This window comes from Syngnathus scovelli, chromosome 18 (genome assembly GCF_024217435.2).
Source record: "Syngnathus scovelli strain Florida chromosome 18, RoL_Ssco_1.2, whole genome shotgun sequence".
NCBI lineage: Eukaryota > Metazoa > Chordata > Actinopteri > Syngnathiformes > Syngnathidae > Syngnathus > Syngnathus scovelli.
The window spans coordinates 11,268,009-11,552,880 of record NC_090864.1 but is presented as its reverse complement, the minus strand read 5'-3'; the positions used below and the strand labels follow the sequence as shown (position 1 = coordinate 11,552,880).

At 42.7% G+C, this 284,872-nt stretch overlaps 17 protein-coding genes and 1 long non-coding RNA gene across 27 annotated transcripts in view; 9 read left to right on the top strand and 9 right to left on the bottom strand.

Moving 5' to 3' along the window:
* Positions 1–2,820, bottom strand: part of zfhx2 (zinc finger homeobox 2) — an 11,657-nt gene extending 8,837 nt beyond the window's left edge. Inside the window, exons 1-2 of one of the 2 annotated variants that reach the window (XM_049748776.1) lie at positions 2,761–2,820; positions 1–15 (exon numbers count right to left, since the gene is read on the bottom strand). The exon at positions 1–15 is cut by the window's left edge and continues 144 nt beyond it. In XM_049748776.1, coding sequence (XP_049604733.1) covers positions 1–15; positions 2,761–2,805 — 60 coding nt within the window. In that variant the 5' untranslated portion in view covers positions 2,806–2,820. The other variant, XM_049748775.1, reaches the window with a different exon arrangement.
* Positions 2,821–3,324: 504 nt separating this feature from the next.
* Positions 3,325–5,033, top strand: thtpa (thiamine triphosphatase). Of its 2 annotated transcripts, none has more exons than XM_049748822.2 (4): positions 3,325–3,449; positions 3,718–3,787; positions 3,966–4,511; positions 4,829–5,033. In XM_049748822.2, the coding sequence occupies exons 2-4, from the start codon at positions 3,718–3,720 to the stop codon at positions 4,927–4,929; spliced, it is 717 nt and encodes a 238-aa protein (XP_049604779.1). In that variant the 5' UTR covers positions 3,325–3,449; the 3' UTR covers positions 4,930–5,033. The 2 variants fall into 2 exon arrangements, with proteins under 2 accessions (XP_049604779.1, XP_049604780.1); XM_049748823.1 differs by lacking the exon at positions 3,325–3,449 and adding an exon at positions 3,457–3,651.
* A 338-nt stretch (positions 5,034–5,371) lies between these two features.
* dcaf11 (ddb1 and cul4 associated factor 11) lies at positions 5,372–10,757 on the top strand. The gene is made up of 15 exons (XM_049748795.1): positions 5,372–5,573; positions 6,157–6,406; positions 6,516–6,643; positions 6,725–6,843; positions 7,023–7,087; positions 7,332–7,432; positions 7,573–7,719; positions 7,891–7,945; positions 8,199–8,267; positions 8,489–8,546; positions 8,772–8,957; positions 9,095–9,248; positions 9,379–9,531; positions 9,621–9,727; positions 9,938–10,757. Exons 2-15 carry the CDS (start codon positions 6,171–6,173, stop codon positions 10,007–10,009), a joined length of 1,650 nt encoding a protein of 549 aa, XP_049604752.1. The 5' UTR covers positions 5,372–5,573; positions 6,157–6,170; the 3' UTR covers positions 10,010–10,757.
* Positions 10,758–10,889: 132 nt separating this feature from the next.
* On the bottom strand, positions 10,890–13,453 carry psme1 (proteasome activator subunit 1). Its single transcript, XM_049748821.2, has 11 exons — positions 13,240–13,453; positions 13,014–13,046; positions 12,663–12,725; positions 12,444–12,557; positions 12,264–12,309; positions 12,033–12,130; positions 11,850–11,918; positions 11,700–11,767; positions 11,566–11,620; positions 11,397–11,483; positions 10,890–11,083 (listed from the first exon to the last, which is right to left on the bottom strand). Exons 1-11 carry the CDS (start codon positions 13,276–13,278, stop codon positions 11,003–11,005), a joined length of 753 nt encoding a protein of 250 aa, XP_049604778.1. The 5' UTR covers positions 13,279–13,453; the 3' UTR covers positions 10,890–11,002.
* An 871-nt stretch (positions 13,454–14,324) lies between these two features.
* pck2 (phosphoenolpyruvate carboxykinase 2 (mitochondrial)) lies at positions 14,325–20,524 on the top strand. Its single transcript, XM_049748792.2, has 11 exons — positions 14,325–14,924; positions 15,534–15,746; positions 15,831–16,015; positions 16,705–16,775; positions 16,855–16,990; positions 17,237–17,424; positions 17,671–17,833; positions 17,892–18,107; positions 18,612–18,749; positions 18,880–18,975; positions 19,130–20,524. The coding sequence occupies exons 1-11, from the start codon at positions 14,893–14,895 to the stop codon at positions 19,600–19,602; spliced, it is 1,911 nt and encodes a 636-aa protein (XP_049604749.1). The 5' UTR covers positions 14,325–14,892; the 3' UTR covers positions 19,603–20,524.
* Positions 20,525–20,534: 10 nt separating this feature from the next.
* On the bottom strand, positions 20,535–23,261 carry fen1 (flap structure-specific endonuclease 1). The gene is made up of 12 exons (XM_049748814.2): positions 23,130–23,261; positions 22,717–22,835; positions 22,541–22,643; positions 22,321–22,423; positions 22,169–22,232; positions 21,950–22,059; positions 21,663–21,799; positions 21,507–21,573; positions 21,274–21,405; positions 21,058–21,209; positions 20,853–20,967; positions 20,535–20,729 (listed from the first exon to the last, which is right to left on the bottom strand). The coding sequence occupies exons 2-12, from the start codon at positions 22,796–22,798 to the stop codon at positions 20,652–20,654; spliced, it is 1,143 nt and encodes a 380-aa protein (XP_049604771.1). The 5' UTR covers positions 22,799–22,835; positions 23,130–23,261; the 3' UTR covers positions 20,535–20,651.
* An 82-nt stretch (positions 23,262–23,343) lies between these two features.
* tm9sf1 (transmembrane 9 superfamily member 1) lies at positions 23,344–27,320 on the top strand. 2 transcript variants are annotated; one of them, XM_049748794.1, is made up of 9 exons: positions 23,344–23,541; positions 24,159–24,370; positions 24,473–24,604; positions 24,833–24,955; positions 25,076–25,434; positions 25,517–25,671; positions 25,743–25,928; positions 26,027–26,300; positions 26,439–27,320. In XM_049748794.1, exons 2-9 carry the CDS (start codon positions 24,164–24,166, stop codon positions 26,830–26,832), a joined length of 1,830 nt encoding a protein of 609 aa, XP_049604751.1. In that variant the 5' UTR covers positions 23,344–23,541; positions 24,159–24,163; the 3' UTR covers positions 26,833–27,320. The 2 variants fall into 2 exon arrangements, with proteins under 2 accessions (XP_049604751.1, XP_049604750.1); XM_049748793.1 differs by having other exon boundaries at positions 23,344–23,826.
* Positions 27,321–27,384: 64 nt separating this feature from the next.
* On the bottom strand, positions 27,385–29,794 carry nanog (nanog homeobox). The gene is made up of 4 exons (XM_049748809.2): positions 29,136–29,794; positions 28,436–28,812; positions 28,216–28,359; positions 27,385–28,019 (listed from the first exon to the last, which is right to left on the bottom strand). The coding sequence occupies exons 1-4, from the start codon at positions 29,548–29,550 to the stop codon at positions 27,663–27,665; spliced, it is 1,293 nt and encodes a 430-aa protein (XP_049604766.1). The 5' UTR covers positions 29,551–29,794; the 3' UTR covers positions 27,385–27,662.
* Positions 29,795–31,796: 2,002 nt separating this feature from the next.
* ipo4 (importin 4) lies at positions 31,797–38,836 on the top strand. The gene is made up of 30 exons (XM_049748777.2): positions 31,797–32,176; positions 32,339–32,425; positions 32,569–32,648; positions 32,724–32,765; positions 32,850–32,979; positions 33,057–33,236; positions 33,435–33,500; positions 33,574–33,675; positions 33,742–33,825; positions 33,907–34,062; positions 34,138–34,191; positions 34,391–34,500; positions 34,565–34,673; positions 34,768–34,897; positions 35,000–35,113; positions 35,257–35,370; positions 35,441–35,564; positions 35,665–35,776; positions 35,850–35,962; positions 36,036–36,113; positions 36,309–36,366; positions 36,446–36,551; positions 36,641–36,834; positions 36,910–36,954; positions 37,023–37,148; positions 37,244–37,470; positions 37,551–37,683; positions 37,753–37,857; positions 37,970–38,039; positions 38,116–38,836. The coding sequence occupies exons 1-30, from the start codon at positions 32,102–32,104 to the stop codon at positions 38,244–38,246; spliced, it is 3,255 nt and encodes a 1,084-aa protein (XP_049604734.1). The 5' UTR covers positions 31,797–32,101; the 3' UTR covers positions 38,247–38,836.
* Positions 38,837–39,210: 374 nt separating this feature from the next.
* pdcd6 (programmed cell death 6) lies at positions 39,211–44,813 on the top strand. 2 transcript variants are annotated; one of them, XM_049748825.2, is made up of 6 exons: positions 39,211–39,446; positions 41,603–41,664; positions 42,246–42,290; positions 42,504–42,674; positions 42,871–42,980; positions 43,053–44,813. In XM_049748825.2, exons 1-6 carry the CDS (start codon positions 39,364–39,366, stop codon positions 43,149–43,151), a joined length of 570 nt encoding a protein of 189 aa, XP_049604782.1. In that variant the 5' UTR covers positions 39,211–39,363; the 3' UTR covers positions 43,152–44,813. The 2 variants fall into 2 exon arrangements, with proteins under 2 accessions (XP_049604782.1, XP_049604783.1); XM_049748826.2 differs by having other exon boundaries at positions 39,215–39,446; positions 42,504–42,662.
* Positions 44,814–45,138: 325 nt separating this feature from the next.
* Positions 45,139–52,781, top strand: zgc:101569 (uncharacterized protein LOC449822 homolog). The gene is made up of 8 exons (XM_049748818.2): positions 45,139–45,340; positions 45,812–45,982; positions 46,859–46,956; positions 47,068–47,212; positions 50,145–50,294; positions 50,671–50,786; positions 50,888–50,996; positions 52,559–52,781. The coding sequence occupies exons 1-7, from the start codon at positions 45,238–45,240 to the stop codon at positions 50,993–50,995; spliced, it is 891 nt and encodes a 296-aa protein (XP_049604775.1). The 5' UTR covers positions 45,139–45,237; the 3' UTR covers position 50,996; positions 52,559–52,781.
* bmp6 (bone morphogenetic protein 6) lies at positions 52,630–80,985 on the top strand. The gene is made up of 8 exons (XM_049748808.2): positions 52,630–53,059; positions 63,644–63,836; positions 65,432–65,580; positions 65,773–65,970; positions 70,684–70,760; positions 71,670–71,780; positions 71,851–80,335; positions 80,419–80,985. The coding sequence occupies exons 1-7, from the start codon at positions 52,630–52,632 to the stop codon at positions 71,998–72,000; spliced, it is 1,308 nt and encodes a 435-aa protein (XP_049604765.1). The 3' UTR covers positions 72,001–80,335; positions 80,419–80,985.
* Positions 73,685–77,756, bottom strand: txndc5 (thioredoxin domain containing 5). The gene is made up of 10 exons (XM_049748807.2): positions 77,566–77,756; positions 76,889–77,041; positions 76,580–76,685; positions 76,384–76,483; positions 75,875–75,990; positions 75,713–75,799; positions 75,391–75,639; positions 75,189–75,271; positions 74,957–75,086; positions 73,685–74,726 (listed from the first exon to the last, which is right to left on the bottom strand). Exons 1-10 carry the CDS (start codon positions 77,754–77,756, stop codon positions 74,604–74,606), a joined length of 1,338 nt encoding a protein of 445 aa, XP_049604764.1. The 3' UTR covers positions 73,685–74,603.
* Positions 80,986–82,558: 1,573 nt separating the features above from the next.
* bloc1s5 (biogenesis of lysosomal organelles complex-1, subunit 5, muted) lies at positions 82,559–84,652 on the bottom strand. Its single transcript, XM_049748831.2, has 5 exons — positions 84,354–84,652; positions 83,974–84,056; positions 83,657–83,786; positions 83,464–83,522; positions 82,559–83,357 (listed from the first exon to the last, which is right to left on the bottom strand). The coding sequence occupies exons 1-5, from the start codon at positions 84,370–84,372 to the stop codon at positions 83,181–83,183; spliced, it is 468 nt and encodes a 155-aa protein (XP_049604788.1). The 5' UTR covers positions 84,373–84,652; the 3' UTR covers positions 82,559–83,180.
* A 9,607-nt stretch (positions 84,653–94,259) lies between these two features.
* On the bottom strand, positions 94,260–97,962 carry eef1e1 (eukaryotic translation elongation factor 1 epsilon 1). The gene is made up of 4 exons (XM_049748828.1): positions 97,807–97,962; positions 97,202–97,399; positions 95,319–95,414; positions 94,260–94,791 (listed from the first exon to the last, which is right to left on the bottom strand). The coding sequence occupies exons 1-4, from the start codon at positions 97,888–97,890 to the stop codon at positions 94,648–94,650; spliced, it is 522 nt and encodes a 173-aa protein (XP_049604785.1). The 5' UTR covers positions 97,891–97,962; the 3' UTR covers positions 94,260–94,647.
* Positions 97,963–120,043: 22,081 nt separating this feature from the next.
* On the top strand, positions 120,044–263,866 carry LOC125985763 (uncharacterized). 2 transcript variants are annotated; one of them, XR_007487432.2, is made up of 5 exons: positions 120,044–122,535; positions 132,685–132,788; positions 256,407–256,558; positions 259,839–260,029; positions 262,580–263,866. It is a non-coding gene; the product is annotated as an uncharacterized lncRNA (long non-coding RNA). The 2 variants fall into 2 exon arrangements; XR_007487433.2 differs by lacking the exons at positions 256,407–256,558; positions 259,839–260,029; positions 262,580–263,866 and adding an exon at positions 137,341–137,968 and having other exon boundaries at positions 121,524–122,535.
* slc35b3 (solute carrier family 35 member B3) lies at positions 123,070–126,163 on the bottom strand. The gene is made up of 10 exons (XM_049748815.2): positions 125,926–126,163; positions 125,321–125,558; positions 125,116–125,237; positions 124,902–125,056; positions 124,725–124,832; positions 124,549–124,646; positions 124,335–124,427; positions 124,070–124,181; positions 123,915–123,984; positions 123,070–123,779 (listed from the first exon to the last, which is right to left on the bottom strand). The coding sequence occupies exons 2-10, from the start codon at positions 125,534–125,536 to the stop codon at positions 123,629–123,631; spliced, it is 1,125 nt and encodes a 374-aa protein (XP_049604772.1). The 5' UTR covers positions 125,537–125,558; positions 125,926–126,163; the 3' UTR covers positions 123,070–123,628.
* On the bottom strand, positions 222,158–283,298 carry ofcc1 (orofacial cleft 1 candidate 1). Of its 5 annotated transcripts, XM_049748782.2 has the most exons (21): positions 283,021–283,290; positions 282,216–282,332; positions 265,921–265,987; positions 265,457–265,546; positions 263,864–263,953; positions 261,777–261,992; positions 261,307–261,404; positions 259,846–259,923; positions 256,298–256,540; positions 253,029–253,177; positions 252,787–252,898; positions 252,238–252,517; positions 248,600–248,691; positions 246,883–247,004; positions 240,176–240,454; positions 238,150–238,402; positions 237,777–237,940; positions 235,868–236,027; positions 227,093–227,287; positions 222,593–222,731; positions 222,158–222,427 (listed from the first exon to the last, which is right to left on the bottom strand). In XM_049748782.2, exons 3-21 carry the CDS (start codon positions 265,922–265,924, stop codon positions 222,357–222,359), a joined length of 2,835 nt encoding a protein of 944 aa, XP_049604739.1. In that variant the 5' UTR covers positions 265,925–265,987; positions 282,216–282,332; positions 283,021–283,290; the 3' UTR covers positions 222,158–222,356. The 5 variants fall into 5 exon arrangements, with proteins under 5 accessions (XP_049604739.1, XP_068504883.1, XP_049604737.1 ...); XM_068648782.1 differs by having other exon boundaries at positions 238,150–238,270; positions 265,457–265,987; positions 283,021–283,298; XM_049748780.2 differs by having other exon boundaries at positions 265,457–265,987; positions 283,015–283,296.
* Between the last annotated feature and the right edge of the window lie 1,574 nt (positions 283,299–284,872).

The window sequence follows — 284,872 nt, the reverse complement described above, 5'->3', positions numbered from 1 at the left end:
CTCCCCAGACTCCTCCTAAGGAAAAAAAAAAAAAGTACAAGTTGGTAGGGAAGTTGTCAAAGTTCTGGTTTTTCAAGCTTACGGGGTTAACAGTGCATCTCCGTGAATATAGTTACTAAGTCAGACGTTATCTAATCTAATTAACATGCTTAACTAGGAGATGGGGTCACTAACACTAAAATGATAAATGTTTAGTTAAAGAAACCTTGAAATTCAAGCATTTATTTCACTTTAGAGTACTTGTGGGAGGACTGAACACTGCTTGAGTTCATTTAAAAACGCAGAGGAAAAACAACAACTTCCTTGTTCACTCCAAAGTGGCTTCATATCATTTCATATGATAATTCTCTCTGTATATGATTCAACACCACAATCCAGGCAACATTCCTCCTGAGTTAGTCACGTCTTTTGCAGGCTTTCAAATGCTTCACAAAGTTGACACACAATAGCTCATTCAATGGTAACATCAATTTGGCATCTACTACTCCATAATTCCAACATGGTGTTGCTGTAAACAACAGACATGGGGATAATAAACCGTGCTAAAATGTGGTTACTCTATACAATACAATGCATCTTTAGATCGGTCTTCCACAACAGGTTTCGCTACAACAAAGCGCTTTATTGGTTAGTATTACGTTTGCAAACCGTAATTAGCATGACTATATTTAGCGTCACTGAGCGCAGAGGGGAATTTTGCATTTCCCAAAAATCACATTACAGAAAGAGAAAAAAAAGTTTTTGGAGCTTGAGCCACTAACATTAGAGAATAAGTCATTTTAGATGTCACTAAGGTAATGCCAGTGACGTTACAATTATAGGATCAATATCAAGTAGCAGCCCTAATGCAAAATGAGCCAGTAAGTTTGTATTATTTTCTAACAAAAGTCTCTTAACTAAGATAGTGATTTCTTCCAGCCACTTTGCAGAATCATCAGGTGTGCAACGGGGAAACAAAATCAGATTGGACGTAATTACTTATTACAACCAATTATTTTTTGACCCATCCATGCCATCTATGTTTAGTGGCACGCAGAACAATTAAATGATCTTCCACTGATCACGATAAATAGTTTAACTCGTACTTTTCGTCACATTTTAATTGGATTGCAGGCTGAGACATTTTTCTGTGGTAAAAAATGTGTTCCTTGGCTCAATAAATGTTGAGAAACACTAATGTGTAGGACATCAACAATCAAGCCTAAAACTTAACTGCCAATCTTTTGTTTCTAGCCATTTAAACACCCAAATGCCATGATCAAACACCTTTCATGTCGTCTCTTTTATGTCTGAATATAAATACAGTAACAAAATGCAACCTAAGTTGCCCAATGCAGCGAACAAACTATCGTCAATGCTTCAATTCCTCACTTCTTCGTCATGCCAATTAGCAAGCTAGCAGGGGTACATGACCAAATAACACTCGGAGACGCCAAACAGCCTCATGTTTAAAAGCCCCATGAGGCGTAACTTGAGATTAAAAGCGAAAACGCAACTTGACTGGCCTTTCCGCGATAATAGTTGACTAATTAGATAAAAGTCTAATTAGCTGGATAAGCGAATCAATTAGCTAGCAAGCTAGGTTAAGCTGTCCCCCCCCCCCGCTCGCCCCGGTCTTGTAACACCGCAAAACAGGGGGCTTTCCGGTTACTTTACCAAAAAACAAGTCAGGAGTAGATGAGATACATTGAGTGAGCCTATAAGAGAAACACACCGCAGCAAGACTCCAGGCGAGTTCGAGCTCGGTCGTAAACAAAAAACGGGGAGTTCGAGTCGTGTCACTTTGCTAGGCTAGTTCTGTTAGCACGCGAGATAATTAAGCTCCGAACGGGGCGAGTCTCTCTCCACTCCCCCTCCGTTTCGTACTCCGCATGATCCAGGTGGCCCTCAACCGCAGCCACTTCACCCGGAGACATTAATATGCACTCCCTTTAACTCCTTATCCCCCCCAAAAACACGGCCCTCCAGTCGTCTTACCCGTCGGGCATTTACTGGTGACTCGCCCGCCTCCTGCTTGCTTTGCTTGCTTGCTTGCTTAACAGCTCAAATTGAGGCCTACACTGACTAAAGCCGTTTAATTAACGAACGTTCTCAGCTTACAGATGTGTTTCGAAAACACTCGCCTCCCCCTTCCCTCGTCCACTCAGACCTCCTTTTGATGCCCCCCCACCCCCCTCATCGGTATCTTTTAGCCCCCGCAGTGCAACACATGCTCGTCCTACGGTGACATTTATAAAAGCGTAATTGGTGCTAGGAAGTAAACGCTTGGGGAGGGCGTAAAAGAAAAAGAAAGCAACGACTTAACCTGGTCAGTCGACAGTCGCGATCGCCTCCCTCGGCGATGGGGGTGGTCTAATGAGAGCAGAACAAGGGGAAACACGGCCCAAAAAAAGTTTCGAATCGAACGTTGGATTTCCAAAAAGGATCGGGATTAGTTCACGGCGCAATCCGTCGCTCGATCTTCTATCGGTTGCGGGCCAACCACCACCACCACCCACCCCACCCCACCCTACCGAACCGATCGCGATTGGCGTTTTAATTAAGTTCGGAGCAATTAGCAAATATCTCTCGTCTTTACCTGCATGGTGGCCGCTCCAGCACACACACGCACCCACGCGCACACGCACGCACGCACACACGCGTTTTTCTCCGTGGATTCTTCACAAGTGAAAAGTTTTGTTGCCTGCCTTCCCTCTCTCTGCTTCTCTCCCTCAGTGTCTCTCTCTCTCCCCCCTCCCTCCATTCGCCCTCTCTCCTTACCCTAGTAAACACACCACAGCTCCCCCCAAGGCTGATTGCTGACATTCAGAAGGGACACACGCGCGCGCGCGCACGCACGCACGCACGCACAAACACATTCTGCCTTGAAATCCCTTATGTAACGCCCAGATAAAAGAGATAATTGAAAAATCCAAATACAGGTATTTAAATTAACGATGCGGGAACAAAGAAAACGAATTGTGACTAATCACGTTACACCTGTGTTTTACATTTATAAGTAAAGACCTGCACATACGCATTTATTACTTTTAAAAACAAAACAAAAACAAAAAGATGCCCCCATTCTGCCAGTTCAAATAGATCTACAGCGAGGTAATTAATGATACATTAAACAGATACAACCACTCGGCTTGGGGGGGTACTCGCGTCAATTATGTCTTTATTTTTATGTAAATGAACACATGTGCGTCCGTACAGAGTAAATATTTGTCCAAAAAAATACAGGAAATTAAAAAAATAGGCACCATCTGCATGCCGCTGCGCTACTGAAACAGGAAGTGACGGCCATGAAAGCCCTAATAGGTGTCCTTAATTGCGCCTGTCCAGAAATTGACTTGCTGACGTGTAGGGGGAGGGGGGGGGGAGTTAGGGGGGCTTCCGGAAATCGTACGTCGCTGAGTGTTTCGATGTCGATGTTCTGAGCAGAAAGAAGGACTTGACTTTGAACGGTGTGTGAGTTTCAAGATCCGGTGTTAATACAAATTGTAATGTTGGTGCCTTAACTAGCTGCAGATAGTGGAATTTCTATTGCAGAAGCGTTTGATTTGCAGGGGCAGGTGCAAATACAACACGAAAGGGATATGCATATAGGGAAATATATATATATATAATATAAATATATATAACAATATTTCCAACAACGACCTTCAGGTTTGACATGAATTTCATATACTTGTTATCATGCTATGGTGTGAATATAAATACATTTGATTTCAGATGAGTATCGAAGTGGAGAGAAAGTTTGTATGCAATGCCAACAGTCTGAAAACTCTGGAAGAAATTGGAGGTATGTTTTACTGTTGTTTTAATTGACCTAAAACAGGACATGGGCAACTATGGAAAAGTCACTTTCCAACTGCTTGCATACCTAAAAATAGAATCTACATGAATCATCTATAAGAGTCTTGTTTTCAGTTTTAACCATAATCTTTGATCGTGTACCTCTTTCTTCCATTTATATTTAGTCTGTGTCCGTCAGCACCAGTTCCAAGACCGATACTTTGACACCCCACAATTTGACCTCACTTTAAGAGACGTGTGGCTGCGTCAACGTAAAGGATGCTGGGAGCTCAAGTGTCCAACTACAACAGTCAAAGGAGGGGAAGAGTTACAAGACGAACCATCAAAAGCAGCCACGTTATGTACCCGCTACAAAGAGATAACCAATGTGGCCGATATTCATCTGAAGCTGAAAGAGGTTCTAAAAGACATTAGTGAAAACAAGTCCCCGATAAGTGAATGCTGTCAGACTTCAACTGACCACCATGGTCTTGGCAATGCAGAAATGAACTGTGTGCCAGAAGAAGGTTGGGCGAGTGCTATGAATCTGGTATGCTTTGCAGAGTTTACCACAATGAGACGGACATTCACTTTAGAAGAGGATGGCGTGAACGTAGATCTCGACGACGCAGACTTCGGCTACAGTGTAGGAGAAATAGAAGTCCTCATACCAGAGGGAGGAGATATGCAGGCTGCCCTGGACAAGATTCACAGAACTGCAAAGAAGCTTGGTAAGCTCAGAGCTAATAATTGGGTTTATTTTTGCACTGAGCTTGCACACACACAGCACAGGATAAAAGAAAGGCAGAGCGAGAGTGAAAACAATGTTAATAAAATTATTTTGCGTTGCAAGTTGATCTTTCTTGAATGTTAATAAGAATACAAATGTTATGCAGAGGCCTACAATTTTATAGACAAATGATACAAAATGACGCTTCCTTACCACATTCAAAATTGCCACTTTCTGGCTCTTCATAAACCCCCATTCCACCTCTCCTTCATCTTTTTTATTTTTTTTAAGTTGAATTGATTTATGTTTTCTTCCCAGGTGTGGCTGGAGATCAGGCGGTTGATGGGAAAATGTCTGTTTACCTTCAAAGAAACTTCCCTGCACACTATGCAAGACTACTGAGTCAACACATTTTGTAGACAAGCAACTTACCGCAATGAAGAGTCATCGGCAGTGCTGTTATTTAATTGTTGAATGTATTGAAATCGATTGCAAGTAAGACAATAAATATGTTTTCTGCTTTTATTGTTATATTAATCAAAGTAGGACTCCTGGATTGAAGAGCTTTTAAAGTCTCATGGGTGATTTGATCTTTCTTTATTTTGAAATTTCTCACCAACTTTACAGTCGTTTCCTGCAAAAGTTGAACTTTGGCTAAACATTGAGCGGATTACAAAGTTATATTTCATGATACATGTTATGATGCAATAAGAGTACGGCATTATATATATTATGTCATATTATATGAATGAATCCATTCCTTAAATCAAGAGCCACTGGTCTGTTAGAATAATTGGTCATTACATAATTCATTCTTATATTACTGCATTGTATTTAAACCAGGAAGCCTCGGCGTTGCCAGTGACGTCACGGCGAAGGGGCAGCGGTACACTTTTGTAAACAACATGGCGTATCACCCACTTGCCAACAGATGAAGCACCGTGCAGACAACTTTGGGATTTGATATCAACCAGAAGACGTTTCATGTTTTTCTCTTGAGAAGTATCAAAACGGGCCAATCAACCTCAGAGCGGTGTCAAGGAGACCGTTTGACATCCAAACGGTATTGTTGACGTCAAAGTCGTCGTTTAGCATTGGGGCTAGCTCCCCCGAATGTAGCAAGAGCAAGAGCAAGAGCAAGAGCACGAGAAGCAAACAGTACAAGACGTGTGCTAAATATGTCAAATAGAGAGATGACTCCAACTAGCAGTCTCCAAGCTACATCATTTCTTGATATCCAATTAGCCGGATGTCCAGTGGATTCAAAGGATCTACGCTTTGATATTGTTTGGGTGTTATCAGCTAGTTATATCATCACATTGTTTACCTCTGTCGGGTTATTTCAATATATTTACTGTTAGGTCGTATAATCTTTGTCAATATTGTTTTCATGCATCCAAAATATTAGCGTCAAGCAAAATTAAAAACAGTCCCATTTGATTGTTGGATTGTAACGTTGCGCATTGCTGAGTGCGGTGTCTCACTTGACAGGTTTTAAAAGAAAACATAAAAAAATAAAATAAAATTAGGGCATCTTTTATGGAAATTCAGCTATGCTAATATGGTTAATATTCTGCTCTATGTATGTAGGAAATGTCATTGAATACTCAGGTGTCATATTAATGTCAACCTTTTCTTCTGGCCAGGTGCTCTTCAGTCTATGGGCTCTCAGTCCAGTTCTGGGATGTCTGGTGGAAGGGGATCTTCCAGTGACAACCCAGGTGATCAGTCCGATTTAGAAGAGCAAAGCCAGGGCGGCGGCAGCAGCAGCAGGAGCAGCAGCAGCAGTAGCAGTAGCAGTAGTCATAGTAGCAGCAGCAGGCAGCAAGGAGACGCAGTGTCAGCATCAGAGGAGGACGTTGACTTAGCTGAAGTGCTGGCTTATCTACTGAGGAGGTGAATTTGATTGCTTTAACAAGCTGAGCACATTCCAGTCCAATGACTACTTCCTTTCCATGTTTCGGTTCGGTCCTTCTGATAGCACTTGTGTTGTGTGTTTGTGCAGGGGCCAGGTCAGACTGGTCCATGGCAGTGGAGCCACAGGGTTGCAGCTGGTCCAGTCGTACTCCGACTCCGATGAGGACAGCGACGGGGCGTGGGAGGGTCGGCTGGCAAACCACTACAATCCTCCTGGTAAACCCGGAAGGAAGCCGCCGTCAAATGTTCTGCCTAACTGTGGCCAATTCGGAGTGGTGTTGTGCGTTACCCTCATAGTGGACACCCAGCCTGACACGCATGAGGTGGACCGCAGTGAGATCCGAACTCAGATCCTGGTGGCCACTGCTTCGTCCGACCTGAAAGGCAAAACAAGTTTCACGCACATGCTAACAGAGGTGAGTGGTGAAGCTCAACTGTCAAATCTGAAAAGCAGAGGTGGCACAATCCATTCATTGACAATTAATAAACACTTTTGATATGATTAGTAATACGCTAGCCCCAAAAGTCCTTATTAGTTATGTATTAATGTGTGTGTGCATTTTTTTTTATTTTTTTTTACTTTTGTCTTGATTAGAGGGCACAAGGACGATGTAAAGGCTCGAGTTTTTCCCATGGAGAGTGCAGTCGCATCCGCTCGCAGTAAGTGACTCACAAAAGGCAGAATACGTTTGGAACTTCACTTGAACTGAACTTTGAACTTCCCCAACACGTTTAACGGAGTGTTTTAAAAAAAATATATATATATATTGTTCTAAAAATGTTCAATAAATGCTGCCCCAATTTCAATATTGAACCAAATAATGTGCTTATTTCTTTCTTTTTTTATTCCTAATGGAGCAGCCCTAGGAATCATTGCATCCCTTGTGTTTTTCCCCCATGGTAGTTTCCTGCCAAACTATGTCTCTCAGAAGGCTAAATACAACCACAAAGCTTTCTGTGGCGTTTACAGCGAGGACGGCAACATGTTTCTCTCTGCCTGCCAGGGTAAATGACCCACACCAAAAGTTGTTGATACCTACTAGTGTGCATGAGGTGGTCATGATTGGATTCAAAGCCTTAAAACGGAGGCATTGAAACTAAGCTCAATACGGTTTGTTCCTTTTTAAGAGTATTTTCTGCTTCAGATCAGAACATCCGCCTGTATGACACAAGCAGAGGTCGCTTTCTGCTACGGCAAACGGTGAAGGCTCGAGATGTCGGCTGGAGCGTTCTGGACGTCTGCTTCACGCCGGACGCGCAGCACGTGCTCTACTCCAGCTGGTCGGACTACAGTGAGTACCTAGATGATGCAATTGAGCCTGGAACTTGTATCACTGTCCGCTTTGCGCGGACTTGTCTGGCGATCATTTGAAGGAATTGCTACTCTTTGACTGTGAGAGAGCAGCTGGTGTATTTTTTCATTTCTTTTTCTTTCTTCCTTCCTTCCTTCTTCTCCCCTGCAGTTCATCTGTGCAGTATCAATGGGGACAGTGAAAACCACACTGCATTGGACCTCAAGTTAGTGTTTCCCCTCATAGTAACTTAAGCATTTTCACAGCAGGTAATTTGCCACTACTCAGCAAACGGATATACTCTTCCTTCCATTCCCATCTGGATAGATAAGAATCATTTTTCCTCACATTCATTGTTTGCCATTTGTGTTACCAACTCGCCACCATAAAGGTCATGTGCATTGTTAAAAGATGTGATGCATCAAGATTTCTACAGTCTGGTGTTGAATCTTTGCATGTGTTTTTCTTTTGTTTTGTAGTCCGGATGAGAGGAGGTTCTGTGTGTTCTCACTTGCTGCATCCACAGATGGAAAAGAGATTCTGGGAGGGTGAGTGAGTGCACTTTGCTTTTCTGGATAATAAAGATCCCCCCCCCCCCGGTTGAAATGAAATTGTCTTGTTTGTTCGTATAGCCCAGAAACATCTCAATCTCCTAACATCTGTTTGTTCAATTGAGACATGACACACGGTTAACTCGAATTGTCGATGGTTGCGTACAATAAGCCTCTGAATGACACTAGTTTGTTCTCGTCTCTTCCTCACCGTTTAGAGCAAATGACGGCTGTCTTTATGTCTTTGACCTTGAGCAGAATAAAAGGACACTGAAGGTGAGTGTTTGTGGCTCACTTTGTATGTGCAGTTGAGGTGAGCCCAATTTAGTTGAGCTGATATCAATAGCAATAGAAAATGGAGAGATGGATAGAAAACATTGGGATCACTTCATGTGGGTTGCAATTTGAGTCAACCACTAGATAACATCCTCCCATCTCAAATCTCTTTTTTTCCCCCTGAAATGGTGTCTTTTCTCTCGCTCTCGCTCTGATCTTTGTCAGATCGATGCCCACGAGGATGACGTGAACGCGGTGGCGTTTGCCGACAGCTCGTCCCAGCTGCTCTTCTCCGGCAGCGACGATGCGCTCTGCAAAGTATGGGACAGGAGGACGCTACGGGAAAATCGGCCGGAGCCTGTGGGACAGCTGGCGGGCCACCGGGATGGCATCACCTTCATCCACAGCAAGGTGGCTTATCAATTTGTCCAAGCTAACATGACCTCATGTTCACCGCAGGAAGACTTTGAAATTGTATTTCATAATATCCAACGTTTATAATGGTTGAAAATTCTAATGTATCATTGTCATTCTTCATGCTGTGCCAGGGCGATGCTCGCTATCTGATCAGCAACTCAAAGGACCAGACCATCAAGCTCTGGGACGTGAGGAAGTTCTCACCCAAAGAGGGATTGGCAGCCTCTCGCCTGGCCGTCACCCAGCAGAATTGGGATTACCGCTGGCAGCGGGTCCCCCAAAGAGGTATGGAGTCCCATTGGGCCGGCACAGAGAGCAAAACCCAAGTGACGTAAACAATGCATAAGGGTTCGACAAGTTTGGATCAAAAAAGATAAATAAATGAATGTGACTTTTCCCTTTGCTCTCGCCGCAGCCTTGAGGCGACATAAGATAGCCGGCGACACTTCGGTGATGACGTACCGTGGCCACGGCGTCCTGCACACGCTCATTCGCTGCCGTTTCTCACCCGAATTCAGCACGGGACAGAGGTTCATCTATTCTGGCTGCTCCACCGGCAAGATTGTCAGTGAGTGGAACTTCCGTTTTCACCAGCCGTCACTCCTCTGGAGTGTAACCTGTCTTTTTACGCGCGTTGCGTGTCCTCGCCGGCGCCAGTCTACGACGTGCTGACGGGTGCTGTCGTTTCCAAATTGTTGGGTCACGGTGCCTGCGTCAGGGATGTCACTTGGCACCCGTATGAGGACAGCATCATCAGTAGCTCTGTGAGTGCCGTGATTCATGTTTACAGGCTTCAAGTGTGCAATTTGATTGAAGACAATGCATTGATGTGTCCAGGACTGTTAGAGCAGCAAAAATGATAGAAGATGGTAAAAATAAGTAGAATAAGAATAGAATAAAATACAACCCGACATAAAAATACTAACATTTCAAACTAGTTAGTAAGAAGTTCTATTGTGCTCATGTGTCCGCAGTGGGACTGTGTTGTACAAATGTGGGAGCACAGACAAACTCACCCTCTTGACGAGGAGCGGGAGAGAGAATGACAGCTTGGAGCCGGCAGGAGACCAGGACGGACGGACGGAGGGAGGGAGGGAGGCAGGGAGGGAGGCAGGGAGGGAGGGGAGTCCGCTCTCCACAGACTGAGCTTGGCTCATACGATTGCAATATGACAGACACCTCCACGCTTGCTTTAGTCACAAGCGCAACCTTTTCTTTTTTTTCTTATGGCTTGTGACTCTTTGGTGCAGAGCCAAAAGCTGAATTGACTTAACTATTGAGTTTTTTTTAAATGTGAAATATATTTCAACACAGTAGGGATAAGCGGAAGGCAATTGTGTATAAATTGTATAGTATTCTATTGACGTTTATAATCTCAAGTGTGTTGAAAAGACGTCGCCTCTTATCTCTTCCCAGGGGCCAAATTATAACACAGAGAAAAGTAAACCCCCAAATTTAAGTTTCATAGCTTTCATGCGCCTGCCAGCGCATAGTGGCTGCATTAGTTGCACTCTTTCATTTTGTCTTAATACTTAGAAATCAAAAGCTTTGTGCGGCGGGAATGCTGTTCTGGATTCCTGGCTGAAAGGCACCTCTTGAAAAATGAATTATTTTTTAAAATGCATTTTGTTAAACATGAACAAAATGTGTCCAATTAATAAGAGTGTATGTGTGAGTGTGTGTGTGTGTGTGTGTGCGTGGCAAGCACTACAGATTTGCTCTTGCCTTTTTCTGGCACTTGTATCATATTTCTCTCAACACCGTTTGACAGTATCATTAAAACGTTGACTTGTGTTTCTGTTTGCTTTATAAGAAACAATTCTAGAAACCTCTTCCATTGCTTGGATTTTCAAACGTCTACTGATGTCTTTCTTCTAAATAATGTGCCATCACCGATGAGCTATTTTTCACAAATTCGAGGACGAGTGCAAGACTGTTGCTGTTTTATTTGGTAATACATTCCAAAATGTGTTCAAAAATGGCACTGTATGGCATCTCCAGTTTTTGTCAATTGCATCTCTTGTTGGGGGTCCAACACTTCAGTAGATAAGAGCTTTGCAGTTTCCTCGGGGCCTCTTAATCTTGGCGTAGTTCTTGCTGATAATGTCGTACAGTGCGGCCTGGCCGGAGAAAAGGGGGAGAAGATTACACACGCAAATGGCAATTGGGTGGGATCTGTTTGACTGTGATGTGTGATGTTTTTTTTTTTTATACACATGGACCGGTGACATGGACAGAGGGATGACTATATTCTGGAGAACGACAAACGGACAAGGATGGACCAGCAAAATGTGGTAGCACTGAATATTTGTCAAATAAGATAAGTGAACTCACTTGACAGCATGATAAAGCTATTAGTATTTTTAGTATTTGAGTTCAGTTGCGAGCGATAACTGGCATCAAAGCGCTAGTTGATAAATGGCAGCTTCTTACATATGTGGCACACATGTCCAAGACCATTAGACGGAGCTCGAAGTACTGAGTATCGTCCAACTCGTGAACCAACTCCCGGTAGTCACCCTGCAGACCACACCCAACGACATGGCGTTCAAAAACAGTAGGACCAAAAAAATAGTAGTTCAGTACAAACAAAACTACTGACCACATGGGGCGTTTTAGACGCTTTGGCGACTGCATCCCCTCTCTCGCTGTAATACCTGAAAGCACATAGGATTACATCACACGCACACACACATGCACGCACGCACACGCACACACACACACTGGTACACTGACTTTGAAATCTGAGTCTGAAATCCCTCCACCTTGGTGCGTGAGCTTGTCAACATCTCAAACACTTTTTCCTGATAAAAAACAGAAAGCAAAATACTTGAAGAAACACAGCCACAAAAGTGATGAAGTCGTTAGATTTATTCTGTTGCTGACCTGCACTGCAACTCCAAAGTTGTCACCGTCTTCAATTTTGGGGATTTGAAGTTGTATCCACATGGTCACCTGAAAGATAAAAAAAAAAAAAAAAAAATCAGAAATAATTACTATCCATGCAAACAACCAATGTGGAGCTAGTTATAAATGTTACATTTTGTAGTATCCACATAAGAGACTGACCGTGTTGATCTTCTCCTTTAGTGTCTGGATCTGAGGCTTGACCTCTTTCAGGAGCGTCTCCACTCGTTCATTGCAGCAGATAGGACCACAATTAGGCCCTGTTACGCACAACATAAATGACTTTTTGGTGAGGAGAAATGCTATTAAAATAAGTGTGAAATTACAGCTACTAAAGGGAAACTATTGAAGCATATAATTCCCAGGTGTGGTTCCTAACTTGAAGGTACTAACCTGAATCCTCCTCCTCCTCCTCCTTCTTGTCTTTCTTTGCTGTTTTCTGCAACGAGAGTAGAGGTTGCAATTTTATTTTTTTATCTCTCATCAATTGTCTTCTGCTAGTGCAGTGGTTGATTGCTGAGGGAACAAGTGTATTTGGGATGTGCCCATCCATATGACCCAGGAGCTTCCTACATCTTTTTCTTCCTCCTCCTTCTTCTTGCGTTTGGCCTCCTCCTTCACAGGATCCGGGATGGGGATATCCAGCGGTGCCTTTAGGGATGCCCGGGCATCACCACTGAAAAAGGTCTGACAGCAACAACCATAATTATTGTTCAAAATATTAGCACTAGTTTATATGAACGTATTTGATATTCTATTCTATTTCTTGTACGATCTAATTTGAACCCTAACCTTCAGGAGCACCTGCAGCGCTTCGATCATCTGAGGGAAAAATGTTGAGACGATCTCTTCTGCCTTTTTTCAATGTAAAGAAAGAAAGAAAGAAAGACAAGAACATGTCAAATGCAACTGTTGAAGACCAATCTTAAAAAAGAAAAAGAGCAAACGCACGCACAGCTTGAGTTCTCCCCACGAGCGTCACAAAACAAAATTGCGAGTACTTTGAGCAGGGTATTTTGCTTTGAAATTACACGCACAACTAATTTGTAGTCATTCGTCTTCCTGGAATTTGAAAACGAAACCGAAACTAAGCTTGACGCGCATGATATCTTTGGTGGATGAGTCGACAGTATGCTCCATTACCTCCTTGGTGAGTTTCTTGAAGAAGTCATCCACCTGAAAATAAGAGAAACATGTAAAACTATCTTCATTGTGTCAGCTCGATGCTCTCGTTACACAACAGTTCACTGCCAACGGCTCACATGACACGACCCATTGCCACTTTTCTTTTTAGCAGTACCTTAGCTCGTCAATGTATTGTGTCGAACTGGTTCAACATGATACAAGACATTGAAACACCCGTATTTACCTGCTGCTTCGACTCAATACAGACATCCATAGCGGCCATGTCTTCCTAAAATTGAAATTCACTCAAAATGGAGGAGTGTTGTGGCAGTGGGAAGCAGACGCCGCGGACAGAAAGCAGCCTTTAATCAAACACTGCTAACAAGTGAATAACGAAACTAAAAGACAAAAGAAGAATCAAAAAACTACATCTAAACACGCCCCCAAGTGTATGCCTACTCGGCGATAGTCGCCGCGGGTCCTAATGTCCGCCGGGTTGCTATGGAGAGAAAGATGGCGGTAGTAGATTGGGGTCAAAGGTCTTGCACTTGAAAAAACAAAACTCGTACTTGAAATACCTTGGAACTGAAAATAAACGTGTTGAGCTTGAATCTTGAAAAATAAAACAATGTATTCAAAATAGAAATACTTGAATGAAAAGTTTTTTTAAGTGTAAAATAGTTTTTTTCGGTTTTCATTTCCATTTATTTTTCAAGATTTGAGGTCTTATCTTTTCCAGTTGCATGTTATATATTTTCAGATTCATTCATCTGTCCATCCGCCTGTCCATTTTTCATTTTTCTTATGTATGTTTCTCTTGATGACACCCCCCCCCCCCCCCCCCCCCAATACTATGACTACTAGATAGTGCTGACAACCTACTCTACTATGTAGGCAAGGTAAACCACAACAACTTTTTATTATTATTATTGTGAAGGACAACATCAACTAAACTTAAAATGATATGTTTGGGGGGCAGAAGTGACACATAATAAGTCACTCATTAAAAGTGTGCTTTTTGGTCGGAGCCAAAGGGCAAAGGCTCGACTTGTTTACACTGACATGAGAGCTCCATTGGTTGTTGATTCTTTGATTGGACTGTGACTTCCAAAATGATTGTGGCGATTGTTTCAGCCTCAGAGGTTGTAGGAGTAATGATGGTTTTCAGACACCAAGCGACGTTAAGCTTCTTGGATGGAGCATGTGCAAAAACAACATGGCATGACAGCAATCAACTTGTTGCACATAAGCAGAACTGCAACAGGTTTGAAAACCAGTTTGGCAATCATTGTGTGACTGCTTCCAGATGTGGTTTTTTTTCTGTTGAAGATCTACTTCCGGGTTGAAGATCCGGCCTCGCAATCGCTCTCTCTCTTTTTTTTTTTTTTTAAATATTTTTTTGGAACGATGTTCGCCTCACGTCCGTGGTTGTTCTGGCGTAGGAACTCTGGAAACTTGCGTCAGCCGGCCGTGGATTTGACTTGAGCGGATGGACAGACAGTGAAGGGGGTTGGGGAAGAGAAAAAAAAAAGAGAACAGGCCAATGAGAGGACACGACCGGCCTGGGAGTAGACTTCTTGAGGGACACCCTGTCATTCATTTTCGAAAAGAGCCGGCGGTGCTTTTCGCCTTTTTCTAACGCTCCAGCCAACTTTGACTTTTCTGTCTACTAAGCCACGAGGTTTGGGTGCTGCTGACATCAGTGTGTTCGTGTGAATGTGCACGCTGAGCAAAGTGCAAGGTCCCCTCCGAGTTCGAGTCCGAGTCCGAGTCCAGCTAGATATGAGCCGCGCCGAGCTCTGAGTCTGAGCGACCAGCCGCTGCCCTTCGAGCTCGCTTTTCATGTGCCTTTTTTGACGCTAACTTACAAAGTTGAACCTTTTTTTCTGCACCAAAGATGTCTTGCCTATTCCTGGGAGTTATACGAAGGTAAGCGCACTTCATTATGATTTGATTTCATTCTGACTCTCTTAAACACGGCTTGTATTTGACCTGATTTTGCTTGCTTGACAGTTCTTGCCATTTCACTCTCGTCAAAGAGACCTGAACACTGCATTTGCTTTAAAAAGTCGAATTAAGATTTTTTTTTTTAAAGTAAAACGTATGGCTCATGGACCATGTAGAGCCCTTGAGAGTATTTGATCCGGCCCAGCTGTGTAATTCTAAAAACCAATTAAGCATATTTAACACACTAATGTGCAGAATACATTTAAATGGCTAGTACAAAAAGCGTCTCGTCATCACCATCTTGAAGTCCATTTAATGGAAGGGTATGTGGTGTAAAGATTCAAGAGGTTTTTTTTTTTTTTTCACCATGCCAAGCAAATCATGCGTGATTTTCTTTGGTGACCCATGACTTAGGAAAATTGAATTGTCCTCTTAGGAAATGTCGGTAATAAAATTAGCATTCATTTTAACAACAGCTCAGCCATTTCCTGACTGTTGATGTTTACTTGAGTGTATACGAGATATCACGTCATTTCCACTGTCACTTTCCCCTGTCATAAAATTGCCGTCGTGACATCATGTCTGCTGCAGAAAAGGGGCTGTCGGTGGCAGTCTGGGACTTCGGTCCCTGGCCTCCATCCCTTCGCTGCCTCCTGAGGTGGCGGAGTTTGTGAAGAGCGCGGCGGACGAGTGCAAGCCCAGCGGGGTGCATGTGGTGACGGGCACGCCGGAGGAGACGGCTCACATCTTGGCAGGCCTGGAAAAAGAAGGCATGGTCAAGAGACTCCCCAAATATGACAATTGGTAAATTGATTCCATTCCGAGTGTGTGAGGGAGGGAGGGAGGGAGGCTTTAAAGGTTGACGGACACGTGCGCTGCTTGTGACAGCTGGCTGGCACGCACGGACCCAAAAGACGTGGCTCGGGTGGAGAGCAAGACGGTGATTGTGACCAAGAACCAGAGAGACACCATCCCCATCCCTGCTGGAGGAGCCAAGAGCCAACTGGGCAGCTGGATGAGCCAATCCGACTGGCAGAGAGCGAGACAGGAGCGTTTCCCAGGATGCATGGCAGGTATGTTGCAAAACTCACAATCTTGTACACAAGTTTGCCCTTCATGAACTTGGTCTGGGAATGTAGGACAGTGAAGACGAAGGTGTTCTGCCATCTACTAGTGAACATTACAAAATATATTGATATTTCCAATACTATCTAACGACAATGTGTGAATATTAGTTCAGTCCCACCCACTCAAACCTGTTCGAAGTTCTTTGTTCCTCACCGTAGGCAGGTTTATGCAAATTCAAAATAAACTTACTGACTACCTGTGTTTTTTTTTTTTTTTTTTTTGCTGAACAGTCATTTATTGACTCTTACTCAGGTAATTTGGAAAAACCATTTTTTTTTTACTTGAGTCTTACTATTTGAATGTAACAATACTTGAGTAGAATTTTTGGTTGTTGTACTCACCATTGCTCATTTAACAATGTACACTGTGCGTGTGTTCCCGCATGCCATGGATTATTTTTGATTTTTTTTAAATTGTTTCTGGTCAATTTTTAGATCATAGTACAGCTCGTCCATTATGTATCATGTCTAAATAATGTGACTCACAGACTCATCATTTTATTTATTAATTTATGCAAGGAGGCAGCACGGTTTGTGGTGAGAATGCATGAGATCCTTTGTTGTGGCAATTTTCTTTTTTTTTTTTTTTAATTCAAATAAACAAAGCTGGCCTGTTTTGTTTTTGTGCTCTCCAGGTCGCACCATGTATGTTATTCCTTTCAGTATGGGTCCAGTGGGTTCCAGTCTTGCAAAATATGGTGTCCAGGTATTACATGATAAACAATACATATTGTATATACTTGGATGTACTGTAAAGTCAAAAGAGAGTTTTATTCTTGATTAAGGTGACGGACTCGCCGTACGTGGTGGCCAGTATGGGCATCATGACCCGCATGGGCACGCCTGTTCTGAAGAAGCTGGCCGAGGGAGTGGACTTTGTCCGTTGTCAGCACTCTTTAGGGCGGCCTCTTCCACTAACAGGTAGGCAGGCAGGCAGGCAGGCGTTGCATGACACAATGGTTGTTTTCTTACCTGGCTTTTTGTATGGATTTATTTTCAATGTGACGTAAGGCATTCTTTCATCGACGTCGGAGCTTCATCAGCGATTTGAATGTTTGTTGTCTCGTCAGACTCTTCCATGCAATTGTATCATGCTGATTAAGTACAAACAATTGTGAGATCCATGGCGGTGTGGTATTTTCCATTGGATTTTCTTTCCATCTTCAGCTCCACTGGTCAACGCGTGGCCCTGCAACCCAGACAAGGTGCTGATCTCTCATTTGCCAGACAGCAGACAGATTTTGTCTTATGGCAGCGGCTACGGAGGAAACTCCCTCCTGGGGAAGAAGTGCTTTGCCCTCCGTATCGCCTCACGAATCGCCAAGGATGAAGGATGGTTGGCAGAGCACATGCTGGTGAGAATGGATCCATCCGAAACAGGCTGGATGTTCTCTGTCACTCTCTCTCTTGATCTACCCAAATTCCACCAGTTCTAAACCCAGCCGTGTTTTCATAAATATGACTAAATGTTTTACATATTATATTATTTTTCAATCATTCTGATTTACTTTTTACTAAAAATCTGAAACGGAAAATGTTGATAACGCAAATGCCCCATTTTGTGAATCGGCGGATTACTCGCATGTTTTGTACATTTTTAGATCCTGGGCATCACCAATCCTCAAGGAGTGAAGCGTTATGTGGCAGCGGCGTTCCCAAGCGCCTGCGGTAAAACCAACTTGGCCATGATGAAACCGTCATTGCCAGGCTGGAAGGTGGAATGCGTGGGCGACGACATCGCCTGGATGAAGTTCGACGCCCAAGGTGAGAGAAGACTCTGCTCCGTGTCACTTCATCGTCTCACCTGCTTTCCGTTGCGCAGGAAAGCTGAGAGCCATCAACCCCGAGAACGGCTTTTTCGGCGTGGCTCCGGGAACCTCCGATAAGACCAACCCTTACGCAATGAGCACCATCGCCAAAAACACCATGTTTACCAACGTTGGCGAGACCAGCGACGGAGGCGTATGGTGGGAGGGTCTGGCCCCCCCCGCGGCTGGTGTCACGCTGACGGATTGGCATGGAAAAACCTGGAAGCAAGGTATCTTCAAATGATACTCACTGGATGACGAGAGATGTACTCAAACGTTTGCTCGAAAGGTTTTGTAATTGTCCTTATTGTTTGCATTACAACTTTTTATGTTTAAGTGCTAAAGAATATCTTTTGTCTGACCTCTTGTGCTGCTAGCACTAGTCAAATGTTTGTAAAGAAGATAATGAAGCACACACGCAAACTAGAAACTCAGCATTGCGTACTGGACAGAATGACGCAGATGGAATATTTGCTCTTAACCGAGGTCAATGTGCATGTTAAAGTGTTAGTGCACAACAGCATGCATGCATGAAACATGGCTTCAGACTCCAGTGAGGCGATGGAATGCTGTTCTACCAGGCTTTGAATGTTTTTCTTACCTACTCAAAAGAAAAGTTGCCTCTTGCCACACGAACACTTGATATTTGTTTGACCTGACCTGTTTTGTGAATCCAAAGAAAATGTTGACTTTCAGTCATGATGATAAGTGCCAAATGTTTTTGTGGTAAACAGGAAGCGGCACACCTTGCGCCCATCCCAATTCCCGCTTCTGTGCGCCGGCAGCTCAGTGCCCCATCATTGACCCTCAATGGGAGAGCGAAGAGGGCGTTCCTATCGATGCCATCATCTTCGGCGGTCGGAGGCCGCAAGGTGGGTGCTGCTCTTTGCTGACATCCGCTTCGACGTATTGGCGTTGTTGGCACAATATTACTTTGAATGGAAGTCAGGTCTTTTTGTTTTGTTCAAAATCAAGTGATTTTCCTCCTTAAAATGTCATCAGGAGTTCCTCTGGTTTATGAGACTTTCAACTGGCAACACGGCGTGTTTGTTGGGGCTGCAATGAGGTCTGAGGCCACAGCAGCTGCTGAGCATCAAGGTACACAATATAGCTCATGGAATAATAGTATATCTTTTGCAAACGCACCAAATGGTGACCACACAATACATGTTACTCGTAATCCTGTTTGATCAAATGAATCATAAAAAATAAATGGCAAATGATTGTACAAGGTGTCCGCTCTTCCCTCCAGGAAAGGTGATCATGCACGACCCCTTTGCCATGCGGCCATTCTTCGGCTACAACTTCGGGGACTACCTGGCTCACTGGCTGAGCATGGAGACACGAAAGGCCCCGACTCACCTGCCCAAGATCTTCCACGTCAACTGGTTCCGGAAGGACCCCGCCAGCGGCGCGTTCCTCTGGCCAGGCTTCGGTGAAAATTCCCGCGTGCTGGAGTGGATCTTCAAGCGCTGCGGTCGCGAGCGCCACGACGAGGGCGCCAAGAAGAGCGCCGTAGGTTGGTTGCCGGAGGACGGCGCCGTCAACACCGAGGGCTTGGGCGCCAACGTAGATATGGGCGCCCTTTTCGACCTGCCCAAGCACTTCTGGCAGAACGAGACCAAGGAGCTGAGAGCGTACTTCAGCCAGCAGGTGGGTGCTGACCTGCCTGCTCAGGTGGAGGCTGAGTTGAAGGCTCTGGAGGACAGGGTTCATGCCCAATAACGCCTGCAGTAAGGGTGCAATCACAGCCACCGGCTACATTTTCTTTTCTTCTCACACTGACACAGCATTTTCGGTACACCTGCCGTCGTAAATGATCATGCTTACTTATTTGCTTGAGTTAATATATCATTGCTAGATGATTTATTTTTGTGCGTATACAACTAGACAGCAAATATACATGAAGCTGGGCTGTTTTTTGTTCTGCTCTCTGCTCGACACCATTTGATTTGTGCAGGTGTACCTAATGATGTTTGTGAGTGTGAATATCAGACATGTTGGCCTTGTTCAAACAAAATAGATGTGTCTATAAGAGGATGCTACCGCATTTCTTTGCGCGTGTGCAATTGCTCACGCCAGACCTCCTCCTCTTCCGAGGGAGGGAGGGAGGGAAATAACTTCAGGGGCATAGGACAGGAAAAGCTAATAATTAAACAATGCAAATACCTCTCTTGCGTACTTGATATTGATTCTACTGTTGGTGCTGAGATGAAGGCTATATTGCTTCAGTACGACATGCTAATGTTTACAAGCTGAAACCACAAAGGCCTTAACACATTTCCTATCTTGCTTATTTTGAGTAGAGTGACTTTGGGCCTAACCCGTAAAGATGTTTTGAAGCATTTTTACAGCAGCTCTTAGAAAAAAACCCCCAAAACTCTTCTAAGTCATAACTACAGCTGTCTGCACTAAATCGAAATCGCTACACATTCAATTGTGTAAATGGTTTGATTTGTATAATTCCAGGTCACGTGAATTGTAATACGGAGCAATAACTGCAACTGTGATCTTCTTTTCTAGGAATTCGAAATAGCAATATGCAATGTTGTTTTCCTGTACAGTGCAATGATATATCTCAAAGTGCCTGTGTCATTGTTGCAAAAAATTGCAACAAAATATTTCAAACAATAAAATGTTGAAATGAGTTTCTATAGTTATGATCTCCAACAAACGTTACTTTATTCCATAAAATCATGCACAACAGCCTTTAAACACATTTGAAAGAGGTGAGGTCAAATATTTCATTGTACTTTGGAGTTTTTGGGAGGCTTTCATTTTCCTTTTTTGAATTTTCCTGGTGTGGCTCCAGTCTTCATCTTCTTTTTCGCAGAGCCTTTGACTTCAGGCTCCTATGAGGGAAATAAAAGTACATATAGCAAAACACAGCTACACATTTCTTCCGTTTATTATATTTCACAAAACGCTAACATTGTTAGAAGGTTCCTTTCTCATCCTTGACTCGAGTACAGTACCTTCCGTTTGGACGACAGCGAGCCAGTGACGGAGAAGAAGGAGTCTAGTCGTCCCTGCGTGCTCCCCTGGCGACTCTTTGCAATCTTCTTACAGCCGTTGCGGATCCTGTCCTCGCTGCATTGACACACAATTCAATTGGAAAGGTGAGCAATGGACAAAAGGCACTTTGGCAGCCACGCCACGCCACGCATGCTTGTATTTGACCTGAACTGTTTTTCTTCACACATGAAATGCAGGAGCCCGTCCTCGTCCGGCTCGCTCCACTTCAGCTCCACTTGGGAACAATCCACCACTTGGGGTTTCAGAAACAGCTCTCTGGCCTCCTTGTATAACCAGTCCTCTGGAGCCGGGTGCTTCTACACGTAAGCAAAACAAATGAATTCAACAAGCCTGACACTTTTGTAACGTCATCAACCTTACATTTGAGTCAATGTTTTTGAGGATCTCCTCGATGCTGCCGTGCTGCTTGATCAGGTCGATGGCTCGCTTGGGACCGATCCCCTTGATGGTGCCGCAGTAGTCGCATCCCAGCAGAATGCACAAGTCTATGAACTGGTGGGAAAGGCAAATATTTTAATCGGGCAATCGTTGATTTAGTTTCAGGATCATTTTCAGCCAATATATTTGGCATTTTGGTCAGGCCTTATTTTGACCTGTTCAGTGGTCAAGTTTATGTCCTCAAGAATGCGACTGAAGGAGAACTCTTGGACTGGAAGCTTCCTAGAAAAGAAAAAAAAAAAGATGGGAGCTAGTATATTTAGTATGTTCAAGGGGAGTCCCAATTCTCCAAATCCTCAATTAGATTTTACTTTGCTTCGCTGGCTGTGAGGTGTCTTAGCAGGACGTTGGTTCCGAATGTCAAGCCGTCCATATCCTCCGTGGCTGTGGCAAAGACCTTCCCTGCTTTGACCAGAGCGGCACAGCTGGCCTCCGCCTCACACGGCGCCTGCAAACACATCAAACACCATTCAAGCTGTGAGCAGACGGCGGCAAACAAGCTCCCTTTTTCATCTTCAGACCTTCATGGCACAACTGTGTACACGTTAGCAGTCTTGGAAAAGGAACAATTGTAAAACAAAGCCAATGTCATATTCACCTCAATGTAAGGAACTCCCATGAGGGACAGCAGCTTCTTACACTCATCATTGTGTTGCTTGGTGACTTTGACCAGGCGCTTTGTGAGTTTGTCGATGTTTTCTTGTTCCCCTAAATTGGGGGGGGGGGGGGGTAAAAAATGTTTAGGTTAACAACAATCTGTACAATTGTAAAATAAATTAGAAGAAACATTTTTGAAAAAGTCAATAGAATAGTGTACCAAGTTCCTGGGCTTGTGCAAGCATTTTCTCAGCTTCTGCTCTTCTCTCCACTCTCTTTTCCAGCTATGGTGAAACAGAGGAGCAAGGTTGGAGGGGTACTCTAAGCAGTTCAATAGTATATTGAACAACGCCAGCATTGGTTGAAACAAACCTCTCCGGACTTGAGCTGCGGGGGCTTGCCATCAAACACATAAACGGGCTTAATGCCATGTTCCAACATGCGGATGGTCCTGTAGAACATTCCCATCAGGTGGCTGGAAATGAGGAGTCATTAAAAGCAGCGGAGACAAAACAACCAAGTCTGTTACTTAAATCGATTGCATTGACTAATCATTATGCTTCTTTTTGTGTTATGTTAGGAGGAGCTGTACCTAGTTGTCTCCCCATCCTCATTCTGCAGTACGTTGCCATCCTGTCGCACAGCAATCAGGAACTGGTAGATGCACATGGAAGCATCTATAGCAATTTTTCGGCCTGGACAGAGGGGGTCACAGTCTTGTTTATCCATCATAACCACAATGGAGCTCTTGTCATAATCATCCCTTACCAAAGTAGTTCTTGATGTCTTGCTCTCTTATGGCCCTCGGAGCCAGGTCAGCAATGAGCTTGGCAAGTCCATGTATACCCATTGTGGTCGTGCGGAGCTCAAATCAAGATGCAGAAGCTCTGAAAAGAAAAGCATTCCAAACTATTATAGTGATTGCTCTTCTAATCTCATCTCATGTACTGTAATGTCAGCAAAACGCATGCAATGTGTTAAATGCATGCTGATGGAGGAGAAGAGTCAAACACAGAGCACCACCATTAACTGATGCCTTCAACGGTACGGTTAGGGAAGGCACATTTTTACCCCCCATTAGCTAGAAACGCGTTTTATTCAGCAAAACTGAGAAGTAAACAAAACTCCTACTGACTGAATAAACGTTAAATTAGCTCCAAATTGTTTCATCAAATACTTACAAGTTCTCCTTCAAGTGTCGCGATATAGTAGATGTTAGGAAGTGCGTCAATTTCGCGGGAAATAGACTAGCAGGCACAACTAATCTATCTATCGAGTGGAACACTAATAACGACAGCAAAGAGTTTTCCATCGATGCGTTCATATGCATTTACTAGGACTTGCTATAGCAAGATTGTATTTGATTGGCCAGTTAGGCGTCGAGGAAATCCGGCAAACAATATGCAGTTGTTGCCACCAGGTTGACGTTTGACATTCATTTGAAATGTACACGTTTGCTGGCGTATAACCGGAATAGATCAATAGTTCATTCAAGTCCTTTCAAAATGTCCACGGGGGAGAATTGAATTTGGTCACAAGCGAGACAAGTACATGGTCGACGTTTGTTTTCTCCGCCCATTCCGGAAAACTGAAGTGAGCTTTCCTAATTTTTGTTTTTTGCTGAGGTGACGTGGAGTCAGTCAGTCAGTCAGTCAGTCAGTCAGTCAGTCAGTCAGACAGACGCCGCAGCTTTCGTGCTTGAGTTTTCTTGCGTCGGTACTATCATTCAAGTATTTGGACGTCAATGGCTCGTCCGCGTGTATAACGCTTGAGCATAATTCGCCGAGAATTCTTCCGAATGTTTATTTTGGAAGTGCATACACGAGCTCCGACGTAGACGTGGGGGCCTGGAGTTCGAAGATTCCGACGGGAAAACAGGTTGGTTGGATCAGCATTGCTAATTGCTCGCATTGGCTTGGCCAAATGTTGACAACAGCAATGGCAAACCAATACGGAAGTGCTCATCTGATTTGGTGTGATGATGTTGGTGGGAGAGAGCCTTATTTAGTTCCAAATGGAATCTACTGTATGCAAAGCATTCTATGTCAGCAAATCAAATGGATTTCCATTCAATTCAGTTGTCAGAAGTGATCTCAGGGCACTTTACACTTGGAGCAGATGCCAGAGCGCACAAATCCCAACTGAACCACTCAAATGATGTTAAACGAGGTGTTGAAAATTGATGGAGACCTTTTTTTTTTCTGCACCAGGAGTCATGCGCTGTGGAAGAGGACACCTGTCAGGCGGCCAGCGGAATACAATGATCCAGCCTCACGTCTTGCTCCTGTGCTTCCTGTCAGCCGGGGCACTCGGCTACAAGCAGGGGGACAATGTGACCATGTACGTCAACAAAGTGGGTCCTTACCATAACCCTCAGGAGACGTATCACTTCTACACCTTGCCTGTTTGCCGGCCAGAGAAGGTCAGTCAGATGTCACTCGCAAGTTTTATATTGTGCGTGAAAATAGATGGATGGAATCAGGGGCGAAGTTTTGTTCCATCTCCATTCATCCTTGTTCTGCAGGTGCATCACAAGTCTCTTAGTTTGGGAGAAGTGCTGGATGGTGACAGAATGGCAGAATCAATGTATCAAATTCGCTTTCGAGAAAATGTTGAGAAGAAAACTCTTTGCCAGCTCACGCTTTCAGAGAAACAGGTAAAAAAAAAAGGGCTCTAGAGTTTTGAATATAATACACTGCTGGACAAACGGAATATTTCTTGATTTAGCTTTAAAATCTTAATTCTGTGTCTCAGTGATCCAAGTCTAGATTTTAAGTCAGTGTCCTCATGCAGAGATACCTTTTTTTTCTCTCATTGAATTAAGATCACAAATGATATTTTGACATTTGGGACTCGCAAGATGTGTTTTTGAACAATGTTTTAGGTGGACCAGCTCCGCGAGGCCATTGAGGAGCTGTACTACTTTGAATTTGTCCTGGATGACATTCCACTTTGGGGGTTTGTTGGATACATAGAGGAGAGTGGCTTCCTGCCTCACAGCCACAAAGTAATTCTTTTCACGTCTCAATGTGGAGAACAATTTTTCAAACCATGTAGTTTACATTCCTACTTTTGTTCCTGTTGCAATCTTCTTTCTTTGACTTTGTGCTCCTCTTGCCACCAACAGGTGGGCCTGTGGACTCACCTGGACTTCAACATTGAGTACAACGGCAACTCGGTGATCTTTGCCAATGTCTCCGTGAAGGATGTCAAACCTGTCCCCTTGGAGGACGGTGCCGGAGCAGCCGTGGGTGGCGTCGGGGTCGGCGGAGGAAGTCTGACCATCTCGCACACGTACAGCGTGCGCTGGTTCGAGTCCCCCCTGCCTCACGCTCGTCGAGCGGAGCGCCTTCGCGACTATTCCTTCTTCCCCAAAACATTAGAGATCCACTGGCTGTCCATCATCAACTCGCTGGTGCTGGTGGTGCTGCTGCTGGGCTTTGTCATCATTATTCTCATGCGGGTCCTTAAGAATGACTTTGCCAGGTCTGTTCAAAGATGATTTGTTGTTCTCGTCCTGTCGGAGAAGTAGCGTCCTGCCTTCTTACGCGCTTGACCTCATCTGCAGGTACAATGTGGAGGAGGACGCGGCTTGCGATGACCTGGACCAAGGAGACAACGGTTGGAAGATCATCCACACTGACGTCTTTCGCTTCCCACCTTACAAAAGCCTGCTGTGTGCCGTGTTAGGCGTGGGGGCCCAGTTCCTTACCCTGGCCACAGGTGCTTTTTCCTTCCTTCTCCAAGTCTTAACATCGCAATATCCCTTCTGATCCGGTTCCACTGTCTTGTAGGAATCATCGTCATGGCGCTCTTGGGAATGTTCAACGTGCATCACCACGGTGCCATTAACTCTGCGGCCATCGTTTTGTACGCTCTGACCAGCTGTGTGTCGGGTTACATCTCCTGCAGCTTTTACACGCAAATCAACGGCAAGCGTTGGGTGTGGAACATCATCTTGACCTCCAGCCTCTTTTCCGGTGGGTCTCCTTTTGGTTTTCGGGTGGGTTGCATCTCACCAGTGAGGTGAGAATTTGAGAATGAGCATTGACAATAACTAAGCAATGGACTCCCACAGCTCCTCTGTTCCTAACGTGGAGCGTGGTCAACTCGGTCCACTGGTGGAGCGGCTCGACGCAAGCCTTGCCGGCCAGCACCGTGCTGCTCCTGCTGGGCGCCTGGGTGTTGGTGGGCTTCCCGCTCACCGTGATCGGCGGCATCGTGGGCAAGAACCGAGCGGGGAGCTTCCAAGCCCCCTGCCGCACTCGCAACATCGCCCGGCAGATCCCGCAGCAGCCCTGGTACAAGCACGCTGCCGTGCACATGGCCATTGGTGGCTTTTTGCCATTCAGGTGAGACGGTGTTGCTGTTTGGCCTCAAAGGAGTGGTGCAGCATGGCCCAAATACTCCCTCCCTCCCTCCCTCCCTCCCTCGTGATGTCTTTTTCTGTCCCAAATAGCAGTTGAGTTTGCGCTTTCCATCCCTCCTAGTGCCATCTCAGTGGAGCTTTACTACATCTTCGCCACAGTGTGGGGCAGGGAACCCTACACGCTGTACGGCGTTCTGCTGTGCGTCTTTGCCATCCTCCTCTCTGTGGGCGCCTGCATCTCGGTAGCCCTCACCTACTTCCTGCTGTCGGGCGAAGACTACCGCTGGTGGTGGCGGAGCGTGCTAAGCACGGGCTCCACCGGCCTCTTCATTTTTGTTTACTCCGTGTTCTACTACAAGAACAGGTCCTCCATGAGTGGCCTTGTGCAGAGCATGGAGTTTTTTGGCTACTCTCTGCTCACAGCGCTGGTCTTCTCACTGATGCTGGGCAGCGTGTCCTTCTGGGCCTCGCTGACTTTTATTCGCTACATCTACCGCAGTCTTAAGATGGACTAGGCTTTGGAAAGGTGATCACACACAACAGCTGGCTTTGGTCTCCTATTCTTGCTCATGGACACACCCCACATGGGGACAATATATCGTGATCATAATCATGGATTGTCAGATGAAGGCTGCATGTGGGATGAGTGGATAAACTAAATTGAGTATGATCAGGACTCAGATGTTTCTGCTGTTGGCAAACTACTTTAAAAGGACGGTAAACGGAGCCCAACTGTATTCAAAAATGATGTCAGTACGACAAATCCCCCCCGAAAAAAAAACTCGGAAGTAATTTTACGGTGTTTTGAAAAGGTCTTCTTTGCCTGAACTATTTGAAGGTGGTGTTTTTCATGAACCCTGCAGCCAATGACATTTTGATGCCATTTAGGGAAAATGGGTTGCATAATATCAGTGAGGAGAGCAATATTGACATTGTGGCCACCATCAACTGTTATTTGTTTCGTTTTTTCCTCTCTTTTTAATAAAACACTAATAGACCAATAGCTTACTGGGAATTGTATTTTGCAAATCAAGGTGTTATATAACTAAATATAGACACAAAAGACATTGTTGGTCTCCATACAAATGTATTTATTTATAGGGGAAATTTTGGGCAGATTTAAATCAGTCCTTTATCTTCAAACATTTCCAAAAAAACAGGTGTTGATGTGTACATAGAGCACACCATCAAACTTTAAGTAGTTGTATATAAAAATTCAACGGTGTTAAAAACGGCAAAAATAGTTTTGCTCAAATATATACACCCACATGATGAAGGGAAAAAACAAAAAAAAGACAGACTTCAGGACCTCTGCAAAGAAGAATGCACACGCAACAGAAGCACCCTACTGGCCCATGTCATGTACAACGACTAGATTTTGTGTGTTATGGCCGCTGACGGACTCTGCATCTTTGCCACCCAAGCTGGTGTCTGGCTCGGTCGAATGGAACGCACCCGGCGGGTAGTAGTCATACTGGTTGACGCCTGGAGGCACAGACCAGCCAACCGCCTGGGACCTAGCGGCCATCGCAGCTTGAGGTGCGCCGGCCGACCATGTGGAATAAGGAGCAGATGCGGCGCTATTCCCCATCCGAGCAAGATAGAAGGCCAGGTTGGGTGGAGATGTTTTCTTGAAGGCTGGCTCCATCATGGTCTGGTTGTAGTGCTCCTTAAGTGGTGGTCTTTGGCTTTCTGCTTGATACTGAAAAGACAAGACAGGTGGTCATCAGATGCAAGTTCCATTTTTTCGTTGCCTTGACCAAACTGTGGTGAGACCTCCATAATGGACGCGTCACTCTATGTCCAAGCTGCTGTATTTTTCTTATGGGCAAACAAGAAACCTCCAGACAAGCTATTTGTGACACCAAAGTGTAAAACAGTCAATAGTATGTGCTTACAAGGGGAGCGTGGTTCATTACAGCTTGGCTGTGACTCTTGCTGGTGGCCGGGGTGGTGGTGGTGGTGTAGCGTTCTGACACCCAATTGTTGTCTTTCTGGTGTCTCCTAAGCTTCATCCTTCGATTTTGAAACCAGGTCTTCACCTACAAGCAAAAAGAAGAAACATTCAAGAGGATTATTTCAAATAGTCCAATTCAAACTCTCACATAAAGCCTTCACCTGTTTGTAGGTAAGCCCCGTGAGTTCAGCTAAGTTCTTCATCTCGGCCGGGGTGAGGTATCGCTGCACACTGAAACGCTGGACGAGAGCGTTCATCTGGCTTTCGGAGAAGGAAACGCGCACCTTTCCTTTAGGGGTCCCAGCGTTAGTGCTTAGTTTGTTTGGGGCCAGTAAGGGCGCTTGTAGGGAGAAAGTCAGAGCATTGTGATTGCCCATGTCATTGCAGGAGGGCAGCTCTTCTATAAGGGAGCTTGAAACATGGTCTCCTGCGTCAGGGCTCCTGCTGTTTGGATCAATGCCGGGATCTTTCTCCACCCAAGCGCCGGGGTCTGCCTGTGGAAGACCACTTTCTCGGCCACTGCTAAAACTCCATGAATCTGAGAAAGAATATAAGAAGACTATTCATTCAGATTGTTGCTCCATCCGTACGGCTAATGTTGACAAATGGGCAACCTTGAATATAGTATGGAAAAGCCCCCAAGGAAGTGGGTCTTTTCATGACAATCAGAAAATGACTAAATAACAACCTGTAAGACAATTTCATAGTTTTCATAGGATCCTAAAGGTCAGTGGGTCACAAACATGGTGCCCACAAAAGACCACATAAGTAGCCTGCAGGGCTGCTCTTAAGCCTGTAAACCTGGAAGCTTGAGTCGTGAGAAAAAAAAAATATATATATATATTTTTTAAATGGACCTACCAGGAGAGGCGTGAGCCTCCGAGTCGCTTGTGGAATCGCTGACGGCCTTTCTGCTTTCTTCAGCGGGCGTCTCGTAGTCGGCTCGGGGCGTTCCAGCCGCCTGCAGGCGACCAGCTTGACACTCGTCGAGGTAGACGAGACCGGAGGTCTGGTAATGGCAATGACCGTTGGCAACGCGCTGCTCCGGACTATGAGGCGGAGACTCTGCACGGGTCCTGGCGGCCGCGGCTGCGGCGGCGTAGTAGACCTGCGTCATCCCAGGTGTGTAGTTATTAAAATCGGATGGCCCCCCTTCGCTCCAGCCGGTAACGTGGAGGTGGTTCTGGTCGTGTCCGGATTGATACATCAGGCCGTAAGCGTAGGCATGGTAGGACGCGTTGTAGTTGTAGTTGATCTGCGTCTTCCAGTCTGCCATTGTTTCAAAAAAATAATCGGGACGACCTCGGTCCGGCCCACTGGTTAAGTTCTATTTGAAAACGGCGCCACCTCCATGGGGGCTGTTTTTAAGGAGGCGTCTTCAGGTGGAGATGGTGGCTCTTTGGATTTGGACCAATCGGCTGAGCTCACCTGCAGCCCACATTTGCGATTGTTGGCAAGGGAGGACGATTCCGATGAGGCGGGTCGTTTCCATCAAAGTTGCCTGCCTGCCTGCCTGCCTGCCTGCCTGCTGTTGGTGTTCCTCCCTCCTTGCTTCTATTGACGTGGTAATGATTCAGTTAGCGCTGATGTGATGATGTGATGTGATAAGATAAGAGTGAAGCTGATGGGCCCACATTAGCATTTGTGATCTTGAACTCGACTGACTTTCTGTGATGTGTGAGTGAGCTGATGTCTTTACATTAGCATTGGGAATGTGCTCTGATGACCGCAGTTGAACTTTCAAACCGTAATTTGGGAGCTTAGGAAGTGTTGCACATTTTAAAATGAAAACGTATCATGTTGTAATTTAGCATGATGACATTTCAGAATAAAACATCCACCTGTTGCCTTTATTCATAAATATAACTAAATACATTCCTACATGACATCAATTATTGGTAATACTCTTCACCAGGGCTGAATGTTTAAGAGAAGAAATTGTATTGCAATATTTCTGAAGCATATTGCGATTTTGATTCACTTTGCATTTTCCTTGAAAGTCCTTTTCCCGTCTTTAATTTGGCCTAACAAGCATTTACGTTATCGTAAGTCCTGCAGTATTTGGTGCACTGATTTAAACGTTTCCAGTATAGCTGTCTTTGAAAGGTGGACTAGAACCTAAATTGCTCGCCATTCAATCACAGAGCTAATCACATCATTGCGTGAGAAATGAATGAAGTGAATTGAACCCACAGTGACCCACACAGTAATGATCTTAATGATGACATAGTCATTCATAACTGCACGTACTGCAAAATAAAACATGGATGGACGGATGGATGGAGAAAAAAATCATCTTAAAAACATTTCTTTCATGCCTCATCTGCAATTGACCTGGCCCTTCTGCCTGTTTTTAAATATCAACTCCGGCCCACACCAATTGACGAGCCATCATTGGAGTATAGGACATTCATCAGACATGCTTCATATGATAACATTCCCATGACAATTTATTTACTGAAAGTTAATGGAATTCAACAATACATTAATCTTACATTTTCCTGCTGGAGCTTATCCCAGATGATTTTGGGCACGTTCGAGTGCCTCATAGGAGGAAAAGTGCTATGCAAATGAAGGGTCATTCACGAGTGCATCGCAGGACACACAAAAAAAACAATCATTGACATTCATGGGCAATTTAGAGTCTTCAATGAGCCCAATATGCATGCTTTCAGACTGTGGAAGCATCTGGTGAAAACCCCCATATGGAAGAAGGCCTTGAACCTCTCACCTGTGAAGGAGGCAGGTGTGCTAACTCGCTGTGCTGCCTGCCGAATAAAGTAGCCATGATGAGAAACATCATTAAATGGCTCCCTCAATAGAAGTAAGTTTGAATCTTTGATGCAGCTTTGCTTCAGTTCCTCATTTAGATCGTGAGGTGGCCACTTGTAGTTGAAGTGAAACAGCTGACTTGAATTGAAAAAGCTTGAATGATTGAATCAAAACATGACTCAATCAAATAGAGTCTTTATTCCATGAATGCCTGCCAACACCTGTGGCTACATACAAGTAACCATGGCAACAATCTCATCATTTCGTATCCCAACATCATAAAGGCTTAAATGTTCCATGAACCGTGAGTAACCAATGAGCGTTACTGCGAGTGAAAAAACGTGACTGTGACCTTGTTTTAGTTTGCATGTTTTGTCGGGTACTGTATCATAATATTGAATTCCTAGAAAAATTGGCAAGCACAATTGGTTGGTATTTCAGAGAAAATATGCGCGAACATCCACTTGTTGCTCTCTGTCAACTTTCCTCTCCATTTTCGAAAAGGCCACACAAAGGTCATGCAGTGAGATGTTCACTCTAACACTAAACACCACTTTGAGAGTGTTGTGTTTATCAGTACGTGTACATATTGTGTGTATTATAATTCACAAAATATATAGCGCTGTGACGCTGTGAATATGATCGATTTCTGTCCATCCATTAGGAAAGCGCAAAATATTGTTGTTGCGTGTAGTCCTCCTTGCCAGATAGTGGCGCTGTTTGTTTTTCTAAGTGTAAAAACAACAAGAAAACGCCGGTCCCTTTAAGCCTCTCACGTGGGACTGTCGGCTCGGACTGTCTCGCGTGCTGGAAGCAGAGGCTAACTAATCGCTCCTTTCTTTGCCGTCTTCAACATCATCCCGGTTTCATTTATGTTAGCATGATAACAAGCATTAGTCATAGCCAACGTCTTAGCAAGCGACCTAAACGCCAAGTTTCCTTTGAGAAGCGTCACTTGATCGAAGGCTTAGGCAGCCACGACGAGAGGACAACGCGGCGGAGGGAGGATACACTAGTAACTATTCCGCTGTCAATTTTGCTGATACCTCTACCAAATGGTGACAATGACAGAAGAACTTGAGCAAATCCTCCTGCGAATGACACAGCCTGACAATGCCGTCATCCAGCAGGTAAAGCATCCAAATGATCAGTGGAACTTTCACACAACCAAGTGACTTAACAGTTTGATGTCAACTGGAATGTCATACACAATGGAAGCTTGGTTGCTATGGATACGCTTTTGTTAGGAGTTGCAGACAATGTCAAATGTTAAGCTGTGTGCTCCCCTCAAGGCCACCATCCAACTGAAGCAGGTTTTCAAAGACCCAGCCATCATCCCTGCCCTTTGTGCTGTCATGAGAGGCTCCCAAAATCCTCAGGTATGTGACTGACTGCACACTTGCTAAGTATTTCTGTGACATCTCCAAAGTGTCTCCTATGAGGCAGGCTTATGGTCATCCCACAACAATAATCTCAAAGTTCCATTTTTCCACATGTATAATCTTCTTCTTGTGTCCACCAGGTCCGTCAGTCCGCTGCAGTGATGCTCCGGCTAAGGGTGAAGAAACAATGGAGAAAGATAAGCCCGCCTGACAGAGAAAGGTTACATTCGATGACTTTTACAATAGCTGCTGGGAGAAAAAGAAGTGATGTCACCTCTGACCTCTTTTCACACAGCCTCAAGGCGGTGGTGCTGCAGGCATTCATGCAGGAAACGGAGTAAGCTCCCTGTTACACACGACAATTTCAACGTCTCATCTGTTTTATATTTCTAAAATAAGCTTACTTGACTTGTTGTTCCAGACACCAAGTGCAGCACTCGCTCTCCCAGTTGTGCGCCATGATGGTCAAACATGAGACTCCCGAAAGCTGGCCTGCCCTGCTGCAGCTCCTCAATCAAGCAACCAAGAGTGCCAACCCACATGACAGACAGGTTGAGCAACAAAAGTCACAATCAATGTCTAAAATGGAAGCCTTCTCTCAAGACGCGCACGCTGCTTCCTCATGCAGGTTGGACTGCTGCTTCTGAACAAGGTGATCGAGTCCAACCCGGAGCCTTTCCATCCTCACTATAACCAGCTTCTGCAGCTCTTTAGCACCGTGTTACAGGACCACACCAACCCGACAGCCTTGTATTACTGTATCCTCAGCCTTACTGCCATGACAGTTTACACTGGCACCCAACATATGGTAAGACCAACGTTACCGTTCATTTTTATTATTTCTTTACCTGCCTGTTTCAAATGTTTAGATAGTGGGTGTCCAAAATCTAGTTTTTTTTTTTCTTTCCAGCATTTTAAATACAGCTCTATATGTTAATGAATAAGTAAAAAAGGAGGAAAATGAACATGCATAGTCATCTTTTTTGATGTTCTCACACAATTTTAGAACCAGATGCGCGCCATCATCCCAAGTCTGATTGTTGCTCTGAAACACCTTATTAAGGCAGACGAGGTAAACGTATTCCTGTTACCTGATCTTTTTGTATTTAGTTTGAAGTGACTCAACTATATTTAATGTGACGCAGAGCCAAGCTGGTGAGGCAATGGAGGTATTCAATGAGCTGATGGAGAGCGAGGTGTCCATCATCGTACCTCACGTTGCAGACATGGTTGGCTTCTTGTTGGAGGTGGGGAGCTCCGTGCCGTCATCAAACTGCGGCCGTTTGTTGATGCGTTCTTGTCGTTGGCACTAGGTGGGCGGCGACAGCACGCTGACTGACTCGCTTCGTGTCAAAGCCCTCTCTTGCGTTGCCTTTCTCATCAAGTTAAAGAGCAAAGTAGGCAGCATACATACAAGGAAAGATACAAGAGAAGACAAGTAGCTTACTGACTTTATTTTGCCGTCTTGAACGCCGCAGACGGTGCTGAAGCAGAAGCTGCTGCTCCCCATACTGCAAGCCATCTTCCCCATTTTGACAGCAGAGCCTCCCCCCGGTGAGCACGACCCGGAGGATGACGAAGATGACGACGGAGATGGCACAGACAATGACAATCCCAAACATTGTGCTGCTCAGGTTTGTCTGCGCTGCAATGTACAATGTTGAGTCGTCAAGTAAAAGCCTTATGAACACTTGGTAATTAATATACAGGTCATTGACACCATGGCACTCCATATGCCCCCGGAGAAACTCTTCCATGAACTGGTAAGTCATTACTTTAATTTCTTTTAATGGACGCACATTGTCTTCAGAATGTCTTGGTAGACAAAAGGTAGGTTCTTTCGTAAACATCAACAAAAACGCAAGTCCTTCCTCTTTTCCTTTCTTCCTTCCGAGCCACTTCATTTGGGCCTCCCTCCTCCCTTCCTTTTTTTTTTCTTCAATGTTTGATTTGATCCCACAGATGCCACTGACTCAGACCTGCCTGACCAGTGATAAGGCCTACCAGAGGAAAGGGGGCCTCATGTGTCTGGCTGTGCTAGCTGAAGGATGTGCAGATCATATCCGCAACAAGTATGTACAATTTTTAAAATGGATTTTTGTGAGGAAGCATGGCTGAAGCGTGACTTGAATGCAGGATGCTGTCATCGGTGCTGCAGACGGTCTGCCAGAGTCTTTCGGATTCCAATCAGGTGGTGCGCAGCGCCGCTCTCTTTGCGCTGGGACAGTTCTCGGAACATTTACAGGTGACCCGTTACGTTATATCATGCTGTTTTTTGTTACATTACCATCACCACTCTGTACTGTGTGTGTTGAAACGTCTGAACCTCTATTTCACAGCCTGAAGTTAGTAAACATTGTGAGGAACTGATGCCTTTGCTCCTCGGCTATCTTTCATCTTTAAACCAGACCAAGGTTGGCCACGTCACTAAGGCCTTTTATGCGCTGGAGAATTTCATGGAGAACTTAGGTACGCTATGACCAGCGGTGTGATGAATTTGGGTTTGCGAAGCAATCGGAATCACCTTTTCAAGACGTATTTGAAAAAAAATGGTTGTTTCTTGTCAAACAGGAGCAGATATTGAGCCCTACCTTCCCACCCTGATGGACACCATGTTGTCGGCCCTCAACAGCACCGACAGCCTGAAAATCAAAGAGCTTACTGTATCTGCCATCGGCGCCATTGGTGAGCCACGCTTTTTTTTTTTTTTTTTATCATGGCACACATCTGTCGAAACAGCTTTTAGGCATTGCTCTTCTGCCATCATGCTAATATTATCTTGTAGCCTATGTGTCGTGTGCAAGTGCTCATTTGATATCTCACATCAGCCAATGCTGCCAAGGAGCTGCTGGTTCCTTACTTCCCCCCGGTCATTGAAAGCCTAAAGGCTTTTCTCACAACCACCACCGAGGAAATGAGGTCGCTGCAAACTCAGTCTTTAGGTAAGTGGACTCACAAAACAAGGGCCCCTATCTGTAAATGGTTTTAAAACTTTTTGTTTTTGTTTTGTAGACACGCTGTCCGTGCTGGCTCGAACCATCGGCAAAGAGGTCTTCAGTCCTCTCGCTGCTGAATGTGTTCAACTGGGTCTCAAACTCACCGACTCCATAGATGACCCTGACCTAAGACGCTGCACGTACGTTCATCCTTGTTGCTTTTTATTGGCCCTCCATAAAGTAACGATGATGGCCACACGTCCTCTTCTCCATCCATCCATCCATCCATCCATCCATCAGGTACAGTCTTTATTCTTCAGTGTCCACAGTCAGCCCGGACTGCCTGACTCCTCATCTTACTCCGATCACAACAATCATGCTACTTGCCCTCAAGTCCAATGAGGGCATCACGGTATGAGCCATCCCACTGTGATCCATTTGAGACGCTACGGAAAGTGTACTTATAAATTGTGGACCCTTCTCAGGCGCACCTGGACGAGGTTGCCCTGCTGGATGACGATGAGGACGACAAGGGAGCAAAGGATTCGGAAGAGATTGCGGACGACGAGCCCGATATGGATGTCCACGATGCCGCAGCGTATAAACATGAATTTTTCAAACATGCTACGTAATAAAAGAATCTTGCCCTTATTCTTTATCTCTGCTGTTAGATTCAGCGTGGAGAACGCCTACATTGACGAAAAGGAGGATGCCTGCGACGCACTGGGGGAGATTGCCTACAACACTGGGTATTATTACATCGTTGTCAATCCTTAAAAGCAATTATTACCCAATGACAGTACAGATATTAGGGCTAAACGTGTACATACACGATGTATAAAACTTGGATGCTAGAATGTGTGGAAAAACTCTGTCGCTGTCTGTCTGTCTCTCTCTGTCTCCGTATCTATCTATCTATTTATCCTGTCCATTTTTTTAAACAGTGCTGTTTTCCAGCCCTTCTTAGAGTCCAGCTTCCAGCAGGTTTTGGAAATGAGAGATGTAAGCTCCTCTATACGCCGCCTTACCTTCCACTTTTTTATGGTTATTTTAATTACTTTTTTCTCTCCTCCTTGTCCAGTACCCACACGAGGATGTCCGCAGGGCAGCATTTGGAGCAATGGGCCAATTTTGTCGGGCACAGCACAAGGTTTGGATCGAGAATCCCACCGACGTCAATCACCAAGGTACTATACTATTCTGCATATATTAAAAGAAATACTTTACAGAGAATTACCAAGTATAAAAAGTCTCATCGTGTCCCTCCCCTCGGCAGCCTTGTTGAAGATGTTGGATGTGGTGATTCCCAGCTTTCTGGAGGCCGTGCGCACCGAGCCCGAGCGCCAAGTTGTGATGGGTATCCTAGAAACTATGAACAGTGTCATAAAGTCCTGCAAGGAGGAGGTTTTCAAGAACCCCACTCGCCTCAAGGAGATCAGCACCGTCATCCGTGACGTTTTGAAGAAGAAGGTGAGAAGGAGACCAGAACCTGACCATGGAAATGATGCTTTGAGTTGACAGAGCATTTTTTTTTCCTGATTCCAGACTGCATGTCAGGACAGCGATGAAGCCGATGATGACGACCAAGAGGTTGGCTCTCAGCATCTTTTTTTTGGACCATACTTCCTGCAGTGTGTGACTCTTGCGGCGCGTTACAGGCAGAGTACGATGCCATGCTCCAAGAGTTTGCAGGTGAAGGGATCCCCCTCCTGGCCGCTTCGGTGCCTGCCGACAGCTGTGCTCCTGTCATCTTTGACCTGCTGCCTCTCATCTTGAGCAAAACTGTGAGTTGACAGCGACTCGCCGATTGCGAACTACCAGACCTTTTGAATGAAGTTGCGCATTTTCGTTACAATATCTATCTTCTTCTCCTCAAAAGAAATCATCATGCACCGAGGCAGAGAAGTCCTTTTCTCTGGGTACCCTTGGAGAAATTCTGCAGGCTCTCATCCACTCGTCTGGAGGTCGGGAACTGGCGGGCCAACTGTCCAGTCGTCTCTTTCCAGTCTTGGTGGCCGGAGTGAAAGAGAGTGACGCGGAGGTCCGCAGCAACAGTGTCTTTGGACTGGGATGTCTCGCCCAGGCTGCTGGGCCCCTCGTCGCCTCGTATCTTTTTTCACTTGTATGTTGACAGTGAGTTAAATGTTACACCTCCAAAAATGTTTCTTTAGCAAAGTCCGTCTCAGAAATTATCCCACCATGCTGGGCGTCTTTTCCAACTTGCTGTCTAAAGAGGCCGACCCCAGAGTGATTGACAACTTGTGCGCGGCACTCTGCAGGATGATTTTAAGTAACGTGGATGCCATCCCATTGGAGCAGGTGAGCCACCTCTCGTGCATCCATTGGCGCAAGGTGCATGCTCAAAATATTCACCGTCTTCTCTGGCAGGTTGTCCCAGTTCTGGTTGCCCGTCTTCCTCTCAAAGAGGACTTGGAGGAGAACAAGACTGTGTTCAGCTGTCTGGCCATGCTCTACTCGCACAGTCCTGCTCTGGTAGCGTACATTCATGAATAATGTGCCCAAAAATATCATACCATGTATCTATCACATCAAGTGGGCTTTGTAACACTAACCCAATGTTGTTGTTTTTTTTTTTGCCTTCCAGATTGTGAAGCTAATGAAGCCCATAGTTGATTCATCTTGTCACGTACTCAGCAACAAGGAAGTGGATAAAGGTAAGTATTGAAGCTGCTACTCCATGTCAACATCAAAACTGACTTTGTCACACTTTTATCCTTTGTCATTGCGCAGAAACACAGAAAATTCTGGCCACGTTGTTGAAACAATTCACTAAGCAGCACTTGGCAGACTTCCAAGCGGCCGTGAACTCGCTTCCCGGAGACGAGCAGGCTAAGATCAGCGCTGTCATCAGCATGGCGTGATGGCAAGTTGCATGGTGGACAGTCAGGCCGAGCAGTTACTTTTTATAGTTACCAAAAAAAAAAAAAAAAAAAAAAACTCATTGTCCCACTGCTAACATCTGGTGTTATTGGCAGAATTGACTCATAATTTATTTGTAATTTCTGATCATAAAATGTATTTGATCAGCAACTTTCTTTGGAATATGAAGTGAGCTTTCAGAGCTCCAATAAGTGAGATGATTAAGCTACACTAATGCTCCAGCTCTCTAGGTGCTATTTATGGAGCATTTCTCGGTAAGAGCAGTCACAATATATTTGATTAGGAAAATACATGAATTTGAAATGGCTGGCAAGATTCTTGCAAAAATAGTCCAGCATAATAGATCAAGATGATTTATTTACCTTTTCTAAACTAGTCATCATATTAAAGGTAGGTGGCTGCCATAATGATGTCCATCACGTTGCACCATTTGACATCTCAAGTTGCTTTTGCCACATGGGCGGTGACTTGCGAGCAGAGATGAGCAACTTGTTTGTGGAAGATTTACATCATACCAAAATACCTTGTATTTTGTAACTTTACAGTAACAAATAAAGCCACTTTTTCTCAATGTTTTGATTGACTGGTCATTTTTTTAAATGTTTTTATAATAAAGCACTATTAAAATGTTAAAGATTAGGAAGGGCCTAGTGGACAGAAAAAAAGTCTTATCACAGCCAGCCAACAAGTGAATAAAAGAACATAGGTATAAACACGCCCCCAACTGCTTCCCTCTTGGGTGAGAGGCATGGTCCTAATGTCCGTAATGTATTTCAATATTTCTTTAGAAAAATACGCAAAGACAAATGGGCCTCTGTGATCAAAACAAGTTAGTGCTTTCTGTGTTGACAGCCACTGTTACTATTTTTAACCCTTTCAAAGTAAGAGAGGAGCGTGTATGACGTCACGGATCGCTTTTCGAAGAGATGAATGATTGGCCGCGCCCCTCTTGCGTGTATGACTGAGGCAGGAAGGGAAGGGAAGGAAAGGAACGACTGCCTATTCAAGTCCGACTAGACGAGACCAGAGGAGAGGAGTCAAGACGCCGGACACTCCTGCAAAAGCTGCTTGTCGGACACGTTGTTTCCCGTCTTCAAAATGGCCTATCACAGTCCTTACAGAGCTCCTCCGCATATAAACAACCCTCCGGATCAGAGCTTTTTGTGGAATATCTTCCAGAGGTGAGTACAAGAGAGGCCCGCCCGAGTGTTTACTGACTACGCTGTTTTCACTTGAAAGCTCGCGTTGTCCCTTTTTATTTTGAGCTCAAAGTGATTTCGTCGCCTCTTAGTGAGACGCTACTACGGCACGGTGCGTGGAATACATCCACGTCACTTCAAAGGTCACTTCCCCAGCAGCTTAGTGACGTCATGGGAGTCACTGATCGTGACACCGTGAGTTCGATTCCCGCATATGACGGTGTGAATGTATGTGACCCCCCCCCCCCAAAAAAAAGCTTAGTGACGTCATGCAGCTGCATTGCATTATTACCATGACATGAATTCACCGAACCGAACCGAGCTGTAAGTAAATCGCAGTGTAAGGACTATTGAGTTGACATGATTCATACAGACAGTATTGTCCATTCAAAAACGGCAACATGTTGATGTCTAATAAGATAGATGCATCATCATGAATTCATGTTGCAGGTATGCATTCCTTTACTCCATCGTCTTATGTAATACTGCAGATGCACTGCTTTGGTTCATTGAAATGCTGCAGGCTTTGCAAGACACACAAATTATTGATGTGTGGTGCAACCTTTCTCAGAATCCGTTTTTTGCTTTCGCTGTCTGTGCGCATGCATATGGAGTCATTGAAAGTCACAGTATCACAACATTCAGTGCGAGGCACAGTCATTCCTCGCATGAGTGTGCCGCTTCATCTGCTGCTTCATCTGCTGCTTCTCTCTCTCTTTCTCTCACGGATGAGCATTTCTGGGATTTCCTCAGTCACGTGATCAGAGTCAATAGAGCTTAGTTGGGGTGGCTGGCCTCTTTCATACACACAAATAGGGGGTGTTGGACTTGATGGAAAAGCCATTCATTATCTACACATTACACTCACTAGTCGGTCACACAAGCTTTTCGCATGCTTTTCCATGAATTTGGTGACCAATGGAAGAAGCAGATCACCCTTTTGGAAAACATGTGGCCTAGTGGGGAATGCGGATATGGAAACTGAACACCAAAATAACATTTTACTTGTCAGAATGTAAAAAGAGGCAACCTCCAAGTGGTCCTCGGATGACAAGAATAGGCATTCAAAGCCTTATTTGCGTACCCTGCAAGCACTATCAAAGACTTGCGGTGAAACATGCTAAATTCCCTCTTTACATTTCTATTCATGGCCTTGAAGTATTGTCATCCAAATGTTTACTGTCATTCGGATTTTATGAGCGCATTAGTGTGGTAAAGCGCAGTGTGTTCCATCCAATTATTTTCCTGTGAAACGACCAGATGGTTGTCCGTCAATGCTTTAGGCATGAAGCTGATGTCGTCCATTTTGTGGGAAGAAGGTTGCGCTGGGTTAAAAAGTTCCAGCACAGTCACAGCTTTGACTTTGCTTGTCACTGTTTGGTCAAGGTTGGGTAATGAGCACCAATCAAGACTCGGCCTCAGCTCCACAAAGCACTCCTTCATGGAAATGTTTTGAGGGCTGCTTTTCCTTCCCAAAGACACCAATGCTTGCTTTATTTGTGCCACGGATGGCCATACGACCAGACATGAAGTGTCACACCTACGAGTGGAAAGTCTGCCCGCTGAGTATGAACTGGGCTGGCTTGACTTTTTTTATTTTTATTTTTTTGCCCAGCTCCTCCCCAACCGCCTCTACTGGAATGTTTGTTAGGAAAACACTGTTGCTAAGGAACATGTGAGTCACATTTTGGTCAGGCAGCCTCACTGAACTATGAGGCTGTGTCAATGACCTGTTAATCATTTAATCAGTCAGCTGATGATTGCTCATGAGACTGGCACAGTTTCAACACTTTGGCCGCTTTGTGATTGGCGGACTCTTGGATGATGTCATTCCTTGGTGTAAAATCTTGAAGTGCATCTGACTCTGGTGTGGGCATTTGAATTTTGAGCTTGTGTCGTTCTTTCAACGTGTGCCTACTTGTCATGTAGCCAATATTTAGTTTCTATCACACGTACGTGTGTGGAATGTGCACAATGCCTCCTGAGAATTGTTGACTGAATTTGGATCTGTTGCAAACACGCGTGTGCGCGTAGGAGGATAATGATTCAAGTGGGTTGCCTTCAGCAATTTGTGCCGGAGTGTGAAGTTGTTCATGCAGGTGATATCTAATCCGTGCTTTCGTGTCGTCTCTCCGCAGGGTGGACAAGGACCGCAGTGGGGTGATATCAGACTCAGAGCTCCAGCAGGCCTTATCAAATGGTACACATTCATGTTTTTCCTCCCATCTTTCTTTCTATTTTTTTTTTTTCCAAACCTGCCACTTTGACTTTCATCACCTTTAATTTATTATTATTATTAATGATAATAATTAATAGCCATGTTTGCAAAATAAAAGGTTTAACAAATGTGCACGTTACTATGACTTTCATGAATCCAAATAATTTATGCAAACAATCTGAGCATTATAGCAGCCGGATGTACCAAATGTGTGTGAGTGTGGGTGTACATGCACACGCATTGCGGTCACATCACCTTTTTTTTTTTTTTTTCCCTGTAGCCCCGCACATTCACCTCTCCGTGTGAGAGAGTCTTGTGTCCAGCATAGAGAGTGTATTGTCCTACTCACCTTTCCCCAAGCTGGAAAAGTGTGAAGCATGGATGTGATTGAATTGCTCACAGCGTGGCATTTTTTTTGTGCCTCTAAATCAAATACAAGTAAAATGTTGGACTCTGCATCATTTCCACAAGCATCCTCGTTTCATCATTTTCTGAATGACTGGCCAAATGTTGACATTTTGGAACAACTCATTTAATTTCTTTATCTACCTTTGACTCTTCAGGCACATGGACACCGTTCAACCCCGTGACTGTGCGCTCCATAATATGTAAGTAACTGCTGATGTGGCGTCTTATCTCGACAAAACAGGCTGTTGCACTCTTGTCTGTGTTTGGCTGTTTGTTTGCCATGGGAACAAACTAAACCTATGACAATTTCAGCAGACCTTAAATGGGTGTTTGAGACAGTTGTCATGCTAATGAATAAATGCATTCATCAGACAATTGTGTTGTCCTAAACGCCGCCTCTGGCTCTTCCACAGCCATGTTCGACAGGGAAAATAAGGGCGGCGTGAACTTCAACGAGTTTGCGGGCGTGTGGAAATACATCACAGATTGGCAGAACATCTTTCGAACCTACGACAGGGATAACTCGGGCTTCATCGACAAGAACGAGCTCAGACAGGCACTGACCGGATTTGGTGAGCAGCAAAGTATGCGTATTTTTTTTTGCTTTGTGTGGTGGAGGAGGGTGGCGCTGCTCCTGTCAACAACCTTTCCCAGAAAAGTTGGGTGCTTGTATTTCCTCACATGGTAACAATTTGCACAGATTTTTTTTAAAAGTATACCCAACACCTAAAGCTTTGTAAAAACCCCAAAAGAGCACTTGCAACTTTTTGCTGTTTGCAGGGTATCGTCTATCAGATCAGTTTTACGGTACGCTGATTGAGAAGTTTGATCGACAAAGGAAGGGACAGGTGGCCTTCGATGACTTCATCCAATGTTGTATCGTACTTCAGGTAGCATCATGACAAAGCGTCGCAACTATTTGAATCCATTCATTCAATATAACCTCTTACTCTCTTCTGCAGAGGTTGACCGATGTTTTCAGGCGGTACGACACAGACCAGGATGGCTGGATCCAGGTGTCATATGAACAGTATCTATCCATGGTCTTTAATATAGTATAATGGCACACAAAGGCAGCAAAGTGCAGCACAACAAACTGGACAGAACTGTGCCAAAAAAGCTACCGGCACTTCCTGGATGTCCGCCACGGTGGACACTACAAGATTTTTTTCCCTGGCGCTACGTTGGGCTGGCTCACACAAATGTATAGCATTGATCTAAACGAGTGAATATTCCAAGGTGTGTCAGAAAAGACTGGCATATATTTCAAACACACAGGTTCTCCCTGATGTCTATAATCCACAGTCCCAGTCTCCAGCACTTCTGGAAGGATTTTTCTGGCCATCTTGATGTTGTCCAAATTTTCAAAATGTTGATGAATAGGTTGGGGTGAGTAGGGAGCCTACTCAAGCGCAGCGATTCCGATCTTCTTTTCAGCCTGGAACTTTCAGATGCTCAGGGTATTGTGAGCAGGCAGGCAGGCAGGCAGGCAGGCAGGCAGGCATGTTTTCATGGCGAAGCAGCCGCAAGTTGTCCTGCCACAACTTTCACCTCCCCTCGCGAATGCAACAGGATCTCGTGGTAGATGTATTGTTTGAAAATCAGTCTGGACAACATTAAGCCCGTTGATAGAGTGCAGTGGAAGTTTGAAATATATCTTTTGTGACGCCAGTCCTGGAACTTTACTGACACATTTTGCATTAGGGTGCTTTTGTGTCTTATTTTTTAAGTTGTCACATGGCAAGTGCAAACTTAAAAAAAAATCTTGTAGTGTTACTTGCGGACCAATCTTCATTTATGTACGTATCGAGCACTCCAAATGAAGGATTACAAAGGTTCCCTTGAGATACGAGTTAAGTAGTTGCCATTTACTTTTGAACTAAAATGACGTGTGTAGAAAACAGCCAAATAATTGCCTAAATAAAGCCTCCGCCAGTTAATTGCTTTTGCTAGTTAGGTTCTGTTTACAGAAAATGTATAGCTACTCAGTCATATACGCTCTCGTATGCTTTGAACAATTATCAGTGCCATATTGATGAGATCAGAGAAGAGTTGAGATGTTATGAATCCCACCAAAATGCTAAGCAAAAACATGATTGTGTCATAGAATTGCCTACTGTGGGATTCATAAAAACACACCTCAATGATCCTCATTCTTCTACTGACCCAAGTGGCAAAAGCAGACGCACCAGATGGAGCAGCTTTTTTTGTTGTGTTGGGACCCAAAAAAAATCAATCATTACTGTATTTAAAAAACAACAACACATTTGTGTTATTTTTCAGGAGTGTTTTGAGTTAGCCTTATTAAACTTGTATCTCAAGGGACCACAGTATCACGTTTGACAGTGTCTTTTTTGTCAGCCCGTCTGTTACTGTCATTTTAATCTCAAGTTTAATGAAAAAGCATTGTTAATATAGTCCATCGCATGCTATTCAGGGTTAACCCTCAAGTTGTCGCATGCTCTTACAATTTTTCCTCATCTCTTTCCTTCCGTTTAAAGCCTTGTTTACAAATACTGTGAAAGCAGTTCTGCTTGAAAAGTGACATGCCAGCTTACATGCCATATTTTTACAAACTTAGTTTTTTAACATCAAAATGTTATTATTGGAAGAGGGTGATCTTAACGCCATAGGTATTGCTTATTTTTGTGTGCATGATGCCTTAAAGAATTTTAAAAAAATGCAAATAAGTGAATTCTTTTATTAAAAAAAATGGAAAAATGTGTCCTGTGTATTTTCTTGGAGGTGCTGCGCAACCACACATAACCAATGCAACTCGTCGCAATGGCGCCCACTGCTGGTCATTTTGAATTCTTACCACTGCAATGCACCACGGTAGTCCAGCATAATTCAACAAAACAAAATGAAAATTGACGTGATAAAAACGGGGTTAAAAAAACTAAATGAACAGAAAACAAGAGACAAAATGTTAACAAGGGTTTTAATCCTTTTCAAAGTTCTAAATTGTCCGATGAAAAATGGTCGACGCGAGAGAAAAGGAACTTTCGTCTCATGACCATAATTTCCATAGGGACCTGTGAGTCACCGACGCAGCTGACGTCAAAATCATTTAAAGTAGTGCCTTTTAATTTTACAGGGATTGTTTTCATTCAAAGTTGTACTCATTCTTCTGTAAGGCATTTAACAATGTATCTAACATTTGTTCGAACGCGTGTGTGTCGAAATAGGCCTACTAGTCTGCCAATCAAACACCTGGCGACAGTAAAGTTCTTCTGCAGCACAACGCAAGGTACAAAAAACATGTATGTTATGATAACCATTGCTATTCCATCTGTATCAGGTTTGGGGGGGGGGGGGGGGGGGTCCAATCTGTGCTCCAGCCCTCGCTCCCTCCGCACGCCCCTGAAACATGCATGTTGAAATAATCAGGCTGTCATGCCATTTCCAAATACAAAGGAGAGGAAAAAAATTGGATTTTTTTTATTTTCATTTCTGTGACAACTATCATTTGAAATCCTCCGAATGAAGATAAAGCTCACCCAGTTTGTGATCAATTAAGCAGTTCTAGTAGTGAAAAGAGATTCCTGAAATTTACAATTATGCAAAGTTTCCATCCATTCATTTCCATCTGTCTGTCTGTGTTCCCCACCTAGTACTTGACCTTTGTGAGGAAAAGTGGTTCAGATAATGGATGGATTAACATTTATATTCTGGTTTTAGAAAAGAATGTAAGATATCCTTCTCGATCCTCTGTCATCAGCCGCAGGACAAACTGTGGTGTCGGAGCGCAGGGGGGCTGTGCTTAGTGTGGCCATAAACCGTCCTGAGGTGCGGAATGCGGTCAACCAGGAGACAGCGAAGCATCTGCTGAGGGAGCTGGAGGCCTTTGAACGTGAGCCGGCCTTAAGTGTGGCTGTTCTGCATGGCATAGGTAAGATTCATAAGGACCTTTGTATATGCAATACTTGCTTCATATTTTCAAGGCACCCATTTCCAGTCGTAGGTAGATATATCAAATTATAATAAAGCTAAGCCGAGGCACATGGAAAGCTTTTTGTGCACATGTGCTGCTGCGCCTTTAGATGTCGCTGCACTAAAGGCATCAGCACGCCTGGAAAGCCTGAAAAAAACCCATCACATCCACAATGCTTTCAACCTGGAGCAACTGTCTGCACCATGAAGTGGCCTCAAGAGAGACAGCATTTTGGCAACTAAGAGAAATATAAGCTACTTTTAGATGGTTCAACACTCAGTCCACAGAATATAACTGGTCTCGCTGTCTGTAATGGGATTTTAATAGCCACGACGGACGGTTAGTATTTCAGCGGGTTGTATCAGAAGGACTGACCTTCGGGGGGGTGATTAGCAGCCTGTCTGTGTTATGGGATGACAAGCAAGGAGACTCCACTCTGGATGTTGTGCTTTCAAAACATAAGGAATCCATTTTGTTCAAATTAGCACCATTAGTTTTCATTGCCTTCATAAAAAAAAAAAAAAATCTGAATGATTGCTCCCTGCAGGTTCTCAGTATTCTATTCAAAGTGTTAGCAGCTCAGATTTCTGTGTGTTTGCGGTCAGGTCCAATCCAAATGTCAAGCCACTGCAGTTAAGCTCAACTGATGACCATCTACTCTGAATGTTTTACATTTCTTGCATGCGGTCGGACAGCACCGAAAAAAATCAACCAGAAGACAATGTAACAGCTAAACCCAAAGCAAAATTCTATCTATCCAAATTGCAGATCGCAGATATTCCCCTTTGACTTAACAGCTGCCACACTTTCTAATTTTGCGGTCTCTCTTTGCAGGAGGAAATTTCTGCGCTGGGTATGATCTGAAAGAACTGGCCAATCGCACAGCCTCACTCAAATTGGAGCAAGATGTCACCAAAGGTCCCGGGCCAATGGTGAGTAACTAAGGCTCTGTGCGTACTATTGTATATCCAACCTAATAAAACCAGTCATCCTAATCATCATTTAAAGATGTTTGACTAACTAACATGTGGTTTTCCTGGCAGGGTCCCTCCCGTTTACAGTTGTCCAAGCCCCTCATAGCAGCGGTCAGTGGATTTGCCGTGGCTGGAGGACTGGAACTGGCTCTGCTAGCTGACCTACGAGTGGTGGAGGAGAGTGCCGTCATGGGGGTCTTTTGCCGCAGGTTTGGTACGTGGCAGTCGTTTGAGCAGTCCTTTTTTTCTCAGTCTCAAAAGCGACGCTGCGCCGAGGAGGCCTCGACGTCATCCGCGGTCTCATTCCAGGAACGGCTCATTGTTTGTATTTTTCGCCGCGTTATCTCCCCAGCTCCGGTCGTGTGTCATATGCGCTGGAAACACGGTGACCGCCTGACCTCGGCGATAAGTAGAGGAGGAAGCCACTGAATGCAAGGCCAAACAAGGGCTTTTATTGATGTTGCGCCACTTCCTCACAAACAAGCAGCCCTCTCATTCCGAGTGGCTCCTGTTAGCATTGATGTGCCTAAAATAAAAGTAGGGTGTGGATAAATAAAAGTGCTGTTCGATAATTTACTGGCAGCTTTTGATTTTGAGTGTAAACACCAAAGCGGCCTGTAATTTTAGCCGAGAGTATTGTGGCCGTCGTGCACTTGTCTGCCCTTCTGTGCATTCTCTCAGCCTACTTATATGTATCAATCAAAAACATCATGTCTTTTTTGCCCACTACGCAGTCGTCAAATCTATAGCTAAGTCTTTAATTAGTGGACGCGCGCCGCCATATTGGCTCACTTAAGCGGATGTTCAAAATCTGAAATCCTTTGGTCCTATCGTATTGAGCAAAGCATGCCTTAGCTCTATCACAGATCTTGGTAACGAATGCTAAAATCAGCATTTAAATGAGACACAGCGTGATTTCAACCAGAGTCTGGCAAGTGTAGTGATGTTTTTAAAAAAATTGTCATCATTTGTAAGTTTTCACCAAAGAATGTCAAAGACCTATTATTAAGACCCATTTGAATTTGCGAGCAAATATATCAACCCGCAATCCCCACAAAACGAAACCAAACTTCCCTGCCCATTTTTAGCAAAGCCAATGTTATTTAAAGACACAGTGTCCTTATGATAATGTTCTTTTAATGGTAGTTACTCTTTTTGGGCCGGATACAGATGGCACTAGCTGCAGGGAATCTCTGATAAAAAAAATAAAAAAAAACCTTGACTCTGATGTGGGCCAATAGCAAGCTGTCTGGCACTTGATTGCCTGACCCGTCTTGCGGCCGGCTTCCTTTCTACTGGGGGGGGGGGGAAATGAGAAGGAGATGCTTGTGTCAGTCACAGTTGTGGTGTCTGCCACTTGCTGAATTTCTCGAGAGCTGAAATTGAAACCGCTGTGCACGTTTGCGTGATTCCTGAAGTTATTTCTGACATACTTGATGTTCAAGGACTTGCTAAAATGGCACACGCTAAATGAGGGTGTTGTTGGAGCTCTTTACAGCACACCTGACCCCAGCTGACCCGCAGCCTCTTGCTGCCTCTGCCCCTGCTCCCTCCTTCTGTCTTAGCTCAGCGTGCAAAGCTGATGTAATTTTGACCCATCCAAAACGCGTGCTGCGATGCGACTTCACGTGGACATAGTCCAGTCATTGCATCATGTCACTAGGTTGTTGTTGAGGTGGTGTTTTCAAATGAAGATTCGCTGGAAGCTATCATTCATTGTGGTCCCTTCACATTGTGAGATGTTGTTTTTTAAAAACTTTGATGTGGTTGAAGATGCCAGCAGGACCAGCAGCAAAGCGTGCATCCCGTTTCTCATTGTGTTTTTTACAGTCTGCTGCTGCTTCCGCTGAGTGTGGTCTCCACTGGTGGGCCCCCAAAAATGAAAAAAGGTGTTTTTTTTTATTGGCCAGGTCCAGTTGGTGGGAATTGACTCGACTGTTTCTTACACTAACCAATTAAAGATAAAGACAATACATACAGAAGTGGAATACAAATCTGAAATTCTAAAATATGGCAAAAAGAGAAACTTTGAACAAAAAACTTTGGAACAAAACCTCCAACAACAACACTAAAATAATAAGTATTTGAAAGCTGTCAATACATAAATGGGATCTCCAATGAGTGCCATTCAAGCAAAAAAAATAAATAAATAAAAATCCAGAGAAGTACTTTGAAATGTGGTGAACAGAATCCAAAGGTCGGAGCGGTGCCAGATTCTCTTTTGTTAGCACCATTGGCAAGGCTGATGAATTTCAAACAACATCAAGGCCACCCTGACGTTTGTGGACAAAAGCGTGCATCTGATAACATTCCTGCAAAGATGAGCTTATCAGTAAGGCCAGGGAGGGAGGGAGGGAGTTAGGTTGAAGGCTTGTTGAGGGCTGGAGGTGCCGTGGATAAGGTTAAGAGGGATCCTTCCGCTTGCTGATAGCCATGGTGCCTGCCTGCCTGCCTGCCTGCCAACAGCTGCACCAGACCTGCCTGCCTGCCTGCCTGACTGTTTTATCTCCATAGCCGCTGCTGCAAGTGTGTATTGTGCTTCCCGCCATTTCCCAACGCTTGTGGCGTATATATGTATGTATAGGATCACAGTTTTTCATGGAGAGGGGGTGATGATTCGGGGTTATGAAAACACGCTTGGCACATGTGCTCTCAATAAGGAACGGCTTTGACTCACCGAGCGAGGTATTGGGCTATGGAAGCGGGCAACTTTTCTCATGTGTGTGTGTGTGTGTGTGTGTGTTCGTTCCACTTCCAGCTGGTACTATTTAAATATTCGGAAACATGCCAAAAGTGTAGCACACCTTGCGCTGTAATATTCCCCACCTCCACTCTCTTCCTCTTGGTCTCTGCTGGAGACAGGAACATTACAAATGTGTCCAGGGGGACTCAAAACAGCAACAAAAAAAAAAGAAAGCAGAGACGCTGTTAAAGTGCGCAGTAAGTTTCGAATTATATTACCTTGACAGCAGTAAGCGCAATTACTGCCATTATGTATGCACCATTTCTGGCCCCATTCAAGCTGACGCAAGAGATTTCATTCAGACATTTATTTGTCAATCAAATACAATTCAAAATAGACCTTTGAAGGCACACACACACACACATTGTATTGCACAGCTTAACCCGCTCTTTTGTTCTTGCAGGAGTTCCACTGATTGATGGTGGCACCGTGAGACTCCCGCGGCTCATCGGTCTGTCCAGAGCTCTGGACCTGATTTTGACCGGGCGGCCCGTCGGAGCACAGGAAGCTCTCGCGTATGGACTGGCCAACAGGGTTGTCCCAGACGGACAAGGTAGGCATACGGTACGGTCCGGTCCGGCCCGGCCCGGCTCACTTATTAGAAATACAGAGAAGAGCACAGACGGGGAGGGCACGGCACGGCTGAGCAAAATACATTCACGCGACCTTTCCCAAGCCTTCCTGTATACATACACGCACATGTCGGACATGAAACATCAATTGCGAGGCGTGGTTTCCTCACATGTGGATGGATGTTCTCTCTTGTGGTGTGGATTTGGCTCCAAGCTCAGCACAGCAACTGAGATGCACATTTTTGTAGGAGAAAGGACATGAGTCGAGGTGGTCAGCGTCTATCGCCTGCCCGCACGTCCTTCACATGCACGGTGTGTGTGTGTGTGTGTGTGTGTGTGTGTGTGTGGCAAGCACAGGATTGCAGGCGGCCCTGCAGTTAGCCAAGCAGATCAGCTCCTTCCCGCAAGAGTGCATGAGGGCCGATCGCTCCTCGGCCATCTACAGCTGCTACGACGCGGCCTCCGTCACACAGGTCCGCCGTTCATTTGTATAATTCTTGAAGAAAATGACACTTCACAACATTTAATCTCACAGAATTCTACTTTAAGAGTGACTTTTATTTGCCCCTTCCAGGCGATGCAGTATGAGATTGATCACGGAGCACCAGTCATCTTGTCAGAAGCTGTTGCTGGGGCAATTCAATTTACTACTGGAACTGGGAGAGGAGGAAACTTTTCTTAAGGTGCCTACAATATTTATTTTCTCACAGAGTTTCATGACTTGAGAGTGACGTCCAAATAAGCTAGATGTGCATCTTATTAAAATATATATTTTAGAACCAATTCTTGTGCAATCTGCCAATATACGTATGTTTTACTCAAAATGAATCATGCTCATTATTAAGATGTCATTTCTCAAACTCAATTCAACTTCTTAAACTATATTTACTGAAATTCACATGATCACATGGCTGACATTAATTGTGCTTTGAGAATGTTGAGTCAAAAAGACCCCAATATATGTGAGTATGTGTGAGTGTGTGTGCGTGTGTGCGTGTGTGTGTGTGTGTGTGTGTGCGTGTGAGAGGATATGCGGTAGCTTTGATGTTAGTTGTCACTCCTCACACATAGATAAGATAGACTCCGAGCAGCAGTAGCGGAGACGCAGAGATCCGGACACCTTTTGGAGCTTATCAGTAGGACCATCAAAATCTGATGAAGACATAACACAGCTTTGGGTAAAAGCAATGAGGGAGAGAGGGAGGGGGGAAAGAATTAGGCAAAGCTTTGAAAGAACATCTTTTTCTCACCATGCAGGTTTGGGTGGGACTTTAAAAAATCTGTATTTTCATACATATTCAGTCAACTTCATCTTTTAGATTTGTGATGTGGGCAAAATATCTGAAACATTGCAAAAACATATTGTTAGTTTACTTGGTAGGACAAATCCATCTGTTGCATTGGATTGCATTTACATTCGACGTGCAGGTGGATTGAATGTTGAAGCTGTTTTGATCTTGGTCGTTAGGGGTCGCGCCTCAACTAGGGAACATTTATTCTGCTTTTCGCTACGTGCGCGAAAGCCTTCATTTGCAGCTGTGCAATAGTTTTTCACAAGCTATTTGGAAACTTTCTCTTAAATAGTCTCTTCAAACGGGAACATTTTTACGCAATTGTTTAATTTGGGAAAACACCTGTAGCTTGAGCAGCTGGAGTTGCGTCACATTTCTCGTCATCATCATCATCTGAAGCGTATGAAGATGCTGTCAAGAGTGTTTACATGGCGTTCGAGGCACAAATATGAGAATGTTCTACTTTTGGCTGAAAGAGCTCCACCTCTCCCTCCACAAGTGCGCATGGATCCGAGCGAGTGGGCGGATTCAGGACACACAAATGAGAGGATATTCTTGAGTGCAACCTGTCAGACTGTGTGAGGAGGAGGTGGAGGTGGAGGTGACCCATTCGGCTCTTTTGTCCATGCGCAACTTTTGCCCACTTTGAAGGAGTCCAGCCGTCCGCACCGTGCGACATGGCTTGATCCAGAGGAGTTCTGTTGTTGTGAGCCACTCACGGAGACAGACGCCTGGCCACAATTGTATTCACATGCTGCACTTTGTCCCGAGGCTGTACAGGACGCAATGACAAAGGCGTTTTTTTTTCTCCCCCCCCCTTTTCTTCATGGGGACATTTCAAATGGCTTGACGCAAGAGTGCGCCGCTGTTACTGAGCGTTGAACCGGCGCCTTCATATCAACTTTCAGGCGTCTTTTATCCTTTTTTTCTTTCTTTGTTTTGTTGAGTTGCAGCCTTTGGACAAGGCGACTGACGCGCTCGCTCGCTCGCTCACTCAGCCCCGAGAGCGCAGTGGGACAACACCATGACCCTCGGTTGGCTTGCCTTGGTCGGATTGTGCTTGGGAGCCTATTACTGCACCTCCCCGGCGGCGGCGGCGGCGGCGGCAGCGGGGAACCACTACTCACTGGACGGGAGCGGCCAAGTGCACCAAGGCTTCATCCAGCGGCGCCTCAGGACGCACGAGAGGAGGGAGATGCAGAAGGAGATCCTCTCCATCCTGGGTCTACCGCACAGACCCAGGCCGCATCTTTCCCACGCCAAGTACAACTCGGCACCGCTCTTCATGTTGGACCTGTACAACACCATCTCCAGCGGGGGGGACACGAGCCGAGCGGACGGCGCGTCGCAGCTCTACGAGCCCATGAGGACCACGCGGAGCCCGCCGCTGGCCACCTTTCAAGAAGCGGCTTTCCTCAACGACGCTGACATGGTGATGAGCTTCGTTAATTTGGGTGAGTCATTTCTACTTGTGCGTGCGTCATGGTGCTTCAGCGCGAGTCCAAATGGGAACAGGTGCTTTGGGGAGACTTTTAGATGTGAGGGCCAACATCACATTGAAGCCATTTTTTACATTGTGTTTTTTTTACGATGCCAAGCCAACGAGTGAGATCAGCCTTTCATTTGCTTAATCGCACACATGTTTTAAGGACTTCAAAGCTCTTCCATTAGCAGCGGCACTGTTTACTTGGGGACTCCAAACAGAGCGACTCAAGGAGGTCTGATTGTCCTACTCTTTCCAATCTTCTTCCATAAGATTCAAGAGCAGCCATTCTTTTGCTTTATTATTAGTGTAAGGATGTTACAGCACGATGTGGAGTCATGATCCAAACCAGATCTTCCTTCTGCTGCTTTCAATTCCAATAGGTCCAGCAGCGGCGATGGCGTGGTTGTCTGTGGTTTATTATTCCAGTACTGTGTCAGTGTGGGCTTCCGTGCTGTTTCACATCTGGCCTTCCACTTTTGATTAATCTCAATCCGAGCCTCTTTTGACAACGGCCTCTGATTTTAGCCATCCTCGGCGCTCAGCTACCAAAATGGATTGTAATTAAAACCGCATAGGAAAATGACTATTGTGTGTCTTTCTCAATTAAGACACTGTATCATGTCGAGTATGTAGTACAAATACAATTTTGGTAGGCCCCAAAAGTCTGGATGTCATTTGTAGCACAAATTAAATTAGAATCAAGACAAATGAAAGGAAGAAAGTCAAGGAAGACAAATGTCTGAAATAATTAGAAGATTTATACAACTGGATGAATAAACACAGCTCACACAAGGGCCTTGTTTCCCGAATGGTGCTCATCAAACAGGACCCGTAAAGAACCTAGTCAAACCAAATCAAAAGACAACATTGATCTGATTAAAAGGTGGACTCGTTGCACGCTATTAAGATTATTTGCTGACCCCTTAGTGACGTCTCAAAACAAATTATTTTTGACCCTTCTTATTTCTGTTTGCTTATCATTTTATATTCTTACGTGCTCCTTTTTTTCTTCTGGCATAACTGTGCTTGGATAGGTTTGGTACTGAACAATGCGTGTGTGTGAAGTCAAGACTTTTAAATGAAACCTTGTAATGATGACTTTAGCAGCTCACTGCAACAGTAGTGCAAAAGAGAGCGAGAGCTTATTTTCGGATCTATTCTCATGAGGCATGGACCAATGCAGTAGCTGCTGCATGAATGAGGTCCAATGGACTTACTGTACGACAGTGAGCATGAGTCATGTAAGGCCCTGGTCACTTGTTCACCTCAGCTTTCATCACGCAGTCACCATGTCCAAGTAGTGGAAAAACACCTAATTGGGGACCAGAAGCACATTTTCCACTTTCATCTTCATTCCTAGAATAGCACATTCATGGTTGTTTAGCTAGTGGACGTCCCGGGCCGTCCCGCTTTCCGGCCAAGCTGTGTGACTCACGTTGTGCGGCTCCTGACGTGTCTCGATGTGGTGAGCGCACAAAATAAGACTTGCCCGGACTTGTTTGCTGCGATGTCCATTCTGTTTTCTTGTGGCTTACTCAGACAAACACACACACAGACTTGGAACATGAAGTCACCGTTTTATTGCTTCCTCTCTCGTGGAAAATATGAGCATCTTTTCATGGCTGCAACTGTCTGTGTTGTTGATCCTTCTGTTAAATTTAGTTTGGATGTGAGAACAACTTCCCAGAGAGCTTTTCGGTGGCCAAGGTAGTGTTTTGCACTGTGTTGGAATAATTAAAAAGGATAGAACTGGTTTTTTTTTTTTCCTTTCTTCCCGAGTTCTGTTTTTCTGGAAATATCAGTGGCCCGTCCGAGTTTGTGACCCGTGGCTTCTGTGTGAATGTGTTTCTGAGTTTGACAGCAAAAGAGAAAAATTTCAAGGAGGCGCTGTCATAAATTCTGACCACTGTTTTCCAAGCTGCGGGTGGGGGGGTGTATTTGTGTCCAGATGAAAGTGAAGGGGACAAATATTTTCAAATTCATGATACGGAAACCTACGTCAATCATATCCTTCTGTTTTGATGGCCACCTCTCAAACGTAGCCAAACATCGGCAAACCGCTATAATAGACCCGGCAAGTAAATATTGTTTTGTTGAATGTAGTTATTTGAACTCCCAAAATGTGGCGAGAAATAAATGAAGCCGGCGGCACGGTTTACCTCGCAGTCCCGGATTTGAATGTGCGCTCAGGCCCACCTGTGCGAGACCGCAAAGACCATGAAAAGCAAACACAATCCATCATTGCTCACTCAATTAATACGGAGTGACAAATATGCAAAGCCGCAGATAGGAAATGTGCTATTCCTATCGGGTCTGGTTTTTGTGGTAGGGATGCATAGAACCTGCTTTAGTTTCATGGCTCAGCCAAAAAGAACTCCAAATGTTGTTCTGTCGTCATTCACATTTAACCCTGATGGCAGTGGAACGACCTGGAGAGCACAAACATAAATTAACCGGGGAAAGACAACTTTGAAACGTTCAATGGGGATCGTCAATGAATATAAGTTAGGGCCTTTCATTTCTGACAATTGTGTTGTCTGGAAAATGAACTTCTAAACTACAGATAAGCCTCGATATTTATTGAGACCCAATATGTGTTAAATTCTCCATTTCCAACTGCATTACAGCCAGAAAAAGGAAGATCCAATCTGCATAGTATGAAACAATCCTATTTCTATTCAATGCAAGTTCACTGAGTAGTACTCTTATTTTAGTTGCTTCGTGATGACCACAACCCACAATTGATGGCTTTCGCGTCAAAGTGTCCCGGTAAATGGCATTGAATTGTGGAGGGGAGGAAAGAAAAAAATGCAGCATTGTCCACAGGAGAGTGCCAAAGAGACTCCCGAATATTGTGTGAAGGAGTCCCAGTTCTTAAACATCATTTCAAATCAATGTTACAACTCCCATGCATCAATTTGACTTGACTCGCTGTTGTTCTTGACACTCATGAGTCTTTTTCTTTTCACTGGCCCCTGCACAGGATTGCATAGCAGCACTTGACTTGTAACAAGCTCTCTTACCTAAGTCAATAAGCAAGACCTCCACTGCCTTATCTTCTGAACATTTCATGGTAAACAAGCCAGCAAGCTTTGAAGGAGATCAAGCCTCGCTGAGTGCGCTGAAGTTTTGCACGTCTTATGAAGCCTGGCTGCGTATAAGCCGGTAATCTCAAGTCACGTAAAGCACCTCCTCCTCCAATCAAATAATTAGTCGGCTTCTGTCAAAGAGTGGATTGTTTGATGCAGAAAAGCAGCTTTAAATGCTCTTGAAACGCTTCCTGCAGAAAAGCCTTAAGACTGGAACAGAAGACCACCCGTCACGTCAGCTCAACTTAGCTTTAGCCAGAGGTTAAAAGAGGAATGCAATACTTAGAGGAAATAAAAGCTTTTGGCCAGCAAAGCGCCTTTTAAATCAGCCGGGGGGGGAAAAAAAAAAAAAGCCTTAATGAACAACGAGCCGCTGTTTGTTTTGACTCGCTGGACCATCAGATATCATTTGGTCGTTACAAATGGACTCACTGTTTGAATAGTGGCTCGGCATATACAAATAATTCTTCGCATTGAATTCATCCTGCGTTCCATTTTTCTTTGGGTTGTTTTCATTCTTTGGATTGCTTCAAAAACTCTGAGAAACAAACAGCCCTAAGTAGAGGCAACTTAAGCTTTAATGAATAACTAGAAAGTTGGACAAATTTGAGCAGGCTTGTCAAAATAAATGAACGTGCTTGAAATAAAGGAAAGGATGAATGATGACAAGTCATCACAGCCAACGGCGGGCGGGCAGGCATATTTGAGCCACCCTGATACTATCTCTGTATCTCCCCCTCCCTCCCTCCCTCCCTCCCTCCCTCCCTCTCACGCCATAAGTCTCCTACTTAACAAGATGCCACTTGCGATTATCCATCCGTCTTCACATCTTCTTTTTGGGACATTCCAGCTCGGAGTGAGACGTGACACCCTCCCGGCCGCTAACAATGGATTGAACAGAACTGATAACCCCAGCGGAACATCTGATTAAGGCCCGCTTCTGCTGCTGCTGCCGCTGTTTATCATTCGGCTGCGTATGTGCAGGCATGGAGGAATTTGCGAGCCTTCACCTTCCCTCTTCTACTATTTCTCTCCATGTACCTTGGTTTGTCGTACGCAGTCCGCTTTGATGAGCAACACCTGCTTCGCGCAACGTTAAACGGCTCATCGACAGCGTTTCAAAATGACAGGCTGCCTCCTCTGGGTGCACGATGATCTTTGACCTTTTGGCTTGAGCGTGGTTCATGGTGGATGTTACAAATAGTGTCTGAAAGGCGTTTTCTCCCCTCTTCTTTGCTCTGGCAGGAACATGCATTTTTAATTTTTTACAGAAGTGCAAAGTATTTACTTTTGGCAATGAGGCGTGTTTACCTTTGTTTTTGTAATAATGATCCATTTGATAACATGTCCAGTGCAGCTGTGAGTCTTATTCAGGCCATATGGCTTTTTGTTCCCGTTTTGACAAATATGGGGCTCTCATGGATGTGTCAAAGAATATGCAAAGAAGCGGTTCCGGGAAATTTCTCATTTCCTGGTCCCCGCATTTTATTCTCGATTGGCTTTGCTAAATGAACTCAAAATTGCTCACGTTTGATGAGCAAGTCTGTCGATCCGGAGCTTCTGTCCTTTTCGAAGCCTTGGTAATGAGCAATTAGGAAAGGCCTGTCTAGGTGTATCTGGAATTTCTCCCGTGTGTTAAGAAGGCCTGTGAACCATTGAACCTACTCCTGGACGGAGTGGCCTTGTGTGCCGACCGAGTCAACTTCATCCATTCTTGTCATGACCCCCACTGCCAGCAACAACCCGGAGGGAGGGAGGGAGGGAGGGAGGGAGGGAGGGAGGGAGGGAGGGAGGGAGGGAGGGAGGCCCCATTGTGGTAACGGAGCTGAGCACGCTATTCAGGAATTAAGCAATCACGGCAAACATTCCGTCTGTCACATTCTTACGTGAAGACTCGGAGAAGCCCAGTGGGATGGAGGGCTATAACATTTCTATTTATTTGTGTCAAAAATGAACAGAGAAGAAAAGATAGAAAAGACATTTTCCAAGAGGATGCTTACTGATGTGTGTTTGTTCTAGTGGATTTATGCGTATTTATGTGAGCGTAAATCTCTGACGCGCACTGACGAGAGAATTCCTTTCACGACTTTGCAGTAAATCCTGCTTTTTATGAATCACTGTGAACGAGGTGTTGATATTATTAGTGGTCCTTTAAAGGCCATCATTTTTAAGACTGCCTTTTCCAGCATACATATATGCATTCTTTTTTTCATCTTTTGGACGAGCTTTTCCATGGACTGGAGCTTAGCAATATTAAGCAGTTGAAAAAAAAAAAAAAAATCAATTCCTAACCAAGTGCCAGTGAGTGATGTTCTCGTGACATGACCTCATTACTCCAGAATTCCTTAGCTTGCTTTTGGTCGATAGGCTCAGTTCAACAAGAGCTGTTTAATCGTGTAAATAGCGCTATCTGGGACAATTGCAAGTGACGACTTCAAAGAACAATACGATTGGAGATCATAGATGATGGGAAACATAACTAAATATTATCCGTCAGAGAGGGAAAATATGCAATGGTTGTCCCAGTACAGAGCCCTGGGGCACGCCACACATCAACTTGCACATCAATATGTGCTTGGGAGACACACTGTATTTCACATTATTAGACAAAAGCTGTGTTGTTTTCTGACTTGTTTTGTGATATACGTTTTGGAACATCATCAAACTCCCATCCCTCAGACTGCCACAAGCTGGTGGTCCGTCTAAAAAGGACATGCCTGAAACAACAAGCGTCGCTGCGCAGGGAGAGAGAGCGAGAGAGAGAGAAAAAGGCTTCAGTGTGAACTCTGGAGTTCTTGACCCTCCCTTCTTTTCTACCTCGCCGGCCGCTGCCGACAAATTTACGAGCCCTCGGATGACCCTCTTGCTCGGCTTTCCAAACACGATACGGGCAGGAAAACAGTCATAGGCTCATCGGACGGTCGGAAGGAAGAGAAGGGAGGAAGGGATGAGATGAAAAAAGGTAGGCACAAATTCCAGGAACAATAACAATATTTACAGTGTCAAGCCTAGGAATCGGATTGTAGAGTGTTCCTCACTTCAATTTCAATTCCTGTCACCATTGAAAAAACACTTTCACATGATCGTAATTCCTTTCGATTCTAAAGTAGATAAATGCCACTTAGTCAGTATGCTTTTTTTTTTTTTTTTTTTTGACAGTTTGACAGATGGTTGCCTTAATGCAGGGTTTCCTCAACTTGTTCAGCTCAAAAACCCAAATTTAGAAATGTGGTTGCGTCCTCAGGCACAAACTGACCAAAATACATCATGTACAGTATTTATATACCAGCAATATACGTATGTATTACTGTCAAGATTCTTATGAGCATTACATAACTTGATTTGAATTTGTAACAAAAACAACAGGAGTCCAAAAGCCTACAGTCAGTTTCTATTGGGGAAACAATGTATTTACAATCAACGGATTCATCAGTGCATCAAAAAAAAAAAAAAGAAAAGGGGGTGACCATGGGGTGATATTACATGAGGGGAGAGCAAAAGTGCTGGGAATGGCAGCGAAAATGAGGTGTTCAGAGAGACAGAAAATAATCCCTCTACCTCGTGGCTGTGGAATGCACAGCCACCAATATTTGGACTTCTCCTTTGGAAACAGCTGCTTTCCCCTTTTTCAAAGATATTTTTCCTTATTTATCAGATCCCACGGGAGAGATCCATCTCCCGCCCCTGACGCCGGCTTCCTCCTTCAAATCTGGGAGCACTCCGGCGGAGTCCAAACATGTGTATCTACTCACACACACACACACACACACACACACACACACACACACACACACACACACACACACACACACACACGCACACACACACACACACTCCCACGCCTACACACCTGCTGCCCAAGCGCAGACTTGAGTAATACATTACCTGAGCAGGCCTCTTTACTGCCTCTACGGCTGCAGTACACATCCCCGATGTACCGCGGAACAGGAGACGACGTGGAGACGGGCAAAAGGGAGCTGTTGATAGCAAAAGAGCGCAAGAAGCCAAAGCTTAGATCTGCATCTGCTCGCAAAGGCCTAGCAGACAAGCAATTACAGCACATTATCTACCTACTGTCAAGAGCTGCAGACATGCGACAGTAGAAGTGTGCCCCGATCTCTATCAAGGTCTGTTTATCAACACGCGTGCCGGCTGGAATGCAGCGCGGTGTCGACAGACACTTCATTAGGGACCCCTGCCAAATCTAATGACATCCATTAGAAGAGCTGAATCATGAATTCTGCCCTGGTTTTGTTGATTGATTTGGCTAAAGATTAGAAGCAGATCTCTGTAGTGGAATGCTACTGCTATAAAGTACAACTGCAATAATAAATGCACACATCTTTTTTTCCATTTGATGATAATGTACCTGTATAGGTTGAATGGCACTTAGCATGTGATTTTAACTTGAATTTGAGTGAGAAAATATATGCTTCCTATGCCATCTCATGAGCCCTTTTGCAGACATGAGCAGGTTTACTTTCATCTCATGTCAGCCCCCACACGTGTTCAACATGAAGTTCTTCTTCGTCTTATTCCAAACAAACCAGTTGAAGACATAAAACACATCAGCTCCTGTCAAGCGCTGGAATGCTCGGACAGAAGAGACGGCCCGCACCTGCTCGCTTAATGTCAACGGCTGCTACGGACTCGTTGCAACATTGACATTCATGCGATGATTACCGATTTCAAGTGGCCTGGCCATTAAGCCAGCTGTCTGTCACCCTGATGTCGGACACGCAGGTTTAAGCTGTTTGCTTTTGGGGCTCGCCAGTCTACAAATGGGCTGACCTCACTGCCTCATATCCTCGCTCCGGACCAATGCGCCTGCCGGGACCCCGCTTCTCGCATCACTGACCTGTGTGTGTGTGTGTGTGTGTTTTCACTCATGTGAGCTCACTGCGTACGTTTGTGTTGTATCAACGCTGTTGCCGCTTCATCCTTTGATGGCAGGTCGGGAGAAAATGGGAGGGAGTCCTTAAAGACACACATGAAGATAATGACGAGTCCCGGCGGCCGTTCATTTTTGCACCCTGGCCTCTGAGCTTCTAGCACCAATTTCCTGACTACAAAGAGCAGAAAGACTCCCAATTGCGGCCAAGCGGAGCAAGCGCTCTCTCATGGAGTTTGGCATGCAGCCGCTTATTTGTCTAGTACAGACTGAAATTCCCTATGAGGTTGCTGACCAAACACTGGACAATATTCATAATGGGTCGATTGCTAGAATAAACCCAATTTATTTAGCAACAGCTTTCTTGGGTTTTTGATGATTGTTTGGATTATTTCTGCACAGAATATGTCAATGTAATTGGCAATACCTGATACCTCATCTTTTTTACAATTCTTAATAAGATATAAGATCGAGACGTCTCCCCTTCTGACTCCACATCATACCTCCTACTCGCAGCTCTCAAGTTCTTGGAATGTTTCCAATTCTTCCGTGATAATGCTGACACCGTTTTCACACCTACACTGAGTTGATCAACAAAGTTCCCTGCAATCAAGTCATTACTTTGATTACGAAGGGATATTGCACTCTATCTATCTATCTATGTCATTCCAAGCCGGGCGGGCCCAAGGTGTTGCCAGCAGTGCTATAAAATCATTTGAAATAGTACTGTGACCTCACACACGTCCACATGTGTCACAACTCGTCCCCGGTTGCTTTATTATGTTACCGTGGTTTCTGTTGGCGTCGCCCCTCCCCTCCCCTCCCCTCCTCACCTGTGTTACCTCACAATCAATATAATCACAGTCACCTGCCTCTTGTTACCTGTCATGTATTTAAGTCGTGTCTGCGTGTCACTCGCTGTCGGATCCCTGTCGGATCCGACAGCGAGTGTTGATGTCTTCTTGTTTGTCACTTCTGTTTCGGTTAGCCCGTCCGTCCGTCCGTCCGTCGGTCGGTCGGTCGGTTGAGTTATGTTAGTTTGCCGGATTTGGTGATGTTTTGTTTTTTTTAACTTGTAACTGTTCTAATGAAAATGAATGAAGCTACAGCAGTATTTCGTGAGTATTAGTATTGGTTTGTCACCCAAGTTTCTGTCACTTGGCAAAATGTTGGCATGAGGTCATTGTGGTGGGCATTCCTGGCCCGGCATTCCAACATTTTCAATGTAACTTTTACTCTTTAAACCGAGACTGGTGGAACAAAATGTGACACCGGTTCATTTCGGGCGGTTCCCCACGTCGTTAAACGACTTAACGAGCCTGGCTCAATCGCAGGACTAGATTAGGACTTGTTACCTCATGTTTGGCATGTGAAAGAAAATCATATGAAATGAAATACGTCTTTAACAACATGTGAAATACTGACAATGTAATCATAAATATTTCACGGGTATCGAACCTGAGGCCCAGGGGCCCTCCACATCATTTTATGTGGCTCGCGAAGACAACGTGTCCGTCCACATCATGTGCCAATACTAAAATTGGTACGTGGAGGATCCTATGAGTATGTGTCAAAGTCAGCTGACAACAGATACACTGTGGTATTTAATCATTTTGGAGGTGTTTGTGTTTTGTGCTAGCAAGCAGAGGGCAATGTGGTCCACCAAAGCTGTAAGTGGCATTTAAATGCCAAAGTGTGTGTGGCGACGGTTGCAACGCGAGCAAATTTTGTGTGTTCTTTATTTGCTCACACATGACCTAAAAACGTACTTAATGATACACCCGCGCGTGCCAGATCTTCCTTTCTGGAGTAAAATTGCATTTACAAATCCAAACAATTGTGTGGCTAGTGGCGTCTTCCACGCACCGTTTGCCGCGTACGTAACAATTATGAACCAATGCCCGACTCATGCTGCATGTAAAAAAACTCATTGGGTTGCATAAATCCATCTTTGGTTCCCAGTCCGTCTGCACTTCCAGTCTGCGGTGAGGAAAGTGTAGTCGTCTCAACCTCAGTGCACTCAGTGAAAACAACCAACTCGTGTGTGTGTGCGTGCGTGTTGGTTGTTTGTCTTGTCGTGAATGATCTGTACAATCAATTAACTTGCACATTTTTTGCATGTGTGTTTTGCAGGATTGAGCACATTCTTGAGGTTTGCTATTTAAGTATCCCTTATTGCGTCTGTCCGTCCGTCCGTCCATCACAGTGGCTGCAGGGCCCTTTGCTGTAAAGCTTCTTTCAGACCGGAATTGATCAGCCACAAAGCACGTTATCATTACGACCCTCTTCCTGGGTTTCATTAGTGGTCCCACAATGACTCCCACATATATTTATATCACGTTGGGAGAATACCTTTTCATGTTTTGCTTGAAAATAACATGTAAACATGCCATAAGACTTGGATTCGAGCAAAGACTTGCTTTCCCGGGCCCTATAAAATGACATGACGGGCCAGATCTGGCCCCCGGGCCGAGTGTGCACCCTGTGTCCAAATGTCAGTCCTTGATGTTTTGTCTTTCTGTGTAAATTCCATCTGAAGGAGTCTCCGCTTTGTGTGTTTTCCATCCCACAGTGGAGCACGACCGGGAGCTTTCCCTGCAGCGGCGTCACCACAAAGAGTATAAGTTCAACCTGTCGCAGATCCCCGAGGGCGAGGCCGTCACCGCCGCCGAGTTCCGCCTCTACAAGGAGTGCGTGAGCCGAGCCTTCTGCAACGACACCTTCCTGCTCAAAGTCTACCAAGTGGTCAAGGAGCACCCAGACAGGTACGTAAGGGGAGCTCTTTTGAGTCAACATGCGCCCGGCCGGTTTTGACTCAAAACAGGCGTATTTAGGAAGAAAGAAATGTGAAATGTTTTCTCTTTCTCATTTTTTCTCAGGCCGTGTTTACAATGTGAACTCAAGCAAAGCCATGTCTCACTGAAATAGCCCCGCTTGAAAATCCTCCTAGCCCAAACCACGCAGATCTAATCCATGGCAAACATTTACATTGCATCTGCAGCACTACGTAAACATCCAGGGAGATTTTCAAGTCCTATTTGTGTTTGATCAGCCCTGCCTAGTGAAAGCTAATGCCGACACGCTGAGAGTGGTTATGGTATACGCTCGGCGGCCGTATTAGGCGCAGCGGGGCAGCGCGAGGACGCTTTCTGCCTTTGCCAAATTGTCTCCGTTCTTTGACAAGGCCCGCCATGTACATGTATATTGATCCCTTTGAGAAGAAAGCAAAATGTTTGGGTGTGGTCCGAAATGGTTCTCCAGCTCAAAGTGATCCATGTGAAGAAGTTCATCTAAAGAGGTTGCCAATGGTGTTTGTCTGTGCTGCGCTGTGCTGCGCTGCTTTCTATGGGTATCAGGAGCTACTTATTTTCTACATTCCTTTACCCCTACAATGGGCGGTTTGTACTCGCCAGCCAAGAGGTAAAGCCTTTTATTTTCACAGATATTTGCAGATTAAAGGGCCCAAATAGCACTGTATTATTTTGGGAATCTTTTTCTTTCACTTCATTTAAGCCTGCTTCGGTATAGTAAAAAAAAAAGACTTATGACCACACCGAAAAGAAATACAGTAGAAGCTACAATTACACATCTAAAGCCGTTTCACTTTCTTCAGACTTTGGACTAATTATTGAATTATGATTAACACTGCTAGTTAGAGGATTAAACCAAGCCAATAAAAGAGGCGATTCCACTTGACATTTTTTTTTAAAAGTACACTATAGCGTATTCTTAATATCAAGGTTTGATTTAACAGATTTAAATAAACAAGAATGGAAATCCACTGATATTTTGTCACCTTGTGACGCGACTGAACAAAAGCCGCCGCTAAGACTTGTGAATGGGATTTACTGTCGCCAAAAGCAGCAGCCAGTTGACCCTTGACCTTATTATTCCAGTCCATTTAAGCAGTCAGTCAGTCAGTCACAAAGCGCTTTCACGTGGAGCTCTCCAGCCTGCAGGCGGCTCTGTGCCAGGTGGACTCCGGCCGCCTCGGTGCCAAACGCGTGAACCCAGCCTCACGGGTGAGGTGGGGAGGGGAGGGGTGGGGTGGGGTCCCAAAGCCCATCCACTGGTAATGAGCAATGAAGATGCGGCGCTGATGTGCGTGCGTGCGCGCGCGCGCGCATGACTGCAGGGGCATTCTCCAAACACCTGGATGATTGCGGGGCTTTTCATGTGGCTCGGAGAGGCCGGGCCAGGCCAGGCCCTCCCGTCGGAACCCGCCGTGTCATTACCTGTGTAATGGCAGGACAGGCCCTCTTATCATTCAAACTCAGTTCGCCTCTGCTCTCTTTTCATTAAGTACTTTTCAGTCACTTGACTTTTTTTTTTTTTTCAACAAAATGTCTGTGTCTCCTAGAGAGGCCGATCTTTTCCTGCTGGAGTCTCGCAGGCTGTGGGCACTGGAAGAGGGTTGGTTGGAGTTTGACATCACGGCCACGAGCAACCTGTGGGTGATGAGTCCGCTGCATAACCTGGGCCTCCAGATTAGCGTGGAGACCAGCAGCGGTAAGCAATACAACTATGTAGACAAAACAACTGTGTCACCAACATTTATTTAGTTGAGCTAGTTCTCAAAAATGTGTCAATTCTTCCACACTAATCAATTCCAAGCATTCATTGGAAAGGCTGTGTCACCTAACATTCACCCGTAATCATTTCTTTCCAAAACTAATAATTGAATGATGTTTTCCAAAACAGGAAAGAGCATTAGTCCCAAAGATGCCGGGCTGGTGGGGCGCGACGGCGCTCTGGAAAAGCAGCCTTTCATGGTGGCGTTCTTCAAGGTCAGCGAATTGCACTTCCGCAGCGCCCGCTCCACCGGCGGCAAACGGCGCCAGCAGAACCGCAATCGATCCACGCCAACGCAGGAGGTGTCCAGAGGGCCCAGCCAAGCAGGTCAGTCCAGTGACCTCATCACTATGCGTGTATTTAATAAGAAATTCATATGGGGGGAGTCACTTTGCAATTAGCCTTGCAGACGTGTGTAGCGCAAATCATTTGGAATAGGCAGCTGAAGAGGATTAGCTCCATAGGAAATGGATGGATGGATGGATGGAGCCTAAAAGCACAATTGAAGAAATGCAGCGTTGGCCCAACACACACCTGTGGGACCTAGGAAGAACTAAATGATCCACCAGAATCAACGTAGTGATCCAAGACAACTCCAAAAGTATCACCAGTGGGTTTCAGCTTACTACCTGAGCTGCATCTTTTCCACCTCCTCCTTCTCTGGCTTATTTTGTTTCCCCGCACACCACAGCCCCCCCCCGCCCGTAAGCTGTCTGAGATGTTCCAGCTTTCGCTTGTGTTTACCTGCAGCGTTCCCATTCAGTGTGGTTCCGTGCGCACGGCTGTTGACACAAGAGGCCATGAGTGAAATTCCGCCGGTCTTTTTTTGTCAGTAATCGCATCATCAGATGAAAGCTTTCAAAACAAAAGGCCCATCATTTGACACTTGTAGAATGGAACACATCTTGCACAAGTACGTGACTGCGTTGAATGAAAAAGATCTGCTGTTCCCTCCCAGCAGAAGCCACGCAATGCCATTTTCCACCCTCAGCGGCCGGGACAGTCCGTGCGCCCCGGCCAATTGGACTTTGCATAACCCGGGACATCAAAAAGCCTCAGGCCGGCCACTCGGGACAGCGGCGAGGGTAAATATTTAGATCCGACACAGGAAGCGAGGAGCCCAAGCGGCCGAGCGTCTGCGCCATTGGTCGGGATTTGAGAATCGGAGAGGAACGCCACAGGGTATCAAATATGGAATCGCACATTTTTCAAACAAGATATTACAAATGAAGGGCAGCATTGTACGCATGTCTGAATTGCTCGACTGCGCTGCACCTTTAAAAAGGGATTCTAAAACGACCGGACCCATTGTACTTTTTTTAATCGACTCTTATCACTTTGATGCTTCTTCAAATCCCAAACCTCCCAAAATGTTCTCATTTTCAATGTAACTTCCCCCCCCCCCCCCCATCTGTGTTCCCATTGAGAGTTTTCTCATTTTTATAATTTGAAAATGACATTGATATCACGATGGGAAAATGTCTTCCAGATGATACAAGCACTTAAAATGTCTGCCAAGCAAGTTTCTGCAGCATTAGTTTGGGACATCATTATGTGTGGGATAAATTATATCAGGCTGGACTCGCCAAAGCAGACAATCTGCAGTCCAGTGGCTTGTTTGCTTGCCTTCACATTGACATTTAGTAGTGTGTCCAAGTCCTGGGCCACCACTATGTTTGTTGTTTTTTAATTGGATTCAGCACACCTGCCATCGGGAAAATATGCTTTAAATTTAAAAATGTTGTACAATAATAAAAAATTATTTTAATTCCATTTTTCAGTTGGAAAATCTTTTAATTGTATCCTTGCCCGTGGGCCTTGGAACAATGAAACACCTTGAAGCATAATTTGGACTTGTGCGGGGCAGGGAACAAGAGTCAGGCCGGCCGGGTTCTGGCTGTCGCCATCTGGGGAAGGAATATCACATCCCAGCAGAGCATGGGTGGCCTGTAATTAGGCCTAGCCAGTCATTAGCCGCGTAGCTAAAAGACGCTAACAGTATCGCTTGGAGAATTATAATAACACAGCGCGCTGAGCCAGCTGTGTTTTTTCATGTCGCCTCGGCCTCCTCCTGGTCGTTCTCCTCCTCCTCCTCCTCACTGGGTCCCGCCCCATCTCCTTTTGTTTACCGTTGGAGTAATTAGATGAGGCAGAGCTCCCTTGCAGGGTTTAATAACCTCAGTGATGAAAGACAGGAAGAAAGATAAACTTGCAGGGAGGAGTGAGACAACATCAGGACGTCAGGGCCAACCAGCGACTGCCTGCCTGCTTGCTTGGCTTCTCCTTCCTTTCAAGTGGTCCTCCACGCCCAAGCGACGCGCTTCCGCTTCAGCGGGTCCACGTGGAATTGTCATCTTTTTTTTTCTCACTTCCAAATTGACGACATAACAGCCTAGCAGCAAATGTTCAAATTGACACCATTTGAGCTGTGTGTTTTTGGAACGACACACGATAAAAAGTTATTTATGGACTTTTCCCCTCCTGACAGAAGGTGCTAGAGTTTTTATTTTTCAGACTCGCTGAATAGCGGCTAGTGATATGTGCTCACATTAAACGCTGCATTTCCTCAACTATTGAGTGGACCTTGTTGTGAGAGCATTCGTGACCTCAGTCAAGTCAGTGTGTATTAGTGGCACATAGTTAAATGTTTATTTTTTGGGGGGGGTCACACTCCCTTCATGTTTATGTATTCTGTTGCTACTCAGAGTTCACTCATCGGCATCACTTAGCCCTCCTGGGTGAACTTTTGTCATTTGAGAACAAATAAATAATGGTTTAATGGGGAAAAGGTACCAGTATGGTTTGCAAATAGCAACAATTCTCATAGTCATTGACATGGATGCAGGTAGTCAAGATTCCATTCGCCAAGTCTGCTAAACCCAAAAAAAAGCTTTCCAGTCTTGAATGCGAATCTAAGTTGGCCTACTGCATCCCATCACGTCATTTTGATTCATTAATAGTTCTTTTTATGTTTTTGACTGACATTTGTGTGAGACCGCAAGTAAAACACACTGAAACTGAACCACTCCCAAAGACGGACGGAAGTGTCACAAGTAGCCTTCTAGATGCTACAATTACTAATATTATATTCCCCCTTTTTTTTTCTTCCCACCTCTGCTACCAGTTAGGTAAAGGAAAAAGAAATGAATGGAGGGCTCATGGGAGCCGGAGCTCAGCGGTAGCTGCATGGCGTTAAATTTTTACTGGCAGGAAGGGGCGATGCGGTTTATAGGTACCACAAATCTGGGCCTTTACACTCAATGAGAGCCCACTGTAAATATCACCTTTATTCCGCCCGGAGACACTGCATGCTGTTTGCCTTTAGCTTCTACTATTTGCGAAGCCGATGACCTTTGACTGAAATGCAAACAGGCCCGAGAAGATTATTTTTACATTTTGTTCATGTCTCATTTTTATGAGCAGAATGACATCAGTAGATTTGACGTCCCCTGTGATATGTTCTTCTAGTCTTCCTCCCATCTGCTGCAATAGCTTGGATCAGAACTCGTGCAATGATTTCATGGCTTGTTGCTAACTGCTGGGCTTCAAACTCATAACTGTATACATTCACTCCATTTAAAAAAAAGCATCTTCTTATTATAACATAATGTGATTTAAGAACCACTCCCACAAACTGAAGTTCACATCAGGTCACGCTTCCTCTTTCATCGAACGCTTCCTGTCCATACCCGAGATACCAAACATTCACGTGTCTCGACCAATCTTATTTTCAATCATTTTCCTGAATGGCAAATGCACATTAGAGCACAAGTTAATTCAGTGCTCACTAACACGTTCAAATAAACATCCAGCAAGCAAGGCTTCCTATCAAAGAGGAAGGAACTTTGGAACAGACGGGAAACGCCTGAACAGACCTGACTGAGTCCAAGTCATCTGTCAGGCCACGTTTGACGTGCTTAAGCTAGCACCTCACCATTTTTCAACTTTGTATGCTTTAGCCTTCCTCTGTCACAAAAGACACCATTTTAGTAACCTGGTAACTCGTTAGTTGTAGTTTGGGCTAGTTGTAGTGTGCTTTGTCAAGTTAACACGTGTGACTGTTAGCGATGCCCTTGAATGTCTCATTTTGTTCAATGATGATGTCATCGTTGAGGTGTCAACTGATTGACTTTTGTTGAAGGTGTAGTGTGATTGAGTCCAGGTAAGGTTTTATGATTGTTTGTTGCTCAAAGAGTGTAGCAGTTGCATCACATGCAATGAAAACATGTTTGCATGTGTTGAAATTGCAGCTGCTTAAACAAGGCTGCTGTTGACCAGTGACAAACGAACGAATGAACGAACGAACGGACGAACAAACGCCCGCCTGAACGCAAGCCAGTGTCTGAATTTCTATGACAGAAGCACTCATAATTGTCTGGAAGCGGTTCCAACTTTTTGCCCCGCTCCAAAATGTCAACCATTGAAATGGGCTCACATTAAGAGTGCTTATTGCGCTTGTGGTTTGACAGCCACGTCTTTTTGCTTGGACATGGATGTGGATGTTTTGGCAGGACCCAGTACGCTGCCATTTTCTTCCTGCCATTGTCTCCATCGCAGCGCTGCGGGACATAAAGCGTCTCAGTGAGAGAAGGCGTCAGTGGAAAGTCAGCGTCGCCGTCCTGACTTAAGCGTGGTGACGCACGCCAGCAATGACCTCCTCGACTCTGAAAGCAATACCTGTGCCGTCTCCGCCCCCGCCCCTCCTCTCCCCTCCCCTCCCCTGCTGTTGGGCCGCAGGATCATTAAGAGCAAATGCAAACCGCACGACGGCGGCGGGAGGACTCGACTCGGCCACTTTAGTTGCGCAGCGTGTGTCACCTCTTGTATTTGGGCCAGCACAGTATTTGAATGTTGATGAATTCAATCGGGTGCATGTGAATGTGCGGCACACAAATGAGCTTTTTGGGCCTGAGCTTTGGTCTCCACCCTCACATGCTTCCACACCCAAGTGTATTGCACGATATTGGAAAGGTTTAAAATGATGAAAATACTACAGAGCATTTTAAATCATCATAATATATCATTCTTCCTCTCTTTCAGACTACAATGGCAGCGATCAGAAGGCGGCCTGCAGAAAACACGAGCTCTACGTCAGCTTTCGAGAGCTGGGCTGGCAGGTAGCCCACACGGAGACCTTTACGCTCCTCTTCTGATCAATTAGGCCAAATGCAACAAGACCTTAGAAAGTACAGTAACGTGAAATTGTTGAAAACCTTGGATGCTGTGAAATGTCCAAATTTGCTGGAATCAAACACAGTCATGCATGGGATGATCCATTTCAAACTAAAATCAAGAAGCATCTGTGCAAGCATTTCCCACTCACTTTGTCCAAGGAGCCAGACTTCAAATGTGACAAGCTTCAGCTCACTCGTGACCCTGAACAAGAGCAAAAAAAAAAAAAAATCACATTCAGCGAAGGCCAGCAGAACAACATACATTGGTCCGTACGATAAAAGTGGTCTTAAGTAGCTTGAAGAGCTCCGATGTGAAAGATTGAACACAGCTGGCTTTCTCTATGCGTGTGTTTGTTTTACATGGAGACAGACAGAGAAGAATAAAAATAACATATCTTTTCAAACAAGCTGCCTGGAAACACAGAATTGACATCAAGTGACACACACATACACACACACACACATGCACATGCACTCACTCTCAGGTGCAGAGAATGTGCCAGAAAAGAGTAGGAAGGAGACAAGAAGTATTACTTCCCTGAGTGAGTCTACAGACCAAAATGCTTGAACAGGACTTTTCCTGAGAGACAAACTTGAGAGATTCATGCCGAAATTGCTCCATGGAAGCTTGGTAAAAACATTGATTTGAGGTCACATTTTCACTACGTTCCCACCCCGCCAGCCAGCCAAAATGGGATTGTTTTGAGACAACGCCGACAAATGGATGGGATTTGCAAACGCAGTCGATGCCCGGCAGCAAACAACAGCAAAACCATTTTATTCATTTATTTAACAATAGTTCATCAGCTTTTTTTTTTTTTCTTTTAACGAGAACGCTTTGATATGTGTCAGGACTGGATCATCGCTCCCGAAGGCTACGCCGCCAACTATTGCGACGGCGAGTGCTCCTTCCCTCTCAATGCCCACATGAACGCCACCAACCACGCCATCGTACAGACTCTGGTACGACACGTTCATGTTAAAAGTTATTATCATTGATAAATCACTGTCTTTTTTTTTTTTTTTTCCTTAGGTGCACCTGATGAATCCCGAGAATGTCCCGAAGCCCTGCTGCGCCCCCACCAAGCTCCACGCTATCTCTGTGCTCTACTTTGACGACAACTCAAACGTCATTTTGAAGAAATACAAGAACATGGTGGTGCGAGCGTGCGGTTGCCATTGACACCCGCTGGCCTTTCCTTTCCTTTCCTTTCCTTTCCTTTCCTTTCCTTTCCTTTCCTTTCCTTTCCTTTCCTTTCCTTTCCTTTCCTTTCCTTTCCTTTCCTTTCCTTTCCTTTCCTTTCCTTTCCTTTCCTTTCCTTTCCTTTCCTTTCCTTTCCTTTCCTTTCCTTTCCTTTCCTTTCCTTTCCTTTCCTTTCCTTTGGGCTGACCATCCATGTATTCCTCAGGCCTGCACAAGGTGTTCAACACTGAAAGATGGTTGAGTGCTTACACAAACGTTACTTGGAAAAGGATTTAAAGGGACTCCGTGTCATTTCATGGCAACCTCCAGGAAAGATGCTCCAAGTGATCCTGATTGTGGTGTGAGTGGGCAAAACTAAACTGTGATTGGACCAGTGCTGCTTTCATGCCTGCCCCCCCCCCCCTCCCTCCCCCCTCCCTCCCTTTCATTTTTACTCACCCTTCATAAGACAGTAGGAAATGCTCATTTTGTCTTCTCACACATTAGAGTGGAATTTATTATCCTCATTGTGGATTAATGGCCAGCATTCTCCCAGTGGCTGTAAAATTCTTATCAACTCTTGCGTATGAGTTCAAGTGGCAGCCAAAGTCCCTGCAGGAGATAATCCCATTCTCGGGAGAGGGAAAGGTTCTGGGTAAGTATTGATAAACGGACTCATTTATCCCATCAACACATCAGTAAGCCATTAAAGTCCCTGTAAAGTGAAAATAAATGTCTTATAAATGTGACAAGCCATAGAGAGTCATGGTAGGGTTTCAAAGTAGGGTTTCATACTAGAGTTAGGGTTTCAAATTAAGGTTTAAAGCTAAGTTTAGGGTTTCAAACATGGGTTTAAAGCTAGGGTTAGGCTTTCAAAGTAGGGTTTCAAGCTACTACTTGGAAACTCTAACCCTCGCTTTAAACCCTACTTTGAAACTCTAACCCTAGCCTTATGCAGGATGTGCAAGTTTACACTTTGACGCCATTTCAGCCTTTTAACAAAAAAGCTAGAATACAATTAAATATAATTTAATGCTGTACATTTGACCAAAAACTTTGCAGGGTCTTTAATGCGAGGTCACAGTGTCAAATGTTTCCAAAGTGTGTTAAACTAAGGCAAAATCAACCATGATTTGCAGTGAAATCCATTTTTTTTGGTTCCTTTTTTATTTGCTTTCAAATGATATTTACACTCCCAAAATATAAAATGGACCGAACCGCAGGCTATTTCAGCAGCACCGTCCTCCAAATAAAGCCCCTCAGTGTCAATATTTGTGTTCAACATGATGCATGTTGCGGCTAAAGGGATGTTCTGGTCCAACCAAACAAGTGAAGAATAAGGCCTTATCCGCTCAACACGCCATCAAGAAAGTGTGCAAAAAGACACTCAAGTTTGAAGGTGGTTTCTTTTTTTTTCTCTTGGTCTTAATTGAGCATGTTACTGTGGAGTCTTTTGGACAATATATTTGAATGGAAATCTTCTAATAGCAATACTAAGAATCTCAATACCTTATGTGCCTAGCCAATCATCAAACACAAAATATACCTCTGGTAAGCTGCTGTTTACATTTGTGATCATGTTTAGACTGTTGTGTAAATAGTTGTACATTCCGTTTATTTATTGCACTTTTTTTTAAAGTAAAAATAAAGGACACCTTACGAGAGACACACGGAGAAAGAAGAATTTACTTTGACAGTTCTTTTATTATGAAATTTTATGTTACAACTTGCCATGGCTAGTTTTGTACAAATCCATGGGCAGTGCACAAGCCATGACTGCATAACACACAAAAAAGGCGTTCCTTCAGACCATGTGCTTTCCATAAAGATTTACTGGCAAAATCTACTTTATGTGTGTTACCTGCTTTCACATTGTCACATGAAGTGGTGTCAAGGAGCAACATGTGCACCACATCTCATTCACACACACACACCGTTTCTCAAACGCTTTCAGCATGTGGAGCTAAGAGTGCTTTTATTTATCGATGGAGTATTTGACGTTTTTAGGAACTAATTCAGTGCTTTGACCCCACTGGGCCACAGAAAACACTTCCTTTGACAAGTACAAAAACAATAAGGCTATTTTAAAACGACACCGTTAGTGGCTCGTCATTCTATGCAGGTCCATCAAGCCTTCTAGTACCATTCGGGTTCAACAGAAGGAGCAGAAACTAGATTCTGATTTTAAAAAAATGGATCTTATGGGGCACCACGGAGGAGCTGATTTGTATCTACGTCTTTAGGTCAGACTCCTGTGAGGAGCTCCCGAGCTCACTGAGCTTTGTCCCTGAGAGTTAAGTCACAAAAGCACTGGTGTGGCTCAGAGGTAACACTCAACATCAAATAATGGCTTGCACTTGAATAACTGATCCCAAGTATTTAAAAAAAAAAAAACTAAGAAAAAGTGTCAATGTCGGGAAATAAGAAACTTCCAAAAGTGGCTTCAAAGACCCAAGAATGAGAAATACATTCGCGTACCCAACCACCCAGAATTGTTCTGTCAACACAGGAAAAGGAGAGGAAGGTTTGGCTGGTGCAGGACACAGCTTGCTGCTGCTGCTGCCGCTGCCGCAAATGCTGCTCCGAGGGATGGGCGCCGACACTTACAGCTCATCCCTCATCTGCTTCTTCACAAAGTCGTGCAGCTTTTCCAGATCCCGGGGGCCACTATACTCGGCGCCCTGCATCCCGGCGCTGAACATGATCAAGGTAGGGTAACCTTGCACCTGAGGAGGGAGGGGCCATGGCAACAAACAGGAAATCAAAACCTCGTAGTGGGAATTTGTGCGCTTCCTCGGTAAAGATTAACCGCTCCGTTAAGAAAGGCAAACAAACCCTGTTAGCCATTGCAGTTTCCAGACCTCATTACAGCAAATTAAGAGTTGATAGCCGCGTTCAAGATACGGCTTATCACGTCTTAAAAATGTGACACTTGAATTGCGTCAGCCGTACTTACGGAGTACTTATTGCAGAGCGTGCGCTCCACCGTGCAATCCACCTTGGCAATCTTGACGTTGGTCTGAGCAGGAAAGTCCTGAGTGGAAAGATCCTCCCACACTGGAGCCAGATGTTTACAGTGGCCGCACCTGCACAAGACCAACGTCGGATGAAACCAGCGGGCGTGCGCAAACTCAACACGTCGCCTTCTTTATCGGCCTGCCCCTTTGAGCATAAAATATCCATCCTACCATGGTGCAAAGAATTTGACAAAAGTCAATCCTTTGGCGATGGTCTCGTCAAAGTTGTCTTCTGTCAGCTTGAGGACGTTGGACTGCAAACAAAGCAAATAGAAACGAGATATTGGCCTGTGCCTCATGCATGGGATATTTGAGCAAAAGCAAATGTTGCACTCAATTTACAGTTGAAACATTTTCTTCCCATCAGACTCACCTTCTCCTCCTCGGCCACTTCTTCCTTGACTTCTACCTCTTTAGGCTCCTCCTTGACTTCTACCTCCTCCTTGACTTCTTCTTTGACCTCTTTTGTCTCCTCTACGTCTCGTTTTTCTTCATCATTCTCAGGCTCCTCCTTGTCTTCATCAGCTTCTTCGAGTTTGGCCTTTGCAGCGATCACCATCTCATCCACAAAGCTTTTGAGGGTGTCATAGTCTCTCTTTCCCTTGAAAGGTGTTATCTCAATCTGCAGTGGGAAGCACACGTCAGCCATAACCTTCAAATTCCAATAAAGGTTATGTGGCGAGTTGGAAACATACCTTGTCACCTCCCTTGAAGAAGAGCAGTGTAGGATATCCCCGCACTTTGAACGCGCTACACATTTCATGGTGTTGCGTGCAGTCCAGCTGAAGAACAACCCAAGAACATTTGCATTACAATTCCCACTAACAAAATAACTCAAAATAATAATAATGGCCCACCTTTCCGATTTTGACCTCCTCAGAATGCTCAAAGGTGGAGGCCATCTGCTCCCAGGTAGGAGCCAAGGCTTTGCAGTGGCCACACCATGGAGCGTAGAACTTGACAAAATGAAAACCTAAAAAAAAGAACCGACCATCAGGCAACCCGAAAATATATAACAATCAATTCTTTTCTATATTGAGGTTAGAGCTGCTTGATTGACACACGCACGCCTTAATGTAATCATGACACAATATTGACTGCGCTACGCCTCTGTTGCCAGCATGTGAAGGGAGGAGCAATAAACACAGGCTTAAAAATGCCTATGTCATATCCTGCTCTCTGGCCTCATTTATTTTCGCTTGAGAACCCAAACAGTAGAGACTTCATGGAGGCGTATTGGCTTGTGCACTCAAACGTCACTTAAGTCAATTAAGGCAAGGATCCAGATTGACCGCTTTGGCTGGTTGGAACTTGAATAGCAAGTTGTACAATTCATTTCACCTGCTGACAAAAAAGTTGTCATCACCTTTCGAAACATGATCCTTAAAGTTGGCGGTGGCAAGTTCGTACATGCCATCTTTGGGCTCTGGGGGAACTCCAGGTTGCCCCTGCGCAGCTTCTATTTCCTGGAGGAAGCAGGAGAAGAGAGAGAGAGAGCCAAGCCAGATCCATGAAGAGCCCCATTTGAACACAACCACTTGACATGATGTGGCATCACTTACAGCAGGGTCCATCTCGAGCGTATTCAACATCCACTCCTCGAGAAGCTCGAGAGTTCTCGGTCCTTGGTACTTGATAGGTTTCTGTTCGGGCTTGTACAACACCAGTCTAGGAAGAACCCAAACATGCTAGATGTAAATGCAGTGAAATCAATCAATCCTTCAATAAGACTGAAGGTATGTCAAAATGAAGGTTATTCAATTTGGATGTTCTATTCAATGTTGAATATCAAATCCAAATAAAGAGTACAAAATCCAAGAATGAAGTTGATCCCAACAACTTCAACATGAGATATGGAGAGCAATACGTACGAGGGATAGCCTCTTATGTTGTGGTCTTTGGAGCAAAATTTGGTGTCCTGGACACAGTCGACTTTTACCACGTAGGCCGGAGGGTCATCCATGTTGTTGTACTTATCTGCCAATTCGTTCCACGTCGGCTGCAGCTTCTTACAATGGCCGCACCTGCAAAGAACATGTACAGACTGTTATTACTGGTGTGCTTTGGGGATATACGTATTTTAATTAATTTTTCAGACAAAGAATTCAAAATTTTACTTCATTCAAAGTTCTCATTTTTTCTCATATTTGTTTTTATATTGCTCAATTATTGGAATACTATTTATATGATAAATATTCTTTTAATATGGGTGATGGCAACCAATACGTAGTCTGCTTGTGCCACGTCAGCTCAGTGAGCATCCCGACTCACAACATTAAGCTACGTCATTTACGTACCCTAAAAAAAACACACAAGTCTTCAGCTATTGACTCAAACGTGGAATGCAATGGTTTCTGGCAAACTTTTATTTTATTTCACGTCAAATTTCGCTAAATGTGATACCAAGCTCCAACTGAGCAACAAAAGCCAAGTGGCGACTAGCGCCTATGCTAACTAGCTTGCTAACTCTTAAATGTGAGTGCATAGATTTTGCAATGCATCGCGTTAAATCAAGTATGCGAGACGGACGGACGGACGGACAACTTACCACGGGGCGTAAAACATGACAAAGTGCGGTGCGGTTGGAACTGCCTCGTTGAACATTTCCACCGTGTACGTATGCTTGGCGTGCTCCACTGCTGGATCGGTTGTATCGTTTTCCTCGCAAAATACAGAAGAAAACAAGAAGGAATAGATAAAAAACAGGAGAAATGGAGTGCAATTCATTGCGGATGCCATGACGAGTGCGTGCCCGGTCGCTGCGGCTTCGCCGGTTGCAATGGAGAAAGCGCGTTCACGCTGCGCTTTCCAAATCCGATTCAAGGTATGCAGATGTGCACGCGCACGCGCGCCGATGAAGCTTCTCCATCCACGCCATTTGTGCAAGCCTGGAGGCGTTTGCTCTGCTTTTCCTGCTCGTCTGGTTAGAAGTAGCTGGATGGATCACGTTGCGCAAAGATGAATGTGACCAACCATCCAAAAATAGGAACCTTTTGGTAAACATTCATTTGGAGTGCTTCTGATTAACGTACACAGAAGGACTACATTTATCTGGAGTGTTATGACTGATTCCCATTTGATCATATTTCTGCCCTGATTGAGTCAAGTGTGCAGATGTGAAGCATAAGCTGACGTTTATTTGAGTTCCTGCATCTTGGACTGGATTTGACATGGGCTGATGTCTCCCACGTCCTGCCACTTTCCCCAAATTTTGCAATAGTTTCTGAAATCAAACACATTCCTGTTCATTGATGGTGAAAAATGATAGCGAACTCCAAAGAAGTCTGCTTCTTGCAGCTGGACTCGATTGTTTCCATGGCGATCCCACGAGCACGCATCTCAACGTGTCTGTCATTAAGTGTCTAAATTGCTACTGACACTTTTCCCATTTGTGTGAAGCGGAGGCCGCATACTTGTGGCTGTCTCTTGGTTACACATTGTTGATGGGACGCCACCTTGCCAGGCCTGCTGCTGCCATACTTTAATAAGAGGAGGGAAGATTAATGGAGCATGGGGGCCGGATGACAGTCTGATTATTTTCCACATTGTGTGCAGTCAGTGGACATTTTGTATGAACTGGCAGGTGGCAAAGTGTGAAAACTAACAAGGGAAGTACATGATATTTTATTGCATTGTTCTATCAACCTCTCAAATGGCTGCGCCAACACTTTCTTGCGTTTGTTGCAAAATTGTCTTGATTATATCTTGATAAGAGGAAGGAATAAAGAGATAACCGTGATTGATGAATGAATCCAAAGCGTGAGAAAGGCACAGTGTCCATTGGGTTTGTGTGTAAGAACAGCGGGGAATCACTCTGTACTTTCAATTCTTTCCAATAAAGCTCTCAGCATCCTCCTCCCTTGACTGCGCTCCAAAGCCAGATGATTTTCCATTAGGCCCACATGACAATATCATATCCGGGACACAGGATATGATGATATGACCAACAGAGGGGAACCAATGTCCTTTTCAGATGAGTCACTAGAGCAGTAGACACCTGCGCTAGCAATGGGAAAGGGTTCTCCCACATTATTGCACTCAAAACATGAAAGGATGGAAACTGGAACGCATTCCGTGTTGTTTTTTTTCCCATCTGACCAAGTGGGTGAAAGGAAGTAAGGCGAGGGGAGAATAAAGGGAAAAAAAAAAAAAATGCGGAGGTGGTGTAAGGTGTGAGATAGAATGACACAAAGTGCCAGCGTGGGTGTAAATGTGATTTTGGAGAGGAAAGAAAAGCAGAAGGGAAGGATGTGTTCAAAGTTGGTCACAGTGGGGTCAAATGGGTTGACGGCAGGCAATTGGTGCCAATGCTCCACATCCACAAAGACAAATAAAGCTACGTGGTTTGACAGAGTGACAGGGACAGCATTGGAGATTGCCTTTGACGCCAAAAGCAGAATTCTGCAAGTCTTCAAGGTTCTTTCAACTGAAAATGCACATGAAATACACAATTGCTCTTCTCTGTGATTGTAATAAAGTTGTCTGCAATTGTAAATCTGCTGACTTGGGTGGTCTATGTAGCCAAAAACAACAAAAAAGCCCAGAATGTAAGAAGACATCAAAACATGTCACCTGAATGCGAGCCATTATATCGTTCATTTGAAAAGGCCCACTGACTTCCTGCTGGGGAAGTCATCAGGATATACCTGCCAAACTAGGACAGGAATGAAGTCGGGCAAACAGAGACAGACACATGTTCACTTGCTGGCTTATCTGACAAAGTCACACTGAATCATTGAATTGGATTTAGAGTCAGCTCGCATTTTGTTGTCATGATCTCAAGAAAAAATGTCATACCGTTTTATTTTTTTGTCTTGAGGCCTTAAAACTATTAGGCAAAACTAACCCAAATTGGGTAAGATAGCTCATCCAAAAAGTACTGATGCATACTGTACAGTGTATAGCAGTATATAAAAAAAAGAAAGAAAGTATTCCTGCATTAATTGCTTGCGTCAATGTTTGTTTGTACGATTCTGTCACTGTCACGGCTCGTCCCCGTTGTTGTTTCTGTCTGTGTGCTCGCCCCTCCCTTCCTGTGTCTACTCTCAATCTATGTACAAATCACAGTCACCTGCCTCTCGTTACCTGTGGTGTATTTAAGTCCTGTCTGCGTGTCACTCGCTGTCGGATCCCTGTCGGATCCGACAGCGAGTGTTGATGGCGTCTCGTTTCTTGTTTGTCAGTTCTGGAAAATGCTAAAAGGTGCCCAGATTTGCTTCAGGTCTGGCCCGCGTTGCGCAATTACAAAACAGATGTTTGCTTTTTTTCTGAGACACATTTCTTAACTCCCCAAATGACATTGGCTTGATGACACACAAGTGAGCAACACAATGCTTCTGTTTATTGTCTAACTTTGTGTGTGTGTGCACGTTTCATGAAAGTGAGTTTCTATCTCTAACAGGTGTCTCCATTCTAAAGCAAGTCCACCCCAAGGATCACATGCAACAAAGCCTTTGTCAGATCTGATTGGTAGGAAGTCTTGCTGCGAGTGTGCGGGTGACTGAGTGCAGTCTGCACCTCGGACGGAGCATGTGCAGAAGCAGTCAGAGAGCGAGCCAAGGTGTGTCCACACAAGCCATTAAGCCGTCTAATGACTTTGACTTGGCGGCAGGTGCTGGGAACCTGCTACCTTTTTTTTTTTTTTTTACATATCAAGTATACAGCAACAGCAATGTCAATTTCGACTCAGCAGGGGTGTCAAATTCATTTTTGTCACAGGCCGCATCGTAGTTTCCCTCGGAGGGCCATCAAATAGTTTAAAAAGATGAATGGTAATTAAAATTGTTAGCAATACCTCTATTTTTAAAAAGTGAAGACAATTTGTAATTTTAGTCATGACACAGTCAGTGCAGAATTTGTCTTGGCGGGCCACATAAAATAATGTGGTGGACTGTATCCGGCCCCTGAGCCTGGAGTTTGACACGTTTCTTGAAAGTGAGGTTGGGCAAAAATAAAAGGTTTCATTTGAGGTCCGTTTCTTGGCAATTATTGCTTTTTATATGCCACCCAGGCTAAGATGAGACTGTCCAGTGCGCCTGGCAAGTTCCCGTGGAAAAATATCAATTCCTTAATTAGTTTTACTGCAGCTTGGAGAGCACCACTTTTCCCATTTAGAGGTGAACATTCGCTTTAGCCCAAGAATTCATTTCAGCACCTGCATTAGCATCCACCCAGGGAGCATCAAGGCCCCCTGGGGTGTTGTTGTGCAGACTTATTAACTTGGAAGCACGGTGCTTTTGTTCGCTGGCATTTTCATTTTGGACACGCTGTAATTGAGTAACACAGGGGCCCATCTTGTAGCACAATAGAAAGAAGAAGAAAAAAGGCTGGGAATTCTCAAAAGCCGCCAGGAAAGCCAGAGTCAATGAATAGCCCAAGTCCCATTGTTCCAGCAAAACGCGCTTAAATTGTTTGACGAAGACCTGCTTTTTCTCATCCCTGGACCCGAGTGAAAGGTGTTCCGGCCGCAGAGAAATCAGAGGACGGGAGTAGGGGGCTTGTGCCGATTTTTATTTGTTTCTTCAAGTTCAAATTTCACCGTGCTGGCATTTTATTAGCGTTATATAATTGCAGCCGTAAAGACGAAGGAATGGTTACTTTCACCTCAACGTAGATGGCATGCTCGGTCGGGATCTTGGGAACGTTTTTATTTGGTGGGTTCTAATTGGACAGAACCATGAGGTTTGCTGATGTTTCTGAAAGTTCAACAGCTACTCGATGCGTGTTAATATTTAGTTGTACTGGAATACATTTCTCAATCTGACAACATCCTGCTGAGTCTTGATGAGTGTTGAGCATTCTCACGTCAGGCTTGAAAAGAGGCCCTGCCCTGGTCTCCGACTTTTCACAGGCTCTGTTTTTCTTTCTTTGCGGCCAAACCAAAAAATAAACAAGGGCAGATGAAAAGGCGCCTCGCTGGCAGAGGCTGACCATGTTTCCGTCTTGTCACTCCTTATTAGCCGATGATGAGCTGTCTCCATGTTGGACAGCTGTGCCGTGTCACTAACACGAGAAGGTGCACATGTGAACTCATGCACGTTAAATATGGACAAGGCAAATTGGTGCTGGCCCGGCCCGGCCCTTTTCCTTTCCTGCAAACATCTGCTGGCACAGCGCCGCCCGCCCGCCCGCCCGCTCTGATTTATGACATGGCGACCACCACGTTCTGCTTTGGCACTCACCATCTAGATTCTTACTTTGACACCGGTGTATGGAAGCAGAGGAAATGAAGTGTGCCCTTGCATGAGAGCTTAAGGAGATGAAGTCGCTGGGAACCAAACGGAAAGAAAAAAAGGTACCTGAGACATTTTTTTCTCTCTTAAAATCTCCTGTGACAAAAACCTTCTAAAGACCACTTCCAGAATCAAGTAGTACAACAGGTATGAAAAGTGTACACACCCCAGGTCAAACGCACCGCTCGTTCAATAAACACATCAACAGTGTAATTCCGCCCTCTAGTGGCGAGAGTGCGCATTATTGAGAAAATCATGCACTTAGATTTATAAAATTGTAAATGAACATAATTCAAAAAGAATGTAAAATTTCAGCTTTTGGGCATAGTTTTATTTATTGAATGTTGTTTCATTTGACATTGACAATGACTGAAAAGTACACACATAATCCTTCTCATGTGCACATGTGCACATTAGACCTAGAAGGAAATTGGAAGCAGATGAACAACATGTGTCACATGATGATGTTATTCGGTGAAAGCAGCAGTACAAATAGTGTGGATATGTGCCATTGTTTTTGATGTGGCCAAGCAGCTGTTACTGATCATTCAAGCAGACAGTGGCTTTACTTGAAGACAGAGGTCAAATGTTCCAAACACGGGCGCGCTGGTGATTTATTCTGGAAACCAAAGTTCTGTTTGCACTTACTTCTTGAACACTTGACCTGTGCTTTAAACACACCTGCTAGGCATATTGATGATGCTTTCCTTTATAAGAATGATACATCGCTGCTTTCCAGGCAGGGAATCTTATAACCTGGCAAAATATTTGTTTTCATGTTTAAAAGTGACATATTGCCGACATTTTCCTTATTGTGCTTTTTCTCTTGCTATGTTTATGTACAATATGAATTTTGGGGGAAAAGCAGCACATAATCTAATTCTTGTAGCTCTTCTAACCACACACTTGTATCCATACTGGCACACAATGACTAAACATCTGCCAGCAACTGATCCAGCTCCTTCTTCTTCTCACTGTACCGAGTGCTGAGCTGTCTGACAGCCTCGGCATGCTCTTGGCTCACCTCTTCCTTCAGTCGCTGCTGCTCTTTTACAAAGTCTGCCCACTCATCTTTCAGACGCTCTATGTTTTCCTGCAGCTGACCGCTCTGGAAGGAAATGTGCATCAACAAAATGATCAAAGGACATCAAAATGATGTTTTATGACGTTGGTTGTGAAGTAAGCAGTGTGCTAGTGTTGCCATAGTTCTATACCTGGTGTGTTTCTAGCTCCCTCTGCTGGACTCTTTCTGCCATGTGATTAGCAGCATTCACTGTGACAAGCAAGCAAAAGTGGGCATCAAAATGTGACATTGTATTTGTAATTCAAACTGAATCCATGTGGAAATTCATTCTTCAAGCTAGTTTTGAGCTTTGCGCCAGCGGAACTGTGGGGGCCAATACTTACGTCGAGCAATGATATTGGAGAGCTGCTGCTTCACACCTTCCAAATCTGAGGGTAGCACTTCCTCATTTGCTTCTTGCACCACTTTACTCATGGTCTCCAGTAGTCGGCTCTCCCTGTGAGCCCTTTTTTCCTGGGAAAGGGGGAATAATATGAAAATCTTTGGCACAAAAGGACGATTGAGCAACAATGTATAGGGTGGTTCATAAAAGGTTCATTCCATTCAGAGACGTGGCGTCAGCCACATATTGTGTGTGTTATGGCAATTATCATGAATCAAACCAAACCAAGCATATCATAATGTGTTATATCTTTTATACCTCAAATTCTTTGACAAAGTAACGAATCTCGGCATTAATAACAGGCCTGTGGTCAAGCAGCCGAGACTGGATATCACCAACATCTGCAGATGCAACAAAGAAAACATTTACATATAATATGTACATTCAATCCACAATTAAAAACAGCATTATGAATGCATTGAATAATCTTTTTTAATTAAGCCATCATACACATTAAAATATACATAGAGCCAAAACAGATCTTACAAAATGGAGCTGGGGTCCAACAACTAAATGAATTCTACCCCAATTCCACTTAAGTCAGTCGGAAAAGAAATTCATATGCTATAAATATTATAATACCCCTTTTTAATAATACATACGCATTAAGCACGACTTGACGGTCCAGTTGCACTCACCTTTAATAATTTTGTCCATTTTTACAGATAAACAGATGCTCTCCTGGGGTCAAGTCTCATTTTGATTTCCTCTAGCTAGCTCGACATGCTACCTTCAAACTGCTTCAAACACAAGCAAGATGATGAGCTGGAAGCTACGAGCAAACTGGTGCGTAATTATAACAAACGTAATCTATGCGTATGCCTGAATGTGTAATGTATATTCAATTGTGCATCGTATATGAAATCTCTGAAGGTTTCTGGTTGATTGCAGTCATGGGAATAGAAGTCAGCTGACTGTGGTAAACAAAACATACTACTACTTCCGAGTTCAACAATGTGGATCGAACCAAGTCACGTAAACAGGGGTGCGCTATTCCGTTAGACTTGGTGCATTCCTGTTTTACAAACTCATGATACATACATTTTAGTGTCGCTTAAAGATAATTAGAGTAAAGCTATAATACTTTTGGAAGGATGTATTTACTTATTTATTCAGTTGTGAATGTCAATTTAGTAATGTGGTGAGAAAAAAAAAGGAAGGTGGGCTATCTGTCCAGCAGATGTCAGTCTTGCTCTGTGGAGGAAACACAAACGCATTTTTCCATTTATATTTTTTACATTGTAGATTGAAATATTCACATGCATTCACATACTTGACTGTGAATTTGTCAATATATGTATATATAATTTCATGTTGTCTCTAGACATTTACTTTATGATTGGCCTACTAATATAACTAGTGTCATTAAAACCCATCCAATATTTTTATAAGAATATTTACTTTACAGTGGTGAACTATAGAAAAAGCAATGTTTTTTTTTTCTCTTAACTTCTTGACCATAATTTGGTCCTAAATTCTCCCTTGGCTATTGCATTAGAAATGTATGCTAAAATAGTAAATATATGTGCATAAATGAATTTATGAAGAGAGTAGTAGTGGCAAAACAAAATCAGCAACATAGAGAGTGACAAGAGGCATTGTTTGGGCCAAAGAGTTTATACCTTGCTCATCTCAAAATGTATTAAAGTGTCACATTCAGTCAAGGAAAAAATCACGAAGGCACCACAAGTGCCCTACTGTCCACATTGTTTACTCAGAGAGTTGTTACATGCACCATTAGTTTTGATTTGGGTCTATTAAAGAGATTAAATGATTGACCATTGCCAAAGGATAAAAGCAAACAAGGCTTTCACTGCACTCCACTGTTGGGAGTTGAAGAAGCAGCAAAAATAAATAGACAATGTCAGGACCAGCTCACATTCACTGTGAAACCAGTGTGCATCTTGTTGCCTTGTTTATTCATAAATCTGGAGGGGGCAATTAAAAATATTAAAAGGGCGAATTGAAAAGATAGGCTTTTTAAATGCGCTATTCATTTCCAAAGCTAATTTGCAGTTTGGATTAAAATAATTTGACACAAATATCTGTGTTGTTGCATTTTTAAATACGTACAAAAAGGTGGTTCACATTATTCAGCATAAATAAAAGTAAATAAATAAACATTGGAAATTAATTTGCAAGTTTTATTTCTAACAGTATCACTTTGACTTGTGTATTTTCAAAGCGAGCTGGAACAATTCTGCCCCCCCCCCCCCCCCCCCCATTCAGTCAAATTGCAACAGTTAGCATCAACATAACAAGCAAATAGTAAATGTCCCTCTGCATCATAATTTGCAAGGAATGTTCTACAAATGCGCTGCTACATCCTGCGCGCGAGTGCAAGAGCTGTTTTATTTTTATTTCTCATCCTTCAGCTTTATTAAGAAAATGTGTTTTTTTATTTGACACCTCTGCACACATTCTATCCAAAAATGTCACAAGACAGAACAACAAAATGCAACGTGTGTATATCTCAGCCAGCAATAATAAAAGTGATGACCATTTATTTCTCACTCAGTTAACTTGAATGAATGGATTTATGAGTTCATTTATTTTTCAATATTTAGCAGAAGTGATGTCTTTTTACTTTTACTTAAATGAAGAATTCTACTGGGTGTGTGGTTGCTTAAAGTGTGGTTTAACACTTTTGCACACTGCTCTTGTGCATCTGCCCTGGATGCTCTCTCTCGCTCTCACACACGTGTGTGTTTGTGTGTGTGTCTCTTTCAGGTCCTGACACTAAAGGTCCAGGGGGGAGTGGTGGGATGGGGCGGGGGGGGGGGGGGGGGGGGGGGGGGCAGTGGCCCGCCTCTTACAGCTCACAATACGCTCACTGCCACTCAATGCATCATGCATCACAACAGGTGGGGGGTTGAAGCAGGGCATGGGTGCTCGCTCACTGTTGGTTCCAGGATCCTCAACACCCCCCTTTACCTCCAGATCCTCTTGATGAGGATCAGTCCTACAGTTTGCAAAAGGAAGTGCACGTGGCGTGACTCCTTGCTGTCACTGCTCTATCCCAAGGCATGATGGGAAGTCAAAGCGGTGGCTTGAAAATCAACATATGCACTTTTCAGGGAACATTTTGATCTCTTTAGCTGCAAGAAGGGAATGAAACCTTGTCAAAGGAATCTCAGCTCGAGCTCAGGGAGAAGAAGCCTTTCTTTATGTACGACTGAGTGTCAGAGAGTTGGACGAGCTCAGCGTGTCGCTAAGCATCAGCGTCAAGCGCCATTTCGGGGCTCATCCTGGAGATTAACAGGAACTGGAATGTCATTTTTCCCCATGGGGGCTCGTCCCCCCCCACCCCCCTGTCTGTCCTCTCCCGCCCCAGCATCGGGACGGATGGATGGCCTTTGCTCTGACTGAGGGCAACAGGCTTGAGAGGACACTCTGGACCTGTTGAAGTGCCCACAATCCAAGTGGCGGCGGCGTGTACTTTTGTTTGGAGTGGAGATAATTGCTGCCTGTGCAGTAGAACATGCAAAAACTTGATTTCTTGACGCCTTGTGAAGTTTGCGTGGCAGGTGAAAGTGGACGTGGGGCCGGAGCAAGAAGGCAAGGAGCAGGAATAATAATCAAATAGATTTTGTGTGTGTGTGTATTAAAGGCGATGCAGCCTGAGGTCACACATGATGCACAAACATACACATGCGCACACTTCTTGCTGCTGTGGCATGTTTGGAGCGGTGCCTCGTCAGATTAGGGCCACGCTGGCTGTGTTTGATGGCCAACCTGGACAGACAAAGCCTGCCAGGCACAAACTGCTCAGGCACATGATGTCAGGGCGGACACACACATGCATGCACATGCACGCACGCACGCGCTCACACAAAAATTCTTCGCCAGCCCAAAGAGACAGATGACACCCAGCATGAATCTAAAGCCAAATCTGTAAGCATCCACTGCGATCCAGCTGGCTAGCCCTAGGGTACCTGTCTCGGCGAACTGGAATCAGCGTCACCCCCGTGAGCTGTCAAATTAGCTCACAGGGCTGGAAATGCTGAAGAGATTTGGCCTCTCGTCGGGGAAGAGCGAGAATGGGGGTGGGGTGGGGAGGGGAGGCTTCTTATTAAATGAGCTCGCTTTTGGAGTAAAAAAAAACAACAAAAAAAACAACTCCACTTAGGAAAGGTGAGCTGATTTGTTTGGGGCGTGTTGGTCGAGATGCACATATGAACGCAAACAAAGTGCCAAGGGCAAGTCGCCCAGGAGTCCCACCAAGACTTTTTGGGTTTGTTTGAAACATCTGACTCTTGGACACACACTAAAGAAGCTCAAACAAACACAGACCGACTGTGTGCACCAGGGCAGAGTGACACAAGATGAACTTTGATACAAAACTTGTTGCCAAATCCTTGTGCATCATGTGACCACAAATTAGATTTAGTATGGATAAATAGATGGATGGATGTTCTAAACTAAAATCAATTTGCTTTTTTTAATATGACTTGAAAAGAAACTATTGGTTCTGTTCATTTAGCAAAACATTTGGCAAAACATTTGGAAAAATTAGAACGGGTCACTGAAAGATGATTTGGAACTAGAGCATATTGTATGCCAGGTGCAGTCATGGTGGGCAAGTCAAACACTTGCACGCAAAAACTTCATTTGATTTTTTAAAGCCATTTATAAGTTGACGTGATGTGTTGGATGGATAGACAGACAGACGGACGGCTGGACGGACCGACAGACAGACTGATAGATGAAAAGTTACATACGTATTTGGGCAAAACATAAAGCAATAAAGTAGTCGTGAGAAATTTCCTTGCTTCCCCCGTCCGTCTTTTCTTCACTTGTGATGTTTTCTCCCCAGAGGTGCTCTCTTAATGTCCTTGACTAAACTTGAGTCAGTCCTGACAGTGACGCTGGCCCAGTTGAGAGGACACCAACATGAGTGTAATGGAGGCAGCCAGGGCACAGTGTGTGTGTGTGTGTGTGTGTCACCCAAAGCCAAACGTGGCAGGGTGCAGATGACTTACACTTCAGATGCAGCCGCAAGGTGAGGCCACTTCTTTTTCTCATGTCACACTCACCTGAAGGACTGTTGTCGGCGGAAAAAAAAAAAAAAAAAAGGAAGACAAAGAACTGGGGAAAAGCTACTTTTGATCTTAATGAAGTTTTTTTTAAAATATGTGGACTAAATCCATTTTTTAATCAAAAAATGAAAGAATTCAATCAGAGCCACACATTTCATTATTCATTCAAATGTATGCATTATTCAGTGCAAAAACAAAAAATTGGGATTCCATTCCACACTGTAGTTTAACTAACAACTAATTAATGCAAGGTGATAATACAGTGAATATTTTTACTTGCACAGTCCCTGAGGTCATATGATCAATTAGATGTGAAAAAAAGAACATGACAACTGTGAAAGTCACAAGGTAGTCCGCCAGAGTCATAAAAGACGCCCGCCCGCCCGCCCGCCCCCTCAGGGTCTGACCTGTGTGTGTACGTTTGGATGTCACTGAAATCTAACATGAGTGGTTTAAAAAAAACTTGAATAGGTGTTTGTTGTGTAGTTGTGCATCCCGAAGCCAAGTGGCACACACTGGAGCCTATTGTGGAAGCTATCAGCACCCCCCCTCAATCTGTCTGCTGTCCTCTCTCCATCCGTCTCGTCATCTTTCTATGAACGCTCGCTCCCTCCCACCTACACCCCCAAGTAGTGCACTTCAAAGACAGGCGTTTTTTTCCATGGCTCCAAATTTATGACGTGTTGAGGCAACTTCTTCATCGTTGAATGTGTGCGCGATAGGAGGAGATCAGGAGACACAGAGATGACTTTGTGTTTTCCTTTCCAAATGTCAATTTCACGCCCCCTTTTCTTCGGGTGCCTTTCAAAAGGAGCCACTGATCAGCTGTGTGTCATGTGCTGTGAAATTTGGCCTGAATGAAGTGTTTTTCCCTTTTCTTTTCTTTTCTTTTCTTTTTTTTCTGGAGGATCAAATGCTGTTACTAAGACACACTGCAGTAAGTGTAAGCCCCCCCGGGGTCACCAAAAAGGCATTGACTTTTGAGTCAACTGTATGTTGTCTTTACTGTTTTAGCGTCTGAGCTCACTCGTAAGAATCCTTGAATGCTTCCCAAATTGGCCAACTCATTTCCAAAGTGTAAGTCAAGGCCCGTGCGTCCACACTGACAGCGTGGCCAACTATTTTGCTATCCTAATTCATTTCACACCTAGCAAAATGGAGAATTTGCATGCATATACGTTTTGTGTGTCTTTTGCTTCTCCATGCCTGTCACTGGTCAGCGAAAACAAAATGGCTGATACGCAGATAATATGTTCATTATGGATGACTTTAATATTCATATAAATGTCCCCACTTTCAGACAAGAATTGAAAATGGCTACACTTTCGACTTGAGTCAGATGTCATGCTATTGCCGCATACTACTGACCACTACGTCATCAGATTTGAAGTCTAAGCACGTTGCTATCATTGCAACCACAATCAAAGCTACTCGCGACAATTTTAATTCTTAAACCACCATTGCAGTTTGTGAGCTGCTGCTGCTGCTGCTGCTGCCTCTGGCAACTGCTTCCCTCCCTTCCTTTCCTTACACAATGGTTCAATTGATGCTCTTATGAATGATTTTAATGGCGTTCTGTTAATTGCGGTCAACGCCATAGCACCAAGTCGACTTAAAAGTGACCCTATGAGGTTTACAGATGAAACGCGTGCGCTTAAACCAGAAGCTTGAGTGCAAATGGCGTGGAACTTAAACTTGAGATCTTCCCTCAGGCATGGTTACTGAAAAACAAAGTAGCTCTTGTTTGAGCTCAAATCAATTAATTCAGCAGAATAATCAATCCCAATATTAATAACTCCAAATATTTATTTGATACAGTAGCAATTCGAAGGCAACAGCATCTGACTTGCAATAGTTTCAGCCATTCATTTCAAAAAACGAATAAGCAAAGCATGCGGTCTATTATTTCTTCCACACAAATAAATAATTCGATTTTTTAAAGAATAAATTTGACTGCTGAGTAATTGTTCCAATCTTGCTTGTTTGATTTGGATGTGGGCGGGGGTTTAGATTGAAGTTGTGATCCGACGGCAATCTGAAGCCAAAAAAGGCTCAACGGCAAAAACGGACAACTAAATCAAAATACCAGTTTACATAATTGAAATTCATAACCTTTACAAGAAAAGCTTTCCTGTGCATGGGTGCAGAGCTTATAATAAGAAACGGAAAAAGAGTTATCTTTAGAATGCAGACCTTGGATTCATTCTTGCCAAAGGGAATGTGTTTATTTGTGAATTGTTAAGAACGGTATTAAATTCTTTCCAGATGAAGTCATTAAAAATAACTAAGATGGGTCATTCCACATAACTACTCTTATTCAAAATTAATCAAATGAAAAGTTGTTCTATTAACCTGTCACCAGCTCCTACCCCCTTGATTTTATTCATTCATTAGGCAAATAAGGCACATTGCAAAAGAGCCCATTTAACTGCAGGTTGAAATAAATTAGTCGGCTGAAATTAAAAGCCCATCCGTTCTAATAATAAAAGACAGCGGATAAACATTCACCAGCCCCGTGACGTATGCAGATGCAAATTATGTAAATAAGACGACTGTTCCTTCCCCAATGGTAGTCGCATTACAGGAAATAGCTAAGGGCAGTCCCACCCATGCCCCCCATAATAGTACCACTATGCCTATTTGAAATGCACCCCGGCCCAAACCCTAACCAGGTTTCAGTCGCAATTACCTTTAGTATCACTTCTCAACTTCCCTGCAGGCGTCCTCTCACAACCTATTAGTGCAGGGGGGCCGGCTGAAGTTAAGTGACATGACCTCTGGGGTTGCTTGCTACGATGGAGCAGACGCAGGCTCAGGGGCGGGAGGGCTTGGCTGCCCATGATGACACACTGGGCTTCTAATTGGATGCCTGATTTATGGACCATTTGAAAATGAGCAAAGTGAGATAAGTTCAAATATAGATTCAAAAGTGGCCGTTCCGTCAATCTATCACTGACCGCTTGTTGTTGGTGAATGACGGGAAACTTAGAAGTGCTATGTAGCGTAATGATGGACTGATATGACACTTTAGCTTTGGCTTGAAACAAAAAACTAACATGCCCACCTTGATGTCTTACTTCCTTCGCTCTAAGTCACGTTTCCCCACTTACACGTGCATATGCAAAGGAACATCACAGCGTGGCGAGGAGCGATCCAGGCGGCTAATTCAGCAGCATCCACACACTCCAGGTTGCGCAATCTCCTTGCCGCGGGTCACACATATGTACCTCGGCACCTTACGTGCCGAATCAGCCAGCCATCTCCCTGATTGATGTGCATCGTACACTCTGGCTTGGTCCCACACCTGGGAAACTTACATAAGCCGTGAATGAGGCACAGCCAGTATTAAAGTTCTGTTCAGAGGTCAAGTGGGTCGTTGGGATGGAAAGGGGATATGAAAAAACAATTGATAGTCTTTAAGTTGAGTGGAAGAAGATCCCAAGCTAAACTAACGTCCCCGCACCCTTCTTCAATGTGGTGTAATTGCAATAGACAATCAGATGGCATCTTTACAGGCGCATGGTACAACTGTCACACTGTGTAAGCGCACAACAATAAGAGCTGTCAAAAGAGCTTATGACACGCTAACACTGGCCGCCCTCCCTCAGCACCATTTGGCGTTGTTGAGGTGATTCAGTCAGCCGCAGACGCTGCCCTCATCTTAGCACACGTCGCGGCCGATGCGTGGCCTCACGATGACGAGGCAACGAAAGGGCTGGTGGCGTGGCGTGGCGTCTGTGCAACTTTCAAATGCGGGTTGTGCAGCTCGCTCATGTGATTGGCAAAAGGTGTTGACGGAGCATGTGGAGGTGACGTGTGGGGAACACCCGTCACCTTCCCACCAGGGTTGACACAAGCTGCTCAAAGCCCATTCGAGAACCGCTTCAAAGTACAATTGACGTTTTTTTTTTTTTAAAGAGGACACAGAATTCCCGACTCAACTCAAAGAAGCATCCTTCCATAAATCATGATCTGTATGGAGAGAAACTTTTGGCACAATATGAGAATTTTCACCTCAAAATGATGACATTGCCAATATTTCTGGGCAAGGCTTGTTATTCGCACGTTATTGGCCCAATATGAGAATTTTCTCCTAAAATGATGACATTGCCAATATTTCTAGGCAAGCCTTGTTATTCGCAGATGTCTGCAGGTGTTGTCGTCTTTTAGCCAACTCTTACTTGAATTCCTTTGCTCGCTCAAGGTCAATGTGTGTTCGTTTGTTGACTAAAAAAAAACAAAAAAACAACTTAGGTCATATTCTTAAATAATTTGAAATATTTATTTGTATTTACATATAAAGGGACGGCTTTCTGCGAACTTCATAACGAGTTCTCAATTGACTTTTTCATTTTCTGTTACGCACGTTCTTAATCTTACAGAGAAAACAAGGAATCATGGCATCATCAGAAATACAAATGAATTTAAAAAAATACATCCAGAGGCAAGTTTTGCGGTCTGGACAGCACAGCATTCCAACTAAATGTTAACACAAGCAAGAAGACAAAGGCGGCTTTAATGGCTCCCAACACCACAAAGTGCCCCATCTAGTCACAAGGGCCGAATGGATGACCGCCAGCCATTTTCCCTCTACTTACATCTTTGTAACATTTATTTTTTCCCAACACTGGGATTTACGGAAAACAAATCGTGAGAAAACACAAGCACGCAGCGGATTTTATGCCAGGGTCTTGTGGGTCGAGCTCCTTTCATGTGTGCTTATTTATTGCTGTTGGTTGCCCTGATGATCATTTTGAAGCAATTGCAAATCGTCGTTTGGTTGGCCAGAGTATAATTGCTCAAGTCATATTTCAGTGTTTTTGCAAATCAAGACTAAAAACATTTTAGAAGACAAATTGGTACTTTTTATTGGGTCTCCATCCCTTCCGTAGACGTTAGCGCTCACCTTGATGACTATTAATTGCTCCAAATGCGAACGCCCAGAAGACGTGGGGATCATTGCTCACATCATACAAAGATCCTTCGGCCTCCGGGCGCTCTTTTCTCCTCTCTCTCTCTCCATGGCTGCCTGCCTGGCTTCGTCCTTCTCTCTCGAGATGCCCCCTTGGTAGTGTGAGGGTTGAAGTGACACACAGTGGCTGACTGTCGCCCAAGGGGAGTCGGGGCTCGGGCCTTGGCTGGCTGGCTGGCTGGCTGTGTGTGGCAGCTGGTGAGCCCGCTGCCCTCTGCCTGGCCTGCAGCATCAACAGTGGTGCTTATTGGGACTTGAGCGGAGCCTTGGTCTGATCTCTTGACTCTAGGTCTGATGCTCGACTGCTCGCCGCCGCTGTCCACTGAGGAAGTTGGGCAAAGCGCAGCCGTGTGATGGTACACAAAATGCAGGCCTGTGAAACCTCTGACCTTTACATGACCATTGGAAAACATTTGGAGTGAATACTGATACACGCCAAACGCTGTCCTTTGTTCACTTGTCACTGAGAACACCTTTGTATTAAATGAGAAGCAATTCTAATAGTTTCCCGTAAAAAGAAACACACCACAAAACATTGTCCAATTGTCACTGAGGACACCTTTTTTATTAAGTTAGAAGCAATTATAATAGTTTCCCTTTAAAAAAACACCACATAACACAAAACCTGCAACAAATAACTTGAAACAACTGCTTGACTGTTGTGTAATGTAAGGTTAAGCCATCTTGCAGGCTGTGAAAGGATGTCAAAAGTCAATGATGGAACAAGACAAGAGTGGAGGAGAAGCCATTCGATGACAGCTTGAGAACCTTTTTAAAAACAGTCGTCTCGGTCCAGTTAAAACAAAAGATGGTCTATTGTGGCAAGAAGATTCTGGAATCGTGATACTGATGTGACACGTGCTCAATGAGAACAATTTTCAAAGTGGAAATAAGACTTTTGATACGTCGACTGGCCAGGCTTCAATGGTGTTTTGTGGAGTAAATTCCATTCCTGAGCACAACTACCGGGGGGAGGTGATGTCGGACGCCGCTGCCATGTTGGATGTGGTCGAACCATCGGGTCACGTTCACGTAGCGCTCCTTTTCCTGAAAAGTCAAGTCCGTCTGGCAGCCAGAGGAACATTGAGTCATTATCAGCACAATCGCTGAAGGTAACAGAGGTCACAAAAAAGAAGGTCACGCACTAAACAGCAGATGAATCATAGACCAATAAGTCAGCGTGTCCTTGGAAAATACTTTTTGGTATCCAATTAAATGGAATTTGGAAGCTGACAAGATTATCGCCTGGAAACATCAGTCGCTTTTAATGACTGTGAAATGTTGTTGCGCGTGAAATGAACATTTAAAGATCTAGTGGCAGGCAGGACTCAATGTCCCCGAGGTTAAAAGGAACATTGAGTCCAAAGCAAAGTGACGCTGTGCCTGGTGGGGAGGCTGACCTTGGCTCTACGCTTAAACCCACTGACACCTCCTTACGGGATCTCACTTTACTTTTTCAAATCCTAAAAACTGCCAAACTTTGATGTCCTCGGGTTCATTTTGCAGTGCCGTGACAATGTGAACAAATGATTGCAAACTGCACTGAGTAAACAACTAAATGAATATTGATATACAAGAGATTGGTCACTCACTATTAGCGGGTGAAGTCCATTGTACATGAGCACATCCGCTAAAGTGAAGTGGTTGCCGGCCATGCAAACTTTGTCTTGCAAGTAGAGGTTGAGGTCCTAGAAGAGCAAAAATAAAAACAAAGCACATCAGGTGTGTGTGTGTGTGTGTGTGTGTGGTGTGCTCCTCTGGAGGGGAAAATGAAAGACTTCTTTTAAGTGGATTGTAGTCTGGTTTGAATGCAAATCTATTTCTGTGCAAAACTTTTGACTGAGCCTGTGTTGATAACTCTAGGCAAGAGAAAGAAGACTTTATAGAATTTCCTCTACTTTGACTGTAAAAAGGAAAGCATGACAGCAGGTTCATTAACCTATATATCTGGCTGTGTGCATTAAATGAATCGTCGCTTGCGTGTCTGTGTGTGTGTGCGCTATAAGGAAGGCAATAATGGATATCCTGAGGGGCTTTGTGCCTTGTCCATGACTGGCGACTTAGCACAGATGCCACGAAACAGGCTGTTTGTTTACTCCAACTCTCTTTTTTTTGCATATCTAATGAAGCTGTCCAAACTTGGGGACACGGAAGTGCTGGTCCCAGGGGAGGGGGACCATCTTTAGCACTTGTACACTGCGCAACTCTCGCCATGCACACTGAGCATCTTGGGGGCAAATGGAGTTATTGTGCGGCAAAAGTGGCTGATGCCAAACAAGGCATGAAGACTGCAGACTTCCACCATCAGATCCTTACTCTTTGTAGCCTACAGCCATGGAGCTGAAGACCAGTCGAGCATTGGAAGGGAGGCGGTGCTCTCTGGCCGCCTCCGACAAGCTTGGAAAAAATACAGCTGTTCATTCTTTGCAGATAACACAATTGAAGTCAAAGAGTTTGGGCTGATCAATTGATGGAAATCAAGTTGATGTTGCAATGAGGTAGACAATCACAAAGGGTGCAATCTTGGAGGAAAAAAAACTGTGATTTCAAATGAAGCTGTAAAGGTCTTTGGATTCCAAGGTCAAACGGTTTGACTTTCCTGTTGTCACATTGCAGGAATAGCCGTCTGTGTGAAAAGTGTGTGACTTTTCAGTTTGCACCCTGGGGTGAAAAGGTTTAAAAAAAAAAAAAAACACAGCAGGACAGTCATGGTAGTGAGGGAGCACTGGGCACCAGAGCTTGAGATGCTCAAGGCGACTTCCTTTTGTAAGTGGCACCATTAAAATATTTAAGAGGCCTGTCCAGATAACATGCTGCCGCCCAGCGTGACTCCTTCGACACACGACGACCGTGTGTGTCACTGTGAGAAGTGCGCACATACATACGCGCTTCATGCTGACAGGACAGTGCCAAGAGGCGCCCAGTGTCCAGCAGACTCGTGGCTGGCGATCCATTTCACGCTGACTGGCGCCGGGCACATTAAGGCATTTTTCTCTGTCATGAGGGGCCATGTCACTGAAAGGCCATACATCAGTCTGTATTGCTGTCGCGTGTGTGAGACGCATGCACACACACGCACACACACACACACACACACACTGTCTGTACTTCCGAATGAGAGAGGAATGCTGAGGCGCCCCTCAGAGGAATTTCTTTTTTCAGCTCCAGAAATACTACAAAAGCCTTTTGCACCGAGTAAAACTTCTTATGTGAGAATTGAGTCAACATCAAACTGGAGAATTACTGCGCAAACATAAAGCAGCAAAAATGTTGAGGCTAACTATGGAGCTTTCCTGCGGCTATCATTGATAATATCATTGAAATCCATTGGAAGGATATAGCAGTTGAAATATGAAAATTGAAATATACATTTATTATGTGGTTGTGTTCTCTGCTTGTCCACTCTGGCTAATACACAAACATTTTGAAAGACTTCAGGAGCCCCTGCAAATAGACAATTGCATTTTTGCACTACCTTTAGTATAATTCTACTTTCATCCTTGTTACAGCCGTCCAGCTTGGTCACTCTGTACTCCAGCCACTGATGCACCACAGCTCTGTCTTCTGCAGCATCCCCCAGCAGCTCAGGACGTTTGGCTTCTTTCACCAGGTGGCAGGCAATGGTTATCAGGCCCACTAGGGGAGGACCATTGTTATTCTGCAGCACAGGCACCTGGAAGAAGGTAGGTCTACAATTTTATACCCCAAAAATGTATATCCTCCACCATTAGAATAGAAATTCCGGTGATCACATGCACTATACAACAATCTTATCAAAATAACCAATCATTGACTGGTTCACGGTGACAGCCCACTTTATGGACAAGCATGCACGCGTTCCATTGTGCAGTGTAAATAAACACCTGCAAAAGTAGATCTGCTGGTATATGCACATGTCAAGTTAGCTCAAAATGTCATATGCTAAGTGTCAAATCACGTTTCACACAGAGCACAGCATAGCGAAGAGAGGAAACACATGGCTAGCTCATTAGCATTACCTTCCTATCCACAATGTTTAATTTGTCAACTTTCAAACAAAATGACGCTTTTAACCGCCATACCCATGCACGCTTTTGTCACCTTTTTGTCCCCTCGGGTACTATATTTGTTGGCTTTTTTCAGTCCTAAATATTTCTCGAGCGATGCTAGCTCCCGTAACGCCATGGTTCTTGACAATGGAGGTCATCAACATATCACTCGATTGGCTGTTTGCTCTCTAAGCCCGCCTTTCTGTCTTGAATGGCAGCTCTTTCGACCAATAGGACGGAATCTCTTGTATATTGCATCAGAGAGAGAGCGACAGTGGAGACAGTGGTCGCTCTCTCTCTCCTCATAATAATAATAATAATAATAATAATAATAATAATAATAATAATAATAATAATAATAATAATAATAATAATAATAATAATGATGATGATTGATGATGATTGATGATGATGATGATTATTATTGCCCTGTAGTTTATATTTTTGCTTTCTCTGACCAGTGACCACAAACTCAAGCTTTACTTTGGTGTTATAATTCAATAGCGAATATGAGATTTCTTTGGACATCTCCAAGGATGGCATACTGATCAAAAACTGAGTTCAGACTAGACTAGTGCGTCTGTTTTCATTGAAGTTCTCTGCAAAGATTTGTGGTCAAAAGGAATCAAAGATGACAGGGAGGAGGGTCCGGAGTTTCATTTTTGAGTCCTCCAGCAAAGTTGACTTGCTCTGTCTTGTCTGTGTCTGCTGTGTGACCTGGCGTGTCTCATGTCTGGATACATTTGCACTGTGGTGCTATGATGTCCCCATAATGAAATGTCACCTGTCATTCAAGAGTGGCCTTATTAACCATCTTTTGTCCAGGTATGCGTGTGTGTGTGTGTGTGTGTGTGTGTGTGTGTCAGTGCGTGCGTGCATGAGTGAATGCAAAACAGAGGTGACAAGCATTGTTTTCATCTTGACTTGAGTCAAGTTGTCTCACCTGAACAGAATGCTAATGTTTGAGATCAGACTGCAGAGATACGATAACAGTGTATTGTCATTTCTTGTTCCGCATTCGGACAAATGATGACGGGATAATCACTTTAGCAACTGAGGTGGTGATGAGTAAAAGTTGGCTCTGGAGCTAGGCTTTGTATGTTTCCTCATTAGGACCTGTTGCCATGGGCAACCCTACCATGGGCAGAATTCAGCTCGGGTCGTTGGGACACACAAATCCCTCCTCTCTATGTTAAAATCAGAAGAAAATATATAAACCCAGTTTGTTGCCAAGTACTATCCCAGTAAACAGATTAATTATAGAAATGAGTGCAGAGACTATCATAAATGATTAGATGACATACAACTATTGAGGCAAGGCTAATTCGCAGTGTTTTTGTTTTTTTTTTCCCGTTCCCAACATTCCCTTTTTTGTTTTATTTATCGGCCACGCCACACACTGACTCTGTTCCATAAGTGCACGCCGGCAGCATTCAAGTACATCTCCTTTAACTAAATGCCTCGGAGCTGCCACATCCTGTCTGTACTCAGGCGGACTGAGGACAACGATCCCCAGTTCCTACGACTAACTATAGCCTGTGGGAGTTTTGACGGCGGCAATACACAATACGAGGGTCACATTAGTAGGAAAATCTACAGCAAGGGTCACCCGGAGCGCCGTGGGGCTTTCCAGGGCAGGCGTAGCCATAAACACAGCCCTCAGTCCTGCTAGATACATACGTATGTCCTCCTTTTTCCTGGTCTGGAGCCGATAATATGCTGTTAATGCTCATTTGTCATTGCTGTTGACACGCGACCACTGCCCTGCCTGCCTGCCTGCCCCACTGCCTGCCTGCCTGCCTGCCTGTGTTACCTTTTATGACCTGGGGAAACATCTTTGACTGAATACTGTAGGATAGATGCAATAGGGGCAGTTTGACAAGAACATTGTTGTCAAATTTTGGACACTGCTGCCGCTCGTTCAGAACCGCAGTACCGAGGGATAGACATTTTCTCGAGTTTGAATTCGTTACATTTGCTTCACAGTTGACATCTGATGAATATCCTTAAAAATATATGTTAATGTGCATTTGTTCAGGATATGATATTGCAGCTTTGAAAAGCCAGAGAATGTAATGCAACCACTCAGGCCTTCCTAATGGCGAGAAATAACCAGTTCCCGTCTTCCTTGATGTAAAACGAGGCCCCCAAAGGGTAAAAACAACAAGCTGGTCCAAGCTCAGCCTCCTCCCATCATCAGATATCCTCACATGCAAATGAGTGTTTACTAGGGGGTGGAGTGCTGACATTTTGGTGGCATTTCATGTCTTTCCCTTAACGTTTGTGACACATTGGAAGAGAAGAGATGCTGTCTGTGTGTGTGTGACTGATCAGGAAGAGGCCCCAGAGACAAACAACCCAGCCATAAAAGGCACTTTCTCTATTTCCTCCTCTTGCGCTTCCATGCCAAGCCAGAAGGCTGTAGGAGACGCTCAAGGCCGCCATACCAGCTAACCATAACGACAAATCCGGTGACTGCCTCCGAGCCAAGCGGCAGCAGTCACTTAAGACTATTAATTACCGCTCGGAATATCCTCTGCCTTTACCCTTCGTCATCCGTGTCCCCCACAGACAAACAACCTCAGTGGGAGGATCTTGATTATGATAGCTTCTGAAAAGTCAGATTGTCTTTTATTGGACTTGCCCACTGGCCATGCAGGTTTCTCTCCAGCTCTCACGCTCACTCGGCGTCTCTTGTCCTTGATTCAGATGAAACAGTGATGCCGGCCAAAGTAGGATGCTCTTGAACCCGCTCATGAGATTTGGACCCACGTGAGACGGAAACATCAAGTTTCAGCCTCTTCTTATCTGTGCAGCTGCAGGGGCAAAGGCAGGCAGGCAGGCACAGCACAACTTGTGACTCTCATTGCTGCTTTCTTTTTTTGCCAGCAGGGAGCACTGTGGGTCTTTCAAAAAAAATCACAAACTTGCCTTATCTTGCAATAAGCTCTCACATGGTCTTTCATTTAAAATTTTTTAACCAATATTATGCCTTTGGAAAATTTACAGAAAACTATATTGTGTAGCAGGACTATTCATTTTTGACAAAACTACAAAAATGATTATTTATAAATGAGCATGGAGAGAGCATGTGACCCCACAGAAGGGCCTGAGTCAAGATCTTTAGCCTGAAGAGTTCTAACCACTGCTGTACTATATTTAAAATAAAAATACAGGGTTACAGATAAAATACAGACTAAAATAGACGAATTTTTTGACTTTATAAATGATAACATATCATCCATCCATCCATCCATCCATTTTCTGAACCGCTTAGTCCCCACAGGGGTCGCGGGCGTGCTGGAGCCTATCCCAGCCGTCATCGGGCAGTAGGCGGGGGACACCCTGAACTGGTTGCCAGCCAATCGCAGGGCACACAGAGACAGACAACCAATCGCACTCACACTCACACCTAGGGACAATTTGGAGTCTTCAATCGGCCTACCAAGCATGTTTTTGGAATGTGGGAGCAAACCGGAGTGCCCGGAGAAAACCCACGCGGGCCCGGGGAGAACATGCAAACTCCACACAGGGAGGGCCGGAGGTGGAATCGAACCCGCACCCTCCTAACTGTGAGGCGGACGTGCTACCCAGTGCGCCACCGAGCCGCCGATAACATATCAAAGAATTCTAAATGTAATTTTATGCGCTAAAGTCCCAAAATTACTGTACAAGGAAAAACATGCACGCGCGCAAAGTTAAGGACTGTTGAGGATCCTGTGGATTTATCAATCCTTTTTTTTTTCTGAGCAATTTGGGGCCTCTTAAATCTCTCCCAATCCTGTGTTCATGTCTTTAAGCCATTAGTTTGATTTACTACCTCTAAAGATGAAGAGTGAAAGCTCAGACTTGCACTTGTCTCTCCTATGACTACTATACAGTTTATCTCTTTAACTTGGCGCTTTATGACCTGGAGAGTGTAAAACGGGATGTGTGCGTGCGTGTGTGTGTGGATGGTCGAGATGGTAGTGGTGGAGTGGGGGGCGAGATAGATACGGTGAGATTCACTGGGTTATTTGTCCCTCTTCCCCTCTCTGAGAGCAAGGAATCATGGTCCGCATGACAGGTCTCCGGCGCCCGTCGGGGGTGATCTATATGAGACCCTCTTTATTGGCAATTTCAACCCTGGGACAGATGAGACTGCAGCCGGCCAGACGGCCGAATGGTCGCCATGTGATAAAAGCTCCCAGGACTCACCTGTGACGCTTACATTGAAGGCTAGCCAACTAATGCATTAAAGGTGCCGCTGTGTGCCATAAATGTATGGCTGCTGTATGGAGGGAATCACCCAGCTGATTGCCGTTCAGATACTCTACATATTTTGGAAATATCATCTAAATAATTCAACACTCAGTCGAGAATTTGACAAAGATTTGGCTTCCAAGACAAAGTATCTACAGTAGTGATTCCCAAGCAGTGTGCTGCAGGCATGATTATGATTCAGTTTCACCCCATTTGTCTGACACTTACTTATTGATTACATATATATCTTTGTTCATCTATCTGTTGGAGCAGGCGTAAAATTGAAATGCATGACAACCAAAAGCTCTTTAAATGTATGTCTATCCACCTGTTACCATTCATACAACAGAATAAATCATGGCTTCCTGCAAATAGATGAGCCTTTTGATTTTGTGCCGTGCCTTGAGATTTAATTATGTCAAATGGGTAGCCCTGCTCTGAAGCACTGATCGACACTATTGCGCAACATGGGAGCCATGTAAAACTTCTTCCACGTTCTTAAACTCGCATGCAACAATGACTGCAAGAAAAGCGCCAAACATGACTTGAACATTCCACTTGATCGAGACACAACTCCAATTCTTTCCCACGTTCAGCTGCGTCTCCCAAGACCGCAGAAGCCATTTTCCATTGAACGGCACGGGGCAAATCATTGGCAACTAGCATGTCAACTCTGAAGCTGTGAGCAGGCAATATAGTATCCCCAGGCCATTGCTCCATGCAACGTGCAGCTGAATAAAAGATACAAGCCTGCAAAGTAAGCAACTGTAATGAGCCATTGCTATCGTATAAAAAGGCTCCTTCATTCAGGAGCGCTCATTAGATACGTCCCAAATCAATTCATAACAGTCTGCAGATGCATTGATCTCCTCCATGCAGGGGCACTGCGCAACTTTTGGAACTCATTCTGTATATTTCAGACAGTTCAACTGAAGAGTATCGCAATTCAGTAAGACAGGTGAAAGGAAAGCACCTTATCTGCATTTATTGGCTCACAGGCCAAAATATAAGGTACAGGAGAAGCCAGAGGTGTTTGTCACCCGCTTTCAAAATTGCCTCAATCTCTAATTTACTCAATAAAGTGTTACGATTTTGACATTCCGAGGCCCAATTTGGTGGCTGACTGGTGTTTCCAATAACGAGAAGTGTCAAGATGAAAATAAAGGCTAAAAGAGGTTTGGCTTTGTGTGTGCGCACAGGTTAAGTTAAGGACTAAGAGTAAGTGAGAGACAGGAGTGGTTATTACTTAAATGGTCCATTATACAGACGGAATTGTTTGGCCCAATCCCCAATGTCCATTTTCCTGATCCTAAATTGGTGACCTTTCCCTCAGGTGTCTCCAGGCTTGCTGATGGCGTCTAGTTCTGTCTTTATGAATCTCCCTCTTAATAAAAGAATGGGATTTTAACAATGTACAGAGAGAGAGAGAGAGAGCGAGAGAGAGAGGCAAAGGTACGTTAGGAAAATGATCCGTTGTCAGATCATCTGGGCTATCTACCTGGGGGGCAAGCTGCCGGTGCGACCGGCTAAACGCATCCTCCATCAAAACATCAGCAGACTGAGAAGTCAAGTCGCTTTCTGTCTGCGCCGCCGCCGCCACCGCCGCCACCGCCGCCACCTCCCGACCCATAAGCCATTTATCTTGAGATAACGTTGTCAGATTGTCAAGCAAAGTCTCCACTGGGAGCTTGAGCCCAAACCTTATTATGGGGAGTCGAAGCGCGGCTGAGACTGGTCACCATTAAAACCAATAGTCCCTATGAGCTTCCCCCCACCCCCCTGTTTTAGTGAGCTTATCCGCCAAGTCAACAGCACAGCACATTCTAATTATATTGTGGAAAATTCTGCTCATGGTGAGCAGCAACACTTTCAGGCAAGTGCCCAATAGGTGCTCTTTAGGATCATGTCGGCCATGCTGGTAGTTATCTCCTTCTCAGCACCTGCCTGCAATTGTCTCAGGACTAAGATGTATGTACGCAACTGGAGATGTCCACCCATGTCATGTTGCGTCCCATGGTCTGTGTGACACCCCAGTTTAGCTGTGTAATGACCCGGCACTAACGCCTTTCATTTGACTCAATCAGGGTCAATGTCAGCGGCTTCATCCTGTGCTGTTGACCGCAGACAGGTGAACTGTACAGACAATCAAATGGTATCTGTTTTTGTAAAAATTCTTTCATGATTTTCATTGGTTCGTTTACCTTCCAGTTTCCTTTCAGTCCATGTCTGTCATTACTGTCCTTGTGTTGTGTTATTTCGAACCTTGTGATTTCTGATTTTTCTGGTCCTTGTCTAGATATTACATTGTGTCAACACCTACTTCAGGCCTTTGTGATGTTTGAATTCCAGCCACCTTAGCACAGACCCATGCCCCGGTCTGCGGTGCCCTGGTCTCAAGACCAAGACCGCTTTTTAAGAGTCTAACTATAATTCTGGACTCAAATGTAATGGATTCACCCTAGGGCAAACCTTTTGCATATTATGTAAGCAAAAAGAGTGAAGAGAACATCATCTTCCCGGTGCTAGCTATGTACGTATTTTAGAGACAATAACAAGCACAAAGTCATTGATGCGACCTGTCGGCAGACAAGCAGACTATGTGTTCAAGCGCCGTGACTAAGTGCACACAAATCATCTGAGAATAAAAGAAATCAAATAGGGGGGTTGGATTATACAAATTTCCTTTTTAGGTAACTGACTGAGACAGACAGACAGCTCAGCTCCATCATTACCAAGCGAGACAGAGCGCCTCACCTTCCCAGTCAATTGGCCCAGTCAAAGCAGGACCAATGGGCAGAGGGGGTCAAGGGGGCCGGTCACAGTCGAAGAAGAAGAACGGGTTGCCAGCCTGCCCGCCCGCCCGCCCGCCTGCCTGCCTGTCATGCCTGTCTTGTCAGCGCTTGCCAATCTCACTAACTATTCTCTCCCACAGCGGGCCCGGCCGGCCGGGCTTTCCGGTCTTTCTCGGCCAGGCTTTTCTACCAGCGCTGACAACCCACATATAATTAAGAGCCATGAATGCAACAGTACCTATGAGTGGAGATGACAGCGAGGGGTCGTACCTATAGCTCCTCTCCTTCCTTCTGTCTCCTCTGCACCGGTCGCTCGCTCGCTCGCTGGGTCGAGGAGCTCTGCGCTAGGAAAATCCCAGGGTCACTCGGAGAGATGACTATCTCTAATTGGTTGTCTCGTATTCAAAGCAAGAGTTGAGCGTGGAGAGGCTCTTCCTGACAAATGGGTGCAGTTGTCATAACATCAACCCACCCACCCACCTCCCACCAAATGGCTGAAACGCCTTGAATTGATCTGTCCATTTTCTCAGGTTGATCTGATCTGGTTCAAAAACATGCTTGGTAGGTAAACTGATCACTCTAAATGGTCCTTTGGTGAATGGATGGACTACACATCCATTATGGTCAAATATGAGTTTGGTTTGCTTCGGCTTTGCTGTACCCCACCGAGAGGAGGGGGTGGAACGGCCGGCCCATTGTGTGGTGCAAGGGTGTTTGGTCAGTCGTGAAGCGTCAAGTGATTAGAGCAATTACTCATCAAGGAGCTGTCACAGCCAATCGCATCTGTTCCTGAGACAGGCCATGGGGTGACCCAGACCTGCCTGCATGGAACCAACCCAGGCAGTGAGCGCCACAAACGGTGCGATGACCGATTGGATGAGTCGCGACTCGGAGGCGGGGAATCAAGTGTATGTTTTGGTCTGGACCTAAAGCATTTATACTACAATACACGTTCATGTACAAGTATTGAGGAAGCGGTATGATCTTTTTCTTTCCATTACTTGATCTTGATCGTGATCTCATATTTATCTTTGCCAGATATTGTTCGCAAAGAGCCAAATGGACCTTGGGCAATTGGAAAGCCATACTATCGTAACTGCTGTGATCTTGTACTACAATTGTCTTTGTTACGAAAATACTCATGAAAATATAAAGAGCTGTGTCTTACTGGCAGAACATTCCATGCCATGAGAAGCCAGGCCATTTTGGTGGATTTGATTGGTGGCAGGGCCCAAAGAGATTCTGAGTCTTATGGACATTCCAAAATGTATGAATTATGAACATTTGTATTACGTCTGTTCAGTTGAATGAGTTGAACCTACTTCTTATTTGGTCCCTTTCTACTTATTCTCACCATCACATTTGTCATTTTTAGTTATGTATCCAAATAAAGAAAACAGACATTGTATATAACTTCCAAAGCTGAAATGCAGTGATTGGCGTATTTATAGGCCAGCTGCCATTTCATATTCTCGCTATTTGACGGTTGAACGGAACCTTATCTCTATTAAGCAAGACAGGGGACGATAATGGAATATGTCACATCATGTTTTTTTTTTCTTCCCATTTGTAAATGCAATGGTGTCCATGTGCTAATTTGTCATTCACATTTGCAGATGTGTGTCTTTTTTGTTAAGTGGGCTGATGTGCCTTTGCCTTTTAAAGAAAGCACCACTAAGAATAGCAAACAGTGACAGTCTGCCAGAAAGTGTGGCTCTGCAAAATGCGCTCCAGGCACTTTGCAGCCCCATCTCCAAACCTTACATCATCTATTATTCTCCAGCTTATATTGATATGTATTATTTCTCTTTCTCCGTGCCCAAATTCAAAAGGACAGATGCAGAAGGAGCAACGGAGAACTAAAGTGCTCCGTTTTCATTCCCCCCCCCCCCCCCCCTTCCATATTCTCCAAGCATTTTTTTCTTTGTCTATCTTTAGCCTGATTGTTTGTGATGTTGAACTCGGATATATTATTTGTGATGTCTCCACGCGGTCCGACTGTCACCAGCTCCCAATGTCTCCGTTCTTGATATTGTTTCTGGCTGTCCGTACTCCATCTTGGGGCGCAACTGAGCTTCTTTCATTTTCGGTGTCATAATGCGACGGCACAAATTTCCCTGCGAGGCATGGCACTATTGGAAAAGCGAATAACATATGTTGTGTCTCAAACTCAGCCATTTTCTTATCCCACTGGTGCAGATGACCAGAGAGTTTGCCAGTGCCAAAGGCTGCGGACGGATGAAGACGCAAGGAAACATGTCATATAATGTCGATTATCAGTCATCTCCGGCGTAAGCCATGACATAATACGAATCCTCCCTCCCTCCCTCCGTCCCTCGCCATCAAAAGACAGAAAGAAGAAGAGCCATAATGCATTAGATTGGGAGTAGCGCTGTAATGTATTGCCCGTGTCTTTTATTGATATTGGTGGAGAACGGTCTTTACGGTGCCTTGAGGTACCTTCGGAAAGGAGATTATCCTTTCTTTGGCACGTGTTCCGACTCTGAGGCTTTACAGGAGATTGTGAGCCTTTTTTTTCTTCTTCTCGTCACTTTATCATGTTTCACTAGCTGGCCGTGCTAAGGCTTCATTAGGCCATGCTGGTTAGTTAATGTGAGAGAAGAACAAAGGAAAATACAATGTCAACTACTACAGTGACATTTCATTTGTATATGAAGGTCTATGGTTTAGTTATTAGTTGTTTTTCAGGTTTATTTTTATTGTAGCTCTGACTATGCGTTCACATAAGGACTAAAAAAAGTATTTCAAATGGTTTTAAAACTTTTGATTTAATTTTCATTTTGTATGCATTAGCCTTGCAGACAAATACGATCTTTTTATAAAGTTTCTGTGGTCAGTGTCGCTATTGGGCATTTTATTATCTGGCTACTTATGCTTTGCTGTCATTGTATTTGACTTCATCCAGAGTTTGACAGTTTGCTTATTTAGTTTGCATTTGGATTCTTCTACGTTATCCTCACCTTTGATATGTCATTTAGGGCTGGCTTACTAACCATTATTCCCGCCATGATGTGATGAGATTGATTAAAACTTAAGAAGCCAAATTCCACTGCATCACATTAATCTTCTTTTGTAATATTACGGCCATTGTGCTTGTTTAGCTAAATGATTATTTATTATATTTATTTGATCTATTTCATTATAAATTGTCATCTTTAACCTACCTACCTAGAACTAGATTGTCTAGTGTGATAAGAAGCGTGGCGAGTCCTAGGTGACTTCAGACGTTCTCACCTCTCTCTTGATTGCAACATGAGAGGGCTGGCTATCAAAGTGCAAGCAAGGTGCAGCAGCGTTGCTTGGCGAGAGAGAGATGGGTTCAGATCAGGCGAGAAAGACTGAGAGGGAGTGATGATGAAAAGAATAAGGAGCCACTCGCTCCTCTGGGACTCCTTTGCTTCTCCAGCCGCTAAATTAGCCCAATTAGTCAGAGTGGCTCCAAAGCACCGTACTGTATAGCGGCAGCGGCGCCAGCGGTCCTTCTCACTCATTTATGTCACTCACGGCTTTGACTTTCTTGAAGCCACCTGCACGCACGCACACACCTTTTTTCTGCGTGCATGCGAGTGTGCATTTATGTTGTTTGGAGAGAACGCTTGAAAGGCCTCCACTTCAAATCAATCCCCACCTCAGCAGCATGGTGCCCGCATGTCCTTCTAGCTTCTGAGAGTTGTAAGAATTCTCTTCCATCCTCAGGTAAAATCACTTTAAAGCTCGCCGTCCAATCGTTTTATCTTTTGGGGATCTGAAGAATCAAACTTCAGCACAGCTGCAAAAAAGAGAGAAACTGCCCAGAGCGCATTTTGGATGAACACAATAAATAAGAATTGCAATAATTGTTGGAGCAAAAAAATAGAACTGATACAAATAATAATGGACACCTTTACCCTGTAGCGTGACATCATTCTGTCAAAAACAAACGCACCATCTGAAAAAAAAACAATGAAGGAATAAGTGGTAACCTGTTGGCGACAGTCATCTTCCATTTCAAACACCTCCCACAGGATAACGAGGAGGGTGTGAATAAGAGCACGGCGGATGGATGGCTGGCTAATTGGATGACCTTGTTGCATGAACAAACACACCTTAAGCCACGTACGGAAATGGCAAAAGCCTTCATCGCTTTAATTTGAGCTCATCCGTGTTGTATTTCACCTTGGGCTCTGACACACTTGCAAGTGTGTTTACCTGAGCCAACACCTTGTTAAGACTAAGAGGCCTTCTCTCCTGGGAGGCAGACTTTGCCTAAGGAAACAAAGGCACACTGTACAGTGATCATATACAGTAACATCACAATAAATGGAATATTGTACAAAAGCTCCATTCAAATAGGAATGAAAAAACTAACCCTAACTTCTTGTAGGCATCATGGCTTGGTTATTTACATGTATAGGCGGCCATCTAATATGGCTTGACGGATAGAATTGAAATCCTCTCAATAACCCTACCCCACTTCTTTTAATGTCCATTCACACACAGTGTGACCCCAAAACCCCTTTTGACACAACACTTGACAAAAGTGACCTAATTCTTGAGTGTGGCCAATTTCCATGAGATCAGTCCTTCAATAACATATATGTATAATTTATGTTTATTTGTGCTGTCACGGGATTTGTCAACAACATCAAATTTTGCTTTTGCTCTCGGGCAGTGAGAAACATTAACCTTCTGTGGCCCATTGCAATTACACCGCTCAGTGTGCAAAACCCAAAAGTAACAGCGGTGGAGCAAAGAAAAAATAAAAACAATTTTGAATGACAATAGCAACTCTTTTGACAATACTGATATCATTAGAAAAACATTTGGAACCATGTGTTGCCATGTCAGTCTTCTCAAGACTTACTCTGATTTGCTCGAGGAGTCTCCAAGCAGACCATTTCGTAACCTCGGTGCAAGCACGTGTCAGGCTCATCCAGAAGCCGCCTGGTGCTTGCTGGCTAATTAAGACCTCCGCATGGGTCTGATAAGAAGCTCATCAGTGATACAAGATTGACCCATGCCTACTGAGTAGAAAAATTAGACGGTGATAGAGATTGCGAGATGCCCACGAGTGGGAAAGGGCCACACGGGGCTGTCGGGGCCGCAAGAACAAGGAAAATGCATAGTTTGAATGATGGCCATATGGCTCCAGTCACATGACATCCACTTGGGACGTCACAGAGACTACATGTTCACATTAAAAGGGAATTTCAAAGACGAGGAAGGCATTTTCTCATTGACCTCTTGTACATCCAGCAATTAGAACGTTTACCCAAGGCATTTTGAACTTCTTCTAATCGAAGAAGAACGGTATTGTAATTGCCTGTATATCCTGTCCATCCATGTACTGTATCTAAAGTTTATTTATTGAGCACTTTTCCCACGACAAGAGTTTTAGAGGTTAAGTTCTGGCAAGGTATTTCCCCAGTGGTGAAATGTTTTTTTTTTTTTTTTGCACCTCATAAAGGTGACTTATCTGTTTGTGTCTATGTGCATAAAAAAAAATCTCAGTCAGGATTTATACTTCAACATGTGTCACATTGCTGCAAAGTGGTGGACTTACTTTAGCAGAATCCCTGCAAGCCATAGGAAGATGGCCATGACAGAAAGATTTAAAACTCTTCTTCACTCTGTCTGGAGCCCTTTGTCTGTCACATCGCCTCCAGATAAAAGCAGAAAGGACATTAGCCTGAACATTAGCCTGTGTGTGTGCGTGCATGCTTTTTTTTTGGAGATAGATCTGTTTTCATAGTCACATCATGGGGACCTTTTACAATTTTCGAAGCAAAACTCGGGTCCCCATATAGGAAGCCAGTGCTGATTAGGTAACACCATGGCTGAGACACTATTCGTTTAAGGTGCAGGTATAGAGGTTGACCTTCAAATCAGGTCAAATCATTTTTTTTTCCATAACATAAAGCACGCTAATGGAAAACACATTCCAGGGATTAAGTGTTGTCTGGAAAGAATTTAGTAGCATCATTTGGAATCAACTTTTATATTTTCTACCTCCCACCCCCTGATGCAAATGCATAAGTCCAAGGTTGTTGTTGTCCATTGCTTGACAATTTCACATTGGAGTGGTTATAAAGATGGAAATAGAAAAAAAATGCACATTAGCTATGCAGCTATTTGAAATTGGGGGGAAAAATGATATCTTGATAGATAAATTTACAATTCAGATGTGTTTCCTTAGGGATGGCCATTTAAGATGCATTGGCATAATATATTTGTTGTCACTTTGTTCACCATCACCATTCAACGTCATTAGATAGCGAACGTAATGCTCAGTGGAGAGAGAGCTCAAGTTTGTCATCATTTATTTGGCAAAAAGTCGTTAGGAGAGCCCACCCCCCCTTGCTTGTTGGTCGACTTGCTTGCCAAACAGACTTTGTGCATCATCACCTTTTTACGTGGTAGAAGCGGCTAAGTTTGAGCTTGCATGTGATAGCTTGACTCCGTGGCAATTGGAATCAGATAAACACTTGTATATGCCTATCACAGATGTTTACATAAAGAAAGAAAGAAAGAAAGCCGGCTTTGTCATGTTGCTTCAGAAAGTCCACACTGAATGGATCCATCCAGCCTGCTGTGAAGCGTGATGACAGTCATTTTACAAGCTTTTCAGTAGACATCAACAGTGAACATTATAGGCTGGTCCATGGGGGGAGGTAGAGAGGGAGGGAGGGAGGGAGGCCATGGATAATCATCCATCATCTTTTGTGGCGTCAAAAGATGAAAAATGACATCCATCCAACCATTTTCTCTTCATACATACTGCCATGGCCAGGCAAACATTGGGAATGGTAGCCTGCAATTTAGCCAGCTCTGATTGATAGAATCCTTTTTAAATTGTTTAAATCGTTTTTTAAGCCAGGATAAACTAACAATAGCTTGGCCCATGGGATTTAGGGGCATAAAATAATAAAATGTAAGCTATTTCGCAACATTGATGCTCCAAATGTATTTAGAGCACGACAGGCGGCGTTATCAACAAATTCACAAAACTTGATTTGTTTTCATAAGTGGGTGGGGAAAAAAAAAAAAAAAAGCAAAACAACACATTTGGTTATTTTGATTTAGGATGATGGAGGTTAACAAGCTCAATCCATACCAAGTCTGCGGTCTAACATTTGGCCGGAAGCAAACACGATGAAAGTCAACAATTTTGGCTTCTCACTGGAGCAGAGTGGAAATACTTTGTGGCTCCATGTAATGGGGAGACTCATCTGACATGGCAGTGCACGTTCAGTAGGAAGCCCCACCCCCTATGCTACTTTTCACACTACATCTGTTCATAATTAAATCAGACACATCCTACTTTTATATCACTGCAATGACATGATTTCATTCCCTTCATCAAAGGGCCAGCTGTCATTAAGATCCATGAGAAGGAATGTGGACCGCATCTCTTAACCTATAATATTTGGACCACCCGATGACTCTATCATTAATTATACTATCATTTAATTTCCTCTCCAAATCATAAGCTTTGAAAACCATAAATATGATAAAAAAGTCATATAATTTTACCATTCTTTGTCAGGGTCAATGCCAGTATAATTATAATTATACATAATAGTTTCCCCTATTCAATAGATATAAAAATATACTTTTTTTCACCCTTGACATACATTAATAGTCGCATAAAACATGTCGCAAGGCCACAATTAAAAAGAAATAAATGGGGAAAAAGATGCAAACTCTGAACAGGAAGGCCTGAAATGAGATTGAAACAATGGAACTTTCAACCGGGAGACAGACGTAAGTACCATGCTCCTCCAGTTTGAGCTTATTTCCGAAATTTGATTTTGCAGTGGGGAAAATCAAGCTTATCGTATCAGATTGTGTTCTACTTTGCAACTTTCATGGTGTAAAACCTTTACGAATCTCTGAATTTAATTTCAGTTTCTTACCTCTGTTATTGTTTGACAAATACACTTTTTTTTCTTTTCTTTTGCCCCGCTCTCTCTCTCTTTCTCTCTCTCTTTCTCTGCCATGTCTGGCAGTGCTTCTCCCACAATGGGTAATGTGAAGGGACTTAGTCTCCCGGGTGTGGAGGCCCCCCTCTCAAGCCTCGCAGGCAAATGTGTGGCGGGCGCTCGGATGGGAGCAGCACGCGCCGAGTCGGCGGCAGTCTGTGGGGGCAAAGAACACAACCAAGTGAAAGGACGATGACGGGCTGGGTCTTGGACTGGGAGGATAAAATTGCCCGGCGCGTGCCGAGCGCAGCCGAGCAGGAAGCGGGCCGCCCGGCCAAGGCAGAGTGTTCTTGACAGTGCTTTGTTTTGAATTGGCAAGGACTTGACATATGCCTCAAATCATTTGCTCTCACCGCGCCGCAGATCCATGCTCTTTGCTGATCCCAGACAGGGCCCTGCTGTCTGTGTCGCCGCCGCATGTGTGCCACATGTAGCGCAAATCTGGCTGTGCGTGAGCGCTTTGCAGTGCAATTTGAGCAATGCATTTAAAATAATAATAATAATATATATATATAATGTACAACTCACTTTGCAATGCAAGTGTCGACATCTGCTTCTTCAATGCTATTAAACTTAAATTGTCTTACCTCCACTTACCGCCACAAGCACTCGCTGTGATAATTCCACGAGCCACCACTTTATGAAGTCGCAAAGGAAAAACAACATTGCACCAAAAATGACTTGCCCTCCCCAAATGCCCTTTACTCAATGAATTCATAGGTGATGGTCACATGTGGCGTCAACGGCCTTCCTGTTGGATACCAATTGAGAAGATATCAATCTTCTCTCCGCCCGTGTCATCAGCTTTAAGGCTGTCTAATGACTCGGAACCAAGGCACCGTTCATTTCTTAATGTCGGCCTACTGGGAAGCATCCTTTCACACCAGGTTGTCCACTCATCAGTTCCAAAGGACAACCTTTCCTCCCTCCTTTCAAAACATCATTACTTTATAATCTTCTTTCTCTATTTGATCAGAAATAAGAGTGCATTTCAATCCCCCAAGGTACATTCCACACTAAAGAACCCCAAACCAACCCTCAGATCAATTGAATTCTTTATATTAAGTATAAAAACGTTTTGGAATTCAAACACCTCGGATGTGAAACGGGTTGCGGCTTGGACGTTTCTACTAAACGGCCAGTTGCTCATATTCTAGGAATCATCGGAAAGAACAAGTCTGCTCTGCAGGTGAACTACTCACCTCTACGTTACCTCTGGCCTCGGCCAGCCCTACTACCCAAGCCTTTCTGCCCATCCCCCTAATCAGCGAAGCAGTTCTTTCCATTTAAACTTCAATCCTATTTACGGCCAATTCGTCCCCTTACCCGCCTAGGGCTACCAAACTATTCATCTAGTGAACTTGATGTCACTCAATCCTTTCATAAAAAGGCTGAATTGGGATAAGTGTGTGTGTGTGTGTGTGCTGGAGGTCTTATTTGGAAGTCATTTGTGATGACATTTTGGTTGCACCTCTGCTGATGACATTATGGTAGGTAGGCTTGCGACGTGTGTTCTCTCTCTTGGTGGCACAAATAGTGTACATGCTCCAATATGAATTTAGGTCATGGCATTAGTAAATAATACTCAAAGTGCCTTTAACAGTACAACAGTGGTGAATCATTTGAAAAAAAATAACATACCCACAAGGAGACTGACCAATTTTGGACGTCGGAACTGTCCATCCAGCAGTGCTGAAATGCGGTTTTCACTCAAATATTGTAGGGGTTAAATTAAAATAAATGCAATAAGTAAAATCCACAAAGTAAAGTTGACTTTATTACTATATATATATATAGAGAGAGATCTTTTTCTGGGAAGCACCTTGTTCAAAAGTGCTGTTTGGTTACTCAGAGTGCACCATCAGTGTCACTTTAATTGCTAGACTGTTAAATGATAGCGGCTAAGAAAAGCTGCAGGAAAAAAACATGCCCATGACTGTCCTGTTCTTCACTTTTTGTTGTTGTTATTGTCTTTGACGTAGCATCTCACACCAATTAGTCTGGAGGAGGCTCCTAATGGGCCACCGCAGCGATATCGCAAGGCTCGCTCGGCTCTTTTGGCGAGTCGGAGTCAAGGGGCGAGGGTGATGCAGCCGCACAAGGCAGAGATGAGGGATAATAGATTGACAAGATGGAGAAGGCATTAGGCAAATGGCGTCATTAAAAAGTAGCAGCTACCTGAGCTCGCCTTTATGCGGCGCCCCATGAGAAGGGCAGCTTGACGCCCCGAAGCTTTGCTGCTCTGTTAATTTCTTTGCCGTGATTGGTTCATCGGTGTTGCTGTGTTATATAGACGGCGGGCAACTGGTGTGTTTCAGCAGAGGAAAAAAATATGCATCTGCACAATAGTGAGTTTAGCGGTCTCTGTTTTGCTTTTACGGTCTTGCTAACCAAACAGACACCAGAGAGGAAGGAAACCATTTTATTTATCATTAAAGGGGAAGTCAAGCCCATAATTCTCTTTATGTTGTATGTACAGACAATCACAGAATAGTAGAAATGTCTCCCCAGGGATTGTCAACACCTCCCTAGTCCAGGTGGAGACGGCCAGTAATGAAATAAAAGAAGAAAAAAAAACAAGCACAAATGCTTTTGCACGTGTTGCAAATCCATAAAGCCACCTAATCTGTTTGCTGGTAGAAATGGAACGCAGTTGAGAGCTGACTTTCTCAGCGTTCCACCATTATGTAAATTGAAGCCAATCAAAGTGGCGCCATGAAGAAGCTTTGTAATAGAGCCTTGATTAGCTAGGCAGCTTTGATTCAGCCATAAAAAGAGTCATATAAATGGATACACGGAGACCGGCATCATTTTGCCCACTGAACTTAATTTGACTTTGAAGCCACACTGGGTTTTATGAACATTACGGTAACCATCAATGTTAAGTGAATTTTTATTTCCTATTTCTTTTATTTCTCTTTGTTGTATATTTGATGCTATTATTACATTTAATGCAATTCCAGCTATAGGTGTTAGTTTAACATTAATATATATATATATGTAGTATTTTAAGTGACGTTCCTCACCCCCCGCCGCCCCCCCCCCCCTCACAAAAGACACAATGTTTGTATTGTCAGCTATATAAAAGCAATTGTAAGGAATTGTGCAGGACATTCATTTTATTTCCACTCTATTTGTGATGATCTCTCTTTTTATTAGTGTTTTTGATGGTTTTTAGAACATGCTATTTTATGTGATTCATACAATAAATGAGCCAGTGGAAGGTAGACTTATCTCCATTGTGTCATTGCCCCCAACCCCCAGCGTTCAACAAACTCCTTCTCGTGGTTCTCCCGCAATCCTTCACTTGGTGCTGCTCACTACAGCAATTATCAGCCACCTCACTTTGCTGTGACCTCTGAGATGATTAAGTGAGATTACCTGTACAGAGGCGTGCTGTGAGCGTGTGTGTGTGTTGCGTGTGTGTGTACGAGAAGCGACAGTTATTGTTAGCCAGAGGGCAGGTTCACCCCTTCCGCAGCCCGCTTATGGAAAGTAATGTTGAATATCATTTTGCAGGACTTCATAGGTTTAAAACAATGCCTCATCATTATCATACTAATCATCATCACTATAGAGTATTTATGGGCGTCTCTGAGCAATCAAGGAGAAAATAGATCTTCAAAAAAACAAACATTTTTACTTAACAATCTGTCGGAACATCAAAAACCTTAACCTGTTTAGTGATTGTGGAAGTGTACCTAAAAAGTGGCCGTGAGTACGAACAAAGTTTTCTTCAAGCCCAATTTGAGAAAGCCGTGCTATTACTTGTGTGACTGTTAGTCCCTCATTAGACATCGTGTTTCTCAAAAGCACCTCCGGGTGGAAAATCCACTAATGAGGACACTGCATAGAACGGGCCCGCCCATACTCTTCTCTGTCCTTAATTAAGCAGTGTGACTTTCCTCAAGCCAACGGCAGCAAGAGTTGGAGAGGAAAAAAAAAAAAAAGCCTAGTCAAGACAATGCACATATTCACCATGTTTGCAAAGAAGTGTATATTGGATCCTTTTACGGTGTTCCCAATCATGTTGCCAATAGCCCTTCCCAGCAGCTTTCAATCAACACATGCCATGTGATCTGAAGGATAGCTGTTAAATTGTAGTCATTTTTTGAAGATCATCTTCAATAATAGGCATTCATTATAAGGAGCAGAGGCTGTCTAATGACAACATTATATCTGACCTACATAAAATGCTTTAATTGGTCATTGGAAGCAAATGGACACCTCCAGGACTGTCCAGAAAGGCTTTGAGTCAGGGCCTACATTTCCCATGAGTACCTGGGGCTATTGTGCACATCTTGAAAAGATTGACCAATCCCTACGGCCAATGGATTTCTCCTCCCAATCTGGCTGAGTGTGACTACTAATTGGAGCAAAGACGACGACTTGACTTTGATGCATTCAACCAAATGTCAGCCGGCCATATTCAATGATATCCTTTCCGTTGTCATGGAGTTACAATAATGATCCGTCTTGGCAAAATAACACCGACATTGGACTCAAGTCCTTTTTACTTTTGTTCCTCTCTGTCCAAGTTTCTTTGTAATAAAAGGCGGTGGATTTTAAATTTGAAATTCAATGGAATCATTTCTCACAGATGAGTCCTCTCCTGTATGTTAATATGTCATATCAAACAACAATTTTTTAGGGTTGGATCAAAACTTGAAATGTTATCAAAAATAATTTGCAAACCGTAATAAATAAATAAAATGATAATAATTAAAAAAATAATACAGCAGATATGGAAAACTGAAGAAACCACATAGTAGAGAAATGTATTATTATTCACATGTCTAAAATGGATCATGTCACATTTGGGGCCTGAAATATGTCTAGATGTTTTTTTCTTTTCACAATTGACAGCTTGGATGTTTATTAGCATGTGTCTCGACATGACGCCTGCATGCTCATTGCTCAGCAGCTGCACGCCTAAGCAACATTTTGTGTGTGTGCGTGTGTATACAAACGTGTACTCATCCAGCCTGCGTTTGCATTTCAGCCAAAGGTATCAGAGCACATTTTCGCGCTCCGATGAAGCATATCATTCCCCACCAACCACGCAGCGGAGAAGCGTAATACACTTTGCGATTGGCGCTCATGCTGGGAATCGAATGGAGAGAAGAATGTCATGGCAGTAATGGGGGCATGGCGAGTAAGTGACTATAACCTGAGATCAACTTCACACCAAGGAGCACCCCCGTGGGTACTTTAACGAGAGACAATGAGCTGACGGACAAAAAAAATATGCGTCACGGTGAGACAATGAGTGCTAAGACTGTGCATTTTGACCAAACACTCTTTATGGACGTTCTCACCCTTTTCTCTGCTTCTTCTGACTGCTTTGCCATGAATCAGTCACTCTTTGGTGCAAGCAGGAAGTCGCCACGGGATATACCCTGAACTGGTTGCAGCCATTCCACATGACTCTTTGACTACTTTATTTTTTATTGGCTCAATTTCAGCTCAGGTTTCCCAAGCCTTTTACAATCCACTGTTAACATACATCAACACAAAATTAACTTTTATAGATGAATATCACTGGGAAGGGAAGCCCAAGCAAACAGTGACCCTCACCTACGGCTTCCAAAATAGAATCCATAATGCATTTGACATTTGTTTAATTAGACTGCATTAATTAAAGGTTCCTTCTCCCTTTCTATCTGCATTCTTTCCTCTTTGGTTTGGTGATACGTTGCTCTGCAGTGTGATCCCCAGTTAATTGAAACCCAGGAGACTCTTCTTGCATAAAATCAGATTTATCTATCCATAAAGGGATTTCGTTAAAAATAGTCCAAATCCAGCGGCTCACAACTAAGAGCCCGGAGCTACAGAGGCGGGCGAGCTCGGCTCCGACCTCTTTTGCCCTCTCGCAGTCGCCACGGTGAAGCAAGAGCTGCCTTCTACTAACTAACTGGGGACCCATTAATTAATTGCAGGAAAACACAGACATTATATCTTTGGGGCAAATATCCCCCTCCCCCACATTAACCTCCGAAAAGAAAAAAAAAAAAAAAAGTCTCTTGTCCCTCATCCACAGCTCTTCCGAACGCTCGCAAATGTCCCCCCAGACAATAATAGGAAAGTAATGATGGACCACAGTGATAATGACAAAACATACATCAGATAAAATACTGTGATTCTAGGAGACAGCTCGTATTAATTGCTAACAGAGTAGTGGAGTAAGGCCAGTAAGTTGTATAATCGTCCACCTGTGTTAGGAAAAGAATGGTCAAGCATGTGAAGACATAACAGATACTGATCTTACAATTCTAACTTAAAGGGGAAGTCAAGCCCCAAATTTGTGTCCAATTACTTTGAATTTAGGTTTTGTGGCCTCCACAGTCTGTTGTTTTTGTGGTGATACCGGTACCCCCATCAAAGCTATTTAGGGGAAAAAGACGGGGGTCAGAAGCTGTGGATCTAATTAAAGCAGCCTGGGATTTCCATTGAAGCCTGCAGGGCTCCTCGTGATGCAGCCAGCGCCCTGAGGACAAGAGCCCCAAATGGGCCCCTCTATCTGTAGACATACGTCCGTACTTGGGTAATTCATTCATTAGGAATACAGTGTCACTGTCTCCCATGTGACTGTGCGTACATTTGGAGCTCTATTTATGCGTTTTGTTTGGTGGGGAAGTGATAGAAGATGCAGCTGCGTTGTCTGTCCAATCGGTGCTCGCAGGCTCCCCCTGCTCTGCTCTGCTCTGCTCTGCCCTGCTCGGCTTCTCCCAGAAATTAATAGGTGGCAGCATTGATGCGTTAAATTACTTTGCATTGGACACCGCAGACATCCGGATTATTTATTCTTTTATATACAGCGGCGGCCTTCTGTTATGCTATTGTTTGGAAATGAGATGTTGTTTCCCAGTGCAGCATAAAAAGCAACCCTGTTAATGTTTGGAGGATATTAGAGGTCCGATGCAAAAAAATAGACATTTGTATACATTATTGTGAACCAAAGTGTGCATGCTTATTTCCGTATTCATCATAACAGTTATAGAGTTGTGTACATCGGTAGCTGTAAACACTGCAAACATAACAAATATATATCAAAAAATAAAATGAAATAAATAATTTTAAAAATAAAAAAATACTGCAAATTGGATATACCCATTCAAAATGCCATGAAAAAATATTCTGGTAAGTCATTGTTTTTATTTAAAAATAAAGAAATAATTGAATGTACCTTCATTTTGGCTGTCCGTTTCAAGACATACACCCCCTCCTCTGTTCTTTGTGTTTCTTCAAGAGGGCCTGTTTTTTCTCTTTGCAAAGCAGGTTTGGCGGAGGTCTCTTCTCCCCCACGTTGGACCACTGTCAGTGGACATCTCCTTCAAAGCCCTGCCGCTACCTGGGACGCCATCGCCTCACGCTGCCTCTGCACATATGCATGTCATGTGGTGTCAGGGCTAAGGTGCCTGCTGATGTTATTGGGCCTGATGGTAGCATATTCCCTGCTGATAGCTATGATTGCCATGTTCAGGTACAATATACTGTAACTGTGTGTGCATGTACGTGTGTGCGCCCTCCGAGCCCGCCCTTCACTTTACGGCCTGTGCCCGAGCTGACTGCTTGGCCCCTTGCACCTAAGCTGCTCTGTGGTAGGGATTCAACATGGCAGTTGGAGATTTATGAGGGTGACTCCCCTGTTTTGTCTGCTCTGTTTCATCTGGCTCTACACCTTTTTGCCCCTGTAGCTTGGCCTGATTCCCTAAACTAACTCTTTTTCCATGTGGCTGGACGTGTTATAGGGGAGGGTTGACTCACAAAATGTGGCTTGGTCAAGTCCAAGCATGCTCCATTTGATCTCAGTAAGTTATTTATGTTTACTTAACTGATATTATATAATGAATCTAAAAAAGAGACATGCAGAGGTTGGATGTCAAGAGAGATGTATGATCTAGAACCAACCCATGGTAACGCTCATGCAGGTGCAGGGAATTTAATTAAAAAGAGCAATGGCTTCGGTGTCTCCACTCGTATTAAAAAAACTGTTTGGTAATATCCAGTGTCATTTCAAATGACATTTTGGCAGATCTCCCTCACACGGCGGCCACCAAGAAGCACCCACGGGAGTCGCTTCTTCTGCCACGTGGTTAACATTGGCCATTTGTCCAGCAATCTGTAATTTATTGGAGCTCATCTGTCCATGCTTTTGATTCATATATTGATTTGAAAAATAACAAGTGATAGGAACCTACACTGGAGTGCAGTGATGGACTGTGTCGACACACCGGAGAAGAGATATGAAACATTGGGAGGAAATTAGATATTATGCCCCCAAGACAACTGCAGCCAGCAGCACATTCATTATTGCTGGGATATTTATTATTAAGAATTTCTCTTCATGAATGACTGCTGTGGAATATTTTACCCCCTGCTCCAGCTATATAGGACATACAAGTTGAACATTCCACACGTGTGTTTGTTGGACTCCCAAGTACAATGCTCCGGGTGTGAGTGAAAAATACATGGCGCTCTTGGTCATATGGCGCAGCATCACACGGTCGTCGAGTCCATTTGTCAAGTTGACAGGAGCCTAGCATTCTCAACAACAGCTAAACAGCTGCTAATAAAGTAAGAGGACTCGCCAGGACTTCTAACCACCGTTCTGTTCCAATTTTAATCACAGCGCAGTGAATTTCAAACAGCAGTAAGGGCCGCTGTCCAAGCCTGTACAATTTTCATTTCATTTATCATCTCCAAGCACCAGAGTTGCCCTCCCCTCCACGAACCATCCTCCCTCCCTCGCTCCCTCCCTCCCACACTGTAATCTGCTTCAATTCCATTTCCTCCAATTTGTCCTACAGCTTGGCACCTGCACTAATTGTAGCGGTCCACCATCGCATCCTTAACGCAGTTTTACGAGAGATTTGGCGTTGGGCAGATAAACATCTAGCCCAGGGGCTTTTGGGTAAGCGTGGCTCAGCCTAGCAGATGGCCATCATATTACACAGGGAAAAGTTTCAAACAGCGGCTGGGCTACCTTGACTTTGCTTTAACATTTATTACTGATTTCCATCATTTTGCCAAGCATGTATGTAGAAGCAATGGTTCTTAATGTTGTTGGCCTTACCAAATTCATATTTTTGATATGTATTTGCTATCACATGATTGGTATTCCAAATTAACTAGCCACCTTAACAAAAGCCCTTTTACACTTCACCCAATGCAATCATTGATGAGTAACTGCAACATGCTACTTTGTTGGAAAAAAAAAAAAAAAAAAAAAGAAAGTCTTCCTTGGACCAGAAGGGGAGGGGCTGTCTTCCTTGACCTACAGAAATCATATGGTACTGTTCATGTTGGAGCCAATTTGGTTTCCTTTGCTTAAACTTTAATTTTGGTTAGGATTGTCTGGCCTTGGGCCATTGACCTTCATTTTTCGAACTCTGGTTAAAATTTGCTGGCCTTGGGCCATGGACATTTATTTTGAAATAGCCTCTGGTCACCTGCTCAACCACCTGATTAGGCACCTGATCAGGTAAAGATGGCTGCTCCCACATGGCAGCAACCTCAGTCAGCCAAGAAGATTGGAGTGTTTGATCAGGTAAAGATGGCTGCTCCCATATGGCAGGCAACCTCAGTCAGCCAAGAAGATTGGAAGGATATATCTTTTTTACCGCTTGGATCTTACAATTTGGATTGGATGCACCTCTGTGCTACCTGCCAGCACCCCTCTCCTTCCTTCCCTGCCTGCTACGGCCTCTCTACCTCGGCCATGCTTGCCTCCATGTTGGACATGCTTCCTTCATCTCCAACAAGGTAAGATCAACAGCTGTACACTGTGTTTTAAGATAAGCGTGTGACAACTATGCAACATTTAACTCTGGAAGGAATTGAATTGTGTGTGCGTGCATGCACATTTTGGACATGAATGGAAAGTACATTTCTATGTGGCCTTGAAAAATGGACAAAGTTCTCCATGTTGAAAGCAGGGGTCAGCCTGCATTGGTCTAGGTGTGTTCTCCTGGTGTTAAAAGACAAATGATGTGCTTTGCCTTGGGTCAACTGGGCTTTCCCCCATCCAATAATGACCTTTCAGGGAGGAGAGTAGCTGTTCACACAGTGATGAAGCTGTACTCTGCAGGCGTGTGTTTATTGGCGCACAAATGTTTAATATGGGAACACGAACCCTTGACCTCTAATGTAATGTTTCACTGTTCATCTGTCAACATGGCTTTCCCATTTTGGTGATTGTGTCAAGCAGTGCCAAGCAGGAGTTGGCAGATAAATGAAAATCGTTAAAAAAAAAAAAACTAATTTGGTAGACCCTTAAAAGATATGACTATTAACACAAACTTTTGATTTTGTTTTATTGTAAAAAGATCATAATGCCTTCACCCAAACACATGTGGTTAGCAGCAACACACCAAACTCCAACTGTTCAGAGAGCAGACTGTTTATATTACAATTCTTTTTTTAAATTTTTTAACAAAAAAAAAAAAAGCCCAGTCTTTGTGGCACATGTCGCGGCTATTTTACGATTGCAGTAAATTCATTCTTACAATGTTGATTTGTTACATGGGAAGAAAACTGTCAATTGATATAAATTCATTCAGCTTTTTCCACAAACGTTTTCCAGTGCAAAGTGTGTGATTTGGTCTCTTGATTCCCTTCTCGGTGTTGTTCACATTGGATGGCTGTTGGTGTGCATTCAAAAACAGCCAAGCGGCCACTCAGTTCTTCAACTGATTCTTCACTTTGGGGTAGTTTCAGTCCGTACCAGTTGTCTTATGGTGAAGAGAACCCCAACATTCCATTGGGTATCATAGTTGAGTCAGGTCGCCGCACGTGAGGCTGGCCGATCGTTGGAAAAAGAACACTTGGCTCAATGTTGATCACCCATGGATGCCTCTTAGACATTTTGGGAGAGGAGTCTGACTTTCTTTCCCGTCAACAGCCAGCTCTTCAGGTCCTTGATTGAGGGAAGCTTCATTTTGTCACGGTTTTTACTGTAAACATTCAAGAAGATGCCAAAGAGCACCAGAAGGCCACCCCAGATGTACCTGTGTGAGGAGGGTTGGGAGAAGGTCAGAGGTTTACACCAATGGACTGCAGGGTCAGGAAAGGCAAATCCAAGTTTTCTTATCAAAGCAGTGATCACATGATTCAAAAGAAAGTCCAAAGATGGCAGCACTTACTGAAAAGTGAAGGGCTTGGTGAAGAACATGAAGGAAAAAACAATTGATATTGCTTTCCGACCCGTGGTCACTGCAAAGAAGTCAACCAGTTATTTCTTTTGCTCTTAGTTAGACTTTGGAAGTTCACATATTTGACAAAAAGTTGGCAAACTCACCAGTAACTGCAACAAGAGCATCAAACAGCTTGATCAAGGCCAAAACAAAGGAGACGCCCAAATAACCCGAAAGGGAGAAAAGGAATGCATATCCGTACGTCGTCAGAGGGTCCTAAAAATAGACAATTAACCAGATTACAATAAAATAAAAATACAGCAAATTCACACGGGTCAGTAAGGCCACAATCTTACCTTAGGATGCCAAAACAAATTCAAAAAGATTTCATGTTAGACCCCGTTAAGGTGTAATTTTGCGCCTGCTCACCTCTGAGCAGAAAGAGACTGCTGGTCCAAGCCCACCCACACTGAGCAGCCCTGTCAGGATGTACACAAAGCCGATGGAGTACGAGTACAACACCTGGAAACGTAGCACAGACCCCATAACATGTTAGCCACAAATACATTTGAGAAATGATTTGAACGTTGCCGACATTTTCCATCAGGCTGTCTATGTAAAACACTGTATAGAGGTCAAATACCATTTCAGAATTGGATCCATTATGAAGTTTCATGGCTTTCTCCTGCACATTTCCAATAACGGCATCTGCGCACAGTGCTAGGGAAATGATGAAAACGCCTGAAGACAAACAAACATCTTAGTCATGTCCAAGATAAAGGACCAGTTTTGCCTTTGTGTGCCACAGTACTTACTTACCAGTGACATTAAAGTTGGGTGTCACTTTACTGTCAGCAAGCGTGAACCAGATGAGTCCAAAACTCATGCAGACAGCAGCCGTCACATCAATCACATTATAGCGTTTATCTGAAACACCATTCCAAGCTTCAGCAGAATCATCCCTTTTTAAATGATTTCAAAATAGGCATAGCCGACCTTGTAAAAATACTCCTCCAATCATGACAGGAATGAGTTTACAGCACTTAAAGATGACCTGTGTCGGGTAGTTCAAGTAACCCAGAGAGGTGTTTGAAAGGCCGATGGTTGCCACTGTTAGAAATGCAAGGATCATATACGTCTTCCCGGGTATCCTGGAGGGGAAAAAGAAGTTCAGGACTTCGATCATCTCCATGCAGCAAAATAGCTGTACCTTCTGCGTTTGTCTTTTGTGAATTGAAGCTCCATGAGTCCAAACAGAGAGTAGAACCCAAATTGGACCAGAGTGAGGTACCAACCAAAGGGCTTGAACCCCTCCACTGAAAAGATTAGTTCCTGAGCAGCAAGACAAAACAATTGATTTCTCATTTTTGGTGTCACAAAGTCAGGTGTTCCTTTCAAGGTATTTGCTTTATTACCTGTACATATCCATAGATTAGGTAAAAGAAGAAGACCCCAGCCACACAGATGCAAAACTGTGTGGGGGCACTGAAGTTGCCAAGTCTGATTCCAAGAACCTTCAGTTCCTCCAGAGACTTGATATGAGGGGACATCACCTCTGCGGATGCCGGAACTGAGATTGAAATGTGCTTCCGCGAACTGTTGTACCCCGCCAGGCCATATTTTGCACTCATTGTGGCAAGGTTCTACTCGTGGCTGTGGGAACAAAAAACACAATTTGATCCGTTTCAATTTTCTATCTAGTAAGGTGTTTAATGTGCTGATTTTAAAACAAACTAAGAATATTTATTACGACTGCTCAAACACAAAGAAAATGCAAAACTGTCATGTTATCAAATGTTAGGGGAGAGATTTCAAAAACAAATAAGGAAAAAGCTTTTTTTTCTCAATAGCCAAAATCTCTGCAATAGCATACTTGCTACCGAAGACAAAATCACATGCTTTCATTTCACCATCGGGTGCATTTGAGTAAATTTGAAGGCCAGAACGTTGGAAGACTACTGTACATTAGGCGTTTTGCATGGATGGGAGCAAGAATGCAAAAATCTGACCGGCCCGTTACCTTCGACAACACTTCCGGGTATCTCTACGTTGAATTATAGTCATTTTCCGGCGAAATGCACAACTGTAAACATTTCAAAGTCATAGTTACTGACGATGAAACTCGTCCGTAATCGTCTTCGCCGGTGACAAGTTGTCAATTTTGCAAAGGAGCTGGAAGAAGCCCTCTGGCTAGCAATGTCGTTGCTAGAGTGGCGTTGCAGCAGCAGCAGCGGCAGCCGCAGCCAACAACTTCCGGTCGGCGTATGCATTCACCGGTAAACAGCCATTCCATTGGTCCACCAGTGCGTCCGTCCGGTCAGGTCCTCTTCAATTTCAAATAAGAAATAGGAAAACAGGAAACTCAACAAAAAGTGAAATGACAAACTAAAACAAAGACTAAAATGCAAATGAAAATAAAATGTTCTGCAAATATTAAACCAAGAGCTAGAAAAATCAACATAAAATATATAAATTATACATCAGCATAATGAACATTGGAAGTAATAATGATAAAAGGTCTTAAAGACTTAAATGAAATCAAAAACAAATCAGGCAAAAACATCAAGAGTCAGAAATAACATCATAAAATATACATTTCCAACATCCCAGAGAACCAAAAAAAAAAAAAAGAAAGAGAAAAAGGTAAAATCTCATTTCAAATACAAAAGAAATTCCTGTACTCAAGGTCCCATAAAAGAGCTCTATATACTCTTTCAAAATTTCTTTGTATAATTTTTTATTTGTCCTCCCTTTTTAGTTAGTATATTGTATTATTCCTGTTTATCTTCTGATCTCAGACTTATTCCATTAATATACTATTTCCATGCAATTTTTTTTGTTTTGCTCTTTTTCTTTCCCATACTACCTCTCTTAGCCGGTATGCCCCTTTTTTTTTGTTACCTCGCCAGCCAGAGGTTAATACACTCTAGGAAGGCATTATTTCCTTCCCTGCCCTGCGACAATATAAAAATTCAGAATGGACAGCTCAATCCCTCTTCCATCTCAGATTTGATTGTAATGGTATTGCCTCCTGTCCCTGGGAGGCCCCCGTCGCCTCACCAACCAGGCCTTTATGACACTAAATGGCTAGGCTACAATTTTTTCCTTCTATTCAAAAAATTCTGTTAATAACTCATTTGGAACGAGCCGTCTCTACTCCAGCCAGGTCTCACCCCTGAGCTTGAAGGGGGTCGCACTGTACAAAAAAAAAAGATGCAGGGTTGAATTGGTGAAGGAAAAGGTTAATTAATCTCTCAGAATTTACAGTCTGAGCACCTGCTGCTTTCCCACTCATGGTCTTGACAAGATGAAAAAAAAAAAATCATATTTACAACCTCATGTAGAGGAAGTCTTCAGCTCAGTTCGATTGCCTCCCCATCTTTGCCGTCCAACTTTACAAATGTAGCCATTTGTCATGTGTGACAGATTTAAATAATAAAACCCATTTCCTCTATCCTGGTGCGATGCCATTAAATAATACAATAATTATTTATTGATTATTCAAAAAATATGGGTAAGGATTTTGTACCACAATAAATAAGTCAGGCAGAGGGCAACGGAAAGATGAAAAGAAGCAGACAGAAAGAAAATGACTTTTGCACTAGTGAAGTCTGGATCCAATATGGCTGCTTCCTGCACGGATCAAGACGGACATTATTAAAACAGGGGGCTCATAAGGGAGTGCACCACTTTAGATAAAATAACCTCACATATGAGAATGCTCCTAAGTTGTGCTGTTAATACAATCTGGGCGAGACGGATTCTAACTACAGTTTCCCTTCCTATATCATTCAAAATAAAATTGAGGGAGATCTTTGAATGTTGTTAACCGGGAGCTGTCATAGCCAATCTGAATGACAACAAAAACTAGCAGCCTGCCTCCTGAAAATACAAATTAATAAATACATTTTATTCAAACCCCCGTACACACACTGTCCATGTTTGAAAGAATATTACAAAGAATCATTTTCTGCACACACAGGTCACATACAATGCAAATGTAATGCAAAGGTGAGATGAGAAGCAAGAAATTTTCGCTTTCTTGGGAGCAGCCAGGAGGGGGAAGCATCTCTCTTCAAAAGCCAGGCTCTTTCAAAAATGGAAACAAAAAGTCCTGAAATAATTCACCAGGAAATATCATTTGGTGTGTGCAGTTTTTTTCTGAAACTCGTGAAAAACGTTGATTGTTTCTTCATCAGAGAGACGGTTAATGACATATGTTTCCTTACTCATTCATTTAACCTCTGCTTTGCTTGTAAAGAATGACGCAATTGAGAAATGAACTGCATCGTGTCAATTAATTAGTTTGCTGTAAGCAATAATCTTGTTTTTCCTCCTAACCTTTAACTACTTAATGGATTTATTTGAGAGGCTATTACTTTTCACTTTTTAATTATTCAAAGTAGTCACAGATATAAAATGTCAATCAGAGACTAATTTTGCACATGAATATTATTTACTCAACGCACAATGATGCTGGAGGAATTGTTTCAGGTGACAAGTTTGCCAACCCAGACCAAATTGTGCATTATGCAAAATCCACTCTTGCTTATTTGCATAGATATTAACATTACCTTCATGACATACAGCAATTGTATAGCTTTAATATCTGAAATGAGCTGATGGAAGTCTTGAATTGGATTAGCAGCTGTAATAATACAGTGAGTTGAAAGTTCACAAGTTGCAATGCATTTGTGGGAATAGGAAGGGCGTGTACTCGGCAGCAGCGACTACCTCTCTCTGATCACGTTCAGGCAACGTTGTTAAAATGTCACACAGAGTTTGTGTAGTTTCCCCCTGGAGAACATTGCACTTCCCCGCCACGTGGCCCGCCCGCCCGCCCGCCCGACCGCGTCTATGAATCTCCCTTAAATATACGAGCCACGCGAGGAGCGAGCTTGATTTACGTACTAAGTCGACGCGTAGCCTCGGTTTCCGAACTTAAATCATTTCAATCATGCCGCCGCGTACCTGCGCAAATAAATGCTAGATGATGTCGTTTGTCTGGAAGTCAACGCTTCTGTTGTCGAGCATGTCCCAAAGTCAAAGAGAAGAAATGAAACGCACCGCAGGCATTGAAAACCGTATTCAAATGGAGCTTTTCACTCAGGTTCTATGGCTTCCCAGACCCCCCATGGCACAGACCATGTCATAATCCTGGGTGTCTCATAAAGGTGGAAAATGGATCGTGGGGTCCAGGAAAGGGGGGGGGGGGGGGGTTATGAAAGAAAAGGGGAATGAAATTACAGACCTGGCTGAGTGCACAAATCATGCATATCAGGTTTTATGGCTTGCCAGAAGAATTCAACACCTGTGGAGCACCGTCGCTATAATTGCACATGAACGCAACGCAGCAGGATGGGGGCGGCAGGCACCTTTTTTGCGTGTCGCTGAAATCCGTGAGTAATGCGTGCATCCAGGTATGCCAACTCGGCAAGACTTGAGAGACAGGAAAGGTGATAAAGTTTCGGGAACGCCTCTTATTCCCTTCTGTAGGCCCACACAAGTCACTCACAACAAGGTTTACAACAAATACATGAGGCAAGAGAGGCAATATTAATGTCACGGTTGATTTTGCATCAGGTAGGACAGGTCAAAGAACAGCGTAGGTGTCAAACTCAAGGCCCGGGGGGCAGATACAGCCCGCCACATCATTTTATGTGGCCCATGAAGACAAATTGTGTCATGTGTCAATACTACAATTCAAAATTGTCTTCACTTTTGTTAGAACTCTTGAGTCCTTGTTTGAAATGGATACACGACATAACATCTGGAAATTCTATAGATACACGTCCATCCAATTAGGGACTGCACAAAGTTTGGTGCTATGTCACCGAATAAGATGACAAGAGATTTTCTTTTTCGTCCACTTCCCTTCCCTTCCCTTCTCTTCTCTTCTGTCTTGTGGACAGCAACGCTTGGCCCAAATTGATTACAGCACTCCATCTGCATCACGACTGGCCTCCTCCTGTGTTTGCCTACAGCAGAGTTAGTGTACAATTACACATAGTTTAATATATCTGCCTGCGCACCTTTAAATAAGCATCACCAGTCCACAAGGTGATTTGTCTTGCAGCCGCATTACTCCATTGTACATCTTGATAGCCAGGGATCGCTCCTAGCTATGTTTAAGCATTAAATAGTGTATTATTATTTCACATAAATCACACTGAGATGTGAGGCGGGTATTCATAAATTTTACATCTCTTACAGACAGTATTTTAAGGCCTCTCTTTCCCGCTCTCCCTGTCACGTGGAATTCAGTTGCATTTCCAGATAGTACATTAAAGAAGGCCCGAGCAGGGCGGTAAATTCAAAACAACACGACGTGCATTTTAGATTAAGTTCCATCACACAGTTTTGTGCTCTTGAATTCGTTTTCTGCATCCAGCTGCAGTCTGAGAATATGCACCATTTTAATACTGAAGGATGACATGAAGTCAATTTTTTTTTTTTTATGATTATATTTTCATTTTCCCATCTGTGCTTGACGATGAAAGGATACAATAACACCCCCCCCCCCCGCCCCCCCTCTTGTATTTTTCCAAACTGTCTAGTGAGGAAATGACTTCACGCAGGAAACTGCATGTCAGCTTTGTGCACGGGCAGCCATTGGGTCAGGCTGCCGGCCGACGCTTTCTTTTCTCAGCTCCTTCTCTGTTTGAGAGGCAAAACGCCACCAAGTGACAAAAAAGGAAATTGGGTTCACTGTTGTTTTGGTTATTCCAAGGACATTTGTTTCTGTTTTCTGTCTTGGCTTTTGGAGTGGCGCTGATTTACAAACCATTACTTATGTGTTGCTTTGAAATATTGAACTCTGTCTGGCTTAAATTGGAGGTGATGTAATGGAGCTTTGTGTGTCTTTGGAGTACAAAGAGATGGACTTTGCCGACAATCAACCTTGTCTAACATTACCATCGGTTCACACGCATTACAAAAAGTGGCAGCATTTCGAAAATATTCAAGGGATGAGTAGTTACTTTATTTTGTTATATTTCGCACTGGTTAACTTCTCTTTACATTTTTGTGAGAGGAAAGATAGCGAAGATGTCACTTGAAACTTTTGCTGTCCAATGAATCAAGGTTTTATGGGGGCACTTTTAGCACCTTAGTCACTTTACATGATTTCCTATGGGAAACATTAGTTTGAAATTAGCCCGCCTCAAGGAAAAGAGAATGCACCTGGAAAAAAAAAATGGTGATGCAGCCCATGCTCCTTACCTAGAAAAAGTAAGGTGTTGACACCCCCCCTCCCTATATTTCACTCCTCCATGTTCTGTGTGTTTTACGACTGTCAATTTCCTCCACACCTGACCCTTTTTAAATCTTGTAATTAAAGATCCGCTCAAAATGTCTTCTTTCCATCACTGTACTGTATGTGATGGGAATATAGCATAACTATCAGGTCTCAAAACTCTTTTATTACATACATATCTCAGCCTGTGATTTCTTGCCCACATTTCAAGCGTGCACCTCTCTTAGAGCTAATTTTCCCTAATAAACCATGCCTCTAATTTTTGTTTTTGCACCTAATCGCTGCACGTTTTAATGGCTGGGGGGGCTTCGTTGAAGCAACAAAGTAAAAAAATGTTTTTTTGTAAAAGTCACTGCAAATTTGAGTTTGACAAGATGCCAGGACAGGATTGGGGAGAGTGAGCGCAATGTGTCTTTGAACTAGTTGATGCTTGCTGGGAACATGGCTCCTGGCTTGATGTTTCGTCTGAAGTGGGAATTGAAGAAAAAGCACAGCGCCAAATGATTCAGTGAAAAGATGGCACACATTCACAGGTATTCTGTTCATGTGACATCACCCTGTGTAAAATTGACAGCGGCATGTTGATTGAAGCTTTGCTAACATTGGTCAAATTGTGTTTGCAAATGGAGATAAAAAGAGAAGCACCTGTGGCTATCTTTGATTTGTGTACTTTTAAAAAACAAATTACCTTCAAACAGATGGGTTTGTTTTCATCATGTTGTCCCTTGATTATTTGGAAGAACATGTTTTCGGACACTGACAAGTATGGGCTGGTTGTGGGTTTTTTTTCCGGAAACTTTGCTCCTGTCAGTCTGTGGACAGATGCACACACATGCACATACACGCGCATATTGGCAACTCGACCTGGGAGAATAATTACAGACGCTATATTAAACAATCATAAACCAGACGTGTTCCCTTCCAGCCTGTCATCAAGGATTTAAACATGAATTACATCAGGGTGGAGGAAAAAAGATGAAAGTGTTTAATTATATTTGTTAAGTGGCATCTCTCCCACTTTCAAGTAATTTTAATAATGGCATGGTTTCAATACTTCTTGACATGGCGTAACTGTTTTTATTTCTGATAAAAGCGGTCATTAAGGGCAGGGAGTGGCAGTGTCCCGCTAAAACCAGCAGATGGGGCTCTTTTTCCTCTTTAATGCAATGGTCCATGGGCTTCCCTTCACATGGACTGACCTTGTGAATCACCTGCACAACAAATGCACTGTAAATGTTTACATTTGTCTGTGGCTATAAAAGTACGCGCATGCACAAACACACAAATTGCCCTCATGTACATTTTGAAATCACACTGTTTTTTTTTTTTGGGGGCAAATGAACACTAAGACAGTATGTAGCTTCTGCTTCCAAAACAGACGGCAACAACACAACACGAAGCTGTTTTCTCTTCTCCGTTATCTCCAGCTTCCTTTTTGCCCTTTGGTTAAACATTCTCTTGGCACGCATGATCTCATTTAACTTTGATTTCCTCTTTTTTTTCTTTTTTGTTTCCCCCCTTCAGGACGGCAAGCTCAATGGTTCCAATTTCCAGTCCATTCGCCAATTTTCAAGCCCAATGACAGACAACACACACTGGAATGGCTGTTTAGCCTAAGAAGGGAATTGGTAAGTGATGATTTTAAATGCTCTTTAAGATAAAACGGAGAGTTTGGAGCAGATAAGAAACCCAGCTGGGGTCCAGTGCAGGAAGTTTGGAGATACCGGCTGGAAATGTGCACTGACATTACAGTGGCTGCAAAACCACATGTGTGCTTTGAGTTACTGAGCTTGATTGCAATGACATATATCTTTTCCCTTTTTGTCATGTTTACACCAGAAAACGTTCAACATACCTTTTATATAATAGGTGTTCCTATTTTATCAAAAATAATTTGAACTTCACGCATACTTTGAACAATGAACGCTTCACATCACCACATGCTTGTTTCTTTTGCGTAGCATTTAATAGAAATTGCAATCCATGTATAATATGCTGAGATTAAGTTTTATTAAAAAGGTAAGTTGATGGTGGCCTGCAATATTTACTTTCTGCATTCCTGGTTAACCTCTTGTGCATGCAAAAGGGAACGTGTCCATCACAAAAAGAAAGCAGCTGCATTGTGGAGCTTTTAAGTGTTTTGTGTAATCCTTTCTCCTCAATAATATGAAGCTTAAGGATTAGGAAGGTCTTTTTTTTTTTTTTAGCAGATTTTGAGTAGGAGCGAACCTGGGAATTCTTTCTCGTTCACTCTCTCCGCAACTCTGTCATGAAACAGAGCGCACATTTCCATATCAATCGGATTAGTTCCAAGACCGGGGAAGTAGGAGTAATGTAAGTAACCGTACAAATTCAAATATAGGACATCAAACATATTGTTAGGCATTCGTTTATTTTTGAAGCAGTCCTGGCTCTCTCTTTCTCTGTGAAGATGAAATAAAAATGTCGGTTTTTTTTTCATTTCATTTCGAACGGTGGTGGGTGCCACTGTGGTTCAACATGTAAACATAGTGCAGTATTGATTTTGCAAAGTGACTATGCCATTTAAGACTGTGCCATATATAGATAGATAAGTTTTAATAGATGTTTTCTTTTTTCTCAAAACAAACTCCCATTTAAAAAAGAAAGCAAACCGAATTACTCAGCAGTCTGAGAGCAGACAGTGACTGTGTCTGGATAAAACGATGTCTAGATGGAGGCCTGCCTGCCTGCCTGCCTGCCTGCCTGCCTGCCTGCCTGCCTGCCTCTCCACAAGCCTTTTGGACTTATCCTGTCTCTCTTTAATTGAAAAAGCAGCTCGGCTGTGTTGTCTTGGGATTTGTCCCTTTACATTGCAGCTTCCAAACAGGAAAACCAATAGTGGGAATAGACCCCTGAATGTAATTAATTTGCTGGGGTATAGGGGGACTATTATTGCAGGAGGAAGAATTCTAATCAGTTGCAGATTCCTTCCTGTTTGCTTAGCGTGACCGTAGCCAATTACCAGTGAACTCAGTCTTACAGTTTCACTTCCTGTGCTACCCAAAGAATGGACCGAGTCTGCTGCTGCTGCTGCTGCTGCAGACTTTTGCAGCATGGCGGAGGAAAAGATGACAAAAGGACGACAATACCTGACTGTAAAGGTTAACAGCACAGTAGAAGTCTCGGATAAAGCCAAAACGGGTGGTAGATACCCCAAAACACAAAGTATGCCATTTATCCACCTAATACAGAACATGGAATGCGCTTTATGAAGGAAATGAAAGGATTCTAGACTTGACTTGACTTCTCTCATGGAACAGCTGCAAAGGAAGGGACTGAACTCAAAGTCACAAATGCAATAACAGGTAACTCAATCATTCCAGCAACGTGAGCGAGAGACGCAATTTGGCATCGCTGGGTTCCCTCAAATCGAATTAAAGCACTGGACTAAACAACGGAATGACAATCGCCAAGACATTCCTGAATTTGCATAACAAGTCCTTTTTTTTTTTTAAGAGCACATGGAAGTAACTCAATATGTCATGATACTTCCTGGGAAATTGTCCATGGTTATTAAGACTGATGTTGCCCTTGCTAAAGGCTTCCCAAGCAAATATATTCCATATTTCAACAAGTCATTTTTGTCACACGCATTGCTCAGTTGCTAAAAATGAATATATATTAGAAGCTGTGGATGGATGGACGTATGCATGTGTGTGTATATACATATATATTATATATCTATCTATATAGCATACAATAAATGTGCCGCATATATGACAGACAACGATCCCAAATACCCAAAATAAAATCAGTAAAAAGTAAAAGCTCTCAAATGACTCCCCTTAGCCGGATAATACTCCTTGTTTCTCGTCATTCATTCTCTTTGGCCTCCCTAGAGGGGTTTATCCCAATAGTTTTCCCCTGTAATAGTTTTTTGGGGAATATTACTCCCCAGCCTGGAGGTCTCCCATTATTCACTTTCACTTTTAAGATGGTTGTTTAGCTGTAGCATAAGAGGAGGTGTGGAGACTTGGAACATGTAACGGGACATTAATTCATTCATTGTAGCGACATTGCAAACATAAATCAAGATGTTTTGGTCAAAGTTTCAGTGCAGCGTTGTGGAGCTGCAACTGCAGGATTTTTTTTTTTTTATTGATCACTGAGATTTATTATGACCAGTTGACAAACATATGTAGTCACTAAATTGCCATAATGGAGCAGTTACCTGTCTTTTATAGTATCACTTTGTCACTTTTGATCATGGTAAAAAAATGTAAACAAGATATGTATACTGGAAAAAACGGGGTCCATTCTATCTGGTGCCAAGTGGAGGGTCCAAATCCCTAAAGTAATCCCACTAAAACGGGAAGGTACACTCGCAGCCGCCTCTTCTGCATCTGCTGCCTTGGATGCTTTCACAAACACAAGGTATTCCTGGAAGAATTGATTCTGTTAGCTAGTACATTGATCACACACATCGCCCGAGGACAGAAGATGGCTTTACAAGCAATAAGATGGGAGACAATTATATTATTTTAGTGAAATAAGACAGAGTACATGCAGTGAATGCCAATAGTCCAGGCAGGGAGGGCTGGCTGGCTGGCTGGCTGGCTGGCTGGGTTGTTGTTTCCGGGGGAGTTTGGGACAGCCGGCCCCCTCTGTGTGTTTTTCATCCTCAAGTGGCACAGTAATCCACTAAAGTTTCCTCCGCCCGCTTCTCTCAATGCAATCAGGATGCGCAGGCTCACCCGTGATTGCGTTCATTTGTAAAAGCATCCAAGACAAAATTGAACCCCAAGGCTGATAAGCTATAAAGATGCTGATCAGATCGCGACTAAGGAGTCCACACTTGAGGGCGCAAGGTGTCAGCGCCGGAGCCAAAAGAGCAATGACTCTGTACGCTTCACTCGGAGCCAGGCGGCCCTTCCAGAATATCAACAAGGGAGGAGAAAAAGACAACAAAGTGCCGTTGTTCATATGAAATTTCATGAGGCATCTCCAGACAAGAAGGCATACCTAAACTAAGGCTTAAACATTTCCAACGAGAAGTCTTACAATCATTGCGTTTATCATGTTTATTTTTTTTCCTCTCTTGACCTTGACGCAATAGCGCCTCTGCTGGTTGCGTCCACGTAGTGCACTCCATTTTGCCTCAATACGATCGACCACGTTTCGTAACGATCGATTCATTCATCGCGCTGTCCTTTGCTAATATAGATAGTATTTGGAATGGAGATCGTTTGCTTGACCATATCGTAATTTCTCTATGGATCCTCACAAAATTTTAGCAGGAGCTTTATTTGACTACCTCTCCTGCATTGTGCAAATGAGTCGCCGAAGTAAATGAACAAACCCGTGCCATTAAAATATAACAACCCAAGAGTAATTATTCAGACACTCCACGTTCTTCAACTAGTAAAAACGATTTACGGGAGGGTCCAGCCAGTGAGGCCCAAATGCATTTCATTAGATTATTTTTGCCTCTCACAGCCATCGTGCCAAATCACAGCATTATTCCCATCGACGCTCGTTTCTGTGCTAAAATGCAAAAAGACAGACAGATGGAGAGAAAGGGGAGGATCTCAGGATGTTTTTTTCCCGCTCCATCCTTGTGGCCCTGGTGCGTTAAATGTCAAAGAGCAGTCAGCGGGAGAGACTGATTCCAGGAGGCGATGTGAATGGGACGATTGAAGACCTGCTTTGATTGACAGCTCTTCCTCTCCCGCTCTGCCCTGAGGCTGATTGACAATGTGGTTCATCTCACATTTTGTGACTGAGCTAATCCAGTAAATTCCTACCAGACGCAGCGGCAACTCAGCAGAGACTTGCCACTCCTTTCCAAGGTGGAATTTTTATTTCATCTCCCCCAAATAAATGTTTTCGCATCTGCATTGCCCAAAACAAACCAGTAGAACACAGCGGAACTTTATAATTAAAACAGTTTTGTTTTGGAAGACTTTTTTTTTTCCATGAATTAAAATGTAGACTAATTACATGTGGGAATTAACCTGCTGTTAGGCTCGTGATTAACATTCTCATAGGTTACTGTCTCAATATGTGGCAAATGGGATCAGCTCATTTGAACGATTGATCTCCTGCCAAATTCTGAAAATTAATTGAGTGACAGACAAGTTAAACGTCCACCCCCGCCCGTCTGCCTACAAGGTGAGAGTGTCATCCTCCTGACCTTGCACCTGTATTTTCATTTTGCAGACATGACATCCAGCGCAGCTGTGTTTTCAAAGAGAAACCGAGACACGCATTCACCAAAAGAGACAAAATTGCAGATGTGCTTTTCTACCTGAGTGTGTGCCGGCTTGCTGCGACGGCTATTGTGACCCAAATCAACGGCCGCCGCCGCCGCCGTGTACGAAGAGTGAAAAATATTTGACACTTTCATTAATCACCATTCCTAAATGATCACTCTGCGAGGCTATGCATTTAAGCGTGATTAATTGCCGAGAGAGCCCAATCAAGCGATGAATTACCTGCCTAACCTTTTGTAGGGAAACCCAGTGTGGTTAACTATGTCAAGGAAAATGAAGAGGTCACAATAATGAGAATCAATCAAAGGCCCCATTTAAAAACACTCACGGTAATTGGCAAGTGGATTCCGAGACCTTAGCAAAAACTATTTAAAGCCCCCACAGTCATGGAATCATTTTTAGGGCTCCCTCTACAGCTGTGTTATAAACACATGCAGTAGATATTTTTGAATTCTTTTGATTGGAAAGTATAAATTTGCAATTCCCTTATTGTGAGACCAATGAAGCTAAGAGATTCTAGTTTATTTTATAAAACAAGACCCATATCGAGTTAAATAAATACCCATTTAAAATTGTTTAGTGCGTCAGTCTTTTTCATTTCCATGTGCGAACAAAAGCTAAAATAGAAATCCAGTATATATTGCATTAACATGTCAACGATGAGGCAAACATACACAAATGAACTTTAATAATTACATGTTTTTCTTTGTACCATTCAAATTCAAATCATTCCTTCTTGACACCGCCAATACATCTGTCATGCCCGCTTTTTTTTAATAATTAAAAAAGAAATAGAAACATACTAATGAGATAACTTAACTTCAGGGCTTTGCCGCTCCACTGACTATCATATTAATGTATTCCCGTGTGAATTAAACGCATCATCAAACACCTAAGTTCCCTTCATATTTTCCTGTGAAAATGATGGCTGGACACAGGGGTCTACCTTGCCCTCTAAAGTAAAAAAAAAAAAAAAAAAATGAAGGGCATTCTTCATTATTATACCTCTTGTGATTACTTGTTAATAGCCCTATACTAAAAAGGTCCCCCCCTTCCAAATTATTGGGAGTTTTGTTTTTTATGAGAATGACATTGTTTCGGTCACTAAGTCATTAAGAAATGGATATGATCTATGACTACTTTCTCGTTGTTGGAAACTTTCATATATTTTGATTGAGCCATTTTTATTAAATCAGTTCAGAATGCAGACGTATTTTAGAGAGGCCACTTTGAGATCGTGCAAAGATGCCAGATCATTCTCTTGTGTAAGAAGAAATATATTTTCTTTTAACCCTTTATTCTCCACTATGAAATGAAAGTTGTCGTTCTGTGAGTGGCAGGCATAGTCGATATTAAATACGTAAATGTATGCTTTTTCAAAAACCTTCATACAGATGCCAAATAAAGGCCTCGAAAAGTTTGGAGCAATCAGGCTTACAGTTAAGGTGTGACTGAAATGTTGGGATGAATATTTCAAACAGACTTTTGCCCACAGCAGTGGGAGAGCAAAGTGGGCGATATGTGATTGATCATGTCCCACGGGGGATGACAGCCGCTGTGACATTTACACACAACAAACGGTGGTGGCTTCACCAAACTAAACTCACACAAGCCATGCACATGGCGTAGTCTTTCATTTTTAGCATGTGCACGCTAAAGCTGGCTGATAAACGATTTGCCTGGCAGCACTTGCGTCCATATTTTATCATGGCAGCAGACAATGCTCTGTGGCGTTGCCAGCCACATAACAGCTTACCCCCATAATTAACTTTTGCAGGGCTGATAGAGAGGCTTCATCAAAGGCAACCAAGATATCATCTAATAAGAGATTTACTGAAAGGTATACATGGCTGGGTAGTCCCTATAAACACACGCCGACAACTTTTGTCTCCTATCTAGACTGCTTGTGCGCTTCATCGCTCTAACTTTAACCAGACAACCTTTCAGCATGCCCCAGGTTACCTCTTAAGTCTGCTCTTATTGGTCAGATCCTTAGTGCTCACTCTTGAAAGGAATTAATGTGTGACCTGTGACCCGGCCCTTTAAAGCATTAGCCTGTCAACTGATGGTTTCTATTTGCAGGCCCCAATGGGAAGCTTAAGGACTATAGGAAGATTTCTTGCCATGGATTTGTTCTTATCGTGAGTTAATTGAAGGAAGTCTTGATTGAAATTGAAATCAAATCTATACATTTCCCATTAATATATAAGGAATAGATTGCAGGTCCTGTTTTTCACGTCAATATGACCCCATTATGTCACATCATGCTTTTATTATCACACGCACAGTCAAAACAAACAACAAAGAGCATAGATGATGGTCACGGAAAAGTGCTGCCTCATTCAATGAGAGTTCGGCAGATGCAAAGAGTGTGTGTGTGTGTGTGTGTACGTGTGTGTGTGTTTGGGAGTTGTCATAATGTGCATTAGGGTGTGTATATGAGAAGTGCTTTGGGATGATACCCGTAGCACTGCCTCACTGCGCCGTGTCTAAATCATGTGTACAAGCTGTTTCCAATAAAGTGTGAAATTTGATAAAGAGGTCTGGTTTTATATTACAAAGCCCGCGGGGCGCTCGGACCTGTGCGATCATGAATACATTTTGCCTGATAATAACGCTGTGACTCCAATGGCTGCCGCCGCCACAGGAAAAACTGCTGCCCTCCTGGAAATCAACTTGTGAGGCAGGCTGACACCTGTGTAAATGGACAGCTGATGGGATTAGAACATATTTATGCTTTCTGGGTTAGTGTTAAGGGACTTTTACAAGTGAGGCTGAGGAACACAAAGGACTGGAGGGCAGGGTGCCACGGGTGAACAATTTTATTCATGAGGGAAACACTGTAGAGACTTTTCAGTTTATAACTTACTATTAAATTACGTCTTATACTGCCTGTGATCAAACGTTCGCTAACTGGCCACAACATTAGGTACCCATTAGGAAACATTAGGACTGTTAGGCAGATGTGCTAACCACTAGAATCACTATGCTGCCTATGATCTAAGATTTAACTTCTGTCAGACTGCAAAAACATTTGTAAAATGGAAAAAAAAAAAAAATCTCATCACCCAGGATAGGTGAAGTCATTCCCATCTTACTTGATATTCCCCGTCACAGCAGTCTGGCCCATATCTCCGGTCTCCATACAGTATCTATCTGCGGAGGTAGGCAGGTGTTGTGATGAATGTTCAGTAATTGTAAGAGTTCAGTGATACAAAGATTCAAATCCATGGCAGTGAGAAATGGAAGAGAGCCAGCCCCAGGGGAAATTTCAGGCTGTGAGGAAGTGCATCCAACCTGTCCAAATAACAGATCACATCCCAACTTGGTCACTTGCTCAGAACGTGGCTGATATTAGAAATGTGCTTTTATTACAAATGAGCGGCTCTCTCTGCCATCAAACAAATCTGCAAACAAATATATGGTCCGAAATTTCATTTATATATGGGCATAATGATTCTCTAAAATGAAAGAAACTTTGTGACGGTCACTGTGAAGGGTTACGTATATGCTGAGTTTGATATTTTGTCTGTATGCGCGTGAGGAAAAAACTAAAACAAAAAATAATTACCTACTCTCAAATGATCAATTTTCATCTCTTATGCAACCCAAATGATTTTTCGATAGCTATAGCCATGTCTAATTGGGCCCGTTTGGTGAGTATAAATCCCAAACTAATAGTAATCGAATGGAAGTCTAATCATATTCATTTGAACGGAAAGCAATCATCTGTACCTTATTCAGACATGCAATTTTCAAACCGCATCCCTCCAGGCTCGAGACAAACATTCTACTCATTACAAGTGCGTGAAGGATTTAGCCAGCGTGCCTCTGATTCTGACGCTTGTGACTCACAGTCAAAATCACATTTGAAAGCAGTAATTAAAGGTGTTTGGCAAACAAATCAGTCAGCAGCGGAGTTCAATTTGCTTCTTTGTTTACACATGCGTATGTGAGCAGCTTTGAAACGTGCACCTTTTCTTTCCCGGGTGTTTTTTTTACCCTCTGATTACAAGAACGTGCCTTATCATCAAGCTTTAGCTTGTATTTGGGCAGATCGGCAATCTTTGGAGCAAATGCTGACAATATCCTCACCTAGAATCCAGATTGTCTGAGCAGATTAGAGTCGCACATGTTTACATTTATGGAGCTGTCAATTTCTGTAGCAGTTGACATCAACAATATGCAACAAGTTTAGTTGCCAGAGTCAAACTATGGCACGAAAAAAAAACCCAGCAAGGGATGACTGTACCAGTCGAAATGGGCCTCATTAAGAATGAGCGCTCTGTTGACTTCCTCTCAAGTTAAGCTGGAGAAAAAAACACAGACCGGACGCGTGGTCTTAGCCGTCCAGTCATCATATTGATTACATCATCATTTAGCAAAGACGTAACAAGGAGAGAAAACAAGGGCAACAAATAAGGACGTACAAAGAAGCGCAAATGAGAAAAGAAAAATACAACAGAAAGATGTTTGTTTCTTTCTATTCGTGGGCTGAAAGCGCATTCATTCAAATCCTCAGCATCCTGTCTTTTTGGTAGTACCTCCCCCCCTCCAAAGATGCAAGGAATTACGGCTTCTGCCTCCCCCTCCACTATATTTAGACCATTTAAGGTTGTTTTCAAAGGGGAAAGTCAAAAGATGCCTTTTTTTTTTCTTCGGATATGAATAGGGTCGCCGCTTCTCTATTCTCACTACGCGCCCACGGGAGTTCACCTTTTCAAATATAACAAATGCCTCAATTAAAATCCCTTTCAAACACCAAGCTTATTTTTTTTCATTTTTTTTTTTTGATAACAATTCACCCCTGCAGTTTACCACCACTGCATTCTCTCTGAACAGGGAAATACTATAGAGAAATAAAAAAGAAGAGTCAACAAAGGGATACTAAGGTGGAATGGCAAAGGGTGAAGTGGCCTGGAATGATCTGAGCCAGCAGATGGCAGGGTAAGAACACTTACAGTATAGAGCCACTTCCTGCATACACAGCCCTACACTACTTTATCTGTTTTCATCAAATACAGTTAAATGCATTCAAAAAAAGTACATTTTATAGCTGGCTTGATCAACCAGTTAGGTTGTTCAAGTACATTTTCATTTCAGGCTGGAAAAAAACAAACCTTCCTCTTTTCGACTTCTCAAGAAGTATTAATTTCATGATTAGAGCACGCACACATTGATAATCGGGTCGAATTTTAGCATTTTATCAAGAACGTTGCTGAAAGATAAAAATGCAACCATTGTGTTTTTTCTCCCCGAAGGCTTAATATACTTTACGTCAAATATTGTTACAAGCGGCACCACGGTAGACTAGTAGTTAAAACATCTGAAGAGTCAAGAGGTCACGGGTTCAAGTCTCTCAGGCCTCCCTAAGCATGTTCTGCTTGTGCTTGCGTGTTTCTCCGGGCTGTCTCTTTTTCTCCCCGCATTCCAATAATTTGCATGTCAGGTTAAATGAAGACTCTAACTTGTCGGTAGGAGTGCGAATGAATGTTTCTTGCTCTGTATGTGCACAGCAATTGAAAATAATGCCTTTTTAGCTTTTATTAGCACCGGGAGAATGAAATTAATCAGAGCTCTGTGAAAAATGGCTGGCTTTAATAAAAGAGCTCTTATAAATACAAACAAGTAAATGCAAACAACATGTCTTACGTTTTTATTCAAGACCCCCGGCCGGATATAATAGACATCTGAGCCGTATGGTTATGCAGATTAACTGCCTGTTGTTGTTTAACTTTGCCTTCTTTTAAGCTCCAGGGAGGAAACCATAGACAAAGTTTTTCCATTTTGTAATTTTGCGTAATTAATGATTGTGCCTGTTCATCCTTTCCAACATTGAGTTACATGTGGCCAACTGCGTTCGAGTCAAGCTAGTTCAGCTTGGTATTAACAAACCAATCGATGGCTAGATGGCAAAATCTTCGCAACTACGGCTTTCGTGTAAACCGAACGCAACCTGGCTTTTGTTGCCTAACAATCAATTCCACACAAAGCAACAGGTAGTACTTTAATCCCAGACCACCATTCAGGAAATCAAGACAATAACAGGACTGGATTATGAAAATCTAACCAATGTAAAATGAAACAAAATAATTTCAAAAATATATGTATGTATATCACTGAAATAAAAGGTTTATTCCGACAAATCCGTATCCTCTCCCACTATATTTCTTTACAAGCCTAAACTAATAAGGTATATTTTATCTTGGGAGGGAAAGTAATAACATTTATCCCGTCGATCCCGACTTGCCTTTTGGCCTTTTTTTTTTTTGCCTTTTACTCTGAGCGGCTAGTCATTGTCCCGAGTGTCTCCCAACAATCTCCAAAATGCAACTTAATGGTACATTTATGATTATTTGTTGGAGAATTTGTCTCCGTTCTACTGACTGATGTTATAAAGACGAGCACAGATGAGATGGTGAAGCCAGCCTCTGGTGATTGTGTTACTTACACGTCCACCCTAGCGCCGGAAAATAAATCTCTCTGACTCCAATAAAATATGTTATTTCTTCCATATGAATCATGCGACCACACTGGGCTTCATCTCTGACCGTACTGTGTTTGCTGCAGGCTTGGAGATTTAGATTTGGAAGATATATGAAGTGAGCCACATATTTACTGGCACTCGTTGGTCACCACATCAGGTACACACATCTTCGCAATCTAATGAACTGCAATACAAGCACATTAGGAAATATTAGGCCTTTAAAAAGCCAATAAATCTTGCGTAATATCCAATGATTGCACAACATGTGCTTTGTTGTCCTTGTAGTATTTTATTTACATTTTAAATATAGTATTTTTATTTAGGATTTTTTTCTGGTTCTTGATCATTTTTGTCATTTGGTCATGATTTTGTTTTGGTAATTTGGATATGTTTACACAGTTTTATGGGGTTAATATATTTTCCCTGGCCTCCACATAATTATTAAGCATACCGGTCAGTCAGAAAAAGGAGTCTTTGGTATTATAGTTTGCTATAATGCCAATTTGGTATTGCTTTGAATATTTTTATTTTTGCATTTTCATATTCAAAGTTAGTTGTCAAGTTATTGTAAATATATGCAGCTTTATTGTCTGATACAAAAGGTGGGTGACAAAATAATTTACAAATATAATTTAGAATTTCAAATAAAATGCTGGGGGGGCTGAACTGGGATTTCTGACCGTGTGTAAGTGATTTTTAAATAATTGTTTTAATGGATGAATTCATTTTTATAGGTGTTTATTTTTTAATTGGCTCCTGTAGGCCCTAAGCAGCACAAATACTGTACCACACATAATGCTGTTTTGATTTTTGAGTGGAGCTTGTCCTGACCGCAATTGTGTTTAGTGTTGTTAACATGTAGACATTGAAATGGCTCTTTATAGAGTCACTTCAGAATTGCTCATGCATCGTCCCTAACTTTTTCCCCAGCAGACTGATCTGAAATGATCTGCTCCACCCCAAACCAACTTTTACCTCGCCTCGCCTCACCTAGTCACAATGCAGCAGGCGTGTTGAGGCAGACATCATTTTTAAGGTGGTGCGAATGTTTGGGTGGCTCTCAAATGAAATGGATGGCATCCCAGAGAGGCCTATCAAAAATGATTAAAAAGGGTGGAAGACAGCATGTGTGTGAATCGGCGAGACGTGTCGGCACAGGCTCGTCGACCCACAACTGAGAGGCAGGAAGCTTATTAGCATTTCAGCGCATAGCAACCTGCTTAGCCTGCAGCACTGATCTTAACATGGTCTCATCCAAACTGCTGCTCTCTCTCTCTCTCTCTCTCTTTCTCGCTCTCTACTTTCTCCACGTTCACGTTAAGTTGGTAGTTCAGACACCTGGTTACATTAATGCTACAAATTCTCCTGCTAAAGTTCCAGTGCCAACTTTAACTTATCCTCAAGTTTATATAGTCGTTCGGAAGACCTTTTAAAGTTATGATGAGCATCTCTGAAACGTAATGTTTCAAATTCTGTTTCATCAAAGCTGCAAGAACACAGGAAGTCAAGTGCCCAAAGCGTAAACCAAAATCTGGACAAAAAAGTGCCACTTTCTTATTTAATATATCATCCTTTTTTTCTTAGTCTTCAATCACTGCAGGAAGCATAAAATATTTTTCCACCTCTCAGACAAAGGACCTAAAGCAACAGTAGTTTTTAGCTTCTTTGGTAGATCAAAAGTATTAGTACCTTTGATACTCCTACACAAAGTCAAATTGAGGAAAGAACGGTTCCATTTCTGCTCTTAGACTAGTTTTTATTCGTTTGCAAAGAGTTTAGATGACATTTTTAAGACTTTTGTCCATTCGTAGTGGAATATTTGTGGGGGCAGAGATCAATGACCATTTATTGATCAAACTGGGTGGGGTCCTTGGGTCTCTGGTGGTCTACAAGTTGTATTTCCTGTGGTCACGGGTGCAATATTTGATTATCCATTTTCAACACCACTTGATAGTTATCCCGAGTACTCCAATGTGGACAAAACAGGACAATGATTCTAAATTGCGTGACTTTGAGAGGGAAAAACCAGTCAGTCCTACTGAGCCCGTATAGCTCCCCTACCCACATGCTGCCTGTTTTCTCCTTAGTTGCATCCCAACTAAACCTAGACACTTTCATTTACCAGGATGGAGCGACGTGTTTTGATGTCAAGCGCTTTATATGTCATTATTGACTCTGAGTTTTCATGCTCTTCTTCATCTTGACAGTATAAAGAATGGGCTAACGGCACTTGGCCAAGATTGGAAGTCTTTTTTTTTTTTTTTTTTTCTTGGGTGGCTGAGGTCTGTGCTCACCATTGTGACTAATGGGAAGCCCTGAAGGACTTTAGGTGGCATCACTCAAAAGTTTGGAACACTTAGAAAAGAATATGTCTCTGTGTATGTTTGAAAGTCGTCTTTTTCTATAGCAAACGGCGCATAAGATTTGGGACATCGCAAAGCAAGATGCTTTGGAAGTAGATAATTAAAGTGTCACAATGCACCCACTTCTATGGGTATCCTTTGTCCCTAGACTACTTTGTCTTACTGAAGCGACCTTGGGAGTCGACTACCTCATGGCTCCCAGGTCCCCACGAGCCCCGAACGGAGCTTCTCGCTGTCTGAAATTAAAGATAAGGTCTGCCTGCTGCCGACTCCGCGTTCGGTAGCTACCCTACCTTTGGCATGTGGTCGTTGCTAATTACTTTGAGCTGTTAAGGGAGACATATCTGGGGAGACGAGCAGGAGGGGAGACCTACAAACCCAATTTAAAAGATGAATATGATTTTCCCATTGCTCCTGATAGCTTTTGCACGACTTGTTGGATGTACAGTACATTGTTTTCTCAAGGTTTGTTTTGCTTTGATATTCAAACTTGTATCTTTGCATCTTATCATATCCGGCGCGGGTAAACTGTGCATGCGTAAGACCACCCTGAGTAGCCATCACTGGGGGGAAAACAAAGGCAGATGATAAGTGCATGGAAAGTAATTCCAGGCTGTTCAAAATCCTTATCAAGTTCCTCTAACTGTCTAGATGGTAATGAAGCAGACTGGTTGTGTCAGGGATCTGGTTTCTCATCCTCGCTGCCTGGTAAACTGCTCCATTTAACTCCGCTCCCGACTCCCACTGGCTCATTGCTAAATAAGGATATCAATTAGGCTAAAGCACTCAGCAAAGGCTCCCAAGTTAACCATCAACCCAGGCATGAATGGATCTTTGGGGATATTGACTGCCGCGGCAATAGGTTTGTAAGTGGGCTGACCAAGGGGTAATTAAAGCAGCATTATCATGTTCCGCCATTTATGGTTCTTCTGTGGCCATCCAGATGAACGTGCGGATCACGAAAGGAATCGCACAGGGGACCGTAGCAGTTGCGTACTGTAAATTCAAGAAGATCAGCTTCTGTGTAAATTTGGATAATCACTGCATCTGTGTGCCTTTTTAACCAAATAAATATACAACAGGGCAGAGTCAAGAAGATACTGGCCACCCTCACTGACTAAGGGTAATTCGAGGAACTTGCAGGTCTAAATTTGTTGAAAGTCAATTCATGAACTGATTTTTATATCTCATTATTCACGTGTTTCACCTTGCAAAGGCACCTTGAGGAGCTAAATTTAAAATGTAAAAAAGGTCAGGAAGTCCCTGGTACAATTAAGCCAGGAGTTTCTAAAGAATTCCATCATTATTGCACAAATGACAACGTGTCTCTTTTGGCCAATGATCTACTTCTCGTTAAGTGTTGGACCAGCCCCTTTGATGCATCTCAATTAACAGGAAATGAGCTAACTCCAATGTTATAATTATCGTTTTCTTTTTTTTTTTTTTTTTACAATACCAGTCGGGGCCTTTGAAACAGTAATAGCTTCAACTTAAATTTACCAAGGTTGCACGAGGCTACAATTATTATCATGATGAACTATTTATGTTTTGTTATCAAATGCATTCATTTTTAAAAATGTAATTATGATATATCACTCCTTTGAAATGAAAGCCCCCCGCCCACCCCCGTCCTCTCTAGGCGTTAATTTGACTATGTGAACTTTATACTTTGAACTAATTGGTTGCTGTTGAAATCCCCCTCAATGTGAGTAATTTGATCAGGTATTCCATAACCATTGTACAATTTAATTTGAGTCATTTAATTGGATTTGACTGCTCATTTCTGGGCCACTCAACATTCAGTATTCAAGGACTGTGAAGGTGTCCTGAGGCAAACACGCTACCGCTGGATTTCAAGCTACACTACATAACAAAGCTTATGAATAATATTATTATATAATATTGATAAACATATAGACATTAATGACTCTCTCTCGCTGAGAAAGTGGAAACAATTTCCCTTCATATGGTGCTGGTTAATATCGTTGGCTCCTTCCTCCAGGTCGGCTGTGAGATCTTGATATGTTTACACGCAGCTTATTTGTCTTTATTTTACTCGGGAAAAAAAGAGCGGTTGCGCTTCGCAAATTGCATTAAAGCAGACAACGCCATGGAACAAATTGAGCTTGTAGCCCGCTCTAAATGTCATTGACGGGGCACACGGACGACTTTATCTATCCTTAGAGGCTCAGCCGGCTCATCTCGGCGATAGCCGAGGCCCGGAGACTCAGAAGCAGCGGCCGAGACGGCTTCCCCTCCCATCGTTGATGTGCTGCGAAAATAGTCTGATGACCATGTTGAGAGACTTGCTCAAATGAGCGAGAGATGCCCATGGGCAAGACTGGTGCTGTCTTGGCTGGCCCCTCTTCATTGAGCCAGAGATGAAGATGACACTGCTGCTCTGCTTATGTAGTATTCATAGCAGCAGGTCCTTCCAACACAATTTGTGACCTCCACCCCAGTGGAGGAACATTAGACTTTAACAATAGGCCACTCTGTAGGGAGCTATAGTCCGTCGAGACCCCGGCAAACAACTTTTTATATAGTGTGTCTTTTCTGGGAATTCCACAATAAAATGACTGTTATTTATCATTACCGACCTCTTTATCATTTAGTCAATAAAAGCCTTTCTCCCGCTCTCCTTCTCTCCATCGTGGTCCGGGAGTCAGATATCTGTATTAGTCCGACCCCCCCTTCCCTTTGCCTCAGGGCTAGCTGTGTCAAAAGCTAAATCATGATCAGCTATGGCTTTCTGGCTAAATTGTGTATGAAGGCCGCAGGGGGAAAAGGTGCACATGTTCATTATTGGCAACACTGAAGAAACAGAAGTTTTGCGCGCATGCTAAAAACAACAACAAGGATACGTGAATGCATCAAAGTTGAATAGTGTGACAATTTCATATACCGGTCCGGATTTCCCTTTTATCAATGCAAATCAGCGCAACGTAATCACCACTGTAGATTTGTAAATTGTGACCCAAACTTCACTCACCCGAGTCTTGTGACATGTTTAGATGTGCGTACAAATGATATTGCTTAACTTAGCAAATCAGCAAGTGCCTCAACCCAAACAATTTCTTCCATGCCTGGAGGATATTTGAAATAAAATCAATTTATAATAAGACCTGTACCTCAATTATACCTACAGAACTCTTTGCCATTGTGCATTATTAGTAGTAGAAATGTAGTTTGAAAATGTAGCGGGCCTTTTGTTTGGAGAGAAATGACTCTATTTGTATGTTGGAGTATCTTTTTTGCAACTTTTCCGACACACCTCGATTAATACACGCAACCCCCCCCCCCCAAAACAATACATTTTAAAATGTTCTCACGTTACTACTCTATCAGCACACTGCAGTTAATTGGAAAACTTGAAAGACAGTTTGAAAAAAGAATTCACACTTCTATTATCCTTTTTGTATTGAATGGAATACGGTAGCCTTTCATCAAAAGAAAAATGGCATGCAGCTTCACACAACAAGTTCGCAGGAGTAAAAATAAAAAACAATGTTACAGGGAAATAATGTGACCACATTTAATGAAAGGTTAAATTTTCATTTACTCACTATTGACTGAGCTGAAAGGGCCATTATTTATTGTATTGGCATGATGTGGCCCATTAGTGCTGTATTGGAATTGCTTTGGCTTCTTCCTCTCCCCTTTTTCTCCCTGTTGTTCAGCGTTGAGCGATCGCTCCAAGCTAAAGTGTGAGGAAAGACCTGTTTGTGGGACCAACTGTGTGTGTGTGTGTGTGTGTGTGTGTGTGTGTGTGTGTGTGTGTGTGTATGTGTGGAAGCGGCGGCGGCGGCGGCAGCAGCAGCATGAACCACAAACAACTCCTCAAACTTTCCCAACTGAATTCCTATCGTTGGCGTACACATGGTCAGCAGCATGCATGGCGATTCCGCCATCGATCTGTTGTTCTCTTAATCTGGCTGACACATCAATGACAATCGAATTCCTTTCATCAGATTTTATCGGCCAGCGTCTCCACAAAGTGACAAGACACATTGCGGCCGGGTGTAACCTAATAATAAAGGTGCTCTGCTCAATCCAGATTGAGTCAGAAGACAGCGGGGCTCCGGAAATGCGCCACGTTCATTTGAAGATGTTCCCTAATTGCGGTCGCTGGAGTAGATACAAGCTCGGCTTTAATTCAAGTCGTAGCAAGCCTCCACCGCATTTGTTTATTAGCATCCTGGTGTAAACATGACCTCATTGCAATAATGAGGCAACATTTGCATAATGGTGAGCAAACTTGTCCCGAGGCCAAAGTTGACTGGAATTTCCAAACAACAGGTCAATATCTTGTAGGTTAATAAGCTTGCAGAAGCTGTTCCAGACTTATTTGGAAAAAGCGCTCAGCAAAGAAACATTTACTCGCTTTCAAATTGACACTTGTCGACACTTCGTTAGGCGGAATACAGTAATTCCAAATTTTGTCATCTTAACCAATTTCTAAAGTGAGCTTCATTTATTTACTTGTTTATTTATTTCTTTTTCTACGAAGCAAAAATCACCTATTGGTTTTTGTAATGCGGTCTTATGAGGGATACATTTATTTTTTTTTAAATCAGTATTTGTCTCATGATGTTGTTTTGTGATGACCCTAAATAACAACACTGTGACAGAGGGCACCAGATGGTCCGTATTTTAGACAGATTGGTATAAATGAGTAGATTCCGTGTTGCACACATCTCCTTCCTCCTCCTCCTCCTTAGTGCCACATAGGTTATATGCAAATGACTGCGAGTACCATCTGACAATCCAAAGTCAACATCCACCTTGTGGAATGTATTTTTCTCTCCCACTCCTATACGTCAACTTTGTTTATGAAGAGAGTAAAATGTGTGCGCCTCCACACGTGGGCACATGCTGTACCCGCACGCTCGTCAAATCTTACGGCCGGGTCATTTCCCTTTAACTCCGTTTCTTTCCTCCCGTTTTGTAAACAGCGTGAGGCTTTACGGTCTTGTTTTGTGTCTTTGGGTGCACCGTGCCAGCATCCCACACCAGCTCCCTGCCATTTTCACAGGCTGTAAACATCTGGGCAAGGCCTTTCATCTGGTCGATGTGGCAAGGGGACCCAGGGGCTCTGGATTAACGCCACGATAAAAGCAGGCTCCCGCGCTTGCTTTTGCGAGCTTCAAGCATGCTACGGTGACAAGCTGTGCTGAAACAAGCCAAAGAGGAAAAACACTTTACAGCCCAACACTACAAATTAATAGTTTCCTCCAGAAGACAAACTGGTTCCAGTGTAGACTCATTAATTAAAATGCCATGTAGCTTTTCACGTATTTTCCCGACTATTAATGCTTCAAACAACATGTGGCGCGCTCTCCTGACGCGACATTCTGAGCCACGTAGTAAAGCAGACATTTTGTTTGCTATGAAACATGACTTTCCTTCCACACTCCATTGCATGGAAGGATGGCCACCATGATCGTACATCAAGTGCCAGGCCTTTTTGCTTTCTTTATTGAGAGAGAAAAAAAAAATGTTGAGTGTTTTGGAATCATTCTTTTTTTTCTCAGGACAATTTTTCAAAAGAACACCAAAAGCTTTCCTTTTGGGGATTTCAGGTTGGTGGAGGAGGAAAAAAAAATGGTGATACAATTGATGAGTGGTGGATTGACGGATTTTATTCCAGTGCTGAGGTGGAAAGAAAGTGTGTGAGATATACAAAAAAGACTTCAAGTTGTATAAAGTTACTTATGAATGATGGTTACATTCACAAAGTTTATGTTTACATGAGTAATATATTATACATGTTTGTTTGTGAACATTTGAGATGCAGGACAGTGCTATTGATAAGGTTGAGGGATAAAATCAATCTGAAACCAATTAAAAATGATATTTAGGTTGTCTTCATCTGGTTTCCGAAAACTAACCACATGTTGACATATTTATCATTTTAATGAAATAAAAAAATCATAGTCATTGTGTAGTTCATGTTGTATTTAGATTCATCAGAGAACAAACGCGCACAATGATTTAGAGCATAAGAAATGCCCCTTGTTTCATAAAAGACAAGTTAGCAAAAAGATTGTTGTAAATCAATGGCATCTTAATCTAAAATTCTAATATTTGATTAGAACGCTCAAATATGAACTTGAGTCTTTCTTCTCGGTCAATGTTTCCTCTTAAAATTTAATAAGTAACCATTAAACAATGTGTTTAGCACATTGATCCCAGAAGAAAACAAGTAATCATCAACAGGCGCTAATGACTTTCCATTTGTTACAGCGGAGTGACTGAGCAGTCCTTCATCCCACTGGCTCGCTTTCATTTATTTCTTGACTGTTTCTTTTGGCTACTTGCACTTTCCTAACTTCTCACATCTCATTCAATAGCCATCTCAGGGTCTGACAATATAGCCCCCGTCCCCGCCCCCTCCCGCTCCGAAAGGACACAGGTGACTGAGCCCATGACTGCCCTGGCGTCAAGAGGATGATACATAACAGTTCAAGCTCCAATGACAAATCCAGCCGGCACTGGGTAGAGAAGAGACATATTGATTTTTCAATGATTAATAAGTGGAAAATAATTGTGTTTCATTAAGATGGATGGAGTTTCATTTAGTCCTGTCTCCTCTTCTTCACTTCAGCACCGGGCAGGCAATCAAATCTGCTCTTACACTGGAAGCCATTACTACCCTGCCATGGCAACAAGGCCTGCCCACTTGTACTTCTCTCTCTGCATTTTCTGTCTTTCCTTCTTGCGGCATAAAGTCAACGGACAAACAAAAACGGCAAACAAAACGTTAAATGTCAGTGTCTAGAAGCATATTCATTTAGCTAATTAATATGATTAATCTAAAAATAATAACAATAAAAAATATTAGTTTTTACAATATTATTTTTTAATCACTAGGTTCACTATCAGTGCTGAAGAGAATAAAAAATGAAGCGTTTATTATCATATGAACAATGTCATATTTTTACAGAAGAAATTTTTAAAAAGCTGCAAAAGAGATGACATGTGTTGACTCAAACTTTTATTCTTCTCAGCTTTGGATGGAGTTCTTCAGCCTGGTAGTTTTCACACTTACATAAGTATTTCCGGCCTGAGGGTAGTAATGTGAATTGTCCGCGCTGGGGTCAGTGGGGTCATTGAGGAAAGCAGTAGCCATCGTGTGTGCTTTGTGGTGGTTGATGCTGGCATCTTCACTCTATCGCTGCAACGCCATGATGCAGGTGGTGTCCAGAACACAGCTCTAGAAGTTGCTGAGAAAATCCAAACATTCAGATATTGCTTTGAAATGTAGATTATATCACCCCAGTGAATGTTATTAACTCATTCGCTGCCAACCCAGCCTATAAGCGTCAATGGCACTGAATGAGTTAAGTGTCCGATGTAAATACATGTAAGTGGGGGGATGAAGCCGCATGAGAGGCTGTTTCCAATGAAGTCGTCACGGATGTTACGGCAGTGGGGGATGGATGCTGCTGCTGCTGCATCGTGGTCCTCCGTTCCAACATTGCTGTGTATCACTTTAATGTTCATATAATGACATCCCCTCCAAGTTTGTGTCATGCTCCATCAACAATCATAATTGTAAAGTGATTCATTGACTGATGTTGTCAACATTGCTTCTGTCAAGAGAAATTGATACGCCACAAAGAGAATAGGACCCTCTAATGAATATATCAATAACCAGTGACAGGTGAAGGAGTGCTCCCGACGACGTTTCAAATAAGCACTAACACCTCCGTAGCGGAAGGAAGCCTTCATTTGTTTTGCAACAGCACGCTGAGGCAAGGTTAAAGATAGAAGTCTCTTCAGATATTTATTTTTAATCTATAGGCGAGCAAGTGTGTGTTGTCTCCGTATACGGCATTGTAACCGCAGTTAGTTTTTTTTTTTTTTTAATGGATAATAAATTCTGCCTATGGTCATGGTTGTATTTATAAAAAGGTTGTATTTATGAAACGCTGCATTTATACCGTCTCAGATTGCCACTTGAGCGGTGAATCTCATAATTGTATCATATGTGGCTATTGGAACTTTTTCAGCCTCACGCTAGGCCTAGGTGGCATCTTGCAGGCTTTACTAATTTGTTGTTTTTTGCCCTTTTGTGAGAGTTTGTCTTTGTGTCTGTGTATAATCACCAGCACACTTCACGGGGAAACACTAGCGATATATCACCAAAATGAGGTCTGGTCTTAGCCACGATCCATCACATGGTGTCTAGTCTAATAGCCAAGGTAATAAGAAGAGAAGCACGTTGGGGCCTTAGCCACCATTGTCCACAATGCTAGGCTGAGGGAGTGACCGTTGGTTGATGGCTCTTTAGTATCATTCATGAATCCTTTTGATATTATTTCCAGAGTCCCCATCACCCTTATATGGACTCATCTGCTGCATCCACCTGCCATCCTGCCACCGATAAAAATGTGGCCTCAATGCAGTTAAAGGGGAAGTGGGGTGCCTCTTTTTCAGAGCTACCTCTCTCTGCCTGCCGCATTAATAGCATCACAATTGCCAGCGCCGGCCTCTTAATGGCTGATTTATTTCACTTTAATATCCTTGTCAAGGAGGTATGGCCTGAACTGAGGGTGTCCTAATAAGAGCAGGGGGGTGCTGTTTGCCTCCAACGGTAATGCTTGTTTCAAACACCTCCTTTTGACTGAGGCAGTGGGGATGGATATATTTGGAAATTTATATATGAATATGTATACTGCAACCCTCCCATTCAAAGGTTTGGGGTCACCCAGACAATTGAGTGTTTTCCATGAAACATAATTGCACAAGGATTTTCTAATCATCCATTAGCCTTTGAACACAATTAGCAAACTCAATGGACCATATAACACTGGAGGGATGGTTGCTGGAAATTCATACATCTATGTAGGTATTGCATTCAAAATCAGACGTTTGCGGCTGGAATAGTCATTAACGATAAAAAAATTAATAAGACCATTTCTAAGTGACCCCAAACTTTTGAACGGTAGTGTATATACACGACAGCATTTGTAGCGGCAGTGTAGTTTTTCTTCCTTTTTGTTTTTGTAGGACAATGACATTGTTGTTCCCAAGAGCTACTCAATTGACTGGAACCTCTGTCATTTACCACACTATTAATTGACTAATGTGCGGCACATCACTATGCAACATAGGTAGACGACGACCATGGGGCCTTATCAGAGTGGATTACGGTAAATTAGCCAAAGCGGCGGCTAAACAGCCGTGATCCTGCTTTTTTTTTTCAGCATCGCAGGAGTGCGCAATCAGCTATGGATGTCGGCATTTGCGATTATTTGAGCAAAGGCGATTATTTCTAATCGCTTAATTCCGCTATTAGAAGACATGTGCTCCGTTTAGCCTCATGTGTGCTGTTCCCCTGACAACTGTGTGCAGATCATCAATATCATTACTCACCACATTGTTTGATTCAAACAATGCGATTAATGAATAGACAAGTGTACAGTAGTAATTCTTGCAAATCAATTACTCATGGTGAGCAGGCCCATTTTGCACATCCTCCGTAATGTTGCTAATCATACACTTTTAGTGGATGTATGTAGTCAGTCATTGAATGTGTGGGTGTGATAATCAACACTAATGTATTTAGTGTTTACTGTGTGTGCGCAAGTGCAAGGAGGAGTTAATCCACACGGTGCAATGATAATACGCAAACGTATTCTGCAGAACATACTTTTTGTTAAACGTGTCCATGTAATTGCATTATGAAAATTACATGTTGCTTTTCTTGGAAATGACACAATGGAAGAAAAAGACGGAACACATGTAGTCTACAGTATCCTCCCTAACACCCGCCGTTTACGGTGCAAAGCCCCCCCCCCCGCCAATTTTTTCCCCGTCAACATAAGAGGCTTTGAATGCGAATGTCTGTTGGCATGTGGAATTACATTTCCAAGGAAAGCTTTGGTTATGTTTGTAATCCTAACAGTTCCAAAAGTACCATTATTAACATATAATTCAATAAAAGACGTCAAAAGTGCTAACCCTATTATTACAATTATACTCCCTGTGGTGCCAAATGATATACATGGTGATTACGGAGCGGGGGATCCATCCATCCATCTGGGCTCACTCTGTATTCTGCCTCTAATTAGCTTTCTGTCTATATACGAATCTTTCATTCATCAATGTGTCGATTTCTTTGCTTTCACGACTACACGCCTGACATTGGCCAAAAGATGGCCGTTGTTGTGCAAAAGGTTAAACGGGTTACGTTTGGCAACCGCCAGCACATGTTGCTATTTAAGGCTGCCGAATCAATTTGTTAGCAAAGCCACCTTCCTTTTCATTACAAGATGTTCACATATATGAATGCCTTTCGAAAGAATTCCAATGCAAAAATGTTAACTGTGGATTAGATGGGCGTTGATGTTTATCCCCACAATTTCCGATATTTGCTCAGACATCTTCCGGTTCCGTTTCGGTATCCCCTCCCCGGTCCACCCAAGCATGTGGCATCGTCTTGACGCCAGTCATGGTTCATAGCGGAGATTACCTAGAATTGCCTTCCAAAGATGCTGGTAAGCTTTTGTACATTTTTTTGCTTTTTTTTTTTTTTTTGTATAAGACTTGCTCCGCCTGTCCACAAGAAAATAAACAGATGCACATTATGTGTTTATAACTGCTGAGGATGATGGATTGCAGAACACAGATAGCGGTAATTATCGGAAAAGCATTAACATTCCGACACTATCCATACCCTTACGGTCTGTTAACGTACTTTGGATGTGGGATTTGGAATATACAGTACAGTGAAAAACTACGCTGGGCGGAATAAATACTCGACTAAATCTCGCCTTGCCCTTAGGTTGTCTTTATCCCGTATTTATTTTTATCCGCGGATTCCTGGTGCCTTTTTCCCCCCTACACTAAGGTGTATGGGTTTACTGTAATGTGGAGGGAGTGTATGGGAACGGAGATGGGACGCATTGTTCCTGTTTGACAGCATCTCAATAGCTAATCTCTGAGTGTCTTGGATTTCGTTCAATCTATTAACCATAATGGCGTATATTTAGTGCTTTCTAACTTTGCCTTAGGCTTCTGTCACCCGAACACAACATTGAAAGTGGCAGCATGGAAAAGCAACGGAATAACACGCAATCTGTTTGTTTTTTTTGTGAGGGCTTAGAAGCATTTTGTTTACATTGGAGGAGAGACAATTTATTTTGTAATTTGCAGAAATAGAAACTTCAAAGCGCGCAGTTTGGTAAATGGAGGCATCATTTGACTCAAAGAAGTCAAACTAATGTTTGAATACGAGGTACGGTTTTATGGTAATAAATCCAGCTGCGATGCCGGCTTGGAATCAAAGCGTGCACGCTCGAGGATTTCACATAACGGTAGATCCTGAGTTTACGTTGAGAAACCACCCACATGATCTATTTTAAAGCACACAGCAACACGAACAGACTTCCAACTTAATTTCACTTAAAACCACTTTGTCTTTACTTTGACATACTTTTATGATTTTTATAATGTTTGTATATGTACTGTTTTACAACACAGGGATATTTTCTTCATTAAAATTTCTGGTGTAGCTGGAAAGGCATTTATGTTCATTTAAATGGGGTAAATGAATTTTATATACAAATAAATTGAGTTACAATTCATTGAATGGCTTATACAAGTCATGAGATCAAGACATTATGGGACAAAGACGTACTAGTGTTTCCGCTGAGATGCAAAAAAACGGAGGGGCTTTTTGAAAAAATTAAAGAGCTGGAAAATATTATGTCTTATGATAATTATCAGTGAGGTATTCAGTTTACATAGTTTTGTTATTGTGATTATAAATTGTGGCGTAAAACTGTCAATTAATCCCTAAAATCTCTCAACTTCTGCGTTCAAAAAAAAAAAAAAACTTTTAGCGTATTTATTTGTATAAATAAATAACCTTAGTAAAAGCCTGATGGTAAATCCGGGATCACACTTTTTCAATCAGTAAACCTAAATTAAATCATCTTGAAAATAGCTCTCGTTGTATCATAGCCCAATCCTGCATCCGTCCGTATAAGAAGGGAAGTAAACTATTCCTTTTGAATCCTGCAATGAATTTAAATCAATGTTTTACTTAATTTGCTAAATTTACTAGAACACGCAGTACGACAGGAAAGAATCCCATTTTGACTAGCTGCGCTGATCTAATTGTGTCAATAGGGACGAATGGGAGATTAGATTTGATTCATAATCATTAAACATAATCTCCAAAGGATCAAATAAAACAGATTGAAAAGACCTCTAAAGGCTCAAGTCATCCGTCTTTGGTTACAGCTACAATCCCGTTGGAGTGTATAAAAATCACAAACGTGTGTGTGTGTGTGTGATTGTTAAATGAAATGAGGGAATACAACAATCTACTAACACTACATAGAATACACAACAATGTCTGTGTGCAGTTGATACTGTTTTAATTGTGTTACCATGGTGAACATATAATCCATATAGGTCACAGACTGGCTAAGGTAAAATTATCCGTAATTAAATGTCATTTTAAAAAAATCTGCTTGTTATGATCGCTGGCCTTCTAAAAAGCCAGCAAATTTAGTTTGACCTAATTTCACTTGAATGAATTCAAACATGCTACATTTACAAACAAGTTTTATAATTAAAGATGAACTACAATACAGTAAAATAGTCATCACATTATTTCTCGTCTTTGAAAGGTGCCAACCAAACCAAAACAACTACACTGTGACATCAATATACCAAAGCCACTTCCAGATTTCACAAGTAACACACATGAAGAGTGTCGTGAAAAATCAAGTCATTCATCTCCTGTTCTGGTTCCTGCTGTTCTACTTTCTGCTAATTGTTGCATGATTAGTAGCAACTATTTACAGCCAGCTAATCAACAACCCATCGAGTTAGACTGTAGACGTGGGATCAATTATGAGAGCGCGTGCCTTCTACACACACCCACGTTGAGCTAAACATGATTGTGCACATGCATTAATTACTACTTTAGTTCAAACTAAATGTATCAATTCATATGCTGATTGTTTGGATTGATTTTGCAAGATCATTGCAGACACCTTCACTTTTGTATATAAGATCTGAAAAATTCCCACCATTTAAAGTAGGCGAAAATCAACATCAGAGCCAGCATCTGACCCTCTCCACGAACCTTTGAGGCTTGGAAAAACTAGATTTGTACCAATCAGCCAGGGCGGACGCTTGACTCGGAGCCGTGAACGGAGAGTCAGGACCTCTAATTAAGAGTCCTAACCCCGTACTGACAGACAGATTTGTTTTTGTCTTAGCCGCTGTTTGGCCAAGATCTGCTGGGACCCTCCGATCAGCAGATACGCATTAAGTGAACCGAGCCGGCGTCCCACCATTGCCGTTCATTAACAAAACAAAACATAATCAAACCCTTGAACGTGAACTCGGAGTATAATCCAAATAAAAGAAATAATAGGCCTTTTCCTCCGCACTTTAGTCCCCCAAAGACCCAAAAGTGTGCCTCACCAAGTAGGAATTATTAGCTTTAATTATGCAAGAATAATGTAAGGGAAAAGAAATGCAGTTGTGGACTGGACCGGCAGATTCCTACTCCATGGCTTGATAGGACGGGGACTTGCTTGAGAACAACACATACGCGGGGAAAAACCACCATACACACTCTGTTAATACAATATAGTGTAATTGATCCTGTGCATTTCCGACACATTGGGGGGCTTGTTGGCTAAAGAGTAAATCCAGGCCATCAGTGCTTCCTATTAGGCTTCTCTGGTATTTTCCAAACAGCTGCCTTTGATTATTCACAGCAGGGGCTGCCACAATACTGCCATGAGATAGCATCAGCTGCCTCCACACAGACCGGCAACAAGGGCGAGATGCACACATACACACATGCACAGGCAAAAAGGGTGCATGCACGCAGACACACACACACACATACCAAGTCGAGACAAAGGCCAAGTGGCATGGAGGAGGAGCAGAAGGCCTGCAGTGGTTCTTTGGGGCTTCCTGTCTTTTTTTTTTTTTTTGTTTAATTCCCCTTGAGGCAAAAGATACTTCCCATGATTGGTCGCACTCATCGAGACCATTTCACATAGAACCCCGACCTTATTTGATGTCATCCATAACCCCAAACAGGTCACTCTGTCTGCCCCGTTAGCTGTTGCTATCGAGAAACCGCATTGTGGTTTGGCAACAATTCATTTTCTAGTTTATTGTTATTTCTCAAGATGTCTATTTATTTATTTATTTATTTATTTGTCACATAATTACTTTCTTAATAATTAGAACGATGCTGATTGTCCACAACAAGTCGTTGGAGCATTTGTGTGTATTCCACAAATCTCTTGTCAAGTGGGCATAGAGCGAAGTAAGGCTTCAAGTACGTTTCGGGAGTCAGACACCATGCTAATGATTGCAGCCGCGTTCATAGCCCTCTTCCACTTGGGATCAAACCGAGATGAAACTTCCTCCCCGCTGCTTGGCTCAGCAGCAGGTACTCCGTGGTGCGCAAAGCCTTTTTACCCCCTGACATTTAGCAGACACACACATTTTGATCCCCTGCTGCCGTGCTGCCAAATATTGAAAGGCAACAAGGACGGTAAAGAGCAAGTATTTACTCAGCGCACGACAATGGAGGAGGGACTTCAATCAAACAGGTATCTGTATCCATAGCAACGTGGTCACCTCACTTTCCCACGTACAGTAGATGAGCATGGCATCCGTTCAACCTCTTGCGAAGCATGAGCTGTACGGCAAAGCATTTCTTTGTTATTGGTCCTTAATAGCCCCTAATTAAAACTTTGACCCCAATGAGGCACCTTAACCCAAACAGGAAAAATCTTTCTAATTGCACCCCCGCCCCCCCCCAAAAACTGATTTTTGCATTGAGGAGGGTGATGTAGTGGGAGGCAATTGACCCTCTGTGTGAGAAATGCTTCCTCAGGGGAATCAGGCTCAAATGCACGTTTAAACACAAACAGTAGTCGGGCCAGCTCGCAGGAGAAGCGCACGGTTCTTGCCGTCCCTGCTGAAATCTTATAAAATCGAATCAGAGAATGTGACATTTTCACTAGCCAGATGCTCTGCTGGAGCTTGTTCCCCCAATAATAACACATGGACTAAGAAGACAAATTCCAATGAAAGCTGTAAATGAAGCTCACTGCTTTGGACCAAAAAGACGGAGAAGATTAGTGACTTGCTGAAAATGTTTATTTTCACACTTTAGGGTCTTCCCGGTTGTGCTATGTGCGTGCGTGCTTGCGTGCGTGCGTGTGCGTTTAAAATCAACAGACCTTGTGATGAACAACCTGTTCCATGCTGGAGATACATTCTGTGAAACATAACAACGCTCTGTAGAAAGCATGCAAAGCACCGGCTGGGGAGTATTGAATTACAACTTTACTACAGGCTACAATGAAGCCACACACACACACACACTCACACCTTTAACAATATGATCCTCTTTATCTGCTTATATCATAGTTTTTCTCACACACATCGCACTTTATTCAATACAGGTCTAATATTCCGCATTCAAACCTTAATTGTCCTCCATTTATTTTATTTTCAGTCCGCAAAATATGATGAATAGCTGGATGCACGTTTGAGACAGATAATACCTTTCTTCACTCTTTGCCACGTATTTAATCTATGCAATGTTATTATAGACAGACACGATCTAAAAGAGAGCATAAAAAGAAATTAAAATCTATATTTTAAAGTTGAGGATGTTCCAAACATATTTAATTTTTTTGGGTTGTACTAATAACCACAGTATATGCCGCTTAGCCTCAGAGGCCACAGAAGTGTGTGCACATGGGTTTGTGTATTTTATTTGAATTGTAAAAGTCCAAGAGATGGCAGTATTTCACAAAACATGTGGCGGTGAGTGTTGAGCAGCAAAAGCTGCGGCACACTTGAAATTCATGGAAAAAGGGAAGCAAGCGAGGGCTAGGTGGGGGATTTTCAACTCATAAAGGCAAATATTCTAGTTTTGTTTTAATTTGTGTCACTGTTACTCAAATGTTCTTTTATACAACTGCTGGTTGCAAGTCACAACAATGGGGAAAAATACGTTTGTTTAATGAAGAAGGTAAGAAAAAGAAGTCTGCTGTGTATTTTAGGATAGCCAGACATGAGAAAAATATGCATGCTTTGCTGTAATGGTAAAGTATTAAGAAAAAAAAAAAAAAGCAAAGTGTGAAGATCTTATGATAAGCGCTACAGAAAATGGTTGAATTTGTGATGGTGTATACAGTATTTATGATGATGATTATTTTTAATTCTTATTATTTTTACTGTGCAGAAGCACTGTTGTAGGAGTACACAAAATATGCGGATAATAAAGTCGTCTATATATATATATATATATATATATATATATATATATATATATATATATATATATATATATATATATATATATACTTTTTTTTTTCTGTGGGGCCGTGCAGCACGTAGCGATTGAGAAGGCCATCTGGATAATTAGTGGACTTCAAAAAGAAGTGATGTAGGATGAAGGATGTACTGTACTTAAAGTTTTACAGGTCATGTCAAGGGTACAGCAGCAGGCGTACGATCCAAATGACCCAATGCAATTTTTCTTTTGAATACAGAGGGGGAAAAAAAAATAGCTTGACGGAATACATTTCTAGCTACTTCTTTCCACGTTAAGAATGCTGTGTTCAACTCATAACAACTCACCTGACATGACATCGCATCCACCAAATTTCTTTTGGTCATGGAGACCCATACGCCAGTCACGAGTATGTTTTTTCGTGCACGAAGGCTACAAGTCAGGCACGGGCCTTTTGTAATGAGCAGCCTGGGTTGTTTCTGGTTCAACTGCTGCTCTCCCTTATTTCACGCTGCAGTGCCCTCTAACTCCAGTGGCCCAGTAACAAGAGTCCCCCTCTCTCTGGCTCTCTATTTGATCCCGTCTTTCTTCTGCTTCCATCTTCTTTACTCACCGCACTTGATCTCTCCTGTTTTCTGTGATGGCACTCGCGAGCTCTTATTTCCCCATCCGTGCTGTTGCAGTTGAAATGAATGTGAGGGCATCCATGCATGAATGGTCACTCCACTTCCATACCATTCATTCCATTTGGGGAAGGCAACTGGCCTCCAATGTCATCTCCACTTCTAAAAGCCTCTGTGGAGCAAAGAGGTCTGAGTTGTTTTAACTTGGTGTGTGTGTATACACCGTATTAAATGACATACGTCTGTTTGCTCCCCAAATAATTAATGCGGTTGTATATTTTTCTTGATATTCCTTTTTATTAACTTCATATGAGATTCTATAAAAAAACATGACCAAAAAGTAGAAATTGAATTGAATTTGCGGATATAACTCCTCGCTCCTTGCTGATGCTGACGGTGATCCTTAGCGAAGGAATCAATTTACACCACACTATGGATATGAAAGCAGGTGATAAATATAATCATCTCTGCCGATCACCTTCCAAAGTAGCCGTGTAACTGTTTTCACAGGCGTGAAATCCTTTATCAAGCCATTGCTGGTTGACACAAACAATTATCCAGAGAGGGAGGTAAATGAATAAAATTAGCACATTTGTGCCTGTGGCTGTCACCGTGCAAGCAAGCACTTCCCAAACTCTTATCATGGGCCTGGCACCAGATGAGTTTTTTTTAGCCACATTTGTGCCTGTTTTGTTTCAGCTCAGGCAAGTTGCTTCTGAATTTTCCCTGTAACGACTCCCAAACCAGAAAGCTGTGGTCAAAGTGTGTTCCAGTTTGCGCATGTGTGTGTTAAACACACACAGGAACCTCGGTTCACATACTTGACATACATTTTTATTGTAACAGGAAACACTTAGGCCAAATGCTCCCATGTTCCGAGGTGACTTGCGGTTCCAAAACTGGACATTCCTCAGTGATCACTGCCTGAGAGAAAAGAGAGAGCAAAGACTATTAAATGAGGTCATAATTGTTTAGTTATTTCCTCCCGCTTACCAAAGCCTCCCTCCATTTTCCCCATCCTCCTCGTTTAGCGGTCCCCTGCATAGCATTTCCTGTTCGGACCGCAAGCAGACAGCCCTGTGTTCATTTCCCTAAATAAATCCCCCCCCCCCCACCGCTCCCCCTTCTTTAGGGTAGATGCCGTTTTGCGAACCTCAAAAGTTTGGTGGATTCTGTACGACCACAGATCCCGGAGTGTTTTAATAGTCTTGGGCAATTCATTTAATGGATTATTTACCCTTCAGTATACGTCACAAGAAAGATAAGTACTGCAAGAATTAAGTTGTCATTTTGTGAGACTGACGTTGAAATTGGAAGGGGAAAGTAGGAATAGACCTGTAAAAAAAAAAAACAGATTAACATGGTTGCAGAATGGTGGCAAGAATGAAGCCACGAGTTTTAAGAATTCGCTTCATTTTTAGTGATGTCAAATGAAGCTTCAAATTTGCTTCACAAAGCAGTTGTGGTATTGTTGACTCCTCAAGATGGCAGTCTTTGTTTAACATTGGTCTGAACATGCACTGACTTGCCATTTCTTAAACCCCTTTATTTAAACCACCAGCGCCATCTAAAGAGTCAAAAAAAGATAACGTCGTCATATGAGAATCCAATTGATTATTTAGTGTATTGTCAAAATGGACATAAATCTCAACACAAAACAAAAAAAAAATATTATTGTATATCACAAAGATAAAAAAAAATGCTATGCTAACGACTAAACTAAAGCGTGCATCCCTATAATTATGCACTCCCTGCAAGAATAGAGCTGCAGGTCTCAAAATCCACTTGAATGTGTTGATTCTCAGTCCCTTTTGAAGGGAGTGCTCATGGTTTATCTTCTTAACTACTCCCCAAATCTAATTTCTCTCTGGGCAAGCATTTAAATGTCTAATGACTGATAAGTGCAACTTGGACTGTGTGTGTGGTTCCTCCTTCAGCTACTGCAAGATAAGAAACTTAGCTGATAGCACCCTCCTTCCTCCCCCACCCTCATCGGCGGAGGGCAGCAATAGTTCCCCAATGCTTAATTTGCTGTTTATTTGCCACCATTATGTGGAATAGGCCTAACGTCAAAAGTCATATTCAGAGCTTCGGCATGTGGATGCCGCTTTGTGACATCCATCCATCACACATGAAGCGATGGATTAAATAGAAGGTTTCATGTTGCAAAATGAGAGTATTGATGCCATCCTACATGCCCTGTAGCCAAAAACGGGAGAATTGCGGGTGGGGGCAAAAGGAATATCATGGAAAAATACTTTTGCTGTATCGCTAAGCCAGGAATAATGACTTTATTGAATTTGACTATGGTGCGTTATGCTCCTGCATTCTTAAGTGATTGACTTCTCTCTTTCAATCCCTTTTTTTCTTTTCTTCTTTTCTTTCCCTTGGACAGACATATAGAAATAAAAATAATGTCTTAGAGGTGATCAACAACTGGCCGGAGGTGTAAGAACAAATATCGGAATTGTACTTGTGGAATTCTGAAAAGAAATAGACTTTGAAGTGACAACTTCATTTGCGCCTCCAACTAATTCCCTGGAAAGTCTTGTTGATGCTCTTTGCCGTTTTTTTAATTTGTTTCAAGCAAAGTCTCCCGTCACAATGCTGCTCTCTGTTGTCATCTCCAAAGGCGATGCCCCTTTCTTCTTTCAATTTACACTGGCCCCTTTTTGATCACTAAAATTATTATTTTTTTGCAAACTTTAACATTCCTCCTTCATCACAGACGAGCGTACATTGCAGCACAATATAATTTCAGCCCATCATACACACTGCCTTTCTCTCTGGCTCACGCTCCGATTCCCTAAACCGTGACACGCAGGCATCCAGCACCGTGCTATAATTACCAGACGCATGAACACATGGCGACAAAGCGGTCTCAGGGGGTGCGGTGCGGTGCGCGAGCCCAGCGACAGAGGTAATGATCTCCGGAACAAAAGAGTCAGACCTGCGAGAGCAGGTTCAAGAGTCAGCCAGAGGGCCTCTCAACACCACTGAAGAACTGGCAGCCCGCAGCACGGATCCCTCAATTTGCCTCCAATGTGTTTGTGGACAATGTCAAAAGCTTTCCTCATCATCTACTAGAAAATTATCTATTTCGTTATAATACTTATTCTGTTCAGGATCATGGCTAACACAGCTGACTTTCTATTTTGTAGAATTTTTCACAAGGAGCCTATAACATTCCTTTAAAAAAAATTACTGTTTATAACTCGCAAATGATATCGAAGCAGTGAATGTGGATTCACTATATGATAATGGGCGGGTCAGGAAGGAGTTCACTCAAACTTGACAAAGCAGTAACCTGTTATACACCAAAATCATCATCATTACCCTAAATGTCAACTGAAATGGAATATTATGACACACGTAAAGGTGAAATTTCATTACAGTTTGCGCCACACTGTTTATGCGCAAGTGGCAGACGTGCTCGTGAGTGTGTTTGCGTGTGCGTGTTCAAAGGCAGACATTTCCTCGGGGGAGGAAAACCCTAGAAATTGGTTATTGTATCACCGAGGCTATTTACCTATTTTGGGGATTAACATATTTAATTCCCCTGCTTAATCCCGTTGGAGTTAATGCCCTCGCATTTCCAATTATCTGACTAAGTATAACGTACAGGGAATCGGGGCTGCTGCTTCTTTTCTTGCCTTTAAGTGGCTTTGGCTTGCAGGTCACTGAATTGCACATAGAATGCGTGCAGTCTTCAAGAACGATTTGTTTACGCGCTTCTTTTGACCAGGCTGGCCCCAAGTGGTACCACTTTTTGGGCCTCGGAGGTTAACCGGTGACGAGTCCAGAGTTGAGCGTACTCCCAACGTTTACACACATTTACATGAACAGGTTTGAAAAATCGGACATTCCATGATAAATAACACTGAGGAGATAAAGATATGGCCTCAGACCTAGAATGATCCAGGCACTATCTTTTCTCAAGCAGAAAGTAACTAACTAGTCATTTGAGAAAAGAAAAAGAAAAAAGATCAAAATGGAGACTTTGCCTATTTGTGTGCATGACTTGCGTCTCTAGACACTGCTTCAATGCAAACACGCATGCACTCTGAGAACATGTTTCTCACGGGTCAATCTGCTCCGTTTGAGTTCCGGCTATAAAATAGAGGAAGCATGTCTGATAATGCCTAGAGCTGAAAATGCTTGCCTGCTATCTGATGTTCCCATTTGAAGAGACCTCTAAGAGAGCACCACTGAGCAGGACTAACATGTTAAGGCATGTGGGAATATAGATGGTGTCTGGTATGTTTAAAAATGATGTCATCATCTGACTTTTGCATGTTCTCCTCCCAATCGCATCGTAGTCATAGTTTCCCTCGGATGGCCATAGTGACTGTCAACGTCAGGCTGTCGATGCAAAACTTGTGGCAGGCCACATCTGGCCCCCGAGCCTCGAGTTTGACACCTATGATCTAAGGCATACCAATACCGACTTTGAGCGTTACATGTACAATAGAAAAAAAATCAATCAACAGACATTTACTGATGCTTCTTCTCAGTCAACATCAAAAGGCCCTTTAGTTCCATCAGCATGGACCATAAGCTCTCTTTTGTACATGAAGACACGCTACTGTCCACCAGCAGAACCGTGATCTGGCAAACAACACATTTAATGAATGCATCAGATTCATAGATGAAACATCATGACATACCATGCGATGGCATGCTGCCTCCATGCTCCATGCGCATGAACTGTGTGTTTCATCCCATCAAGTCACACTTGTTAGACAAGACATCAAACTCATGATCACATTTGGAGCATGACTTATTAATATAAATGATATTAACTCAAGTCAATGATTGTGCCAACATGACTGAATTTATATAACTTCATGAATATTTTTCAAGATTTTGTTTGGAATTTAATTAGATTGTGGACTGTAAAAAAATAATAATACAAAGAGCACCCCATCGGAGCAAATCATTTTTTGTTGTTGCACTCCTGAAATTCTCCTAATTTTAGTCAAGCTTTTAATTGAGAAAAAAGCCACAAAATGCCATGCATGCAAAGTCAAGCCAGCACTTCCTGTGGAGTGACAATTTAATCCAACATGGCTCCTCTCCGCCATCACTTGTTGTGCATCGTCGAGCCATTCCAGAAAACCAAAATCCCCCTGCAGTCTTTTATTCCACAACTCCTTCTCCTCTATGGTGACAATCCAGTCATTATACCATCTTCACCCCCCCCCGCCCCGCCCCTTACTCCACACACACACACTTCAGCAGTGCCCTACGTCCTCCCTCCCTCCCTCCCTCCCTCCCTCCCTCCCTCCCTCCCTTTTTGCCGAGCCACTATGAGCTATATTACTTTGACCCCAGCCCATCAATCTGCTTCAATTGGATAATGATCTGTAATCACGTTCTTTGAGGGGAGTCTATAAAACGAGCCGGGGCCTCAGCACCCCTCCTGAGACGGCTCCTTCTGTTTCCTACGCTCCCCCCCCCCTCAAACATTTGATCCAGGCACTTCTCTTTTCAGCTTTCAGGCCCCCACTAAATACCCTCGCACATGGGCAGCCGCTGCAGCCGGTGGTTGGCCCTTGTGAGTGAGGGCGACGGCTGCGATGTTGATTTTTCATGGCCCCCACTTTCCAATGGAAAGGGGGCTAAGAGGGACAAGGCGGAGCCCAGCAGGAGGGAGCAGAGAAAAGGAGAAGGGGTGTTTAAAGCCGAGCCCTTGCTTCTCCGTCTCGGATGCCCCCCCTCCCCTCCCCTCCACTAGCCTTCGGATTAAAGCTGACCCTCTATTAGGTCGTTTTGTGCAACGGGCTTGTAATCGATAGACGAGAGGAGCAGGGAGGGCCGACAGAGAGAGTGGGAGTCACACAGGGGAAAGCGGGGGATAAATAGAGATTAGGATAAGGTTGATGGACAGGAAGAAAGAGGCAATGAATGAAGAACACAATGAGTGAGATGAAATTAAGATGTGTGCTTCCCACCCTGCGTGAGGCTCTTTCTCCAACAAAATTGGGTTTGAAGACAAAAATCATTCCAACGTAAGAGAAAAAACAATCCAAATCCGAGATAGGAATCTGAAAGGAACAACACCGGCTTAATAATGATCTGGTAACAAATTTCCTTTTTTGATTTTGGCCTTGACAGTTTGTTTGGAGAGGGAAATGACTTAATGTGTGTTACTGTATGAGATCTTAAGTGGTGTTATCACATGTGGAGATAAGATCTGAAGGCAGGAGGCACACCAGGGACTCTTTTCACAGCATATTGCACATTTCTAAGTCCAAACGGACCCCGGTGCGCCACCTCAGCCAACAGTTATCAATTGTTCCGTGGGGTTTCCATTGTGGCCCGGGTGACGGCCGGCCGTGCAAGCTGCGTCTGGCTCGGCGTAAAACACGCGTGCGCGTTTTTCGGTTCAGGAGGCGAGTGGAGCAGCTTGACCGCAATTTAAAACGCCATCAGTTCAGCGGGGGCTTTTGTGTAATCCCTTCTGCGCTCTTGAATATACATAAAAAGGCTGCATAGTTTTAAAGGCCATACAATCAATTGATGAATGGAGCATTTCTCCCCCCCCCCTCATGCTCTCTCTCTCTCTATAAAGTGAGGGGCCTGTCTTGTATATCATTATTTCTTCCAACCATTCTTTTGCAAGTTTAGTGCTCCTACATGTGGAGCATATGCCTTTTGAAAGAATGGCACCATGCAAGGCAGGCACAGATGGAGTCACCCTCCCAGTCGATGGGCGGACAATGGGGAATGGAAATCAAAGTTAAAGGGGTGCATCCAGCGCCATTTAGCTGACACAAAGGGTGCTTGTAGGAGGCAGGGCAGTGCGAGTCGGAGGGGAGGGAGGAACAGGGTGCTGGAACATGTCGCAGACCACTAGGCTCCATCCTCAGCTGGCCTCTCCATCACCGGCCCAGACGTGCTGACAATGTGGAGGACGCCCCGGTCCTGTCTTGCGACGCACCTCTGAAACATTCATTCATAAATTAGGGGTTATAGGCGGGACTTAAAAAAAAAAAAAACATCTTCCCAGATCATCATACTAATTCCGGCTAACAAACGACCCAATACTTTTGCTGTCTGCTCTTTGTGCCGCTTGTTGTAATGCGCTTAAGATACCAGGGCTCACATTTTTTTTCCAACTATAATGCTGTCTGACGCTTCACAGTGGTCGATAAAAGTCTAACAAAAATTCACCTCGATAATCCCTAAGGCATAAAATATGCTGACTCGGTGCTCAGGAAATGATGGATGCACACAACCTTGGGTGCTTATAAACTTTAACATTTGGAGCCAACTTATACTGGTGGATTTACAAGACACATTAACAATGAAGATCAGTACAGCTGGGAGAAACAAGGCTTCAAATATAATAGCAAAATTTTACGATTCTGCAAATTTTCCAACAATATTATGACTATGTGCTCCATCTTCAATGACCAATAAACTATTCTGTCTGTGCGTATAATTTCGAGGACAAAAATATATGTGACGTAATTAGAAATAGCAAACCTGAGTCTTCCACCATGATACAAATCCAAAATATACATTTGTAGCTGCTAATGTGTGTGTGCGTGTGCTTCTACAAAGTTCCATGTGTTGAGTTTAGATGGCCATCATCTTTCATTTGTTGTCAGTAGGGTGTTTCTGTCTGGGGAGATGATGGAGAATAAGATAGAAGGCTGTAATGAACTTTGATCTGACCTATGAACTCGTACTCTGACAACATCGGCAGCTGAGGATTGCCAGCCAAGTGTCTGCCTGTGTGGTAGGACACACACACGCACACACACGCACAGAATGTGTCAGAACTGTCGGAGCCAGACCTCTGCAATAATTGACTCAATTGATCCAACTCGCAGAGTCCAGCCTGCCTCCTCTCCACGGGTTATCCAATCAATGGCTGCTCTTCTCCAAAATGACACGTCCCCTAACAAATTACAGCTAATGAAATAATCATCCCAATTTCATTGCATGGGGGGCATCACAGCGTTATTACCCAGCATGGGTCTATTTTAATGGAGCGCGGGTGGTGGGGCGGGTTACGAGAGTGTCGATAAACAAGTGTAGTCATACTGGTAAGCCAACAAACTATTTCCAACAACATAAGAATTGCAATTAAAAAACGTAAAATCATTTATGTTGAACTTGTGACTTTGAGAGTTAAGTTGGATCTTGTTGTCCTCTGCCTCATTGTTGACGGTCCTGCGACATGAGACCACAGTGGCAGCTCGCACTCTCTGCACGAGTCCAAGCATTTCCTGCAATTCGCAGCCAAATCCCGCACTTCTCTTTCCCACTCCCATCTCTTCCTCCGCTACCTCTCTACCATTCCAGGGTTGACGGCAGATGGTGTTTTAATAAAGTCCAGTAGGAATAGTACTGTGAGTAAACAATGCAGCACATGCCAACTCCGTAATTGCTGGGCGCCATTACAACCCCTTAGTCTGGCAAAGGAGTGCTGGATGGATTTAAAAAAAAAAATAAAAAATGGAGAGGCCGGTGAACAGTGAGAGGACAAATCAGAATTCAGAAGTGAATGGGCAAACAAGGGAAAAGCAGACTTTGGAAAAAACAGAGAGGAGGTACAGAGGGGGCGGACATCATACAAACATATATATACCTAGCAGCTGGAGCCAGAAAAGCGCAGCTGGCGAAGGTGCAGGGAGGCCACAGGGAGGAGGGGGCCGAGCAGGGCTGGGGCTGGGGCTGCTTGCATGGTGGAGGCTGGGATGGTCTCGGCCAGCCAGCCAGCGGGTGCGGTGCCGGGCTTCTAGCCTCCAGGCTATGGGCGCTCAGCCCAGTCTCTGAGTCCCAGGCTCTACTCTATGGGCTCCACCATTGACACAATGCCAATGCAGTCCTCCGTCAAACCCCCAGTCAATGGTCAGGCGCAGTTTGGGAGCAGCAAGCAAGACCACATTAACAACTTTCTATCCAATAGGATGCAAAGAATATTGTGTGTTGTACTCCTTGTCCCCCCTCTCTAGCTGTGAAGGCTAATTTCATTTCCGTCTACATAATTGATATAAAACATCAGTGGCAACCACAATTTGTCCACTCAACCAATCTTCTGCAGCAGAAGGCAGAATGCTGCAGAATGTCCGCCTGTAGATACCGTAGATGGATGGATGAATTTGAAAAAAAGAACACCTGACAACTGTTTTATTACTTACAATTCTGTTTTCATGTGCTGTAGTTTTTTCTTTAAAATACAACAGAAGCGACAGGAGGTGTTAAATTCCGCCCCAAACACGTACGCACTGCTATTTGAGCCCCATTTCTTTGCCGAAAGCTTTCTCACGATGCACTCTCAGACCTATCGGATGTCAATCAGAAATCATCTCTCCAGCGGCCTGACAGTTTAGCTCCCTGCTTGCTCTGGTATTTTCAACCAAAGTATATTTGACCTGATACATGAGAACAAAACGCAAGGACATTAACACGATCATTTTCCCCACCTAAAATTGATGGAGTACTTCCCAAAGTCATATAGTTAGTGGCTCTCATCAAGGACAATTAAAGAAAATGACTTGTTTTAAAGCCCAGGTTAACCTTGAAGTTCTCCGTCCACATGAATATTAAATGAGTCTTAACCTTCTGTTCTCACGCTAATTGAAGCAGACTGGCCATATTCCATATTTGTAATTAGAACCTTAAGCTCCGTGTCTCGTCTTCATCGGAAGGACTATCAATTATGTAGATGAAGCGATGGAGACGATTTGAAGAAACTCGTGTCATCCTTTGGACTTTGGCACTTTTTCTGATACAAAGTAGCGTGTGTACGTGAAGATCGGATGAGTTTGACACCCTAGTATGGACAGACAATCTCAGGCAAGTTATATGAAGCTAATCCATACGAAAGCTAACACAAACACAATGCCCGAGGCCGTGGGCATCAAACGCTCTCCTGACAGGACTGCTGATAAGCACAAACAAGGTTTCGTGTCGAAACACAACATCTCCCCTATGACATCTTGAACTTCTGTCTGACCGACTCTTCTCACATACTTTCAGGCCTTGAGATTTTGCCTACTCGCCCTCAAGGCAACAAGGCAGAGAGAGAGAGAGAGAGAGAGAAAGAAAGAAAGAAAGAGTGAAGGAGCAGGAACTCAGCAGAGTGAAATATGAGCGGCAGGTTGGCAATCCTTCCTTGCTGAGGTATGCGGTCACATGTCCACGTGGACATGTCATACTTATTGGGGCACACCATGGTCATAGTTTCAAAGCTCTCCAAATTCCTGTCAGGCATCATCTCAAGGCACCTCTTTACATCCAGCGTGCCAGCAGGTTTGGTTGTACACCATTAATCTTGAGTGAGGATCCAATAGAGGTGGCGATGGGGAATCCAGGTATGGTGGAATTAGGTCAGAGGCCTCAGACCGAAACCAACGCAGCTGCCCCTTCAGGATATCAAGGTTCCTTGAACTCATGAGCACAATGCAGGTTATTGCTTTTTTAATTATTATTATTATTTTAGATATAATTCTAAATGTGACTGCTTCAGTCCATCGAGTGGGATTTTAAATGCTACTGCACATTTAGTTAAAGTTGATCACGCAGTGAAAGTCCAAAAACACTCCATCCTTGTCGAACAAGGCCGGGAAAATATGGAGCCATACGGAACTGTATTAAAATATTGCCTTTTTACACCTCATCTATCATGGGCGCAATTTCATGGGGCACCTTCTTAAAAATTAATTTCATTCTTTGACCTGCAACGAGTGTAAGGACTATCATGGGTAGGCTAGAAGTGAAATTGCACTTGTGACTTCATGGATCACTATTTCAATTACATCGGAGTACTGCATGAGAGGAAAAAACAAAAGTGTGCATCAACTTTATTTACTGGGAGAAGTGGCGTGGAAAAAGAAATCTAATGAGCTATGTTCTGGGGAAAAGAAGAAGGAGTGTAGAACGAGCTCGGTCTCAGACATGGATTCATTCAATGAAACGTCTTCCGTGGGATTAATTGAAGCTTTTAATGACAATAGAAAAAAGACAATTGTGAAAAAAAAATACTAGAAAAGTATACCAAAATGTAAGTTCATGACAGGATCACCCCGCGTTTCCCTAAGCAGTGCTCATCATCCTTAGTGAATCCAGAAGAATCATGAATTTATTACAAGGCTTTGCAAATATTAAAAGAAAATATCTTAATTTATTGTGGATTAGTGTCAATTGCAGACATCTTGTTCTCATTCTATATGCTCTGTACAGAAGTCTTCTCAGGGATTAAGAGCTCTTGAAAGGCTTACCCTCACTCTATGGATCCACACAAAAAATAGCAGTAATACTCTGCAAAGAGAATGTGTGAGAATCATGTGGGGATGATTTTGTAAATAGTAAATTTTTTGATAGTCAAGCGAAATTATTTTGAATTCATGAACGGCTAGTAGTTTCGAGGCAGCACAGCATGATGGCATAGGTGGGATGGGATGCTTAAATGAGTCAATCCATCAATGACATTAAACATTACAAAAATCATGAATAGCTAGAAAGTTAACCAGAGACAAGGATGCTTCGACTAAGCCAAGTGTCTTATATAATTACAGCTCTCAATCATTGAGCTAAGCCAAAAAGCTGATGTTGACTTACCACATAACCTTTCAACTGGTTAATTCCATCTGCTTTGGGAAGAGGTGAAAATGTAGCCGCCTCTTTCCTCAGGCTGAACTGTCTTCACGAGCATAAAGGAAGAAAAGACGCACAGTGACGGATAGGAGATGATGCATCTCCATCCTTACGTGCCATGTCAACCACATCCTGACACAAAGAGCACCCTGGGAACCATTACGTGGGAGGGAGTGCCTTACAAGTTTGCACAACTTTGCTATACAAGTAGATAAATATCAAGCAGAAGCTATATTAAGACAATAAACAATGGCGGCCATTCCTTACCAGAATCTACATCAATGCCCCTCGCACCCAAATGACAAGTTTGACTAAATCTACACTTTTCTTGATAATCCCATCTCCAGTCTTTATAATGTATTCAAACGGCGTGTTTTGGAAACATCCCGTCAGTTGTTCCCAACCTTGTTTTGTTATCGTGGCATGGCAAGGAGCGTGGAGGGCTTGCCATATGGATGTAATTTTAACCAAGACGATTTATATTTCTACCACAAACCAAACAACAACAATCACACACCGCTTTGAGGGCAGAAAATAAACCCAGAACTGATCTGCATTACACTGAGTGAAGTCAGAAAAGCAGGGAGACAAAATCTGAATGTAATGCTTATGGAGTCATCCGCATTTCCTTTGATTACAAGGTATTACTGTCATCCATGGGCCCATTGGCAGGGAATGGCGTGCTGCTCACCACATTGGAACAAACACAAACGTCAATGCCTGTTAATTCAGTCATAATCATGTTTGAATGGATCATTTCTGGTTTTCTCCCCTGCAGCAGAGAATGAGCCCGAAAGGAGAAGTGGCGCAAACTGCACAAGAGGGCAAAAATCTTGCCGATTGCATTATTGGCCATGATTGACACTATTTATGCCATCAAGCAAATGAACACTCGGATTATTTCCAATATGATAGTAAATACACATCGATTCATTCAGAGTTACATCACTCATGGATGGCATCTTTGACAAATGGTGATGCCACCATTGAGGTACTTCAGAGTAGCCACAACATCTTCGCTATTAATCAAACTTCTCCTTCATCAAGCCGGTCCGGTTGAATATCAGCTCTGGCCTTTTCTGTGTTTCTTTAAAAGTAGGTGTGACTGTAGTGTACGGTATGTTCCCTGAGACGGTTTCTCGTCTGAAGTCAGCGGGTACAGGCTCCAGCTCGCTCGCTTGCAACCTTAATGAGGCATGGAAACTGAAATTGTATTAGGATTCAATACAAATTATGGCTGCTGAGCCAAAATGCTCTGTAGGACATCGTATATCAATTTCTAAATATATAATTCTCATAGTTCCCTTTTGAATCCTTGGTCAGTCTTATTTGTTTTTGCATTTTATTATTCCTATTCATCTTCTCATAAGTTCAATTTGAGAGTTTTCCTTTGGTGCTGGCAATGCAATTGCGGGTACGATCAAACTTATAAATTTGAATAACAATAAGATTTTTAACCCAAAAGCATTCATATTAATTTGGATTTGAATTTATAGAATAAGTAGCTATTTTATATCGGGGACAGTTCCATCAAAATCAAACGTATAAACTTTGGGTGAGTAAACTTTTCCACATACGCACATTGTGAAGGTGAGTGAAATCGGTTTGACATTAAAACCAAATGAGATAAGGTGGCGACAACACGATCGGTAATTTTGACGTGTCTGGCGCAAAAGCGCCATGGGACACTTCAGTCAATCTGACACTTTTTTTAACGGAATCTTTGTTTTGATAATCCGTGTACGGGTTGATACCTGTCATGGCGCAATGCAGTAACCGTGGAACCCCCTCAATCTTTCAGCCAAATCTCCCTGTCTACACCGCACTGGCCCCATGATAAGGAGGTGACACTGTCACTCCAGCCCACACAAGCAAACACACGCACACACACACACCCAACTGCATCTTACACACTCTTCTTTTATCCACGTACGCACAAACAGCCTCGCAGGCGTGCATAGGCGTTCGGCATCATGCTAATTTTCATTGTTGTGATAAAAATAAACAGGTCTGGGGAGCTGAATCCCAAGGCCTGAGGGTCATGGCGCGCTCGACTGACAAGGGTGGGGGGTGCAGGCGGGGTGCAGGCGGGCTGGGGAGGGAGGAGGGGCAAAGTCGAGGCTCAGACTGAATTACCTTGATGTGGCGCGACAGCCTCACATCACTGTCACCAGCCTGTTTGGAAGGGCTAGATGGGGCTGCGGTGCTAACTTGGACTAGGCCGTCTGCGATGGATGTGTGGTGACAGTACGTTGTGTTCAAGGGCACATTGAAACGAGCGCAGAGCAAGCGGATGGGGGGGGGGGGGGGGGGAAGTTTGCCTAGCCATGTGTGCCCTAATTGTTATCTGGTGGCTGCATGAGCGTCGAATACACTCTGACATTATACGTGGCTCATAGTGCTCCAATAGTCTGGAGGTGTTATGCTCCAGCAAATCATGTCACATCATTAATGTTAATATTCCATGACGTTAATATCATTAGAACTGCGTGGCACGTAAGTGAGCTAAAAAAATATATATTCGTTGCTTCATTAAACCGGCTATTCTAATGGTATGTGAAATAAAATAGCAGCATCACTATATGAAGTTTCCTCCAAATTGTGAGGCCTTCACTTCACAGGTGAGGTGCCACAATGGAGCACTAGATGGTGCTTGAAGCCAACACACACCCACACGTGCACACACGTGAATTCACATCCATTCTCATTGACTATATCAGAGGAACCAAACTGATTCAAGCAATCCCACACACACAGACAAAAGGATCATGGTACACACCTCCTCATTGTCCATCGGCTTCCCTTTCAGCCCTTTCCTTCGCCTGCCCACCATTGCACACTCACTCATCAATTCTTAGCACCGTGCGTCAAAAGCTATGATCGCCATCTGATCAACCGGTTTGACACCGATGATATACTACGTAAATACTAGATCAGATTCATTGTAATGTTCTTTAGCATGAATCAATTCTCATTATGAGGCTTACTTGAGGATGTGTTTTCCTCCACAAGGACAGTGGGAACGTGTCCCATTTTGCCTGTATTGTGTTGCCTTTGTGTCCACGTCAGTGTGTCCGTGGAGTAGCCGTGTGAGCGTCCCGGTTGATGTTAAGCGGCTAAATAGTACCAGCTTGCCGGGCTCTTAACCGTCCCCTTACAGAGAGAAGAGCTAATGAAGTCCTGAAAGGCTTCCTGACTCCCTCATCTGGCTTTGTTTAGGCCTCATTCTTCCTCCCTTTGCTCGAGGAAAGCCATTATGCCGTTGAGAGGACAGTCGCACGGACACTAGAAGACCATACAAAACACAACAACAACAAAAAGTCGTATAAAGGCCTTTTGAGGTGATCATATGGTGCACAGGCGACATTGACTTTGTTTTTGGAGCTTTTAAAATGTACCCGATACTAAAATGTAATGCTGTTGAATTTACTCAGTTTTGTTGTGGTTGCACAAAATCATCTGTATTTGGTGCAAACACTTGAGAAAATAAAATAATAAAATAAATAATAATCATAAATATTTTTACGTTTAAAAATAGGTATTTGTTATTTTTTCACAAAATATTTTTTCATAGGACCTGGTCGTAATACCTTGACATCATGTTTTATCGTTTTTCTCTTAAAACTATGTATTTCAACCTCCCAAAATTGACTCACATTAATCTGGTTTTGCAACATTTACATCAAAAAAATATAGTTGATTGTTACTCATCATATTTCAACTTTATTCTCATATTTTTTCATTTTAAGTTTTCAGTAATCGTCATAGTGGGAGAAAGAAAGTAACTAACCAAAATAGACATTTGATCTCATCCAGATTGAAACTGAATGGCTGCAATCTGAACGCAGCCGAAATGGATTATTCTCTAGGGGAGGCGATTCCCAGACACCCACAATCCATTGCGCTCTCCCTTTTCTTTTTTTTCTCACCAGTAACAGCACTTCATTTTAATTTTACAGTTTGTGTATAGTCAATTGAGGCAAATGGTTCACACTTGGTCTCTCCAGTCTATTGAGAACAAGACGAGCGAAATAGGGCGGGAGCACATATGGCGAATAAAAACTACAGCATGTTAAAATTGAATTTGTATTCAGCAGGAAGTGGCTTAACCCAGTTAAAAGTCAGCGAATCCAATAGCTCCGGCTGATATGTATGTGGCATCAAGACATTCTCCTTTGGGGAGTCGAGGCGCATACGCTCGGCTCCGAGCATGTTTTCAGGTAATGATAATAATACATCACATTGCTTAGCGGCATATTTATGTATGTAGGAGCTCGGTGTTGATGTTGTTCTTTGAAATCATCTCCTTCAGATATGCGCCGCTTGCTCTTATGTTCTCTCATCCTTATCAGGTTTACCGAGATGGGAAATTCTATTAGAGTCTTCTTGGTTTGTCACAGTTCAATGCCTCCGCTGCTTTTGTTTAATGGCCTGGGAGCACCCCCTTATTTATTTATTTATTTGTTTGTTAAGTAGAGAGTGTGACTTATGTTTAAGAAGACAGACATGTTTTCATAAAAAACCTATGAAAATGACAAATCTATTTGTCATTGCATTGTATTGGCTGCTTGCGCTTCATTGACTTTTTATTACAGGAGCTAGCCTGGCCGGCTGTCAGCAAATAGTGGGAAATTTGTTGCTGTCATTTGCTTCAGAATATTTGAAGCTGATCATTTCTGTATTGCATGTTGTGCATGCTTGTGTCAGCAGCAGCAGCAGCAGCAGCAGCAGCAGCAGCAGCGAGAGAGAGAGCGAGCGTCTCTTTGGTGTGTGTGTGTGCATTTACATGTGGGAGGTGCAGCTGTGAGCAATGATGGCGGAGCGTTGCAATAAAAAAGAGGACAGAGAGGATTCTAGATAGATAGGGAAGAGAGAGAACGAGAAGCGAGCCAGACAGGGTGGGGGTGGGGGCTAACTTAGGTCTACATGGAGAGCACAGCTCCCGCCGCCAGCAGTCTGTCAGTGGTGGTCTTCTCTTCCAGTCTGCTTTAGCATCTGCCATTAAGGCACCAGCAAGAGACAGAATCTGGAAAATAGCCTCTCGCAATTCCTTTTCCGTAGATTATGGGAAAAGGTACAGAAGAGCCTTCAAAGTCAGATGCATCCATCCATCCCCCCCCCCCTCTCTGGCTCAACTTATTTCGTAAAAGTATACTAAGGCTGCAATCCCCAGTGACAAACAGTGTAAATGACCTTTAAACTCGGGTTCCGCACCATCACCTCATCCTTGACAGTTCTCTATTCATTTCTCCTTACTAGGCCTAACCCTGCACTAAGCTCCCCCCCATTTTAAAGCCCATTTTCTTTCCCCGCTGTGGCTGGAGAGGGGCCGAGGCCGCAGCATCTTCCCGCCCGTTAGCCAGGAGCCAGAGATCCCAGCCAGAGATGCCATCTGATACAAGTCTATCATAATGAAGGTCCAGCATGGGGCTAAATGAGTTTCCACCTCAGCCTCGCGAGGGGCTAATGACAAAACAGCCTCCCAGTGCTCCTTGGCCTGCCGTTAGCTTTAATCAGGGCATATGGCACTTGCCTAAACTGCTTGGTTACAACCAAGGAGAGGAGACCTTTCAAAACACTATTGGGAAAAAGGAAAATTATAAAAAATCAATCACTATTTTGTACAAACATATTTTTTCAAATACATAACTTTTGCAAGCCATGTACCGATTTGGCTTAATTCATCAGGTCATTTAATGTGAATTTCGGACCAAAATTGAATCCAGGGTCATCCCTTTATCTACTAATGTGCAAATTGGTGTTTAAAGTTCCATTAATTCAAATAAAGTCCTAGCAACCCATGTAAAATAGGGATTTTTGTCTTTGAGGGTATTATCCGCAACTTTGGGTAGGTGTGGGTGCAGGATTTTGTGTGGTAATCACTAATAGCATATTTGTATTAATTTGCAGGATTTAATATGCCTTCAGTGGCGGCTAATTAACAAAACAAAAGTGCATTAGTGGCTCCAATGGCATAAAACAGTGTGGAAAGGGGTGGGACTCCATCTACTATTTTAATAGCCCATAATAAGGCTACCCAACCTATCCAAATTAGCTTAAAGGATTGACTATTCTTTACTAATATAAAACTGTTACTGAGCCGTTAAAGTGTGACTTGCCCATTTGTTTGAAGGTTTTGTGAAAAAAATAAAATAAAATCATTAAAAAATAAAAAAATATATCGCGCTTGCTTGTGGAAATTAAATTGAAATCTCATGACAAGGGTTCCTTTTAATTTGATTAATTCTTTGTTGTTGTTTTAGATCCCCGGCAAAGACACCCGTGACAATTCGAGGTTATTTGTTCCACTGTCTAATGGCAATTTTCCTTGCACCATAACACCAGTTAAAGAGCTGCCTCAGAGCTTTTTTTTTTTTGCCTCAGAGCATTGTTTTGCCTTGAAATCACAGACAAGGCTAAGCCATGGGGGGACTATTAAACTGTGTGCTTAATTCTACTACACATGGCAAACCATCCCATGTATGTCCAAAAGAAAACTTTGACTATGGCCAAGAACTAATTCTATGAGATTATTTGAGCTGCAAATATCAAGTCTGCACAAATATATATCCAGTAAAAAAAACTTTATTTATTCCCCTGCATAACCGACATTCATTTTCACACCAGTGTAGTACTAATTAGAATTGCTTGCTGCACAAAGTGTTCTTTTATGTTGATTTACTGATTTAAAAAAAAAAACATAAATTTGTTTCATAGGATAGCTACAAAATTGAAAATGTCTGAGAGATAAAAACCTATCAAAGTGAGTGTTCCTACGAGTAGTGTATAATATGTGGCCAAAAATGTGTGGAAGTTTGTATAAAACGTGTTGTACACTGCAATGGATCCACGTGATCCAATTATGTTACTCTCATTGCTAGTTAACACACTGTAGGATGATTTTTTTGGCAGCCAAAAAATAGGGATGGATAAAAACGCTACCAGGATGCACTCAGCATGGAGAAAATGAACCTCTGAAACCCATGCTGATACTTTTCGGGCCCAACTGTTATGAGCCTGATATGAGCAGTACCGTAACCATTCTTGGCAACCAACAAGGCTCGGGTAGCAATTAGCTTGTGGTCGGCAGGGTGCACAGATTGATTTTCCATGACAGGGACAAGATAGAGGAGAGGTGATCCTGGCAAAGGCCTCCGCAGCCTGTTCTCCTCCCAGTTGTTGGATCGACTTTCCTTTATTTTCCTGTTCCAACCTGACAACACATTCATATGTATCATGCTAAACATTAGAGCAAACTAACTGTATTACGCTCCGATTACACCCAGCAGCCTTTATCTGCTATCCCTTGCTTTAACTAGGCTGTGAAAACAGAAGGTTGGGGAATGTGGCAAGGACTATTGCCATTGTTCGTTGGCTCCCTTTTAGTTCTCATTGAAGGGACTGGACATCGAATAATTAGGGGCCACATCCATCTGGCTGCTGGTTTCGTTCGAGGGACAACAATTTGAGAGGGTTGCAAGGACGAGCCAAAAATCAAAAGACAGTGCACACTAATTGAAATTGGTATTTTAGTTCGTTTAAAAGCCCTAAATATATAATGACGATACGCAATAGGCTCATGAGCCCAACTGTAAGAAAACATTTGAGGAAAAAAGATATACATGAATAAATGTAGGTCATTTAGCCTTAGTACAAATCATGGAAACTTGGATACTTGAGATTAGGGAAATAGTAAGAATAAAAAAAATGCCTGTATTATTACATCAACTCATTACATGCCAATTTTTTTGTAAGCAGCACTGCTATGATATTACATTAAAACAGCTTTGGGCTACAAAAAGCCACTTGTAATTTTATTATTATTTTTTGCTTTGTTGCCCCCCCCCTCTTTTGTGTTAACTCCCCTTTTGTGTTGGATGAAGAAGAGTGTATATTTCAGTTGGATGGCAGTTGTTTCATAGCTCGCAGCATGTTTGTCTATGGTGGCATTCCTTAACTCCATTAAGCACACAAGAGGATCCCCTTGGGCCGGGCCCGGCATATCCCAGCATCCACCAGGCTGCAGATGGACCGAGCAAACATCTGATCTCGTTCTGATCTCCCTACATAAACACACTGATGTGTCACTAAATTCACGTATTGACACACAAACACACACGCAAGTGCACGGCCCAACTCATAGAAATACGCTCATGCACGCAACACACGCGCATGCTCGCTCGCCACTTGGCTCTTGGTGCTGGATCACATTGCAGTAAATCTAGTTATGGAGCTCTATGGGGTGGAAAAATAAGAGATATGGTTACCAGGTCTGGAAAAGTTTGACCCAAGTCGTGTCACTGCGCACGGATGCCATTGTTGTCCGATGATATGTTGGAAACGTTGACTTTGACAGATATACCTTTATTTTGACAGCAGTGCAAATTGATCATTTAATTATATATATCATTAATAATGAATATCAATATATATAATTGCATTTAACACCCGTGACCTAATGAGAATTAGAAGTTTAAAAAACGAGACACCACTTCATACACTAATTGTGACATTATTGTACATTGCATATTTTACCTTGAAATTGTCCTTGGGTTGACTTCATGATCAGCAAATATTAAGAAAACAAAACATAGCGTTAGCTAATATTGACATTGGTGAATTCAACGACCCGGTGCCAGAGAGGGCCGGCCTCTTAAAGTGTGTGCGTGTGTGTGTTTGTGTGTGTGTGTACTGTCAGTGTGTGAAATGATTTCAAACATGCAGATAATGTTTCACTTCACTCAGGTGAAGGAGTGTGTTTTGAGAGCTTGACTGTGACGAGCAGTTGGTTTGACGTATTTATACTATAACATCAGGTGAAATGGCTTTGACGCACCTCTCGTCTTCTCCTCTCCCACAGTTGAAGGAGTTAAGAACGGATCATATTTCCTTCCGCAGGTGGCTGAAAGCAACTTACTGTGGAATGCTGAGTGACATAAATCTTTGTAATTGCATTATATTGATAAGATAACTAACTGGAGTGGGACATGCCTTTTTTCTTGCCATCATTCATGCTTTTATCTGACACCGAAAGGAGGGCGTTAATCATCTTGTGTGCATGCCGCAGTTAAAAGGAATGTCGATACGTCCATATCTGCTGCTCAAGCTACTGACACGTCACTATACTTCATTATATACGTATACATATATAAATATATATATATAATCATACTGAAAAATAATTAAATATAATGAAAAATATTTGACTATTTTCTTGTAATATCACAAATCTATTTACGTAACATTCCTTTTTTGTATTTTCACTGTGTCAATACAATAGAATGCAATTATCTGAATTTCAAAGCCGCATCCACTTTTTCCCATGCACACGTAAGCGCATGCACATAAAGTTACTTTAAGCCTCGACTCGCCAAGAGTGACATCATCACTATGAGCAGACACACACAGATCAATCTCTACCCTCGGGGTGCAGGCAGGAGGAAGGTGGAATGGAGGGCGGAGGGATAGGAGGTGTAGAGGTCGTTTGGAGGGATCCGGGGTTAGAGGTCTCCTCCTCTGCCAGGTGTGCTTTTCAAACACACACGCAAATTCTCACCTTCCACACAGTTGAGATGAAAAATGACAGCCAACGACACTGGAGACAACATGACAGGGATATTCCCACACATCTCAAAGTGCATTTGGGGTAAGAATCCTGATGAAAGTTCATGTTCCTCATCGAGTGTCATTCCAATTAAAGTCATACTTGAACATTTCCTACTCTAATATTAATGATGTACATTATGTTTCATGGCACAAATATTCGCTTTATGTACAGTATAGTGCTGTCCGGTGATTAAAAAAATAAAAGTAACAGCATTTGTAATTAATTAATCTGATTAATTGCATTTAAATCTTATATCCCAATACAAGTCCACAAATAAGGATTATGAATTCCAGGACGTTATAAAATATAGTAATGGGGCAAATTGTACATGTACATGGTGCTTCTGCGCCATTAATTGTAGGTCAGATGGTGTGTATAAACTACTAAAGATTCTCTCAGGATACAGCAGATTATCTCCGGATACGAGCTCTTTAGGGAAACGTAAATATTTTTTCCTTTTTTTTTTTTTCCTTCCCCCCGTCTTACCCCATACAGGCCTTTGCGTTTTGTGTGAGGCCACATGGTGTCCATTAGCATTAAGTAAGAAAATGATGACTGTCTAAGACCACCGGGGCAGCTTTTTCTTTTTTTCCTTTTTTACTGCCAGGAGAGTTTGAGACTTTTTTTTTTTTTTTTTGTCATTGACTTGGTAGAAAAAAAATCAAGACCTTGCTTCAAGCATGAATACATTGATTGTTTGAATAAGGTACAGTCCAGTCAATTAAAAACAATCTGAATTAAAGAGCCCCGCCCATCTCTCCTTGTTTTTATGGAAATACCTTAAAGCTATTTGTATAGTCAACTGCGTGGCATGACTTTGTTCACTGTGATAGATTTAATGGTCTACATGTTCTTATCTGTAGTCAAACCACCACATAGATAACTCATCTAATGTTGTGCCTGCCATGAGCTCATCAACCAACGATCTTCACGTAACAATCACTATAGCAAATGGCCTTTTTACTTGTCAAGGAACAAAAGGGAGCTTTAGTTACACCTTCTTGGTTACCGAAACAGGACACAATGTTTTTACTCACGACACTTTCCACTGATTCCAGATTTCGTGTCCCCTGGGGCTCCAGTGAAATTTGGTCATTTGTTCAACAGCAAGGGCCTTTTAGCATTTTTGCAACTTTTGGAAGGAATGCAGTGATACAATAACCCGGTGTGGAGTCACTCTCTGGTGTTTGATTCATATCCATAGTGCACGAGTGTGGAGTTACAGTCATCCAGGGCAGGTTGGGTTACGGGTATAATCGTCCTTTGAGTTGCCATCATGTTCAAGGAATTCCCCTGGTTGAGCCATTTCATTGTTGAAACTATTCCAAAACCACATACATGGACAATTACATTTTTTTTTCATTTATATGAATTTAGGGAAGAACCCCTAGAGTATGTGCGGTTATTTGGAATGAAGGCTGTGGGCAAGCATTCTCAGAAAGGAGCTGTGTAATGTTTTCAGAAGAGCAGTTGTGGTTCTAGCTTTTCGAGAGGTGCCAACTTCATAATATCTTTCATTTTGAGTGCTGCCAAGCGCAAAATGATCAAGTGGTTGCTTTGTTTGTTGGTTTTTTAATTAGCAAAATGACACAAATGCAAAAACTTTATTCACTGTACTGGGAGGATGTTATTCAATTTGGAAAATAAGATGAGGAAGTCTCTCTTGGTCGTTTGAAATGAAATACTGTACAATGGTAATTAAGCGTGCCTTCTTGCTGTGCAAGCTAGTTAACTGCGTGCTGTCACCTTGAAACCCCGTTTGATGGGGTTTGTGGTAAATGGAGGACCCCCCCTTGTATTCTAACCCTCTGAGGCCTTAACTTGCTGTACCCAGGTTCCTATAGAAAAGGGCATGGGCTCTCATGGGGCCCTTAATGGCACAAGCAAAGGGTCATCCATCAAGCTTGGGCTCAGTGCGGACATTAGTGAAAATGGCAGAGGAGGGATGAACAAGAGGGGAGACAATGAGAGGAGTGACGGAGAGTTGCTTGAGAAAGAAAACGGGCCAACGCAGCTTTGTGTTCGTTTAGGGCCTGTCGCTGTCAATGTGTCACCAAGGCGGCGGGGTTAAGGGGGGCTTCTGGGGCCATTGGCGGGCGGGCGGGCGGGCTACCCTGCCCTGGTGATAGCCCTGTGACCGAGCATATGTCACCCGTCTACAGCGAATAAGGTTCCTCCCTCGGCCAGAGCGCACGTCATTAACACCATCTGTGACAGCACCCATGAGGCACTCTTGTGCCAGCAACACACACTTTTTTTGTATCTTAGAAAAAAAGCAAAATAGTATTTTTGACATTATACGTATGCGGTTCATTGGAGTTTATCTTGACTGAGATGACTTTTATGCAGCAGGTGAAGGAACTTGCACCCTTAGTCATGGATACGTTATAGCAGGACACCAGTATGGCAATGATTACAGCCCATGAGGAGACGGGCCCAGAGTTTGCTAGTTGTAGTCGTGTTGAGTCCAGATAGAGGAAATGCTGGAATAATAAGAACAGGAAGGCTAAATGGCCTATCAAACACACCCCTCTCTGACCTCCCCTGAGCCTGGCCGACCAGGATGAAAGATCCAGCCACTTTCTTCTTCTTAATGGTTTCCTTGGTAATCAGTGCAGCGGAAGTGCTCCAGTCCGGGGTGATTAGCCCAGGCTAGGATTCCTTAATCGCCTCAGCTCCGTTCTCATGCTTTAAGAGAAAGAAAGGAAGGAGTGAGAAGAAGGGGGAAAAGGAAGTTAGGGTGATAACAACGCCGGCGTGTTTCAAGGGAAAGCACAGCGGGGAGGGGGAGTTATGTTTGGATATGAGATGATTCGGGAAAGCAAAATTGGGTTTGTAGGTATTCGGCTGTGCCCTTTTCTGCATTTTTTAAAAAGTGCTTTTCATGACCTGCTTAGAAAAAGAGTGTTGAAACATCAGAATCACGTACTTTTGAAACTTGACCTTCCGAAAAGCAGTGACTCATCTCGCATGCAACTGCTACAGATTTGCCACAATTAGCAGATGTGTTTCCCTCTAACACATTTCTTCCCTCTACACTTACATTGGTTTGCCGCTTACAGGAAGGAAGCCACACATTCCCACAGGTTGCTTCTTCCATCATCAAGGATATCATTTTTAAAATGCCCTGCGAATCAAATAGATGATGGACAATGAATCGGCTCAATAAAAAGTATCGATAATGGAATCCAAGTTTTAATGTGATCAAATAATTTGCCTTTTAATTGAGAGTTTTCGATCATAGTGGAAAGGTTTTGTTGTTTGTGCAAGGATTTGTTTTCATCTGGGAATCCCCCCCAACTGTGTGTGTGATGCGCCTTTGGTTCTCATCCAGTCCAACCTGCTCGGGTTCTATGTTGTCTTCCTTTCTGTTTTTCACCGATCATGTTACAGCAGTTACATTTTCAAAATGTCTTTGGTAATAGGAACATGCTTGAAAATAGATACCATCGTATAGATTCAGTCACTAATGGGTGACCGCACCTGAGCATTTGTCTTAGTCTCTACAAAGATTTGACATTTCAAAGTCAAGATTCTCATTTGTCTGTCAAAAACATTTATGGAATGAATTTGAACCTGCACATGCACAGACAGAAATTGACCAGCCGCACTGGTTTTACGTTACTATGTTCTTTCCCTACCAAACAATTAATATGAGATGTTGGATTCAATCTCAGGACTTGCGAAACGGATACCCCAATAACAATCTCTAATGGCTCATATCGTGTAGGAACTAACAAGGAAATGAGCTCTGACCTCCACTTTGGTTGCCAGCTTGTATGTTGGGAATCACTCTATCAACAACTATCAATGAGGTTCCCTTTGGGAAAAGCACTTGACCTCGACAACGTGGAATGAAAAGGCTTATTCAGCAGTAGAGTGAGGCTGTCTTCACATTGAGCTCAGATTCCAGGTTAGCATTAGCTTGCTTTATAGACTTCAATTCCAGGACTCAACTTGGTAATGCACTCAAATGAGCCCCAATCAGAAAACAGCTAATCTAGACAGAGCACAGGTGGAAAAAGTATAGTTGTATATATATAAAGAAAGAAACTTGGATTGGAATGTGGCCAAAACATGACAAAACATGAAATTCGCCCCAGTCTTGACTTTGTTCCGTATAAGCATCAGATTTGTGGATGGGCACAAATATGTTTACTTGTAGGGGAGGGGAGGGGAAGGTTGATTTGTATGTGCCAGTATTTTTGATATTACAACATTTGGGATATGTGGCCTGAAGCTAATATGGGGGTCATTATGTTCATCTCAGACAGCACGGATTTGACTTTTTTCTCCAACACACACAAACAAACTCTCATTCCAGCACTTTTTTTTTTTTTTGATGATGCATTCAATTGTGTTGCATCTCGCTCTGTGTGCACACGTATGTATGTATGTATGTATGTATGCGTGTGTACTGTATGTGTTTGAAGTAGGGATCCTCCACCTGCACTGCTTGAGAGATAATCCGGTTAGGTCCCCGTCTCGTCTCGTCTCAGCAGCCGAGCGATGTGGTTGAAGCTCAACAGTACCCCTCAGGGGTCCGGGGCGCCACTCTCGCCAATCGCTTTGGCTTAAGCGCGGCGCGGTAAGGAGATGAGGCCTGACTCGGCCCTCGTTACAGAAATTAAATGGATCAGGGAGTAAACATAACCAGCTTTTTTTTTTTTTTATATATATATGATCTCCAGCTCAAAGCAGACTGAGTGTGGGGAAGATGGAGATGGAGGGTGGGAGGGAGGGATAGGAGGAAGAGAAGGCGAGATTCCTCCTCTAATTACTTCATGGGTCACTGCTCCTGCAGGCAGATGTCAAAATCCAACACTCTCTGATGTGAGGAGAGAGTTGGAGAGAGAGAATGGCAGTCGAGGGGCGGGCGGGGCAGTAGGAGCATGAGGAAACGGGGGAGAGTCAAGAGAAGAAGGATGAGAGATTGGGAAAAAGAAGCCGTGCGGATGAACAGTGGTCAAAAAATTTGAACAATTAATTTTTCTTTTCTGTGACAGAAACTTGAAATTACATCATATGTCCCTACAATGTGTTTTTTTTCTGAGTCGAGCTCATGAAACACACACATCAACATTTGCCATCATCAAGTCTTGAAGTGCTGCGTCGATAGCTAGCCAAGAAAAGTCAAAAGCAAAAACCTGCTTATTTGGCACTCGACAGTAGAATGAGCCCTCTCCCCATCTCTGCAATTCTTTTTGAAAGCAAACTCCAGTATTCCCTTTCCAACTCAATATGTATGTGTGTGTTGTGTTGTCTCTCCACTTCCAAAGTGTGCCACGCTTTTCACAAAGATATCAGTCCAGCTCTTGCAACCACCTCCACACAGTTAAGAAGAAGCAGGTGCTGAGGAATTACGGGAAATCTTCCATATAGACGACAACTTAAAGCCTCTTAGGTTGTCTAGTCCCTCATCATTTATGACAAGGAATGCTGTGAATATGTCTTTCCTGGCTTTTTTGGGGTTTTGTTTTGCTTCCGGCAATGTATTTCATTAGATGAATGACAAAAATGGTATTTCGATTACAAACAAAATACATTCTGTAATTTCATTTGATTTTTCCATAATAGATTTCACAAATTTGCTTCATTTCTTTTTAAAATGAGCCGATTTGCCATCCCTGCAGTAGCCCAAAAATTTTTGACCAAACAACACGTGAAGGCAATTCCACTTTTCCAACAACGACTGAGCATCTGCAGACGCGCACAAATGCAAAACCTGCGCTTGCTCTGGAGGGCTTTCTGAGGCTGATTTGGTCTCACTGAATATGTCTCACTTCCCCCTCAGTGAAGCCGGCGTGCCCCCAGGTCTCGATTCACTCGTGATCTGTTGGCTGCCTCTGTCAAGCCGGGGACCGCTGCGGCCTCTCGACAAGACAGCACAGCCCCAAATGCAAAAACAGCCCATGCGTACATGTACGTCATTTTGCAGGTATGACTTTGTCTCTCCTGTTTTTCCCGTGGATTCAAGCAAGTAAATCAACAGCCCTATATTGACAGATGCATACATGGGTAGATACACTGACAAAAGAAATCAAAGCAGATGGAGATCCCTTCGGCAATAACGCCTAAGCCCCGACCGACGTGCAGGGTTAGGGGCTGGGATTTTCATTTTCAAGCCGCCCTTAAATATTCATCACTTTCTCCTTTCTTTCAAACCCTGGTGCTGGCTGCTCGGCCAATGGAGGCTGCAAAAAGTGAGAAGCGACACAAACAGTGGCTAGAGTATGGAGTGGGTGGGTGGATAAAACACTCACACTGACTCACACTGGCCTTCTCATCCTCAAACACGCAATGGCTGCAGCGAGCGACAATGCGCCTTTTTGTTTTAATCAAAGGCTCTCTTATTAGTCAAATGAAATCGAAGCGTGGCTTTTCCGTCTACTCGACTGTGGCCTCTCAGCAGCTCCTGACGACGGCCGGCCTGTGCAACAGTCTTAAGAGAACCCATTGACGTCCCTGGATTAACATATATTAAGGGGGTTAAATGAAAGTGCCATTATTGTTGTTAGAGAGTGAAAGCAAGCCGTTGGGACATTGTGCTCCGCTCTTGAAGCCCTGAATGGCAAATGCTGAAGTTCACTTCATAAAGAGAGCACGCTCCATTGACAATGTCTGTCACAAGTGGGAAAAGCTCCTGTTGAAAGAAGTTCAACGCTGCGTAGCCAAGATCGCTGCCTTGATATGGGAAGGTTGTTAAAAAAAATTCAAAACGTGATCCCCACGCATTCACAAAGATGAAAATATAATTGAATTAATAATTAATATAATTAAATTATATGAATAATGAATATTAGACCTTACTGTTGCTGTGTGAATGTTTTATATACATATACATTATACAGCAATGACTGGAAAAAGAAAAAGTACTGGAAAAATAATAATTCTGCTGGTGAATCTGATAAGCATCTGTTGATAAACAAAATCAAATCAATACTAAACTCATATTTCCAAACTTGCATCAGATTATAATTCGATGACATTTCCATGACCTTGCATAGCTTTCATTTGATACTTCATAATAGCAATATATTTGTTTGCATTCGTGTGCGTCCCATTGTTTGTGTAAATGTAAGGAGGTGACCCTCCACGTATCAATGACAGACACTGTGGCAGATCTGTGACGGGGATTTCCACACTATGCCTCTATTGACATGGATCTGAGGATTAGGTGAGAAAGGCCAAAGCGTGATACGGCCTTGCGTCATCCCTACATGCAGGATTTTGTTACTGCCAGCATTCTCAGTGGGAAAATGGTCACCATTTCTAGGGTCTAGATTTTTGTGTTGAGTGGATCATCATAATGATGACCAGTCATTGAATGAAGCAGTCAATTTGACAAAGCTGACCGAAATCTGTGCATGGACCTATTATGATGAGTCTTTGTGGAAGTGTTTGATTTAGTCCTGATCCAAAGTGTCACTCACTTTAGGATTTTGTTTTCCTTGCAATTATGCAGACAGCCACTGGGATGATGTTAAAATGTGCGTGTGTGTGTGTATGTGTGTGTAGGCAGACAGGAGTGAGTAAGTGCGAGACATACATCTCTTGCTCGCCACGCAGTGTCTGTCAAAACGGCATTAACATTGATGAGAGCCAACTGGATAGAGGCGGGCGCCATCCATCCATCCATCTATCTATCTATCCAGTCACAGGCCTCATCATCATGACTGCAATCCTTTTGATCATCACCTCCATCGCTCCCTCTGACCGTCTGTCCAAGAGCAGATGAGCGATGTCCGTTATGACACATGACACACATTCCTTTTGTCTTTTTGTGTTGTTCCATCACACATCCAAGCCCCTCATTCCTACACAGACAGACAGGCAGACATTCTCTCTCTCTCTCTCTCTCTCTCTCTCTCTCTCTCTCTCTCACACACACACACACTCTCACACCCACACACACACACCTATGCACTCTCACAAACACAGCCTTTCCTTCTTGGCTCCCAACGGGCCTAGCCGTGTAAATACCCATGCTGCATCACTCTGGAGATAGACTGCAGTTCTAATGATAATAATTACGCCTGTGTTCTTTTCTCGATTGAAGCATGTTTAAAATAAATTGGACGCATTTTTACAGCCTTTTCCACATGCTTACATTGATGGTCTGCTACGTTACCTTCATCCATCAAAAGAAGTGTTCATACTATTGAGCTGTACTCCGAGTATGAAATAATTGTTCGTGATTTTTGTAGGGAATTTGTTCTAGATGATTTTATTTTGTGCAACCACGACAAAACAAAATTGAGTAAATAATCATTTCATAAATAATATGTTTAGTTATTCAAATTTGTGAATATTATTTAATACTTTTTAATATTTCACAAACCATAATTTTGCTGCATACAGCTTGGAATATTGCTAACTAACTTCTTGTGTGTGTGTGAGACTTGTCAAGAGGAGTCATGGGTCAAAGGTGAAATCTACTTTTCTTCCAATTGAGGGTGGAGGGCAGGTAATCCAATCTAGGTGAAGTCACCGGCTCAGAGGTGGAATCCATTGTGACAGTGGCAGGCCGTAAAGAATAATTGACAAGGGCGCAGTTGAATCTGTCATGTGTCAGCAAGCAGCGTGTTATAATTGTGGGATTTTTCAAAGCGAAAGAGCAACAAGCGATACTGCAGCCAAATCCAAACAAAGACAAATCAGGTTGAAGACTTATCATTAAATGAGGTCATGGTATGAGTTAGAACATCGCATGACATGATTTATAATGACAACTTCTATAACACACAACCATAACTTGGCATATTTGGTTGCCATCCGCCCACGGATGGATTGATGGATTGATGGATGGATGGACAGATGGATAGAGAGAGATAGAGAGAGAGCTAGAGGTCCATCCCAAATCATTGCCGTCACTGATTTCAATCTGTATGATCAGCCTTCCCTGCGATGTCAAGCACAACTTTTCAAGTAATCCACCCAGATGTAAACATAATTAACCTGTCCAACCTGGTGGTAGGTAAAGGTTTTATCCACCTGGAAAACTTGACAGGAAAAAAGCCTTCCTTGTGGTGTTAGGGGGAAGATCATGTGACTGAGCAGATGAGGAAGTGTTGACAGAAGATTCCTTAAAAAAAAAAAAAAAAATCTACTCTGAAAACACACACGTGGAAGGTGATATCTTGTGAAAGGAAGGAGGGATTAAGAAAATGGAATGTGGAGATGAGGGGGGGGGGGGCATAGCAGAATCTGGCCTATTTTTTAAAATCTTTTCATGCATGCAGGCTCTGTCTGTCTCCTTCCTTGCAGCTATGAGGCAGCAGTGATTGTCCCTTGTTGGTCCCTACAGTGGAGGCCCAGCCTATAGCCATGCCCCCAGACACACAGTTTGATGAGGCGGACAAGGCTTGCTCTAAGAACCCTGGGGAACACCCCACTCGCACACATTGAGTGCATGCTAGTGAGGTAAAAGGATCTCGTACTATCAATTATCTCGTGTGGGCCAACCAAAATGTCTACGAGATGAAGGTGGGACGTCTAAAATAGAAAGATAGGTGCACGCAGCGCAGAGTCAGGCAGAAGAGCGCGCAGAGGTGAGAAGGAACATCACACCGCAATCCGACATGCAAACACAAACGCGGATAAACAGAGCAGGTGGATGCACTCAGCCGTTGGCATACAAATACACGGACACCCTTAGACTGGCACAGTATCAAAAGCAAAAAGCAAAAAACAAAAAACACTTGGATTCCCTGGCACTGCAAATCACAATGCTATCAAAGATGGAATTGTGGTTGTCAGGAATAAACATTTCAATCTTTATTTACTCAAAGTCTTTGTCATGTTTGTTTTACTCTGGATAAGAATAGAAATTAAAATTTTGGGAAGAAAAAGCACTACATTTAACATCTGTTTACATCAATGGCAAATAGCCACAACAGTATGACTAATAGGATGAATTTGTTGTGATTATTCAAAATTGAATTACTTTATATATTTGTACGGTTCGTTAGATTTTGAAGTGGTCATAATATTGTGGTAAATTGGAGCATCTCATTGCGATATTTTTGATGCGCACACACACATATATTATTATTTGTCTATTATTTCAGTGCATGATTGGAGATTCTCCCCCCCACATTGTTTACACAATTTCTCATTCATTCACTACCTTAGCTGGAATTGTTGCCCAAGGCCTATGAATAACCTCAAACGTGTGTACCTCTGTGGGACCAATTTTAATTCCTCCCAGCCCAGCTCCGAAGCTTCTACTATTGACATAAAGACCCTAATCCTTCCCACCACTAACTAGCTCTTCTAACATTAAACCTCTCACCTCCAGAGATGGCTAACTAGTTCACCGCTGCCTGTTGGCTACACACCTGCCCCAGAAACACCTCAAGGCAGAGGTGGATCCTGGGAAAACACACACACACGTACACACATACACACACTCCAAAGCTGCTATTTGTCAGACAAGCTCTCAAATGTGATATTTATCCACAAAGTGGTACACGCAATCATACTATTGCCTTTTGTTGGAGGCTTTTTTTTTTTTAAATGATATTTTAAACACAGAAGTCACCCAGCACGGCAGTAAATTAGCAACATTTAGCAATATGCACTCATTTGCAGTCAATTTGCTTTTGCTAATGAGATTGGAAAAAATGCTGTCAGACCAGAAACAAAGGCAAACCATTTTCCATTCTTATTTTCTTCATCACTAAGTCATTGGTTGATTAATAATACAAGTAGCACAATATGGCAGCGTTGTTTAATCACATTTTAAATATTGTCAGACTTTTTAGCTGTAAATGCAATTTCAAACGCTATTGGGTTAATATTCACGTGAAAATGAGGTGTCTAATATGAAATTATATTTTTCTCTCACGCCCGTGACAAGGGAATTGGATAATAAGCCAGCACGCAAACAATTTTAATTGGAATGATTAAGTTTCCACATGATAACAAATAGTAATATTACAGTTGTGATAGTGTTGAATATTGTGGATGTGCACTCAGTTCTGCTATGTGCCAGAGGTGGAGCATCTGTTGTTCTGCTTTTCCCTATCTCTACCTTCAGAGTCTTTCTCTCTGTGGCCAGCCCTCCACACCAACCACCCCACCCCACCCTGTGGAGGTGTGTGTGCGTGGATGAGGAGGTGGTGACCAGAAGAGGGCAGACATACTGTATTCACACTTATATTCCATCATGCATCCTCATCATCCTGCTCTGTTGTGTATTATTTTGATAGTCAAGAGGAATTAGGACTAATAATGATCATTTCTGCATATGGGCTTGGGTACAGTGCAGTAAAACTAATCATCATATGGAAATACTGTCCTACATACTGCATAGTAAATAAATAAAAATCTCACTTTAATGTGTTTACTGCCACACAAATATTTGAATGGCATTTTTTTTCTTCCCTCCAAGATAAGCAAGATATCCACGGGGGCTATAAAGAAGGAAAATCTTCAGATAAGACTAAGTCCAAAAAATATTTCTTACAGTATGGCTTGATATGATTGCACATCCGTCTAAATCCTTTGTGCTTTACTTTTCTTCTTTCTATCAGATGAGGCACAGACACGGTGATAAATCTTTGTGTGTTTGGGTCTCGCAGCTTTGACACTGTGCTCTTTTTGCGCAAACCTCCCTCTGGTATATTTTGGAGGCCGGACGCCTCAGGCCTCTGCACACCTCACTCCTCCTCCGTAGCACCCCCTACCCCCTTAGTGCTAATGAGTTAGTGTTGCAAACAGCACAAGTCTAGCTAGCCCGCTGATGAAATGTAAATGGGCAGTAATGAGCACAATCCTAACGACTTGAGGGGGATTCAGTCATCGGCGTCCCTCTCTGCCACCCATCCGTCCATCCCTGATGGACAGGGCCTGGTCTCTGGGTGGGCATGTGAATGACAGGGCCGGCCGGGCTCCCTGGACCGCGGGTAGCCCACCGGGGCCTTTGGAGGGGCCCGTCACAAGTGACCGCAAGAACAGGCGGAGAGACGGCAGCTTGTGGTCTCACTGGCCCTTCTAAACTGCTCCATTAATTACACGGAACCCTCAGAGAAAATTAGCTGGCAAATTTAATAACACGAGGAGGAGGAGGAGGTTTTTGTGCCTGCTTATGTGCGTGTGTGCGTGTTGGGCAATCTCCATACAATACCCCCACAACAAGTGTAAGCGCCAAGCTTGTTTTTTTTTTTTTTTTAGACAGGAACTGCTTGGGTGCGACTCCTTTTATTCCCGTACACTAACTGCAGAAAGAGTGACAAAGCCATCAGCTTTGCACATATCAAACAAAAAATGTAAGCGTAGTGGAGATATGAGTAAAAGATGAAGAAGAAGAAGCAGAAGAGTTTGGCGTGGCCCACTTCTCTCTATTCCTTCTTTCTCTGCGGTGCTGTCAGTCTCCCTGGAGTCGGATCAGCGCCGCCGCAATAGGTAGGCCGAGGCTATCAAAGTACACGCTTTAACTTTTTAAGACTTTGCAGGTTGTCTTTGTTCTCCTTTTCTCTCTGTTGTGCAGGCTCTCTTGGGCCCTGGGTTGGGGAGTCTCTCTGGGTGCAGGCGAGTGGCTCTGGGCTATTAAAAAAAAAAAAAAAAAAATGCAGGTTATCTACTGGGAGAAGTGGGGGAGCCTTTTAAATTGAAGCGAGAGCTTGCGACCAAAGATGAGCTTTTCCAGAAGTGTGGATCTATGCTGTATATACAATATTATATAGGTGTTTAAGCTGCGGGGGTCCATGCATGCATGCGGAATGAATTTAGAGCTTAGGGCAACACCTTTGCAAAGAAATGCACATGCGTGTATCCCAGCAAACAAACACAGACACGACCCTCAACACCCCCCCCCCCATCACCACTTCCACCACGTCTACCAACAAAAACCCACAGGCTTAAAGCCTTTGGGATGATTTGATTAGCAATGATATCTGAAAACGGCCTCGTCGTGCTAACAAGATTAAGCTGAGGCCCTGTCTGTTTTCAGCGCTGGATATTCGCTAGGTGATTAAAACTGGCTCTCTGCGCCGGAACAGGAGCCTTAGCCGGCTAGTGGGACGGTTGCCAGGTAACAAGACATGACTGCTGTTTTGATGCGGCTGCATACGCACAATGCGCTGCTGGGAGATAAAGTACAAAACCTCTGTCCTTGGCCAAGCAAATCAGAGAGTGACAGGCCTCATAACACATTCATGGTGGAGGAGCTGGATGTGTTGACTCACACCAGCGAGGACTGCACCAGTAATCCTGCATAACTTGACATATTTGTGCACATTTTGATAACGATGTTAATTTTGGTGATGAGCTCATCCTGCGTCGAAGAAATAACAAGCAACAAATTTTTAAAAAAGCCAGATAAAATCCATCTTAAACAGATTTTATTAAAGGGCCTTTCATTGATTTAATGATGATGTATTTATTAAAGCAGAATAAAGATTCGAACTGATCAACTTAATTTATTTCACAAGTCAAAACAGAATGAATCATTATCAGCTCGTTAATAATGTTAGACGTTTCAATAACTTCTAGTGTCAATTCTTGATGGGGTGAAGGAAGTTTTATGTCAAAACAGGTCAATGCAATGTGATTGGACGATGATATTGTAATGTTTTTATAATTCATGGGGTGTATAGGGCAAAAACGGATGCTTATGTGAATCAGAAGCAAAGAGGTCATAGAGCATGTTGAGGTCACCTTCTTTAGAATATTGATTATGATTTTGCAACAGCGATGCCATAAGTGTTTTTTTTTTCTTATTGATTAGGGCAGTTTATAGCTGTAGGTGGCAAACAAATATGAATAAATGGGCTACAGCAACACCAAGAGTGGAAGAGTGAGGAGAACTTTTTCTTATTTACTTCCTTTCTATTTGTGTTTACCTTCTTGAATTTCTTTTCATTATTCTCTCCATCTTTTTTCCATTATCCCCATACTTTGTGTCCTGCCTTTGCCAATTTCCTTCATTACTTCTCTTAATTGACTTCCTCAAATCCTTGCAGAATAATCCTCCCAAGTTATCACCAATGGTGGGGAAAATCTGTAAAACGGTTTTATTCTATTCCATCATCCAATCTAAAAAAAAAAAAAAAAAAAAAAAAAAACAGTGTCAGAGTTGATTTCCAGAATGTTTTGATCCAAGTGAGGCTGGAATTCCTCCACGGCCTGTTGTACATCAATTCAAATGCAGGCAAGGGAATATTCCAAATATATTCATGGGATGTTCCACAAAGGATCACACAATATTACCTCCACGAGGTGATAAGATAAGGAATTTCTCATATTTGACTGTATTTTCATTCATTGCATCCTATTTTGGCTTAGGAAGGAAAGGAGTTTGGCCCCAGGCAATATTAATAAGCATTTAAAATGGTTTCCGTGCTAAGCGGCAGATCACAGTGTGTGTTTCACAGTATTGTTCACTTCTGAGTGGCCGTGAATGACTTCAACAGATTGCACCAGCAGCAAGCTATTGTGTTCATACGCACGTGCTGTAGGTGCAGTAAGCACGGAGCCTCTGTGTAAATGTAGAATATATTTGTAAATTCAATGCGGCAAACACAGAGAATATATTATAATGTATTGGGAGTGGAAATAGATGGATAGTGTCATTTGTCAACGGAGATATGGTATACTTTTATTTGATTATTTAAATACAATTTCAGAAAATGGATGGATGGATGAATTTTTATTCACCTCTGATTGGCTTACGATAAACTTTGACCAATCGTCAGCATTTAAGTGGTTGTCTCATGTGCCCTCACAAAACAGCAGGGAATCTTGGACCCTATTTGCCAGGGCTCCCCAAGTCCGGTCGGTCCTCAAGAGCCTGATTCAAATGCCTGATTCACACCGGATTCTGCTGAAAACCAATCCACATATCTTCATCATTTGCACGGCTGTGAGTGTATCCAGCATAATTGTTGCCCTCCCAAATTGTGTTTTTATTTTGCTCCCCCAGTCTTGAAATATAATCACTTTGCCCAATTTTATTGCATTTCCTAATGATGCTTGCCCAGAGCGATTGTTCTGTGTGTTCCTTAGCAAACAGCGCGTGTCAGCTCACTGAGATTAATCTTGATTACTTTAGCCCTTGATGAAGTAGGCTACAATAATGCTTTAATTGGGGAATATTACCACATAGGGGAGGAAAAATGCTGATAGATAGAGCAGGAGATGGATGTTTGTCTCCACTCTGCACTAATTGTAATACTGTTTGGAGTGATTAACTCGGATGGCTCGACGGCTGCTGCGGCAGGCGGAACGCAAACAACACAACGACGCCCGACACGTTCATGATTTTATGATGATGAGCTTCCACTAACAAATAATATTAGTAATGGAAAAGACTGATAAGATCATTCTTGTCACCTCCATACAGCAACCCAACCTCTACGTTCTAAAGAGAGCACCCATTCTGCCTTGACTTTGCTTTTTTTTACTTTAATCACATTTTTGAGTGCATTTTTATAGTACCTATTTTATCATTTGTGTAACCCTATTATTGTTTTAATTACCGTATTTATCGCCTCTTCTTGTTTGTTAGCTTTCCGTTTTTAGTGTAGAGAAAGGAACTCTGATAGTTGATTACCTGGCCCCACATTGTGTGGAGGAGCCCCAAGCCCACCTCCTCCAAAAATGCGTCTGAGGCCTGTCACGTTGCTACTTACGGTGGCGAGTGTACGCACCCTGGGGCAACACCCGAATCTGCCCATGCAGCTCTCCTTCTATTCTGCCTCTTCTTCACTTGTGTGCTATTGCACTTGACATGGGCAGACACGCACACACTCATGCACACACACACACACACACAAACAGCGCCTGAACTGCAAGAGGGAGCCAATCTGCTTGCTTGGGACAGTTGTCTTGCTAGGTGCCGTACGCTGACTGGACATATGCTGACCCCTTCTGATTGTGTGGTGGGTTTTTTTTGGATGGGGGGTGTGCTGACTTCTTTTTTGGTGCCTCTTTGTGTCAGGACATTGTGCTGAGTGTTGCTAAGGGGGCGTGGCGCGGGGAAAAAGAGGGTGCAAACAAAGTGTTGCAATTCGTAGTTGTGGAGTTGGAAGGATGTTTTTGTTGAACAAACAGGTCATTAGTAAAAAAGGCTACATCAGTGTAGAAACGGCAATCGCTCCCATTTGTAATGCCCCCCAAAAAATGCACTTATTCACATTGTTAAAACCCAATTTTCACAAATAATGACAAAGACACAATAACAAATTAAAAAAAATATAAAGCTTGCTATAATGTCTTCAACAGTGGCAGGCGAGAAGCCGCCCCGCCCCTCTGGTCTCAAAAAAACAGCACAATTGCATACATGACAACAATATGCATGCACATGTTGGATAACATGCAGACACAGCGCCCCCCACCCCCCCACTGTTCACATTTTGATGTCAAAATCTTGGCGCAGCATCACTGTGCATGCCAGAAATTGTATTTTCTTTTTTTCCAGGCAAGCCTGACAAGATGCAGAAGGATCAGTCATGCTGCTCTGAAACGATAACGTCATAAGAATCATTTACGACATATTGAAGGGGGAGGAGTGTGAGGGGATGGAGGAAGTGCGCGCACACACACACACACACACACGCACGCACGCAAAGAACACGCTTAAAACAGGAGTTATTTTATGATATTAATACATGAGTACAAGCAACAAAAAGAAATCAATAGCATTTTTTTATGACATCTCCATCTCTCTTGGCCAGCATGTATGCAATACTATTCAAATGGGAGCAATGGTGATAAGGTTGGGCCAAGGCTTCAATAAAAGAGGGGACTAGAAGACATTGGGCCTTGCTTCAGGCTTTCTGTGGTGTCATAATCTGTTGTTTTATTTCCTCTTTTGCGGATGTAATCAGAGGAACAAATGCAGTTGACAGGGAGGCGTGTTATCTCCATCTCTGGTATAGCTTTGCGTATTCTATGCAACATGGGAGATTACCAGGCAATGTGTCAGATTGCCACCATACTCGGACTGCAAAAATCCTATTCTGCGTCCATACAAATCTCTTGTTGGAAACAATTTCCATGAATCCATTTTGTTGCGCACCTGCATTGAAGATGCATGTTTGCTTTTCCGCTTGCAGCATTTCAATGTGTAAGCTTTTGCAAGATGTCTTTGACAGTTGCGAGTCACTCGGTTGTCTGGTAAGAGCGCTGAAGGAAACATATTTTTTTATATACACTCATACCCAAACAAACTCCACTTGTCATAATAATAATAAGATCTGACTTCATTATGTTGTTTTGAGTTGATTTCCGTGATTTAGAGAAGTCAAAGTGACGCGTGCCTGGGATGGCCTCTAAGGTTGCTGTCAGGGGGAATTTCATGTCCTTGGCTTTAGCGTCTTTCCGGGAGCCTGTCACATCGGCTCAGCGCTGACTGGCGTACACCAGCGGAGACCCCTGGCAATGTGAATATTAATAGAATATCGATTCTACCAAAACACTCCCCACCTTGACACATCCAAGTATAGGAGCCAATCATTTGCAACCCCTCATTCTTTTCTGCTGCTCTCATAGCGCTTTACAGGGCAATGTAATATAACGTAATACAAAAAAGAACATTTAAGAAAAAAGTAGTTCTTGACAAGATCACAAGTCAGTGACGTTTAATATGTGGCTCCGAAAAACTGGGTCCGACCGTGACCCACTTTTGGGTCCCGACCCACCAGTTGAGAATTACTGATCTAGGCAATGCACACATCGTTCACAATGCTCAACATGAGAGTCTAATTCTTAGCTGAACAACATTAGAAATGTTCAACCCAGTTTTCAAAATTCATACAGTAAATTAGAGTACAGTAAATTAACACAATACAAATGGATTCCGAAAAGTGTAAAAGCATGTCTGCCTTTCAATGTTCCGCTATCTCGTGCACATAAACTGCATCATAACATATTTCATTATAAGGGGCATTGATTTTGGATGTAAACATAATTATCAAAGAGAGTCAGGCCAAAGTGGCCTGATGAAATAGCGTTCATTATCAGCCAAAACACTTGGGAGTGTGTTCCTCTAATTAATTTTCTATAATGAACCCAATGTTTTTGTTAAGCTCCGAAATGCCTCAATGACACGTTTGTTTACTGTGAGAGCTCCTTTTGGCTCCGGCGGGATTTCTGCAAAGCGCAGTTGTTGTGTATTAAAGTGGGATGCTGTAACCGCCACTTGTGTTTCATCAGCTTGTCTGAAAGTGCAAATGAAGAATAGCATTTGTTGTTTTAACAGCACGTAACTAGTGAGGCAAAAAAAGAAAAGAAATGAAGGCATTATTATTGTCCTCTTTAATATCAGCATAAACAGACTTACCGTGTGAGCTTTTCAGTCAAGGGCCTTGATCATTTACTGATGTACCCTTGTCTGCATGCACACAACAGACGTTAGCATCAGAAACTATTTTCAATAATTGATTCGGTACCCTAATTGAACAGCACGACTGAACGACATAGCTCATTACTTTGCTCATTAGTTAATTATCGGAGAAGTAGGACAAGTCAATAAAAGTGAAGGCAGTAAATTCCGATACTAATTAGCCGCGCTTCCTTCGAGACATATTTAAAGGCAGATTAGTTACCTGAATGTCCCGCATCGGGATAAGAGCGGAGGTTGGGGGCTGCGAAGGGAGAGCGGGATCCTGACAGGAGATTGGGTGAAGGTTAGCTGCTTCATATCATTAAAGAAGGGTAATCATAGTTACAGTGAAGTGATGGAGATCACCCACAAGGGAGATTCGAAACTGCATTGGGATTTTTTCATATGCGCAAACTGAGAAAAAGATAGATAGAAATGTAGGACATGATATATTTCATAGTCTGCTGTCATGTTGACACCAGCTTGAAATGCCAATATTGCAGTTCTCTTTGTACATCGTTGTAAGTTGAATTGATTTATTTTGCAGATATTTCACTGAATGCGAAAGAAAACTAGCTCAATAGGAGGTTGTTGCTTGGAGCGCGTTTGTTTTATCGACCTCACTGGATGTGAAAATATTTGGTCAGTGGAGGTTTGGGGCGAAATATGCAAAGGGCAGTTGGGGTGGCAATGAAAACGAAAACTGAATTTTGCTGGACAGTCACAAATTAAACTAGGGTTTGGCATTCAACCGCTAAAACAATCTTTTATCCTTTTTAAGGAATGAAACTAAACAACGAGACTTTTTAATAAAAATGAATAGTATTAGTTTTTAAAGTATAAATAATCATTAACAATAATTACCTTACAGCATTGAAAAACATATACCTTTAGTATCTTAATTGTTGTAATATAAAGCTATGGTGCCATAATCCTAAAACTGGGTGATCTAATCAATCTAAAAAAAGTCATTTTAAGCAATAAATAATAGTGCTGACTTTTTTTTCAAATATGGCAATCGTCTGATCAGTTCGTGAGAACGCACAATTTAACGCTTGCTAATTTCGGCCCTAGAAGTGTTAAATATTAGAAACCTGTGTCAATGTATTCAGTGCTGTCCGGTGAACATTGTCGTCAGTGCCATTGTCTGTGACATATTGCTTCAAATTGATTCATTAGGGGAAATGATTAAATCAGTGTATTCCCTTTCCTTATTAGCTTCTCTACTATTTGTATTCCCGCCTAACCCCACCAATAATAAGCGTTTGACAGTGTGAATAGCTGTGACTGGGTTCATGGGATGGGGGCGCTTTGCAACAATGTTGCGCAGATGCCCAGTCAAGGCATCACAAAGCAGCAAAGTGGGAGGCTTTTTTTCATATGCAAATGAAACAATGTGATCATAAACACCTGACATGAGGCTTGACTGAATTAGCCTGCCTATTTAATCAAAGACCCCGCTTCCAATTTTTTTTTTTTTTTTTCTCTTACACTATCCCACAACACTTTCTCACTGTCTTCATCCCTTCCGTCATTACTATGGCCATATATTCCTTTTTCCTCCCACTTCCTAATGGACTAATCTCCCTGGCCGCCTTCTATCACTCAGCTGTTTTCACACTCATATATTATCACTTTTTCCGTCAATTGGCTTTAAGTTTGGAAAGGGGAGGGAAAAGGGGGGCCCTCGGGGACGAGAAAATGACAGAAGGCGGCCTTTATTTACCTCGCCGGCCCCTACCGTGTCGTCTGCTTAATCATGTGGCTAATCGACAACACTGTCTCCCTGCTCGCCGGCGCCTAGACAATAGGGAAGCTCATTCATATTTAATACAATGGAGTGTTTAAGTCATTGCACGCGTCTGAGGAGGAGGATATTGTGTTTCATTGTGAAGGGCTCCGTGGGGACCTCCTCCCTCCCTGCCCACCCAGCCCACCCAATGGACCCTCCTCCTTCCAACTAGCATATGCTTGGCACTTCTGGTGTTAAGCAGTCGGGCCCCGGCCGGCCGGCCGGCCGGCCTGTGCAGCTGGCTGCGTGCAAAGGCCCACGCCTAGTATCAAAGCATTAGTTCCCATGATTAATTCAAGTGGTTAATTCTGCTTTATCATGACTTAAGAAAAATTACCAAGACAAATATGTAGTCCGTTGAAGAATGAATAAAATAGAGGTGTGTTTAATAATGCAACAGGGCGTATAATAGGGCCTTGCACTAATCTCCTCACCAGCTCAACTTGGTGTCAGATGCTGGCTGCCATGTGCTCGCCTGTTCTTTAAAAGGGGATTATCCAACGCGCACATTATTATGGACTCGATCTGTTTGTGTTGCTACTTAACCACTCGGATGAAGTGCACCTAGTGCATAACATAAGTGCGGCTTGCCTCTCGCGGGAACTCCTCCGTAGCCACATGCATCTCTAACTGGATGCTCCCTGCCCCTCCCTCCACGTTTCTTTAAAAGATTAACCAGGGTCATTAAGGACACAGAGAAGGTTCATTTCGTTGCTAAGATCAGCCAATTAATCATGAAGGTGGGTGGGGGTAGGGGGGTGTCATTTAATGACACACTTCCCTGGACTGATTACTTGTGTTCTTGCTAATTACGCTGGTTAAGTAAAGCACACCCGTGAAGGTCCTTTTGGTATTTTGGTCTTGCAAGTCCACAAACCAAGTGCTTTTTCTCTCAACGACTTTGCGCCAGGAGAACTTTGGAACGTACTTTGTGTGATGGAAGTAGGCTTGGTGGGTTGTGAGTTTTTTTCCTGTCCAATCAGATCATATCAACGCAATCTGCTTTCGGCCACGATGCGCTCAAATGAGTCCTACGTCAGTTCTAGGCAGGACATGCCCCGCCCTGCTCCAATATGATTGGTTATATATTGTTCATGCCTGCACGTGTCCTCAAGCCAAGGTATTTTCTTGCTCATGTACCATCGTCGGGATGGCCTTCATTATTCAGAGACGAGAGAGATAAAGGCTCTTGGCGGTAGAATCCAGGTTAGACAGTGGGGGCCCCATCCCGGTTAATAATGGGGGAATCCTGGGGCAGGTAAGGGTCAAACTGGACACTTCCTAGCATGCAGCGAAGAGCCATTCATCTGAATGGAAATGTCAGTAGAGAGCACGGGGTCAACAGCTTCAGGCTAAGTTGGACCTGGGCGTGACTCCTGACACTCAACAGTGGGCCGGGGCCAGATAATGGCTTTAGGAGCTTGATGGTTATCTCCTCAACTTTGACTTGTTTTCATTCTTCTCCCACCCTCCTTGGCTTCCTCTGTCGGTGCATCCACCGTCCAGCACCAACCCAGCCGGCCTCCATCTAATGACAATCGGAGGGGGTTAAACGCTCTAATTCCCCAAAGATTCTTGGGAGTGTAGATACGTGACGGATTCATCAAGATAAAGCCAATGTTAGAGCAAGCCAAGCACATGAATGGCAGCCTTTATGATGGCTGCCAGAGCTATTTATAGACTGAATGGGTAAACTACAAGAAGCCCCGCCCTCCTGTCACTGCAAGATAAGATCACATGTGAATTTTGCTTCACTCATATTATTTCTCTGTGAACTTTTGCAAGATTGGCTGTGTTTTTTTCCTATTACACTTGGCACTAATTTGAAACTATCTTATTTTGTAGCAAGAGGTTAACAAAATTAGAAAAGGTAGTAGAAAAACAAATCTGGACATTTGGACAAAAAAAAGTAGAGGACACTGAAGTGAATAAATATTGGTGATTAAAGGATTATAAATGACAGCTCATAATGATAACATCATTGAAGACACAGGAACTAACTGGGCTCTCATTAAGAGCCTTTTTTCTCGGGCTTGTCTACAGTTTGGGGGGTTTGCTGTCCCGTTTTCCTGTAGAAGAGGCACATTGCGGCCTCCTGCCATGCCATGCCTCCTGCTTCTGTGAGCGAGATGCAGCATGTGGCCTAATGACTAAAAGTTCCTCTATAAAAAGTATACAACACAGCTCCCTGCAAATTGAGTTTCCTCTTTGTGCCAATTGAGGGTGGTTTATGTAGGCTGGAGGGAGTTCCTTTGAACTCCCCTTCCAAAAAAACTCAAGAGTCCTGGGTCAACCCCCTCCAACATGGAACTCCCATTCTACTTCTTCCTCTCCCCCTGCAGATTGAGGAGGCTGGTGGCTCAGACACCAAAAAAGTAGGCCATACGTGATTCGGGGAAAAAAATAAAGTGGAAGAAAGTTTAAAAAAGAAATAACACCAACATTAGATAAATAAATATATATAAATAGATATTATTTTGACAAAACCATCTTTTTTTCTACATGTATGGATGCTGATTATTTGAGGGCATATAAGAAGGGTGTGGCGGCAACTAAGAACCTGCCAAGAGGTACTTGTCTTTGCCGTCTTTTGTCCTCGGCTATCTGTATTGCCAAAAGAGAATGTTGGCGGCGTCCCACGGCCTCGATGATGCCCAGGACTCAGCCAAGTGCCACCGATTGTTTTCCATGTCGGGGGGCATGAAAGCTGTGCTCGTTCTACACTAATCAAAATCCTCCAAAAGGTCTCAATATAAATCCTTCGACTTCTTCCTTGGGCTCAATTCCCCCACCCCACCCTGCCATCCTGACAATTATGCACACACATTGCCATAAATCTAATGCGCTTTCATGAGCTGTGCGAGTACATAAAACCTGTTTGCAGGATTTGCATACAAACATACTTACTCTAAATCCCCCTCAGAAGTTGTAAATGATTGTCTTTTCCTGAAATACATCTCAGCAAATTGTATTTGGGCATGTTTATGAATCCTATTATGGCACGGGTTTTATCATATTTTGCGGACAGCGATGGCTTCTCAGCGTAGCTGTTAAGAAGAGGGAGCGAGGGGCCTTGGGCGATGTACATTGTCATTTGTTTTAGATGGGCGCTGGATTCCCCTTCATTGCTCCATGACAGGTTCACAGTAGCAAGATGGATCTCTTAAGTCTCTGCATTAGGCCTAATTCAGTAATGACTGTCTAGTGAGTCGAAGCGACTGCAACCGCTCTTGCTCTGAATGCATTATTCCATCTGCGCACTACACGGATAATAGCGACAATACACTTTTGAATCCCCAAAAAGTTTTGCTCAATTTGCACCTCACGCAGGTGCCCTAATACTATCATCCGTATGGTCTCCCTTCGATTAGGACTTTTATCATTTTAAATTTTAGATTTGAAACTTCTAACAATATCTGTATTTCTTTAAAAGTGAAGACAATTTGGAATTTTAGTATTGACACCATTTGTCTTCAAGGGTGACATCAAACGATGTATCTGGCCCCCAGGCCTTGGGTTTGACACCGATCATGTACAGTTAAGAAAGTGACATCATCAAGTGGTAGACACCATAAAGCAGGTTTTATTTACTAAGACCTGGAAGTCAATTTTAATGCCAAGATGACAATCGTAAGATTGTTGGAAGATGACGCTCATGCTACCTGTCGGAGTCGCAGCCATAAATCAAGCCCGTTTCAACACTATCACATGGTTTCTGCTTGTTTTCCTCGGGGCCACATGGACTCATCAAGCATTAATTGGGGCGACAAGCTGCTGAGTGGGGAGGTCATAAACATTTCAAGAGTTATAAAACTTTCATTAAGTTCTCACGATATCGCGCAAGTGAATGACCCCCTTGCTCCTTCCCTGGCTTTTGTCTGGGGAGTGTTGAAGAGGGGAGCAATTGGGAACAAGTGGTCCCTTTGTGGCGCGGCCCAGCCTTTTTCAAACTGTCTCGGCCTCTTGACTTGTCCTAAACCAGAGATCAGAGCTTGGAAAGTGGCAAAACAAAAGGGCCGATTTAATGAGATTGTAAAAGAGGCTGAGTGGAGAGGAGGGGGGTTACCAAATAGCTCCATTGCCAGCTTTGGTCCGTTTCAAAAGGTCTTTTCAGGATCTCCTCTAAGCTGTCTCAATATGAGCGGGAATGAATCAAAGGGAACCAAATGCTCTGACAGCTTTTGACATGACGAAGATGTGAATATTTGTCTCCATTGCACAATGAAGTCTCATTCCTGATGTGCAGTCTGTAGTCTCCATTTTGCAGGATTTTTTTTTTTTTTTTTTTAGATGAATCCAGTAGAAACTATCGAGACGATAACACACATTTCAAAATAAATGATATGATGTATATATAAATTATATGATGCTTTATCTACAGCATATGTTGCCCAAAAGGTTTTTAAAAATCCAGCTATCTTTTTGAAAATTCCTATCAATTTATTCTCACTACAGAGGTGTTTTTTTTTCTTTAAAATGGCAGTTTTTAACGTCTTCTTGCCTTTATCGATTGTTTCTAACCTTTGTAACCTTTGACATTACTGGATAGAGGCAACATATGTGTCTCTTTGTTGCCCCTCTTTGCTCCCCCCCATTCTCCCCATATGTGGCAGATTAATGACAGATAATAATATCTGATGTTCCTGGACTTGCTGTCCAGTAATGAGACACATTCCCACCGGGTAGGCAAGGTGTCACCACTAACAAATTCACAGGCTGGGAATGCAATTAGCCTGGAAAAGACTGGAAAAATACACTACATCCAAGACAATTGAAGGCAGCTGAAAGAAAAATGCCCCTTTGGTTTCAAGCACCCAACACGAGGGGGGGGGGGGGGGGGGGGTCTCTCTCGCCTCCTCCACATCTTTCTCCATGAAGAGATGTGGACAGGTTACCTTTATGGAAACATTATTCCTCGACTGCTCCATGGCAGGAGTTCATTACAACGCAGCCCTACGTTGAAATATTCTCAGGAAAATGTCAGCATATGTAAATGAGGAGTCAGCCTTCGTGATGATGTCATGTTTTGTTTCAAGTTGAAGCACTTTTCCAATACTGGCATCATAACAGGATTTCAGAACATACACAGACAGATTCTCCAATCGCTTTCACATCATTTTTTGATACCCCCCCAAATCGATTCACAAAATATGTTAAAATAAAAGGTGAAAACAACAACAACATTACGATTTGAATCCTGTTTTAACAATATAGATTTTATGTTATGTAGCTGCATTTATATCTGTACTAGTAAGCCATATTAAATCATGTTGAACTGCATCGATCCCTTAGGGCACTTTAAATATTAGTGAGCATTAAATCAATATCAATGCGGTCTGTTGTTATACACTAAAAAGGACGCTGGCATGATTCAACATTTATGCAAAACAACAGCTAAAGTCTGGCATGACGTCTTGGCTGGCTAGTGCCATGCTCGTTCGTGCACCGTGCGGGCGGGCGGGCGGGCGGGCCCTGTGGCTACTCCCAGTGATGAGAATGGATAGAGCTTCTATTCACAGCCACCCGTGTGTGTCGAGTGCCTTCATTCATCGCCTTGCCCGGTCGTGACAGCTACCACGGGAGGCTAAGGCTAACGCCCAATCATCAAGCATCTCCGCTCACTTTGATGCTGAGCTAAATAATTTCCCACTTTTGCATGTATGAATGCAACAACATCTTAGGGTTCGTTTTTCCTTCAAAAATTCATTGAGTGCCGGGGCAAAAACGATGCCAGCGTGTTCACCTCGAGCTGTGAGCAAATGTGTGTCTTTGAAAAGAATAATGGAGCGACTCCCAAAATGAGTCTCTACTGTACCTCAGCGCACGGGTTGAATCTGCGGGAGCGCCGTCAGCCTAATGAAAATTACATTAACATTCCTACTTATACACTCTACATTATGCAACAAATGAGGATTGGGGCCACAATGTCGAAGTTTGCTAGCATTTCTTCAAACTGTGAATTTGATGAGTTCAACAGTAAAAATATTCACTTTGCACATCATGAAGTATAAACTCCAAACTTGAAACCAATCTGCTACAAGACTTCCAAGTTGTTCCAGTTTCATCCATTCATCCATTTACTATAGCGCTTGTCCTCATAAGAGTCAGTTATTTTTTTAATGTATAACAATGACTTCCACCATGAGTATTCGCTGAGCTCAGAATCCATCTACAAGCATCACTGTTAGATCTCCCGTGCCACAACTTAGACCTGGTTTAAGGTAGTCTATTGCCAGATGCGCTGGGGCCGTGCAATAGATTAATGGAGGCTCAGCACGGTCTAAAAAATATTACACTTACCCTGGCATGAAAATGAAGACAGGATTGTTTTTACGCAGAACACAATCTATTTTCAGTCAGCAGATTCTCACGCCAACTGGAACGCCCAGTGAGGCATAACGCAGTCTGCCTCAGCGCACGGGTGGGCGCCTGTCGATGAAAATAAAGCCCCGGAAGTTGCAATATTTAGACACTAGCAAATGCCTGGTAGATATTTGGTGGCTTGTTTGGGAGGACTCGTATTATAATATCACATATAATATTAGATATTGGGTGGAATTGATCAAGAAATGAACTTTTAGGACTCACTGCCTCTTTGCTTATAATGCGCAGGGATTCCATCATTTGTTATGAAGCAAATTTATGCTACAATATGGGAAACTCAGTTAGGAAGAAAAGTGATGAGTTTTAGGAAGGCACAGGAATCTCCATGCATAATAATCACACATCTACGATATTACAAAAATACCTTGAATTCAATTATCATGCAGGCTGAAATAATCCTAATGTTATTGGAAACTCAATTACAGAGGGAAGCCATGTCTGGAAATTAGCTGAACTTAGCCAAGGCAAGTCAGCCCCTTGAATTCATCAAGTATGGATTATCACAATATTACATGTTCACTTTGATTGTGCTGTCCAAAGACAAACATTCGCAGTCACTGCTGCACCCTCCCCACGTTTGTTTTATTCATGAACTGCTCTCTGATCTATTATACATACAAAACTGATTCTATGCCGATCGCCTCGGGCTAAAAGGCTCAGACGTAGAATTAATTATATTATATACACATGCATGATAATTGTGTATGATTCGGTCAAACACTGAGGTATTCCTTTATGTGTGATTACCATTGTTGCTCGACTGGCAATTATTTTCATTAATATTGTTCGTGTTATTGTTTCCTTATGACGCCCTTTCTTATTTACTAATTATCAGCGTGTACAGTATGTGTCTACTACTTCATGAATGGTGGGATTGCTTGACAAGGCCCATGACATTAGTACATAAACGGCACGCTCATATAGCAAGAAAATGAAACACCAAACTAACACAGGTCAGCCACTAGAGATAAGAGTGGTACCTCATTAAAAATATTAATGAAACACTGTAGCCCCACTGCAGTGTATGTAGAGAATAGTATATTTTGTAGTATTGTAATGTTAAATATGTTTCCTCTGGCGCATACAGTACGAAGGCTTGATTTTGTTCTATTAGCATTTGTATATTGATGGATACTTGCTTTTTTGATTTGCATGCCTGAGCATGATTGAAAATACAATTTGCATTTGGGAAATTCCAACACACGCTGCAAGCGAGACTTTAGCAGTGACTTCCAAAGTATGTGGTTTTTGTTTTTGGGCCTTTCTTACGACACTAGCACGGAAGGGTACCAATCATGACAAAGACAAAACGTTTAATGACCGTACAATGGATGGAGAACTTATTTCAATGTAAGAAAGCTTAATTTCAGATGTAATTTTTTTTTAAATGGTCACACCACCAAGTCATTCAAATCAGAGTGCACGTTAATAGTTGTAAATGTGTCCCCTTGTTGGGGGGGGAATGGAGTCCTGCAATCCCCTGCAGTCCAGTATCTGCAGACCAAGTAATTGATTGTGTTTCAGTCAGTGTGCCCATGTGGATGTCTACGCAATTTGTCAACTTGAAGAGTTCTTTTCAGTTCACGCTGCGCTCCCCTCTGCACCGTCTTTCTAGCCATGGCTGAGCTCGGGAACACGCTGCCTTGCTCCAAGACGACTTCAATCCCCTATTATCAGGAGAGCGCACATTGCCGCTCACAAGGGTTTAATTTATTTGTGCCTGTTTCAGCCCAAGATTAAAGTTTAATTGGCGCTGACTGGCAGCTCCCAAGTTTTGACTAATTCTCCTTATCGGGAATCCTTACCGAGTAGCTGTGGGCAATGTGAGGCATGCCTGGCTTTTCGTACACACACACACACAAGTACACACAAAAGAGCACACACACATGTATTTTAACCAACAGCCATCAAAGTAATCCTTCAATTTAATTGGTTAATATATTGACTACCTGTGACGACATGTGTGATCTTTCAGTGCGTTTGAATGGAACTGTCAATATTTGGTTTAATGCCTCACTGGATTTGATGTAGAATTTGACTTGAAGTTAAAAATACCAAAACACAAATTGATCTCTTTTTTTGGTTTTGTATTGCGTATACTTTTATATATATATTTTCCCCCCTCAAATATATCGTATATGATATTTATCCAGGATAGTGCGTCAGGAATCATAACAACAGCACTGTGGTAGATGCTGCCGCTTTTCCCGTGAATCATTCTCACATAAATCATGATGTTGTGCATTACTGTCAAGCAATCCCATTTCCATAAATGCATGTTTGTGCCAAAATGATACACAGGCGTAAATAACTCTGATAATCTCGGCCTGTGTTTGATCAGCCAAACGTCGGAGCGAGCAATCGCACGTGACCTGTAATATTAGTGGCAGCTATTAAAATGTGCCGTACGATTTGCAAAGCTTCATTTAGTCAGACGGGGAGACGTGCGTGAAATAGAGTTCCTTTGGTCGTAACTAATGTCTTCCGATTTCTAATGAGCGTCGCAGCCACAAAGCTCCTAAAGTGATAAACATTGGATTAACAGACTCTCGGGAGAGGAAATGGAGCCATCATTCCAAACTCATCCGCTTTGAACAGGCATGCAGATGTATACAACAACACAGCGGTGTTTATCAAATTAAACTCATGCACTTAAATCACATTTACCTGTTGGCTTTTTTTTTGCGACCTAAGGTGTTGCTTATTTGATGATTGCTTGGTGATATTGCCAACACGCTAGCGGGTTAACTAGTCACTCCCACAACGGCGCAAACGCTCTTTCCCAACTGACCACAGCATCATCTGTGTGCACAGTTTGTGCTAGACTTTAAAATAAGGCCCTTTGTGTTTTGATGATCATATGTCCCTTGTACGTCTTTTTCGGTAGTTTTTCCCATGTTGGTGTACCTAATAACGTGTCCGTATGCACTGATGGTCACAGGAAAGTCATTTGTGTCTGTGTGCGTCTTTGCATGCCATGTGTAGGTACAAGTGTGAAGTGCTGTCAGCATGTTGAGATGTGGCAGGAGGAGGAAGGGGGGCGCATAACGAGTATGTCCCTAATGAATCCCCCAGGTCTGGTGGTCTTCATTGGCGGTTGCTAATTTCACCTGACACTGGCGAGCCGCCGCTGAGCACGGCCTGGCAACCAATCGGCACACATCAGTCTCAATCAGACACAGCACGCACACACTTACTCACATGTGGGGACATAGTGCTTATTGCAGGGTCAAGATAGCTATCACGGTTCCCACATAGAGAGCACCTGATCCTGGCCAGGAGGAGATTCAACTCCACCGTCCTTCAGGTGCTAAACGCTGTTCCTGTTTGGTTGTCACCTCTGTCACACCTGAGGGAGGGAGACTTAGCAATCATGTGTAGCAATGAAACACTTCTACAGCTCATAGAGCTTCTTTAAAGTGACATCTTCTCTAAGGCTCTCTGCTGCTACCCAAGGAGTAGCTCCTTCAAGATGAGATTCTAGAAACAAAATTCCACCACTTCATGGCAAAATTCGAACCCAAGTTATTATTGGAGCCTGTTGAGCAACTTTTTCTATATACCACAATAACCCCGAGTACAGAAAGGCCAGAGTCCATGACCCATGACCCCTGAACTGTGAACTGTGAGGTGGACTAATCATATACTAACAGAAAAGAAAGACATAAAATGCATGTAAATGTTAGAATTATTAATACAAAAAATGCGAGTAAGACCCAATCTACTTTCCGCTGCGTGTAATAAAATATCTTTTTTCCTACTTTTGCTATGAAGAACAAGTTGTGAGTCGGTAGTTGTTTACAAGGCGAAAAACAAGAAACAACATTGAAAAATGGCCGTGCTGCTTTACTTTTCTTGGGAAACAATGAATGGTGCTCGCGGTGGGCAAATGCGCTCGCGGCCAAAAACACGTCTCTCTCGTCCCTCCACAGTGTGTGTGCGTGCATGTGTGTGTGTGCGCGCTCTCCACGTTGGTGGTTTCTAACTGCGTTGGGAAAGAACATATTCAAATGTGTGCGGCTATTAAATGTTAATTTGCACAACAGATGAACGCCAAGTACAGTGCTTCATCAACTAAATCTCCCTCTGTTGCACAAGTTAAACGACTTCTTGATTTTGGCATTAATGCAACTCTCCAAATGTACCCGTACTTATTTATGTATTCAATTCTAATGTGTCGATGTAGCTAAAACAGAAACAAGAAAAAAAAAAAAACTCAATGTGGAATTTTTATAGAGTTATAATGTAAATGCTCGTGAAAATATAAAGAAAATCACAGCAGATATTTCTATTGAATACAGCAAGCTTAGTGTGATGATGGATGCGGATTACCAGAGCTTTCAACACCGACAGATCCCAACAAGGCGCAGAACTAACAAAAATGTGTACTTAGTGCTTTCAATGTCATCTTTTCAAGCTAGATTAGACATTAGTTGTTCACACATACTACAGAACACAAATACTACACTTGATAGAAGTGGTTTGTGTGTGCAAACAGCAAGATCAGTACACTTTTAAAATGCTGGGTCAAAACCAACCCAATTTAGGTTCAATTTTGGACCGACTAAGGTCGGGTCAAATTGAGCAAACTTACTGGGTCAATCCAATTTTTAACCTAGCAGTTTTAAGGGTGAAGTAGTTTGTTAGCAAAGTTATATGAGAGTCCAAGAAGGATTTTCATAAAACTTGTGGCACATGCAAAGGAGGAAATAACTTTATATCATGTTATATTCACAATACCTTTAACACATGATCAATTAATGTATATAATTTAATATCTTTATATATATTTTTTGTGCAAACCAGCAGGCACATATATCATTTTTATCGTTTTGTACAGCTTTCCCTCATTTGGTCATGGGCGCTCAGAAAACAGGCAGACTGTTAAGTGCTGTATATTGCACTTGATTGGACTATGTTTGAGGTTTTAATAGCTTGCATGCGGCAAGAAAACAAAGCATCTTGTTTTTCCTCCACCGAGTACAAGCGGATAGAGACAGAATCATTTAAGACGCGTACACCTAGGCCGTGATGCACCGAGGTGAGTCAAGCGCTGCCATGGACACCGCACACCAAAACGTTGCTGTCAGCAGTGCTCTGATCCTCTCCGTCGGCGTGTAAACACCTGACACGTTCTTCTGAGCACATCTGCAACAGAGCCACAACACGCAGTCACACCACAGATGCTGAAACAAAGACCAAAGAGCTCCCTCCCTCCCTCCCTCCCTCGCTCCCTCCCCGCACCCCGGCTTTTGAGCTGATGTCGCCTGACACGGTCACAACATTGTTCCTGCATCGCTACGTCGGGCACGAGACCGAGCGCTGCGTCGGGACGTACCTGCTTCCTGTTTGAAGGCTCTGTGGAAAACCATTGTGACGAGCACCTGGTCAGTGTCAGCAAAAGTCAGCATGAGGGCTCCACAGGAGAGAGGGAGACCTGGAGGAATATGGTTACTTTAGGAAGCCTCCCTTGTATGATTAAAAGACGAAAATTAGGATTGTTTTTATCATTTTAAGGAGATCTACCTCTGAAAGTAGAATAGCTGCTTTGTGAAAAGAAGTAGGGCATTGTCAACAAACGCAACACAAGGCGGACTAGATTGCTTATGAACGTTTTCAGCCTTCCACCAAATTGAGGACACACTTTTAAGGTCAGCAGAGTGCCACGGAAGTGCAGCGGGTTGCAGAATGTTGCCGGCGCTCGGCTCGGTGCGTGGCTGAACCTCGCCGACGTCTGTGGCAAGGTCACGGCAGGAGGCATAAATGGGACTTGATGGCTCTGTTGTTCCATGTCATCCGCGGTGCTCTCCTCTGTACCGTTTGGGGACGGCACTGCTGAGTGCAGCTGACATGGTGTATGCACAAAAGAAAAAAAAAAAAAATATATATATATATATAAAAGGGTGGCAAAAATAGAGTCCTTTCCCCACTGTGCTGAGACACAAGCTTGAGTTAGCCCACACAATGAATTGCTGATGCATTTCCTGTATTCATCAGAAAGCTTTTCATTCCTCTATGTCAGACTAAGAGTTGTCTTCGTTAAATGACATGAGAACAGATAATGGAAGTGGACCGTAATGCTACGTCTTTTTTGCAAATGCATTCTTTTACTGCAAATTATAACCATAAAAAAAGCCTCTGATCCAACCCATTCTGTTAAATTAATAGAAGCACGCAAAAAAAAAAAATGTAATGATGGCAATTAAGTCTGGAAAATGCTAATTTTATAGTCAAGGACGATTACCTCATTTATAGCATGTGCTGGAATGATGCCAGATGAAGGTAATTTAGATCCGGGTTGCTCACGGTTACATCATGATGAATAGGAGATGAGCGGGGGGCTTCATCACACACGCACACCTCCAATCGCACAATTCTCAATCACAAAAGGAACGTGAATGCTGTCAGGGACAACTGCAGGAAAGAAATGAGACAGTAGCTGAATGAGGGTCAAATCTATTTTGTAAAATATAGGAGCCAGCGCTCAGGGGGACTATTAAAGGGTTGCAAAAAGGCCACTTGAGCTCTGACCATAAGCTTTGCTCTTGACTTTTGTGGCAAAATATTATGCATCAAAGTATTTTTATAACAAAAGAGGACTTTTACACTCAAGAGAATTTGAACAGAAAACTCCATAAGAGTTTTTTTTCCCTCCCCTTGCACGCCCTGGTAATCTCATAATGTTTATTGGCCAAGATGAAAAAAAAAATCCCCACCCGAGTGACATTTCAATGCAAGGATTTTGAAAGCCTAACTACATGGAGTAGTGTAAAATACTCACATAAGTTAATTATTTGAGAAAGGCATCTGTAATGGCATTAATCTTTTATAGGAGGTCTGCCTGGTGCAATGATGTCTAATAGCTTAACATTTCACTTTAGCACTCCCTCCATGCTTGTACAGTACCACATGATGAACAATGATAGGCCTCATTGGGACCAACAGCTGCCTTTTCATGTGTCATAAAAACTGCTGCTTCCTTGCGACTTAGCCTTTCTTTTTGTCACCTTAGCAGGGAGGCATGCTTTTATTCATTTACAAAAAAAAAACCCCGAGTCATGTTTTAAATAGCCTATGGATGATATATATTTATAGCGTATATGTGTATTTATTCTATATTTGTATTTATTCTATATTTATTTTATTTATATTTATATCTATTTTCTATGACATTTTTTTCTTTTGATACTGTAGCTATATGAGTAACAATGGCATGCAGGTCATACATTGCACCTGGGCTGGACTCTCTGCGGCCCCCATCCATCTCTCACACACCCAGATTGTCCCCTGGTAGGCAGAGGCCTGCCACATTAATGGAAAGGGGGCGATGCTGGGAGCATAGAGCCCGGAGAAGCCGGAAATGATCCCTCAGGCCATTGCTGCCACAGGATGAAATAGCGAGACTATTACCGCCGAGTTGTAAAGCCCCACACGCTCCACGCACTATCATAATAGAATATTGATTCTATCAGATGCCAGGCCGCGGCCTGTCCCCACGATGAAGAAACGACCACTAAAGGTCATTGTGTGAGAGAAGAGAGTGGGGGAGAGTGAGGAGGAAGAGCAAGAGCCATAGGAAGGATTGTTTTGTGTATCACAAACAAAAGTTGCAACTTTGACGCCATACAACAAATTTGTGAAGTTCAGTTCAATTCTTTTTCTGTTGAGCATCTGTCTTGCGCACAGCCATAAGTAATGGGAAGCAATTTGAAGTATTAATTGTTGATCAAGGCAGTTGGGAAAAGCGCCAAAGGAAAGCAATGACAAAACCATGTGAACAGCAGCACAAGCAGGAGACGTTTATGCTTGATTGGAGCAATTTAATGTTTTGTTTTTTTTATATAAAAAAAAAATGCTCACAAATCCTGGGAGGACAGTTAAGAAAATGACTTTTTAATCATCCAAGAAGCTGCGGTGCCTTGTTTCTCCTGATGGCCCCATATTGAAGACTTAGAGCTATTGGGGAAGGGGGGGATATTCATGGCAACAGTTGTGCTGATGTTCCTTAAGGGCTGGCGGAACTTTAAAATTGAAATAGAATATAAATATTAAATAAAATGTACTTAACATATTTTTACTGTCCACATTAAATAAGACTGGCAAAAAAATAAATAAATAATAATATGTCTCATTAATGTAAGTATATATATGTATGTATATAATATATTTATTTTCATTTTTGTTTATTTAAAACAAATTATAGCATAATCTGGACTGGAAATGGAATCTTATAATATGCTTTATGCTTTAGTACTTGAACAGCATTTTTGCAAAACAAGAAATGAAACATTGGAGTTTGCACGGCAGGGAGGCATAATACTAAACATGGCCGCGCAATCCATTAGGAAATTGACAAATCCTTACTGTGACATTCTGGCCTTCACAAACTTCGTGATGAATTTTGTTTTTGTGGAGCCCTTTGGAAAATATATTCATGAAATTTCAATGTCATCTTTTAAGCAGAGCTTGACTGTGACACACTATCCCTCATTTCTATTCCAGCCGTGGCTTTATTTAGTCAAATAAACACTCATTTGTCTTATGGTCTTTCTATTTTTTTGTCACCACCTTCTATTTGTTTTCTCTTTTTTCTTGCCCGCACACAGCACTGGTAATTGTCGAGGGCCACAGTAAATGAAACTGCCATTGTAGCATCAAATATAATCAGTTTGATGAGTCTTGTATATGCTCTCATACTCAAAGTAATGTGATATTGATTTGGCGCTCCTGATATAGTGCGCCACACTGATTATTGGCTTTTCACAAATTCCGGCATAATGTTTTATCCGCCGATCCTTCTCTGTAGCCTGACGTTCCCTCTGTCTCCAAGCGGCGTTTCTATCATGTATTCTATCTTTTTTTTTAAAATTGACAAACAATTATACATCCTCTTTGACCAAACCTATCTTTAAACGAATAAACTATCCAATGTCTCATAGAATCGCTTTCGCCCTGATTCTCTCGCGACTAGTCAAGGGTGTACCTCGCCTCACGCTTCAAGTCAATTGGGATGGGCTCCCAGATGCAGATGAAGACAAATTGAGGAGGAAAAAAAAGTTTCCTAAATGTGTCATATTTTTTCCCAAGGCTGGATGAGCCTACTGAGTGCTCCGCTGTTACCTTGCCACACTCTCATCAGCGCCAGCGCCAGCGCCACTTTGTGAGTGATGACTCTCCTACAGGAACCAACAGCTGTATGTGCAAATCATGCATATAAATCAATTACAGGGGCCCTATGTACTTTAAATGCACCCATTAATTAAGCAATGTCAGAGCCAATGAACCGTGAAGTTCATTACATTTTTAGTATTGAAACTCGGGATTATTTGAAGACAATTACGCTGATAGCTCAATGTCAGGCAAGTGACAGTGGATGTGTCAGTAATGTTTGTTAGGGGAGGCAGGCATCAAAGTAGCTCATGAAGTTACACTACAGGGTGGAAAAGTGGCAGAACAACATGAAGATGACAAGTGACTTGGACTATTTCAATGTACTTTTTCACCTGCACAGTCAGCTTGACACAGCTCTGGACACAACTGAGACTTTACTTCCATAGATGTAAACAGGCACCAGACAGACAGACATTTTTTTTTTACAGTTAAAAGCAAATAACTCATATTAAAGGCAATAGATTTATAAAAATCAACAAGTTATTTTGCATTATTTAAACAAACATGGCCGCCCGCATCTTTAATTGTGAGTGATCGAAAGTTGTTGTAAATTGGTGCGCAATAATGGAGACTTTCAGCTGCAGCTGTAGTTTATGTTCAGTCCACATGTGGATGTGTGCCATGTTCCTTTGTGCCACACTATGCTTCAAGTTGCCGTGAGATGACAGGAGAGGGTGGTGGTGGTGCGGGGGGGGGGTTCAGAGAAAAGAAGCCGGGCCCAGCTGCCTGGCATTAAGCAATGACCTCTGCATAATGAAAGATGGCGTCTACATTTCCCACTCATTACAAGGTTCCACACTGTGACTAAATTTGCATATTCATATATATTTTTTCTCCCGCTCCAGCCCCCCTTCCTTTTTTCACCCACTGCAAATGATTTCTCCTGTGAGCAGGACATCTGCCCGCCCGACTCTACTCAAATAAATAAATATGTGTGCAGGCAGGCACATGATCCATCCAGATGCCACTGAAATATGGCACAATATTGACATGCTCAATATAAGAGGCGCTCTTTCCTTACTTGCTTCCTTTGGCGTGCGCTTAAGCACCGGGATTTCATGTTCGGGGTCAACGAAGAAGAATACAGGTTGGACGACGACACCTGACAGAGGGTCTAGAATGTAGATCTGCGCTTTTCAACAAAAGATCGGTGTAACACTTGTTTAATCGTACAGATAATTTCTCCTCGTGTAATCAAAAAGCAATATGACTATGTCTATAAATCTTACTCTAATACCCTGTAAATTAAATATGGATAGAGTGGAATTCCAGTCACAGATTTTATTTACATATTCCATTTGCCCCTGTTAGTCTAAACACGATATTCTGATTAATAATGCGTTTGTGGAATATAACTTGACCAGCAAAATCCCAAAATACAGGTATAATGGTCATTTGTATTTTTTACACACTTGTAAATATGTTGCCTAAAGTGCGTTGCGCCAACTTCCTATGACATGTAAATAACATTTCAGAAAAAAACAACAACACTGAGAGTCATGAAAGTCCTGAAATTACAAAGAGCACTCAGCCACTTTGAATTCCTTTCATTTCTTTTTGTGGCTTTAATTCAATTGAATCAGGCATTGCCCAAAGTGTTGCCAATCTCAACAAAAAGCAGAATGATCGCGACAGCACTTTTCAATGCAAACTGTGTTTTGTGACTACCTCAAGCTGAAGGCTACATACAAAGTGTTTTCTTTTTCATTCCTCCACCTTCTCCCCGTGTCACTCGGGCTACATCCCCAGGTTGACTCCAAGCAGAGTAGATGCGCACACACACACGCACAGTTCTTCAACTTCAAAAAGTCAAAGTTCCCTCATGAAAGCTGTGCAAAAAGGTTTTTTTTGTCTTTTAACATAAATCAGCCAATGTGTGGCGCTGAGACCTAGCGGCATGTCTCCTCCCTCCCAGGGACCAATTTGAAATTTAGATTGTGTGGAAATGGTGTTTGTCCTCAGCAATCAAATATTGAGAGAGTGCAATACCTTCAGCCTCTCTGCAGCCTTCAGCATCATTTGTAAAAGGCTTTGTTGGTTGCTTGGATGAAAAAGGTGAGCAGAGAGAATCCAATAGAAAGGCACAAATCAGGGGAAAGTTTATGCTCTTTATTGAAAGTGCAGTGCACTATTTTCAAAGTGTGAGTACTTGTTAGATTTTTTTTTTTTTTTAATGGAATGTGTGTGCATGTTTGAAGGTTCGCTAAATTGCAAAAGACTGACAAAATGACAGTTGTTAAAGTGACGTGACAACAGTTTGGTGTCCAAAGCCCTTCCCGCTTTGCTTCACTCTCATTGGTTGAGTTCTTGTGCATAACTGGAGTCACACCTGCTTCCTCCTACTGGCTCAACACGAGGACACCCTGAGGCAACAGAGCCGCCATTAAAACTGTGCAATTTCAGTTAAACAAATAGCAGGAAAAAAATGTTTGCAAGCTTGGCGTTGGCATCTCGTCAACGTGTACTTTTCATTACGTGTTATCATTTGGAGGAAAAACATGCAAGCAGAATTGTGTTACAGCACTCACGTCCAAAAAGCTTATTTCTTTTTCGGCGCTGTCGAGTGACCGCTGAGCCCTCCTGGTCCGTGGTCCCAGGCCCTGATCGTTGACCTGTAAAGGGCTCCATTCTGGTTGCATTGTCTAAGCCCTCCAAGTCACCAATCACCTTCAGAAAATAATAGTAAGTGAGCCTTTCTCAGGTAACAAAAGCACCACCTGACCCACTTTGAAAATCAGTAGCTTCGGAAAAGCCTCGAGTATAGTTTATGCTTATGTCGTGGTAAATTGTAAAAAGTTCGAATGACACAAAACTTCTTGTAGGGAAAAAAAAATGGGACTCGATTTAACTAAGAGATGTTTGTTACATGTAAATGAAACTGAACACCTTGATAAATACAAAACCTCTTCATGCTAACAAAAGGGAAAAACAGGAATCCTTCATCTGCATTTTTATTTTGATGAGGGGAAAAAAATGATGAATGATCCAGGTTGCTAATATGAATACTTGACTTACGGGCAATTGCAAATGGTAGGGTTTGTCATAACTCCATAAAAAAAAAATCTGAATATTCTTCAAACTTTAAATGCAACTTTCTTCACTGTTATGTGTCCCAAATCAAGTTTCATGACTTGCAACATATTTTTTGATATTTGTGGTGTGTGGTATTTGTATGCAATCTTTTAATATGCCTTTTCCATGATGGTTAACACAAAATCAGTTTTACACATACTTTTTTGCAGCGATAGGAGTCAAGTTGAAAAATGTACCACATCGTTTTTTTTTTAAATCTAAAACTTGCAGTAACTTGCCAGATAATTACATGCGGGTGTACTTTGGAGATGTCCTCCTGCTAACCAGATATTGCTGCCAGGGAGGCATTAATCTCCTCATGCAACTTACAGTATATAGCCAAGGACGTTCTCCGCTGTCCCACACATACCCATACACGTACACATACACACACTTGCTTTATGAATCAGATTCATATTTCTGAGGGCTGACGACCTCATGGCAAATGAAGCGTGGCTCCTCCAGCACCAAAGCGGCAATCAAAGCCATAGTAATTACAAAAAAAGCCAGTCACGGGGGAGAATTGATGTGTTTTGTCAATTATTGCTGCTGCAAGGTGTTTTTCAAAAGGTTAACCTCTTCATATTCTCTGCATGTTAAATTAGGTCAATATTGGTACGGCCAAGATCAGCCGAATGCGTCGCCAGTTGAGTGGTGAGGAGAAAGGGAAGATGGGTTATCAGTTGTTAGGTGACACATGATCGTATCTGTGTGATGTTTGTCTTATAATATTGGAACTACAAACAACAGAGGGACTAGTCGGACGAGTTTTCACAGTGTTCTTGAATGCACCATTTATTGGGCACGTGTCCCGATACTTTTGTCTATAGTCTTTTGTGAAAAAGCTACAAATTCAAACTGAAGCATGCTGCATAATGCAACAAAGCAACTGCAGTTATAAAACAGCAGAAAGTGTATAGTGTGTATATCCTCTCCAAAAGAGAAAAACTGCTGGTGAAATTGTAAGTGAAAAGTGTTTTTTATTTTTTTTTATTTCTCCTTGTCGGTGGAGATAGTCCTCATCAGCATTTTTTTTTTTTTTTGCCGCCATAAATAATTTGCGGGGAGAGGTAATAGTCAAGCTGGCGGAGCCTTAGTTGTGCATCTTTAATGGAAGTTTTACAGAAGCAGAGCCAGTTTTTGCATATGCTGCCGCCTTCCATATGGAGCGAGGAGACAAAAACGAGAGCACAGTTGTCCGTCGACACTTAAGTGTTAGCCCGGGAGGAAAAGAGCGACGCGGGGGGACATAAACCCACTGTGGTTTTAGGAGAGAAGATAATGACTTTGCCTGCATTAATTTCTTCATCAGCCATCTTGTTTCTGCAGACAGAGCGCTTATGAGGCCTTCACTGAAGGTCCTGTGTTATACGGCTGCAGTTCCCCGCGTCATTTCGGCCCTAACTGTTGTTGTCAGCAGTGCTTTTTGTGAGGCGGCATCTGTGGAACATCTGTTTTATGAGTGTTTGAAAAGCGACACCTCACTTTACCTTCAATGTCATTTTGTTTTTCTTGCCGCATTGGCTACGAATGGCCGTGTTTTCGTATTGTTGATTCGCTTCCACCGGCATTATGGTAGACGCGCCCAGAGCCATATGCAGAGTGAGGCCATACGAGGGATCATTAATGTTAACTTTCTTTGAGCGGAAGTCAATAAAGAGCTCATTATTGTGATGTTTTACAAGACATTTGCATCATTTCATTCACACCGAATATGAACCTTTCGACACTTCCAGCCACATATATACTAGTAACCGGTTGAATACTAATTGCATAAACAATAGAAAGTGTTCTTTTTTTTCGTGACTGTTTCTCATTTTCTCACATTTCAGCAAACAAGACACACCTGACTGTTGGGTTCCTTCCAAACAGTGTCTAACAATGTCCATAGCTCGAGGCCATTCTTCCGGGACTTAAATTGTTAAGGTGTTCGTTTAGACAAATTTGGGCTGTAATCGTGTGAGTAATATGCAAAGCCGCTGGCCCCCGGAGCTGTGGTCATGTTAGTCTAAGGGAGGAGCTGCTGCTCCGGGGCATTGGCGTCCGGGACACTGCCTATGAAAACAGAGCACTTTAAAGGAAATGAGCCATCCGTCAATATTGCCTCAGTAAATGGAAGAAGCCTTCTTAAGAAGCGCAATTACCCTTGGTAACTAGCTGGGAAAAGAGTGGAGTCACACTACTGCATATTTAAATCAAGTTCAATATTTGTATCACTGTCGATCTCGGAGGGCAGGTTTGACCAAAGATTTTACAACTGAAAAAAGTTCATTTTGAAATTAACGACGCGTTGCACTTTCTCTGCCGTGCGGCAAACGTAGAAGCATATCATTTAATTGCACAACTATCATCAAAAGGTGTACACTCTATTCGCATTTCAGTAACTGACAAAACTTTTATAAGTATTTATGATTGACCTGCAATTGGTTTGTTAACCGACTGAGTGAATATGATGACAAATAAATAAAATAGAAATAAAAAAATGATGTCATTGTTCATCAAGCAGGCATGTGATTTGGTGGGAAATGGCATTTTAATTTAAGATAACTGTTGTCCTTTCATAACTTTACATAATCCATCTGTTGTCTGTTTTGTTTTCTATTGTTATTGCTATTCATCTCTTAAGTGCTATCACGATACATCTGGAGGCCAAGTTGTAAGTGTGTATCTTAATACCGGAATATAGACGGCCAATAAAAATCAGTGCAAGTATGCTTCTGAGTGCCAGGAATGCCCCTTGGTGATTCCTGGATGCTTACATAGACATAAGAGCAGTCTATATAATCAGGGGAGGATTAGTTTGGAATATGCATAAAAGGTCGGTCGGGACGGAGTCGTACTCTCTCGCCGACGCCGTTCTTTTGGTGCTGTGGGCCTTGTCTAGCAGCGGGCCAAATGCCAACAGCGTCTCTTGTGGTGAGGTTGCAAAGAACAGACAGAAGCACCCGAGGGACGCATATATACATATGTATCCTTCGCTTAACGTGGCCCTTATGAAACTCACAAGTGATGTATTTGTGACAAAGTGCTTTGTGTGGATACTTTACCCAGATGTCTGCTCTGGCTCTGCAGGCTATGCACATGCACACCCCCACACCAGATCGAGAACCATGTTGCGTGTTTACACTCCACATTAGTCAAACAATGACAGAGGACTATTAGTACATAAGACCCTCAGAGCTAATTGTTAGCATCTCCGTCCTTCCTTCCAAATATTAATATGGTGCAAGTTTCTTTCTGGGGGACTGACAGGAATGATTGAAGAAAGGAATCAATGCAGCACTTGTCACGTAGCACTAATGAAGCAATGTTTCACGTCTTGTCGAAAGTCAGATGAAAGAGTTGCCAATGTAATTATATTCCCCGACTGCTTCTCTCTGTTGATTCAGGCTGACGTTGTTGTCAAGCCATAGTCTCAACGTTGTCTTATCAGGCAATTGGTGTTTGGTAAGCAGTGACTACAACAGATGAAGTTATGATTTGTTTCTGGGGGCAAATTCTTTCTCTTGTATTTGAGAAGGAAACACCATTTTACATTTGTTTTTGCCCAAGGAAAACCTTTTGATTCTAGTTCTTCAGGTTAGCGGTGAGTGTCGTTTTTCCACCCTCTTACACCACACAGCTGTACTGTTGTCTGTGGATTGGATTCCATATTGAAGCTGCGAGGAACTGTGCTCCCTCCCCACAGTGAGTGAGTGAGTGAGGGAGGGAGGGAGGGAGGGAGGGTGAAAAGAGGGAGTGGTTGGGAATCCGCATCCCACCCATCCTTCCATCCTTTTTAACCTGTACTGTACTTTTCTCTTGCACGAACTCCCCAAAAATGAAAGCCAAACTCTGGCAGGGCAGTATATTTGCTCAAAATATTACTATGAATACATTTGGTTACATTCTGAACATTTTCACATGAATGATGCTTGCTTGTGAGACCCAACAAGTGTGACTCCCAAATGCCGTACCTCAATGATGGCCCCATCTGGTTGTCGGAGGAAATGTCTGTATCTTTGCTTGAGCCCGCTTAGGTAGAGCGTGTAGATGGCCATGTGGGTGCTGGTCTCTCCGTGTGGCATTGACTCACTATGTGGGTCATCTATGGGGGTTGAGGAACCAGCCAATGGGTTCTCTGCTGTCCAGATATAGTCATAGACTGCCACCTAGTCACACACAAAATGAGATTTATTGTACAATATATTCTATTTTCTCTCCGCATAAAAAAATGTCTGAGCTATAAATGTGACAATAGATTCACCAATAACTTAAAAAAAAAATGCAGATACAGGTTTGGGGGGGGGTGCAAATATATGAAATGATATTTATAAATATTTATTATATTTATACGTATTTGGGGCTTTCACACCTGTAATGCTGTGCCCTTCTTTATTAGGGTGAGACACAGGCAGCAAGCAGAGCGTGTAACATGTTATATAGGTCATGTAACTCGAAGTCATCCATGTGTGAAGATCATGGAACCTCGATCTGAACGTGTGCGCTGGTAAAGGCTCCAATGTGTCCTGAGTGCACAATTCCGGGGGATTTTACACACGGTGTCAGTTACGAAGATTATCGAAACAAAACGTGTATTTCTTCTGAATCATCTCTTAGATATGTCCAATGTGAAGGAACGAAAACATTCAAATCAACTCTCACATTATAATTCTGTGTGAAATGGCCAAAGGATACAAAAACAAGTGGAGTCACGAAGAGGAACTTTTTCAATGGTAATATTCAAGGTGACCCCATAATTGGTGGTCTAATTACTGTGTAATTTGTCTGAAAACATAGAAACTGTCGGAGGAAAAATAACGGCTCATTCAATGGGTCGTGAGTGTCAGGGTCAAGCTGAAGGAGAGCTTTAATTTAGCCGTGTATCGATGTCAGCCGGCACCTCTAAACACTTAGCCAAATACAACTCAAGGCACTTTATAGAGAAAACAGTGAGGCGGCCCTATTACCTCACTTGTAATTAGAGACACTGCATAAGCTGCAAAGCAGGCAGTCTTGCGATTAGAAAGGATGTCATTGGCAAAATTGCATGCGGCCTGAGTGTGTGTGTTTGTGTTCTTGTCTTTCTATCTTGGTGTGGCTCCAAAATAGATGTTTTTTTCATTGTATTTAACTGTACACAACTTTCTCTGGGTACGTTTCATATTCCATGAATTGTAATATTTGAACCATACAGGATACAATTATAGGTGAATTGACAGCAGCGAGGATTTTGAGATGTTTTCACAGCTATTCTCTGGCCCAAATTACTCACGGAATATTCCGACCCTGTATTGGGTTCCTTTAGGTTAAAAAAAGTGTGATGATGATTGCTCGCTTCACTTATTGGCCTCTTATTTCACCAAATGGGTGAAACAGCTCTAAAATTGGCCTCCATTGTTAATGCTGTCCAAAAGCACTTTTAGTGGACTTTCTATCCACACTAATCAAAATAAACCACATCAAGTAGAAAACAACCCACCATTTTCAGTCAAACGCTAGGAACTTTATGACCCGGTTTGATGGCGGTGGCCAAATGTCTAAATCTGTCATGTGTCTCAATTTCATATTTTCTGCTTTGACTTGAGTTGCTAGTAAAAAATAAAGCTTTTTGGTTCGAGCGGTCACTTTGGTTAAACACACCTGATTGGATGCTGTTCATGCTTCTGCCATGAATGTAAAGGGAGATGTTTTTTTGTTTTCTTTTTGCTACGGTCCTATTTGAATTAGCACGTGAAATCCAGTTGACAAGGCCAAACAAAAGCTTTAAAAGGTGTTTGCGTGTCGGGTTTGGGTGATGCCATTTCATGCAATGCACCACGGCTCTCACGGCTGAGACAAAACAACCGCCGGAAAGAGCATTAGAGGCTCCACACTACGACTGTTCTCTTCTGTTCTGCTCTGCTCTGGTTTTGTTCCATCATGGCGCTCGCCTGCTTTCTTGCTTTCTAACAAGAGTTTGAGTGCTCTTTCCACTCGGCCATTGTTCCATTTGATAGCACTAAGTGACTGATTTAGCTTCAATGCCTGCATGGAGCAGACAGGCCAGCTGTGGTTTAAGCAGATAGCATTCAAGTGAGCTAACTGAATTCAAAGCCAATCAAGCTGGGATTTATTGTCAGGGTCTGTATTTAGAAATCTGATAGAGTCTGCATCAGTCCCTTGACTGGCATCATGAGAGACAGACCTCATGGGTTTCGGCTGAGGACTATAAATGGCAAACCATGTTTTCCAGCAGGGGCATAAATTTCAAGATTTGTAGACATTATGGCAAATTGAGAAGGGGCAAGGGGGACGGAGGGACGGAAAGACGGACGGGGGCACAGGAAGTATGGGTGGCACAGCTGCTTGACAAAGACACTCAGTCTGTCTTTCTCAGGGTAAATGTGATTTTCTGCTCTCCAAATGATTTGAATACATACAAAAAGGACGTTCGAATCTCCAATTAAGCTGTTGCGATGGATCAGAATGTGCAAAAATTGTCTAACCTTCTCACAATTGACATTTCCCTCATGCAGAAACACAGTGTCTAGACTCTTGTCATTTAAAAACAAATGACAACAACAGTAAGCATAAAGTAATAGAACATTTCTGTAGTGACTTCATCATGGTTGTGACCTTGGCAGACATTGTCCACAAATAAACAACTTCAAACTCGCCTACCGCCAATGTTTCTTCTTGGAAGGAAGACCCTGTTCCTGCAGCCCGACCATGATACCCTTTGGTTTGCACTTCTGTCCCGCTTGGCTTTAATTTACAGTGAGGGAAATAATTAGAATCTCACTTTTGCGACGAGTGGAGTGAAAATGTAAACAATGCCTCCCTGCGGGCGGGTGCTTCATCACTTTGACAGGTGCATTTGAATTTGCCTGGGTGGTGGACAGGCTTGGTTATTTATGTATCATTGGCGCATGGAAGGCGAGGCTGAGGATGGGAACATACTTGCGTGATGGAGGCCAATGTGGAGAATGGAGGTATGGAAATGGAGAGACTTGAAAGAACCGTTCCCACCAAGTATCCGTTCGGCACGAATGCTTGCGCTTCTTCAAAATAACTCTTTTGTGCTATCCTCAAGTTTAAATCCCCCTGAATGATGTATGAATTAGAATTTGGGCAAACATATGGACCAAAAATGGAGTCAGCACAGCTTTCAGCCTGTCGAATTTCACTTGCTTGTGAACAAAGCCTCACGGCGAGCATGCGTACATCTCCAGTGCCTGCGGGCCATCGAGATGAGGGGGAGGAAGGGCTTGTGGAGAAATGGGGAGAAGGGTGAGGAAGGGTTAGAGGAGTATGCACCGCACAGAGGCTATCTAAGCTAGAAAGGGTCAACCCCCCCTCCCCCAATACTGCCGCCGCCATGGAACTGACCCTAGGTTCAAATCCTGCACCACATAGACACTGACTAAGTGGAAGTACAGCCGAGCACATGCCAACACAGATGAATTAGGCTCATTCACAATTTTGACATAGCAAGTGCACGCTGTGTATTGTAATACACATAAACAAGACTCATACGTCAAGGTTCAGAGTGCGCAAATGCCCATCAACAAATAAACAAATGCACACAGACAGAAACACACTTCCTGAAGAACACACACAGTAAGTGGCTGGGAACATGTGTAAGCATGAAGCAGAAAAGCGCAATCGACATACATGCATGGATAAGCCAAGCAATGTCAGCCATTAGAATGAAAATAGATATGCTATTATTCTACATCTGGCCAATATGTGGATGCTTGGCAGATATAATTGGAGCATCTTGAAAATGGCATGGATGCACACTATGATTTGGCCTCAGCAAAGGTCTATGTCTTGTTAAACGCACCACTGGACAAGACAGGCCACCCATTCGCATTTGCATGCAGGAAACACACGCACACACACACACAGACATGCACACAGAGTGACAAAAGTGCAAGCACACTACACTGGTTACCGTCTTCTTCAGCCCTCATTACTGTGCCTATCCAGCAAAACGAGAGCCTATAAACATCTGAAGTGGAATAATCACAGCTAAAATAGTGCATCCAAAACTAGCACAGAAAAGAAAAACAAGCAACGGTGGCTATAACGAGTCTAAATAAAGCCACTTTTAAAAGAAGATTATACACAGAGATAATATAGTGGAGTGTCTGAGATAATCCAGAAAATAAGATATGCATAATTTACTGTTACTAATCTCCTTTGCGGGAAATAATGCCTATTGCCAGCCCACAGTAAACAGCTCACATCACAGACTATCTCTTACTTCAACACCATGTCTCTCTCTCTCTCCCCTAAGGACATCACTTTACCATTTATGTACATACTGTACTTAGTTTACCTGGCAAAATCATATCATAAGCGTAAATCCTCATCAGATTTGAACCCTGAAATGCACAATGCACTCAGTTAATCAGATAAACATACAAAGAATAACTTTCGTCTCAATAACTAGTATGGGAGAGAAGTTAGCTTACATCAGTACTGCATATCGATTCTAAAAGTTTTACTGTGACATTATATACATTTATAATCCACATGGAAAAACATTTAACAAGTCCCATTCCTCCTTAAAAACTGTTTAAAATGTGTTTCTTATGTAATATATACCAATTTAGGTGTCCTGGAATGTGACGCAATTTGAGTTGAAAACTGACAGTATGTACTGATGTTAATTTGTATAAAAAGCTCAGATATATAGTCACAAATAATAAAGTGATACCACTTCAGTATGTTGTCAATATGGAATACATTTCAGTAGTTCAAGGGGTCATCTTTGCATTAAGATGCAGCAAACAGATGCCAAAGTAGGCTTTTGCCTTTGATAGGGAGCGAAAAATAAAAACAAGAAAGAAAATTGATGGTGAAGCAGCTTCAAATTAATCAGGCCTCGGAGGCTTGGGGGGTCATAAGCCTCCAATAACCAATTTTAGAGCCGAGGATAAGGGATGAGATGCAGTCACAGTCTCACATGTGCACACACACGCACGCACTTACATTTGTATGTATTTTTGATTGATTGATTTATTTCAGTTCAGTTCTCTTTCTCTCCCTCAGTGTCAGTCTCTACCTTGTTTTGACTCTCCCACAAAAGCCCGGTCAGGTCCGGGTTTGGTCGATAATGACATTCTCTTCCCGGATTAATTGCGAGGGCCGCATTAGGCAATGCCACTGACACTCCCTGTAATTAAACGGTTCAAAACCGACATGTTCATACTAGAATACCTTCTTCTCTTTTTGTCTGCCAAGTAAGGGAACCGTTGGCCTGTCTAGAAATGGGAACCGTGGTGGTGCTTTTACGAGGAAAAGAACGCTGTGGAGAAATAAAAAAACGGGAAGACAGTTGGCTGATGACACCAATTCATATGCCAGCGTGCAATAAAGGTGCATTTTTTTCACCATGATCAACATTTGCAGGTAAACTGACAACAGGCGGAGAAGGGCGGGGCTATTAACTGATCAACACCTGGTGGTGTGTTGTTGTGGTAGAAAATCAATGGATGGTTGGACTGACAACAATCTTTTTTGGATGGCATTGATCTTTTTGACATTTAACAAGTAACAAAACCAATTTCAATGCAGAACAGGATGTGTCAAATATCGACAGTTTCAATCAATCAGAAGCTTTTTTTCTTATCAGGTGTATGGGAGAACAATGATGCATCATTCCTATTTTTTATTGATTTTAATAACGATTGATTACACTGAAAGTATGCTTATTAGTCTTTGTTTTCCTTCACAATAGCATTCAAGCAGTGTTTGTGTTAACCATTGAAAAATCTTATGACCTCCTTTATAGAAACATTTACAGCAACGCTAGCATTTGCTTCAGTGATTATGTTTATTCAATGGTAAGTAGTTATGCCCAATGCACTTTGTACTTGCGCCCATAAAATTTTACATGTGACTTGCAAAAGAGTGGGAGGGGGTGCATGTGTGTGTGTGTGCAAACTGAAAATAGAATGTGTGTTTCATCTTTATCTGTGCGCTTTAGTTTGAGTTGACCACTTCTTTTACACATTAGTGCTCACCGAAGTCTGTGACCTTTTCAGGAACGTGGCCATGTAGCATTTGCCGTCATTTCTCATATTGAGCTCCCTAATACTCAGCCTGTGTGGATGCTGCCCTTGCCTGCCTGTTATTGCCTCAGGCCATCGGGGCCCAAAGCGGTGTCCACTTAAAAAAAAAAAAACCTTTCCTCTGTAATAGAAGAAGCCACTTTAATGTGACATGCACATGCAGGCGTGCAAAAACGGTTTATATGCATGTATGAGTGTACTTTGACAAATACTGTAGGATTCAGGTGAACGTCGAATTGGATTTATGCACATACACTCAAGCGTATAAACAAATGCATTGACCAAGGGAGCTCTAGTATCCGACCGACCCAGCGCCCACTCGACGCTGGTCGCTTTGACCTACAGCACCTTAGCACTCAGCGTGGTCTCGGTGTTCCTTTGGCTGTTGTTGTGGGTTCCTGTTTCCCGAGCTGTGGCTTCTATTGTTTGGTGACAGCGTTTCCTGTGTATTCTGTCACGGCCAGCCACCCTCTCTGTTTGCCTTATTTCCTGCTCAAGTGTCCAATATGTGAAGAGTTTTGTCAAAAGTAGCATACCATTATCTGAATGGATGAAATAAAGCATGATGTTACCTTTTGAAGATACAGCAACTTTTTAACCCTGGGCAGCTTTTCAGTCTATCAAGCATGTTAACATTGGAAAGCACCTTGGGTGTTCCAAAATTTGCCTGCCAGTAATCTATTAGCTCGACACACCAAGACAAACGGCATGAAGGAGCGTGAGCGTCGATGCAATCAGGTTGGCAAAACATCTCCGGGCCAGCCCACAAAGCGCCTCTCAGCCTTTTCTGCTTTCTATTTAATCTGTCCTCTCCTTCAATTATCCCAATGTCACCACCAGTGGGGAAACTTTGCTTTTGGATGAATTAGCAGCAAACAAGGTTTGCAGCGGGTAAACTGCCGGTGCACTCTGTCACTGCCATAGCGATGGCTCAGACAAAACAGTTTGCGTACCTGTTTAAGTATTTCAGAGTTCCCTTCTATGTACAGTGATCTGGAGGGGGTGACAGGAGACGATTAATAACGTCAATGTGCCTATACATAATTAATGGGGCTCATTACGGAAGCAGTAGTAGCTCCCTCAAAGCCTCCGTAGCTCAGATAATAGCAACAGGATGCCAAGCTGTTTTAGGTTCAAGGGTTTTGAACACATTTCAAATTGACAGCCTATCGCATTTCCCTTTTGTTCTAACATCATGTTATGTTGTTGAATGGATGGACTTCAGTTATTCTCAAGGATTACAGTCCCGTTTTTGCCCAGATATGATTTGATAATTTTTTTTTAAATATATCGTTGTATACATTTCTTGATTAGTATTAGTATATTTAGAAATTGATAGAGTCCCTTGTTTTCCTTCTTCCCTCCTTTCTCCCAGCCAGCTAATGAAGGCCTCGTGGCCTACTGTTATTAAAATTTCGCCCTTGCCTCTGATATTAATTGGGTTCGTAATAAGAAATGCGCCGGATTCATTATTTAATTGAAGGGGCACAATTGGAATACAGTTTCGGAAATGTATTTTTAATGAAAAACACTACATCCTGACCTAATCATATCAACCTTATTCTATCTAATTAGGGATGCAAAAAATCATTAGAGTTGCAAAATATTAGTTTCAGCTCTTGTCGGGTCGCTCCTTTGCTTGCCTTCATGAATTTTTACTTTATATATTTTTTTTCCTTCGTGTGATAAATAGTTAATAAGGGAAAATGACAAGAAATTGCACCCTTGCAAATTATTCTTGAGTTAGGAAAGTGACCCTCAATGGAGACTTGGCATCACTAATTATAAAATAATGACACATCAGCATGTCTTATTTAGATGAAAAATAACTCTGCGGTGCAAAATGTAATAACCATCAATTAAATGACGTGCTCTATCTTTTAAGCAAACTAGTAGCTGAACGTTAGATTTATTTATTTTAGTATTTAATGTCTAATAATATCTAAATGTTATGGTTACAAAAAAGTGTCACGTTTGGGCAATGTAGATAATTTACCTATTAAAAAATTATATTGAATAAAAAAATAAATAAATGGAAGAAAAGCCTACATTTCATGATTTGGTTGGCCCATAAGTTCAGCAAGCAAAGAGCAAAGGGAGTTAATGAAAATGGCAAACACGGAACGATGTATGCCACTACAAATCCAACACACTAAATTAGAGAAGGGCCTGCAGTTTGATGGCCATGTTCTATTTCCCTTATCTCAACAAGTCACATTTTCAATCACTATGCAAAAGATTTGACATCTGGTGTCGGCTTGGCGCTAATAGACTTCTTGCTGCCGTGCCGTCGCCATGAACCTACGCCTGGCTGTCAAACATGCGGCAGCTTCACTCTGCCCATGCTAATTTCACGTGAAGCGACATTTATGTAAAGTGGAATCCTGCGCTCGTGACATGGACATGTCCACCGCACCTTCAAAGAATAGCAAATGTAACAAATTGACTGGCATGTTGATTGAGCAGCCTATTTGACTACAATGTCTTTGTAATGTCATTTCCACAGACTAATCAGGCAGCTTCCTAGATGGCTTTCTGTTTTGGTAATTATCCTGTACTAATTAGAATGAAGCTAGATACCTTAGAGATGACTTCTCAGCTTTCTGAAATGTAACTAAAGACAATTCAATGATACAAAATCCTCCACATTGTTTTGTACTTCATTTTGTCCGGTCTGGATGTACATACCTTGCGCCTCTCGCCATTATAGCCCCTCCATTGCTCTGCCTTCTTGACGATGTAGCTAAGCTCCTGATTGGACAGCTCTAAGTCCTGAGGTAGGAAATAAGTCCCCTCCTTGGCCGTGAGCCTCTGGAAGATGTCCAGCATACGACCATTGTTGTGAAATCTAGATAGTGTGGAGTCAAAAAAGAAGGAAAACTGTGGGAGTGGAAAGCCAGTCTGAATCACTGTCTCCTCACTGTTAAGGTCAGGTGAGGTCAAATACCTAAGCAAGACAGACTAAGCAAAGCTGCGAATATAGTACGAGCCTGTTTTGTCTGTCACAATGGCTCTTTTTTACAAATCAATGCAAAAAAAATCTGAAGATAAATTTGGATCACAGCACGCAATGGATCAATACAAAAAATCTAAGTGCAAATGGAATCAAATATGTTGCGCTTTGAGTAGGAAGCTCTTTGTTCTCACACTGACTTCAGCAATGTCTGTGTCTGTGTGTGTGTGTGTGTGATGCGGTTGCTAATGTGTGGGAGTCCAATCCTGACCGACTGTAGATGAGTTTGGAGAACCCAGCCTGAGTCACAAGGAAAGACTGGAGACCGTATTGATCCGTAGATGCTTATCACAAAAGTGCGAGGATTTCTTTGAGCCACACATGGAAGCAGGCAGTCATCCTTGAAAGGGATTCACCATGTGTGTAAAACTGAAATAATGCATTGGCTGACCATCAAAACCAGCCGACCTTGCACCCTTCCGTAGAAATTGTGGTCTGTCGGAGGGTAATCGGATCTCAAATCAAAGCAACATCAAGTGGACGAGGATTTATGCATGGAAGTGGTGCAAAGCTTTGAACTCAAGCTCATCCACTGTCCCTCTTGGGAATGCAGATGTTTGTAGTATCCTGACCTCATCCCATGCATCTATTTTCAATGGTGCTTCTCATTCATTTATGCCATCTCGCTTTGCATCCTCTCTTCAAACACTTCTGTCTCTGACTTTATGATTCGTACGTAAGCTATGATAACATAAATATAAATAAACGTGGTAATTCAGCATGGATGACCTCAATATCTGAAACATGAGTGCAACACACAGATGCTGTCAGATGAGTCCTTGTCATATATACATTCTACAATATATATCTGCTCTATTTCAATATGCATGCAGTGATAGCAGCCATGCAAAGCATTCAGCCTAATAGGATCATGTAAGAGGGTTATATGTTCACGCTATATCAAAACACATTTGAACTTTTGGATTGGAAATGCTTTCAATGTTCCAACCGATACCACGGTATGGTGGCTGTGAAAAGGCAGCTGTGTGATGCAAGTGTGCACAACTGCTCTTGTGTTTACGTATACTCATTGTGCTGATGTGTGAGGTCCATGCAAACCTGCATAAGTAATTCCATTCAACTGTGAAATCAAAAGGCATCAGATTTGTTCCATTTTCTGTTGTTGTTTTTTGCAGGGTGGATGGATTAGGAGTTAGGACTAGCACATGGCTGCGGAGGTGGAAGAGAGAGTTATTCCTGAATAGATGTTTAAGTCAAGCCAGGCCAGAGTGTTGCAAGGAAAGGATTCATCTTCATTGTCAGATTGTCCCTATAGGTTACTTTCGTTTCGAAATAGCCGTGACTTTCATTGCTCTCGCAACTCGAGTTGTCGTGCTTCTCAGCCACTGAGGACTTATAAAATGGAGCTCAAAGATGGAGTTTACATAAAGCATTTTTTAAAACAAGAATAGCTTTGCAGTTGCATTGCAGTTGTTGTTTTTCTCACGCCGTAGATTGACATTAATAAAATAGTGAGACAATATGACGCATAATCAACAGGTTTTGCGAAGTAAATGGAAATGAGGAACAATTGCAATTTGACTGAGATAAGCAGAAATATCCATTCAGTCCCGTGAGTCTCACCTGAGCAGATAAACGCAAAGGATGGTGACGGATAGAAGAAAGATGACTGCATATAGGAAAACAGTGATGATGACCCCGGCTGTGCCTGATTGGTCCACTCTGTGGAAGTGCCAGAAAAGCTTGGCGGCATCTCCCACTGGTCTGTCTGGGCTGTAGGATAGACGCTGTGACCACAAATATAAAGGCACATATTGTATTTCTTCTATTAATTTGTAGTCCGTGATTTATAAAAACAAGACAACACCCAGCTAACCTTGCACTTTTCCCCCCCTCATCCTCTACTCACCCCATTTTTCTCTGTAATCGAAAGTCACTTTGCTAAGATAAAGTGAACTCCTATTTAAAGTGCACAAGTTATTTTTAAGTGACTTACCCCGAGGACGGCGTCCACTGCAAGGACTGCCAGGGGGTGCAGGACTGTCCACACTCCCTGAGCCATGATAAACTTTGACGTGAAGGAAGGGAGTGATCCAAATATCTGTTGACAGCCCCATCTGATCAGAACCAGCAGGAACGTTACTGCGTTCAAGGTCAGGGGACCCACCACCACCATAGCCAGCTCCTCGCGGGTGTGGAGCAAAGAACTCTGGTACACCAGGTCCACCGTGTGTGCGTGAAATTGGAATCTGGTGAGAGGTGCATGTGTCAATATGTATGCGGCACATTTGTGTTTATCATCTTGTGTCACTTCAGGGCACCATAATATCATATTATTTGCGAGTGATGCAATCATTTTGGACTGATGACCATCACCGTAAAGATCATCTGAGCTACTTTCCTTGTAGCATCTTAATAATCGAATTAAGATAAAATGATGACTAGAAAACTTGAAAGTTGAGATGAGAAAAAGCATCACTTGCTATAAAGTAACTATTTTTGTACCTGCAAGATGGACTCTCTGTTTACAAGCAAGCCTCATGAGCTCCTTAATCTTCCCATCAGTCAGGAGACGGCAAAGCAGTGGTAAGACAGGACAGGTCTGCTTTCTGCTCATTAAGTCCCATTTGATTCTGCCTTTTCCAGATTCCCTTCATTAATCTCAATGAAGAGCTCCATTGGAGTTTCATGTGAAGCAAAACTCCAAACATACCACTGCAGGTTAGAGCTTTGTGGCAGTATTGTTCGTTCTGGTCCACTTTCAAATTGAGGGAGCCACATTAAAAGCAACTCTTTGCTGAATCTAATTGAATACTTTATTTATTTAATAGTTCTACACTAATATACTAATTCTACAACCAGATAAATGACACTGTGGATCATAACAAAGCATTTTTTTTATAGAGTCAGGATTCTTGATACGTCTCATTACATTGTGCAGGTACCTTACCTCTAATTTAATACAGTTCACATTATGCTTTTAATTTTGCATAGAGGCTAATTGACTTGAATATGGTTTTGTTCTGTGCACTTTGGAAGTCATTTGGAGATGAAAGCTTTGGGACATGTTTTATATTTGTGAACAATTGAAGAATCCGGGTCCTCCTGCATGTTTTCTATGGCTACTTGTTGCAACACACCCGATTCAAACATTGTTATCCATCCTCTGCAGACCTTGCTCATTTTCTGACCATTTGAATCAAGTGTGTTGCGACAGGAAGCCATGCAGGACCCCGCCCACCTGTTCCAACACACCTGATTCAATGGTTAGGGTTGTTTTCCAGCTTCTGCAGACCTTGCATGTTTTCTGACCATTAACGGATGGATGAATAAGGTGTGTTGCAACAGGAATACATCGAAAACATGCAGGATTACGACACTGCAGGACCAAAGTTGCCTACCTATGGTACAGTGACTTATTTTTCTCATTACCCCTTCCAAGTGTTTGGTCAAATGTTTGTCATTCTTCCTTGAATGCCTCTCTATGTTTTCTAATCCCCAATCACGTCTACATTTTAATATGTGATGTTTTTACGCCCATGATAGTGTCATAAAAACTGTTGGTATGCATCTTCACAGCTGGACTGTTTATTATGATAAATTCAATCAGCACCAAATGCCAATTACATGTTATTTTACAGGTCTTTTGTGTCATATTGCTTTTTAATCGCAATGCTGTTTAAAAGGTAATATACAAGATAACAATGCTAAATACCTTCCAAATAATGTAGTCTACTGGCGTGTTAAAGGTGTCTGGTGACATCAACATGGTTCCACGGTGATGCTATGTTAATGTTGCGCAAAATATGTGTTCAAAATTACATTTTTATGTAATCCAATCCTTTCTTCTCACAACACTATAAAACTAGCAAATTGTCGTGTTGGTTCAACACGATACAGAAGAATATGCAAAAAAACACAAGCTATACATTTTAGTTTTGTGGGCGTGCATGCATATGAGCGTCAACTCCTTCCCATCCTTCTAGTTATATATGTGTGTGTATCAAAGGAACTGAACTCACTTGTTGACAGGAACTGCTATGGCCTGAAGGTAGAGCCACTGGCTGCAGTAATGCAGGTAGAGCCTCACAAACCACATCAAAGCCAGCAGCAGCATAATGAGGCTGAGCTGCAAAACAGAAAGCCGCCAGCTACCACATGCTTGTTGTTGTTGCTGCTGCTGCCGCCGCCGCCGCTTGTGTTGCCGCAGCAACAACAGGCCCAGCTCAGATGGTAACATGCAAAGGACCAAGTGGGCTGGGTTGGCCAGCTGAGCAGAACTTGGTCCATTCTGCGAAGGGCTGTATTAAGACAATCAAAATCACACGCAAATGAGTTATCTGGTGACAGGCAGGCCCATATATGTTATACAGCACGCTATTTGGAGGTTACAAAAGGGCGAGGCATAACTGGGCTAAATTGAGTTCCTTTATTATTTTTATTTATTATATGTCTTTGACTTTATAAGCTGCATTCAAGCAAATGTGAGACCAGGAAAAGTGCACTGGACTAACTCCATATATAAGCAAAGATAATTTATACTTTTTGTATTGACACTTGCCCTGGGATATAAATGACTTTTGGAATATAGTACGACATTACTCTTTTGACTGTGACATTTGTGTGAACATCCACATCATGTAAACAAACCAATATGACACAATTTCCACTCGTTGTGTAAACGTCTGCTAAAGGTGCAGCTCACGTGCTATATTTGTGCATCAATGTAGTGTCACTCAAGCAAACAGCCATCCCTCTCTCCCTCCCTCCCTTCCTCCCTTCCAGCAATGCGCTTCCCTCGGCACCTCTGCCTCCTCTGCGCTGCCCTTTGTTGGTCTGCTCAACTATTCCCTTTCATATGGAGGGCACAGATGGAGAAACCACAGACACAAACTCACAGTATGTCAGAGAAGGCGGCGATTACATTTTGCTTTGCATGACAAACTTGAACTGAGACGCACTACTTACAGTAAAACAGCATAGAAGAGAATCATGTAATTGCACTGGAACGGTCGACCCGGATAATGGCTAACTTTAATTAAAGTGGGCTGAAAGTAGCCAAAGTAAGGTTAGCATCAGAGTGCGACTTTGGGCTTTTGCCTGTGGATATCCCAGTGTCTCACCACGGTGTCCCAGAGCACGGCTGGATTTCACTTTGTAGTGACTATCTAGGGAAAATGGTACAGTGCCTAAGGATAAAAAAACAGAATCAATTGTGTTGCCCGACCCCTCCACCCAATAAATTAGTCTAGAGTTAAATCTGACATTACTTTAAAGCAGTGATTCCCAACCAGCGTGTTATCAGGGATGCTGCGGGGAATTATCTAATTGCATTTAATTTGTCTGAAAACTCATTAATGATATATATATATTTTCAACTATTTATGATATCTTGTGATGGGCAAATAATTAAATACACCTGTTGCCGTTCATACAGAAAAATATGTTTTTCTGGGTATATATTGATACTTTTTTTTACTATATATATATTTTTTTTCTTTTAAATGTCTTGGCTCAACAATATTCGAGAAATACTCCTTTTTATTTTCTTCCCAGCTCGTACCATCGCTTAAATATCAAAAGTTGCTCACGTACGACGAAACACATCTTTTTTTGTGAGGCTGGCATTTTCTCTGAGGTGTTGAATTGTTTCAAGTTCTCAAGCAAGCTCCTCGGTGCATGCACAAATGGGCAGAGGGAATCATTGAGAAAACACTTAGCCAGCAATTTTGCTCTGATAAATATTAATAGGTTTCCTGAAACAATAACAAGCAAACATCTGTCATAAAAAGTTGGCCACTGGTGAGACGAGATGAAGTGCAGCATGTAAAATCTGGCTACATTTCATGATTGATGCAAATATACCATGCAGTATGTACTGTAGATAAACGAATCGGTCATCCATCCGTCTTTTTTCTCCACCGCTCATTCTGATCAGGGACCCGAATCCCAGGTATGAACTGGTCATCAATCAATCACAGGGCATTTCTGGACACAGACAACCAGTCACGCAAATGCATTGCAACACTATCGCTGTAAATAAATGAATCCCATATTTGACAATTCCCTGAAGTTGAATAGAAATGTGTGTTGATGTAATTCTATTTACTGCCAAAGAGACAAGGCAATGAAAATAGTGATCCCCATAGCGACAAACATTACAAGATGTAAATATATTTGTAAAGGTCTCTTATTTTCTTCCAAGCTTTTTGACGTTTTTGTGTATTTGAATTGGAAAGTGGACTAAAAAAAAAGAGAGAAATCAGTGTCCCATAAAAATAGGCCCTGTCAAGTGGCATTAAGTGAAAACAGCAAAGTGGTCCTGACGCCCATCCTTCAAATAAGATATTGATGATGCATGAAAGAGGAATATTTTTAGACACTTGAGTGGCGGGCGCCCTTGTGCTTCTTCCAAAGCAAACACCATGTGAAATTTTTTCTCACCGGTGAATCATTTCATTAAAACCCCTCCAATTATAAAACCATAATAGATGAAATGCAAGGTTGGATATTTTATCTTCCAAAAATGAAAGCATGTCCCTCCAATCTGATGTGGCGAAGGCCCAGAGTTCATTTCAACCGCCATGCATTGGCACGCGTTGCTACATTTTAATTGCACTTTAAAGGATCGTGTGAAATCTGGGTCAGAAGCTGTTCCCTAATTATCTTCCCTGGATACGTTTGTGTTGCTATTTTGCAAAAACTGACTCATCATTTTCTCCAAACCTTGCCAGACTGGGCAAAGTATGCAAATGATGTGTCAATCATTTGCGCAAGAACTATCTCTTGGATTGCTTCGGCTGTGAAAAAATAGAAACCGAGAAGCCGGTATTACTTTTAAAAGATGCTTAGGTAATGAGAATGGCCAGCGTGAGGATTACACTGGCGTGTTCCATTTTAAATAGCAGATTAATGGTAATAATTCTCTAAGGGCTGAACCGCAGAAGGTAACCCTGAGAATCGCACTTGCAGGCTTAAAGCCTCCAGTCGAGGGCCACTTAAAAGTATCAGACTTATCCTTTCATTTTGAGGATTAAGTTATTTCCTGTCACTTTTATATTTGGGCCACTGGCATTGTTTGTAAATGCACTCAAATCTTTTTCACACATCGTTGAGGAACGAACGGCTTGCTGTCGGGGGAAATTGAGAAGGCAAAAATTGAGAGTGTGAAAATAGACTTAAAAGATTGACAGATAATGTGATTGTTCTCTTCGTGGCCTACATGCATGACTGCCATACTGATTATGGAAGTGTGATTATCTGAGGTGTCAAAGAAAGAGATAGGACTGCTGATACCTTATCTTTGTTTACATCTCATCCCTTTGATTATGAATCTGATGGCGCATTTGTCTTCTGGATCTTTTTCCTGACGCTGCCAAGCTTTTATGCAATCCTAATTTTATGGAGTTGAAGGACACACCTTAACTTAGAAGTTCACGCCGTGCTTGGGCATGCTTGACACTGTCAAGTCAAAATTGTTTATTGCCACTTCTGCGAGGCTCTGAAATGAGTATTCCGAAGACTTGCAAACAGATGATCAGACTTGGTGGACTAGCCATTGTTTAATTTTAGGTGCGACCCCATCATGTTTCCTTGAGATGCATTTTAACACGGTCAGACCAGATGAAGTGATTAAATGACCCCTTCACTCTAAAACATAAAGAGGAAAACAACAATGAGGATGAGAACAGCACAAATGGAGCCCTCCAATTGACTTAGCGGGGAGAAACGTGTGAAGAGGAACGTCGGTCCCCAACGAGGCGAGCTAACTGAGGGAAATTAGGTCAATGTGTTCCCTTTGATTCTACAAAAAGAACACATTGTGCGTGTGTGTTGCAATTCTGTCAAAGTGGGAGGTGATTGGTTGTGGCAATTGTGACGTCATTTTCAGTCGACAGTAAGTGGCAGTATGGCCGCGCCCTGAGATGGATTAAAAAAAAAAAAAAACGGTGGATTTTGCCCATCTATTTCATATTCAACCAATCATAACCATTTTTCTTGGCATGCTTTAAATGCTGTACACAAATCTAATATGAGATATTGATGGGGGAAATTTAACATTTAGTTTGGCCTCATGGAACTAAGGTTCCCATTTGACCTTTTACCTTCCATTTCTATCTTTCTACCCCCACCCCAGTCAGGGTAACACACATATAATTGATATGAGCATTAGGGGCTACATTTCAATGTAATTATAATCTTGATAATTGAGCTAATTAGATCTAAATGCTATGTGAGAATGACTTTGATTAAAACAGGTTTCTCACCTACAACCAGTCGCAAGGTTTCAAAAAGATGTAAACGCTAATTTCTAATGGGCACAACAAATGACTGATTCTAGCCAATTTTATAATAATGATATTTCACCAAACCTTCCTCAGCAGCTAACCAATGTTATCAGTACATTAGCTCCTTAATTGCCCCATAGGGATAAAGTTTTCCAAATCTGAATTAAGAGGTGGAGGGAGTGGGGGGAAAAAAAAAAAAAAAGCTCAGGATCATTAGAATGACTAAAATTTGCTTGGTAAAGTTATGAGTGATTAAGAGTCATCAACCACCTCAGTGACACTTCATTATCTTTCTCAAACAATTCCCATTGAATTGCAACATTTTTACAAAGGAGGATTAATATAGTTACGAGCTGCAAGGTCACTAAATTACGTTCCTTGCATGTTCCAGCATGTTTCGGGAATGTCGTCTGTCCACACACAAACACGGACAAATCATATCGGCTGCTCTTTGTTTTTTTCATTTCTTCAGAAAGATTCTGTAATTATCAATAGGAGCTTCTAATTGTGCATTAGCCATTCTCCTGAGGTATACATGCTATTTCTTTTTCATCAAGTTCATCTAGTCCAAACACATGAGGAAGAGGGGGTTGATGCACATACTTCAATGCAACTGACATCTCTGCCTGATTAATTCCTACAACCTGTCACTTGTCATACGCTTGACAGACAGTGGATGTACCCCCCCCCAAGTTGTTACGGACGTTGACGTTGCACCTGCAGCCAAAAATATTACAAGTATGTGCTCTGTGTTTGTTTTAGTTACAGTTCATACTATACGGCAGAGTCTCTTAAGACATGTCTTTTTCTTTTTTGTGCTTCAAGGTGCACACAAATACCGATTCGCTGGAAATGATTGCATTTTTGTGATTTGTCTGAATATCCCAAATCAATTCCAAAGTTTTAAATTGTTTCCTTAATAATTGATGAATATTAGGACACCCAATAAAAATGAGCTCACCACGGTGTGGCTCAATAGATGGCAGTAATATGCTTCAATCACTTGCGGCTTGAATCTCACACGACGTGGCCTATGCGCAGTACAAATAATAAACATACAAGCAGATGCATCAGCGGCGTCATAGAACATATGTTACATCACATCATTATTATGCAAGAAAGATATAGATATGTAAAACCCCATAAATAAACAGTCCCTCCCTCCTGTATCTCTTCTAGTCCTCAGGTAACGTGGAGAAGCCTTGGCAAAGTCAAACATCACAGTGGGAGGGATGCGTGAGGCAATGACTTTGAGCTCGCGCTGTCTTTTATATCCCAGTGAAAGGCAACAGCAGCACTGTGTCTTTCTAATGTTCTGATTAGGTGAGGTCATAAAACAGCCTTTAGCTCAAAGATGGTGTAATACCTTCTCCTGTGAAGATGAAATCAATAGCAACACTTGGAGCCAGGCCTCCATCCCAGTGCAATCCTCATCAAGAACCCAATGAAAGAAAGAAATGGCTTTTGCAGAACTGCTCAGAGGTCCTAAAAAAAGCAGCTGCTATATGAATAATTGTGAAAAAAAAAAAAAAAAAATTCTTTGTGTGCAAGCTTTTGCCCGGGTGCTTATTTATTGTGTGTGTCGTCGTTGGTTGGCGGGACAGGCAGGTAATCATTCAAATTCCCTCAGTATGTTCACAAGATGTCAGCCAGTAGTCTCTGATCTTGTTTAATATGTGACCAGCAGCTACAAATTACTAACCCGCGCAAATGAGGAAACAAGGATCCCACTTTTCATTCTCCAGGCTAAGCGTCGTCATGTAAGTCGCCCTAAAGTACCGTTGCGCCTCCCCTTCATTTAGTTGGATTTCAAAGAAAATAACAAATACCTGTACGGATTGTACTTTGTAGTTGAAATAAGACCTTTTTTGCTTTTGGCTTCTTTTGATGCAGCACGGGCATACAGTTTGAAAGTCTGCAACCCTTCACTTTGTTTGTTTTTCTTCACGCATCCCCTTTTTCCCATTAAAATCAAATGCCGAGAGCGATGATGAAAAGGAAAAAACCTCAGTCGCTTAATTTTGACGTTGAAATGGGCCTGGAAAAACAAGCCATCGTAGCCCAAAATTTAAGATGAACGCAGCTTGGATTGTTAATACGAGCATGGCTGAGGCCAAGCTAATATTGAGTCTACTACCTTCATTTATATGCAAAACGGCTGAAATGTTATTAAGGAATGAAGGGGGCACTCTTACCTTTGCTTCAAAAGTGTAACAAAAAGCTCCCTGTACACAGAGTCATGAGAAATGTAGCAACCCAAAATGTATGTTTTTGCTCAAAAGACTATTTTGTATCTTCACAAAAGTTACATTATATGGACAAACGCATTAGGTTGTTAAATACAGTAGTGTAGTAGGTGTAAATGATCAGGAACATTTGAATCCAGATAAACAGTTGTTGATGAATTTGATTGTTCTTCATCAGCTTGCTTTAAGACTTACAGAAGGGAAAAGGTGTACTCCTCCATCTCCTCCATGTTGAGCATCTTGTGATTTTGTGCATCTTGTGCGCTGCCGCCGCTCACGCTGGGGCCGCGGCTATTTGTCTTCTTGATTGGCTTCTTCTGTGAGGAGCAGCAGTTGGGGAAGAACACACGCAGACACACGTCATTTGTAAGCAAAGCAGGAAGCGGGCTTCGGAATTTATCTCGGGGGATGCACGCGGCGACGGTGACAGCGTGCGTGACGCTTTTGGAGCATCTGAAACGCTGTGCGATTGACACCACACGAGAGCGATGGCGAAATCGCATATGGCATGCAATCATTCAAGTGGAGTTTGTTTGGGAAATGTGTGCACAGTGACGGCGGTGTTAAATATATGATATCTAAGAGTCGACAGCCCCCCCCCCCCCCCCATACAAGTCGTTTACTGTCATCATAATAAACACAGTCAAATGGAGTTAGGAAGTGGGGCTTTAAATATTTCACCAAGGTACTTGGGAGCAGATATTATTTGTTAAGCCGCCAACATGTTAACGGCTTGCTTTCCCGGGCCCTGTCAGCCCCGCGTTGCCCTTGGGTGGGCTTAGTGCCTTTCCGCTTGAAGTTGTGAAATACTCATACTGATGTATGCTAATGAGCTCCACGGTTGCAACCTTCTGTCTGTTCCCTTCTTTTCAACCTGCTCCTCTCCTCCATCTCCCTCGTTCTCCATCTCCCGTGAGACAAACCCAGAAAGTAGTAAATGAGCAGGGCCCCAATAAAAGCTCCATTCGTTTTCATAGGGCAATCTTTGCCAAAGAAAGCTTGGATTCCAGAGTGATGATCACAATAAAAAGGTGGAGAGGAATGGCAAAGAAAGCGGAGAGAGGGGAAAATGCAGTGGCTATATGAAGCACAATGTTCTCTGGCGTCTCCCCGCAATAAATTTAATGCAATACCTTAAAAGCAGATCTGCTATAGAGCTGGATTCCTGCCCTGTGGGCAAAGTGGTCGCCTGGAGAAAATTCATTTTAATTAGGCCTGCACTGCAGGTTGAATGGTTTGAAATTTGATCCCTTGTGCTTCCAGGCTGGGCTAGGTTGAAGATCACTCCACTTAATCATTAGACAACTGGGTTCCACACCACAACATTTGATAGAGTTAGCAAGGTTTTAAAGACCGGGATGGCTCACGGTCTACAGAGGCTGCGGGAAACTAAAACCTCATAGCAACAAATTCATTTACTGAACACGATAGCATAGATTAATGACAGTCTTTGGGGCCCATTCAGCCGTGCAAGGATACAAATTTACGGGGATTATAGGTTTGGAACAACTTGAAATCATTGTGCAACTATGACTGTTTCTTCAAAGTGTGGTGGTGAGCATGCAGACTTTGATTCCTTTAAGTCGTCTGTAGCACAAAGCAAAAGCACTTTGAGACTTTTCGAGCGGCTGCAAGAGAAAAAGGCAAGGTCTGCCCGGCCGGCTTTGCTGATTTCACTGAATTTAGCTGGTCATGCAGATCAAAAGTGGCTTTGAAGACTTCAAAATACCTGTTAGTGTGAAATGCTTTTTGACAAATCTCAGATAATAGACTAGGATGGTGTATGTGTGTGCGTGCGTGCGTGCGTGTGTCTTTGGGTCTGGGGGCTGAAGCAAGAGGTGGCAAGAGGCACAGCATGGAAAAGCCAAGAAGGATGCTTGTTTCAACACTTCCCTTTTCAAATCACTCTTACCTTGAAGTGGATCCCACCCTCTTCCTTCTCCCTGCGAAGATGACTCTTTGCTCCCACGTTGCCGGAAATGTCTCTTGGAGACCGATCCTTTCCTGAATTCCATCCCCCCCCAAAAAAAATGAAAATCTGCGTGGTCAAAAGTGTCTGTTTTGAGATAGTCTATTATAGCAGTAATTGTTAAAATTATTATTATTATTATTATTATTATTGTGGTGACAAGCTGCACGGTATTTTAAATATGTATCAGATTTTAACGTATGCACATTATAGGTAATAATTATAAAAAGCGGAGTAAATAATACATGTTTTCTATTTGTCTTTTCTTTGGAAAATTACTTTTTGAAGTGTTTTTGCCCTCATCCTTTTTTTCCCCCTGTAATTTAAATGGTAAGCCGCCAGATGTGTGTCTCATGCTTGAAGAGTCAGAGATCTGCATTATTTAGCATATTAACATTCACAGAATTTTAAAACGGGGTTCCTGCATTGCCTGAAGGTTGTAATTAAGTAAACCTTAGCTTTATACATGCAAAATCTCGCTCTGTGAAAGTTAGCACCCCCATGAAGGTGGTCACATCTATCTAATACATATGAAGATACCCTGTCTTATTTCCTCTGCAGAATTAAATATATCATTGCTAAAAAAAAAATGAAAATATGGCAACGAATCAAATTTCCTTGATTCTAAGGGGTCTGAAATATGAATATGAAATAATACTTAATTACGTTGCAAACCAATTGGAGTGCTTATGGTTGGTTGGTAACCAGGTCAGATATTTCGTATCATTACATAACTGTGCTAATGATTAGACAATAGTCAAATGTAAAAATAAAACACTGTATATGATGACAAGGTAAAAATGGACATATTGAAACAAATTTTACAGAACCATAAAAATCTCTAAACCATCGTAAGTCGCCAAGGAGCTTAAGATGTTCAGTACGCAGAATGAGTGAATGTTTTGTACACATTCAAGGACAACAGCTCAACAATAACAAAGCGCTACTGTTTGGCCCAGCGCGGATTGTGATGCCTTTTGCTTTACTGAACACAATCCTTCTGTGAGGCATCACTGGCTAATGTGCACGACTCAAGCGGAGGCAGCGCGGACAGCTGAAGGCTACGTCCGTGAACTCGGAGCACTCGGCCAGCCACAACTGCAGCCTCTCCAGGCACTCAAGGCCGGCAACAATCCCCGATGCTATCAGGATGTGTGAAGTCCAGTGCATAATCCACACGTTGAGGCACCCACATGCGGACCATCATTAATATTATTCGACATGGACTTTCAGCACTTTCCAGAGTGGAAATATGAATGAGCGTACCTTGCTACAATCCGAGCAGACAAAAAAGGCCCGAGGTCCATTACACTGTCGAAATCCCATCAGGATGTCAGCGCTGACCGCTGAAACGGTCGGCGCTCGCTCACCTGGGCCCCTAATTGCCCGATGACTGGTTCAAAGTTCCAGAGGGAACAAACGTAGGATCAGGTACTCAGCCTTGAGCCTGGGTCAGTTTGTTATTTTGACTATGACCCTAGGGCTAAATCTCAAATTTTGAATAATACAAAATAAACTGGAAAAATAATTCATAACTGGGTATCAATTTGAGACTCAGTCTCATTCAACTGTCTAATTTCCATTTCCATTGAAACTTTGGCTACTTTTGCACTATATTTGCATCTCCTGCTATTTTAAAGCCACAATAATCCAAAATATATTCGTGCAGAAAAACGAAGAGGCTGCAAATTGCGACAGAATCATCTGCATGCTCATAGTGATCCAGTAATGGCGATCGCAAAACAAGACGCTAATCTAATTAGTCATTTTGGTTCAAACAAACCCGATGTAACTGGATCATTCATTTAATGGGAAAGGTCACTTAACCCAAAGCGCCTCCAGCTAATCTTCAAGTTGAAACGCCAAATACTCACCATCATGCTTGGGTGAGTCATCTGAGACATTTAATCCAAAAAAGATATCATTACACAATAACATTTAATTATCTCAAGATTTTTAGGGGGGTTTGAGAAATGTCAGTTATTCTCCTAGATTGGGATGTCATCTTTTGTTCTGAAAGAGACACCTCAGACTTTTTATTCCTCAGGGATTAATTGGGTTTCAGCCTCAGGAAGCCAAACTTTCAGTCATACTGTCATTTGTCTGTTACATCGCATGACAAGAGGTCTTCATATACTTCTGTCGATTCCGAGACAAATGGCTAATGAGAAAAATCCCCCGGCACACCGAACATATTGGAAACAAAGGGGGAAAGAAATGTCTCAAACCCTCAGACCTGACAAAAAGCTTGCAAAGTCTGGGTGAATAATTTGTTCCTCTTTTCCTTGTTGGGCCGGATTAGCATATTTGCGATCGGTTAAAGCTGTCTGACCAATGACTTCCTTCAACGTTGATGTAATCTCTCAATATAAACACCTAAAGTTGCTCCAGACGTAATGCAACGTGAACGGATCTGCATGCAAATGAGGAGAAAACGTCACTTTGGCTTAGCCGCCAACGGGAATGAGGGACCTCGCCGGACACCTTTTGATCCGTTATTCCACTTACGGATCAGGTTCACTTCCCAAGCAACCTTCCCGACAAAAATGTTTGTACGTTCTGACATCTGCGTCGGTGCTCGTACGAAGCCATGTGGTTTGCGGAGACCTGGTACCTCTGCTACCTCTATTGGCGGAACATAAATCTCATCGTGATTGCCTCCCTCTTTCAAGATCTCTCTCCATAGCCACTCAGTTCGTTGGGGACATATCCCTTGTGGGTGTTAGGATCTCTATGGGGGGGGTCACAGGTCAGTTGGCGGAGGAAGCGACAAGCTGTGAAATGTAAAAGACCAATTTCTTCCACATGTTTCAGCGCTGGGAGAACACTGCCGAGCTGTCAGTCGGCATCACTTTTAAAATGGGCCAGGGTGCTACCCAGCAGACCTGTCACAACTCATTTGTAATTAAAAAGCCTGTGTGATGTTTAAAGCAGAACATGCCAGAAACTTTTGAGGACTGTTAAATAAAGATGAGCAAAGCTTTCACCAAATACGAGGGGAAAAGGGCAGGATGTATTCATAACAACCAGGTTAGCCGGTCTTGGTTTGCAGAAGATCAATACCAAATGAGACTGTTGGGAGGTGTTGGATGGCTGGAAACGTGGACGAGTCCCAAAAATAGTGTGCTTTTAATAATTGGATCCTCACTGCTAAGCGGAAACGTCTGAAACTGGGAAAGGGTTAATAGAAACTGGAAAAAACTGGAACGTAACATTATTGACCCGACCAAGATCTTCATTTTTTTTTGCAGGACATTTATGTATTTTGGAGGTGGAGTGTAATTCAGTTCTTAAGTCAAGGTTTATCACCCATAAGAGTCAAAGTTCAAATTTGTTTCACCTTTTGTGTATCTGCCGTACTTTTATGGCTTCTGAGGAAACATTGTTCATCTGGCAGGTTTTGCCCATGTGTCTACCCATCCCATCCCATCCCATCCCATCCCATCCCTGCCCTCCAGCACTTGTACACCCACCACTGAGTGAAAAGTGCCATTCTTCCAATGCCACTTCTAGTGACATTAGGGTGACATTTTCTTCCCACTGTGGCATAGTCGGGGGGAAAATGAACATTAAACCCCTACCTGGCAGAGATGATGAAGAGCAAGCAGAATCAGCTGACAGGTGGAGGGGCGAGCCCTGGGGTGAATGCATCATGCCAGGTTCTCCTGCCCTACTGCTGGGGCCAGCATGGAGCAGGTTCAGCTGGGGATGGATTGGTTGTGGATCTGCTTTGGACCCGGGAGGAGCCTGGCCTGGCACTTGGCTGTGCTGGACGGCAGACTTGAGCATAACGGGGGTGTTTAGAGGTAGCATTTGGAGGGAGTTGGGGCACTCGGATGCTCCTGGTGGGAGTCTCCTTATCTGGAACACAATGTGGTCATGTTCAAATGTTCTTTTTCATTGTCATCTGCATCACCATTATTTGCGGGAGAGCAGCATGTGTGTAATTATAATACAGGTATGAGTGATCAAACTGCTTTAATTAATATTTGTCACGACGTGAAATAGTGACAGTTTAATTCAATTAACAGTTTTTTTTTATGGAATGCATTCTTTTGCTTTGTGCAGATACATAAATGTTATCTGCTGTTGTAAGACTGAATGGAATATAAAACTGGACAAATGCTCACCTGAAAGTACATATTGCACAGCCAGTGATCTAGATCAGATGAGATGAGAGCTTCAACTTCCCGAAATTGGTCCACTGAGCCGGGCTCTCCTCTAAGCAGTGGGATTTTGTACCTGGTTCAGGAAACAATTTGGTTCTGTAACAGCAACTATTTCTTTTGGAATGTAAAAATCAGTGAGTGGTGGCATTATTATGACCGATCGACTCGCATTTCTGGTTCTGAGGTTCAAGTCCAAGACATACCTGCCTTCCACCAGGCTAAGGTTTGGTCCACAAATGGGAAAGGCCCCCCAAGCCAGGACAGACTTCATGTAGCTACTTTGTCCTGGTGATGCAGTTAGTCGGAATATTAGGACCATGGAAGGGAGAAGCTCCCGAGCTGGGGGTAAGATCTGCAGACAGAAAAGAGGGCAAATGAACTCCTAATTTTATGCAGATGAATACACATGCCTGCAGGTCCTTCCAGGAACGTAAGCACACATATGCACATAGCGTGTTTGCTAATGCAGTACTAATGAAGTAAACATGCACAGACTTGCTCTCACCCACAAAGCCAATGACAGACAGAAGGTAACAACAAGAAAAGAAGCCCTCAGGGGTCCACTTATTCTACATCCTACAGTAGACTTGAATCCTCCTTTAACTTATTCCCAAAATATTTATATATTTTCAGTTTTTTTTTCCTTCGCTGTCATTCATACCAATTCTCTCCAAAATGGAGTTGGCGTGATAAAGACTCAGCGTCAAGCACAAAGCGGAGGGAATAGTGACGATTTGCCAATGTACGAGCTGACACTTACTGAATTTTCAATGAACGGAGGCAAACATCAATCAGCGTGATGATATTAAGGCTATCTTGAATGAGGCTAACCGTGTTAGTGGTTATCACACTCGGTGCCAAACAAATGCATTCTTATTCACCCGCAGAATGAGGCTTATGTAAAAAAAAAAAAAAAAAAGAACTGACACTGAGCTGTGCACCACTTCATCCATCACCAGGTGAAAATGATTCATCTTTTTATTTGAAAAGGAATGCATCAAGGACGTGTTTTAACACATAAATCATATTTTCCTCACCATATTCTTACCTCCTTTGTTTTTATTGTACACTTGGTAAAACGACAGGTATTACTGTCTGATTCAGTACATAAATTTATGACTTAATATCATACTGCTTATTTTATATCATTCATATAATGGAAGAAATATTGCCTACATAAATACACATTTGGGTGACATGGACCAGCCTCAACAAGGTCTGTTACGAGACGGAGAATATACACTGGAAGCAACCAGATTTCCATTTGTGTCACACAGTTTTTTTTAAATAATCATTAAAACTGCAGACAGACTATAAAGCAGATAAGTTATTTGTAGAAATGCTTTTATGAAAACATTCTAGAAGTCCAAACTCTCATGCATGTGGTGACCATAATAGCAGATTGTAGGAGGCACAGGGAATAAATATTGGCTATCCTAAATCTCCAATCCTCTTAACCTTAAAACTTTTGTATAGCTTCCCATATGCTTAAAAAAAAAAAAAAAAGAACCGAACAAAGACTGCAGGCCTGACTCTTCCGCTCCCACTCTCCAGCTGAAGTGACTCTTTTTCTCTCTAAATGCAAACCCAGACGCAAAGCGAAGAGTGGATGAAAAAAGAGATGGGGGAGAGAGGGAGGAAAGAAAAATAAGCTCCTGGCTTCCTCCTACTATCACTAATTCCTCATTTCCTCTAAGAAAGCTCTGCGAGCACTCGGAAAGATCGCACGCTATAGTGTGGGCCAGACAGGCGAACCAAAACATTCAAGAAAGCCCCGATAGTCCCACAAATCTGATCAGTGGTTTCACAGCCATCAATGAGGACAACAACAACAACAGGTTTTTCAATAGCTTTGCAGAGATGAAGAAGGGGGTGAGTGTCATGAGCCGTTTACCATGCCGTACTTAAACCTTTTTTTTTTTTTTTTTTTTAACTTCTGAATCAGATCCCAGGTCCGTATTCACGTCATGCCAGTTTTTACCCCAGCCTTTATGTTTGAAGGGAGTAGGAGACAATCTAATCTGGATGCTCTCGCTCAGTGAATACGCCCACAAGTATACTGAGAGTGTCCACATTTGCTGAATGCTTCAGCAAAAGCTGAGGCCTTTAGAGAGGATATCATAATATGAAGTGAAACCCTTCAACTTCTGTTTCTGTGCGTCACTGAATAAACCAAACAAAGACTTTTGATCCAGCTGTCATTATTGACCATCAAATGTGATTCCTTAAAGCTTTTGGCACCCTATACCGTAGATGTTTTTCCATCATATAAAGCATCATTTGAATTTAGATGCCATAAATAATCGGGAGTGGGGTGTATCTTCAAACGCCTTCCCAAAAGGACACATTTAAGCAGTTGGGATTTTTACTGCCATTCCAAAAATAAGATACTTTGAGATGTGTGCAAAGTCACTCTTGAGCAAAATTCTCAATCGCTTTTGAATTTGGGCCGGCTGCAAATGCGATCTAACAAGGTTAAAGCTGCGTTACACTGGATGGAACAAACTCTTAAGACTCTTTATGCAAGGAATCGGTTAACAGTTTCAACCTTGCTTACAGACAGTTCCCTGTATCTAGATTTATATCAAATCAGCCTCGTTCCAGAGCGTACGGCCAGTCTGCAGCCAACCAGTTCTTTAGAACATTTTGGTAATTCCCATCAACCAAAGCCAGCATGATTATGTTCCCAATGCACACAGACACTTGCATTTTTTTAAATGCGTTTCGACTTCATTTTCATTCCAATAAAACATGACTTCCTTATTTAAATGAATAATTGATATCGCTTTTGATTTACATACACGGGTTAAATGTCATGTTGGAAAGTTGTTCTTTTATTCATGGCCAAACCCCAGAGAAAAACCTGGAGGCTGCGTGCGCGTGGCATATTTTCATATCCGCAGTGATAGAACTTCTCGTGGGCCTTTCACATTGAGAAAAGCACTCTGTCTTCACTGCAAATGATGAAACTGAGAGAAATGGGATGCTGCTGTGCTGTGTAGCTAGGCTACATTAGCACAAAAACATTGTTTGTTGTCAGGATTGCATCTTCTGATGTTTCACTGCATTTCCCATCACTGGAACGGAGAGCGCGTTGTTTCCCATGCAGTGTCAGCGTTGCAGAGGCAGCACATGTTTTGCATTTATGCCTCTTTTTCATCATGCAGACATCTGAGAGTAAGATGCTTTCAAGGCAGCCTCGCCAAGCATAATGTAAATAAAGGCTTCTTAGAATGAACCGCCCCATTCTGTCTTTCCCTGCTTGAATAAAAACATATTAGTGTCAACAGAGGAGATGGAGGCAACATTTTACCGTCACCTGCCTGCGCTTCTCATTGAGCCATACGAGCCTTATCTGGGAATCGCAATGCTTGCTGCAAACCAAACCAGTTATGTTAACTCACCAGTGTTTACACATAGCTAAAAAAAATGGCAGTTATAAATTATTGTTGTTATATTGATTTGTTCTCACCATGAAGAGATTCTGGTTAACGTGCAGGTTTATATTGTAAAAGCAGCCGTGGTGTTCAACGGGGTCGGTGGATGCCATCCACTCATGTTGACCTTTGTCGTTATTCCAGGTTAGAGATGGACCTCCAAGATGGCTGTGAAGGGCCACACTAACACTGTAGAGGCCCCTGGGAAGCTTGTCTCTGGTGGCCCTGAGACAACGCACACACACTTCCACAGGCTGAGGAGATGGACTTGGACGCATCTATAACAATAAACACAGGTACGCAAGTGTGAAAAGTCTCAAACAACTCAAATGCTCAAACATCTTCTCTCTGTTTGCATACTAAAACAACAAAAACAATTTGGGCAAAGTGACATTAGTATAATTGCTGGCAAAGCGGTTTCGCCTACACATTTGGGAGGAGGTGACGAAGGCCTTCAAACCCCCACACTGAAGAAAAGAGGAGGGGCAGAAAAAATAAAGAAGTATAGTGATGACAATAAAATGGCATCATCACACTTCAATTTGCACATTACCATCCGGCCCAAACGTTTGCACACGGCGAAGACGGACGGCAAGGTGAAGGGGGCCAATTTTTTCTATACGAGACGCGATTTGTTTGCCGCCAGCCCGAGCGGTGCCTAAAGTGGCGTAACATTACAGCACTCCTACAGATGAGATCAAAGGCTCCACAGAGGCATCGTCTCCACGCTTGGGCTGGCAAGCCGCCGTCCCGTCAGCCACGTATATCTTCTGCGGGCTTTGCACACATTGACTGCTCCCGCAAAATGCGCTCTTAATAGAGACAGGAAATGCCACGTACAAAAACTTCCTTTCTTTCAAAGTATGGGCTAATATTCAGAGATTAAGCTTTCTCGTTAATTATTTTCATTTTAATTAGTAAATCTTAATTAACAATGAGCATTTAGCCCTTCAAAAAATTTGGCTTTGGAATGAAGGAGGGGGGTGAAGAAAGGAGAGAATAAATATGACAATCTTTTCGGGACCTCCGGGCAGGATTACTGATGCAGGCTGCCATCGTTATTAAACACGTTCTAAATTAAATGCCTCCATGAATTTTGCACAGAAATACATTTTCATAGTTTTGCATGCCAAATGTGGCATTTCATATTTCAGATTCATCTCGCCGCAGTAATTTTAGGGAAATGTCATCTAAACAAAGATTTTGTCATTTACCAAAGGAAATTACTATGCGTAGCAGGTTTGGCCATTGCTTTCTCTCGCTCTCGCTCTCTCTCTCTCTCGCTCTCTTCCCCTCTCCCTCTTCTGCACCCTATTCTGCCTGTGCCGGTTGTTTCAAGTCAGCAAGCCATAAAAAATCTTTATCTCAGTGAAACACAGCAATTTGGGAGATAATCGAATGGTGACTGGGGGGCACAAACGCCAGTCTGAGGAATTATACCACAATCTCCCCTGCATTTACAACCTTCCTCAAAGCCAGTTGTCACCCTGGAAGGAAAGCCCCTGACTGAAGATTCATTACATCTTTAAGCCAGCACGGTGGCACGGCAAGCCTCATCCCCACATGCAAAACAACGGCATGGCACGGCACGGCACGGCACGGCACATTCCTCCCTCCCTCTCTCCCTCCCGCAGCTGCTGATGATCCCATCCAAGCTCCGCATTCTTCTCTTTCTCCTACTTTCCGTCTCCCTTAGATACCTAAAACCACCATCATGTCATAGGAAGCTGCAACAAAGCAGAGGGGAGGTCATTTTGTTCAGCGTTGGCTACCTTATTTGCTTCCTGTAATGAGAGGAGAATGCACCTACGCTTTTACACACTGCATCTGCCTTCGTGTGATTTCTTGCAATTACATCATCTAAATATTTATAATAATGATAATGAATAATAAAATTTAAAATAATATCATTCATATAATATAATCCCCGCTGCAATCCACGATCAATATATTCTTAAAAAAAAATCCTTCTCTCACATGGAACTAGACCTTACCTGACATCGGGCCCCCTTAAGAGACAGATTTGGGAAGCTGAGTCATCTGTCCATATTTGGACATGGCTTCCTGGTCTTTCAAGAGTATTGCCTGCCGCTGCTACATGCACAGCGCACGTCGAAAAACAACCAGCTAACCCTGTTAGAAAGCCGCATTTTGGGCTCTGTTGTTTGACTCGCTAGCGCAATCTAATAAGAAGACAACAAAACACTTCTTTCCTCCTCTTGCTCCCTTCCTTTCTCAGCCTTTCAATCTTATCAGAGGTAATGTAATAAGCGGCTGCTTCGCTCTGTCTCCTCGCGACGTCTCTTAATTCCTCAAAATAAAGCAATATCACAGGGGCCGGGCCCTGCCTGGCCTGGCCTGCCTGTGACTGGGGATAAGATGGGCGTAAAAAGGATAGCGTTGGGCAAATAAATGCGCCGCATCAAAGGCAGGCGCCGGCGCTGGCGCTGGCGTTGCTTTCTTTTCCAGCCTTCTCTGTTTGCCTATCAAAAGTATTACATGTGCTTTCATCAGTTCACAACAAGACACAATGTGCCTCCTAATGCAATTACTCAACCTCCATTAAATCAGAAAGAGTGGAGACAAATGAATTACACATTTGTTGCAAAAAAACACAAGTCAGCTCGCTCCATGTCTTCTCGCTTCTTCTTTTTTTTCCTTTCCTTTCATGGGCATAGCCAGCGAAATAGTGAAATCATTTCTCATTCAATTCCAGGCAGATGTAGCCTTAGGTGATACGTAGAAAGTCTCCCGTGTCTAATAGCCACCCACCATTGATATCGGAAGGAATTTACTGGGTTCAAAGCTGTCGAGAGGAGGTCACCGCGCTAAACTCCCAACTACATTCATCTGACAGGGCTGGTGTCCAACTACCACCCACCCATAAATCAGCTAAACACAAGCGAAGATCCTGATGCGCACAGTAGTTTCTTGATTTTATTATGTCAGCCGCCACGCTAGCCCATAATTACTTAAAAACAAAAACATGCTAAGCTGATTGCCCGCGGCGGGGCAGGGCGCTGGCTACGAGATGTGACGTGTGATCTCTGACTTCCAGCGGACGCACTACGAATTGATGCGCCTCCGAGCTTGACGACATGGACACAATCGGGTGGCCTCCAGCCATCCTGTACCCACAATGCGTTGCGCGTGGCAGAATTATAAGATTACATGCTTTCTCAAATGTCACCGGGAATACAAATGCTTTTCACGCAAGTAATGATGATGTGACATCAGATGTACAAATGGAGAGGGAATATGCAAATGAAATGGACTCAGCAGTGGGCGAGTCATCTGGATTGTGTGTGCTTTTCGCATGAATTTATCATCTGATAGACTTTGATTTACATTTTTACACATTTGAATTTACCGGAACACTAATTGACAGTTTACTTGGCATTTGGTTGTAAAGATTCAGTAAATCCATCCATCCATCCATCCATCCATTTTCAACACTGCTTATCCTTTCTCTTCTTAGTTCACAAGAGACATTTTCTAAACGCATCTCAAATGTGTTGCTCTTACTAAATTGTCGATCATAGAAAACTTAAGATATACTATGTTCTATCATTGCAGGCCTTACTTTTCCATTCCCATTGAAGACATCCATCAGCCTTCTCTTCATCTTTACCCAGTGGCTCATCTTCGGAGCAGCAACCTGCTGTAAATTCACACGCGCACAATGGAAGAGTTGAGCAAAAGAAATGAACTGGCCTGCAATCTGCAGTGAATCGATAGACCCTGAAGACATGTTGCGTTTCATGAGTGTGAGTTTACATCCAGTCAGCACATTCACACGGGCCTTATAGGCACATTGATGCTTTTAAGTAACGCCATCCTTCTGCTTTCTATGGAAGAATAGCCTAGGAAGAAAAACACAATTATTTTCTTTTGAATAGATGTCAAATCTCTGGTGGATAAAGCACTTTGAATGAACAAGTGGGTGTGGAAACAGTGCATAAATATCACGGGAGAAGAAGATAATACTGATCCTAGCACTGATAGAGCTTATCCAATAAGGGATGATGAGTCAACTTCTTTGACTTCCAAGACATTGTCAGACCATTTTTTAACCAATTACGCTTACATTTCTATTTCATCTTTCAAATGAGATTATGACTAAACATAAGTTCTGTTTACGTACGCGTGTAAATGACGATCTATATTTCCGTACACAATAGCAACGATTCACTCCGTATCTGTTGTGACCGAATGAATGTTTGGCTAGCTCAGGATCGTCACGCTTGTTCATCCTTGCACAAAAGCGTAGTTAGAGAATACGAAGCAGTCATGCTCTAGTTCGCTTGAGGAGGAAAATAAACATAGCATAGAAACGGAGTATCAATGAAACAAATATGAATGACAATGCAACAGGAAGTTTCAATACGTTGAGATTCCACTAGATTAAATGTTTACAAAAGCTATCTTTAGTTTTGCTCTTTCAATGATTCTTAGCACAGTTGATGTTAGTAGTCTCTGCACAATGTGCAATGAGAGACAATAAAAGTGCACTTCTTGTATGTCAAGTGAGTTATTGTATATTTTAATTAGAATATAACAATTTCATTATTTATTTCATATTTATTTTTCAACCATCCAGCTGCAGAACGATAATGGCATGACCCTGCTGTCACCCTCCACGAACCACGAGTCAAAACCATCCAGTGGACAAAAGAAACATTTGTTCACTGACTTTTTTTTTTTTTTTGCACCGTATATTTTAAAGCTATTCAACTTATTTCGGTACCTTAGATGGATGCATCATCTAGTAAGTGCTTTTTACTTGAGTGCATCCAGGAGACATTCAGACTAATGCTGGGAACGAGATGTCGCAAATTCCAAATAGTTGTGCAAAAAAGTGGGGCAAAGAATTAAGTGGGCAAAGAAAAAGGACAGAAACTTACACAAACACTGACAGCAACAGATAAAATGTTCTTCGTCCATTAGCTAAAGTCACCCATACGCAGCATAATGGACGTGGCTGATGTGCTGTTAAATATGGGATGATGACACAGATATTCCTCTTTGTAGCTTTGTAGCTGACCTGCTGCAGTGAAAGGATGCCAAGCGTAATTATGTCAGGTCGTGCGTGCTCCCTCGGCAGCCAGGCATGGCGGGGGACCACCTCTTCGGACGTCTTTACTGCAAAAGAAAAATCCTCTTATCATTTGTGCCATTCGTTCATATCGTTTTTATACGGGAATATGTTTGCATCCTTCTCTAATTCCATATTAGAAAGAATATTTTGCATAACATTGAGGCATACGGTATTTCTATCATCTCTTTATAGTAGTTTCAATTAAAATATTTAATACAAATATTTAGTTGTTTCACATTCCATCTTTGACATTTTTTATTTATTTTTATTACATGTTTTTTTAGCACAGTTAATAAGCTCTGCGAAAGAAATACAGAAATACATTTTCCTTAATACTTCCAGTAATGTCCACACAAAATAATTTTACATCTGAAATAAGATACAGCACGCAAATTTGAATAGATTCCTAGCATTACTTTCTACAGTGCTCTCGCCGCCCATTACGGTCCTCGCTGCTTGTATTCCAAGCTCTGGTGAGGGGCCAGCGCTGGGCCCAGCTTGGGTTTTGGCAGTGGGACGAGCCTGGGAGCGCTCCGAGCCTGAGGCGGCACCATCGCAACCACCATGGAGCAGCAGTGGATTACCCGCCTTCACCTCTAACACCTCCTCATCCCTGGAGGCTACCACTGTACCTGGAGAGATACGCATCAGTGGGCATGCACATAGCCTCATGCACAAATGAATCAGCACACATAAACACATGCATATACATATATGCATACTGACATGAATATGAAGTCAGAAGACTGAAATTGTAAAGAATTAAATATATATTCACTATATTTGAAAATATCAGACCCTTTAAAGTTTGTGCTTGAAGTGCTCTCAGGTCATAAGCCAACACCTCCATACTCGTGCGATTTATTATTTACCAACCAGGAAATATTTTGAAGAAGAAAATCAAACCTCTTTGCAGATTCCCTGCTTGCGCCCCCTCGTTGGTAGGGAACAGGATATATTGTTTGAGAATTTGTGTGTCTATATGCAACGTGTGTAGTCCCATATGAGCAACTGCCAAAGCCGTTATCACCGTTTAATGCTTTTCATGTGCAACCTGCTGCCATTGCATGGAGGAAATACTAAGTACAGTCGGATTTGGCGGTGGAATTAGTCTAGTTAAAACTATTTTGGAAGAAGTGATTGGTCCTGGATTTTTGTTTCCATTCAATTTAGTATGTCTCTCCCTTTTTATCAATACTTGTCTGTGCTCCTTCTTCAGGACATTGTGGCAGGCTGCAAAAGCCGAGACAAAAGCGTGTGGGAAAATGTCGGGATCCACGCCGACACACGCTGATCCACGTGTGCGAGTGCGTTGAGGACGTGCGGCCTAAACTGGTGGGAGGCATCCATACAGCGGAGTAAGGTGATTGTCTGGAAGTCCGGTAAGAAAGCTCTCTCTGCTTTTTTGCTTGTATTGCATGCGGGAACTGTAAATCCGAGATCCTCTTTACTTTTTTTTTTCTCTGTGGGATTTCATGAACATTTCAAAACAATGAGGATGGGGCTGCTAATCTCTGTGGTACAGCTAAATCCCAGACAAAGGCAAATAATAAGAGCCGAGTAAATTCTACCGTGATGAAGCGGCCCTAAACCTATCACTTGTGTACGGGAATTACAAGGAAGACGCGCGTCATGTCAACAATATCTAGTGCGAGTGTCTTCAGCCAAAACAATGGCAAGCTTAAACCGCTTCAACGTGGCCCTGGTGTGCCACACGTTTAAAAGCGTGTGTGCTAATGAGCATGGGCACGCCTGCCTTCAAACAAAAGCCGTGCTTGGAGAGAAGAGCTCTGGTCATGTTCTTTGTGTGCAGTGCACTTGTCGTATTTTCGACGGTGTCGCATTGTGTAAAAAAAAAAACAAATTACAAGCACTGGAACCTACAGAAATCTTTACCTTATGAATTTAAGTGGTTCAGAAAATGGATGGATGCATTGTATTGTATGTCAATAAATGTTGTCTCCATCCAAAATACATTAGAATTATTCAAAAAAATCCCTTCTAACATATCAACCACGTCTATCCAAACCACATATTAACATGCAAACGATTGATATTAGCCAGGACAAGGATGGCTGAAAATGGAGTACAGGGAGTCAGGTAATGAAACGGGAGCATTAAAATGTCTGTCATCATGTGATGAGATTTGCTTTAGTGAATCCTTTGATATTACACGGCAGTGATATCTAAAAGATACAGGTGAAATGGCTTCTCCATTAATAGCCATGTTTCATTATAACATGCATATTACTTGGCTCCCAGGAGCTCACTTTTTTAATAGGCCTACTTTAGGAGGGGCTTGCCAACTATTGAGTTTCATGTGACATTGGACGTGGGGGGAATAGAAGGGAAAGTGACCAATGATACGTGACCTTCATCAATGACAGTGAAGTTGGGGAGCCAATCTAGCCGCACCATCATTTGCTGTATTTACATAGACTGGACCAAACGGTGATCTTTCTCACCTCACTTTAATGAACCGAGGAGAACTATTATGACGTACTTAATTCGAGCTCGGCCATGCTGCTACGCCTTGAGTCCGTCTGCTCCGCCGCCGACATCGGGTCAAAGTAATTTCGGGTATATTCATTTCCTGTGAAAAGTGCGAGAGAATGAAAGACTTGCTGGTGGTGGTGGTGATGGGCGGGGCGGGGCGGGATAGTGAGGCTATACAGGTTCAGGTCAGTAGTTATTAGAAGCACGTGAAGCGAAATGTTAAGTTTGAAACGCGCACTGTAGAAGGCCAGGGCCAACGGCTGCTTGCAGATAAGGCAGAGCTAGGAAGAGACCTGAGCAAGGAAGCAGAACTGCGCGAGAGAGAGAGAGAGAGAGAGAGAGTGCAGGTTTTCTGTGTGCGCCCCTGCATGGCCTGCAGTGCTCTGGGGCCTAATTAGCATGCTGCAAAAGGTCACGGCAGGCAATCTCTTAAATACGACTGCCATATGTTTGGCGTGTTCAAAAGGGACTAATGAGAAAGTCGACAAGCTCAAAAGTACCTGGAATTTCAAAGACAATACCCTTCTAATACTGTGGGGGGGTCAGCGGCCTAGAGGACTGGGCAAGTGTGGAAAAGGAAAATAACCTGGGTCCATGTCTCATTGACTTCTTATTAGCAATCACTGACCTATCAAGTCTGCTGCCCAGAGTTTATGGGAATTGGAGCGCTCGGGGGCAGTCGCTATTAAAGGTGCACCCCACCGAGCGGCTTTCTTAACCCCAAATCCTTCTCATTACAGCCTTTGAATATTTCACTCCTATCTAAATAGTTTTGCATGCATTTCTTAGTTTGCGCGGCTAGAAAATGTAATATTACCTTATTTTTAGTCATTTTTTTCCAACAGGAACAAACAAATTAGTTCACATTATAAACCTTTTGACATAATATTAAAGAAAAAATAAAAATGTTTGCATTTGGGCACTATTGCACTACCTTGATAATAATTACATTCTCCGCACGGCAAAGAGAAAATAAAGCACCCAAATCAAGAAACTGGCATGTGAGTCATCCCTGAGAAAACTGGCACACTCGCAACCGTAGACGCATTCTAATTTACCATCCCATTCCTCAAGAGTTCTTCCTGACATACTGAATTATAAGGGGGCATATTCGTACGCCTGATTGGCCCCAAGCCGTGTTTCGGGGGCGTTGCGAGTACAGCGCCACAGACAACGCACAGGCTCACTATCATAGTAGTGCATGTAAATGCACTCTCCTATGACTCCAGCCCACCACAAGGCATTGAGCGAGCCGAGAGTGGGAGTCAAGGCTGATTGTGTCCAGGGTGCTTCCAGATAGATATACAACACCCACTAGTGTAGCGTTCTCCACTGGAGGAAGAAGTTCGAGGAGGAGGGGCTTTTGCTTGTTAGGACATGCTCGCTTTGGAATGCAGGGACCAAGGGGCCCCGGAATGGAGGGAAAGAGAGTCAGAAAGAAAGCAGGAGTAAAGGTTAGATCAGGAACACATCTACTGCCAACAAATTTGAGGCTAATGAAAAATGAAGCTTCACCTCTTTCTTTGGCTGGGGCTTGCAGCTCCATTTTTTTGTGTGTGTGTGAGTGTGTGAGCTGTAAGGGCGCTATCTGGCCTGTCACCTCGAATTTCTCTCGGCAGCCGAACGGGAAGAAGGGAAAGCTCAGTGCTTCCTCCGCCGTGTTTTTCTATGCCCGCAACATCTCCTCTTGCTGACAAAATAAACGGAAATATCAATAAAAATACACACAGAGACATGAAGGAGAAATGCAAATGTTAGGTCACATAGGCCCATTGTAAAATAAAGCGTATTTAGCGGCAAAATAATGCGATTGGTGAGTTGTCTGCCCTCAGAATGTTCTCACGCATCCTCCTCGGTTGACACTAAAACACAATTAGGTTAAAATTAAATCAGAATCTTGCAGGAAGAGTGGGGGGGGGGGGGGGGGAGTGAAGAAATGATTAAAATAATTACAAATTGCGCCCTGACAAGCAAGAGCAAAATTTAGCCCAAAGCCATTTGTCTGTAATTAGTTAATTAATCCTTACACAAATTATGAGCAATAACTCATCAAGCAGGACTCACCCATCAGAAATTCAGCCGACTTGGATTTCTTCTGCTTAGGTTGCTGCAGAGCCTTCTGCTGTAACTTCTGGAGGGAAATTGTTAAATGAATAAATTAGCTGCAGAATGAAGATCATCATTTATGATCCGCAACTAACGCAGTATTTTAAATATGGGACGACACTGAAATGTCATTTAATTTACATCGCCGCTAAAGGGGTCAAGCGCTAATTGAACAACAGGAGTGGAAAAAATTCTCATCATAAATAGATAAGAAAAGTTGACATGAATGAGTAATGAAGGTCACATTAAAATATGTTCTCCTTGTTTCCTTTTTTTTTTAATGAACAACATTCTTTCCTGGAAAATGATGTACATCCAAACAAGCAGCACTATAGAATATATCTGTTGCTGTGAAAATTTAAATTCCTTTGCATTAGCCAAAGTACAAACCGCAACATATGTTGCAGATGTACAATCAATTGAGCTCCAAAGGCAAAATTAGCATCATCAATTCTGCCTTTAAGAAGATATCCACTCATTGGAACTCAGACCTCTGCCAAGTGTGCAGAAACCAAATTTGGATCAGCACCAAATCGTTTACAGCCACATCACATTGATGCTGCCCGTACTGAGCAATCATTACATTTGGCATTTTAGGAACAACCACAAAACAAACAAAAGCAGGAGAAATGACATTCCATTTGTCAACAAAAACAAGATAAAAGAATGAAATAATAAAAAAGCCTATTCTGTTGCCATATTCCCTTGAAAATGATTCCCCGTGAGTCTTCATTATTTATGTCAAACATCTTATTTCACTTTTATTATTGACTTTTGTTTGGTGCCCTTTGGTGGACAAGTTTTACAATTAGCTTTTCTTCTTTTGTTTTGTTTTTTAAGAAGGAACCACAGCAATCTTCCCACACATTCCACTCCTCAACTGGGATTCGTTAAGACAAGAAAGTTTTAATCCAGACAACAATTTTCAATCCTGAACGTGTAAAAGATTCTTGCTTGGAACATTGCAACATCTCTTGGAATTACTAGGTTAAGTCATTTTAAATAGAACAGAAGTACTGTCAAATGCAATTTTCAGATGAATTTTGCAGCAAGTGCGTTATAAAAACGGGTCTACCTAATGTGACCTAAAGACAACAATAGCCCAAATTACACAGCCTGAATATGTCTATTTTGTCAAGATACAAAAACATTTCCATGCAGTCTAACACTTGCCAATTGAGAAGTTAAACCTCCATAAATCCTGTGCCGTATAATCCAAGCATTCATGTGAAATGTAGGTGGTCTACTGTACACTTGCATGACATGGAATGTTTCAAGCAGGGTCTCTTTGAAATCAGCAGTACGTGGAACAAACTCGGCAGTCCCACATTTCTCTCATTTCTGCAGTGCCGAGAACAATACGAGTGCTGAGGTAAATCCCCCAACTTGTTGTTTTGGTTATGGATATGTTTACACAAGGATGCACCATATATATAAAGGGCTCTTTTGCTCAAAGCGTTTGAGTTTTTTTTTTGGGCATCATTTTATGCAGATTTCGTTGATGATTTGCGTTCATACCCATGAACATGTGTTTGTATACAATATTTCATTTCAAAGGGGAAAATCAAGGAAGGGGTAAAGTGGACGGGCAGGGGGGTTATTTCCACTCTAAATGACAGAGTAATTAAAATAGAGAGGGGACTACTGCCAGACCAATCTGGTAAGAGGAGTTTTGGTAAATCTGTTTTTATATTCAACAAGCCCTACAGCCAGACATTCATTTATACCACTGAGATTAATGCTTATCTAATTGTAACTTATTTAAAAACCATTTTCTTTTGGATTGGGTACCAATCCGTTTTGTGAATTACATAGACTGGGGGGACTCCAAGACAGGCATTGGTCGCTCGTGTGTGTTTTTTTATTTTTTTTTATTATATTCTCATTTTCATTACACATATGCATGTGTATTGCTGCTGCTAATGGTGTTCAAAGTAGGACACAACTATTATGAGAAAATTAATCAGGTAATTTTGTGAATAAAAAAATGGCACTGCATCGTCAAGTGCCCATACAAAATGAGTTCAATAATATTGGTCCTTTAAAACAGTTAAATAATTTGTTGGAAGATATTAAAATCCCAAACCTTATTGGAACCTCAAACCAGAATTTGGAAATTACTAATAAATAAATACACCTGAACTAATGTGCCTCCACTGCAAATATTTTTATCTATAAAGCTGCCAGGAAAATTCTTTGCTTGCAATTAATCACAACATTTTTGCAGCAAGTCAACAAGTAAATGAGCTCTGTGTCCATAAGTTGAGTTCCTAGCAAAGAAAAAGAAAAAATCCCCCTGGAACACAAAAGGGAAAATCCACATCAGGACTACAGTACATACTGTAGACCCCAGGCACAATGCTTTGGGTCATTGTCAGTAAAAATCTAATCCACGCGACACCACGTGAGCCTGTGCGTCTCGAGAGCAAAGCCAAATGCCTGCTTCTCATCTGGCTTCCTTTATCCCGCTGACATTGACAGCGTGCTCCTTGCAGTACAAGGCCTGTTGTTTAATGTGCCATAACTGGATGGAACATGCAGATGTTGCATTTCCAAAACGATAAACAACAATTTAATCCTCAGGGACACTGGCATACAAAAAGAATATAGTGATATCTGCACGGTCAACAATGCAGTGCGCATGCTCAAATATGTATATGACACATTTGCTGGCATAAATATGTAAAACGTGGGGTGCTGCACCAGAACCCTGTGCCAAGACATTTGGGTCAATTGCAACATGCATATTGAGGAGAATATTGGTCCTTATCTTGTCTTCTGCTACTTATTTCAGTTTGAGGCAACCACATTGCTTTTTACAGCATAGGTGTCAAACCTAAGGCCCGGGGGCCAGATACATCATTTTCTTCATCCGTTTGTTGTGTCGCTTATACTGTATCTAATATTGGGCGTTGGCATTCGCAATGGCTCTCCGAAGGAATCTATGGCTACGATGAGTTTGACGCCCCTGCGGAAAATGAGGAAACGTCATTCGTAACTGGTGGCATAACCAACTTTTCCCTCCATTTCTTCCTTGGTAAATGCGATTGTTGTCAAAAGGAATTGAGCACAACAATGCCTTGTTCAGTTCTTGTTGCATTCAAAGGCGGCATAGCTAGAAGGCTTTGGGGAAGACCGCTTGCTGCTGGGGGCTGGTGGGCACAGACCAGCTAGAAAGTGAATTTTGCATACTGTACGGATCATCGCCCAGTTCAGCGCAGTCACATTGAATCCGCCGTCAAGCAATTGTGCTTCATGAAACCGTCAACCCTCATTTACGTCTGCCTGTTTTCTTCCCCACGCAGCTGTAAACAAGGCCTCGGCTTTGAGCCGTCTTCCTCAGTCCCAGTGTGCGCTAGTGCCAGGAGAGCGTGGACAACAAAAAATCATCTTCACCCAGCTAAAGCTACCATTTGTAGACGTGCAATAGGCAAAGGAGTCAAGGACATGGGTGCTCCTGAAAATGACAAGGCTGGACATATTTGTGTCCTCCTCGATCTTTGAAACACAATAAAAACATTTGTGTTTCTTGCCTGCATGATGCAGGTTTTTTTTTTTAAGAGACATAATATCAGGATATGCCTGTGCGGCAATGTGAAACACAAATTGAGGGCACACATGCATCTCTTCAGTTAATATACGTAAAAGCAAGGCATCTAGCCAATGTTACCCTCAAAGTGTGATCTTTTTGATGTGTGCACAGTAATTGTGACCCACCCAACAGTTTCTTATTAACACAACAAGCGCGTCAGTTGGTGTAGACAGAAAACATAATTAGTATTCAGGCTTAATTAATCTACGCTGGCCCCCTTAAAGTGAATTGGGCAATTATTTATGCATGTGTGCTCGTCTGATGCTAACAGATTATGTACGTTGCTGAAAGAGAGGGGAAGCAAAACCTTGGAAAATGACTTTGAAAACTTTACACCATAAAAATGTCAAAACAAGCCGGACTTTGAATGAATGATGGTGTAATGCGACGAGTACACATTTTCATTACGGTCAAATCACCATGTAAATACTCGGGTGCCAATCAAGAAAAACTGCAATTAAGTGAGGGGAATTTAGACCAAAAGATAAAATCTCACACAAGTTGGATCAAGGTATTTCCTTCATGGGAACTCCTTGACATTTCCAAGGGTATTCTTGTCTGGTTCTCAATTGAAGAACAGCACGAAGGTATGCCAAATGTCAGTGGTCACACTGGACCAGGCCCTTTCTCAGTCCTGACCGCTGTTCATCACTGCTTGGTAAAGCCAGCAAAGTATTAACAACAATATACAAATCATCTGATTTAAATATGACAACATTTCTAATGAATTGTGGTCAGTTGTTTTTTTTATGTTAAATTTTCTTCTTTATTTACAATGTCCTCTGGAGAGCACAGGACAATGGAAGCCATTTATAGCAGTAGAAGAGATAAACAAAAAAAAAATAGCATTGATTGTTCAACTAGATAATTCATTTGAAGTGACAGTGTATCAATTGATATTTTTACCATTTCTTTTTTATGATCATTCACATAGCTTGCACAAGTTTCCGCTGAAATAGCAAAACAAACCTCAGGCAAAGTGTGAAAGATTATCCCATACTATGCGAGCTAGTCTGAAATGGAAGACTCTTGCTTTTTTTTTTTTTTTGCACTGAACACTGCTGCTCCACTGGGGTGTGATTGAAAAACATGTAAAGCTCGTGGTTTGTATATGCGAGGCAAAATGAGTGTTGTAACAAGTGGGCTAGTGTTTTTGTAATTGTTTCAAATTACTCAAGGCGTAATAAGTCTGTGAAACCGGAGCCAGTGTGCGGTCAATGTTAACGAGGCAGAATCCATGCACCTTATCACGGCACGGAGAAGAATAGTCTTTTTTTTTTAAATTGACGGATTCGTCAATTGATCATATCACCAGTAACACAATACTGGAAATTTAAAAAAAGCTGTCCCCAATACAATTAGCCTGCAAAAACCCAAATAATGAAGAATATCAAGTCTAAAAATAAAAATATTTAACGAGCAAGTTTTTCGACATCATTCCACCAAAATGACTTGACACAATAGTTGACCTTCTCCAGTCTCCCTCTGTTTTCCCGAGAGTGAGCATCTCCTCTGTCATCCAGTCTGCTAAACCCAATCAGGCCTTAATCCAGAGTGACACTGGGCTCTGTGTTGCACAACACAAGCCACGTCCAATTTTCTGCAGCAGAGTCCAACATCAAATCTTTGCTTGACGCTTTTTTTCTTTTTCCACAAACATGGATAAGGAGTGTAATTCAATAGTCACCAAGGGACAGGGCACCGTGCACTAAAGAATATTGTATTTGTTCTCAGTGTTTGAAAACAGCCAGCCTCCCTCAAGACACAAATCCAAGTAAAAGGGGCACACACTTTCCCCCGCCCTGCCAAACAAAGATGCTCGCCATCCATAATATGTCCGTCTTTGCCTTTTAAAGCGCAAGTCACAAAAGCACACACTTTTAACAACCGTGCAGTCAGAAATGCATTTTTAAGTTAATGTAAAGGAAGGTTACCTTCAGAGGCCCACATAGTCTGTCCTGATGATCAGCTCCAAAGTAGTTGTCATGGTATTGTTGTCAACACACATGCGTCTCATGTAACCTCCTCATGTTCTCTTTCTCTCATTGCAACAAGAAGCACAAGTGAAAGTAGGATGCAAAGTACAAATAGATAGGCTGAGGACTGATTTTTAATATTTTTGGATGACATACGTATAAATCAAAATGTTTCCAACAAGACATACGTAAATGCCCGACACCTGCCAAGAAAAAAGTTGCATCTTTATGGAGGTCACGACTAGCAGATGGCATCACCGTTTGTTGTCTTTTCAGTCTATTTTATTATTAATGAGTGTGAAATGTTGCTCCACTCAAAAATCCATGGCCCTTTATTATTTCATTGGGACTCAGAGGGAGACATTACTGGTAAAGATGGCCACTTTATCACCTTTCCGCAGTGACAATAAACTCTGCCAAACTGAAGGTAAAATACTTGCTCTGCTTTGTAAACATGCATTATGTAGCATATGACAATTGCATTATACATTATTGAAAGGTAGCTGCAGAAAAATGCATTTCTCAAGCGGAAGCCAGCAAGTTAACCAGCTGCTCTGAGAAAAAGATTCAAATTGGCTTATGTTCAAAAATATTTGACAAATGATCCCACAGTATTATGTAATACAGTATATTTCCAATACCAGAGGCAGTGCAATTAGGAATTCATCCAAAATTTGCAGGACGACGCTAAACTTCCAAACTATGCATCAGGCTAAACCACAACAGTTATTCTAAATTGCGAACCAGATGTAATGCTCCAAAAAATAGGAGCGACACATTTAGCAGATTACATATACCCAAAACTGAGACTAATTTGACAATTTTGCAACAACAAAGGCCAAAAATGTAAATAAAATGTTATTTACTGATCCACACAAACTGATATAATCACAACAGATCATTTTTCTGTCTTCGTTAAGATACATGAATAAGATATGCTCTAATTCAGACCGCCAACGTCCTAGCTAAGCTGTCATTGATCGTTTATCCGATTAATATAGACCTAAATCGCCATCTTATCCAATTTATTCTTAGTGCAGGCACGAGAGTGGCTAATTATGTTATCTTACCTAATTAACCTGTATAGGGATTCGACTGCAGGACATGGGATTGTTCATCCCTCATCCAAGTGTTCATTATTCTCTTTACAATCATTATCATAAAGTGGCGAACTTGATGTTGGCCATTCCAACGCCATTAATCTAGATTGAGTCCTGCCTTCTATTTCCGTGGAGGCGAGGGGTCCCTTTGGGGTCATTTTTAATTATCACTGAAAGGATGGGAATTCTGTCACATTGTGGTCACAGTAATCAGTGGCATCCCGCGAGGGCACGTTACATCGATGCCGTTTGACTACATTTGTGATTTTGCAGTTTGGCCCTCTTCGCCTCTTCGCTGTGTGTCAGCTTTCACTCTGAATGTCAGCTCCAACCTATTAACACAGCAAACGAGGAGCAGCTCAATAGCCCTCATTGGGCCATGTGTCATTAGTTAATCGGCTATTGATGAGGTATTGGCATGCACCTAATTAATCTCACACCCGGTGTCGGCTTTCATGTGTTTCCTTAATTATGCTCTTCATCTTAGTCTGTACTCATCAGCGCGCTGCCTGTTTGCTGTTGGACACTGAATAAAAGTGAACTGGCAAGTGTCACTGGATGTGGCTTATATAAAGAACCCAGATCATCTGTAAGGCATTTGTTTTTAAGTGTGATTTAAGATGGATTTCAAATATTAATCAGTTTTGATTTCATAATTTGTGATAGCGTTATGCAAGGGTCATTCATTGTAGTTTTTTTTTCTTCTTCACAATGCACTGCAGATATCCGTCCTGATCCCATTCGAACAGCAGAGAAATATTTATATAATATATTTTCATGTTGTTGCATTCCGTTGTGTTTACCAGACGCATCATTTCATTTCATATCAAAGCACTGAGCAAGCCCCGTGAATGCAGCTCCACTCTTTGTGTCTCGGCACATTGCTGATCAATAGCGCTGTGCAATAGCACGCCAGCGTACATGCAAGAGCACCTGAAGGTGACCCTGACTGCCGGCATCACCACGGGGCTCCAATAAGCTGCTCTTAAACTGCTCCTCTGCGAGAGCAAATCTCCAACTTTTAGCCTGCCGCTGTTGGTTTGATTATTGTTTATAGATACAGCCGAGAATTAAAGTATGGCCTGCAGGCAGCATAATTATTTACAGCTGAAAACTCATATCATTACCAGCATGCTACTAATTGCCAGAAGTAATATCAATGTTAGTTGATTAAGTGCTTTTTTTTTTTTCCTTTCCATTTTCAGAGTCTGTAATGTGAAGAGATTGTTTTCCCTTAGCATATGGGGATGATACTTTATCTCAATACAGCTGTTCATATGGCTACACGAAAGCCATTAAAGCAAATACGAATTAGAATAAAAATGTGAATTAAAAAATGTAAAAGATTATTTCTGAAGGGCACTTAATGTCACGAATCCATCCATCTCTTCTGGAATTAAACCTGTGCAGGCGAGTGGAATGATATGTTAAAGGGGCAAGGCAAATGGTGATTAAAAGTGGGCCTAGGGTCATCATTAGGGCAAGAGAAGTTGAGAGCAAGGCCAAGTGTGCAAAGGGGTCTTAGAAGAATCTTGGTGACTGTCAGGAGACTCCTCAATGACATTTCTTATTAATGATGTAGGTAGGATATATTGTATTAACCAAAAGTAGGGATAGCTTAAATCGTCATCACCTTACCATGCTCTTGAAAAAAAAAATGATATGCTTGCTCTCATGTTTGTCATTTTAGTACAGTCCCTAACATTTGCAAATGTAGATCACCTGTCCTGACACGAGTCGCTCTTCCAAGTCGCCACATCAAGTGTTTGAAATGTAAATGTCCTCAATGACAAACTCCACTCTTGCTTGTCTACGGAGGACATGCAACGCTGACCCTTAGGGTAGTCGTGAGCTCATTGGACTATTCATAGACTGCGTCCTCTGCTTCTTTTGCCTTTTAAGTTTTTAAAGGGTATAGTGTTCACTCTGTGAGTTTAACCTAGATCTCTTTTGAACTTTTAATGATCTATTTCCTACAGTTAATGATTCAACGCGGAGTTTACTACTGTGTGTGCACTGACATATTAAAACACGAGCAATGATGCGGAAGGTAACCATGGCTACGCTGTTATTTCCTTCTCTGCCTCATTCTTGAACTTATGTTCAAGACATTTCCTTCAGCATTTATAGTCGTGTCATCTAATTTAGTTGACAAAACACCATTCGTTTTAATGCTAGCAATAATATATGGGATGTAAATCTAATTTGCAAAGGTTGATGCAATTATTATTATTATTTACTATATAATTTCAAATTTATTTTAATTACAAAGCCTATAATTAGCCCAACCTTGAGGAACAGAAGTGGACACTCACTGTATGAGTGAGTGAATAATTGAAAATATTTGACTCCACAAATGTGCATACCGCTTGTTGACAGAGCTTGTATGCTCACGTGATGTATGGATTTTAATATGTCTCTCCCTGGAATGGCACGTTACATATTTCAATACAGTGTGACTTGAAGCGACATCTTACTCAAGACTTTTCATTAGCTGGTTTGTCAACCCTCTTGTTGTTAGTGAGTTAAAACCTGGAGCCAAACACAACACCATTGGATCTTCAGGCAATGTCTTTTTATGTGTGGGACCACAGTGGGAAAGTCTATGAACGCACAATGAAGTTATATATGTGCAAGACAGAAGCGACCGACTGACGTATTCTCTGTTGTATAAGTCACGCATCCCTCGCAGGCATCAAGAAAACAAAAGACGGTGAATCATGAATGTGTATTATGAAGATCGCAGAGTGGTAAATTGCTAATTATCCTAGCACGTTGCAAATGAACATCTTGCTCGGGATTTTGCGCTGCACTCCCTAAAGCCACTTCCATTCATTTAGCTCAAAGGGGTCATCCGTAAACACACTGAACATGCTAAAATTGATTTTTTTATATTTCTTTCAACTGTATATGCTTAAAGAAACTACTATAGTAACTTTCTCAAGCTACATTTACGCAACATGGTTCAAATGACAGAATGGTGATCTTTTTTCTCCCATGCGGCCTAATTCACACATGGAGTCAGATATCCATCCATTCATTTTCTACCGCTTATCTGTGATCAGGTTGCAGGGGCAGCAGCTTAAGCAAGAAAGCCAAGATTTCACTCTCATGCTCATGTGCAGGGATCTTTCCCAGACAAAGCAGGTGTTGTAGTCTCTAGAGAGTAACCTGGATCAACTTAACGTGCCACCTCATCTGGCTCCTCTCTATGTGGATGAGCAGCAGCTCTACTCCTGGAAGATAGAGCTTCTTATTCTATCTCAGCATTCGAATTAAAGTCTAAAATGTTGTGTACAGAACCACATAGACCAAACAGTCCATATATACTCTCAGATTCATGTTCGGCTAATTTCATAAAACGCTACAGCTGACCACATTGATCTAATGTGTTTGGATTCATTCCTACAATTAATATCTTGCATGTAATCGAATCACCATGTTCTAAAACCGGAAATTTACCTCATGAAATAAGATATGTAGCAGACATGACCGAGGGGCAATCGACTCTACACGATCCAGCTTGACGCAATATGCTGGTCTGGCATCGTTTGTCACATATCATGTTCTCTCTCTCTCTCTTTCTCTCTCTCTCTCTCCCTCGTGCAGCTTTAATGGAAATGACTGAACTCTTGCGATTCTGTCTCTCTTGTTCATGGCATTACTTTCCTGCTTCCATTTAGCCCTCTGGTTATTCTTAAGAGTTGCCCATTACTACCCTAATGAAAAGGGAGTAAGACAGAAAGTTCCAAATGAATTTACAGTACAACACACCTTTAAGGTAGTAACTGACTGGAGAAATTAGACATGATTGAAGTTTTCAAAAAGCCTACAGCGTAGAAGGGATAACAAATGGCAAAATAATGTCACCAGAAGGGAAAAAGGTGGAAAATATTCACAATGATCGGAGTAGGGGGGCTTCTCTCAGTTGGACCCCACTGACACTAGCTAGCCCTCCCCTGAGCGGAGTGCACTTATTCAAATGAGCAAGCCATTAGCTAGCTCTAAGTGGTCTTTAACCCCCCTCTCCCAAATTCAGCCATTTTTTTGCAAATTAGCCAATTTTTGGTGAGGGTCAAAAAGTACCACTGCAGTAAATATGAGAAGCACATTTGCAGGATTAATAAGAGGTCATTTCAAAGTACTCCAATGGCGACATCAAGCACGTTTTCTTCTGCAAGGAGAGGACGCCATTCCATTACTGTTAGGAATTCCTCAATGTGGCAGCCACTTTTTACGTGCTCGAGGGGGGAGTGGGGGGGTTCACCTTTAGTTCCAGTGGATAATAATACTCCTATTAGCTCATTTGGTTAAGTCACATTAAACAAAGAGGTAACGGGTTGCCATCAGCTCGCAGTTTCAGAACAGTCTCAGGTATGACTTGGTATGTTTAATAATATTTTGGAACAACTTTTCCAGACTGTCTCAGGCAAAATATAATTTGCACAAGTATATTTTTCTGTATTTTGAGCACGGATTATTATTCAAAACGTAATGGAGCGGGACAGAAAATGTCCATGCCTTGCTTCAATGGAGTATTTGAAAAAAAAAAATCTCTCCTCTGCAAGCCACATTTATAAGCATAATTTAGTTTTTGACTTGAGGGCATTCCTACATCAACAAAGCATCTTTTTGTGGATGTTCTTCTCATGACTTCTCGGCAAAGTCATCTACAGACCGATATCTAATCATCATTACAAAAGCCTTGTGAAAGCAGTTGACAAAAAATGCATGAAGTCCTGCAGAACAAGTTTATTTGAGGACTATCAATTTAGATTCTTACTTGTCAGATTGTTTACATACAAAACTTGGTCATAGTGTGTCGCAAAGGTCCATCGTTGGACCAGTAGGGCACATGACCTCATATTTGCATGAAACCTGAGCAAAGCAACCAGTTAGCCAAGCTTTCAGGCACATCTTCAAGGAATCAAGAGTTTCATTAGCAACAATTTCTCACGACTAAAGTCAGACAAATTCAAAGTAATCGTCCTTGGACCCCACGACCTAAGAGATAAAGTCTCTAGCGACAAAAGTGCTCTAGATTGCCTCACGTTTGCCTCGAGCAACACAGAGAACATCCGTATCACCTTTAACCAGGATTTAGCATTTACGCTCGCATTCCAAAATTGTCAAGGACAGCATTCTTTCGCATGTGTAACATTAAAAGAAAGCCAGTCCGTCACTGTTGACTGACTGATCCAGTAAGTGGTTAGACAGTCTAAACTGGTCTAAACTGCAACAACAAAGGATTTTGAATCCATTTTCAAAATCTCTCTCACATATTATGTAAAGCAACCTATCATTGTTTGCTACTTTGCTCAGTATGTGACTTCTTGTACAGAAAACTTTTGGTTTGAAAGCTTTTTCTACTTTGTCCTAAATGTCCAGTGCATGGTTTAATCCAATTGGGAAACAAACAATAAGCATTTGCTGTGCACCAGAGAAAGTAGAGTGGAAATAGAGAGAGGCCGAAGTGAGCACTCTCGCATCCCCATCCTTCCACTCCATCAAGCATGCACCAGGGCAGACGGACATATGGGTGACGCTACATTCTTTAAAGAGGCAAATTCCTGACCCCTCACTTGCCACCGCCTCCCCCTTCTCTTCATCCCTTCCTCCTGGTCTGTCACTCACAAATTGCCCGTTCGAATGTCAGCCCTCCTCTTTATCAAACGAGTCCATTGTCTGCCAATTGGCGGGGCGCTGACGAGGAGAGGCGAGGCGAGGCGAGGCGAGCCCGGAACCTCTCGACTGCGAATGGCCGCGTGTTAAATATTGCTGCTTGCTGCTGTCAAACTTTTTCAACGCGTTGCACGCGGTCAGACATGCAGCCCGAAAAATCAATACAGCTTTGCATGGGTCTGACCCACATACAAGGAGGCCAGTGGCTCTCCAGTTGAGCTGGTTTTATTATTTTGAAAGCAAGAGTGTGCGTTCACAAATGTGTGCATGTGCCTATTGTCATGTTCATGTGTGCATTTATGAATTTAATATACATTTGTGTGCACAAGCGAGAGACTTTTTATTTGCTCGTGGGTGCGACTTTCAGTGTTTGCACGTGTGCGTTTGTGTGCGTGTGTGTGTGTGTGTGTATGGTGGGCCCGAGTGGGTGTTGACTTCACACAAGCCCTTCCTGCTGCCTGACTTCACTGTCACTGATTGCAAGCGACGCGGCACTAAGAAAAGAGCAAAGCTGACTGTCAGCAGCGATTAGGTCGACTCCGCAGACAAGACAAAGAGAGAGGAAAGCACATGAACATTAGCAATGGCCGTTAAACAACTTGAGTCCGTGAGATTTGCGGACCAACCTGATTTATTAAAAGGGAGCATCACAACTATGCAAAAAAAAGTCTAGTCTATTGCTGGTTCGAGTCATGTGAAAAAGGAAACGCTGATATTCCAATTGTACTGCTGAAAGCTTGGGCTTTTTTATTTTTAGATAAAACGTACATCCCCTTTTTTATATACCTAAAAGCAACCAATATTTAAAGACTGAATTTGAATAATTGATATAGGAGACATCTCAGTGCAATCTGAGGAGAGTGCGAGTATGACATGATATGAAATGTTAAAGCTTTCTTTTACCCCCTTCAGGCACTTTAGCCCAAATATAATGAAAGGAACTTTTTATTATTATTATCATCATGCCATTCTGTCATTTATACATTCATATACAGTACAATCCTAAAATGTCTTTTTCGCTTTGATTAAAAATGAAAAAGCAGACTGAGAAACTCCTGCATAAATCCTTTTGTTGCACAAAAGAGCGAAACAAAAATGAGTTCACACCCCCACTCCAAAAAATGTGATGCAAACTTTTGCTTTTCCTTTTCTGACTTTCCCCTCATGTGCCAAGACTCACTCTTTATTAATTCTTTTCTCTCCCCCGCTTACACAAAAGTCATAACACCAAATATGCATTCATGCATAGGCACGCACAAGCAGGCTATATAAGAAACAGAAGCCCACATAAAATGTCAAAATCCACATGCAAAGTCAGAAACGGACTCCTCCCAAAACAAAACATGCTCACAAGCGGAATGAGTCAGAAGCCCAGACAGAAGCGTACAAAGATTGTTTTTCCCGCTTAAGGTAGAAATGGCTGCCAAGAAGCTGGGCTATCCCACAAGCCCTGTAGCCAAGAGACCGAGGCTGACGACTCACATTGAAACTTTCTGTCTGTGGTTGAAAGCAGAACTGCTAATATATGCTTATATATCATAGCATATATCTTATATGCTTTGTCGCATTTGTTGTTATCACCCGGAAAGTACATATTTAGGGCTTGAGTAACTGTTAAATTTTTTGTAGCACTTAAGTGAGTGCTCTTCTCTAATTAAACTTTTTAGCATATTGATGCATCAATAGTAATCAAAAACAAAAATGCAGAACATCAAACCAAACAAATGCACATATTAAAATATCTATGCATCATCTCGGAGTTACAAAACATTACCAACAACACGGCATGTTCAACAAATATAATTATCCTTTCTTCTCAGAACGTGTCTTTCCCCCCAAAAAATTATTTTTATACGCCTAGCGCACGACGGCAAAATGTTCAATGACAGTGTCGTGTCAGGGGAACAACGTAAGCTTGCGACCCGGCAAACAAATACGCGTATGCTATTTTTTGCTCCTCCAAGATCAGATATTTGGGGCAAGGTGTTGCTACTTTCCTGGTGGGTCTCTCAGGGGATTCGTGTTTGTGCTTCGTCTTTGGTCGGAGATAAATGAAAAACCTTTTGACTTCGCCTCCAAGGAGAGCAGCACAAGGCGGGAAAAACTGTGAGCCGCGCTAGGTTGCCTCAAACTGTGAGAAAATGAGTGGGGGAGCACGAATAAAACTATCAGCATTTAGATGCTTGTTCTATTTTTAGTTTGGATTAACACAAAAAAAAAAGCAGCTAAACAATGTTGGCATAGCATGCATGATAGTAATCTTGAAACATTTCATGTGAATATTATATTTAATATCCAATATTGTAAAATTCTAAAGCAATTTTTCCTTTTTTTTAATCTTATTTGGACTTAATTTGTGTTTGCAGGTGTTCCATATACAAACGCATCTGAATAGATTTTTTTTTTCATTGATTGGCATTAGCTGAGGATTATCTTCATGAGAATCTCAAATGCGGCCGGTGCGTGTGTGTGCAGATCAAAGGGGGGAAAATATGACAGTGTGCTGTTATTAAGCTTGTCACCACCTGCCAGAATTATACATAGATAGCATTGTGCCACACCTGTGTCTATTCGTGTTTGTGTCTGCTGACAGTGGAATCTTAAATCAATAATAAGGCGGACAGTTTGCCTTAAGACCTTTACACTTCCCTCCAAATATGGAACACACACAAAATAAGAACTCGCGTCCAACTTTGGTTTTATTTTCCATTATAATTTCATTTTGCTCAATCCTGCCACACCTTAAGAAGAAAGGCTTGAACACATATTCCATAAATAGTCAAGAAAAATTAAGCTAAATACATTACCAATAACATTTTTTCTTTGCACTACTTCAAACCATGTCAACAAAATAAGTTGCTCAAGCAGAGGCGGATGTTCAAAAAAAAAAAAAAAAGATCAATGTGCCCCAGTAATACAATCGCATCACACCAGTCCCTAAATCTTTGTCAAGGAAACGCAATTGTTGTAATGCGTTTATTGAAACTTGGGCAAGGTTTTTATTTAATCACAACATGCTCTAACAGCACTGGCGGTAGATGAGGGGGAGAAAAAAAACACAATCTTTCATCACACCATCATCCTTGGGAAATCCAATTTGTTGCTGTTCCTCAGCTCGGCATGCATGTGTGTGAATTACTTCATGGTACATCTTGAACATGGCGTAAATCCTCAGCTTGTGCGTGTGTGTGTGCATATGTGTGTCTGTGTGTGATTTCCTGTCATGTGCAATAGCCATTTAATTTTTATTTTTTTTTATTATCAGTGCATTGGGAAGGCACCTTAGGCTGAGTGAGTGCATCAAGTGTGTAAGTGTGCTTGTATGTGAAATTACAAATGTTATATGTGTACTCATGATATGTATTGATACCTCACATGAATTTAGCTTTATTCTTAAATTACTGCTGGAATATATTTGGGGCCATGGCTGGTGGCAAAGCCAGCCGGGGTGTATTTATATGTGGTTGAGGAGGAGAGCCTTTAAATGAGAGTTGGTTAACTTTGTGGCTCGTAAAATGGCACAGAGCTGCAAACTGTCTGGCATCAGTATCCACATCACCCGGTGGTAGAAAGTTGTATGTGCACGTATACATGATTTGATATGTTGCTTGCTTATAAGTCATCCTCCACCTGCCAACCTGGCATGATTTCCTACCCCTTTTCTTTTTCTCGTCAAATTTGCCAGATGTTTCAGATTAGTTAGCAGTTGACTTTGGTTGTAGTCTCGAGTCAAATGCCATCACCCCTCGAGCAGCCCCTCTGTAAACCATAAAGACTTGAGGTTAACCAAATGGAGGAGGGCAAAAAAAAAAAGATACTTGGGCATTGTTTGTAGATGAGGAAATCTTATTGGTTGTAAAAGCACCAGAAAAAACGCTAACCCAGCTGCATTAAAGCCATTACCTGAATCTAGCCTGAGAGGAAAGGAATTTGACTCCAACTTTTCAGCAGCAGCAGTGTCGTAATATCCGATGATATGTTGAAGGCAAACGGTGGCATCTGGCAGCAGAGGACTTGTTCCTGTAACAACATAATGACATCTGTAAAAAAAACAAAATATTTGAAATAGCAATACTTACCATTCTTGTGGAAACTTGACTGAGGTCAATTCATTGGGATTTTTTTTTTTAATTCATTGAAATGCATTCCCTCCACTGGCAGAGCTAGAGGGGGCCGCACGGGGCCACTGGATCCCCCCAGATGCCAGGGCAGATAATTGATTTTGGGGTATTTTCCTGTACTTTCTTTCCTATGATAAATATAGTTGGGGGGAAACAAATTCTCTTACAGTACGTAAACACACATTATCAAGGAGAGTCACCCTAGTAAAAAAAAAAAAAAAAAAAAAAAGTGCTGTGTGCATGTGCAGCAATATGGTGTTATGGAAGCATGAGCCCTCTGGCTTGCACCAGCTGGAGATCTCCAAATTAGCACAGTGGCTGCTGCATTATGTTGCTCCAATCTCATCCTCTTGCCCGCCAACCTCTGCCTCATTCCTGGTTATCACCTTCAAATGTCTCCTGACACATGAGATCACTTTGCTCCATCGCTACTTCCTGCATATGCTGACTTTTGTCATTAGGCTTCATGTATTAATCATTTACTGAGAAATCAGGAAATGTGTAGAAAATAGATGTAACATTAATAAAAATGGGAAACAATATCATTTATGTAATCAGAATTAATAGTTAATGAGTTTTACCTTTACCTTTGTAGTGGATATAAACCGTTCATGGCAGGAAGTGGCTCTGCAGAAATGTGTATTCACATACCAACCACAACTTCACTTCCTACTTACTCCCATCCACGCACACACACATGGACACACACACACATTGCCCTGCAGTGGTGTTGTCAGCAGGTGTGTTTTAGTTTGTTATTATTATCCCCGTTAGCCAATAGCACATCAAGCCCAGCCCTACTAATGAGTCAGGAATTCATGTCTTCATTCAAGTGCTGGGACGGGCGTGGTTGCACATGCACCAATCCGTACACAAACACATACAAGGGGGACCTGAGGGAGGCCGGGTAACTGAGCCAGCAGCCCAGGGAGCTGGACCAATTATGCTGTTAGGATAAATGTAGCGCCGGCTATGCAACCACTGCGGTACTTAAAAGACAAAAAAGAGCAAACCTTCTTTTCTTTCCTTTTCGATTTTAAATGGAGGGGACTTTAAAACAGATTTATGGGTCAGTTAAATATAGTAGGCAAAACTGATTCCCTAACCAACCATCCCTCCTCTAACTCCCTCCATCCCTCCCTTGTATTACTGCCACCCTTCCATCCCCCACCCCCAGTTCCTTTCCCTTTGGACTTTTATAAAATGATATATCTCTTAAAAGAGATGGAACAGTTTCCCCAGTGGAATGCTCAAACTCAAATTGACAATTCGGGCCTTGTGATTTAATAGGCCCCGCCCTCCCCTTCCCCCCTTTCTTCCAATCACCTCCTCTCGCTGATGTCTTTCCTTTCAGTTTTTCCTGACCAACAAGGACTTATTAAATGAAGCCTTAACTAAATCTCAGTTAATGAATTATTCTAACACCTACGATGTGATTATTGTAATTAATGAGCCTCGGCGTAGCTACGGTACCTTCACACCAGGTTCCTTAAGTGAACATCTTGCACAGACTTAATGTGTTTCATTTTGACACAGATTTAAAGCTTCCTCCCGATCCCTTTCTACCACAACCCCAAATGCATTGTGGGAATGGAAATCTGGGTCTCAAATTAATTTCTCTTAAGAGAGAGGAAAAAAATACCCATGAGTATTTATGAGAGACTTTTATGCAATTAACAATGTTAGTGTGTAATACGACAGGACTGTCTGACCTCAAGTCGTTGTTTTGGGGTGCATATATCGTCATGTTTTTTTTTTTTTTTGTCTCTCGTTAAATATTCTCTCTCGCGTCGAAAGTGTTTTACTACAAATGTGTTTACCTCAACAGCCTGAGAGTTGTAAATGCAACGGTTAGCAGGTTTTCAGCAGCGTGCATGGAGGTGCAAATCTCTCTCCTCACCACAAGGCAGCCTCCAGCCAGCTCACAGACATGCACATGTACTTTTTTTGCACACATACACACACACACACTGGCTGCTGCTTTCTGCTAATCCACAGCTCCAGCACAATCCACTTTCAGGGCTGCAAGTGCGCCAAACAGGCCACAAGTTTGGTTCCATATCCAAGATACACAGTTCCGAGCCATGTTTGAGATTGTGTTTCAGAAGCAAACACACAGGCAAGAAGTGTTCAAAGTTCTACTTGTAAAAAAAACAGAAGCAGATAATTCCACAGAAAGGAGTAAAAAAGCTTAGTGGTGTAAGCGCAAGTTCCTAAACCTTGGCCAAGCCTTTCATCCTGAAGCCAATGTATATGGGGCAAATATTTAAGTGGGCTTTGCATCTGTACCACTTAAGAAGATTCAGTCATATTTAATCCAGTTGCTCAGCTGAATTTCCCTCCAAGCTGGTAATTATGCTTGAATGTAGCGCTTGCACGTTGGAAGTGTTACTGTTGTTACAGATCTCATATTAGGTCTTTTACCTGAAGTTAGAAATC

Coding starts and splice junctions, on each gene's coding strand:
- thtpa (XM_049748822.2), top strand. CDS start 3,718: ATGAGTATCGAAGTGGAGAGAAAGTTTGTATGCAATGCCAACAGTCTG. Junction 3,788..3,965: donor AACTCTGGAAGAAATTGGAG/GTATGTTTTACT, acceptor ATTTATATTTAG/TCTGTGTCCGTCAGCACCAG. Junction 4,512..4,828: donor CAGAACTGCAAAGAAGCTTG/GTAAGCTCAGAG, acceptor TTTTCTTCCCAG/GTGTGGCTGGAGATCAGGCG.
- dcaf11 (XM_049748795.1), top strand. CDS start 6,171: ATGGGCTCTCAGTCCAGTTCTGGGATGTCTGGTGGAAGGGGATCTTCC. Junction 6,644..6,724: donor AAACCACTACAATCCTCCTG/GTAAACCCGGAA, acceptor TTACCCTCATAG/TGGACACCCAGCCTGACACG. Junction 7,720..7,890: donor CTCCAGCTGGTCGGACTACA/GTGAGTACCTAG, acceptor TCTCCCCTGCAG/TTCATCTGTGCAGTATCAAT.
- psme1 (XM_049748821.2), bottom strand. CDS start 13,278: ATGGCCGCTATGGATGTCTGTATTGAGTCGAAGCAGCAG. Junction 12,131..12,263: donor GGAGGAGGAGGAGGATTCAG/GTTAGTACCTTC, acceptor TGTGCGTAACAG/GGCCTAATTGTGGTCCTATC. Junction 11,084..11,396: donor TGGACATGTGTGCCACATAT/GTAAGAAGCTGC, acceptor TTCTCCGGCCAG/GCCGCACTGTACGACATTAT.
- pck2 (XM_049748792.2), top strand. CDS start 14,893: ATGTCTTGCCTATTCCTGGGAGTTATACGAAG. Junction 14,925..15,533: donor TTCCTGGGAGTTATACGAAG/GTAAGCGCACTT, acceptor TGTCTGCTGCAG/AAAAGGGGCTGTCGGTGGCA. Junction 15,747..15,830: donor CTCCCCAAATATGACAATTG/GTAAATTGATTC, acceptor TGCTTGTGACAG/CTGGCTGGCACGCACGGACC.
- fen1 (XM_049748814.2), bottom strand. CDS start 22,798: ATGGGTATACATGGACTTGCCAAGCTCATTGCTGACCTGGCTCCGAGG. Junction 22,233..22,320: donor CGCAGCTCAAGTCCGGAGAG/GTTTGTTTCAAC, acceptor GTTTCACCATAG/CTGGAAAAGAGAGTGGAGAG. Junction 21,406..21,506: donor TAAACTTGACCACTGAACAG/GTCAAAATAAGG, acceptor CTTTCCCACCAG/TTCATAGACTTGTGCATTCT.
- tm9sf1 (XM_049748794.1), top strand. CDS start 24,164: ATGCGCTGTGGAAGAGGACACCTGTCAGGCGGCCAGCGGAATACAATG. Junction 25,929..26,026: donor GACCTCCAGCCTCTTTTCCG/GTGGGTCTCCTT, acceptor GGACTCCCACAG/CTCCTCTGTTCCTAACGTGG. Junction 26,301..26,438: donor GGTGGCTTTTTGCCATTCAG/GTGAGACGGTGT, acceptor CATCCCTCCTAG/TGCCATCTCAGTGGAGCTTT.
- nanog (XM_049748809.2), bottom strand. CDS start 29,550: ATGGCAGACTGGAAGACGCAGATCAACTACAACTACAACGCGTCCTAC. Junction 28,360..28,435: donor CGGGGCTTACCTACAAACAG/GTGAAGGCTTTA, acceptor TTTTGCTTGTAG/GTGAAGACCTGGTTTCAAAA. Junction 28,020..28,215: donor TAATGAACCACGCTCCCCTT/GTAAGCACATAC, acceptor TTGTCTTTTCAG/TATCAAGCAGAAAGCCAAAG.
- ipo4 (XM_049748777.2), top strand. CDS start 32,102: ATGGTGACAATGACAGAAGAACTTGAGCAAATCCTCCTGCGAATGACA. Junction 32,766..32,849: donor GCATTCATGCAGGAAACGGA/GTAAGCTCCCTG, acceptor TTGTTGTTCCAG/ACACCAAGTGCAGCACTCGC. Junction 34,501..34,564: donor GCAGATCATATCCGCAACAA/GTATGTACAATT, acceptor ACTTGAATGCAG/GATGCTGTCATCGGTGCTGC.
- pdcd6 (XM_049748825.2), top strand. CDS start 39,364: ATGGCCTATCACAGTCCTTACAGAGCTCCTCCGCATATAAACAACCCT. Junction 39,447..41,602: donor TTGTGGAATATCTTCCAGAG/GTGAGTACAAGA, acceptor GTCTCTCCGCAG/GGTGGACAAGGACCGCAGTG. Junction 42,675..42,870: donor CGGATTTGGTGAGCAGCAAA/GTATGCGTATTT, acceptor TGCTGTTTGCAG/GGTATCGTCTATCAGATCAG.
- zgc:101569 (XM_049748818.2), top strand. CDS start 45,238: ATGTATCTAACATTTGTTCGAACGCGTGTGTGTCGAAATAGGCCTACT. Junction 46,957..47,067: donor CCAAAGGTCCCGGGCCAATG/GTGAGTAACTAA, acceptor TTTTCCTGGCAG/GGTCCCTCCCGTTTACAGTT. Junction 47,213..50,144: donor GGTCTTTTGCCGCAGGTTTG/GTACGTGGCAGT, acceptor TTGTTCTTGCAG/GAGTTCCACTGATTGATGGT.
- bmp6 (XM_049748808.2), top strand. CDS start 52,630: ATGACCCTCGGTTGGCTTGCCTTGGTCGGATTGTGCTTGGGAGCCTAT. Junction 63,837..65,431: donor GTCAAGGAGCACCCAGACAG/GTACGTAAGGGG, acceptor TGTGTCTCCTAG/AGAGGCCGATCTTTTCCTGC. Junction 65,971..70,683: donor CAGAGGGCCCAGCCAAGCAG/GTCAGTCCAGTG, acceptor CCTCTCTTTCAG/ACTACAATGGCAGCGATCAG.
- txndc5 (XM_049748807.2), bottom strand. CDS start 77,756: ATGGCATCCGCAATGAATTGCACTCCATTTCTCCTGTTTTTTATCTAT. Junction 75,272..75,390: donor AAGTGGCCGAGGAGGAGAAG/GTGAGTCTGATG, acceptor CTTTGTTTGCAG/TCCAACGTCCTCAAGCTGAC. Junction 74,727..74,956: donor CGCTCTGCAATAAGTACTCC/GTAAGTACGGCT, acceptor CTCCCTCCTCAG/GTGCAAGGTTACCCTACCTT.
- bloc1s5 (XM_049748831.2), bottom strand. Junction 83,787..83,973: donor ACTTTGTCAAAGAATTTGAG/GTATAAAAGATA, acceptor CCCCTTTCCCAG/GAAAAAAGGGCTCACAGGGA. Junction 83,523..83,656: donor CTCCAATATCATTGCTCGAC/GTAAGTATTGGC, acceptor TGCTTGTCACAG/TGAATGCTGCTAATCACATG.
- eef1e1 (XM_049748828.1), bottom strand. CDS start 97,890: ATGGCGTTACGGGAGCTAGCATCGCTCGAGAAATATTTAGGACTGAAA. Junction 97,400..97,806: donor GTACCCGAGGGGACAAAAAG/GTGACAAAAGCG, acceptor ACCTTCTTCCAG/GTGCCTGTGCTGCAGAATAA. Junction 95,415..97,201: donor AAAGTAGAATTATACTAAAG/GTAGTGCAAAAA, acceptor TTGCTCTTCTAG/GACCTCAACCTCTACTTGCA.
- slc35b3 (XM_049748815.2), bottom strand. CDS start 125,536: ATGAGTGCAAAATATGGCCTGGCGGGGTACAACAGTTCGCGGAAGCAC. Junction 125,057..125,115: donor ACAAAAGACAAACGCAGAAG/GTACAGCTATTT, acceptor TTTCCCCTCCAG/GATACCCGGGAAGACGTATA. Junction 123,985..124,069: donor TGCTCTTGTTGCAGTTACTG/GTGAGTTTGCCA, acceptor ACTTCTTTGCAG/TGACCACGGGTCGGAAAGCA.
- ofcc1 (XM_049748780.2), bottom strand. CDS start 265,592: ATGTCTCTGTGTGTATTTTTATTGATATTTCCGTTTATTTTGTCAGCA. Junction 238,403..240,175: donor ATAGCAGTTCCTGTCAACAA/GTGAGTTCAGTT, acceptor ACCTCTCACCAG/ATTCCAATTTCACGCACACA. Junction 222,732..227,092: donor CAGATGGGGCCATCATTGAG/GTACGGCATTTG, acceptor TATTTTCTGAAG/GTGATTGGTGACTTGGAGGG.